This window comes from Macaca mulatta, chromosome 13, assembly GCF_049350105.2.
Source record: "Macaca mulatta isolate MMU2019108-1 chromosome 13, T2T-MMU8v2.0, whole genome shotgun sequence".
NCBI classification, from domain to species: Eukaryota; Metazoa; Chordata; class Mammalia; order Primates; family Cercopithecidae; genus Macaca; species Macaca mulatta.
The window spans coordinates 59,879,388-60,136,832 of NC_133418.1; the positions used below are offsets into that span (position 1 = coordinate 59,879,388).

The 257,445-nt window shown below is 43.1% G+C and overlaps 1 protein-coding gene and 2 pseudogenes across 3 annotated transcripts; 1 reads left to right on the top strand and 2 right to left on the bottom strand.

Moving 5' to 3' along the window:
- Nucleotides 1-96,100: 96,100 nt before the first annotated feature.
- On the top strand, nucleotides 96,101-220,293 carry SERTAD2 (SERTA domain containing 2). 2 transcript variants are annotated; one of them, XM_015112502.3, is made up of 2 exons: nucleotides 96,101-96,743; nucleotides 214,991-220,293. In XM_015112502.3, the coding sequence occupies exon 2, from the start codon at nucleotides 214,995-214,997 to the stop codon at nucleotides 215,937-215,939; it is 945 nt and encodes a 314-aa protein (XP_014967988.1). In that variant the 5' UTR covers nucleotides 96,101-96,743; nucleotides 214,991-214,994; the 3' UTR covers nucleotides 215,940-220,293.
- On the bottom strand, nucleotides 175,622-176,345 carry LOC698530 (large ribosomal subunit protein uL1 pseudogene; annotated as a pseudogene). Its single transcript, XR_001439143.2, has one exon. The product of XR_001439143.2 is annotated as a large ribosomal subunit protein uL1 pseudogene (transcript).
- LOC696597 (small ribosomal subunit protein eS10 pseudogene) lies at nucleotides 185,463-187,146 on the bottom strand (annotated as a pseudogene).
- Nucleotides 220,294-257,445: the final 37,152 nt, after the last annotated feature.

The following is a 257,445-nucleotide window of genomic DNA, read 5'->3' on the forward strand; positions in this document are numbered from 1 at the left end:
TTTGTTCTTTCTCCCTCCTCCTGCCTGGAACATGGAAGTGAGACCAGGAAGTACAGCAGCTGTCTTGTGACCATGAGGACTAAAGTCCTGCATGGAGGATGGTAGAGTAAAATGAAAGAAGCAGCCTGGATGCCTGATGAGCAGCTGCGCCAGCCCCAGGGTCATGCAAATCAGTGTCAATCATTGTGGTTCTGGTTTTCTCCTATTTGTAGCCAAATAAATTCCTTACTGATACAGACAGCGTCTTTGTTGGTTCCAAAGAAAAGTGGATTCACAGAAATATAACTGAAAGAACCATGAATTTCTAAAGAAGTCCTAGAAATAGATCAGTTAGAGAAGTTGTCCATTTCAGGCAGGAGTTTCTACTGTAAGTTGCTTGGATGGAAAATAAATCAGTGTTAAGGAGGTGGGAAGGCCATCACTTGAATCATATTACTATATCTTATTAAATCTCAGATGCCATCAGTTGTAAGGTAGAGCATTATTTTACATATCACTATGAAAGAAGAAAATGCTCTCAAGACATATCACTGATTGTCAGATGCATGCACCTTGATTTCAGAGATTTTAAAATGTGAAAAAAGGAGGGACATCTTAGGATCAGTGAAATATGGCACATATTTATTCGCTTCCCGCCTGCTGTCCCCATTAGACCAGAGACACTGTCTGCCATGCTCTCTGCCAAGTCCTCTGTACCTAGAATTGGGCCTGGCATAGAGCGGGCTCCATAAATATGGGTTAATTAATAAGTTAACTAATAAGTTCTAGTCCTTGCTTTTCCAATAACTTCCCATGCTACCCTGGCTGGAGAAAGTATTTCCCTTTCTCTGTACCTCATTTCTCCATAATCTAGTTCAACTGACCCTCCCCAGCACAGAAGAAACAAAAAGCCCCAAATACATGCAAAGCGGACCTACACTCTGCATCACCATGGCGACGCCTCCCAGGGTCCCAGAGGGCAGGGAGGCCTCATCTTCCACCATCCCTAGAAATCTCTCTTTCCCCAGAGCCCAACTCCTTCTAAAGCTCTGTGGTTAACCCTTTCCAGTCAAGCCTTTTCCAACACTCTGTTTGTGCTCCCTAAAATGGACTGCTAAATGTGCTCCCTACAAATGGACTAGGGCCAAGGAATTATGCAAGATCCTTCAAACAAAGAGATGGTATTTTGTAACTTCCCTGAGTTTCTCCAGGAAGATGAAATGCACAACATATTTTAAAATAATATCAACTTACATCTGTCAAAGAGGTAGTCTTGTCTGACCAAAGCCCTTGAGCTGGTGAGGGGCGGGGTTCCAGGTGCCCCTTCTGCTGCCTAGCACTGTATTCAGAAGTAATAAAGATGATGGCTTTCATGTAATGAGTGACGAACCCTTTGCATATATTCCTTCATTGAGTCTTCAACAGAAACTTATGGGGTAGGAAGTACCTTTATCCCCATTTTACAAGTGGGGAAACTGAAGCACATAGCTGTTAAGTAGGTAGCAGAGCCTGGCCTCGAACTCAGGAGGGGTAGCACCAGAGTTTATGCTCTTAACCACTATGCTCTATTGCCTTATAACTGCCTTACACTGGGCACCTGGTTCATGCCAGGTTCTGTGCTTGGCATTGAGGCACAGACAAAAATAAAGCCTAGTTTCTACCCTGGAAGAGTTCATGCTCTAATGGAAAAGACAGACCTACTGGCAGAGATGGTCATGAAGTGTCACAGGAACACAAAAGAAATTTTAAAAAGTCCCATGCCTGTAGACAATCAAGGAGGTGTTCACAGAGGAGGTGCCTTTGAGTGGGCCATTGAAGGGAAAGTAGGAGTTTGCTAGGTAGACAATGGAGGGCAGGGCATCCCAGACAGCAGAAGCTTCTTGGAGGCTCTATCTGGGGAGGAGGAAGAGACAGAGTAGCTGACAGAAAGCAGGACTGGAAATTAGGGAAGGGGCCCCATGAGGAGGGAGTTTGCCTGCCTTGGTCAGGGCATCTAAGAAGGGTTTAAACAGTGGAGGAACAGTCTTGCTTTACATTTCTGAAAGAGTTCTCAGGTAGTTGCTTAGGGAGTGATTGTGGTGAGGAGAAAGAGAGAACTGCATTCGAGTGGATGGCAAACTTCATGTTTCCCCTCCATGAGTGATATTGTGAAGTGGAGAAGAAAAGGGTAGACAGATATGGAGATTAGCATGTATTTTTTTGTTTGTTTGTTTGTATGTTTTTGTTTTGTTTTGTTTTTAAGACAGGGTCTCACTCTGTTACCCAAGCTGGAGTGCAGTGGTGTAATCATGGCTCACTGCAGCCTTGACTTCCTGGGCCCAAATAATCTTCCCACCTCAGCCTCCCAAGTAGCTGGGACTACAGGTGTGTGCCACCATACTCGGCTAATTTTTTAATTTTTTAATAGAGATGAGGTCTCCCTATTTTGCCCAGGCTGGTCTTGAATTCCTGAGCTCAAGCGATCCTCCTGCCTTGGCCTCCCAAAGTGCTGAGATTACGGGCATGAGCCACTGCACCTGGCCAAAACTAGCACGTATTAAAACATATATTTGGCTTCAAGTGTAGGAAAGGATGAACATCCACACCTACAGAACTCTCTCAACCTGGATAGGCTTTTTTTTTTTAACTGCTCTTTGTGGAGTAGGGTTACCCCATAGGCAGTGTGCCCCAGCCCCATGTGTTCGTGTGCATTGGCTTGAGGGCCTCTGGCAGGGTCTCTACTCCTTCTAAAACACCATCTCTCTGATGCCTGAAATTCCACTTTCAGAAATTATTCCTATAGGGTAAGTGCCGATCTCTCTTTTCCAGGATTTCTCTTATTTTTTCCAAAATGGTTCTTTTACTTATGTTTTAAATTTCCAAAGTGACATGGCCTTCTTATAGAAAAAGAAAGCATTAAAATATAACTGGAAGTTATATATTTCCTTTATTTCCTCCCAATTCTAGCTTAGACTCTGAGCATCCCTCAATACCCATTCTCGATTCTTTGTTTTGGTGGAAGGAGCCTGATTATATTCTGGGTGACAATGTGTCTTGCTAAAAAAAACCCTTCATTTCTCAGACTTTCTTACAGCTAAGTGTGCACAACCTATGCGACTAGGTTCTAGCAATGAGATAAGTGCAAGTGTTCTGTGGGATTCCTAATAAGGCTGCTTCATGGGAGAATGACAGCAGGGAGTGGAGGAGCTTTTGTCTTTCTTTCCTCCTTCCAGCCTGCAACTCCATGTGATGTAACAACTGGAGCTACAGCAGCCATCTTGGATCATGAGGTGACCTTGAGGATAGAAGCTGCATACCAGACAGTGATCAAGGGGCCACTGTAGCAGTCCTGGACTGCTCACCTCTTATATGAGAAAGAAAAAAATATACATATATATAAAAAATATAATATGTAAGTTATATATATTTATATATTATACTTAATATATTTATATATAATATATAAACTTATATATAATATATTATATATTATATTTTAATATAATAATTATTTTATTTAATTATATAGTATAATATTTTATTTAATTATATAATTATATTTTAATATTATTTAATATTATATTATAATATATTATATATTACATATATATTTTATATATATCGAGAGAGAGAGAGATGGAGTTTCACTCTTGTCACCCAGGCTGGAATACAGTGGCAGAGTCTCAGCACACTGCAACCTCCACCAGCCGGGTTCAAGCAATTCTCTGGCCTCAGCCTCCCAAGTAGCTGAGATTACAGGGGCCTGCCACTAAGCCTGGCTGATTTTTGTATTTTTGTATTTTTAGTAGAAATGGAGTTTCACCATGTTGGCCAGGCTTGTCTCAAACTCCTGACCTCAGGTGATCCACCCACCTCAGCCTCCCAAAGTGCTGGGATTACAGACATGAGCCACCATACCTGGCCAGAAGTTTTATTTTTAAGCTGCTATTGTTTTGAATATTCTGCCACATGCAGCTCAACAAATCCTGCATAATACACCAACCATCCTGGTCTTTAAGAGAAACTAACTGGCCCAGTAGTAGCAGTACCATGACTGACTGAGCCAACTCAGTTGACCAGATATGGTCAACTGACCTCAGTGGAATCATCTGTAGGCTACATGAAGCCAGATCCTGCCTCTCAGGAACTGGAGGCTACAGAAAGTCTAGCTAGTTGGTGCTGGACTTGAAAGCCACATTTTCGGGCAGCCATTTTATGAGACCATGTGCAAGCTGACAGCTGAGTGAAGAGAGCTGTGTGCTGAGAGAAAAGATTGAGGTGGATGCAGGCAGGAGAGATGAGAAACATGGAGCTCCAGAGAGTGAGGAAGAGTTGGAGGAGTGGCTGCCTGAGGACTTTCCATTTCGCTTGAGACCACACTGTACTATCTGCAATCAAGTTTCATGTGAATTCCAGTTTCCTGATAATAAGTCCTCCCTTTTTAAAAACTTACGCCATCTTAAGTTTCTGTCTCTTGCAATTAACAGATCCCTAAGATAACCTAACATACAGTCCTGTGATTTCCTTTTTCACTTTGTAGGTTGCCATTTAAGTAACGCACAAACCAATAATACTTTAGGATAAATTACTTTTGTCATCTTCCCAAGTGGAGGAAGTAAAGGAGGAGACAGACAGGTAATATGAGGTTCAGGTGAGAGGATGCCAAAGGCATGGGAAGTGGCTCTGGCAAGTCAGGAGCAGACCTGGCTGCCCTCACAACACCTGAGCCCAACCCAGCATGTAGAACACTCTCCCTACTTTTGGGTTTGCAGAGGCTGGCTATAAAATTCCTGGAGAGGTTTGTTCCAGAGCACAGGGTTTAACACAGAAGATCAAGAATTAGCTGGAACTATGATATCTTCAGAGCAGGATCTGTGGCCCATACTTGATTCTGCAAAAATTCAAGATGCTTATATTTTGCTCTAAGAGACTGCAGTTTCTTTATTCTGTTGCACCAAAAACTTGCCACATCACACTTGAGTCATTTCTTCCTCTTTCTCATATCCTGGGCAATAAGCTGTTCACTAATAAGAATAAAAACTCAGCATTCTTAGTTACCTGCCTAAATGAGTAGCCCCTGAAAAAGCTTTCATCAGAAACACCTACACCCTCAAAGAGCTTCCAAAAGCAAGTGCCAAAGCTACTTTATTTACTTGAACTTATCTATACTGTTAAATAAAAATTGCAGGAGGCCTTTGTTTTGGACTAAGCTCCTGCACCAGGCCCCAAGAGACAAGACTAAAAATAGAGTCATGATGGCTGGGTGCGGTGGCTCACACCTGTAATCCCAGCACTTTGGGAGGCTGAGGCGGGCAGATCACCTGAGTTCAGGAGTTCAAGACCAGCCTGGCCAACATGGAGCAACCCCGTTTCTACTAACAATACAAAATTAGCCAGGCACGGTGGCCCATGTCTGTAATCCCAGCTACTCAGGAGGCTGAGGCAGGAGAATCACTTGAACCCAGGAGGTGGAGGTTGTGGTGAGCCGAGATTGTGCCATTGCACTCCAGCCTGGGCAACGAGAACAAAACTCCATCTCACAAAAAAAAAAAAAAAAAAAAAAAAGTCACGCATGCCAAAGTTCCACTTCACCAAACTAAAACTAAGTTATCTGACCTTCTGAGAAACAAGGTAACAGCCAATTTCCCAAACAGGCCAGTTTCAATCTTCAATTGGCATGATACTGAAGTTTCCTCTGCCTTAATCCTTACACGCAAAAGGTAGCCCGAAGTAACGTGATATTCACTAATAGCGATTTTTCTACTCTTCCATCTCCCTGTCCCCGCCTTACAAGGCAAGTACCTTTGAAATGATCAATCTGCTTTTTGTTCTTTGTTTTTGCTTTCTTCAGCCTTTTCTGTCTGTAAAGCCAGCCTCTTCTCCTCAGTTCATTGGAACACTTATTCTATTTTATGGAATGAAGTGTTGCCCAATTCTAGAATTGCAACAAAGCTGGTTGAGATCTTTAAACTAAATTTGTTGTAATTTTGTCTTTTTACAATACTCTTTCTCATGCCACAGGATCTAAGGGGGGTCCTGATTTCATGTGTCATCAGTATCATCCTCCAAGCATGGCTGTATGCAGAGGGCTAGAAATATAACAATGGCTCACATGAATGGAACACTTACTGTGGGCAAGGCATTGTGCTAAGTGATTTACCTACATTAGTCTGTGAGAGGCACTACCGTGTTTCATTGAATCAATAATACCAACAATTGTGAGATACACCACTATGTACTAAGAAAGAAAAAGGAATCTATCAATTAACTGGAGCGTTCAGTACCAGTCAGGATATTCTAGACTGTGCTGTCAAAACACAGAACCCCAATCACAATGGCTGAAGAAGAAAGGTTTATGCTTCTGTTCCTTAAATGCCCACTGGCTTCAGCTCAGCTCCACATCCTCTTTCCTGTGGGACTGGGCCCACAAAACAGCCTCCATCTGGAACTTTGCTGGCTGCTGAGGTGGATGAAAAAGAGCATAAGCTGAACGACAGTTGCCTTTGAAAACTGCAGCCCAGATGTGATAGATGTTGCTTGCTTCACACTCCATTGGCCAGAACAAGTCAGATGGCCACACTGGCTCAGGAGGTGGGGTGTGGGCTTCTCTGGCAGGGCACTGTAGAGGCACTACAGTCGATCTAGGAGTGGGAATACACAACCTCCCACCCCCATGTCAACTGTAAGACATGGCCCAATTTCAGAGAGATTAAGATGCAGAAAGCTGCACATCCTAGAATTGATGAAATACAGAGTATCATCCCCAGTGCACAGGTGAGGAACGGAGGCTTAGGTGGGTCATAAAATGTGCTTGAGATCTTACAGCGGCAGAGATGGGGCTTCAACTCAGGTGTCACTAACTCCACTTTAAACCACCCAACTTCCCAGGTGTGGCCTAAATGAGTCCTTACCAAAATAGTAGGATCTGTCAGGTCCTGGGGAATTACTCTCTATTTCTTTCTTTCTTTCTTTTTTTTTTTTTTTTTGAGATGGAGACCTGCTCTGTTGCCCAGGCTGGAGTGCAGTGGCGTGATCTCAGCTCACTGCAACCTCTGCTCCTCAGGTTCATGCAATTCTCCTTCCTCAGCCTCCCAAGTAGCTGGGATTGCAGGCGCCTGCCACCGTGCCCGGCTAATCTTTTTGTACTTTTAGTAGAGATGGGGTTTCTCCATGTTGGTCAGGTTGGTCTCGAACTCCTGACCTCAGGTGATCTGCCCGCCTCAGCCTCCCAAAGTGCTGGAATTACAGGCGTGAGCCACAGCACCTGGCCAGTAATTTTTTTTTAAACCTCTTTTATTCAAAGATGCATTGAGTCAGCACTGTGTTAGGTACAACACTGAAGGCTGACTCTAGTTCTTCTAAATAAAATGCCCCAGGTCAGCCAGGGGCCAGAAAGAAAGATCCACAGAGGTCAGTCATTAGCTGTGGAGCGAAAGGAGTGTGCTCAGAGGGTAAGATACACGTGACCTCTTCCCATACTGGGCTGGCGCTGGTCATAAATTGTCCCATAAAGAGATGACTATTTACTCTAGTCAGAGGCCTGGTGGGTGCAGTTTGAGTGCCAAGAAGCAAGTGAGCTGGCCGTTGGAATGTGAGTGTGGGTGGGTGGGAGGGGGAAGTAGCCACCAGCTTCCACTGAGTCACAGAGGGCTGGGTGGGGAGGCAGCTGGGCTCCACCTTGGCGCAGCAGGAAGGAGAAGGGCAGGAAGAGCAGAGGCTGGGTGGGGTGGGGTGGGGTGGGGTGGGGTGGGGTGGGGCGGGGAGGGGAGGAGGGCGGGCTCAAGGCGCAGCAGATTCAGGCTGCGAGCAGACCTTTGGTATAAACACTGCCCAGGGAAAAGCACCCAGGATCCAGGTGGCCACCCAGAAGGCCCCTACTTGGGTGTAAATCGGGGTTGCCATGAGAACATCCAGAACCCCTGCTGCTGTTAGGTGTGAAATTCAGAAGCTGCTGGCTGGAGTATCAAATATAGGTCCTGAGAAGTAGAGATTTGGGGTCCTTTAATTGCCACTCCTCCCAGAGTGAGAGTGTCAACATATTAATGATATTAACATATTAACGATGGGGAGCACAGTGAGGTGGCTCACACCTGTAATCCCAAGCTACTTGGGAGCTGAGGTGGGAGGATGGCTTGAGGCCAGGAGTTCGAGGCTGCAGTGAGTTATGATCACACCATTTCTCTTCCAGCCTGGGTGACAGAGGGAGGCCTTGATTCTAAAATTTAAAATAAAATAAAATAAAATAAAGTAAAATAAAATGAAAAAGATGGGGAAGAATAAGAATAAGAGAAACCGAGGGTTAGAGGAAAGAAGAGAGAGTAGGAGTTGGAGGGGGATGTGGACAAACGTAAACATTAACTGAAGCCAGCTCCAGGATGGCATCCCTGGGTACCCATGGCATAGTCTGAGTGTGCAGTGCCAGCTCTGCTTATATAATAAATGGAGAGGAAGTGTGCTGGAGGCCTGTGTGCATCCAAACACTGCCAGTGTGGGCTCCTGCTAAACCCAGAAGTCAGGAAGAAGCCCAAGCTCCCAGGGACCCCTGGAGAGCAGATTCCCCCAGGGCATTCTGCCCAGCTGGCTCCCAGCCTCCACACGCACCCCTGACCCTCAGACCCACCCTCCAGGGCTGTTATGTCCCTAGAGCCTGCCTCCCCTCCCCTCCCCTCCCCTCTCCTCTTTCTTAGATGGAGTCTCGCTCTTTTTGCCCAGGCTGGAGTGCAGTGGCACGATCTCGGCTCACTGCAACCTCCACCTCCCAGGTTCAAGCAGTCCTCCTGCCTCAGCCTCCTGAGTAGCTGGGATTACAGGCATCTACCACCACACCCAGCTAATTTTTGTGTTTTTCGTAGAGACAGGGTTTCACCATGTTGGCCAGGCTGTTCACAAACTTCTGATTTCAAGTGATTCACCCACCTCAGCCTCCCAAAGTGCTGGGATTACAGGCATGAGTCACCACGCCCAGCCCCTAGAGCCTTCTTTCACATCGTCTTTTTCACCCGGGCTGCCCTCTCTCCTCCACATCCTTCAAGGCCACCCTCCTGAATCACTTCAGCCACCGCTCAATAAGTGCAGTGTGCTCATTGCTCAGGGCTCCTCTGCCTACACAGGTGGGGACAGGACTGCCCTAGCTAAAAGGAAAAGGGAGGGACTATATTGTCTCATGTAACTGCTCTGAGGAAAGTGCCACACTGGAGCTGGCCTTGGGGAGCCCTGGCAGGCCAGTGACTTAAACTCCATCTGTCCGTCTGTCCCTGCCTGGCTTTCTTCAGCTTGGTTTTCTCTTTCTTTCTCTCAAGCTGGCTGCCCACTAAGGCCAGAATATGGCCTTGGGGCACTCCTAGTTCTCCCCTTACAACCTTGTAACCAGGGGAAGCCACTTTTCCTCTCCCGGCTGATGGTGTTAGAGGTAATATCTTAGCGAGGGACTCTGGCTCAGCCTGAACCACACTTGTACCCCAGGGGCCAGGGTGATAAAGTCTGAGTAGAATTTGGAGGGGGTGGTGCCGGGAAGACCAGGGCAGTCTGAGGCACACATTATGATGTCATATCATTTGCTAGTTGTTGCAGGTGTTGGTTAACTTCAGGGCCTCAATTACCCTTCTGAATGCCTCAAAAGAGGGGATTCTCTCCTATGCTTGTTTTGGTGCCCAGTAAGCAGGCCTTCAATAAATGTTTGCTGACTGGTTGATTAACCATTAGGCAAACAGGCCTGGCCAGGACCGCTAATCCCTCAAAATAAACATTTGTGAAGCTCAGAGTCGATCCCGAATCTTGGGGACCTTTCAGGCTCTTTGTAAATCTAGTATTATCCGGGGAACTGCAGACCTCTGGAGGCCGAACTGCCTTTAAGAATAAAAATGACCTTCCTCTCCTTCCCCTCCCACTCCTCCCAGGACAGAGAAGGGCAACTTTTGCAAGGAGGGTACCTTCTAAGGATCTTTGCTCATTTCCCTCCCCACCAGGGATCCCGACCTTAAAGGTTGGGATAAAAATTGCCTGCGATGGGGATGGAACAACAGCACTCGCTCAGCAGAGATGATACTAAACGTGCATCTTAGAAGACAGCCAATGGGTTATAGTACGTCATTTCACCTGTCCATTTGAGGGTGGTCATTTATGTGCCTTTCAGCTTTGTCATCTCTCTTGTTTCCCACTTGGACATCCCAGGGTTGCCCGGCGGCCCCTCTGTGTTTCAGAGCCAGCCTCCCTTCCCGTCCTTCCTCTGAACTTTTTCTCCTGAGAGCCAGTCTGCAGCTTCCAAAGCAGGGTGGTTATACTCACTCCTCAGTCTGTGGCATTTATTGATTAACCCACCAGTCAGCAAGTACTCAGTGAACATCCGTTGTGTGCATCAGTAATTGTGTTGGGAGCAGAGAGGACCCCTGAGAAGTGTGAAACAGGATCCGCTCTCAAGGAGCTGTGACTATACAGGGAGATCCCTGAAGAGAGATGATCCTGGGCTGGAAGGTCTTGAAGGTTCTCTGGGGCATTAATATAATGTGGTTATAGACTAAGCAATTGGGTTTGGGTCAGGGCCTGATGGATGGGTAGGATCTGGCTATCTATTAGAAAGTGGGGTGGTGGGGAGATGGGGAGACATTCCAAGAACAGGGAAAGTCAAGGAGGTTTGAAAATACAAGGTGTGTTCTAGACTTGACCTGCTTGGCCAGAGCAGAGGAGTTTTATGAAGAAATGACAGAGGTTTACCTCAATATTGGTTAGAACTAATAATTTTGTAATGTATCCTATAGGCAGCAGAGACCAAGTGAACAATTTAAGCAGGTAAAAAACTAAAATTGAATAGTTTTTATGATAGTGTTCATATCCCAGTTGCTCAGTGTTGCCTCTGTGATGAACACTGTTTACACTCAGCAACCATTCCCGACCCCTTTCTAACAGAACTCCAATGTTGTTCAAGATCTACTCCTCCGCCATGCTGCCATGTGCCCTAAGAAAAGCTGGCCCCACCCCGTGGTGGCTCCTGCCTGTAATCCCAGCACTTTGGGAGGCCGAGGAGGCTGGATCACCTGAGGTCAGGAGTTCCAGCCCAGCTGGGCCAACATGGCAAAACCCCGTCTCTATTAAAAATACAAAAATTAGCCAGGTGTGGTGGCACATGCCTGTAATCCCAGCTACCAGGGAGGCTGAGGCAGGAGAATCGCTGGAACCTGGGAGGCAGAGGCTGCAGTGAGCAGACATCACGCCACTGCACTCCAGCCTGGGTGACAGAGTGAGGCTCCGTCTCAAAAAAAAAAAAGGAACGCCAGTCCCACCCCAAGCTCCAAAGTGGGTCTGATTGGTCTATCTTGCCAATGACTGGTGCTAGAATGAGTATGTGACCCACTTCTAGCCCATGAGAGCTGATGGGAAGTCTACTAAGGGACTCCTGGAAAAAATGTCCTTGTTCCTAAGAGGAACTCAAGAAAGAGATGGTCTTTTCTCCCCCCGTCCCCTTTGACATTAACCAGGCAAGATGATTTTTGTTTTTACTCTGGACATTGTCATATCTGGAGGTGGCCTTTTTGCCACTAGACTGAAGATAAAGTCACCAATTAAGGTAGCCGAGCAGAGAGATGAAAAGAACATGATTCTCTGATTATATTGTTGACCACTGAATCAACCACCCTGAAACCTACCCATTCTATTATGTGATATAATACATTTCTGTATCATTTAAGCTAGTTGGAGTCAGGGTTTTCTGTTACTTGCAGTCCAAATCATCCTCATTGCTTTTCTCCTGTCTCTTGAAATCCTTTTTCCCCATTAAGTCCATTCTCCAGTGAACTCACTGGGAGCTCTAGTTCCATGGCCCTTCCTGTTTCTCCCGTTCTATTAACTATTTGCTGTCCTTACTGTCTTTCATGTCATAGCATCCTATAGCATAGTAGTTCACCTTCACTCCTCTCTTGCCAGCTCCCTGCAAAGCCTCAGTCCTCCCATCCCTCCAGCACATTCTCCCATGAAATCCCCAACCATGGACCAATCCAACTCTGCCTTTGCTGCTCCCATCCTAAGCTAGGGTAATAAACTGTTGTCCAGGTTTGTCGGGGACTGAGGGACTTCCTGGGATTCCAGCCTTTCACTGCTAAAATGGGGATTGTGCTGGGTAAACTGGGATTATGGGTGACCCCATCTTGTGCTGGTGAGGCTGCTGGGAAAAGCACCCAACAATGTGATCAGTGGCCATTATCAATGTGTGGCTCCAATCTCCACTGGAACACACCCCTATTTGGCAGTCCTATTGCCCAGTCCTGGTCACCCTGGCAACATTAGCCCCCTTCACCTCAGCGGTGGTTTTAAATCTTCACCAGGGGCTGGCTGGAGTGCAGTGATGTTTACAACTAATTGATCACTACCAGTTACTACTGATTCCTTTGTTCCTGCTCCACTCTCACTGCTTCACTTGACTAGCCTTTAAAAACATCTTCACCAGGGCTCTCAAACTGCCTACCCAGCGCCCACCCCACTCCTGTCACAGCTGACTAATAATTTCATGGAGAAAATATAATCTATTGGCCATGAACCCCTTCACCTTCCTGCATTCTCAGAACACATCTTCTCTCCTGTTTCTTGGAAGGCTTTCTCCATTCCAAAGCATCACCAGAAATCCAGACCCCCATCTCTTCCTCTACATCCATCTCTAGCTATCACCCTTTCCCCATCCCTTCACCAACAAGCTACCTGCAATATAAGCCTCATTTGCGGTCTGTTCCTAACTCTCCCTTCAACTCTGCCCCTATTTCTGCTCTTGCTGGGTTCTCCAAGGACCCATTAATGGACTCAAGCCATGGGCTGATTTCTCACTGTGGTCCTGCTGACCAACCCACCTCCTCGGAGCCTGCTCTCTTCCCTTGATATCACTCCCCTACTTCCCTTCCCATCTCTGCCTGCTTCTGCTCAGCTTTCTCTTAGGGCTTCTCTCCCTCTGCACTATAAATATTGGCATTTCCTCCCTCTCTCTTTCTAAACATATCTGGGAAGTTTTTAATCGATAACTATGGTTTCAACTATGATCAAATCTTTTTTCCCCCCTAAGTTACTTTTGTTGTACCATATTATCAAATCTTGACAACTCCTGAATTTGTAGCTCTAGCCAAGACTAGTCTTCTATGCTTTGACCTGTATTTGCTGTAAAGACATCAGTGTGGTTGTTAAGATCCACGGTTTTGGAGTCAGACATATCTAGGTTTGAGTCCTGGCTCTGCCACTTATTAGCTGTGTGCCTTTGGTCAGCTGTCTTAGGTTCTCTGTGCTTCAGTTTCCCCACTTATAAACTGGAGATCATCATGTCCTTACCTTATGGAACTACCAAGAAGATTACATGAGATTATGTACAGTGCGTAGGCAGTGCCTGGCTCATAGTAACAATTAATGTAGGTGTGTTTATGGCATTCAGTTGCCTATTACTCATCTTTTTTTTCTTTAAGCTTGTATTTCCTAAACAGCCAGACACTAAACAATCTATATCATTTGAGTCTAAAAAACAAAAAAATATTTAAAAGCCAAATACGAAGTAGGTGTCGTATTCTCTCTTTACAGGTGAAGAAACTGAAGCTGACAAAGCATCTGTGTAAGGTCTCACATCCTGGTGGTGGCCAAGCCTGGCTTTGGACAGACTGATGCCAAAGTCCTTCTCCGCCACGACAATGACCCCATCTCAAACAATATTCAAACCAAAATTCATGTTCCACACCTGTTCTTCTGCTTAAAATCTCATTTTGCTGGAAGGATGTTAGCAAAAACCAACCCTGCAGGGGAGAGAAGGGTGTAGACAGGAAGGTGGTGCTAGACTCTGCTTTCTCTACAGTCCTACCCCATTCAACCCATCACTGAGGCCGTTGCGGTCCTTCCCAAATATTCCCCTCCCCACAGACATCCTCTTCCCTCCATCCACTTGCCCTCTTTTAGTCCCTCCAGATGTTTCTGTTGGGTTATTGCCACAGCCTCCTAACTGGTCTTTCTGCTGGAGACAGCACCTAGTAGGACATCAAGAAATAATCAAGCACCCCTGCTGACCCTAGCCTTGCTCCTAATCCACCCTTTGTTCTGCCGCTAACGTGTAGCTGTATGTTCATTTCATTCTCCTAAAAGGCCTTCAAGCAGGGGTGTCCAATTTTTGGCTTCCCTGGGCCACACTGGAAGATAAATTGTCTTGGGCCACACATAAAATACACTAACATGAACGATAGTTGATGAGAAAAAAAATGCAAAAAAAAAATCTCATAATGTTTTATGTTGGGCTGCATTCAAAGCGTCCTGGGCCACAGGCGGCCGGTGGGCGGTAGGTTGGACAAGCTGGCTTTAAAGGCTCCTCATTTCCCATAGGACACAACATAAAGGGGAGTTAAGCAAAAGAAAAGTCCAGTGTGAAAGGTTTTGGGGCCCCTTGAAACAAAGGGAATTCCCAAGGTTTGATCCTCTGCATCTGTGGCCTAAGGTGTAGGCAGGACTCATCCTCCAACAGCAGACGTTGGATTTAAGAACCTAGTAGACATGTTCGGGTCTAGTTTCTTTCAGCTGCTTCCCAGCACTCAGCCGCTTTTCTCCACTTCCCCAGTAGGGGTCAGTAGCGAGCAAAAGGTGTTGCCATAGGATGGTGCTAGTGACCTCGCTTCTGGACTGGGTATCCTCCAGTTCCCTGGGCAGATGTCCGAAGAAAACACTCTGGCCACACAATTGGTCTTTCATTAGCATCTTTTCTGGCAGTCTCAGGGAAAATTTAGGACTGAAATGACTGGAAAAGGAATTCTTTTTCCTCTTTCTTTGGCGCCTCCTGCTCCTGCTTCTGGGGCCAGGAGACTCCTGGGCGGGGTGGAGAGGGATTGGAACCAAAGTTCTGCGGGGAGGGCCCACTGTCGCCGAGGCTGTCCACCGCCGCCTCAGGCCCTCTGGAGAACTGTCATGGTAATCACTCCTTTGGCCTCTATCCTGGAGAGGCCCGCCCCCAGGGTGACTCACGCTTTTCCGGCCCAGCCTGAGCACCTCGGTAGGAGGCCCAGTGGGAAACCCCACTGGGCTCTGTCGGGTGTGCCCCTTGCGTGGCACGTGCCCTGGAAATTCCTGGGTGGTGCATGTGTAGCCCGAGCTGGACTGAGAGCTTCTCTTAGCCTTGTTTGAATGTTTCCGGGTCCACACCCCAGGCTTAGAGTCACAGACACATGGAATGCTGGAGCAGGAAGAGAGGGCACAAAGAGCTCATCGCTTCTGCAGCCACGTGCTTCCTGGAAAACAGCACAACAAGGGGAAAGGGGTTTTCTCAGTTCATCACAGCAGCGGAGTTGCTCTGGGGCCCTAAACTGTTATGGGGCTGGGGGGCGGTAAGAATGAATGCTAAACAAGGCCGGGCACGGGTAACCTCAGCACTTTGGGAGGCCAAGGCGGGAGGATCACCGGAGGTCAGGAGTTCCACACCAGCCTGGCCAACATGGTGAAACCCCACCTCTACTAAAAATACAAAAATTAGCCAGGCGTGGTGGCGGTCACCTGTAGTCCCAGCTACTTGGGAGGCTGAGGCAGGGAGAATTGCTTGACCTGGGAGGCGGAGGTTGCAGTGAGCCAAGATCGTGCCACTGCATTCCAGCCTGGGTGACAGAGTGAGACTCCATCTCAAAAACGAAAACAAAAACAAAACAAAACAAAAGAATGCCAAACAAACCAAGGAAAATCCTAAAGATATTCTCTCATTTGCTATTTACCCCAGGACAGTGGCTGACCTGGTGGGGCCTGACCCAGTCAGACCTGTGGGTTTACACCTACTTGCTACAAATCCTTGGGCTAGTTTAAGATTTATAAACATGTTTCTTATTCCCTTGAATTCTAGAGCTTTAAAGCTAGAGAAACGTCAGAGAGCACCCAAGTCCCTCACTCAAATGAAGAGACCTAGAAGGCTGGGTGACTTGACCTAGGCACACTGTTCCTATTGTTGGTTAATGATGAGTCACACCTGGAACCCAAATCCCCATCACCTTACACCGATTGTCACATGGGCATCCTCTCCTAACCTTAGGCCAGGTAGAGGTCTGGTGGAGAGGCAGTGTGGCTTATGACCAACGGAGCTGGTACTGGGGAAACATTAATCAAATGAATAGTGTCTCCCTTGGGTTAAGAACCTTATGTAGAAAAAATTTACTGTTTCAGTGGGAAACTACATATCATTTATAGCACACCCCTCAGGGTTATGATATTCTAGCCCCGTTCACTGCAATCTCTACCTCTCAGGCTCAGTGATCCTCCCACCTCAGCCTCCTGAGTAGCTAGGACTACAGGTGCACACCACCATGCCCAGCTAAGTTTTCTATTTTTTGTAGAGGTAGGGTCTCTGCAAAAGACCCTACCTCTACAAAAAAAAAAAAATTGTGTAGTATAGGATCTCCCTGTGTTGCCTAGGCTGGTTTTTGAACTCCTGCGCTCAAGCATCCTCCTGCAGGAGCCTCCCAAAGTGCTGGGATTACAGGCATGAGCCACCACACCTAGCCCATTGTCTTTTATTATTTTGTTTTGTTTTGTTTTTATTTAGAAGACAGGGTCTTGCTATGTTGCCCAGGCTGGTCTTGAATTCCTGGCCTCAAGTGATCTTCCCCGTGTGCTAGGGTTATATGTGTGAGCCACGTGACTAGCCCCTTGTTCATTGTCTTTAAGCTGTTTTGCACATCCATAAATTGTAGGTAATCCATAGATACATAAATTCTGTTCTGTCTGGTAGAGATTTGACTTTTTCTCACTCCCACTCATTTGGCAGGAAAAAACCCCACTTTGTCTTCATTTGCAATTCATCTCAACATTTCTTTACTCCATATAAATTTGTGTTGTTTTTTTCCTTTGAACCAATTATAACACCTATCTATCTGGTTTCTTCATATTATTTGAGCAACATAAATTCCTTAACATGTGTTCTTTTAGAAATATATTTATGGAAGTCGTAATTTTACCTTCTAACAATGTCACACCTGTCTACTAAGCTCAGCCATCCCTCTGTGTGGTGCAGTGAATAATTGCTAGATGGGTTTGTTTCCATATCCACATGAGTTGCTCTTGGCTGAGTTTTTCTGGGGAGACAGTGTGTGTAAAGATGGCAGATAGGGTTGGTACAGGGTGACATGGGTCCCCCAGCCCCATGCCATAGATTGGTGTTCCCCTTGACACAGTATCCAAAAACAGTGTCAGAGAATGAGTCCTACCCCCTCTGAGAGCAGGAAGCTGGCTTAGAAGCAGATAAATGGCCAGCCCTTGGAAGCCAGGCTTACCTGGGCATAGTATAGCCTAGCTAGATGTCTCTTTGGGTCATCTTTCCCAGGTTTGAATTTTCTTCTCTGTCTTTTTTTCCCTCTTGGTAATTAGACCATTGAAGATAACATAAGTATTTGCCTACTGCGCTAAAAAGAAAGGGGGAAAAGGGAGAAGGAAGTAGGAAGAAATGAGGGACAAACAGGGAAACAGGAAAGCAATGAGGGAGAGAAAACAAAGGGTAAGGTAAAGAGAGTTGTCTTAGTCCATTTGTGTTGCTGTAAAGGAATACCTGAGGCTGGGTCATTTATAAAGAAAAGAGGTTTATTTGGCTCACAGTTCTGCAGACTGTACAAGAAGCATGGTGCTGGCATTTGCTTGACTTCTGGTGATGGCCTCAGGTTGCCACCACTCATGGTCAAAAGCAAAGAGGAGCTGGCATGTGCAGATCACATGGCAAGAAAGAAAATAAGAGAGAGGGGGAGATGCTAGGCCCTCTTTAACAACCAGCTCTCATGGGAACTAATAGAGCAAGAACTCAGTCATTACTGTGAGGATGACACCAAGCCATTCATAAGGAATACACCCCTGTGACTCAAACATCAGCCATTAGGCATCCCCTCCAAAGTAGAGGATCACATTTCAACATGAGGTCTGGGGGAAAAACATCCAAACTATAACAAGAATACACTAAGATAGTCTTTGCACCATTATTTCCTGAGCTACAGAAAATTGTCTAAGGACACAGCATTAAGCAGAGATTGATGAGGCCATGCCCTTGGCACTTCTGATTATGTGACAGAGAAAGCCTCAGTTTGGTGCTGCTTTGTCTTCAACACCTCTCTTAACTTTTCCTTTCTCCACTCTTAACCAAGGATGAGTAGGCCTCAGGCTCAGAGCCTGCAGTCAGCAACAGTATCCAGTTAGAATTTAATACCACTGCTCTGTTTTCGTTGTGTTTAGTTTACTGTTTTATAATTTCCTCCTATTAATAGCAAGAGATATTGGTTTTCTACTGATAAAAAGTTGCCGGGCGCGGTGGCTCAAGCCTGTAATCCCAGCACTTTGGGAGGCCGAGGCGGGCGGATCGCAAGGTCAGGAGATCGAGACCACAGTGAAACCCCGTCTCTACTAAAAATACAAAAAATTAGCCGGGCGCGGTGGCGGGCGCCTGTAGTCCTAGCTACTCAGGAGGCTGAGGCAGGAGAATGGCGGGAACCCGGGAGGCGGAGCTTGCAGTGAGCCGAGATCGCGCCACTGCACTCCAGCCTGGGCAACAGCGTGAGACTCCGTCTCAAAAAAAAAAAAAAAAAAAAAAAAAAAAAAAAAAGTTTCTTTTTAAAACAATCTTGCTTAGCTTTTTAAAGGAGAGCCAAGAGGGAAAAAAATCACTGGATGTAAAAAAATTAAGTAAATATTAGGATATGCAAAAACCGTGGTGGTGGCACAGTAATGATTAGAATTAAGGATTGAAGTCGAGAAGAAAAAGAAAAAAAAAAAGGCAAAGAAGAAAGGAGAAAGCAATAAGAATGAGAGAAGAGAAACTGCTAGAACCGTGCTGGGGTGGGGGATACTAGAAGGGCAGGGTTGACCATAAAGCAAAGAAGAGGACGTCTGAGAGGGACGAAAGAGGGTCTGGCTTTTGCATTTGGGGTCTGAAGTGGAGAGTGGATGATTTGAGGGTGGTATTGGTTATGTGTCAACTGTATATTGTCTGTTTAGGAGACTCTGGGGAGTTGTTCAGAAAACTAGAGGTGGTTTAGGATGACTCTGACCTCTCAGGAAGGAAAAGGGGGCTCTACCATGGGTGGCTCTGTGACAATTTCTACAGCCTCTCTGCCATTAAACAGCAACTTGAGTAGATATCACTCCATTTTTTCTTCTTTCTTCATCGGTATTCATTAGTTATTTTAAAATGTCTAATTGCAAGAACTCGTTCTGAGCAGCTCAAATTTTCGTGCCGAGGCATGAATTAGTGTCCAGTAACTCAGAGCCTGTCTGCCTCTCTACTTAATTTAGAGATATGCTGGTTGGCATAAGGCTTATGGTGCCAAAAAATCTTTCATTTCTGAAGCTTTCTAGTCAGTTCCATGAAAAATACCACCGTAAATACTCATTCCAACAGCTCCCTAGACTATAGTCACAAAGCTTTTACACTGCATTTACCCAGAGCTTCCCAGCCAAGATCATCTCAGTGATACTTCTCCAGGGTCATTGGAAATGTTCGTGTCCTCCCACCACCTACCTGCCTTGCTGTGTACCACCTTCCTTGCACCCCTGGGTGAATAGGCCACGTGTCCAGATGCCAGGTTGAAGCTGTGGGCCTGATTTCCTGCAGTCAAATTCCTGCAGTGGTAAACCTTTGGCTCCCCAGCTTACCACAGTGATTCCCTGGCCAGGAGAGGTATTGGAGGCCGAATCCTCCAACTTTTGGTGTGGTCTGCAGGGTAGATTTTCTCAGTTGAATTGTATAGGGGGAGTAGGGAGGGAGGTCTTGGAAGGACATAGGGTTCTTTCCCCCACCCCACAAATTGCCCTATAATCCCCGGAGTTTACTCAGTCTACAGAAGCAAGCCAGTCTTGTTTTCAGACGCCAGGCATAGACCAGTCACTAGCCAGCCCCTACAAGATACATTGTGAGGCTCCCACTGTTTCTCAACCCTGGTTACATGCTATTGATAAAACTAACTGGGGATCTTTAGAAATCATGATGCATGAGCCCCATCCCAGACCATTCAAATCCAGAGTCTCTGAAGGTAAGCCTGACCACTGGTACTTTTAAACTGAGTATAACTTAGATGCAGCAGAATACACAAATCTTAAGTATACAGCCTGATAAGGTTTTGCATATGTATCTATCTAGGTAATTACCACCTAGATCAAGATGTGGATCACTTCCAGCCTCTCTGAGGGCTCCTTTCTGGCTTTCTGCAGTATGTGTATTGCATGTGTGCATGTAATACATATATGTGTGCATATATTAATATATCTATATATAAAATATATATGTTACATGTATATAACTATGTTCATGTATGAGGGCAGTCATTTTGGGGGGATGGTGTCGAGGATGAAAAATGTGTTTTTCCTTTACCTGGCTTAGGTTCTCTGAGACCCTGTAAAGTTGACTAACAAAAGACATATTAAAAAGAAAAATAAACAGAAGTTTATTAGCATGTGCATCCTGCTTACACAATGGAGTGCTCAGAGATAAGTAACTCAAAGGGGTGGGAGAACCTGGGTTTATATAGCATCTTAACAAAAGAACAATAAATTTTTAGAGAAGTGACAAGACAAAGGAAAATAACTTTGAATTTCTAGGGCTGTGGGAAGGCAAATATGTGGAGGATCCAATGGAAGATAAGGGCTAGTGAGCAAGGTTTGCTGTGCAGATTCCTCCAGTGCCTTCTCTGGGATGATGAGCATCTAAAATGGTCTCTATTGATTAACTTCTGTCTTTTCTAGTAGACAGCAGAGGAGGAAACACCTTCACAAATTATATCCAGCTTTTAGGCAAATAGGGGGAAGGCAGAGGGCTTTTCTTGTACCTACTTCTTCTCATTTGCCTTCAGCTCAGAATAATCCTTATGCCAAAGTGGCATATTTTGCGATGACACATTCTGATTCCCTTCAGCAGTAACATCAGGGCCCACTAGATCAAGAGCAGGACAGCCGACACCTCTTCTTTAGACTTTCCCAGTGTTCCCAACTGCAGGAAACCTCTATCAAGCACTCTGGATCCGTCTCTTGGGTCCCCTGACTAGGCTTGATTGGGAGGGAGATGCCCAGGACTCCAGGACAACTCTCACCCTAGTATTTACACTGCTGGCATTTAGAATGACTTGCTGGAAGGTGAGTGAGTGATGGGTTCAGAAAGGTAGAACTCTTTTTTTAAAAAAAATTGTGAATTTAACAAGTCCTGCTCAGAAGGTCCAGAACCTTTCTTTAAAAAGGAGATGTTCTTCTCACTTCCCTTTTAAATTAGAGGCCTCAGTTGTATCCAACACAAGAAAAGTCCTATATTACCTCCCTAATATTGTGTGTGTGTGTGTGCGCGCGCACGCACATGTGTGGTTAAAATATACATAACACAAAATTTACCATTGTAATCATCTTTTTAAGTGTACAATTCAGTTTTCTTTAAGTATATTCATACTGTTGTACAACCATCACCACCATCCATCCACAGATCATTTTCATCATCCCAAACTTAAACTATGTACCCCTTAAACGATAACTTTCCATTCCCCCTACCCTCCAGCCCCTGGCAACCACCATTCTACCGGAGTCTCTATGAATTTGACTATTCTAGGCATCTCATATAAGTGGAATCATATAGCATTTGTCCTTGTGTCAGGCTTATTTCACTTAGCATAATGTCTTCAAGATTCCTCCATGTTGTAGCATGTGTCACAATCTCCTTCCTCACTAAGGCTGAATAATGTTCCATTACATGTATGTATCGCATTTTGTTCATCTGTTCATCCCTTGATGGACATTTAGGTTATTTCCACCTTTTGGTATTATGAATAATGCTGCTGTGAACACTGGTGTGCAAAGAGCTGCTCAGGTGCTGCAGCATTCATATTTTACCAGTGCTCCCCTGCTTATGTTAACATGCAGCAGAGACTGACAACCTGAAATAACTGAGGGATCAGAAGCCAGTTTAAAGAATTTATTCACGTGAAAGCCTGAGAATAGCCATCCGGATAACATAGACTCCAGAGAAATGGGGTCAGTGCATCTAAGTTAAAAGTTCAAATCTTGCTTATATAGGAAGGAAACAAAGAAATTTAACAGGATTACCACATTTTCTATACAAGAATCGTTCATGAGTTACGACAATTTTGTTAGTTTGTTTTTTTTCCTTCCCTTAGGGCTTGTTTTCATTTCCTTTCCAATTTAAAGCAGTATCTTTAACAATCCATTTTAGATAATGTGACACCATGAAGTCTCTGTGTGAGAGGTAGGAAGAAAGTTTATCTGGAATGAAGACAAACAGTAAGAGGGAAAGGGTCTTCCCTGGTGCCCTTTAGTCGTTTATAACATTTTACAAAATAATGTAGGTAAGGACGAAGGCTAATCTGTGATTAGAGAAACACAGGTTACCGCTGCCTAGGTTACAGTCACCTATCACATGTCTCAGGCCCCATAATCATATTCCTTTAGGCTTAAAATAAAGTTTCAACAGCTCAGATTTTGAACTGATTGTTTTCACAAGGTGCTCTGTTCTGTGGGTTCATGCCCTGTCACTGTTCTCAAAGCCAGGCTTCTTCCTGGGTAGCTGGGGAAGACTCAAAGCGGCAGAACCAGGCAATCTCTCAGTGTTCGTGACTGATCCCAGGCCATGGTCCAGCACTGCCTCCCTGGAGGTGAACTCCTGTCGTCCTTTCTTATCAGCCACTTCAGCATCCCTGAGCCCTAGAAGATCCTGTGCTTCTTTGTAAATTGGCCCCCTCTTTGCTTGAAACCAACTCTACATATCAAGGATGGTAGACAGGCCTTTGCCTTCTACAAAAGATGTTGCTGCACCCTTTTCCCAGGGCAGGGAGCACCTTTTAGCCTTCATATTTACACGACTAGAAGGGGCCACTGCAGGTATTGTCATAGAACAAAGAAAATCTTACCAGGTGAGGTAGTAAAAAATCTTGCCAGGTGAGGTGGTAGCATGCCTGTAGTCCCAGCTACTGGGGAGGCTGAAGTGGGAGGAACCCTTGAGCCCAAAAGTTCAAGTTCATGCTGGGCAATACAGCAAGACCTCATTTCTTAAAAAAAAAAAAAAAAAGTATATGCTCCAAGATGACTTCCTGCTTCAACCAAGTCCTGGGAGCTGCTGGCAGCCCTTAACTTGATGCTTCTTAGCTAAAAAATACAGTTTTGCACCCCACTACATTTATGGGTCTACCCTGTGACAGGCTCTGGCCTGGTATCTGAACCTGAACTGTGCATAGAGTGGCATTGGCAGAGGCTGCTTGGGTACAAGGGTCACCGTGCCACGTGGGCTGCGGAGAGGTTCATTTCACCCCTCAAAGGGGTACACAACATGGCTTGCTGAGTAGTGAGGGTCCCAGAGATGATGGCTGCACTGTTGTCATCTCTAAGGCTGGCAGCCCAGGATCACTGGGTTGATGCCCTGGACTGGGACCTTGGCTTCCTCACAAACTGGCAGAAGTGGACATGCCAATGCTTGCCTTGGCTTCCATGGTCAAGTCATCTGTGAGCTCATGGTACACCAATGAGGTCTCCTAAAATGAATGTGGAAGGTCAAAGTTCAGGGTTATGCAAGCAGGAGCCTAGGCCAAGGAAATTTGAAGTTTTACTGCTAATGGGACCTCCTGGTAGAAGAAGCCTTGGAATATTCTGATTCCTGGATAATCCTCAAATGCTAATCAATGAATAGGGAAACTGATTCTTAGAGAAGTAGTTTCCAATCTGTCCATTTCCCAGAGCTATAGCCAGTTTAATGTGAATTTCATCCTCCCAAGCTCCCCCTCCCCTGGGGGTGTGATATGGAGTAAAGTGGTCAAGATTCTGAGAGCAAGCCTGGCTTCTAGATATAGGTGTACCCAAATGGGAACTGTAACCCCTAGAACAAGTAGCTAGAATTAGCAAGGCTTTCCAGCCTTCTGGTTTTCACAGAAGTTCTTGTCTTGAGAACTGACTGGATTGATAGCGAGAGCCTAGTAAATTAGGTTTGCCTGTTGGTGGCTAAGCATTTCTGTGACCACTACCTTCTCTAGACCTCCTCAAGGTCAAAGTCTTCCCTAGTGTAGGGATGTGTTGGTCTGTTCTCATGTTGCTGTAAAGGAATGTCTGAGACTGGGTTATTTGTAAAGAAAAGAGGTTTAATTGGCTCACAGTTCTGCAGGCTGTACAAGAAGCATGACACCAACATCTGCTCAGCTTCTGGTGCAGGACTCAGTCACGGTGGAAAGTGAAGGGGGAGTCAGAATGTTACATGGTAAGAGCAGGAGCCAGGCCAGGGCTGGGGAGCAGGGAGGTGCCATCCTCTTTCAAGCAACCAGATCTCATGTGAACTCAGAGTGAGAACTCACTCATTATCCTGAGGACAGCACCAAGCCATTCATGAGGGATCCACCTCCATGACCCAAACACCTCCAAACACTGGGGATCACATTTCAACATGAGTTTTGGAGGGGACAGAACATCCAAACCATATCAAAGGGTGAAGAGAAAACCTCCCCTTCGCCCTCTAAAGGCTTACTGAAAATCAGCTGAACAAAGGCAGATTAATAGGAGAAAAGGTATACAAATTTTTATTTTTAGGTGTACAGCTTGAGGGAATCGAAGGAGAATAATTACTCAATAACCCAACAAGGTACAGATGCTTATACACCCTTCTTCACAGGAGAAGGGAGATGGGGAAAATGTGGCAATTCAAGGAATAGTGAATAATTTTTAGGGGAAAATAAATGGACTTGGAGAGCATACAATGACCTGGGACAAAGTCTGCTGAGCCTGCAGAGCAGATAGTGGTTTGCAACAAAAGTCTGTCTAGGTGTGTTGACAGACGTCAGTCTTTCTTCCTGCAATATGAGTTCAGTTAATGAAAACTTGGGAAAGGGACCAGAGGTCATTGTTGTCTTCTTTGGTGAGTCTGAACTTTAGGCAGATAAGGGATCTTTGGAGAACAACTTATCCCCCACTTTGGAAGAGACAGAGGATTGAGAAACAGGACTAGGCAGGGGGTGGTGGGGAGGTCAGAGAGACCTTGCGGGCATGGTGGCTCACGCCTGTAATCCCAGAACTTTGGGAGGCCGAGGCGGGCCGATCACCTGAGGCCGGCAGTTCCAGACCAGTCTGACCAACATGTAGAAACTCAGTCTCTACTGAAAATACAAAATTAGCCGGGCGTGGTGGCGCATGCCTGTAATCCCAGCTACTCGGGAGGTTGAGGCAGGAGAATTGCTTGAACCCGGGAGGCGGATATTGTGGTGAGCCGAGATCGCATCATTGCACTCCAGCCTGGGTAACAAGAGTGAAACTCCGTCTCAAAAAAAAAAAAAAAAAAAAAAAAAGAGACCTTGAGCCTGCTTCTTCAGTCCAGCATGTCAAAGCACCATATTTTAGGATATCAATTTCTGAGCCCTAACACATTTAATAGTGGCCATTCAGCTAGACAACCAGGAGTGGCTGCCTTCTCTTCATCAGAGCAGGAGCTGGAGCTCTGAAGAAGGAGGTAGGAATGGGGACCCAGGCCAAGAATAGGGTGTTAGGGACTCCCATGCCTGCTTGCAATCATCTTCCCCATGCTAGGCTCCAGCCCCCGACCAGCTTTAGTGCAAGTCACACTCCTATGCCCTGAAGCATACAGAAAGGCCACAGGAAGTTTGCCATCTGGTAGAGGAGAGAGTCAGGTTTATAGGATAAGGAACCAGTGCCCCAAATAAAGCACGAGCAGGGAATGCATAGTTCTGTTCCCAGAGGAAATAATCCTGAAGTTTTGTGTAATGTGGTTCTGTTAAGGTTGCCCCATTATTTTCATACAACTTTGGTATTATTTTAAGTAATAGCAGAAACTAACATAGTAAGACTTCATTAGGGTCAGATGTGTGCTAAGAACTTTGTAATCTAATTTGATTTTGTTAGAGACAGGGTCTGACTCTGTCACCCAGACTGGAGTGCAGAGGTCTGATCATAGCTCACTGTAGCCTTGACCTCCTGGCTCAAGCCATCTTGTCGCTTCAGCCTCCTGAGTAGCTAAGGCTACAGGGCATGTGCTATTGTGTACCAAATTAAAAAAAAATTTTTTTTTTTTTGTAGAGACAGGCTCTTACTATGTTGCCCGGGCTGGTCTTGAACTCCTAATCTCAAGAGATTCTCTTGCCTTGGCCTCCCAATGCACTGGGATTATAGGCATGAACCACATGCCTGGCCCTTGTGCTATGCACTTTAAATTCATGGCGCTGTTTAGTTGCCATGACAACACTAGGAGGAAAGTACTCTTATTATTATTATCTCCATTTTACAGATAAGGAAACCGACCCTCAAAGAAGTTCAATGCCAGTCCTAAAATGGTCCACCTGGTAAGAGGTGGTGCCAGAATTTTAGTCCACTTTGGTCCAATTTGAAGTTTGAGTTGTCAATGTGATGCTCTGCTGGAAATTTGAAAATACCTACAGGCACATTGAAGGCAGCTCTGAAGAAGTGGGTCCTGATTTGGGCGTCAGTACTATCCAGCTCGATGGCCTTACACCAGTCCCTGTCAAAGGTTCGATTTCCTCCTTGCTTGTTTTAACGGTTGGGCCAAATGACTACAAATGTGCCTTTCATTTCTAAAAATGCTCTCAAATCTAGGATTTTCAAGTTCCTAAAAATGAAACCAACTTATGCTCACTCTTGTTAATGTCTAAATCCGGAAGAACATTTACGAGGCAAATAAGGTACAGTCGTACCCACTCACTCTCTGGCTTCCGGGGAGACTGCTGTGAAGGATGAAGTGTGGTGGCAGGGGTGGGAGAGGGGTACGGGGGTGGGAGACCCACAGTCATGTTGACAGGAACTCACTGAACATGCTCTAGTATTTGTACAGTGTGTATCAGGGTAGACTGCTATGTCAAATAGCCCCAACGTTTTCATGGCTTAACCCAAGGAAAGCTTATTTCTCACTTAGGAACAGCCCAACCTAAGTGTCCTAGTTGGCTCTCTCCAAGGGTCTCTTCTCCAGGGGGCTTCTCAGAAACCCCGGCTGCTCCTCTTTCATGGTTCTGCCTGTCTGCTGGGCCCTTAAAAGTACTTAGTTTTCTGTTGGAGAGAAGCTTTAGTGTGCAGGAAAGTAGCATATTTGACTTCTGTTCCATTGCATCGGCTAGAATTAGTCACATGGTTCCACCTAACTTCCCGCAACAAACTGAGACATAGGGAACTTACTCTATCGGTCATGAAGACTCTCCACAGATGTCCTCTCTGGTTGTTGATGACCCATTTTCCCACCATGACTGTTCATGTGACAAACCTGAGTGTCCCTTGGGAGGAATAAAATGACCCCCCCTTTCCTTCCTGGATTCTCTAAAAGAAAGTAACGGAACTTTCTTTAAAGAGTGCAAGGACTTTCTTCAGTGTCTTGTCCTGGGATCAAAGGTAACAATAATATTAATCGTAGCTAGCATTTACTGAGCATATGTTATACATCAAGCATCTACATGCATTATCTTAGAGTGAGGGCAAATCTCAAGGTCTGGATAAGATGTGTAGAATTGAGCAATGATGCAATTGTATTTACTTTTTCTATAAATAACTTTAATTTCTATTTTAAATGTCCATTCTGCTAGGTGGCAGCATCCTTATTTCATTGATTTGGGTCCCTGCCCTATCCCAAGTTTTGTCTAAGTTCCCAGGTGATGGGCGGTCGCTAGGACTTGCTGTTTTGTGTGCTCATCTACCCACAGTGGCATCTGCCGTGATGTTGCAGTGTGAGGGCTGACATTCTCGCAGGCTTCTGCCTAATGGTCCTCCTTTACTCCATATCTAAAACCCATCACTCTCTTTGCTACCTCAAAACCACGTCGTAGTTCACAGGGAGCAAGCCACTGTTTCCAGCACCTGGTTCTGACTTAAAGCCTCTCTGTCTGAGCACATTTTGAAAACAATTCCTCTGCCCTGGGGACAGGAGGCACCAGTCCCCTCTGCTTTCCTGTCACTCATCACTGCAGATCAGGGACTTCAGATCAGGTCCCTGGGCAAGAGGCAGGCTGCAGGCCCCTCTCTCAGGGACCCTGCCAACTTTCTGCCTCCCTTTGCTTCTTTCCTCCATAGTCCTGATAACCCCATATCCCTGGAGACAGGGCAATCTCATTCTTGTTTTTCCAATATTTAGGGCACAAACTTGACACCTTCAATTATTTCAGACTTAGACTTTTTTTTTTTTTCTTTTCCTGAGACAGAGTCTTGCTCTGTCACCCGGGCTGGAATGCAGTGGCGCAATCTTGGCTCACTGCAAACTCCGCCTCCTGGGTTCAAGCCATCCTCTTGCCTCAGCCTCCCAAGTAGCTGGGACTATAGGTGCCTGCCACCAAGCCCAGTTAAATTTTGTATTTTTAGTAGAGATGGGGTTTCGCCATGTTGGCCAGGCTGATCTCAGATTCCTGACCTCAGGAGATCCACCAACCTTGGCCTCCCAAAGTGCTGGGATTACAGGCGTGAGCCACCACGCCAGGCCCAGACATAAACTTTGCAGTTCAAAAGGCTTCCTTCTGACGGCTCCTGTTGTGCTGCTTTTCTGTCATGTCCTTTGTCCCCTGAGGCAATGAATGCTGCAAGGCAGTAAAAGACTACAGACGAAATGGGAGAAGGCCAAGAGATATAGGACATAAATACAGAGTGTTTAAAAAAAAAAAACTTTAAAAATTTCCCAGAATATTTTCCCTGTCACAATCTCACCCAATTCTCGGTGACCACCCTACAATAGAGGTGCAATTAATATTTCTGTTTTTTAAGAGGTTCTCACTAGCCAGGCACTGTGGCTCATGCCTGTAATCCCAGCACTTTGGGAGGCTAAGGTGGGAGGATTACCTGAGGTCAGGAGTTCGAGACCAGCCTGGCCAACATGGTGAAACCCCATCTCTACTAAAAATACAAAAATTAGCTGGTCGTGGTGGCACACGCCTGTAATCCCAGCTATTCAGGAGGCTGAGGTAGGAGAATTGCTTGAGCCCAGGAGGCGAAGGTTGCAGTGAGCCGAGATCGTGCTACTGCACTCCAGCCTGGCAGACAGAGTGAGACTCTGTCACACACATACACACACAAAAAGAGGGTCTCACTATGTTGCCCAGGCTGAAATGCAGTGGTTATCCACAGGCACCATCCCACTACTGATCAGCCCTGGAGCTTTGACCTGCTCCATTTCTGATCTGGGTTGGTTCACCTCTTCTTAGGCAACCTGGTGGTTCCCTGCTCCTGGAAGATCACTATATTGATGTTAAACTTAGTGCAAATACCTGATGGTCACAGCTCACTGCAGCCCAGAACACCTGGGCTCAAGTGATCTTTGCACCTCAGCCTCCACAGTAGGTGGGACTACAGGTGCGTGCCACCACACCCAGCTACTATATCTGTTTGACAAAAGAAGATACTAAGCTACAGTCTTCAGATACTTTGCAAGGACACTTCTCCATGTATTATGTGTGGAAAAAGTTAAGGTTATTTTGAATTGGCAAAACATTAGAATTGGAGTACTTAAAAGGTATTCACTGTTTTTTTCTTTTAAGGGTGAACATAAACTCACTGATATAAAATCTTGCTTAATGACAAGTCTTAGACTTCTTTAACAAATTCCTAAGGCACACTTGAAATTTGTAAGTAAGCCTATTATTTGGAAATGGATAAAACAACAGGTTTGTGAACTATCCTCTTAATTAAGTTAAACTCCCTCTTGCAATCTCTTCTAATGATTAGCTTATTAGAAAAATCCTTTTGTTTACCAAAAGTGTGAATGTAAAATTTGCTTGATTATTCAGTAATATTGATTGAGGCAATTTTGAGGCCCCTGTCTAAAGAATAATTAGTTTTTAACTCTCCAGTTTGCAGCGTTTCCTCCCCTTAACTTTTGAATCTTTCCCTAAAATTTAAGTTTCTTTCTTTCTTTTTTTTTTTTTTTTTTTGAGACCGAGTCTCTCTCTGTTGCCCAGGCTGGAATGCAGTGGTACAATCCCAGCTCTGTGCAACCTCCACCTCCTGAGTTCAAGCAATCCTTGTGCCTCAGCCTCCAGAGTAGCCAAGACTACAAGCATGTGCCATCACGCCCAGCTAATTTTTGTATTTTTAGTAGAGACAGGGTTTTGCCATGTTGGCCAGCCTGGTCTCAAACCCCTGACCTCAAAGGATCTGCCCACCTTGACCTCCCAAAGTGCTAGGATTACAGGTGTAAGCCATCATACCTGGCCTGAAGTTTACTGAATGAATACTTGCTGGGCACTGACTGGGTGCTGGGGCCTGTGTGGGCACTGGGGAAGCAGGAGGCTTTATGCCCTAAGGTGGGGCCTAGGAGCCTCCCAAAGGAGAGAAGGTATTGAGGCCATGAAAGAGGTACTTAGAATGAGAAGTTTAAGGCAGGGCCTGCCTCAGACCAGGTGCCAATTAAATGTTTGAGGTATGAATCAAAGCTGTGTTGGGGAACAAAGAAAACCTTTTTCCTCTACCCTCTTAGGTTCAGTGACCGGGACCCTGAAAAATAAGCTGACAGGTGAACAAGAGGAAAATATTCATTTGATATGCCTGGAGAAGACCACTCAGAAATGAAATGAAAACTCTAGAAAGATGGTCAGACCACAAGCCTTATCTACCATCTAAACAAAGGGCAATATATTTGTGGAGAAGTGGCAAGACAAAGGAAGCGGGTTTTGAGCTTCCAGGGGTGGTTAATTATGGGAAGGTGAATATATGGGGAAGCCAATGGCCGATAAGGGTTTTTAGCAAAGTTTGTGTGTGCAGGCTCATCTCAGTGCTGACTTGCCATCTTCTTCATGGCCATAAAACTCCCCTAAGAGGACTGATGGAAACTCTCATTTCTCAGAAGTTTCTGCTCTTAGATAAAGAAAGCGTCAAGAAGTCTTTGTGCATCTGTTGATTCTCAATGGCATTCAACTCAAAATAACCCATACACCAAAGTGGCATCTTCTGGGGCAGTATATTCTGCCCCTTTCAGCTGCAGGAGATGCTAAAAAAAAAAAAAAAACAACAACAGGAAATACCTTCTATACCTTCTCTAGTCCCTCTTGGGAGAATAACTCAACTTTCCATAGAATGCTCCTTCACTGACCTGCCTTGACAGAATCTCAGCGCCCCAGGGCGAGTGGGCTTTTCTTATATCTAGTAAAGCCCATTCTTACCTTAGTCTCATAGAGCCAGATGGCATAGCAGAAAGATTTGGAGCAGCATGGGACCCAGTATCAGGGCTAACTCCAACACAAGCATGCACAGGAGCCTTTGGAGAGAGTGGGTTACCACAGGGGCGGTAGCCAGGGATGGGGTGATGGGGAACATGGCTGGGGGTCTCATTTTTAAAAGAAACCTGGTAAAAAGTTATTCTTGAAGCTCACAGAACTTTGCTCGGGATTCCAGATAGCACTTATCACAGAGCTTCCAGAGAACTCCTAACCTAGATATCTAGGGGATAGGCTCAAGTATCCCCTAGATGATAGGATAGGGCCCATCATCTTATGGTAGAAGGAGGGATGCCTGGCACCTCAGAGGTCTTGCAGGCATTTCCAGATCCTCACCTTTTGAAAAAGACAACAGCTTCCAGTGGGTAGTGGGAAGATTCAGACCTTCTCAATGGACTTGGTGCAGCCCGCACCGGCCTCTTTATTAAGAGGTATCTAAGCAATGTTGATATTGCCACTTAACTTCCTTTGCAAACACTGGAATCAACAATGGTGATTTTTCAGTGGTTAGGCAGGTTCATAATGAAGCCTGGAGGTGGCTCTAAAGAAAGGAGTCAGGCCAACCTGGATTCAAATCCTGGCTTCACCACTTTCTAGATGTAGTAGGCTAAAGAAGGCAGCAAACTCTTTTCTATGCCCTCTCCCATTAAGAGATGAAGTCTGAAAAAAAAAATCGCTTGAACCTGGGAGGCGGAGGTTGCGGTGAGCCGAGGTCGCGCCATTGCACTCCAGCCTGGGCAACAGGAGCGAAACTCCATCTCCAAAAAAAGAAAAAAAAAAAAAAAGATGAAGTCTGTTCACTCCTCCTTTAATCTGGGTTAGGCCTGTGGTTCACTTTGACCAATAGGATACAGTAGAAGTGACGCTAGGGCAGAAGAAGACTTGTAGCTTCTGGCTGGCTCTCTTAGGATGCTTGTTCTTGGGACAACCCTCTGGGAACACAACCTTCCCGTGGGGAGGCTATGTGTAGGCAGGTGCTCTAGATGACAGCCCAGGTGACAGCCCCAGGTCAGCACTTGTTCAATAAAGTTTTGCTCTACTGTGCTTGGACATCCAGCTCAGTAGAGTCTTCAGAAGACTACAGCCACAGCTGACATCTAACCGCAACTGCATGAGAGACCCCACGTGAGAATCACCCAGTAGAGCTCTGTCAACCCTAGGATCGCAACCATAGTAAAGTGTTATTTTCAGCCACTCTGTGTTGGGATATGTATAGCGTAGAACCTCAGGTGAGATGTGGAACCACTCTGAGGTTTTGTTTTCTTCTGCGAGATGGGCAAAATAACCGTATCTACTTAAAGACTTATCATGATATGAATGCAACAATGATGGAAGTTCCTGGCATAGTGCCTGGTGCACAATAGGCCTTCAGTATATGCCAGGTTCCTTCCAGCTCCTTCTCTAGGGTGTTCTGTGTTCCAGATATGTGTGAATCTTGGTTGTTGCTCTGAACTCACTGGGCAAAAATTCAACATCCTCAAAGGGAATGCCTAGAATCCATTTTGAAAATGGGATTGGAGAGCATTTGAGTTTTCTTTCTGGGGCAATCTGTTACCCCTTAGGAAAAATATCAAGAAAATTTTATTTTTTTCTTTCTCCTCAATTTAAAGGGTGGAATAATTAAGTCTTTACCTTTTTTAAAAGACAAGAAATGTACTCGCTGACACTGGAAAGTACCAGCATGAAATGAAACAACTTCCCTTCTGTTTCACAGCCAGCAGGTTCTCTTCAACACCCCAGCCCCGGAGAGCTGCAGATTGGACAACGGGCAGACTTTGTTGAACAGATGAACAACTGTGGCTTAATCTGTTTTGGAAAAAAAAAAAAAAGACCTGAAGCAATTGATAAACAAGAGACTGAGGTCAGTGTGAAGGAAGAGTAAATGAGGCCAGATTGGAGAACGTTGAACCGTAAGCCTCTTTCATCCCCTGCCCTGAATTGGGTGTGTAAGTAATAGTCAGGACTAATCCTGCTGAGAGAGGGATTGAGAATCTCCTGGATTGCCTAGTGCTGGAGTTATGCTTTTTTAATTCAATTATATTTTATTTTATTTTATTTTTGGAAAATTGTAATGGAGTACAACATGGAAAAGCACACAAGTCATAATACAGTTGCATACGTTTCATAAACTGAACACATCGCGTGATCAGCACCCAGGCCAAGAAACAGAATATTGGCCGCACCCCAAAAGCCCCCGGCATTCCAAATCCCTCACAAGGAGAATCTTGACTTGTAACCCAGACCTTATTATTTTTAGCTCTCACACATAGAACACATATAAAATACATTCATGTGTTTTCTTCTGGAGACATTCTATGCATCTACTAGAATATGCATATGCTATTATATTGTACAGATGTAGTAAAATGTTTTTTGTTTTCTGAGACAGGGTCTTGCTCTGTCTCCCAGGCTGCAGTGCAGTGGTACAATCACAGCTCACTGTAGCCTCAAGCTCCTGGGCTCAAGCCATCTTCCCACCTCAGCCTCCTGAGTAGCTGGGACCACATGTGTGCACCACCATTCCTGGCTAATTTTTGTATTTTTTGTAGAGATGGAGTTTTGCTATGTTGCCCAGGCTGGTCTCAAACTCCTGGACTCAAGCAATTGGCCTACCTTGGCCTCTCAAAATGTTAGGATTACAGGTGTGAACCACTGCACCCTGTGGCAAAATGTTTTAAACACTATGTATCATATTACCCAGACTGTTCTGCCTGTTTTTATTTTTCACATTTGTCTTAGTGATCATTCCACACCAACACATAGAAAGCAGCCAGATTTCTTTAGTGGTTACCTAGTATTCCATTGTCTGAATGGATTGCAACTTATTTAATTTTATTCAAAAGCAAAGAGGTTGTGTCCAACCTTTTGGAGCTCGCTTTTAAATATATATATATATTCTTAGAAGTATCATTGTTGTCCTTTATTTAAGGTGGCAACCAGGCACTGTTCTCTGGAGGCTCTTAAAAACACTACTAGTTCTCACTCCATTCTGAAATGTGTTGGGTGTGGTGCCGTCTGGGGTGGTCGCCTATTTTATTCCCTCATCCTGTTAGAACTCAGTTGTTCCATGTTTGAACATGTAACCAGGAAGTGGAAATAATGTCCCTGACACCCCCACTTCCTTTTCTGGCAAATTGGTATCCGGTAAATGAATCCAACGACTTTCACCCACCCTGTCCTTCAGGCAGCTACTTACTCAGCATTGTCCTTGCCACAATCTGGAGATTTCAGAAGATGGACCCCAAAAACTCTTCCAAACAGGACTAGTTGGAGGAAACAGTATTTGTTTTGGTTGAACCAAGCCTTCCCTTTCTGCCTGCCCTTTCCTCCTTCTGTGGATTCTTCTCACCCCCTACCACCAACCCCAGCCTTGCTCTCTTGTCTCGCCCTACTCTGAACTCAGTTCTCAGAATCATTTTTAGTGTGAGTTCAAGAGAATGTCTACTTCTTTCTTCCAGTGGTATTTGTATTTGCCCTTTAAATTTCGTATCTGCCATAATTACAGAACAAAAGGCTTTGTCTCCTTAAGGCTTTTGGATTGCCTGACAGAAGGAACAGATATATTTGGGGACTGGGGCAATCTCCTCACCTTTCTCCTTCACTGGCAGAATCATGCCTGTCCTTCTTCAGCACCCAGAGGATGGGCCATAAGGGGTAGGCATGGCTGGTCAGGACCTCAGCGGGAGGTAGGAACATCTCTGTATCTGTTACCTACAGCAAAGGGGTACATGTCACCAGCTTGTGCAAAGGGGTGCCAAATCTGAGCTGCAGAAGCATGTCCTCCGTAGGCACATATCAGGGACCGAGGGCAGCCCTGATTCAACAGAGAAGGGAAGCACACAGGGGTGTAAATACCAGGAGGTAAGAATCACAGGAGCACCTCTGGGAACTGAGAACTATACCTTCTCTAGGCCTCAGAGATGGTAATAATAGCAATCTCCTCACAGGGTTGTAATAAAAGTTAAAGGAGTAAATATTTAGTCATAGTAAGCACTCTATATTTTTATTTCTTGTTCATTTTATTATTATTATTATTTTAGAGATAAGGTCTCACTCTGTCACCAAGGGTGGAGTGCAGTGGCACGATCACGGCTCACTTCTGCCTCAAACTCCTAGGCTCAGGTGATCCTCCTTCCTTAGCCTCCTGAGTAGCTGGGACTGCAGGCGCTCACCACCACACCTGGCTAATTTTTTAGTGTTTTATAGAAGTGAGGATTCATTGTGTTGCCCAAGCTGATCACGAACTCCTGGCCTCAAGCAATCCTCATGCCTCAACCTCCCAAAGCAGCACTCTATAAATGCACTCTAATTATTGTGGGAGGTGGTCTGGACACAGTGGCCCCAATTCTTATTACCAGTGACTAGATTAGCTGTCACTGCTCCATTTCTCCTCCTCTGACTTGCCCTGCTGTCCTGACTTGGCTGTTTCAGCCTGAGCATTTTTCTAGTCTCTGCAGACTCCTTCATTGCCCCAGTCTCCTGGTGTCCATGGGCTCCCCCACCTCCAGGTGAGGGGGTCATCAGAACAGTAGCACATCACAAAAGGCACTGATAAGAACACCAGTGGATAGAAAATGATATCACATAATGTGAGCTTCTAAAATGGCTTGAGCATTTTAGTCAAGGTAAGCAATGCTCACCTTCATTGTCAACTAGAGTAATAGCATTCAGTAGCATTCTTTCATAGTTTCAAAACTGTCAGAGGTTTATGAAACATTGTCTTTGTCCATTTGTGTTGCTATAACAAAATACCTAGAATGGGTAATGTATAAAGAACAGGAATTTCTTTCTCACGGTTCCAGAGGCTGGGAAGTCCAAGATCAAGGCACCAGCATCTGGTGTCTGATGAGGTCCTTCTTGCTGCATCCTCATCTGGCAGAAGAGTGGAAGAGTGAGAGGGGTGAACTGCTTCTGAAGCCTCTTTTTTGAAGCCATTAATTCATTCATAAGGGCAGAGCCCTCAAGACTTGGTCATTTCCCCAAAGGCTCCACCTCTTAATACCATCACAGTGGGGACTAACTTTCAGCATGAATTTTGGAGGGGCACATGTCAAACCATATCAAATGGCTACAAGGAGGGTAAGGTTAAGTCTTAAGTTCTACCTGAGGTCTTCTCAACGTTTTCCCCTCAAGTTTTGTTTATTTGTTTATTTATTGATTTGAGACAGGGTCTCGCTCTGTCGCCCAGGCTGGAGTGCAGTGGTGCGATCTCAACTCACTGCAACCTCTGCCTCCCAGGTTAAAGCAGTTCTCCTGCCTCAGCCTCCCGAGAAACTGGGATTATGGGTGTGCACAACCACGCCCGGCAAATTTTTATATTTTTAGTAGAGATAGGGTTTTACCATGTTGCCCAGTCTAGCCTCAAACTCCTGAGCTCAAAGCGATCGCCTGCCTCAGCCTCCCAAAGTGCTGGGATTACAGGTGTGAGCCACCACACCTGGCCCCCACAAGGTTTAAACTCTTCATCCTCTGAGTTTTTGCCTGGAGCTATCATTTGTGCATAGTCTGCCTAATGATATCTCTAGTTTTCTAGTATGAAATAGAGGGACTGTATTGGGTTGAATAATGTCCCCCCACTTCCAAAATTCAAGTGCACCCAGAACCTCAGAATATGACCTTATTTGCAAATAGAGCCTTTGTAATTAATTAAGATGAGGTCATACTGGATTAGGGTGGGCCCTAAATCCAATGACTGGTATCCTTATAAGAGAAATGAGTGGGAAAATGAGACACACAAACACACACAGGAAAGAAAGTAACACAGCAATGGAGGAAGAGATTGGAGAGATGCATCTACAAACCAAGGAATGCTAAGGATTTCTGGGAACCCAGAGGCCAGGAAGAGGCAAGGAAGAGAACATGTCCTGCCAGCACTTCACTTTTGGACTTCTAGCCTCTTGAACTATGAGAGAATAAATTTCTGTTGTTTTAAGTCCCTGGTTTGTGATGATTTGTCATGGCAGCTCTAGGAAATGAATACAGGGACTCTTGGTTGACTCTTTAAAATAATTATTTATTATGAATATTTTCACGGATTTTTTTTTTTTTTTTTTTTAAAGAGACGTGGTGTCTCTATGTTGCCCAGGCTGGACTACTTACAGGTGTGATCATCACGTACTACAGCAGCCCCTGTTGCTAGGACTACAGGCATGTGGCACTTTGCCCAGTAAGTTTTTGCATATCAAAACAAAGAAAAGGTAATATATGCTGTCAAATTTTGATGGCTGTGACATTACAGTGGCTATGATGCCATTAGGAGATAGAAATTTTTCAGCTCCATCATAATTTTATAGGACCACCGTATATGCAGTTCATTGTTGACAGAAATTTCATTTTTGTCACGTGACTATATATATAACTAAACTAGTATAACCAACTGTATTAGTCAGGGTTCTCCAGAGGGACAGAACTAATAGGATATATGTCTACATGAAAGAGAGTCTACTAGGGAGAATTGGCTCACATGATCACAAGGCAAAGTCCCACAGTTGGCCATCTGTAAGCTGGGGAAGAAAGAAGCCAGTAGAGCTCAGTTTAGACCTAAAGCCTCAAAACCAGGGCAGCTGACAGTGCAGCCTTCAGTCTATGGCTGAAGGCCAGAGGGCCCTGGGCAAACTACTGGTGTAAGTCCGAGGGTCCAAAGGCTGAAGAACCTGGAGGCTATGTCCAAAGGGCAGAATGAATGGAAGGAAGTATCCAGCATGGCAGAAAGATAAAAGCCAGAAGACTCAGCAAGCTAGCTTATCCCACCTTCTTCTACCTGCTTTATTCTAGCGGTGCTGGCAGCCAATTGGATGGTGCCCACATGTTGAGGGTGGGTCTTCATCTCTCAGTCCACCTACTCAAATGTCAGTCTCCTCTGGCAACACCCTCACAGACACACCCAGAAACTATACTTTATCAGCTATCTAAGCATGCTTCAATTCAATTGAAGTGGCTATGTTGTCTGGGGTAAATACGCAGGGTTCATCATCTCGTGCCAGGAAAATTTAGGACGCAGACACACATGAGGAGTTTAGAAGTGGAAGTTTAATAGGTAAAAGAAAGAGAAAGAAAGGGAAAGGAAAACAGCTGTCTCTCTAGCGAGAGAGAGAGGACTTCCGAGAGGAAAAGATCAGCAGGTGGCAGATGCGCTGGATTTTATAGTCAGGCTTGAGGAGGCGGTATCTGATTTACATAGGGCTCACAGATTGGTTCAATCAGGTATGACGTTTACATAGGGCCCAGGGAAGGCTGGCCATGCCACCCTAATCTTGCTATACATATGGGCTTTCCAGTTGACCAGCACTGTCTTGTCTGCTCCTTACTGTACACATGGCTGACAAAGAGAAGGGAGCCGCCATCTTGAACATGATTGGCACAACTGCTGGCATCTATGTCTGCAGCTTGATTTTACAGGCTGCTCTTTGTTAGAAAGGAAAATAATTTTGGGCTGCTTTTCATTAAAAGGAAAACCTCACCAAGGACTTCCATACCCTCACTATCTGCTTAAATAATTTCTTCTTAACTCCTATATCACAATCAAGTTGACACTTAATATTAGCCATCACACCAACATTTATTGAATGCTTATTTTATGGCAAATACCATTCTAAGTGCTTTATAGGGTATCTATCACAGCATAAAACAATTCTAAGACCAGGTGCCATGGCTCATGCTTGTAATCCCAGTGCTTTGGGAGGCCAACGCAGTGGGGATTGCTTAAGGCCAGGAGTTTGCACAACCAACCTGGGCAACATAGCAAGACCCTGTTATCTATGAAAATTATTTAAAATAATTTTTTAAAACAACCGTGAAATACAGTGACTTAAAACAACCACTTTTTTTTTTTCCTGAATGACAGAGAAACAGAACCAAAACCAAATCTAACCACCATTTTATTTGCTTACAGTTCTATGGGTTAGGAATCCAGGCAGGCTCAGTTCAGTAGTTCTGTGCCCATGCATCAGCTGACATTTACTCAGCTGCATTTAGCTGCTGGCTGGGCTGGAAAGACCAAGGCATCACTCACATGTCTGGCAGTTCTGTGCTCCTCCATGTGGCTAGCTTGGGCTTCCTCACGGCATGGTGACTCACCATAGTTGGACTTCTCACGTGACAGCTGAATTCCAAGAGGATGGAATTGGAAGCCTCTGATCTCTTACGGCCCCAACTTAGATTTACACATCCTAACTCTACCCCATTCTATTGGTCTGTGTTAGTTTCCTACAGCAACTAACTGCAACAAATTACCAGAAACATGGTGAAACCTCGTCTCTATTAAAAATACAAAAATTAGCCAGGAGTGGTGGTGCATGCCGGTAGTCCCAGCTACCCAGGAGCCTGAGGCACGAGAATCACTGGAACCCAGGAGGTGGAGGTTGCAGTGAGCTGAGATTGTGCCCTTGTACTCCAGCCTGGGCAACAGAGCAAGACTCCTTCTCAAAACAAACAAACAAAACCCACAAACGTATTATTCTACATGTTGGGAGATCAAAAGTCTAAAATGGGCCTCAGTGGGCAGAAATCAAGATGTTGGCAGGGCTGCATTTTTCGGGGGGAGTCTACGGAAGAATCCATTTTCTTGCCTTTTGTGCTTTCTTGAAGCTGCCTGCATTGCATGGCTTGTGGTCCCCTTTCATCTTCAAAGCTAGCAATGGCCAGTCAAGTCTTTCTCATCCTGCGTCACTGGACTCAGACACTGTCCTGCCTCCCTCTTCCACGTTTGAAGACCCTTATGGTTCCATTGGGCCCACCTGGATAATTCAAGATCCTCTCCCCCACCTCAAGGTCAACAGATGAACAACTTTAATTCCACCTGCAACCTTCATTCCCCCTCTTTGCCATGTGACATAATATAGTCACAGGTTCTGGGGAGTAGGACATAGACATCTTTGGGGAGCCGTTATTCTTCCTTTGATGTGGTCAAAACCAGCAACAGGGACAGCCCAGTCTCAAGGAAAAGAGAAACAGACTCCACTATTTGACGAGAGGAAAAGCAACGCTTTTGTGGCTCTCTAGTGCACACAGCGTGTGTTAACTCACACAGTCTGCAGAGCAACTCCGTGAGGTAGGCACTAGTATCATGCACATTTTAAAGTAGGAATCTAAGAACAGAGGTGCTGAGAATTTGGCTAAGGCATGCCAGCTGGTGAGCAGGGCAGCTGGGGTTCAAATCTAGGCAGAGTGGCAGCAGGGCCAGAGCTCTCTCATGCCTGGTGCTCCACAAAGGTTTGCTTTCCCCTCCTCAGATCCCCAGTTTTTCAGCCCCTCAAGGGCAGGACCCCCATCCCCATGATTACACACACACATCTCTCTCTGTCTCATATAAGCATTCATATACACATGAGGATTCATGGTTAAGTCCCTTTAGTAAGTAGAATGGTGGAAGGATAGCCATTTCAGGAATAAATATTCAGCTTTGGTTTTCGGGCTGTGTCTTGTCTGGTTATTAAAGTTTTCTCATGATTTCTCTCTACCTGGGTTCTGATGCATCCACCTAACTGCTACACTTTTTTGGCTTTTTTTTTTTTTTTTTTTTTTAAATAGGGTCTCACTCTGTCACTGGGGCTGGAGTGCAAGGGAGCAATCATAGCTCACTGCAGCCTCAACCTCCCAGGCTCAAGGGACCCTCCTGCCCTAGCCTCCTGAGTAGCCAGGACCACAGGCACAGTACACTGTACCAGCTCTTTTGGTTTTACCACTCAAACCCGCTTGTGACTACTAGTCGTTATTCTCGGACATGTCTTAACAATGTGTGGGCCCTCCCCTGCTCTGGTGTGGCTCTGAGCCCCAGCATGCCTCTGCCCTAGGTACCCCCACCCCACTCCAGGCCCAGCCTCCCAGAGCAAACCGCTGCTCTGCCTCACAAAGTGCAGACCCTAAATGGGAAATGACAGGAGCTCTGCCCAAATGAAATGGAGGAAACAGCATCCAAAATCAGCACCTTGTCAGAATACACTCGAATTTAGTTGAATTTTGAAATCAAATAGGCTTAAGGAGTTCCTCTGTCTATCCATTTAATAGCTGTTTGTGGAGTACTAGTCCAAGCCCTAGAGTACAGTTATGGGTGTGACAGAGCCTGAAAAAGAATTGTTTGGTTTGGGCTGAGATCTGCACTTCCCATGCCAGAACCTGGGAGAAGGGCCCAGTGTCAGGACAGCCTTGCAGACAGAAGTGGACATGTGCCTTGCAAACAAAGTCATGCTTCTAGACTCATTTGCTTCTCCAACAAAGGTATATTGTCATTTGTTATGAGCTAGTCACTGTACTGGGTACAGAGGACAAGGATGAATGAATGAGATGTGTCCTGCCCTCAAGAAGCCCACAGTTAATTATAATGGTTATGATCCGCATTTTATACTTGGGCATGAAACATCTGAAGATGTTAGCCACTGTATGAGTCTGCCAATAAGGCAAGGCTTTTCCCCAAAAAAGTCTTGCTCAAAAAAGGAAGAAATACTTTATCTTTGAGTCCTTGCAATGTATCTCATGTTACACTAATGTTCACTAAATTACTTCATATTTAGCAACTGTGGTACAGTTTGGGAAGACATTGGCCTACAATCACTTCAATTAATGTAGTTTGGGATGCTTAGGGAGATCATTGACTCAGTACAAAAGAAGGTGAGAATGAACACAGATTCGTTAGTTATTCCTGGAGGTGTGACTTCACATTTGCAATGCTGGAAGTTGCTGTAAACAAGCCTTTTATGATGACTTTAAAAAGCAGTACAGCGAGTGGTTATGGTGGGGAGACCAGTGAAAACACAAACTGACTAATGCTGTGCAAATGGGCACTTAGTGGTTTGGGAGAAAATTTCCAGTGACAGCATCCTATACAGAGTCTGAGACAATCTCCAGCAATCCAGATGGAAGTGAGAATGCCTTCAAAATGGCTCTAATGATAATAAGAATACTGATGACCAAGGGGCACAGGAAAAGTTTGAATCGATTTGTTTTAAGAAATATGAGAGACTGGGCACCGTGGCTCACGCCTGTAATCCCCACATTTTGGGAGGTCATGGTGGGCAGATCACCTGAGGTCAGGAGTTCGAGACCAGCCTGGCCAACATGGTGAAACCCTACCTCTACTAAAAACATACAAAAATTAGCCAGGTGATGTGGCGTGCGCCTGTAATCCCAGCTACTTGGGAGACTGAGGTAGGAGAATCACTTGAACCCAGGAGGTAGAGGTTGTAGTAAGCTGAGATTGTGCCACTGCCCTCCAGCCTGGGTGACAGAGCAAGACCCCGTCTCAAAAAAACAAAAAAAAACAAAAAACAAAAAAAAAATGAGAGTGGGAAAAAGCAGCAATTATAAATTAATTGATTATATTATAAAAATGATATTAAACATGTACATATAACTAAACTTATACATGTAATAAGCTTATCACAAGTTCATCTATGTCACTTAAAGTTTCATGTGTTCAAGTTGATTTACCCTTTGGAAAATTTAGTGATGACTTGTATTTGGTGCCAACTTTCATTTGGGCATAGGTGGAACTTTTGCCCAAATTCAAACCAGCAGTGGGAGGACAGCCAGGTTTGTCTGACCTACCCGTGTGCTTGCCTTAATTCCTCATTTAGATCTGATTTAATAAAATCTAACATAATGGGTTTGTACTGTATCATCTATTTCATTCCATTTCAACTCAAAGCATTTATTGACCAGCAACAAAATGGAGAAATTGTTTTTCAAGTCTGTAAACGACTTTTAATAGTGAACTAAGAGAGAAGAGACTGCCTTTGAACTGAAGACTACAGAAAAAGGGTGGTTTTGTTAGAACCGCACTGGATTTGGGTTTTACAGGCCATTCTCCTTGTTAAGCAATGCATCTTTCCTGTCCTCTTGCTTACTTCCTAAGAAGAATTAAAAATGCCAGAAACCTCAGCCCCAACAGGATGGCTGCAGGGAGCAAATAAATGTATGATTTCCCTCTGTCTGCTTTAAAATAATAATTTTTTAAAAACCCATTAGTCTCTTTTGGTAACAAATTTTTACCTTTTCTTTTTTCTTTTCTTTTTCTTTTTCCTTTTTTTTTGAGACAGAGTCTTGCTCTTGTCACCCAGGCTAGAATGCAGTGGCACAATCTTGGCTCACTGCAGCCTCCGCCTCCTGAGTTCAAGCAATTCTCCTGCCTCAGTCTCCCAAGTAGCTGGGATTAGAGGCGCCTGCCATCACGCCTGGCTAATTTTTGTATTTTTAGTAGAGATGGGGTTTCGCCATGTTGCCCAGGCTGGTCTCGAACTCCTGACCTCGTGAGCCACCCACCCAGGCCTTCCAAAGTGCTGGGCTTACAGGCTTGAGCCACTGTGCCTGGCCCTACTTTTTCTTTATACTTTGCAGTATCATGTGAATTTTCTACATGAGCATATATCATCTTCAATCAGAAAAGAATCAGTAAGCATTCGTTTTTTAAAACAACTGTTAGGCTCCAGGATTTCAATTTTACTTGCCAGATTTGCATTGAGCCCGTGTCACATTTAATCTCTTTCCTTACTATTAATCCAGGCTAAAAAACCAAAGCACTTGCCTGTGGGTGATATATATAAGGATCCCTTCTCTCAAGATCAGCCCTCCCCCACACCATGTCTCCCAAGATACCCAGAGAATTGCACACAAAGGAAACAGAACAGAAAGATGCTGCGAAGTTTGATTTTATGTGTCAACTTGACTGGATCAGGGGTCCCTGGGTATTTGGCTAAGGCTGTGTCTGTGAGTATGTTTCCAGATGAGATTAGCATTTGAATCATATAGTAGGTATTTGGTGCCAACTTTGAATCAGTGGGCTCAGTAAAGTTGCCCTCACCAGTGTGGGTGGGCCTTATCCAATCTGTTGAGAGCCTAAATAGAACAAAAGGTGGAGGAAGGGAGAATCTACTTCCTTTTTCCTTTCTTTTTTCTTTTTTTCCCCTGCTTGACTTATTGAGTTGGGACATGGGTCTTTTCCTGTCCTCAGACCAAGACACACTATAGGCTCTCCTGGTTCTCAGGCCTTTGAACTCAGAGGGAGTTACATTACTGGCTTTCCTGGGTCTGCAACTTGCAGACGGCAGATCATGGGACATCTTAGCCTCCATGATCTCATGAGCCAATTCTTCATAATAAATATGTGTATTATTTTAAACATATATATATATATCTCCTGTTGGTTCTGTTTCTCTGGAGAATGCTGACTTATACAGATGCCAAAGAGAGCTGGTGCTGTGTCTTTTTGGTGTGTGTATTCAATATTGTTATGTCTCTCCCTGAGAGTCTCCCTGTAAGTCCACACTTTTACAGATATATCAAGTCCCTAAAAGTTCTGTGAAATAAACAAGGAGGCCCTGTGTGCCTCAGGATGAGCTATGCTATCTCTCTGAGCTGGAATTTGCTTATCTGTAAAATCAGTGATTGGATCCAAAAGAAAAATGAAAAGGAGCATTGCTTGAGGAGACAGACGGGACTGGATTCAAATCCCAGCTGCTTATCACTGGGCAGGAAGTTGAGTCTCAGTTTCTTCATTTGAAAGCAGGTGATAAAAGCCCCATTTTGCAGCAGCTATTATTTTGTTGTGGAGAGTAAACATAATGTGTATTGTATACTGTATAATATACACTGGTATATCCTATATGCCAAACAAGTGGTATTAATGGTTGTTATGATAATTACTACTATATATGTGAAAGCACCTGTTTTTCTTAAAACAAAACCATAAAGCACAGTCTGCCAGCTCAGCTGTGCAAACTGTGCACTGCACAACTCCAGAGGGTGCCATCCACATGGACCACAATGTCTGGTGGTGCCTGAGAAAGCTCTATAAAACTTTTAGTTATTACTTTTACTAAGAATAACAGAGAGGTAATATAGGACTTTTATTGTTGTGGCAGGCACAGCTGAAGCCTCTACATTGATAAATTAGGTGACAAGAACACCTTTTAAGAGAAACATTCTAGGCCTTCTGGGCAGGATTTGTTAAATAAAAGACAAAAACAAAAACAAAACAAAACAGAAACAGAGTTAGTTCTGCGATTCATTCTAAATGTTGGTAGTGAAATGTTACTGGAAAGGGATCCAGATCCAGACCCCAAGAGAGGGTTCTTGGATCTTGCACAAGAAAGAATTCAGGGCGAGTCCATAAAGTGAAAGCAAGTTTATTAAGAAAGTAAAGGAGTAAAAGAATGGCTATTCCATAGACAGAGCAGCCCCGAGGGCTGCTGGTTGCCCATTTTTATTGTTATTTTCTGATGATACACTACACAAGGGGTGGATTATTCTTGCCTCCCCTTTTTAGAACATATAGGGTAACTTCCTGGTACTGCCATGGCATTTTTAAACTCTCATGGCACTGGGTGGGAGTGTAGCAGTGAGGACAACCAGAGGTGACTTTCGTTGCCATCTTGGTTTTGCTGGGTTTTGGCTGGCTTCTTTACTGCAAGCTGTGTTATCAGCAAGGTCTTTATAACCTTTATCTTGTGCTGACCTCCTATCTCATCCTGTGACTTAGAATGCCTTAACCATCTGGGAATGTGGCCCAGTAGGTCTCAGCCTTATTTTACACAGTCCCTACTCAAGATGGAGTTGCTCTGGTTCAAACACTTCTGACAAAAAGACTGGGGACAGAGTTGCCCTGGATTCATGGGCATTTCCCTTGCCCTCAAGCCTAGTGAAAGGACCCGAGAGATGGACCCACAGTGCTTGACATGGGGTTCCGACACTTGGGAGGACTGGGAAAGTTGAAAGATGAGGGGCTGGCTGCCCCGCTCCTGATAGCTGGGCAAGGAGAATGCTGCCGAGGAAGGAGCCTATGCCCCACTGAGCATCTTGGAGGGTCTCTCTGGCAGAATGGACACCGTGGAGAGTTGGCTTGAATTGTTTTCAAATGTCTTTCAAGGACAAGAGATCTGCTTGCTGGGGCTGCTAACCACAGGGGTAGGGAGCGGTGCATCTCAACCTATCAACAAAAACCAAAGTCATGATGAGGTTAAAGTGGTGGGCTGCAGGGGTGCAACCCTGGCTAAGGAGCAGTTAGTATATGGCCATTGCCTCCCCAGGTTTCAAAAAAGTTAACGAGGCATGAGGGGTCACCTGGACCACTTCATAATGGCTTTTTACAACGGCTCCAGTCAGGTAGGCGGTTTCTGTCCTTTACCTGTCTTTGCTCCTCATGCCGCATCCTGGAGGAGTCAGAGGCTGAAGGAGGAAGAGAAGACTAGGGTAGAAAAAAAAAAATGGGAAATAGAGGATGAGTTTGGTTGCAGCTGGGCTAGCAGCAGACTCTTGATGAATTTCTGAGTGAGACAGGAAAAGCGGTGGGATTGACCTCATATCATCCCCAGATGGGGACCCGACATAGCAGGTGTGAGAAAAACAAAGCCATCTCTAGATTTCAGGCCCATGGCTCAGCTCAGTGACTCAGGGTGATGGCCCTGGTAGTTGACAGTGCAGCTCTGGCCTCTCCCTCTCTAGGTTCTTTCCTTCTGGACGCAGGCCAGGAAAACCTGCCCATGGCTCTGAGCAGCTCCCTCCCTGGATTGGCATGTGCTTCATGTCTCTCCAGCTAAAATGAAGGTTCACTGAAGCCAGGGACTGTGTTTCTTCTCATCCTGAGCCCCTAACACAAAGGCTATTAAAAGTTTATTATTGAAAAGGAGGAGAGACCCTGGGCATCAGCATCAAGGTGTATAGAAGATGATGGAGGAGGCAGAGTGTGGAAAATGGAAGTGATGCATCCAGTAGGCAAGGTGCCAGCTCCTTCTCTCCCTTCATATCTGAGACAGCCATCTCTGGGCTATAAGGTCTCGGGGATAAAGAAAACCATGGACTTCTATCATAATAAAAAGGAGCATTGCTTGAGGAGACAGACGGGACTGGATTCAAATCCCAACTGCTTATCACTGGTGTAGCTTATCCAAAGCCACACTTCTTTGACCTTTAAAAATTCAATTTGAGGAGTTGAATGTGGTGGTTCATGCCTGTAATCCCAGTTACTTGGGAGGCTGAAGTGGGAGGATGGATGGCTTGAACCCAGGAGGTCAAGACCAGCTTGGGCAACATAGCAAGACCCTGTCTCTAAAATACATTTATTTTTAAAGAACTAAGCATGGTGGTACACACCTGCAGTCCCAGATACTCGTCAGGAGGACCGCTTGTGTCCTGGAGTTGGAAGCTGCAGGGAGCTATGATCATGCCACTGCCCTCCAACCTGGGTGACAAAGCCAGACCCTATCTTTAAAAAAAAAGAAAAAGAAAAAAAATCAATCTGAAACTTAACAGAGTTACAGTAAAAACTAAGTTTTCTTGGCCTTCTCCTAATTGGGGAATATCTGATCTACTGCACATCTACTTTACATGAAAATGATTTGTTTCTAGTGATGGCCTGAGATCTGAGGCACTGAAAGATTCTGAAGTCCTGGTCATCTCAGAAAGTCTGAGTTCCACAGCAGCCAAAATTGGGCTTGAAGTGTGTTTCTGTACAAAAACATCTTCAAATGGTTGCTTTTTGTTGGCCCAAATAATTGACTCACCTGAAGATCTCATTCCCCAATCATGTCAGACAATAAATATTGATCATATTTGGTGGTCAGGCTCAACTTTGAGAGAAAATTTCCTCCCTCCATTGCTCAAGTAAACATTCGTGCCAAAGAAATCTCTCCAGGGCCGACTTCAGATGAAGGATGTTCAAGTTGAAACAAAGTGATGAACCTACATGAAAACAAATGTCCCTTCTCTGTATACATTTATGGATGAACGTCTTAGGAACTCAAGAAAATGCCTTTTATTTTTTTGCCAAACACATACCCACTCCCCTACATTTTCTTGGCAGTTCACAATTAGAGTGCACTGGAGAGATTGAATTATTTTACTTCAAATGTGTAGAAACACACTGTCCTCAGGAAACTGCTGAGGTCTGTCTGAGTATCAGCCTGTCTGATCATTTAGGGTCCCAGCTGTGCCATAAATGTTGGTTTATCCTTTTGGCCATTACAGAGACGCTAAATCCAGAGCCAGCGTCCACCCAGAAGTTTTGAGTTTATTTGAATAACATTCTTATGCCTACAGGAAAATGAATGTCCATGGTGAACTGATGTGTAGGAAATTGTTAAATGTTGAGGGGCAGGATGGGGGATGGTAGAAGAGTTAGAAAAAACCCAAAAACCCAGGGAGGTCATCTCAGAAAATTAGGAAATCCAGATCTTTTCTTTTATAAGCCTCAAATCTTTCCAGGATTCCATCTGGCTTTCATTTCTAACCCCTTGTCTTCTAACAAAGAGAATAAAGATGGTTTTAAAACTAAATGTGAGCCCTTCCAGAAAACGACTGAACAAGAGTTTCTCTCTTCCCCTTTTTCGCCTGGTAGCAGAATTTTCTTTTGCACTATTAAAAATGGCGTGGGCCACCTTTTCTCTAAAAACACACGAAGCTGATGCATAACTCTTTTCCAAATAATTAATCTTTCCAGTGGAATCTTTCAAAGCCCCACATTTCCTGTTATTTTATACAGCTGCAATTTGTAACTGGAGCTCCTGCCCAGTGTTCCACAGGCAAAATGCCAAATCCACTACATTTCACCTACTGAGGTGCCCTGCACAAATAATCCTTAACCGCAAGTTAAACAGTTAGGTCCTGTGCTCGCTGAAAAGAAAAGCCCAAGAAACAAAAGACGTTTAACATACTTCTGTGTTAAAACTTTAGTGGATGCTCACAATGTTTTATTTTCCAATGTCCACATTTGAAAGTGTCACCAGTATGCCACAATAAAAGATTTTTCAAAGATGAATTGGTTCTTGTGTTAAGTGAATGTTTGTGAATCATAAAAGTGACACCTTCTTAGTTATCTGAGGGCCAAAAGCTGTGGCTGTTGTATCAGATCCACCTCATTTGCTTCCTTGTCTTTGAGCTGGAAGGTCAGAGCCAAGGTTGGCTAAAGGCTAAGCTGGGGAGGCAGGATTTGTGGGGTTGGCAGGTGACCCCATCCGATCTTCCCCCTGCACTTCCCCCGTCCATTCACCCAGTTACCACTCCTCCAAGTTGCCCATGAACTGAAGTTCTCTCAAGATCACTCAGTTGGCTCATCTCTACAAAAAACACCAAAATTGGCCACCTGGGACTATACCTGTAGTCCCAGCTAGTAGGGAGGCTGAGGTGGGAGGATCACTTGAGCCCAAGAGGTTGAGGTTGCAGTGAGCTGTGTTTGTGTCACTGTACTCAAGCCTGGGCGACAGAGCGAGACCTTGTCTTAAAAAAATAATAATAATAATAATAATAATCACAAAGTTGAGAGTTTCTTCTCTTTCCAATCCTTCCCATTCTCCTTAAACATCTCCCTACCCCAACCTCACATTTCTTTTTTTTCCCTGTCATAACAGCCTACAATTGAATCATTGAATCATCTCACATTTCTGCAAATGACCTGCCTTTACTTTTCAAAAATTGATGCCATGGAGCCAGGCCCCCAGCTTCCTGCTGCAGCCCCACCTTCCCCGGCGCCATCCCCACTTCCTTTCCTCCCATCCCTTGGCGGATGCTTCCTGCCCTGAGGTCAAGCCCTGCACCTGTGTTCTGGATCCCAGCCGCCAGAGCCCCACACTAGAAAATGTCTCCTCTCCTCTGTATTTCCAACGCTTCTCTGACACCCGAATCCTTCCCATTTACACTTAAGCATGCTTGAGTCTCTCTCAACACAAAACAAAAACACCTCTCTCAACCCACAGCCCCTTTCTTCAACTATTCTTTCTTCTCCCCTTCCCAGTGAAACTTCTCAAATGAGTCGTCTATACTCCACTTTAATTTCTTCTGCTCCCCTCACTCCTCAGTCTCATCACTTTAGCTAAAATAATGACCACCAGGTTGCCAGAAAGAACTCAGTCCTTACCTCCCCTGGCCTCTCTGGGACCATTCCCTCCTAAAACCCAAGTCCCTGGGCTTCAAGGACCAAAAGCCCTTCTCATTTTCCTCCTACATTTTTGCCTGCTCTTTCTTTTTCTCCTTTGCAGGCCCAATCTTCTCTACAGAGCCATTAAATGTTTAGGTTATTTAAGCTTTCTTTTGTCATCTATATGCAGTCCCTGCTACCACATGCACTGCTCCGATGATCAGGCTCCTACTTTCAGTTACCTATGCCAAGTCTCCAGTTGGGCTTTTCATAGGCACAAGTTCAAATCCCAAGTTTCCTCCCAGACTTGACTCACTACCCCAGATTCTTATCTCAGCCAATGACACCACCATCCGCTGGGCTGCTCAGGTCAGAAACCCAGACATCCTTGATGCCTTTCTCTATTTCTCAAATTCAACCTATCCCTCAACCCTGGTAATTTTACCTCCTAAAATTTCTGATGTCCATTCACTTTCTCCATCTCCACATCAAACACCAGCCCCAGACACTGTCTTCTCTCATCTGGATCATGGCACTACCCCCCCACTGATCTCCCTACATCCATTCTCAACCCTCTCTAAGCTGTCCCCCACAGTGTTGCCAGACCATGTCACTCTCTTGCATGGAGTTCTTTAATGGTATGTTGGACACAAACCCTGCGTGCCTTCTCAGATTCTCTTGACTGTGTCCTTTTTTCTCTCTTGGCTGGTCTTCCACCTGCACTTCCACTTCCAGGTTTGGATGAAATGCCACACCACAGGCATGACCAATGAGAGGCTGGGTGATGCACCCTGGAAGGACATGGAAGTTAGCTTCTGTAGAATTAAACATGAACAATGGGCAATGCAAGATGGGAGAATACCAGGCAGATAAATTATTCCTTCCTTTCTGCCTGCTAAGAATTGCTCTGAAATATAATTTTCCACATTAACTTTCTGGAGAAGTCCTGTGTGCTTAACAAACACACCTGGTAACCAACCCGTTGTGTTTCCTTGCAGCTGGAGCTCATTGTGGTGCAGTAACCAGAGTGATAACACACCATTGCCTTGCTCCACATCTTTCCTCACTTTACCTCCCTTTTCCTCACCCTCACTGTCCTAGCTTTTGCCTTCCAAGAAAGTGTCACCACTTTGGTCTTTAACTCAGATTTTACTTCTTAGAGGACCCAGGCAAGACAAATGCTTAGTATAAAGACCATAATATCTATCCAAGGCTCTACATGAACTGATTCCTGTGTACTTTGTTAGCTTCTCTCATCTCTTACCACTTTCCTGCCTATCTCCACCTACAATATAAAGTTTTGTTTTTTTTTTTTTTTTTTTTGAGACGGAGTCTTGCTCTGTCGCCCAGGCTGGAGTGCAGTGGCCGGATCTCAGCTCACTGCAAGCTCCACCTCCCGGGTTTGCGCCATTCTCCTGCCTCAGCCTCCCGAGTAGCTGGGACTACAGGCGCCCGCCACCTTGCCGGGCTAGTTTTTTGTATTTTTTTTAGTAGAGACGGGGTTTCACCATGTTAGCCAGGATGGTCTTGATCTCCTGACCTCGTGATCCGCCCGTTTCGGCCTCCCAAAGTGCTGGGATTACAGGCTTGAGCCACCGCGCCCGGCCGAAAGTTATTTTTTCATGCCAAGTCCTCACACGCCTTCCTCTCCACCACCCTCTGGCTTCACCTGGCTAACTCTTTTCCCACCTGATCTCAGTTTCCACATTACTTCCTTCACTTCCTTTGGGAACCTTTCCAGCCCTCTCCCTGCTTTCTCCTCTCCAAGTCTCCTAAGTTAGGACTGACAGTGCTCTAAGTCATTATTCGAATAGTGCTGGACCCTCCTGCACTGATGGTAAACTCCACATGAGCAGGGACAGTGTCTGCTTTTGCTTTCCCTGACATCACCAGCACCCAGCAAAGGAGTTTAACACTCAACAAACATATCTGAGTTAATGAACCCATGGGGTTCAACTTTATCATCTTACAGACAGAGAAGCTAAGATCAAAGAGATTAAGAGATTCATTCAAGATCAGACAGTTAGCTAGTGAGTGGTAGAACTAAGTTTTACCTTCTACTTTTTAAATTAAGAATCATTCTTCTGAATTCTGAAAAAGACAGATAACAGACAGATCAATGAAACAGAATGGAGAATCCAGAAATAGACTTAAATACCTGCTTCAACATATGAAAACTGCTCAGCTTCATTCATTCATAATAAAAGAAATGCAAATTAAAAATAGGAAGTGGCATTTTTTTATCTTTCTGATTGGCAAAATTCACAAAATTTGATAATTGCCTCTCGATGAGGACACTCAACAGTAAAGTTCCAAATATATAAAAGTAAATTTATGAGTGCTTACGGAGTGTGCAAATTGTTTTCCCTCAGGGAGGACAGTCTAGCAATAGCTGTTTGATTGCAATGAGTACCAAATCACAAGGGCATATGCTCTCTGCAATTCAACCCAGCAGTTCAACTTTTAGGTACTTATCCTGTGGATATATTTGCCCAGGTGGGAAGTAGTGAATGTTCCAAGTTATTCATTGCAGCATTAGTTGTAACAGCAAAAGATTTAATGTGCATTATTTAAGGACTTAAGTAAATTATGTTATTTTCATACAATGAAATATTATGTAGCTGTTTTAAAAGACTAAGGCAGTTCTATTCTTTTGAATTCCATAGTTCTATAAATGGAATTTTCCATACTCCTATATGGAATATTTTAGAGTCTTGTCATAGGAATATCCCATAGTCTCATGTATTCCATATTTCTATAATAATATGTAACCCTTTCCAAGATACATTAGGTGAAAAAAAGCAAGGTACACAGTAGTTATACAATATGCCACAATTTGGGTCAAAAAATGAACAAAAACTCCAAACAAAGTCAATTGAATTGTAAACTAAACTCAGTGAGGGCAGTGCATTTATATAGTTTGTCTTTCTTACACTGCACAGCAAATGCTTCAATTACTGTTAATTAAATGTTGTCTCTATTAATATTTGTTGATTAATTTCAATAAGAAGAAATGTCCTAAGTGATAAGGGAAGTGAGACAAAGGAAAAATACACTACTCATTGTGTATACTTGTTAGTCATGTGATTAAAATATTATCAAAGAAGAAAATGTAATCTGACAGTCAGTATGATGGTTTAGGTCATCTGCAGATTTTTTGTTATGCACCATGAATTAGCCATTCCCATGAGAATTGAAGAGCTCTGCACTCTTGATTGTATCAACTCCTTTCTACTTCAACTAGAAAGGAACAGATATACTATAAAGCTTTCCCTGCCAAAAGCTTATTGAGATCAGGTCTCTGTTACTGGTATATCCTCACTACTGGATTAATCCAATTTCTCACTCGTATACCACATCAGGCAAACCAAATGAAAAGATGCTTATGTATTGCAGAGAGCTTTGCTCACACTAAAGAAACAGGTATAATTTGATTAAAGCCAGGGTTTCAAATTCCTGCCTGCGTGTTCTTTTGGAAGATGTACGACTATATAGCTTAGACCTGGGAAGTAATAACTGTGAAATCTAGCTGTTGCCAAAGTAAATATCTGCGTGTTTTCCTGTCAAAATGCTCAGTGTGTGAGCTCGCTGTGCCTCAGTGGGGACGTTACTACTACAGAGGCACTGATGTTATTTCTTTTCTGGGTTTGAAGGCTTCTTTTCTGAATAGTGTTTGAGTGTGTCAATACAAAAGATGTTTCCTAGTATGACAAAAGCTCAACGATATTTATAATATCAGGAAGCTGCTGTTTTGTTATCCTGAAATCACTATATTAAAGGCAGAAAGAGACACTGAGAGCAGGCAATGTACTCTTTACAGAACTAGTCTTGATCCTTTGGTTTCATCTTAGATAGATAGACAGACAGATAGACAAATAGTTAGATAGATAGGGTGTTGCCTCAGTGTATGGAATAAAGACTACATTTCTTAGCCTCCCTTGCAGCTAGATGTGGTTGTGCATTGGTAGGTAAGTGGTATTGTATGGGTCTTTCAAGGATTAAAGGAAGCTGAATCTGCCAAGATGACCCGCCCCCTCTCTTTTTTATCCACTGGGGCTTGATAGCCTGTATTAGAATGCTGGAGTAATACTGAGATGAATAAGACATGGTCCCTAACTTTGAGACATTTACAATTAATCATACATATAGAGGTATAGAACTTCCAGAATGCAGAAGATAAAGGAATTAATCCTGAGTGGAGGAAACTCAGAAGGTTCCATTACACATACTGTGTAAGCTGGCCTTTAAAGAATGAATTTAATTCTTTAATTCCAGATTTTATTGAGGACTTACTGTGTTCCAGGAAGGATGTGAAATGCTTTGCATGTGTTATCTCATTTATTCTATATGGTAATCCTGTGAAGTAGGTAATATTGTTATCCCTTTTAACAGATGAAGGAACTCAGGGGCAGAGAGGTTTAATGACTTGCCAGGATTAGAGAGCTAGTAAGTGATTGACCTCCCTGTAGTTGAAGCTCATCCACAGGGATCTGCTGCCTATGACTGAAATAGAGAGATGGGGAAAAAAAAAAAAGGCATAAATCACCTGTTTTGATCATGAAGTCCAGTAGTGGTCAGTGCAGGCAATTCAATCCAAACTGGTTGTTAGGTAGAATGCAGTCATTCCTAAAGTTAGTTAGCATATTTGGCAGAATATCAGTCTTTAAAAAAAGTTTTCTTTTAATCAAAGAAAAAAATTAAAAGATTTACACATACAGTGACATATACCTAAAAAGGCATATGGTTAAAAAAAAAAAAAAAGCCTAGTGTAATTTTATTGAAACCAGGGTTTCTCAAAGCTTATTTGACCACAGAACTTTTTTTTCTACTTTGTATTATGAAAATTGAATATAAATAAAACTGGAGAATATAAGAGCTCATCACCGAGCTTCACCAGCCATCACTAACCATTACCATTCTGTCCTATTTGTTTTATTTATGGTCACTTCTTTTTTCTGAAGTATCTTAAACGAAATTTCAGACAGCATATGTTATTGCACAGTATGCATCTAACAAAGGGGAGATTTTCTTACATAGAATGTCGTTATCACATCTATCAAGATTAAAATAGTTCCTTAATATAATTTAATACTCAGCTTATATTCAAAGTCCCTGATTTAAAAAATCAGAGCTTGTTTTTTTCAGTAAAAACCTTTGTAACTATTTGCTGATTCTATTGATTCAATTTTACTACCAAGAGCTGGCACCAACCAATCACGTATTAGAAAAACTTGCAATCATTGGTAGTTATTTTCTAGGTCACTGTTAAAGAACTAAAGCTTTGCTATCATTTGAATATGTCCCCCAAAGTTCTCGAGTGTTGGAATCTTGATCTCCAATGCAGTGGTGTTGGGAGGTGGGGCCCAGTAGAAGATGTTTAGGTCATGGGGGCATTGCCTTCATGAATGGATTAATTTTATTATCTCAGGAGTGGATTCCTTATACAAGGATGATTTCCCCACCCTCCTTTGCCCTTCTGCCATGGCATGACATAGTAAGAAGGCCCTCATAAGACACTGGCCCCTCAATCTTGGACTTCCCAGCCTCCAGAACTGTGAGCCAATGAATTTCTGTTCATTATAAATTACCTAGTATGTGGTATTCTGTTCAAGCAGCACAAAATGGACCAAGACAATCCCTCCTAATAATTCAGCTTGAAAAATAAAGGACTGAGTATGTACAATCCTTCAACCTCAAGATTCCCTGTGGCTAGTGAAGAGACTAATAACTGGATTGTATAATCTTTTTTGTTTTCATGTGAATTTCCAAACAGAAACAAAGTAGAATCCTTTTAGCATCCCAGGAATATGTATGCCAAGGAACACATTTTTGGAAGCTTTGATTCAGACAAAATAACCCATTGAAAGAAAGCTTCACATGGCCATTTTGGTATTTGATAGCTGTATTTGGTATTTGAACTCTGAATATATAGGTTTTTCTTTTTCAAAGTCATCACATTCTAAAAGGAAGAAATCTGTAATCAGTCCTGGTTGTGATTCCTAGTACATGTATAAATTCACTGCACACACACACACACACACAATACTGCAAATCTTAAAACAGACAGAGAAGCATGGTTGTAAATTAAAAATCAGGACAAAACCATCTGAGGCAAGTGACTGGGTTATTCAAGATCTATTTGAAGGAGATTAATCTAAAAGAGATACTTGCGATATGGATCTGCAATGTGACAAAGCAATAAACCATGCAGCACAGTAGTAATTTAGTTTCCCAGTCTATGAGAGCAGCTGAAATAAACACTTCGTACCAGTTCATTGCCAGTTCATTTAGTATTTTCTAAATTAAAGAACAGATTAAATTATTTCATTAATCGATGCTTCAATGACTAGCTAAATATTTATATGCCCCACAAGCACTGTACTCAAAATTTACAGTAGCAAAGCAGCCTGCAGAAACCAAAATATTGATTGAGTCATTAAAACTCAAGGTTATTAACCCAAATACCTTCTTGCTTTGTATAAAATGAATTGTGAGGCCAGGGAATGCAATTTCTGAGACAATTACCAGGAATGGGGGCTCTAATGACGTTACTGTTTTGCATAAATAAATAGTAGCTGCCTAATCTAGGATACCAGATGAGTTTTGTTCCACACCCCAGTGTTAATCAAAAGCATTTCTTACTATGAGCACAGGTGATTCTTAGCCTGAAGTTAGACTTGTGCACATTCCAAATGTGAAATTTTTTTTCCTGAAGCAGTACACACCCTCAGGCAAACATCAGTATCTGATGTCAGCTGTAAAGTTGCAGGAAGGAAAACAAACGTAAGTGTAAGCTAGCAAACAATGAAATGTATCTCTATTGCAAAAGCCTATATAGTCACCAGCTGGTTTGACACTGCAAGCAGGGACTCTACTCAGCTTCAGGGTAAAACCAGGGACGGTATTGGGGGTAGGGATTTGTACTTCCATGGTATGCTTCCTGTGAGGAGCCAGGCAAACCTTTCCCTATATAACTCAGGACATAGCCAGGAGGGGCCTAGTTAATTGCTGCAGGACAGGATGGACAAGAGAGAGTCAGGGCCTCAAGGTCAACTTTCTCTCCAGAGTGGGGAGACTCCAGGGAGACAAAGCCAGCTGAAGGAACAACGAAGTTAGAACTTGACAATCTGAAGGGTGTGGTAACAGGCAAACTCTGGTAGTGCCAGCAGTCTGCATAAGGTAGCTCCACACACAGCAGTGGAAGTGTCCCCACAGACAGAGCCTGGCACCCCATAGCCCTGGAGGTGGTGATATTCAGGAATCCAGGAAGATATCTGTAGGTCAGCAGGATACCAGTACCCAGGCATAGGCTATAGGGAGGATTTATGGGCGGGTGGAGACCTAGATTATCAGAACAAGACAGAAGCACACAGAAGCACAATGGTTTAGCTAGAGCATGAACTAGCTGCTGTGACAAAGAGATCTGATATGACATGGCTTAACCAATACAGATTTTTTTTTTTTTTTTTTTGAGAGAGTCTCATTCTGTCACCCAGGCTGGAGTGCAGTGGCACAATCTCGGCTTACTGCAACCTCTGCCTCCAGGGTTCAAGTGATCCTCCTGCCTCAGCCTCCTGAGTAGCTGGGATTACAGGTGTGCTCCACCACGCCCGGCTAATTTTTGTATTTCTTAGTAGAGACAGGGTTTGCCATGTTGGCCAGGCTGGTCTTGAACTCCTGACCTCAGTTGATCCACCCACCTTGGCCTCCCAAAGTGCTGGGATTACAGGCGTGAGCCACCACACGCAGCCAACTAATACAGAATGTTATTCCTCTCTCATGCAACACTACAAAACAGGAAGGACGTCCTCAGCTCCATGAAGTTCTCCAGGGACCCTGGAACTCCTCCCCTGCCTTACAGCTTCCATCCTTGTGTCTGAGATTGTTGCTCTGGTTGTCTTCTTCTTGATCACAGCTGGCTAGCAGCACCATATTGGAGTTCCAACCTGTGGGAAAGAGAATATGGAGGGCAAGAAACTTTATGCTATGGACTGAATGTCTTCCACCCAATGCCCACTCTTATGTTGAAATCTTAATCCCTAAGGTGATAGTATTAGGAAGTGGGGCCTTTGAGAGGTTATTAGGTCACAGGGCAGAACCCTTGTGCATGGGATTAATATCCTTATAAAAGAGGCCAGAGAGAAACTCTTTGCCCCTTCTACCATGTGAGGACAAATGAGACACAGAATCTACTGATGCCTTGATCTTGGACTTCCCAGCTTCTAGAACCACAGGAAATAAATTTCTGTTGTTAAAACTACCATTCAACTTAGGAATCCTATTACTGAGGAAATATACTCCAAGGAAAATAAATTGTTGTACCAAAATACTCATGTACTTGTATGTTCATGGTAGCTAGTATTCACACTGTATCTCTATTGCGAAAGCCCTATATAGTCACTGGCTGGCTTGACACTGCAAGCAGAAACTCTGTGGTCACACTGCCTTCTCCTTTTCTGTCTGTGTAATGCCCCTCCACTTTCGTCTTATAAGGTCATGTGTGATGCATTTTTAGGGCCCATCTAAATATCCAGGATAATCTCCCCATCTTGAGATTTTTAACCGCATCTACAGGGCTACCATTCACAATAGCAAACACATGAAACCAATCTAGGTAGCCATCGATGGTGGACTGGACCAAAAACATGTGGTACATGTACACCATGGAATACTACCCAGCCATGAAAAAGAACAAAATCATGTCCTGTACAGCAACATGGATGCAGCTGGAGGCCATTATCCTAAGCAAATTAACACAGGAACAGAAAACCAAATATCACATGTTCTCACTTATAAGAGGGAGCTAAACACTGAGTACATATGGAAATAAAGATGGGAACAATGGACAGTGCAAACTCCTAGAGGAGGGAGGCGCATGGGCTAAAAAACTACCTATTGGGTTCTATGCTCACTACTTGGGTCACAGAATCTACCCCACATCTCGGCATCATGTGATATACCCATGTAACAAACTCACACAGGTACCCCTTGAATCTAAAATAAAAGTTAAAGAAAAGTAAAATTAAAAATGTGTGTTGTTTACAAGCCACCAAGTTTATGGTGTGGTATGTTATCACAGCAGTCTCAACTTACAAAGACATGATTTTGAAACTCAGGAAGCAGAAGTTACGTCACTTCTAGTCATTGGCCATAACTAGTCACAGGGCTACTCTTAGTTATCAGAGAAGCTGGGAAATGTAGTCTATACCTATATGGTCATGTGTCCAGCTAAAATTCAAGGAGGAGGATTGTATTAGTTTCCTGTGGTTGCTATAACAAATTACTAAAAACTTGGTGACTTAAAAGAACAAAAAAATGTATGCTCTGACAGTTCTGGAGATCTGGAGGCCAGAAGTCCAAAATCAGTGTCAGCCATAACCCAAAGTGTTATGAAGGCTGTAGTTCTTCCAGAAGCTCCAGGCAAGAATCCCTTCCTTGTCTCTTTCAACTTCCGGATGCTGCTGGCATTCTTTAGTTTGTGGCCACATCACTCCAGTCCTTGCCTCTGTGGTCACACTGCCTTTTCCCTTTCTGTCTGTGTAATGCCCCTCCACTTTCATTTTATAAGGACATGTGTGATTGCATTTTTAGGGCCCATCTAAATATCCAGGATAATCACCCCATCTTGAGATTTTTTTTTTTTTAATTTGAGATGGAGTCTCGCTTTGTTGCCCAGGCTGGAGTGCAGGATCTTGGCTCTCTGCAAGCTCTGCCTCCTGGGTTCACACCATTCTCCGGCCTCAGCCTCCTGAGTAGCTGGGACTACAGGTGCCCACCACCACTCCCGGCTGTTATTTTTTTGTATTTATATTAGAGACAGGGTTTCACCGTGTTAGCCAGGACTGTCAATCTCCTGACTTCGTGATCTGCCCGCCTTGGCCTCCCAAAGTGCTGGGATTAGAGGCATGAGCCACCGCTCCTGACCCCCATCTTGAGATTCTTAACCACATCTGCAAAAATCTTTTCTCCAAATAAGATAACACGACAGTTTTCAGGGATTTGGACCTGATATTCTGGGATGTTGTTATTTAGCCTACTGTGGGTTCTCAATTACCAAGAGGAAGAAGGAGAGAATGACCACTGCAGTACCCAGCAATCAACATCGGGAAACTCCGGTCGTTGCAGTGAGCCTCACCCAAAGCTGAGTACCAAAGACAGTCTCCTGCTCTTCAGGTTCTCCCAGTTGGGTTCGAGATTAGTATGGAGCCTGGAGGCAGGGATATGTCCGGGCTGGCACACATGGCCCTGCCATGAGGAATGGAGGACCACTATGCAGAGGAAGCAGGCAGCCACGTAGTCGGTGCCTGGTAAACTACATCATCCACAGTGAGAAAGCTCCGTGAGTGTCACCTGAGGACACATGAGGTTCTCAGACCAATAAGTATATACTGAGGCCTTGGCCAGGTTCTGCGAGCAGGTCACAGTCCCTTGAGACAGAAAGGGTGCCTTCCACCCCCACATCTTTTACCATCTTCCCCCAAAATACCAAACAGTCTAGATGCTTGTTAGTGGAACAAAGAAATCCCCTTTCACTCACTTCCCCAATTCCACTCCCTAGAATTAACCACTGTGAAGTTTGATCCTTCCTGATTATTCTCTTTATAAACACACACAGATAGAGGAAAATATAAGGGTGACTGTTTGCATAAATGGAATTATGCCATACATATGTATTTTATTTGTTCACTTAATAATATATCATAGACATTGTTGCTTGTCAATAATAATACCAAATTTCGTACTCAGTTGTGCCAGGCAAGATACCAAGCTCTGTAATATTTTTTTATTTCATGTCACCTCTCAACCATCTCATTAGGCAGGTGCCATTATAGTCACCTCTTCGAGTTGACAAAACAGTCACAGAGAGCTTAAGTGACTTGCCCAAGGTCACTCAGTTGATAAGTTGCGGAGCTAGGATTTGAACCCAGATTGGTCCTACCAATCCAGGTAGGACTACAATTCTTGCTAGCTTCTTTTGCTACTGATTATGTTTCTGCCAGAGACATTCTTGTAAGCCCTTGTCATATAGCCCCTCCACTGGGGACTGCATCAGCTATTGCACCAGATAAGCTCAAAGTTTGCATCATCACTTCTTAGACTTCCCTGGAAGCTGCTGTGTTCTCCCTGGCTACTGGACTGCTGACTGTCCTGTAGAACACTTGGCCCCAGCTGCCCTGGCTGGTTTGTGCTGGGAAGGATCCTTCAATTCTATTCCAGAGGTTGTACCTGCCCTAGTCCCAACTCCTTGCCTAATCTCTCAGCCTCTACACTCGTGCTCCGAAGCCCTAGAGGGTTTGGCCAAGCGTCTGTAGCCCCTGCTCAGATAACTTGACCGTGCCTGGCATTTCTGCTTGAAAATCTAGTCATGAATGGTGGCTTTCGACCCTCCCCCGGGGCTCTGAGTGGGCACTGCTCCCCTCTGCTGCTGTAGCAAACGGAAGGTTTTTGTGATGGTCAGGGGCCTGTGTCAACCTTTTGTCTTGGGTCTCCCCTTTGGCCTAGAGCAGGCAGCAAGGGCCTGGTGAGAACTCTGCTCCTCTTCTGGGGCTGTAACCATGGAAACAGATGTCATCAAGGGGATGCATCCCCCTTTCTGCCTGTCCCCACTCCTCAAGTGCTCACCTGCTAGGTGGTGCTCTCCCTCCCGTTTGCCCCGTGGTGCTCTCCCTCCTGTTTGCTCCCTTGCCTCCATCCCTCCCTTCTCTTGTGCATATCCAGGTCAAGTGGCTATAATGTAGGACCCTGAACCCATAGTCTAGAGTCGCCTTCAGGAAGAACAAGGACTTGGATGTGAGGGTGGATGGCCCCCTCATCAATGTCAGACACAGATGCCGGCAGTTGCTCCTGTGGTAGAGAGGAGTTCTCTTCAGAGAATTTGAAGCTGGGGATCTGACCCTGGACTTTCGGAGGCTAAAGGCTGTCCCTGGGGCAGGACCAAATGAATGCTCTGAGGTGCCAGGATAAAGGCCTCAACTGCCCGTCTCTCCTTGGTGCAACTGCTCCTGGTGAGTCCTGCTCGTGTGCCATGACCTCCCCGAAGCTGGTCTCCCTGGTCAGTCCAGTTGCAGTCTTCACCCTCTGGCCTAGTTGCAACAGGAGTTTCCGCAGGCCCCAGCAGCCTGAGGGAGGAAAGTGCAAAGAAAAACAAAGGTGTTTCCACACACTAGACACAAAGACACAGCACAGTCTCAGGAGGCAGCCCAGGCAGAGGTTCAGGTGGTTCTTTGTGAGCCTGTGGACATTTGGACCTGCTTGCCCTGCCAGCCTGGGTCCTGCTGCTCCAGCTGTGCGGTGCCCCATGTCCCTCTGCTCTGCCCATGCTGTAGCCTCCCTCTCTTGGTGGTGATGCCATGAGCCGCAGGTGGCAGGGTGAGTGCCTCCAGGCCCTTGGTTTCGGGGGGTGGGGGCACCTAACCCACTGGCCTCCCTGCTTCAACTGCTCACGCCTCAGAGCCTCGCAGAGCAGGGAAAGGCCACTCCACCTGGCCACAGGCCCTGCCTGGACCTCCGCTCCTCCCACAGTCCATCAGAGCCCCTGTGGCTGCCTGTCCCCAAGCACCCTGTGTGTGCTGGGCTTAAATACTCATTTCCACACCTGAGTAACCCAAAGTCTGGAGCAAGATTGCCAAGAGTTGCTGGGGCTGATGTTTTCTGAGTTCTGTCCACCTCTGGGTCCTGTGGCTCCGGCCTGTTTCCACACACTTGGGAAAAGCTCAGACCTTCACCTACAAACAGGCCTTTCAGCCAAGCATTTCATGAGTGTAGTCAACTTTTCTACAGGTGGAAGTGCCATGGGGAAGGGCCCATGTTGAAGCCTGCTGCCTTTTGTCATCTGACTAGTTCTCCTCACTCGCCTTCCTTTTCCCCTTCCCCTAAGACCAAAACGAATCTCTCTACTTGTTGTAGGTAAGCCATTTAGTGTCCACTTTTGGTAGCAGAAATAAGCTGTTGGGGTCACCCTCCATCCCAGTGGTTTATCAAAGTATCCCTCCCAAACAAACACCCAGTTCTCCTTAAGCATTGTGGTGAATAACAGTGTCTGCGTTACATTTCCCCTCCCAGCCCTGGACTTAGAGATGGGGGAAGCAAGGAAGATCCTGCCTCCTCTGCCCAGGACCGTAGGCTTCCTGTGACAGTCCCCCTGAGCAGTGGTTCTCCAAGTGGGACCCTGGGACCAGCAGTTTGGCATCACTGGGGAACTTGTGAGAGGTGCGGATTCTCAGACTCCACACCAGACCCACTGAATCCGGATCTCTGGGGTACGACCCCGCAGTTTGTTTGAACAAGCCCTCCAGATGAGTCTCATGCACACTCCAAATTGAGAAACATTATCTTAGGACTCCCGATCCTCTTGCTCTCCTAGGAGGAAACAGGTCCACTTCCCTCCCATCACAACGAGACTGAGGTTTCTCCCATGTAGTTGTGTTTTGTCACTTTAGATTAGGTGCTGTGGTCCACCTCGCTAGCCCATGCCTTCTGTCTTGGGTCATAAATCAAACTTTTCTATCATCTCTCATGAGAAGCCAATTATCCACCAAAGCTAAGTAGGAAAGAAGCTTAGAGTATTGGCCCTCCCAGGGAGTAGTGTTGCGTTAACAGGACAAGAAAACTAAATACGTAACCTTAGGTTTTCGGTAGAGGAAGGACTTAGTGGAGGCAACATGATGTCCTGGCTCTTCGGAAGCCACCTCATTGGGAGGATTCCCTTGTTACTAGGAAGGGGGACAAGATGCATGATGCTTCATGCTGAAGTCAGACTTCCATTAATCATAACCTTCCAGAACACAAGGCTGGAGTTGGAAGCAGAGGCCGATCACATAGGGCCTTGAAAGCCATTTCTAGAAGCTGGACTTTGGGAGAGTCATGGAAGGCTTTCGGGCATAGAAAAGATATGCTCAGATTTGAGTGTGGGAGATGGCTCTTCCTTGCAAAGAATGGATTGAAAAGGGGTTGGGTGGGGTCAGAGACAGTGAACACTTGGAAACCAGTTTGAGGAAAAGGTGAGAGGAATTCAACAGTAGCTTGATTTAGGGCATTGGCAGTGGTAATGCGGAGAAGGAAACTGACTCTAAAGATGTTTAATGTGGTGGGAGAAGGAGAAAGAACACCCATATGTGACACTTATTATGTACTAGGCACAATCCCAGGCACTGGACTTTGGAAACTTACAATGACAACCTTATGAGGTCTGTACTGTTTTTTTTAATTATTATTTTAAAGATAATAAAGTCGAGGTCTTGCTACATTGGCCAGGCTGTTCTCGAACTCCTGGGCTCAACCGATCCTCCCACCTCAGTTTCCCAAAGTGCTGGGGATTACAGGCATGAGCCACTGCACCCGGCCCAGTCTGAACTATTATAATTCTCATTTTACAGATGAGGAAACTGAGATGCAGAGGAGCTAAATAACATGCCCAAATAGTTTCTGATTGAGTGAAGGTATGAGAGAGAGGGAGGACAGAGTCAAGAAGGGTGCTTTGGTTTCCTACATCAGTACTGGGTGGATATGGTACTATTCCTTGAGATTGGGAATTGGGGAGGAGAAACACAGTCTTTGGATAGAGAGATAATGAGTTCTCCCTTGGACTTGCTGGGTTCTGGAGGTAGAAATATCCACCATAAATCCTTAACGTTCTCTTTTAAAGAAGCCAGTATAATGCAATTTAAACATTTTTATCAGAGACAGTTATGATGAAAAAATATTCAGGTGTTTGGAGGGGGTGAGCTTCAGTGATATGGAGTTACCAGTATAGATTATTTTTGGGGCTCTGGGGCTTGGCTGAGCTTTGGGATTTTTATCCCTGAATCATGAAAGATAAAGCCTTTGTCTTTTCATGAGTAACCACCACCTCAGAGCATTTAATTGTCTTGTTTTGCATGTAAAGCCACTTCTTTGGAAAAAGGATTCTTCACCCAAGAGATCAGAATGAATCAAGTAAAGATGTGTTTAGACAGTTTCTAAAAATCTGTAGTTTAACCCAAGAGACCAGAAAGGTTCCTGTCTCCTGGTAAACAACAATTAAATGGTATATTAAAATGTATATTATGTATCTGATTGGTCTACAAGGTAATTATGCATTTTAGGAATATTTTTAAGCATGTGTTCTATATCCCTCAGCACTGTTTCAATCCATCAAGTAACTGAATACTTAGAACATGTGTTCTGCATAGTAAGAGTCATTTTATAAATTTCCATTAAAGGGAACTAAACTAAAAGGCATCAGCTGCAGCCCATTTTTCAGAAGTGTTTATGCTGACCAAATATAGACAAAGGAAAACAAAACCATAGAGATAAATTGTCCACCACGAGTCTCCCTCCATGGCTTGGTAATAGCTGAGGGGTGACCCTAGACTGTGAAGAGCAAACTTTGGGGGTTTCTTGGGCGCCTTCTTTAGTTAGGCTACAAGATGTGTAGTGGTGGAGGGGAGGGGGTCATAGCATAGGTGCAGGTTATAGCCCCAAGGGAAAAGTTCCCCCTTCCCTGAAAAGAATGAAAAGCAGGTGTTCTCTTGGCTGGTTGGCAACTGGAAAGGAATGAGCCAAGGTCCAGTTCTCTCTGGTGTGTTGTGTTGGCCAAGAAGTTGGAGCAGAGGTGAGAGATGAGTTGGGTACTCATGGGGGCCATAATAAAAGGAAGTGCAGGGGCCGGGCACAGTGGCTCATGCCTGTAATCCCAGCACTTTGGAAGGCCAAGTTAGGTGGATCACTTGAGGTCAGGAGTTTGAAACCAGCCTGGCCAACATTAGCTGGATGTGGTGGCACGCACCTGTAATCCCAGCTACTTAGGAGGCTGAGGCAGGAGAATTGCTTGAACCTGGGAGGCAGAGTTTGCAATGAGCTGAAACTGCACCACTGCACTACGGCCTGAGCAACAAAGCAAGACTACATCTCAAAAATAAAATAAAATAAAATAAAATTTAAAAATGGAGGGGCAGGATCTTCCTAACAAAACTCAGAGGGCATGTAGCTATGGCCCTGAGGCCAAAGGTCTCTCCTGGCTCCCTGTGTGCGCTAACAACACCTGCCAAGGCCTATGAGCTCTCTTGGCCTCACATTGTTCTGAAGGAGGCAGCAACATACAAGGCACTCTATTTTCCCTAAATGTCAGCCTATCCTTAGTATTCGTAAAGTGCTATTTGCATGTTAACTTTTTCAGGCTGTAAGAAAACAAGGATTCACTGAGCATGCCATTTTCCTAGTCTGAGAGTCTCTGTGAGGCCTTGACCATTAAGTAGAAGGAACTAAGGCTTCTTCTAGGCCAGGCACGGTGGCTCACACCTATAATCCCAGCACTTTGGGAGGCAGAGGCTGGCGGATCACCTGAGGTCAGGAGTTCGAGACCAGCCTGGCCAACATGGTGAAACTCCGCCTCTACTAAAAACACAAAAATGAGCCAGGCGTGGTGGCTTGCGCCTGTAATCCCAGCTACTCAGGAGGCTGAGGCAGGAGGATTACTTGAACCCTGGAGGCAGAGGTTGCAGTGAGCTGAGATCATGCCACTGCACGCCAGCCTGGGCAACAGAGCGAGACTCTGTCTCAAAAACAAAACAAACAAACAAAAAAAGCTTCTTCTAAACTAAATGGACTTGGTGGAAAAGGGAGGTTTGGAGCATTCTGAGCCAGAGTGGTAGCCACTGTATCTTAAAGGTCAGAAGAGCCACACAGGAGAGAAAAGGAGCTTAAGAACTTCAGATCTCACTCAGAAGAACTGTGGAGTAGGCAAGCGAAAAAATAAAGTGATTCACCAAAGATTAAGTACAGCAGGCAAACATGAGAGAGAAGAAAAAGAAAAGTCAGCAAACAGGAAAGTGATTAATAGGGAGGAGCTGAGAGGAAGTAATAATTGCATGGGAATTTTTGAAAAAGAGAGGAAAGGGCTGGGCGCAGTGGCTCACGCCTGTAATCTCAGCACTTTGGGAGGCCAAGGTGGGCAGATCACCTGAGGTCAGGAGTTCGAGACCAGCCTGACCAACATGGAGAAACCCCTTCTCTATTAAAAATACAAAATTAGTCAGGCATGGTGGTGCATGCCTGTAATCCCAGCTACTCGGAATGCTGAGGCAGAAGAATCGCTTGAATCCAGGAGGCGAAGGCTGCAGTGAGCCAAGATCACACCATTGTACTCCAGCCTGGGCAACAAGAGCAAAACTCCATCTAAAAAAAAAAAAAGAAAAGAATAAAAAAAGAAAGAAAGGGAATAAAAAGAAAAAGGAAAGGAAAAGTAAAACTTTCAGAGGAAAAGGCAACCAATGTCAAAGTATGGGCTTTCATGGGATCAATCAATGATTTCCTCGCTGCAGACCATTTTTCCTCCTTACATAAAGAGGAGAATTCACTCTCCCAGAAAAGATGGCAGCACCCCTCTTGTTTCATCTGTGGTATTAGGACAGCTCACAGCACTGGCTCCTATCTGGAAACCAGAGAATTCTTTTGACATTATTTTTGGACACAGTCCTAATCAGTTTTAAAGTATGACACGGAAGCATTCTTCCAATGTTTAATGGCTAAAGTCATTGATGCTGCTGGACGAGGAAGGAAATAAGTTGTGCGAAATACCTGAGTGGGTCCTGGCACAGTCTTGTGGCCGTAAGAAATGACTGTGACCTCAGAATCTATATCAGATGAGTCTGCCAAGTGAGCTTTAGAATGGGTCACATATTTATTACCAGCAATGCTGTGGCTGCACTGGATGAGGGCTGCCCAACTTCATTCTCAAATTGTCATCATTTAATGAACACATCCTGTGTATAAGCATTGCCATGGATACTTGCATTTACCATGCCTGATTTTGACAACCACCTTGCAAGGTAGGGTCATATCTGTTTCATTTCACAAAGTGGGAAATCTGGCAAGATCATGGCCTCAGGAATGCCTTTACACTTCAGTGCTGCCTGCATAGCCACCTAGGAGTGGTATCCTTGCTGAAATGTTTTGTTGTTATTTTTTTTTTCACAAGTAAATCAAACAAGCCACTTGCTGAACTGTTTTATGTGCTCAGTCTTTACAGGACACCAGCTTGTCTTCAATCCAGACTCTATTTCTGTCAGAGTTAGCAAGTCATGGGTTAATAGGAGAAAAAAAGAGCACTGAAGGGTCAGGTCCAGGACTGTGGACAGATAGTTCAATCACCAACATCCACTTGGTCATCTGCAACACGTCTGACACCTGCTAGGTGTGTTTTAAGGGACATGAGGGAATTTGTATGACCAAGGGGCTTATGGTTGTATTCAGAAAAGAGTCAGTCAACTGAAAAATCAGTCAGTGGATCAACAGCTGTTTATTGAGCATTTGTTCAACTATGTGCTGGTTCAGGCCTGTTCTAGCCTCTGAGATACAGCTGTGAACAAAACAGACAAAAATCTCTGCCCTCAGGGAGTTTATAGTCTCATAGGACAGAGAGAAAATCACTAAAATATACAGCATGTTAGTGATAGGGTAAAGAGAAATGTAAAGACAGAAAGGAGAATAGGAATGGAGGGTATCCACATGTAACTTGTGATGTAGTAACATATTTGCTTCTTTACTAAAACATCAATTAACAAGATCTAATGGCGGGTCTAATAACTACAATCTTTGAAATCCCCTCCTTTTACTTCTCTGACACCACTCACTACTGGTTCTCCTAAGTAATAGACTCTTTTTTCACCTCTGAGAGACTTTGAGCTCTCTTTATGAAGTTATTCTGAACTGCACTGGTTATGCCCTACCACTCTTCATCCATTTGAAAAATACAAAGACCTTTATTGATACAGGGCTACATACAGAGCTTCTCTAACTGGAGTCTCCATGTAACTCCAGAGGCTGTTCTGCTGGGTGCTAAGAGCTGAGGAGGGAAGTCCAACTTAGGAGGTCTTAGAAGCCTTCCCAGTTTACCCTTTCTACCGTAAGTCTTCCCTCCTGTTTTATTGCTCAAGTTGCAATAATAAAATTCTGTAAACTGGGTGGCTTACGTAACATTCTAGAAGTTGGAAGTCTGAGATCAGGGTGCCAGCATGGCCAGTTTGGGGTGAGGCCTCTTTCAGGCTGGTAGGCATGCGCACAGATGACCCCTTCTTTGTGCCTGCTTGGGGAGGGAGAGAGAGAAAGAGAGACAGAGAGAGAGCTCTGGTGTCATTTTATAAAGGCACATATCCTATCCTTAGGCATTTCCATTTTCCCTTGCTCTTCATCATCCGTCATAATGCTGTTGCTCTTGGTTTCACATGGTTTTAGTCCATGCCATATGATTACTCACATTTGTTCAAATCCAGTGTCTTTTGTGTGCTCATGACACATTTCCAAATTCCTGAAAATTTGGTTGTGCACTGGAAGAGATTGAAAGATTCAAAACAGGACTAAATAAGTGAGAAGTAATTACAAAGCAACGTTTCACATTAACTGTAAAAGTATCTACAGTTTTCTCGGGGGTATCACAAGCTTGTTTCCCTGGCCATACATTTACATGCATCTACCCATCTTCTAGTATTAGGTGTAACTCCTTTAGTATTTAATGTATTGACAGCAAACTGTACACAGCTCTACACCCAGTAGCACTACCCCCTGGCTAACGGCATTGTAGTGATTGTATGTTACCTTGCAGTAAAAACACATTTCACAGATTATTCTAAATTTGTTTGCCCACCTGTTTAGGATTTGCAGGCCACCACTTGCACATCGCTGTACTAGTCTATTGACTGTCTGTCTTCCTGTGCTCAATGTGAACCAAACAGGAGAGCCATGGTTGACATACATGGGTGCCCTGTTTCCTCTATTGAATTTGTATCTGTGTATAAAGTGAGAGTATGTAATTCTCTATAGATGCAGACAGGGTTTTGGCTTCTTCTATTTATCTTTTTACAAATTGAAGGTTTGTGGCAACCTTGCCTTAAGCAAGTCTGTCAGTGCCATTTTCCCAACAGTGTGTGCTCCCTTTGTGTCTTTGTGTCACATATTGGTAATTCTCACAGTATTTCAAATGTTTTATAGTTATTCTATTTGTTATAGTGATCTACCCCACTTAACAGCCATTCCCCTGTCTCTCTCTCTCTCTCTCTCTCCCCCTGCTTGGGTATCCCTATTCCCTGAGACACAACAATATTAAAATTAGGCCAATTAGTAACCCCACAAAGGCCTCAAAGTGTTCAAGTGAAAGAAAGAGTCACATATCTCTCCCTTTAAATAAAAAGCTAAAAATGAATAAGCTTAGTGAGGAAGGTACATCAAAAGCCATGATACACTGAAAGCAAAGCTTCTTTTGCCAAGTTGTGAATTCAAAGGAAAAGTTATTGAAGAAATTAGAAATGCTACTCAAATGAAGACACAAATGATAAGAAAGTGAAACAGATTTATTACTGACATGGAGAATGTTTGAGTGGTCTGGATAGAAGATCAAACCAGGCACAACATTCCCTTAAGCCAAAGCCTAATCCAGAGTAAGGCCCTAACTCTCTTCAATTCTATGAAGGCTGACAGGGGTGAGAAAGCTGCTGAAGAAAAGTTTGAAGCTAGCAGAGATTGTTTCATGAAATTTAAGGAAAGAAGTCATCTCCATAATATAAAAGTGCAAGGTGAAGCAGCAAGTGCTGATGGAGAAGCTGCAGTGAGTTATCCAGATCTAGCTCAGATCATTGATAAAAATGTCTATACTAAACAACAGATTTTCCATGTAGACAAAACAGCCTTCTATTGGAAGAAGATGTCATCTGGGGCTTTCATAGCTTGAGAAAAGCCAATGCCTGTCTCCAAAGCTTCAAAGGACAAGCTGACTCTTGCTAGGGGCTAATGCAGCTGATGACTTTAAGTCAGAGCAAATGCTCAGTTACCATTCTGAAAATCCTAGGGCTCTTAAGAATGATGCTAAATCTACTCTGCCTGTGCTCTATAAATGGAAAAACAAAGCCTGGAGGACAGCACATCTGTTTACAGCATGGTTTACTGAATATTTTCAGCCCACTATTGAGACCTACTGCTCAGAGAAAGAGAAAAAAAAAAACAAGATTTCTGCTCATTTACAATGTACCTGGTCACTCAAGAGCTCCAATGGAGATGTACAAGAAGATTAATGTTGTTTTCATGCTCACTAAAACAACCTCCATCTTCAGCCCATGGAGCCAGGAGTAATTCTGACTTTCAAGTCTTTTTTTTTTTTTTTTTCAAAGTCTCACCCTGTCACCCAGGCTGGAGTGCAGTGGTGCAATCATGGCTCACTGCAGCATCAACCTCCTGGGCCTAAGCCATTCTCCCACCTCAGCTTCCTGAGTAGCTGGGACCACAGGCATGTGTCACTACATTGCTCTAATTTTTAATTTTTTTTTTTTTTGGTATAGACAGGGTCTCCCTATGTTGCCCAGGCTGGTCTTAAATTCCTAGGCTCAAGCAATCCTCCTGCTTCCTCCTAAAGGCTGGGATTATAGTCATGAGCCACCACGCCTGGCCTGACTTTCAAGTCTTAATATTAAAAAAAATACATTTCATAAGGCTATAGCTGCCTAGATAGTGATTCCTCTGATGGATCTGAGCAATGTAAATTGAAAACCTTCTGGAAAGGATTAGCCATTCAAGATGCCATTAAGAACATTCATGGGCCGGGCGCGGTGGCTCAAGCCTGTAATCCCAGCACTTTGGGAGGCCGAGACGGGCGGATCACGAGGTCAGGAGATCGAGACCATCCTGGTTAACACGGTGAAACCCCGTCTCTACTAAAAAAAAAAATACAAAAAACTAGCCGGCCGAGGTGGCGGATGCCTGTAGTCCCAGCTACTCGGGAGGCGGAGGCAGGAGAATGGCGTGAACCTGGGAGGCGGAGCTTGCAGTGAGCTGAGATCCGGCCACTGCACTCCAGCCTGGGTGACAGAGCGAGACTCCGTCTCAAAAAAAAAAAAAAAAAAAGAACATTCATGATACATGGGAGGAGCCCAAAATATCAACATTAATGGGAGTTTGAAAGATGATTTCAGCCTTCGTGGCTGACTTTGAGGAGTTGAAGACTTCAGTGGAGGAAATAACTGCAGAGGTGATGTAAATAGTAAGAGAACTGGAGCCTGAAGATGTGACTGAATCGCCAAAATCTCACGATAAAACTTGAATGAATGCTTCTTACAGATAAGCAAAAAAAGTGGTTTCTTGAGATAGAATCTACTCCTGGTGAAGATGTTGTGAACATTGTTGAAATGATAACAAAGGATTTAGAATATTACGTCAACTTAGTTGATAAAGCAGTGGCAGGGTTTGAGACAACTGGCGGCAATTTTGAAAGAAGTTCCACTGTGGGTAAATGCTCTCAAACAGTATCGCTTGCTATCGAGAAACCTTCCCTGAAAGGGAGAGTCAGTCAATGTGGCAAACTCATTGTTCTCTTATTCTAATAAATTGCCACAATCATCCCAACCTTCAGCAATTACCACCCTGATCAGTCAGCAGCCATTAATATCAAGTCAGGATCCTCCACCAGCAAAAAAGATTGTGATTCAGTGAAGGCGCAGATGATCATAGCATTTTTTTAAGCAATAAAGTATTTTTAAATTATGGTGTGCACATTGTTTTTTAGACATATGTTATTGCACTCTTAATAGACCAAGAATAGTATAAATATAACTTTTATATGCACTGGGAAACCCAAAAAAATTAGGATGACTCGCTTTATTGCAGTGGTCTGGAACTAGACCTGCTGTGTCTCTGAGGTATGCCGTATTTCTACCTGTAAGGTAAAGCTGGATATTTCTAGCTGTGTGAATAGGAAAGGGTGGATAAAGCATACTGAGAATGATCCAAAGTGTCCTGGGCAAAACCAGGAACTGTACCAAGGACAGGCACAACGGATTGGCACCCGTGGCCATACACAGTAGTCATTACAAAAGAAGATTAAAAGCCAAGATCAGCCATGAGTCCGGAAGAGCTCCCTGCTCAGGCCCCGCCCATGGGCTGTCTCCTAGAAAATCCGTCCTCCAATGATCCTCTGTAATGAAATGGTACCAAAACATAAGGCAAGAAATAGTCAACTGAGCAAGACACTCTGCGGCCAAGACATGATGGACATCAGAGTGAGAAGGTGTCTGAGCAGTTCAAGGTGGAGAAGGGTGACAGGAAAAGTAGAGGTGGACAGGGTTGTTGTATTGTATACAGTTTAGACCACTGAGAACAGCTGACTGCTGGTTAGGAATTCCCAGAATGGAAGGATTATACAAGAGTTATTAAGTGGAAAGAAAGCGAAAGTAGTTACAGCTACATGGGCTCTGACTTGTAAGTAAGGATGATGTGGAGAGCTGGGTTTCTGCGCTGCTCCAGATGAGGATCTTGGGAGTCTGAGGCTAGTAAACAGATGCCACTATATCCTGGGTTTAGCCCACATCACCAATATTTTGTTATTCAAACGTATTAACATTTCAGTAATAGTACATACAATCTCCAGCCTCCTCTGCCTCTTCCCACTTCTCACTTACCTACAGTTTTACATCTTGGAAGGTCATCCACTAAGAAAAGTGGGCCAAGAGTGGGTGAAACCTAAAATAGCCAATTTTGCCAGGCGCGGTGGCTCACGCCTGTAATCCCAGCACTTTGGGAGGCCGAGGCGGGCGGATCACGAGGTCAGGAGATCGAGACCATCCTGGCTAACACGGTGAAACTCCGTCTCTACTAAAAATACAAAAAAATTAGCCGGGCGTGGCGGGCGCCTGTAGTCCCAGCTACTTGGTAGGCTGAGGCAGGAGAAGGGCGTGAACCCGGGAGGCGGAGCTTTCAGCGAGCCGAGGTGGCACCACTGCACTCCAGCCTGGGCGACAGAGCGAGACTCTGTCTAAAAAAAAAAAAAAAGCTAATTTTTCTACTACTCATGTCAACTCTGGTTTAAAGTTTTTTCCCCCCTGGGGAGGAGATTAAAATCACAATAACAGCAAAAATGAGAACTCAATTTTCTGTGGATTTCAATTAACATTATCTATGAAAGCACCATCCCTCACTACCACTAATTACCAAGAATTTACTATAGTTGGATGAGAATATTGAGACACAATTACAGATATAAGTATAGACACGTGCACACATTTCAAATCTAATACTGAGAAGAGGTCATTAGAAATAGAAAGGTTTTGGGGTCTCATTTTTAGGATTTTTAAAAAAATGAAATAGAAAGATTTATTGATATCAGATAACTGAATTATTTTACCATGGGAAAAACGTAAAATTTTACATATTGAAATCCATAAATGCTCAAGAAGCCTAAATAAAAATTATGTACCAAAAGCTAAAATATAAGTTATTTTTAATAATACACAGACAGGTGGATAGATTAGAGTAGAAACCAGAAGTGGGAGACTTAGCTAGCTATTTACATTATCTACTTAAACCAAAAGAGAGATTTCACTCACTCATTACTAATTATGCAGTGTAGACAGTCAATGTAGGTAACTTAGGCCAAAATACCCACATTGTGACCCAGCCTTTCTAAATTATTGGTCTTCATCAAGCCAAAGTTACTAATCTCCTCTTGTGTTATACTGGTCACAGGAAAAAATAAATTCGATTTCAAAACCAGGTCACCACGTCAACAGTTTTGAAATCAATTTTTATAACTTAATGGCTGATTTACTCACAGTTCACCAAAACACCAGCTCTTGACCTATTTATTTCTTTCGTTTAGATACAATAAAAGACTAGAGATCATCTTTAACCTAGTCTACCCTTTTGAGTTAAATGAGAGCTTTTTAACAAACCTTTGATTATTTCACATGAATATACACAATTCAGAGACATAGTTCTATTTGAACACCATTCATAAATTTTTTATATAAATCATAGACATTTAGAGTTCAAGGTATCTTAGAAATAAACTAGTCTGTGTCAATCAGGATTTTGCAAGTGACAGAAAACGAACTTGATTGAGCTTAGGCAAAAGGAGTGAATCAATTGGAAGGACATCTGAATGTCCCACTTAACTGCAGGCAAGGCAAGGGTACAAGTGGGTCTCAGAAACACCTGATAAAAGTGCCATCAGAAGGACCTATCTCTTGTCTCTGCTTTTCACTGCATGTTTGCTTCTTAGACTTCACAGGGTGAAAACAGGGCTGCCAAATGGTCCTGAGCCCCACTCTACCTACTTTTACAGACTCACCACCACAGAGGTGCTGATTTTACTCAGTACCAGTTCAGAACAAAAGAAAATCCTAGGGAAGGCCTCTGATTGTCCCAGCTTGTGTCAGGTGCCCACTCATGGACCAATCAACTGTGGCCAGGGGGATGGAGTCATGTAAGAAAATGGTAATTCCAATAGTTGGGGGCTGGAGAGAAACAGTTTCCAGAAGAAGGGAAGGATGGGAAGATCCATCCCAACCCCAGAGTTCATCCTAATTCATTTTACAAATGTGGAAATTGAAGCTCAAAGAAGTTAAGTGACTTACTCAAGGGTACAACCTGTACTTAAACTCAAATCTTCTGGCACTTTAGTCCAATGCTTGGTTTACTCACCCACACTGCTGTTCATTCTGTGGAATTTGCATTTCAGGGTCTTTAGCACAGAAAAGACAGGGGCTAGGGTGGAGTGGGTGGGGAGGAATTACGGTCTTATACTACACTTAAACTTCTACCCAGGCTTTTGTTGGAGTTCCAACTCTACCGGTCTGTTATCTGGTTTTGCTTTGTTTTCTTACTGGGGGAATGGACACCCGAAGTGGGACTCTCCCTGTTGCCCTCCTACCCTGTCGGTTCCAGGGGCTCAGCCTGTTCATGCTGGATAATTATCATAACAACACCTTACACTGAGAGAGGACTTACAATGTGCCCAAGATGGTCCTTTGTGAGCCTTCACTCATTTAGCCCTTACAGCAGCCCTATGAGGGAGGTATTAGTGGCATTTTTATCTCCATTTTGCAGATAAGAAAACTGAGGCGCAGAGAGGTTAATGAACTTGTCTAAGGTCACAGAGTGGGGAAGGGATGGAGGCAGGGTGTGAATGCAGGCAGGCTGGCTCCAGAGTCCTTGTTAAGTACTGCAGTTCTACTGTTCTTTTCTAGACAAACACCTCCAGCCTGTGTCTGCCTGCACTCAACCTGGTAGGGTCTGGGACTCCTCCGATGTCTGCTGACCTAAGTGTTGGCTCATCTCTGGGACTGTTGCCAACCTGTCTCTGATCAAAGCTCTTCCCACTACAACTGTACTGCTCCCCACCCTGATCTTTTGCCACCGCTGCCCAAGCTGCGGCGTCTTGCTCGGGGCCTGCCTCATCACTGCTGACAGCTGCTGCTGCTGCTGCTGCAACTGCTCCTGGTAATGGATCTGCTCTCTTGCTGCTGGAAAAAGCCAACTCTCCTGCTCTGTGTGGATAAAGGCTTTGCTCCCCAAACTTGATAGCACAGCTTAGGACAGTTTAGGGTCCTCTCAGAAATCCTTGCTCTTTCAGGTTTACAGGTTCTCCTTAAAATGACCTGAATCAAGTTCTAAAGGAACAAAGGTGATTGTCATAGTGCTCACTTGGCAGAATTGTAGACCTCTGTAAACACAGACCTGGGCCCCTAGGTGATAAATAAGGAGAGTTACTGCAACTGTCCCTCACTAGAGGATGAGTTTTCAGGTCCTCGTGTTTGGGAATGGCCTTTATCTCCTCCTTATTCAGAGGGGTTCATATTACAGGCTTTGGAGCTAGACAAGGGTTTGAGTCCTGGTCTACTGTTCATTAGCCTTGTGACCAAAGGCAAATAAACCCTTAATCACTACTCTGTGCTTTGGTTTTCCCATGTGTAAAATAAGAGCATATCTCAAAGTCCTCTTGTTGTTAAATGAGATACTGAGATTAAAGCACATAGATTAAATGAGATACCGTCTTAAAGCACATAGCAGAGTACCTAGCATAAAATAAATGTACCTAGCATAAAATAAATTTCAATACTGATACAATATGATTATTGTTTTAGAGTCTTAACCCTGCTGGCTAGAACCTGGCCTTTGGACACCCAAATATTTACAATGTTTTGAAGGGTGTGAAGCTGGCATGTGGAACTAGGATTGCTCATGACCTATAGCTTGTTCTTGATCCCCCTTCAATCTAGGTCCTGGCTGGCAGAAAGCAGGTTTGGTAACTCAGGCAGGCAGAAGTGGTGGCAGGATGGAGGAAGGGCCCCCGATCCACAGCTGGTGCCCACAAAGACAAACCTGTCAGTTACCCTGCACTCCTCTCTCCTCAGCTGGACGACTCTTCCTCATCTCTGCATGTTGGTTTTTCTGTCATGGCTGCACCACATTCATTTCTATCTGGTATCGCTTACAGAGAAACGTAATCTGTGCTATGTCCAGGCCCTGCCCAACCTGAGGGTCAGCCCTGGCAAAGAGAACTGCCTCCTAGATATTTATCATAATTGCACAACCCCCACTCCTACCTCGCCCCCTCACCCCAGGACCACTCACACCCATTCTTACCTCCAAATATTTTAGCCACAAAAGGCATGCTTTTTGTTAAAATGTTAACCATTCTTTTGCCTGATTTTTTTCTCGGGTCCCATGACCAGGAGCTATTTCTGATTTGCTTGGTTGATAAAGGGTTGTACTTTGTACTCTAAACCACACTCAGTGGAAACAGCAAAGTGGCCAGACATTCTGCACATGAGGACAAATGCAAAAAATGAGATCAAGGAGATGGCACTTCATGGGTGAATGAAAGATGCCAGTCTCCTTACTTCACATACTATATAATCAAAATTTTGCTTTAAGGTAAGTGGAGGGTGGCATGCTGGCTCACACCTGTAATCACAGCACTTTTGGGAGGCCAAGTTGGGAGGATCCCTCGAGGCCAGGTGTTGGAGACCAGCCTGAGCAACATAGTGAGATCCCATCTCTAAATAATAATAATAAGCAGATGTTGTAAAATCCCTATGTGGAGACCTAATTTGAAAATACTTCCCCCACCCCCCGCACATTTCCTGCATTACAGAGGTTTGTGACATTACAGAGCACCCAAGCACCCTAGACATTACAGAGGTTTGTGATTTATTCAGCTAAGATGGTTTGGACCATAAATAAATATAAAATCCCAGTATCCCTGGCTCCCTGAAAGTGGAACTACAACACATTATTTCCCTCAGATAAAATGCAATGAAATTCTCTTTTCCCCGCCACCCCCAGGGACGCTGGAGACAGAACTTATGGCAGTAGGAAGAAAAAATCATGCAGATACAGTTACTTGTGACAAAAAAAAAAAAAAATTAATTGGAGAAGATAAATTATGAGAGGGATGGAAATAAAACCAGCACTTTGAAAAGAGCAGAAGAACTCAAAGAAAGCGCCAATCAAAAGGGAGAAAGAATTGCAGCACCAAAAAAAAAAAAAAAAAAAAAAGGTGCAAACTGGGGCAAATGTATGTGTGTAGGGAGAGAGGAAAGGAGGAAAGGAAGAAGAGAGGGAGAGAGGGAGGGATACCTGGACAGGGTCAAGCTGGAAGAACAAGTAGCGTAAGACAGGAGTCGGGGTGGGGGAATCCCAGATCAATCTGTTTACAAAAAGGCAGGCTTATGGAAATTCCAAAAGTGACTTTAGAGATTCAGATCCAAAATAGAAAAGGACCCAAATACACACATGTCTGTGTGTATTTTAACCAACTGCTGATGTTCTATCTAGACTAGAGGAAATTCTCCCCGGCCTTGAACAGACGCTGTGAGATTTTAGATTTCAAGAGACCTAAATTATCTTCCACGTAGCCTCTTACTGCGCCCCCGCGGCCAGCTCGCCCCAGGCCAAGCCCTCGGGCGCGGCGGGGACACAGCGGGAACGCGCGGTGCGCTGGGGCTGCCCCCTCGCAACTCCCTCGCATTGTCTGCCAGCCTCCCAGTGTCTCCGCTTCCCAGGCACGCTCGGGTTATTGTTCTCCCTTCGCGGGCAGGGAGGAGGGTGGGACGGGACGGGGGAGGTAGCCGGGGGATGCAGGAGGCGGCGATCGGCTGCCACCCGAGCAAGGGCTCCTCGGTCCTTCGCGCCCCGCCTCCCCTCCGCTGAAGACCGTGCGCCCGGGAGTGGGTCTAACGCAACCCGGGGCTCGGGTTCTGCAGGGGACTGGGTCCCCTGCCCCTGCCTGCCGGTCTCCAGCTCTTGGGAGGGAGCTGGGCGCGGGCCAGAGCGAGGAGCGGGAAGCCGGGCGGGCGTCCCGGTGCCGCGCAGTGGCTCCCGCGGGCTGCCTGGGCGCTTTCGGCTCGGGGGAGGGACGCTATGACGCACCCTGTCGGTATTAGAACACTTCACCTTCTATTTATAGACACTCCTCCGACCGCAGACCTAGCTCGCCCTCCCTCTCCTTGCCTTCATCGTGAACGAAAAATCCTACCTAGAATGGAAGATGCTAATACACAATGATCGGGAAGAATTCAATTTTGTGTATCCCTTTGTAATTCCAAGTGTTAACTGCAGGTCTAATGATCTCTCCCTGGCCCAAGGAATTCCCCAATTTTCTAAAGCTTTAAACCCTACACGACTTTATTTTACATCCCTTCTAAATATGTCAAATTCGTCTCTTGTGAGTTCATGAAATATTCGCCAAGAGTTTGCTCAAGCTGAATAAGACGTAAACCCATCGAATTCATGCAAGGGGTGTTTCTAGCTGGCTTTCTGTATCTGCGGAACCCTAGCAATTCTAAACGTAGAATTTATTCGGGAAGAGAGAGCATGTAAAGAAAAAATATTGCACATTTCAAACAGAAGCGAAGTTTGTCTTAGTGTTGTTGTTGTTGTTTTTTAATTGTGGCTTTTGGATACTGACTTTGTGCTTTCAGCTGTACACTAACCGTGTAATTATAGGTGATTAAAAATAATTCTTACCTAGTCACGTTAACATTTGCATTAATTAAAACGGGGAATTTTTTTAACGGCAATTTATTTCTTATAATTTGGTTGGTCTGCTGCAGTCAGCACTGAAGAGGAAGCCTGATTATCTTTCATCTTGGTTTCTAGTCAGTTTCACTTTCTAAACTCCACATACTCCAGAGTCGACTGCCTTTTAGATTAATTAAGAAAAAGGATTGGATATACATACATAGATATAGGTTTGTTTTTAAAAGCCTAGCTAAACCATGGCTTGGTTACCATGCCAATTATTCTATAACCACAAAATTAAGTAGAGTAGCATACAATGTACTGTTCTTGCTAATACCTAGTCTATGAAGTGGGGGGTCTTTTACATGGTTTTGCTGTTTTGTATACAGTATTGTGCGCTGTATGAGTCCTTAAAGAACAACCACAATAGCAATTGTTACAGTGCATTATAAAACACCCATCTGATGGTAGGACCTCATGAAAGACAATTTGGCAATTGCACTTACCCTTGGATCCAGTCATTTCATTTCTAGAATTTTATGCTACAGATGCAGTACCCACACGTGAAGTCATTGGTTGTTGCAATGTGTGTACTAGCAAAAGGTCAGCAACAATATTAATGTCCCACAATCATGGTACATCTATATAATGAACTGTTATGTTGCCTTGAAGAAGATTAAAACAATCCCTTTTTGTACTGATAGGGAAGTGTCTCCAAGATATTGTTAAGTGAAAAAAGAAAGATGCAGAAACAATATAAACTGCTATGATTTACATTAGAAAAATAAATATGCATGGTATATATGAACTTGTATATATATTCAAATTATATATATGAAACCTGTAACAATGTTTGCCTTCTGGGAGGTAACTGAGAGGCTAGGATGGGAAAGAAAATTATTTTCCATGATCTATCCTTTTGTATCTTGGAATTGAGTATGTATCATCTATTAAATTTTTTTAAATTAGAAATACTCTTAATTTTTTTTTTCTAAATTTAGGCACATATGACAGATCTCTCTTTAATTTATAGTTCAGTTCATCTTTGGAGGGAAATCTTCAGTTTCTTCTTTTGCTTGTCTGTGGAGGCCTGAGGGTACATACTAAACACTCAATATTTGTAGAAGTTCTGTTTTGGGATTATTATTTTAGAGAAGTTTACTGGGAAACAAACAAAGCTAATCTTTCATCCTTAGCATGCTTTTTAAAATTATTTTATGGGTACCTAGTAGGTGTATATATTTATGGAGTACATGAAATATTTTGATACAGGCATACACTACATACTAATCACATCAGGGTAAATAGGGTATACCTCAAGCACTTAACTTTCTTTAGTTTATACTAAAAGAAACATTCCAATTATACTCTTTTAGTTATTTTAAATGTGCAGTGAATTATTGTTGACTGTAATCACCCTGTTGTGCTATCAAATACCAAATCTTATTCATTCTAACTCTAGTTTTGTACCCATTAGCCATCCCCACTTACCCCACCTCTGACTACCTTTCCCAGCCTCTGGTAACTCTATCTCCATGAGTTCAATTGTTTTAATTTTTAGCTCCCACAAATGAGTGAGAACATGTGAAGTTTGTCTTTGTTTGTCTGGCTTATTTTGCTCAACACAATGTCTTTCAGTTCCATCCATGTTGTTGAAAATGACAGGATCTCATTCTTTTTTATGGCTGAATACTTCTCCATTGTGTATATGTACCACATTTTCTTTATCCATTCATCTGTTAATGGACATTCAGGTTGCTTCCAAATTTTGGCTATTGTGAATAGTGCTGCAATAAACATGAGAGGGCAGATACCTCACTGAGATACTGATTTCCTTTATTTTGGGTATATATCTAGTAGCAGGATTGCTGGATTGTATGGTAGTTCTGTTTTTAGTTTTTTGAGGAATCTCCGTACTGTTCTTTCTCAGCACTCTCAACCTAGCTGGACCTAATCTATGAATCACCATAGAAATCCTTTGCTCAAAGCTTGGTAGACCTGTGTTAACAGCATTTTTAAAAACACGCTGTTGTTCATATTTTTTTCCTCTATTCTTGTGACATGTTATGGCAGAGTTAAAGGTCTACTGAGTATCCATTATAAAATAATTATGTAAAAAAATTTATAACATCAATTTTATGTTACACCAGAGTGTAACTTAAAACAAAGACCTGTTTATCAGAATTCACATTTCCTACAATGGCTTTCTGTACTAGCGATCAAGTAGTTAGATTCCAAAATATTCCAGTGAGGTAATGTGTACAGAGTGCTTCTGCCTGTTACAAAAGTGAAAAAACACAGGCATTGAGATAGAAAAGGGGTTGTGCACTACAGGGGTCATGCCAGAAATAAGCCAAATGATTTGTTTTCAATTCCATTGTAGGTGCTTCTTCCATAAGTTTATATAAATTACTTTTGTTACTCTTCAGTGCAATAGGAAAGGGTGCAGGATTGATGCTGCCAGGGTGGTCTCCCTTCAGAGGACCCAGCACTGATGCCCTGTGATGAAGATTTTGATGAAGACAAAGAGGAAGAAGATGAGGAGGGATATCTTTGAACAAATGGAAATATTTTGAGTGTATCTATATATGAGCTAATGTACACAGAGCACTTTACCAGAGCCTGGCAGAGCTCAAAATAGATTTATTATTGGAATGGGAAGAGATTTACAATAGTCTCTTGGGTCACAAGTTCTGTTTAGGGTCATAGAGTAGGGCTGCTCACTGCCCATATTCCACTTTCTTAAGAACCACAAAATCCCTGTGCAAACTTTCCACCAAAGTGGACCACTTTCATGATTTGTACTCTCTCTCTTTGTACGAGCTATACTATTAATAGGGACCTTTTTTTTTTGAAAGCTTTTAAAAACATTAATTCAGGCTACCTTTGCTCTCTACTTCAGTTTAGTTTTGCTCTAAGCAATAATCATGGCTTTGAGGTGTCAATGATATATATACATATATATTTAATATATATGAATATGCAATATTCATATATTAGAATAAAATATATTCTGTATATTAGAATAGGAAATGTTTGTAAGGCTGCCGAAAGTATCTCATGTAGCATGTCTACCCAGTTGGGATACGAGAAAGGCAAGATCACAACATACCTGTCCTTGAGGATCCTGCAGATGTGCTATAACCTGAAGAGGACTTCATAACATACTTGGCAGCTACTCATCCCCTTCCACATCCTAGATTTGGTTTGGGGTGGCTGTCCTGAAGCTAGAAAAGCATGCCATGTACCTGCTGTTCATGCTACAAGGAAGACACTTCCAGAGCAGAAAGCTTTTCCAATCCTGGCCACGCATGGTTAGGTCTGCTATGTATCCATGTATGTCTGTGTATCTATATGCTAGTGCATTCCTGCGTTGGTGCTGGTCTCAGCTCAGACATAACCTTTCAGACAAATATACTCCAGTCAGCTACTTAAGAGCAACAAGATTAAATTATGTGGGTGGTGAAGAAGTTGGGTGTTGTTCCGGAAGAGCCTCAGTTTCTATAACCTATCTGGCAAAACCTCAGGATACAGAGACTGGGGCTGGGGAAAACCTTATCTTTTGGAATTGGCCTAAGATATATAGGCTTATATTATATCGTGCACAAAAAAGAGTATATTAAATGAAAGTGTATAGTTTAAAAAATAATCATAAATCGACACTCATGTGTCTTCCACCCAGCTTAAGAAATAGAACATTACTAGCCCCTTAGAAGCCACTGTGAGCCCATTTCTGAACACATTTGCCTCCCTGGCGCCACCCCGGGAGCTAACATCCTGGATTTCATCTTTCTATGTAGTTTTACAGCCTGCATATATATTACTGAATAACGTGGTGTTTAATTTTGTCTGCATTTGAACTATATATAGATAGAAGCTTTGGTGACTTGCTTTTTTCACTATCTTTTTAAGCCCCATCCAGTCCTTTCCTGCCTCTTTCCACTGCAAACCTCCAGAGTTCCCCTCTTGGATTCTTGTGTTTCTCTCCTGACCAGGCTCTCTGTTGTCAGATTGTTTCCTCCAGAATTCATCGTACAAACCGCCACCAAATACTCACCTTAAAAAGCAATGTTGAGTTAAAAATCATTTTCTAGAAACACATGCAGTATTATGAGAAATTATTACCATATATTGTTACATTTACAAATTTTGTATAAATACATTTCAAATCACTTATGAACCAAAATTTTAACAGTGACTCTCTCTGAATGGTAGAATTACAGATAGTTTAATTATTTTTTTGGGATTTTCTATATTTTCCAAGGTTTCAATGGATTACATAAGGCCTTGGCAGCAAGGTACAGTTGCTCTTTCCTGCTTTCATTTCCAACATCTTAGGGGTTTCTAGGGCATGACCTGATGGGTAGATGGTAGTGTTGAACCCAAGATCACGACTCAGAACCCCCTTTCTCAGAGATACATTTGTATCTAGAGTCCCTGGCTTTCTCTCCCACCCTCAGTCCAGGGCATCATTATCTTGTCTGCAGCTGGGTAGCCTGGCTCTTCATTTGTTCTTCCAAACATGGCTAGCATCACAGATGTGCCACCCTTGCAGTTGTACAGGGTCTTACACTCAGAAGGGCCCAAGTTTGGTTTAATACTCTGCTGTGCTGTCTTGAAAGTCTTGATTTTACTTTTGAACCTATGATTTGTAGGTGATGTCTGCTGGGACAATGGTGCATGAGCAGAGGAGATATTCATCAGTTGTACATCTGCTGTTCCTTGCTGCCCCACAAGCCCAGAATTCTGGTTGTCTCACAATGTTTGGCGGTTCAGTGACAGGTGTGTTTCATCTTTGATTGGTAAGTGGGGGTGCTGACAGCCCTGAGAGATCACGTTTTCCATTCAAACCAGAACCTGTTTGAATGCAGAAAAAAAAAGGCAATGGCATTCTAAAAAATGTGAATGACCAGGGAAATGGATTATATGTCTTTTCTTACTTGTTATATTTCCCTGTATTAGCTAAATCACATATGCTGAACATGAAGACACAGAAGGAATGGGAAATATTGGGCAATGTATAGTTCTTTTTCCTTTCAGCTGTTCCTTGCTCATCACTAAGCTGAAAATAGAGTGTTGGTAGAATGGTTACATATCAAGGAATAAAAGCAATTGAGCTGGTTGTGCAGTGTTTCCAATGTTCTGGTAAGAACAAAATACATATGCATGTACAAACTATGAAATATGAACTGGATAATTTCAGTGATTCCACATATAAAGTAAATGCTGTTATATTTGCACTTAAAACTGGTAGCCCACAATATAAAAATGAATAAAAGTCAAGCTAATAAATTAAATTTTCCATTTTTTTAACTTAGAATGACATTAAATAAATGAAAAATCCCACAAGTTCAGAGACACACTACAGAAGAAAGGGAACATCTTTATATTCTAGTACTTTAACCGCTCTTTTTATTTCCAAGCTCCACAAATTATACAGCTAGTCCTGTTTCCAAATCTATCATTTATGTTGCATTGAAACTTATGAAAACCCATGCTACTTCTTTAAAACTATTGTCTCTGTTGTGAGTTCTTAAAGTTCATTTTGAAAACTATAAATCAAGAATCAATTCTTTTATTTGTTTCTAAATCTCTGCTGTGCTACATCTGTACCCCAAGAAAATGGACCGGGGTATAGGAAATGCAGAAAAGCCACATTGGTTAATACCTCAAAACACTACCCCTATATTAAAAACAAAAACAGAACAAAATCTAGCAACTATAAATTCCTTAAGGCAAGGACTTTTTTTCTTCCTCCTGGGTTTACCACAGTGCTTTCCTGGTTTCTTGTAATAAGGTCCTAATAGCTGTTTGTCCCTTTCCTCAACAAGTGTTTGTTCAATTAATTTTTTTGTTGTTGTTGTTGTTGTTGTTTGAGACGGAGTCTCGCTCCGTCGTCCAGGCTAGAATGCAGTGGTGCAATCCTGGCTTACTGCAACCTCCACCTCCCGGGTTCAAGCAATTTTCCTGCCTCAGCTTCCTGTAGCTGGGATTACAGGCACCCGCCACCAACCAACCCCGGCTATTTTTTTTTTTTTTTTTTTTTTTAAGAGACAGAGTCTTGCTCCGTCGCTCGTGGACCAGGCTGGAGTGCAGTGGCGCGATCTCCGCTCACTGCAAGCTCCGCCTTCCGGGTTCACGCCATTTTCCTGCCTCAGCCTTCTGAGTAACTGGGACTACAGGCGCCCGCCACCACACCCGGCTAATTTTTTGTATTTTTAGTAGAGACGGGGTGTCACCATGTTAGCTAGGATGTTCTCAATCTCCTGACCTCGTGATCCGCCCGCCTCGGGCCCGCAAAGTGCTGGGATTACAGGTGTGAGCCACTGCGCCCGGTCATTTTTTTTGTATTTTTAGTAGAGATGGGGTTTCATCATGTTGGCCAGTCTGGTTTCGAACTCCTGAGACCTCAAGTGATCCGCCTGCCTCGTGCTCCCAAAGTGCTAGGATTATAGGCGTGAGCCACTGTGACCGGCCTGTTCAATTAAATTTAAAACACTCTTCTTTGTGCTTTTCCAGTTCTCAACCACCACCAGAGGGTCCCTATTGTCTTATCCCATAAATTGAAACTCTTAACCAGGCATCTAATGCTCTATAAACTGGACTCAGTCTACTTTTCCAAATACATCTCCCAAGGCTCCCTGGAACTCAGTAAGTAATTATTTAGCAAATATGGAATGACTGATCAACAGCTCCTAGGAGTTACAGAAACTGCAGTTGGATAAATCATCAGACCTTTTAGGGTTAGGTTTATGAAACAGATGCAAGTTAACATTAAGGCCCCAATATTGGGAGCTAGTGGTGAGTGTTGCAGACCCTAGGCGAGAATAGTAAGAAATGCGATCCCGAGAACAGTCATCCCCGCAGGATCATATTCTGGCTTCTGCAGGATTCAGGGACCCAAAGCTTGCTGGAGAATTGCCTGCAGCTGCTGCTAGTCCACCAGGAAAGGGTGTGAGCAGCTGGGCCTCACATCAGGGGCCTTCCTGTAGAGTTCCCTACCTGAGCTCAGGCAAGCTCCTGCATATGAGAGTTTGAGGGCCTTGAAATCCTAGCCCTTAGTAAGGGTCAGAATTTAGTATACTAGTAATATAGCCATTAAGAAAAGCTTCTGGCAGAGACTGGCTTTTAAAACAGCATAATTCGAGCATGGGGTATTCTGAGCGTACCTTTTAACATGCCTACTGGAGGGCTCATAACCTAACAGGGCTGGGAGAAACTTCAAGAACCATCTCATCCATTCCTGTCTTCAACTAGAAAACCCTTAAATTTTTTTTCGGAGAACTACCCATGTATCCCCAGCCTTTTGGTAACTCCATCTGTTCATCAATCCTGATTTCAGGGAGCTATTTCTGATATTTAACCTAAATTTCTTTGGCTAACTCTCTTTTTTCTTCTCATGCTTCTCAACTCTAAATGGCCTTCATGCCTACTGCTTGCTTATTGACACAAAGTTGATATTACAATCACTGTTATTGTTTTATCCTTATGGTTATTATTAGAACTGATAGCATATTAAGAGTTGTACAAAGATACATAAGCAAATATATGTTTAGATCAGTCTTACAACTTTTAAAAATCCAGGACCGTTTGGGTGATTTTTTTTTTTTTAAAGAGACAGTCTTGCTCTGTCGCCCAGGCTGGAGCGCAGTGGCACAATCTCGGCTTGCTACAAGCTCCGCCTCTCAGGTTCATACCATTCTCCTGCCTCAGCCTCCCGAGTAATTGGGACTACAGGCGCCCACCCCCATGCTCAGCTAATTTTGTTTTTGTATTTTTAGTAGAGATGGGGTTTCACCATGTTAGCCAGGATGATCTTGATCTCCTGACCTCGTGATCAGCCTGCCTCGGCCTCCCAAAGTGCTGGGAGCCACCGCACCCAGCCAGTTTTTGTATTTTTAATGCAGACAGGGTTTCACCATGTTGGCCAGGCTGGTCTCAAACTCCTGACCTCAAGTGATCTGCCCACCTCGGCCTCCCAAAGTGCTAGGATTACAGGCGTGAGCCACCGCGCCCGGCGTGTTTGAATGTTTTTAACTTGGAGACGGGGACGTGAGCAGATATGAGTAGCAGAGTAGAAGGACTGTTTTCTATATTTCGGACTGTGGCCCACTCCTCAACAACCATCACTCATCTTGCATCCAGCCTGGGAAGAAAACATATAATCGATAAATGTCTTTTAAACATGCAAAAGGGGAGCAGGAAGGTGATAGTGGATGCTATGAGGGTAGAAACCATGGGGGCCTGGGGACTACATGAAAATCTGCCTCAACCTCATGTGAGAACTGGAAGAAAATATTTGTCAGAAGTGAACTGTAATAATACCTACCTACCCTCCCCTCAAAGTGTCCCAGCTAACAGCAGAAATGAAAAACATGGAGATGTACCCTATAAGGAAAGACATTCAAAGGCCTGGGGCTTACCTGATCTTGTTCTGTTTACCTTTTCTAAAAAATTCATAAAACATTTAAAAAATGTATCCATGTTGCAAAATGTACACTTAGTGCATTACTTCCAACAGCTGTATGTTGTTCCATGACGTCCATTACCTCGTACTTACCCATTGTGCTGGTGATGTATATGCTAAGGTTGCCTTCAATATCTGGCTAGCTCAAGTGCTGCTGTGATGAACACCACCTCAATTGTGGTCACTTATGGACTTGTTCAAGAGCTTCTTAAGGGTGCACATTCCCAGGAGTGGAACTGCTGGGTCATCGGAAAAAATACATTCTACTACATTCTTTATTTCATTAAGTAGTGTTAGTTAATGCTCCAAAATGATTGTACCAGGACTTAACTCCCAATAGCAAAGCAGGAGGATTCAAATTTCTTCCTATCCTAGGCAACACTTGATATTACTCAACTTTCACATCTTTGCCTATTGAATAGATGTAAATAAGTGTTTTTGTGTTTTAATGTACAGTTATCTGATTATAAGTGGGGTTGGATATCTCTTCATCTACTTGTTAGTCTCTCAAGGTTCCCTTCTATAAATTTGCCTGTTCATATCCTTTGGCTATTTTTCTATTGCATTTCTTTTTTTTCTCAGTTATTTGTGGGAATTCTTAATACCATATATTCTAGATATTAATCTTTTGTTGGCTTCAGCCTTTGAAAATACTTTCCAATCTATTAACTTTCTCTAAACTTGTCTATGATATTTTTTGTTGAACATAACAGATGTCATCAAGTTCATCATTTTTTTGATTTTATAGTTTATGCTTTGAGCCCTGTTTAAATGCTTTTCTTCTTTTTTCTACCCTAAGATTACAAATCTATTCTTCTGTCTTTGATTTCTATTAGTTTTATAGTTTTACCTTTTACTTTTAGGTTTTTTGTTGTTGTTGCTAATGTTGAACTCACCTTTGCATATGGTATGAGATACGGGTTTAATTTTATATTTTTCTCACAGTGAACCAATTTCCTCAATATTATCTATGAAACCAAATCTCTGTGTTAGATTGGATTATTGTTCCCAATCATTCTTGTGCTCCTGGCTCTACAATTACACACCTGTGCCCTTTGGCATGAAGTTTTGCAGTACCTTCCACTATTGATGTTCAGCTTGGCCATATGACTTGTTTGGCCAATGGAATGTTAGTGGATATGATGAGAGGAGAGGTGTTAAATGTGTTTGAATGATTTGGCTTGACCTCCTGAGCTGCTGGCATTGCCAGAAGGAGACATGTGGTGAAGACTTGAACCTGACCTGCATCCTGGAGCCAAGTCCAGCTGAATTCAGCTGAACCCAACCAAGTCTTAAGGAGCCCAGATGAGATGAGCTGAATCTCAGTTCATATTCAGACCCATAAGGGAGAAAAATAAATGACTGCCATAAGCCACTGATAAGTTGGGATTATCTGTTATATAATATTATTATTGCAGCAAGCAATAGCTGACTAACTCAACATGATTTCCTCATGGATTTGTGGTGTTACCATGACCACATACCAGATTCTCATATGTAAATGGATTGTTTCTGAGTTCTCTATTGTTTCATGGTTCTGTATGTCTGCTACTCTCAAACATGACCAACTTAGAAAGAAATTCAGTCTTCCATGTGCATTTTAGAGTATGTTTAAATTCCCCAAATCTTGCTACAAGTTTGGTTTGCATTGAATTTATAAACACATTTAGAGATAATTGAGATCTTAATAATGTTACATCATCTTATCCATAAACATTATATATACCTCTATTTGGGTTTCCTTTGAATTCCTTCAATAAATTTAAACATGTTAATTCCTGGATCTTTTATAGTTTTGTTGCTTGTATAAATAGTATCTTTTTTTCTAGTTTGTTAGTGTAAGTGTGAATGAATACTTTCAGTTTCCATGAATTTATTTTCTTTTTCTTTTTTTTTTTTTTTTTGAGACCAAGTCTTATTCTGTTGCCCAGGCTGGAGTGCAGTGGCGTGATCTTGGCTCACTGCAACCTCTGCCTCTGATCCTTCAAGCGATTCTCGTGCCTCAGCCTCCTGAGTAGCTGGGACTTAGGCATGCATAACCACACCAGGCTAATTTTTGCATTTTTAGTAGACACAGGGTTTTTCATCATGTTGGCCAGGCTGGTCTCTAACTCCTGACCTCAGATGATCCACCTGCCTTAGCATCCCAAAGTGTTACCACTGTGCAGGGCCATGAATTGATTTTCTATTTGGGAATCTTGCTATATCAATTGGGATTAGATTTGGCTACAAGTAATGCAAACACACAAACATAAACTAAAATAAAAGTGTCATGATGAGACAGAGGTTTATTCAAGAAATTAAAGAAGATTGGTGGGTAGGTACCTCAGGGCTGGTACTGCTATAGCAGGCATCTTCTGTCTTGCTGCTCTGCCATGTGTGGCTTCCCTATCCAAGGTCAGCTTATAATCTAAGATGACTGCTAACACTGCAGCCATTATGTCTGCATTCTAGGTGACAGGAAAGAGGATGAAGGCACACTTTCTCCCTTTAATGATGTATGCACTACTTCTGCTTACAACCCGTTGCCTGGGACATGACAATACCTAGCTGCAAGGGAGGCTGACAAATGTGTTTTTCTTCTGGTTGGCCCTGTGCCCTGCTAAAAAACCTAGTATTATGGAAGAAGGGGAGAGCAACATCTCTGTCACGTCACCTTGCTGAATGCTTATTATTTCTAGTAGCTTGCTGTTTCTATTGGATGTTTTATGTGGTTAATCATATTACTGCAAACAACCCAAATTTTGTTTCCTTCCTTCTAATTCTTCTATTTAATTTCCTCTTCCTTTAAAAAATATCATTCTGTTAGCCAGAACTTTCAGCATCATATTAAATAGTAGAGGCAATATTATCTTGATCTCAAACTTATGTGGAATGTGTTTAAGGTTAATCCATTAAGTAATGTGCTTGCTGTACATTTTGGTCCTTTATAAGGTTAAGTAAATTTCCTTCTATTCCTAATCTTATACAAGTTTTTATCATTAATAAGTGATATACTCTCTCAAATGCTTTTTCTTAGTCTTTTGAGATGGATTATATTGATAGGCTTTCTGATGTTAAATCATACTTGAATTTCTGGAGTAAACTCTACCTGATTTATTAGGTTTTCAAGATAGAGGACTAGATAGGTGGCTAGTCAGATAAATGCATTCTAAAGACAGGGAAATACGTTTTAAGGTTTCTCCTAGCTCACTGTAATAAGCATGTTGGATTTAGTTTGCTAATATTTTACCTATAATTTTTGCATCTATGTTCATAAGTGAAATGGGCCTATTCTTTTCTTGATCTGTTCTTTTTTCAGATTGAGAATCTAATTTGGCTGTGCAGGTTTAAAAAAAATTTTTTTCCTCTACTTTCTCTTGCTCACAATGGTCTTTTTCTTCATTTGTTTTGTAATTTGGATTGTGAGCTCAGGTTTGCCTAGGCTTTATATATAGAAATTCTATGAGGTCTGGGTTGAATCCTTTATCCTTGATAGAGTATTTGCTTTTGCTTCCTGATCTATGTGGGTAGTATATGTTCAAATCTGTTTAAAAGGAGCTTGGCTCACACCTGTAATCCCAGCACTTTGGGAGGCCGAGGCAGGCGGATCACCGAGGTCAGGAGATCGAGACCATCCTGGCTAACACAGTGAAACCCTGTCTCTAGTAAAAATACAAAAAAAATTAGCCGGGTGTGGCGGTGGGCACCTGTAGTCCCAGCTGCTCGGGAGGCTGAGGCAGGAGAATGGCGTGAACCCGGGAGGTGGAGCTTGCAGTGAGCCGAGATCTTGTCACTGCACTCCAGCCTACGTGACAGAGCAAGACTCTGTCTCAAAAAAAAAACAAAAAACAAACAAACAAAAAAAAAAACGGAGCTTAAATCCTAATTGAGAAGATCAGCTACAATCATATAAATATATAAATAATAATAAAAAGGAAATCTTTTATTATCACATACTGTTTGGTTTTTTGTAAGATTTTAAAAAAGACATGTAACTCATAATCACAACAGATTAGAAAGTAGAGATAAGCAAGAGGAAAACTAGATAGAAATGAACCAAATTCTGCTTATCTCTGACAAACACACTTAAAGTCTCCCTACACGTTTCCTCAGGTTCCTGTTTTAATGTTGCATGTGTGTACTTTTGAGCCTCTCAAATAGATTGTAAGCCATTTGAGTCACCAAAAATCTCATATAGTACTTTGGCTTTTAAATAACCATCACAGCCTTAGTACATTACACTACTAGTACATCACTACTACATCACTAGTACACTACCAGTACATCACTAGTACATCTCACTGTTTGGAAGAAAAATGACAGTAACACCATAATTGTTGAAATTAATACATTGAAATTTGCATTTTGAAATGTTCCCCCATAGAAAAAATTGTCTCTGTGTATTTTGAGATCATAAACTAGTAAGCTTCTCATATATTACAATTCACGGACAATATCAATTACAGTGATTTTTTTTCAGACATATAGAATTTTTATTTGACTTGCCCATACTTCTTAGTGCTGTAGTTATGAGGTATGCTCATGTCATTTATGGAAGACTATTCGCCAGCTTCATCCTCTTTTTTAGGGATCACTCCTTCCCCGCAAGGCCTGTGTGCAAGCAGCATAGGAGAAATGATCACAAAAATGAGATAGAAAATATAGGCTGGGCGCGGTGGCTCATGCCTATAATCCCAGCACTTTGGGAGGCCGAGGCGGGTGGATCACAAGGTCAGGAGTTTGAAACCAGCCTGACCAACATGGTGAAACCCCGTCTCTACTAAAAATACAAAAATTAGTTGGGCGTGGTGGCGCACGACTGTAATCCCAGCTACTTGGGAGGCAGGAGAATCGCTTGAACCCGGGAGGCAGAGTTTGCAGTGAGCCGAGATTGTGCTACTGCACTACAGCCTGGGTGACAGAGCGAGACTCCGTCTCAAAAAAAAAAAAAAAAAATGGGAGAAAGGAAATAGAAATAGATACACATAAGAAAGGAAGAGGAGGAAAGCAAGAAATAAACAGGGGTTCTCAAATTTTCAAAACGAAGGAATAAACAAGGGTTTTCAAATCAAATATTTATTTTAGTATTTTAATATTTTAAAATGTTAATGTTTATTCAAGTCACCTGGGATATTTGTTTAAAGAGCAGATGTCCAGGTAGAGCCTACAGAGATGATAACTCAATAGGTCTCAGCAGACCCAGGACTTTGGGTGTGTCTTCCCTTTAAGAAACACTGGAATAAGGAGAGCACAAAATTAGAAGGCACACAGTAGGTAGGGCCTGGAGACATGCCAGTAACAACTGACACAGGGGCAGCTTCTGCCACAAGATGCTAACCCTAGGTATTTGCAGATCCTCTGAAAGATACTAGTGAATGTCTATTCAGCTACATACTACGTACTACATTCTAGTGTATGAAGAAGATTCAAAATCTTCTTCAGGGTTATTCATATGTAAAATAATACTCTGATCAATTACAGTCACCTGAGTCATGAAATGACCTCACAGTGGAGGAAATAAGAAAGGGGCTTCTAAAATGTGTCATTAGCACATTCTTTTTTTTTTTTTTTTTTTTTGAGATGGAGTCTCCCTCTGTTGTCCAGTCCAGGCTTGAGTGCAGGGGCACAATCTTGGCTCACTGCAACCTCTGCCTCCTGGGTTCAAGCGATTCTCCTACCTCAGCCTCCCCGAGTAGCTGGGACTACAGGCACGCGCCACCAGGCCTAGTTAATTTTTTTTTCTTTTTTTTTTCAGTAAAGACGAGGGTTCACCATGTTGGCCACGCTGGTGTCGAACTCTCGATCTCAGGTGATCTACCCGCCTCGGCCTCCCAAAGTGCTGGGATTACAGGCATGAGCCACTGCACCCAGCCAGCACATTCTTAAATGTAGTTCAATAACCCACTTTGGAAAAGAAGCGAATTTTTCCCACACGAGGGATCTAATTTGTTTCACTTACCACAGGGTGACCTGGCTAAGGGAACACTGTCCACTTTTTGCAAATCATGTCTTGGGGTGAAGACACTGGCCTTCTTGCACTGTGGAATTCCAAAGGAGTTTCAGTATACTGAGAGGCAACACATACACAAGCTGTGTGCTACAAGAAGTTTGTGGTACAGCTCATTTTTGTAAGTGGACTCAGGACTACTGAAAGAAATCATGGAGTAGGGCTAAAATCAGACAGGGAAAAATGTCAGGCTGTATGTCTTAACAGGCCCAGGGGAAGGATCTGTATCCTAAAATGACAATAATCAAGAAAGGTCCCAATATGACCAAAGTAAACCTTTGTGTTCACTTAGTATCTCTCTTCTGAATTCCAGACCACTGTAGGTTTCCATTTCACATATATTTGAAATATATACATATATGTACATACACACACGCGCGTATGTAAAGATTTCGCTCACTTCAAGACTCCAAACCTAAATTATTCCTAGGTTTCTCCAGATGACTCCTTTGTGGAAAGGGGACGTCGGATATTCTAAGTGAATTTGAATAGAGATGCAACGTCTAATTTGCCTTTCCTTAGTTTCTTCACAGAAGCAATTGTCTTTAAGTCTCAAATAACGTGCAGAAATGCACCTGTGGGGAAGAAGGTGGGTTCTTGCCAGTGTATTTGCTTTAGTGAACTTCTCCATTCAGGTTTATTGGTGGTTACAGTTACAGTACTTTCAAGTACAAGGGTGTGGAAAGGGTTAAGGTCTGTAAAATGATTGCTGGACAGTAGCCAAGAAACTGAGAAAAGCCATAGCTCCTGGGAATCAGCAGGGAGGAGAAGATCTAGTAGTGGGTGCTGTGGAGCACTGCCGTCAGGGTTCAAGGTGAGCCAGTGGGAGGAAGAGCAGTGCGGGAGGGAGGGTTGGAGGAAGCTGAGGTATCGACATGCATTTACAGCTTCGCTCATACCAGGTTAAGAAGTGCCTTTTCCAGAAATTCAGTAAAGAAACAGGACATATGCAGGAGCTGTTTCGACCTGCCCACACCCTACCCCGACTTTCCCAGAAAACAGGCAAGCAAGCAAGGGGCAAATGTCACGGCCAAGCCTCCCGCCTACGGCTTCCAGCCTCCTCAGATCCCAGCGCACAGCCCCGCCGGACTTCCCCCGGAGCGGTTTCCAAAAGTGGGCACTGCGTGATCTGATTCACTCCAAATCTGGCTGTCCCTCGGGAGTGGGCTTTGGCCGCAGGGGCTCCCCGGCAGCGCCAGGCAGAGGCTGAGCAGCAGCAGCAGCAGCCGTCTGCACGCAGAGTAAGGAGCCAGCCTCCGCCGCCGCCTCCTCCTGCCGGATCGAAGTAGGCAGCACAGCCAGTCCCTATCGCTGTCACGCAGCCAGCAGCGGGCCCCCGCCCCCCCCGCGCGGCCCCGGCCCTCACACTGTTATTTGCGTGACCGACCCGAGCGGCGCGGGAGGGGAGGGCGGGCCCGGAGAGGCGCGGGCGGAGAGGGGGAGGCCGGCCGCCCGCTCCTTCCCCTCAGGCCGGCTGCGGAAGCCCTCTCCTCCCCATTGGTCACGCGCTCGAGTCCATCACTCCCGCGAGGCGCTCGGATTGGCAGAAGGCGCACTTCTGGAGCGAGGAGGGCCGAGTAACTCCGCGGGTCTCCGGCACCTCCTCCTTTCCTCCACCCCACACTTGAACGTCCACCCACCTCTCCCCACCCCCCACTCCACTGCCCCCGCCCCGCTCGCGGCAGTGTCCTTAGAAGACTCATTGGGCCAGGGGTGCAGCCAGCCGCTTAACGAGCCGCGCCGCCATAGGTCGAGGCCCACGCCCGTCGGAACAGCGGGCCTCACCATTGGGTAGCTCCGCTCCGCTCCCGCCCCCTCAGCGCCTCAGCCTCCCGTCGCCGCCTCCCAGCCCAGCTCTCCCTCGGCCCCCTTACCCCGCCCGTCCCCGCCGCATCTCCCCTGTCCAGCTGGGCGGGGATTGCTGTACGACTCTGTAAAGTCTGTGAGTCACTGCACAACCCATCAATCCAATTAAATGTCTTGAGCGAGCCGAGCAGGCGGTGCTGCCGCCCGCCGCCGCTCGCCCAGCCGCGGCCGCCCCTGCTCCTGCTTGCAGCGCCCCTCTGATCCATGGCTGTCTGTCTGTACTTGTTACGGTGTAACATCCTCCTCCTCCTCCTTCTCCTCCTCCTCCTCCTCGGGAGCCGCTGCAACTTCCCCTCAGCCAGCCTCCTCCTCTGCTTGGGGACTGCAAAGGCATGGGATAGACCCAGAGCCACTTCCCTCTGTCTCCCCTCCAGCCCTCGCTCAATTTTCCCCCCTTTAAATTAAAGTCTGTTCCTCGCTCCTCGTCGTTTTAGAGATTTATTGGTCGGTCTATTATTTCCCCTGATTTTGTTTTCCCTCTGTGGGGCAGGGATCGCAGGGGCCGGTGGGTTTATTTTAGGGAGGGGGCGCTCCATCACCCCACCCCTCCGTTTCTCCTCCTCCCTTTTCGGCCGTGACTTGATTTCCCCGCTCCTCTGCGCTCCCAACCCTCGAACTCACCGTCCTGTACTCGAGTGACGCACAGACACCCCCCGCCCACAGCCCAGACGTCCCCTCCCTCGCTGCCACCCCGACCCGTCTCGGAGCTGGACCGGGTGCCGACTTCTTCGCAGAAGGGTGAGTGCTGTGCTGGGTTGGGTGGGGAGGATCTGAAAAAATGTGGTGGACGGTCCACTGTTGGGGAGGGTAGGGATCAGGTTGTGGGCTGCAGGTTCCCCGTCCGGCATGGATTTAAGGTGGCGACTCCCTCCTTTCCTCCCTCCCTCACTCCCGCTTCCCCCGCCCCTCAACTCCTTATTCACCAGCCTTGCTGTATATCTAGGTATTGCCAGACTTCCACCATCGGGGCATTATAACGCTTATAAAACATTTGGTAATGGCATGCTTTCTGTCTTTAGGATGCTTAGTGAGCAGTGATAGCCACCAATGTGATCCGATAGATTCTATCACCTGCAAAAAGTGTAAAAGGGACGATGGGTACATTTTCTTCTAATTCAAAGTTAAACTTTTATTCAATAAAGGGGAAGCAAAAAGATATTTTTAATTTGAATGCGTAGCGATAGAGCAGCGATAGATCAGAGAAAGACAGATTGTCTAGTGGCATTGCTTAGTGTTTTTATTTGAAAATAGTTTTATGGGTTCCCTATTGAAAAAATATCAAGTCTGTATCAAAGGTTATGAAGTCTTTGAACCTGTTGGAGGAAAGCAAGGTAAGATGGAAATCCAGCTTGACACTTCATCTTTAGCTCACCTCTGTTCCAGGGAGGCATTACAGCACAGAGTTTTAAATTTCTCAGTCACTGGACACAATGGAGCATGTTAAGGATTTGAGAGAAATATGGATTATTTCTCTTTTGATAACCATCTTTTGTGTACTTGATTGCTTGTTCAGCAATGTCATACCACAGAATTTTGTAAAATTTCAATTTGGTTTCTTGGTTGTCCATAGTTCGGAACTACAAATACCTGTCCATATATGCTTTATGAGGATGTTGCCGTATGCATCTTTCATATTTTGTTTGAAATAAAAGTAAAAATTATGAGAAATAGTTGTCAGAATTGGCTCCTGAGGTTGCTTTTTTGAATTCAGCTGTTTTAAAATGGTGTTACTCTTTTTGAGTCAAATTCTGGGCTAGTTGTCCACAAGATTCAAATTAGGCCAAACCAAACATGTTTTGAAATATTAAAGTACAGGAAAGGCCTCTTAATAGTTCATTCTCTCCTTCTCTTTCAGAGTAACCAGAATAAGTTGTTACTAAATTTAATTTTAAAGAATAGACTGTTCCTGTACCAAAATCTGCCAAGTTGCTACAGAAAGATTTCTTTTTAAAGAGCAGAAATGTGTTTATGATCAGTCCAAAGTAGTGAAGTTGAAAAGTGACTTAAATGTAAATGCTGTCTTAAAGAAATGCTTGTCATAAGCCCCAAAACCTTCCAGAGTGTTTCAGGAAGACTTATACAAAGCCTTTTTGAATTAATACATTTTGTCATGTGACCTTTTTTATGAGTGTAAGACTGAATTATTGAAAGACCTCATAGCACAAGGGAGCCATGCTGCCAGAGTTTGAATCTTACCACCATCCCTCACTGGATGTGTGACCTCGGGGACGTTTCTAACCTGGCTTTTGTGAGTTTTGTCCTGTAGATGGAAAGAATGACTTCTCAAGGGTTTGTTGTAAGGTTGCATGAGAGTGCATGTCACAGAGCACTCCATGTTAGCTGCTTCATCGTCACCAGCAGTCTTAGAGAGGTTTCTAGTATAGTGGTTAAGAGTAGGACCTCACGCTGGTTCATGCCTGTAACCCCAGCACTTTGGGAGGCTAAGGTGGGAGGATGGCTTGAGCTCAAGAATTTGAGACCAACTTGGTCAAGATGGTGAGATCCGGTCTCCACAAAATAATTAAAAAAAAAAAAAAAAAAAGAATGGGGCCTCCAGAACCGGATTCCATAAGTTTAAATCCCAGCTTTTCCTCATTATCTTTGTGACCTTGGCCAGGTTAGCCTCAGATTCCTCATCTGTAAAATGGGAATAATAGCACCTACTTTATAGGGTTATTGTGATTGCACAGAATGAGAGTTAATATATGCAAAGATATTGAGTAGTCTTTGGTGCATCTTTGCAAGTTTAACTCTTATGTGCCTTGCATATCTTGAAATATGAATGACTATGTTTTTTAGACAATTTTTTGTGAAGATAAAAATTATTGTTATCAATAAAATAAAATTTTTATCAATATGCCTGATGTTTTATGGGATTTATACTTTTAATCTAGAGTTTGTATGACCCTTTAAGAAATACAGTTACTGGACCAGGCACAGTGGCTCATGCCTGTAATCCCAGCACTTAGGGAGGCTGAGGTGGGAGGATTGTTTGAGCCCAGGACTTTGAGACCAACCTGGGCAACACAGCAAAACCCTGTGTCTACAAAAAATACAAAAATCAGCTGAATGTGCTGGCACATGATTGTAGTCCCAGCTACTGAGCCCTGGAGGTGGAGGCTGCAGTGAGCCATGATTACGCCACTGCATGCACTCCGGCTTGGGTTCCTTTTCTTTTTCTTTTTTTGAGACGGAGTCTCAGTCTGTCACCCAGACTGGAGTGCAGTGGCGCAATTGCGGCTCACTGCAACCTCTGCCTCCAGGATTCAAGCAATTCTCCTGCCTCAGCCTCCCAGGTAGCTGGGATTACAGCTGCGCTAATTTTTGTATTTTTAGTAGAGACATGATTTCACCATGTTGGTTGGGCTGGTCTCGAACTCGTGATCTCAAGTGATCCACCCCTCTTGGCCTCCCAAAATGCTGGGATTACAGGCATGAGCCACCGTGCTTGGTAAGACCCTTTCAAAAAAAAAAAAAAAGAAATTTAGCTATTGAATGAATTGAGTTGATCCCCTTTCATTTAAACTTGCATTTAGAATGTACGTGTCGCTGTTAAAAGTGTAGTACATATCATGCATTTGCTATTATCTGTGGTTTTCCCTACTGTTAAACAGAAAACTCTTTGAGGGTAAGAATAGTATTTCATTTATAATTTAATCTCTAGTGCCCAGTACCTTGTATTTAAAGAAGCTTAATTAATGTGTGTGAAATTAATTAAATAATGCTACTCTCATATTTATAGTAGTTGAGTGACATTATAAGTGATATTGTAGAGAATGCTATTATTTGTATTATTGAATTGAATTTTCACTTTCTCAATTATTTTTGCAAACAGAGAATAAATGAGAGGAATTATAGTATAATTTACTTTTCATTATAGAACTATTTTTTATTTTCAAGGTTAAACAGAAAATAGTCTGAAAAAGTATGCCTGTCATATCCTCCTTTGATACCTGACATGTCCAGTTTTTAATCATAAAATCTTCTGACTCCCACACTTTCTGTCATTAAGTTGGATGTTGTTAATGATTAATAGGAATTATATGAATTGGATTTGGACTGTCCCAAAAATGATATGATGTTATTATCTGTTACAGATTAATAATAATACAGATAATGTATCAACCTAATCGTGTGAAATTTAAAATGGCATCATTTCCTTAGGCACCACATCCTTATTCTCTTTCCATTCAAGAGTGAAACTTTCTCTTGAGTAGACTTAATAAATAATTAGCTATTGAAATAGCTGCACTAAATAGTGTGGCAGGAATCATAAAGGAAGTTATGAAATTAGTAAATAAAACACACTAAACTTTACCATACGCTTAATATGGTTACTCACTTGGGGAATCAATTTTTCAAAACAAGCCAAGTTGTTGGGGCCTACCACCTGCCTCATTTATAGAATCATTCTATTTTACTTGTCAATAAAATCCAGTCTAATTCCTGAGCCCTCTGAAGTTATAAAAAGCCAGAATTATCTTTCATTAGAGATCCTTGGTAATAAAACCTGAATGCTAATCGACTCAGAATTGTTACAGTTTTCCATCACATTGTTAACACTTTTCAAACACATATATGAAATATCTATTACAATGTGAGCAATTTTGTGTATATAAATCTTTGTTTAACCAAATCATCACTTACCCTGTTTAGTTGAATATATTCCATTTTCATGGGCTAAAACAATTAATTTAGAAAACTTGCCCTTTTTTTGTTTTGATACATTTAAAGCAGCTAATCTAAAGTGAAACTCTAAGAAATAATAATTTATAAGCACTTAGAGACTGTACTTAAGTGTTTGGTGTGCAAGATAGACAGTCTCTTTATTTTTCACTTGACGCATTTTAGCATGACATATATTCCATAGGTCACAACTCTTTCTTTCTTTCAGCTTTTTAAAAATAAGGACATTTGGGTATTTATTAGTATTTTACAGACATATATAATTTCTGCAGGTTTTTTTCTTAAACAATGTTTGTTGTGTGCAGTTATTTGGAAAGAAGAGCAAGGAGGGGTAGAAATAACCTTTGAGGCTTGCGATTTCTATCCTTATCTTCCAACATTAGGGACATGGATAACTATCTATATACTTTGTCAGTAATCAAAAGGAGAAGAAAATAACATATGCATTATCTTATGGCGTAAACTCAGAATTAAGGTCCGTGAAGTTCTATACTGAGTGATGCTACTGATTGGCATGTGACCTTGAGCATTACACTTAACCTTTACCACTCTCTCCATGAGTGAAGGCAGTTACCCTCTGCTCACTCACAGAGAAAGTTGTAGGGGTCAGTTGTAAGTGCTTTTTAAAAGCATTTGAGAAGGACACAATGCAAGCAAATACAAAGTAAACATTAGCATTTAGAAATGAATATTTGTTCACCATTATTTAAAAATTGTGATCTTTCAGATTTTTTACCTAATGGGCATTTTTCCTTTTCGTTTTATATGTGAAGAGACTTCTTACTAGTATGCTCACAAAAATATATATATGGTACTTTTTAAAGAAGCAGTGAACTTTGGTTTAGCTGAATGGGGTTTTAAATGTTAACACTGAGATTTTGGTACGTCCTGGGTTATAACAGATATTGATGTTTTTGAGAACAAACTTCAGGTATCTGAGAGTTAATACATTTTATTAAGTTAAAGTTTATAAAACTTACACTTGCATTGCAGGAAAACATGTTCAGACTTAGATTCCATTAGCAGTATATTCAAATAGAAAAATTAATAATATTATTTACTTTTAAATTTCAAAAGGATTACTTGGCTGTGGGACCTCTCTTGTTTTATTATTTATTTTTATTTTTTTGAGAAGAATGGAATCCCTGGAAAGGACCCTTCTTTATACTCATTTTTTTTTTAACCTTGAATGCAGTCAAATATACATTATTTCAAAATATAGTGGCTTGGAGGATTTAATTTATTTTGGCTAATTTTGTATTTCGGAAAGCTAGGGAAGGCCCTAGCATTATATACATTATATACATTAGCATTATATACATTCCTTTGAATTCAGTTTTATGTCTCTGTGATTATTAGCAGAATTGTCACAACCTCATGATGTTACTCACTTTTTTAAGTGAAAATGAATTTCTAGTGTACTCAGAATAACAACTATTAAAACAAGTAAGACATGTAAAGAAATATTATTTCTTCTAACTGACATTAAGAAGAGTGAATAGTGATCCTCAAATGTGAGGTTTCTAAGCAGAAAGCAACTTTAAAAAACATATTGTCCTTACGGTTCAGTAGCCAACCCACTGAAACTTAGAATGATCAGTTTTCTTTTTGAATTTAAAGTTCACATTGATGTTTATAATGTGTTGTGTGTTGGCATGTATAACTCTTTGGTATTGGATATTTACCTTTAACATACTACATAAAATGACGAAACTAGTCTACCTTTTGTTTAAATTTCATCTGTTTTTCACACCCTTCTTTTTGTTCTTACATTGTATTTCAGTTTTCTTAATATTTCCACATTTTTCTTTTCTTTTTATGTACCATCTTCCTCATTTTACTCTATTCTGTCCTCCTCCCAAGAGTCATAGGAATTCTTTTTCCTTGATCATAGCAGGTTTTTTTCTGTTAGCTCCCTTTGCATTTGCCTCTATATAATGTATGGAGTAGTGGTTTTTATTTAGTTTAGTCTGCTTTATGAGACTGATGGAACGACTTTCTCTATAGAACATTTGTTTTGCCTTGTTTCAGAAGATGAGCTCTCTAATCATCTTATCTACACAAACTTAAGGGACTACGTCATAAACCTAAGACCAAGTTTTAGCTTGTATGAGGTGGTAACAAGGGAAAACTGTAACATGTTTATTATTTGCTGATTTTCTGTTAATCTATTTTATGTGGAGGAGCCCACAGATTTTTTTCTTTTCACGTTATCTTGAAATGTTTCATCCAAGCTTTTTGTTTTTGTTCCATGTCTGGTGCCCTGGTGAGCTTTGGAGACGGTGTCTGCCATGATCATTACCACCTGACCACAAGGAGGGTGGCTTGCCTGAGAACATCACATTAGCCGGGATGAGCAGCTCCTTTGTTTTGTTTTGTTTTGTTTTGTTTTGTTGTTAGCTCCTTAAAGCCAGGCAGAACATCAGACCATGTCCACTGTGAGATTTTCCAAGGTTCACCATTGTGGAATGATGAATGTTCTCTAGTAAAGTAACCATCAGCTTCATTGTCTTCTATGGCTTCAACTCAAATGAAATGTATGCCTTTGAGTTAACTTTAGTTTTGATTTTAAGGGTTCTTTTTATCTGGAAAATCAGAGTATAAAAATAAATTTGTATTTTTAAACATAAAAGATTTACATAAAAATCCTGTAAGTAAAAAAGTTTTCGTAAGGACCAAACTTCATTGATCTGGAGAAAATATTTAATAGTTTCTCAAAATATCTGACATTATTCAGACATCAGTAGTAGAAAAGTTTTAAATTTGATTAAACAAAAATAAATTCTTTCGATTTAAAAAGCAAAGTCTATTTTTACTTTTTATTAAACAATTTGAAAACAAAATTAGATAAACTGAGTTTTGGAGTTGATTAAATAAGAGATTTCCCAGAAATGGTACTTTATAAAATCTATGCCTCATGGAAGAAGTTTGATCTTTTTTATACATATGCATCCCATTTTGGGCTTCTGTTCATTTACTCATTCAGTTAATTCAACAGATATTTAATGGGCACTTACTATGGGTCAGCTACTCTTATTAAACACGTATGATATAGCGGGGAAGAAGAGGGATGAATATGCTTGCCTTTATGGAAATTCCAAACTATTTTGGGGGTATTTACAGCTTGTTGTCTACTTTTTGGAGTAGTTATAATTAAACATTGTACAATAATGACCTGAAAAAAGTAAGGATTCTTTACATGGATTTTATGCCTGCTGACTTGGTATAAAAGGAATCCTAAATCCTAAAACAAAATTTCACTTAAATGGACAATTTTTATATGAATTTGAGTTGAAATATTAAAAACAATAATGCCAGTAGTTTCCAACAGAAATCATGAATCATCCTCATTTCTGAACCCTGGAAAACCTTACAGTGGACAGAGTCTGAAATTTCTCCTAGGTTTTCTTTATACTTTTAAGTTGTTTTCTCCTATTGCTTTGTTTTCTTTGTAATAGAGCCTGAGAAAAATGGTAACACTGAAAATTGCACAATGGAAATGGAGTCCTCTCTGCTGTATTGCACAATTAGCAAGAAAATCTTAAGTTTTCTTTAGTATACATTAAGAACTAATTTTTTGTTTCTGTGATCGTACTATGTAATTTCCTAAACAAACAAACAAATAAATAAAACCCTTAGGGTTCATTTCCACCTCAAATATTGAAGTAGATACACCTAAGTATGCAGTACAAGTAGCATTAATACAGTATAACATATAATGATTTTCATTAATTGTTTTATTTTTATTAATATTTAATACATGTCCCAAGTGCTTGGGGGTATCAGAGACTAATAATAAGACATATGGCATCTGCCTATAATGGTGTTCACAGTCCAGTTAGAGACAAAAGAGCCCCATATGAAAATTAAATCATTTATATTAGGCAATATGTGATTTCGCTTAATGGGAAGTCTAGGGTGGACCACTACAGTAAGCCTAGTCTTGCACCAAGTGAACTTGCCTTCTAGCAGAAGTTCTATGTGGCCTTCCTGGGAACCCATCCTTCCTTTTAAGTCTGGGCAAAGATGGTTAGCAGGCTTTCTTTTTGTCCCTGGACACTTAAGGGTAGAATAGTCTCTGTGCAAGCTGTTGCAGTGGCTCAGCAAGAGAGGGGAGGAAAGGGGAATGGAGCACGCATTCCACCCATTTACTACATTCACTAGCTATCACCTTGGGAGGCAAAAAGTGCGCCTGAGAATAGAATATATGGACACAGTATGGATATATTTTAGTTTCTTGAGCATAAAAATTATTCAAGACTGGGCACAGTAGCTCAAGCTTGTAATCCTAGTGCTTTGGGAGGCTGAGTTGAGAAGATTGCTTGAGGCCTGAGGTATGAGACCAGTCTGGCAACGTAGCAAGAACCCTGTCTCTGCACAAGAAATATTAGTTCTAGGTGGTGGTGCACACCTGTGGTCCTAGCTAGCTTCTTTGGAGGGGCTGAGGCAGAAAGACGGCTTGAGCCCAAGAGGTCAAAGCTGCAGTGAGCTATGATTGAGCCACTGCACTACTGTTTTAAAAAAAAAATTATTTCATAGCTTTGAGAAGCCTGATACATCAATATGGGCCCCATGGACAAGGGGAGTTCTCTGAAAAAAAATGGAAGAATCACTGGAAGGGTTAAATAAATCACTGGAAGGGTTAAATAAAATGTGGGTTGGAGGCTTTTGACAGTTACTGAAGACACTTTCTTCCTCGGTTTTTCCTAGAGTAGCCCTGCCTACAAGATGGGTGTCCTCCAGACCGAATATGACAAATTTAGGAAGTTTGCATATATTGCTATGATTTATAGATACAATCTCTCTGAATTGTTTTGCTTTGGAATTAGCTGAAGTTCCTGATGTGTGTGTGTGTGTGTGTGTGTGTTTAAATCCTCAAATGTAATGTTATGTGACTGTGGCTTTTGTTTTCATTTTCTTGGACGTTTGAAAATATTAAGAATCTCTGTTTTATAGTACAGGTGTTTGTTTATTTGGAGCTAAATCTAAGATAGGATAATACAATGTATGCTTGTCTCTTATATTTAAATTAGGGCAAAAAGGCCGGGCACGGTGGCTCATGCCTGTAATCCCACCACTTTGGGAGGCTGAGGCAGGCGGATCACCTGAGGTCAGGAGTTCGAGAGCAGCCTGGTCAGGGCCTGTAATCCCGGCTACTCGGGAGGCTGAGGCAGGAGAATTGCTCGAACCCGGGAGGCGGAGGTTGCAGTGAGCCAAGATCGTGCCCCTAGACTCCAGCCTATGAGACAGAGCGAAACGCTGTCTCAATAAATAAATAAATAAATAAATAAATAAGCGGAAAAAACCCCCAAAGTCTCAAAGTTTATCTGTTAACAACAGTATTCAGATACTTATGTGGATACTTCCTTTAAAAAAAAAAAAAAAAGATAACCTGTATGAAAAGTTTCTTTTCCTGAAAACTATTTCTCCTAGAACCATCACTCAATCTATATGATTCAAAAAGCCACCAAAGGTGTTAATTATGTTAATTATCTAGAAAGTTGTGATGGTTTTGAGGGTGTATACATGTCACAGCTTATTAAATTGTACATTTTAAATATATGCACTTATTATATATCAATAAAACTTTTTAAAAAGCCAACCAGATTGTAAGGTATATTTTCAGGATAAAATACTTCTTATCTTTGGGAGGCTGAGGCAGGTGGATCACCCGAGGTCAGGAGTTCAAGACCAGGCTGGCCAACATAGTGAAACCCCGTCTCTACTAAAACTATAAAAAAATTAGCCGGGTGTGGTGGCAGGCACCTGTAAATCCCAGCTACTTGGGAGGCTAAGGCAGGAGAATCACTTGAACCCAGGAGGTGAAGGTTGCAGTGAGCTGAGACTGTGCCACTGTACTCCAGCCTGGGCCACTGAGTGAAACTCCATCTCAGAAAAAAAAAAAAAAATATATATATATATATATATATAACATATATATATAATATATGATGTATGTTTATTATATATAATATATATTACATATGTTTATATATTATATATGTTTATATTATATGTAATATGTATAATATATTTATATAATATATATTATATATATACACACACACATTTCTTATAATAGGTATTTTTTTTTTTTTTTGAGACGGAGTTTCGCACTTGTTGCCCAGACTGGAGTGCAATGGTGCGATCTTGGCTCTCCTGGGTTAAGCGATTCTCCTGCCTCAGCCTCCCGAGTAGCTAGGTTTACAGACACCCGCCACCACTCCCAGCTAATTTTTTGTATTTTTAGTAGAGACAGGGTTTCACCATGTTGGCCAGGCTTATCTCGAACTCCTGGCCTCAGGTGATCTGCCTGCCTCAGCCTCCCAAAGTGCTGGGATTACAGGCGTGAGCCACTGCGCCTGACCAAGAATTATATTTTTAAAGTTTGTTATTTATTTTTTATTTCTTTATTTCATCCACCCTTTATTCACCTGTATCTTATACCCCAGAAACACATATTTAAAGTAAGAAAGACAAATAGAATTAAGGAGGCCTTTGTGCCCGTTGAAATTTAGATATAGGACCTTAGAGAGCTTTTTACCATATGTAAGACTCAGTGGAGTATCTTTAAGTAATTTGCCCACATTTGAATTTGGAGAATTGCAGTTGTGTATTCTTCAAGGAATCCTTTTCTTATAGTTTAACAGATTATGACTCATCTTTGGCAAGGAGTAAAGAGCATGATTTTAGTGAGGCTTTTTCCTCCTCTTTTCTTTCTTTCTTTTTTTTGGAAGAGGTTAAATGGCTTAATGCTTTTTAAATATTCCTTTTTCTCCCCCGCATGTTATACATTAAATTTTGGCATGTTGGGCCATAGACTCTATGAACAGATTTGTTTAGGGAAGAACTAAGTTTGTTCCATTGTTCTTGCTTCTATGGTCTTCAGCACAGTACAGATATCTTAATATAAGTTTGTGAATTGGTAGTTTAATGTTAATCAAATATTCCTTATGCTGCCCAGTATATATATCAGGTAAATTTCTATATGTATAATATCAGGAATTTTTTTTTTTTTTTTTTTTTTTTTGAGATAAGGTCTTGCTCTGTTGCCTAGGCTGGAATGCAGTGGTGTGGTCACTGCTCACTGCAGACTCAACCTTCCAGGCTCAAGCAGTCCCCCCACCTCAGCCCCTCAAGTAGCTGGGACTACAGGTGTGCACCGTCACTCTTGGATAATTTTTATTTTATTTTATTTTTTGAGATGAAATTTCATTCTTGTTGCCCAGGCTGGAGTGCAATGGCGCAATCTCAGCTCACTGCAACCTCTACCTCCCAGGTTCAAGCGATTCTCCTGCCTTAGCCTCCTGAGTAACTGGGATTACAGGCACCCACCACCACATCCGGCTAATTTTTTGTATTTTTAGTAGAGACAGGGTTTCACTGTGTTGGCTAGGCTGGTCTTGAACTCTTGACCTTCAGGTGATCCACTTGCCTATGCCTCCCAAAGTGCTGGGATTACAGGCGTGAGCCACCACGCCCAACCAATTTTTAATTTTTTTTTTTTTTTGTAGAGATGGAGTTTCACCAGATTGTTTAAGCTTTTCTTGAACTCCTGGCCTCAAGCAATCCTCTTGCCTCAGCCTCCCAGAGTGCTGGGATTACAGGTGTGAGCCACAGTGCCCAGCTGAAGCTTTTTTATTGTTAGAATTAATGCCTATGTTAAATTTAGAACATTGGCAAATTTTCATGAATTAAAAAAATAGTCTACTAAAATGATCAGAGTTGTGTTACTGGGGTTGGGGCTATCAGGGCATTAATGAGTGATTTGAAAGCTCTAGTTCTTTTTACAACACTGGCAGGACACGTTGGAATCACATATGTCCAGGCCACAACCCAGAGGTGAGGCCCTGGGTTATTGTAATGTACAGCCACACTGTGCTTTATGATGCTGTCTCTCATACCATATTCCCCCATACCCAAGCTTTCTATCATAGAACTTTTCAGACATGTAGAAGACCTAACAGTAATTCAACAAACACCCATATTCTCTCTACCCAGATTCAGTACTTATTAACCTTTTGTCGTATTGGCTTTATGAGTCTGTCCCTCTTTCTCTGGGTACTTTTTTCCTGTACCATGTAAAAGTAAGTTTCAGACATCGTGAGTCCCTACCATCAAATACTTCAGAATACATATTCTGAGAACAAGGACATTTGCTACATAACCACAATGCCATTATCACACCTAGGAAAATTGGTAATAACTTGGAATGCTTTTCAAAAATTCAGTTCATTAAAGACATATGAATTTATATCCTACTAAAAATTAAATGCATATGAAGTGAGAAGTTTCACAGAATATGGAATTCTGGAAATTGCTGGTAAAGATATGCATTTCTTCTCTGTGTTTGCAAGTGAGGCCACTACTTCAAACATTTTTATGAGGTAAACACATTTTCTATGTTTAGTGAGGTAAAATCTTTTCTAGCTTTCCCAACTCATGATCATAGCGATGAGAAGAAAGAAACATTTCTCAAAGTTCATGCCGCAGTGTGGTTTCGTGGGAAAAGCTCAGTCTTAAGTCAGAAGGAATAGTGTTGGTTCAAATAGTTGCTCTGACCCTTCACTGCAGGTGACCTTGCAGAAGTGAAGGTCTTGTATCAGTTAAGATGCTTTTAGAAGCTGCCCTCAAGCTCGCTGGAATCATCAGGAAATGTATTCTTTTCACAAAAAATTCAGAGGCAGGGCAGGCCTCAGGGTTGGTCAGTTCTGGAGCTCAGGTTCTGAGTGTCTTTCTGCTGTGCCAGGCTCCTTGTTGGCTCTGACTTTGTTTCAGCTCCTTCCTCCAGCTGGGTTATAGCCATACATCACCGTATTGAGAAGTCAGAAACCTCTCCACAGGATGGACTGTCAGTTTTCCTGTCTGATTGGGCATCTCTGCTCACTTCTGGGCCAGTAACTGTCTTCAGAGAGCATTCTGCCCTGGATGGCTTGGACTAACCTGTAAACCTACCCCTAGAGCCAGGATGGGGTTCACTTAGGGAGAGGAAAGGAGGAATGGATGTTGGGTATGTCTCTAAGACTCCATTTTCTTTGCGGTAAAATGGGAACAATGGTATCTACCTCTATGCTTATTACTGACATAAAATAAGTAAAGCAACAAACACAAAGCTGATGTTTACTAAATGTTAATTCCTATTCTTTCTTCTCTCCTTTCAATCTTACATAAAATCCCATCTTCCTTTGATGCTGCCACCCTCCATACTAGTAAGCATTTGTAAGTAACTCTCCCTTGGCTGGTCTCCTACCTGACCTCTCACCTCACTATCTAGGGCATAGCATTTCATGTGAGCTTTGCAAATTGGTCAGACCTTCCATTAACCTATCTTGCCCATCTTATTTTTTTCTTATGTATTTCTTTTTTTTTTTTTTTTTTTTTTTTTTAGATGGAGTCTGCTCTGTCGCCCGGGCTGGAGTGCAGTGGCCGGATCTCAGCTCACTGCAAGCTCCGCCTCCCGGGTTTACGCCATTCTCCTGCCTCAGCCTCCCGAGTAGCTGGGATTACAGGCACCTGCCAACTCACCCGGCTAGTTTTTTGTATTTTTTAGTAGAGACGGGGTTTCACGTGTTAGCCGGGATGGTCTCGATCTCCTGACCTCGTGATCCACCCGTCTCGGCCTCCCAAAGTGCTGGGGTTACAGGCTTGAGCGCCCGCTTCTGGCCTTATGTATTTCTTTTAAATTTTTTCTATAATATATCCCTAGAAACATCTTATGTATTTCAACTTCACTTGATGTTTTTCCAAAACCAAGGACGGGAAATTGTTAACATTGTGTACAAGGCCAGGCATGGCAGCATGCATCTGTAGTCCCAGCTACTCCAGAGGCTGAGGCAGGAGGATCACTTGAACCCAGGAGTGCAAGAGCAGCCTGGGCAACATAGCAAGACCCCATATTTTAAAAATAACACTTAAAAAAACTGTGTGTTGTACATATTTATCAAATGTGAAGAAAAATCTCTTCAGCTTTACTGTCCATAAAAACCGAGTTGAAATAGATTTCCCCCTTTATGAAAAGAAAACCATGATGACCCATGAAAAGGTAAGCAAAATAAAAAGGTATTTGAAATATAGTAACTTATTTGTGCAGGACAGACCAGGTCTTTGATATTTTAGGAAAATCTAGACTCACCACAGTAGTGTAGCTGCTCCAGTTTCACCAGAATTTCCTTTAAAAAAAAAAAAATGTCTAATTCCAGTCTGGTCAAGATGGTAAAACCCCATCTTTATTAAAAAGACAAAAATTAGCCAGGCATGGTGGCAGGCGCCTGTAATCCCAGCTACTCGGGAGGCTGAGGCAGGGAATTGCTTGAACCTGGGAGGTGGAGGTTGCGGTGAGCTGAGATCACACCACTGCACACTAGCCTGGGTGATAGAACAGGACTCTGTCTCAAAAAAAAAAAAAAAAAAAAAAAAGTGTCTAATTTGCCAATACATTTTTTTTTTGGATTCTTTGGTCTTGAACCCTCTCATACCTACTGCAGGAGAGAGTCATCTTCCAAAGACATGTTTTCCAATACTGTATGCGGGAACAAGGGAGGGTCTTTGTTCAGGCATGCCCTTTTCAAAATAGAGAAGGATTGTCATATTTTTCCCCCTGTGGTATTTCTAAAGCACTTCTGAAACACCTGTGACTTCCTGCAAAATTGCCACAACCTAATTACATGAGATGTTCTTCCCTTTTGGATTTTCTTCCAAAATGACAGGATCACTCTTGAAAGAAAGTTATTGATCCCTGTTGACCCCTGTAAGTAGAACGTTTAATTCTGCCGCCCTCCGTGGCAAGAGAATGGAAGAAGGGTGAGAAGTCTGATCTCTCTCTTGACTTGGAAGATGCTGAACCCTGGCTTGTTCCTTTCTGTTACTTTTTTTCAGTGTCTTTAATTTTTAGATTTAGTGTTGAGGTAGCTATTGATCTGTTAACTCTGTAAATACTGAAAATACTCAGATTTTGGATGGTTCGATCCGTAATTCAGAGCTTCTGCTGGCATGAATCTTTTCAGCCAGAGAGATGTTTTTTAAAGGAACTCTTTAAGTGTGTGTTGATAATTCTAACACATCTCAAATTAGGTTCTATAATTGTAATGCTGCACAATGAAGGCAAAGCTCTGAGATAAATTATAATTTTATTAAAGAAGCCAGAGAAAGGACATTGTGGCTATAATTTTGGTTAAAATTGCTGAGTTTTGAGAATAAAAAAATTTGAAATTCATATTGCATTCCTTGAAGTGCTATTGGTTATTTTTAAGAAGGATGAAATATGATTATAACTTATGAAGCTTGGTTTCATTTGAGCACATTTTAAATGTTAGTGCCTTGCAGAAAAGTTTTGTGGACAAGATTCCCTTTGCTGTGTAACAAATACTTTTACTGTTGAGCCAAGGTTTGCTACTAATGGCTCAGAGGCTGAAATGAAAAGTGAAATGGCTGTTGTTTCCCATCTAATAGCTTGATTTTGTTTTTATTTCCACTACCCAGTGTTTAAAAAAAAAAAAAAAAGAAAGCCAAGATCAAGATCCAAAAGCTCAAACAAACTAACATTTAATTTCCCAACTAGAATAGGACTGGCCTTGCCGTGACGTGAAAGTCTTGTATGGGAAACGTTTATTCACGGCTGCGCAGTTGACCATACTCATTGCTGGATCAGGGTGTATTCTTGTCTTCAAACAATCAAGCAGGTAAAAACCAATTGAGACTAAGCAGTTGGACTGACTCAATTTCTCTTTTTCCTCTCTGTTGAGAAATGTTTTAACTGTGTTTCTTGCCCCTACTTCTTGGTCTACCTGAGAGAATAGAACAAAAGTCTAATTAACAGTGGATTGGAAAGCAACAAAGAGTCCAGAGTGTGTTATCTGCCACTTATTACTGAAGGTTTATACTCCAATGATAGAGCAATTGCTAGCGCTTTGTCTTTATGTTTGCTTCTTTCTTAATTCTGTCATTCCTGTGTACTCTCTTGGAGCTTCTCATGGGCAAGATCTACAATTTCAAGTTGTGTGCAATGGATTTTAAGGGCAAACTGCAATTGTTCCAGGTCATTTATTGTTTTCTTTTTTCTTGAGGAATTCTTATTCTGACTGAAAACTGCAGCATGACCAGTGAAAAATTGTTGACCAGCTAAGGAAAATACATTTACAATAGTTTTTAAAAACTATTTGGAAAAGAGATTATACTTGGAGAAAATTTGTCTGTACTTTGGCTAAGTCCCTAGACATAAGCTTTATTGTGTACCAGGTCATGGATCCATCTTTCCTACCTTAGCATGAAATCCTTGTGGTACAAAGACACTCTTGTCTCCTCAGCATTGTTGTGTTCCACTGCCACTAATTTCACGTTATCACTAGTGTAGTGATTACTGAATAGTAAGTACACTAGATTGACATGGGTCATGAATATTTATTTTTTGCAGTACTTAGGCATTTTAAGAACAATATGATAAAAATGGAAACTTTTTCCATGCGGGCTAATTTAGGGTTATTAATAGTTATAAAGGTATTTGACTACTTGTTTTTCTGTTTTGATCTTACATGATGATTGGACAGGGAGATGGACAAAGAAGCATTGCATAAAAGAGATCACTTTCATGATGGAGGAGAGATGCTTGTTACCACCATTTTTTGTTTGTGCAGTCTACAAATCAGTTCATATGGCCTCTGACAACTGTTCTGGTGACCTAGGTTCATGTATTTTGGAGAAACAGTGACTTTTATTATTGAATAATTATGTGAATAAGGAGTTTTTTAAACATGGATTTTCCATTTCCTAAAATAGAGGCCTTTTCTTTAAGATTCTTTTGCTTCTCTTTATGTTGTTCGTACACTTATTGACATTGTTGGTGTGAGAATTACTCTTTTAAGTTGTTCTTCAGTTCAAGTTGTTGACATTCCAGCTAACAGTATCCCTACCTCTCACCTTGGGAATACAAAATGAGATTCTCTATGGAATACTTAAATCTTAACTTTTGAATGCTAGATGCAGGTATCAGTTTAAACTCATTACACCATTATATGATGAGGAAAAAATAGGCATTTTTATGACTAGGAAAAAGTTATTGGCAGAGAAAAGCTCTGTTTTGTTTAGTCAGTTACTGAAATGGAATGGAGTCTTCTCCTTTTTTTCTTTTTTGAGATGGAGTTTCACTTTTGTTGCCCAGGCTGGAGTGCAATGGTGCTATCTCGGCTCACCACAACCCCCGCCTCCTGGGTTCAAGCGATTCTCCTGCCTCAGCCTACCAAGTAGCTGGGATTACAGGCATGCACCACCACGCCTGGCTAATTTTATACTTTTGGTAGAGACAGGGTTTCTCCATGTTGGTCAGGCTGGTCTCAAACTCCTGACCTCAGGTGATCCACCTGCTTTTTATTAGGTGTGTCTTTGAAGCTGAAATGATTCAATGCTTACAGTCACCTATGAGCATTTGTGTAGTGAGTTCTTGGAACCCTTTGTGCTCCTGGAGAGGCAGTTTATGTAGCAAACGTATAGTAAGCAAGTGTATTATGACTTTTCTAACTATCACACCATCAAGCACATGATGCTTTGATGTACTGGAGTGCAGCGAGCAGTTACACCATGGGGTGTCAAGTGGAAACTCGGGCGCCTGGTCAACCCACTTATAAATTTCTGTTCTTCACATGTCCTCCTATTTTCTCTGTGTGCATTTATAATTGCTTTTAGTGATCCTGTCAATTTGACAAACAGAAAAGGTAACAAAAGCAAAGTCCAAATAGCCAGTTTTAGAATTTTAAGTAAAAGTTGGATCGGGGCAAATATTAAGAATAAGGGTTCCTGTCAATTCAGTTTCTCTTAGTATTCTTACTGATTGCCTTGACTGACAAGTTGACTGATTTACTTTATGTGAGGTTTTATTCTTTTAAAGATAGAGTTCGTGAACTTTGTACTGGCTCCAAATGTGTGAAGCTCTGCTCTAATCATTGCTTTTTTTCCGTCGATAAAATTCCTGCTCATTTAAAGCATTCCTGACTGAGACTATTAATGCTCCTGCCTGCTGCCTTTTTGCTATCCTTGTTTCACATCATCATTGACTCGTGTATTCAGGTATCTTTCACCACATAAAGGAATGAAGCTGGTGACAGCCATTTTCAAGTATAATCCGAAACTACTTCCAGATTTTTCTACAAAGGTGTTTGGCATCTGGGTTAGCACTCATGCTGGGGAGGAACCCTGGCGTTAGATAGCCCTCTAGGTTTCTTGATGTCTTTAGGATATGTGGCCAATATTACTTGCTGGCACCGACCCTGAAAAAGTTGAACTGGTGTCATACTTTTTACATTCCTGTTACGTCTAACTATAGAATGAAGGAAGTGCTCATGGCACTTCCCCCTTGTTTAGTGAGTTCTCCTCCACAGCTCTCAGAGGAGTTGGCCAGGGTCCGGCTGGATGCCCAGTCCATGTTTCTGTTCTTTTCTAGTTCCTGTAAGGTAATGCTGCATAAAACTTTCACTTGTTATCTTCTTTTTGTCTTATGTCTTCCTAAAAATTGAAAAGTAATATTTGTTATTATCATCACCATTTCTCAGACACTGAGAATAAGGCCTATCTTGGCTAAGTGTTTGACCTAGGATTATATGTAATCAACTGCAGAGCCAAAAACAGAACTTGGGATTCTTTCTGGGCTTCATTTTATTACTGAGCCATAGTTTCTCCTTTTTTCAGCTACACTTAAAACAGGACCAAAGAAACTAATTTCCAGGGACCAAGAATATTTCCCACATCTCTTCTTCAGTGTTCCAGTGTTAGGATTTACACGAGATTTATTGTCTGAAGTAAAGTTTCATTGCCAGTTATAAACACGATCCGCTCCCATATTATTCCTGATTTGACTGCTATCCCAGAAGGTGATGGATAGTTGAAGAAAGATTATAATGAATGCAGCCCCTATTTTCTTTTTTGCCCTTCTAAATTTGATTTAACAGGCTGATTTCTGCCAGGAAATTTCATGAATGGGCAAATGTTAATAAGCCAGATTTTTCCCCTTTATAGTAATAAATGTAACAAAATATCTCCCCATAGTTAGACTATGTTAGTACTTGAGTGAGTACTTCCTGAACTTATAGGAAGAAGCAACTGCAACCACTCTGAAAATGAAGTGGTTCCTATAAAACTTGGTTACTGCAGTCTGAACATATTTTATGCTTTGAAATATTTTGTCCATAGTTCTTTTTGTTAGTGAATATAGAGCTTGAGGGGAGTTCTGTAAAAACTAGAATCAACTGTTCTGCTTTCAAAATGCTTTTTAAAAATCAAACTGAGGATAAAGTTGCTGAATGACAGGTTTTCCCCACTTTCAGAGTAACAAAAGTGAAAGTTGCATTTTGATCAATTTTGCGTAGTCTTCTAAGTGAAATAAGATCCAAAGTGCATGCTGTTGTGCTCACACCAAGCAGTTAAGCAGTTTTGTTGTTTTAGTGCCGCTGAACGTGAACTGGTGCATGTCCACACATGCCACACATAAAGAGTCCATTCTTGCTCATGTGCAGCCTGAGAAGCCTGGCCACAGAGGTCTTGGGCTCAGTGGAAATTGGCAGCCTCTCTTCTCCTGTAAACAACAGCCTGACGTCACCCCATGCAGTGGTGATAGCGGACCCACTTCAGAGATTCCCCATTGACAGAACTGTGGAAGGGCCGGCTTTGATCATCTTCAGTCACGCTTGAGTGAACGTAATGCAGAGAAATTTGTTAATGTCAGAAACACTGGAGTAGCCCTTTAAAACTGTTTTTAAAGTACTTATCTGTGAATTTTCACATGTAATCCCAACAACAAATCTGTGTGATCAGCAAGAGAATTGTGGCTGTTCCCATCTTAGAAATGTGCCAATTCAAGTCCAGAGAATAAAAAGTTAGTAAGTGGTGGGGGAGTGACTGAAATTCAGGCCTTCTAAGCCCTGCCTTGTCTCTCTTTCCACTATATTAAATAATTTCTGTAGAGTAGTAACTGTTAATTGTTCCATTCTGCTACTTCCTCTCCCATCTAAAATGTGTGGTTTGATGATTTATGAATTTTCTTTTTTTCCCCAGTCAAGACATCTGTGCATGAACATCAGATACATTCTTTTTGCATTTGGGAACTCCTAGACAATAAGGTAACCCACTCCTCTGCTTCTGAGAGAGCCTTTGAAAAATCTAGCATAAGCCTATACTCACAGCTTAATTGGAAAGATTTATTAACAAGATGATCCTGTTGCTCATTTGGCTTCTGAAAGCTACATAAAATTGAGAGGATGAATGGTTGTAATTCTTTTGTGTTGTTAACTGGAAGAGGCAAAACCAACATAAAAGGACTGCTCTATTAGTTAGAAATCAGAATTTTATTGGGGGAGGAAGAGAAAGTTGAATAGCCACTGGTGAAAATATAACTTATTTGTTATATAAAATAGTTGTCTTTTCTCATGTGCTCACTTCTGGTTTATTTTCAGGCAGTTACAAAAAGTAGAAAAAGAACTATTACTTTCCATGATTTATATAGTTGCATATCTGATTTGGGAATACTTCAGGTTGTAGGTAGCTTTTGGTTTTCTGTTTGTGACTGAGTTAGTTTTTCAGGGTGACATTAAGAATAGGCGGGAAGAGTGCTTAGGTATGTGTGGATTATCCATAGTGAAGTATGGGGACCTTCTCTGCTGAATGCCCAGAACTTGGAGCAGCTCACCTGGGAGGTGTATGTTTAGGGAATACAAATTTATGTTGATTTTAGTTTACCCTTGACTGAAAAGCAAATGTAGTTTTAAAAAATAAACTGCTTTTTAAAATGTACTTTGGCAGATAGCAGGCACTCAAAGAAATGAGTTTTAAATAAAGCTGTGATAATCAGAAGTTAATTATTTAGCAACCTCAATAAGCTAGCATCTATACAAGAGTGACTAAAATATACCCAAGATAAAGAGTACATTTGGGCTGGGCGTGGTGGCTCATGCCTGTAATTCTAGCACTTTGGGAGGCTGAAGTGGGAGGATCACCTGAGGTCAGGAGTTCGACACCAGCCTGGCCAACATGGTGAAACCCGTCTCTACTAAAAATACAAAAATTAACTGAGCGTGATGGCGTGTGTCTGTAGTCCCAGCTACTCAGGAGGCTGAGGCAGGAGAATCACTTGAACCTGGGAGGCAGAGGTTGCAGTGAACCAAGATTGCACCATTACACTCCAGCCTAGGTGATTGAGCAAGACTCCGTCTCAAAAAATAAAAAAAGAAAAAATTAAATAAATAAATAAATTTGGGTGAAAGAAATATATCTTACTGAATAAAGTAAAACAATTTAAAAGGCTATTTATTTTGCATTTTATTGCATTAAATGGAAAAAAATGTTTTGCCTTTAAAAGATGACACTACCAGTTTTTAAAATGACAGCAGGCTGAAGGAATAAAGTATATAGAAGGTTCTCAAAGCCTCCATTTATGAAGAAACAAAGAAAACAAGTCACTGCCTTCTTACCATCTTTCTCTTTTTTCTGTGAGTGACAAAGAATAAGGAGCAAGTAACAGCTGCCGGCCAAAGCCTCTCACTTCTGTTCTGCAGTTAAAGTCTCAAAGTCTAGGGCTGCTGTGAGCATGGAGTGATGCGTGCAGAGAGCAGCCTGTGCAATGCATTGTGCTGGCCTTGCGGGGAGCTGCCCATGCAAGGAGCAGCCATGCGGTAAGCTACTCATGCAGGGAGTAGCCATGCAGGAGCTCAAGGAGAGGGCAGCCCTTACAGTGCTGTGGGCACCCTGTGGAATGCAGTGCAGAAAGCAGCCAGTGCAGCGTGCGTGCCAGTCCGGGTCTTCCCCAACACTGCCCTTGGGGAAACCCACACGTATTCTTACAGGAATGGCATTAGGGGGTCTGCCCAAACCAGCTTTAAGTTAAAAACAAAACAAAGCAAAACAATTCCTGAAGTGCCCCAGCTTATCATCTAACAGGCAGTGGAGTTTCTCAGCACTGCCTGAGGTTGTTTGCAATTGTAAACTAATAGTAGTAAGGGCAGAGGCCAGATGTTAGATAACTGAAGTCAGTGGTAGACCAGCTGGAGAGCCAAGCTGGGCTTAGATTTTAACTCTTAAGTTGTCTTGCTGTCCACTCCACACGTAGATGTCATATGAACAGAAAACAAAGTAGAATTTCAATTTTAGTTATTTGGGAAAGCATTAGCTTTTTATTTTAATACTTCAGAGTTTGTTGAAAAAACCATTTTGGCAGGTTGGTACAAGGAGTAATACCATCTATATCTATATGGTGCCTTGCAGTTTGTAAGTGCTGTCATGAGCATTATCCTATTTAACACCCACAGCCACAACCACCTTGTGAGGTATTGCCTCCCATTTTACAAATGAGGAAACAGACTTCTGAGAGTTTACAGCTTGTCCAAGGGCACACAGCTAGTAGTCATTAGAGCCATCCTGCTCCAGTAGTCCCTCCACTATGCAACCAGCACTTTGATAGCCTCTAGCTTCCTGGTCTTCCCTATCTGTCACTCTCATATTTTCACAGAAAACCACCGTCTAAAAATCTGCCTTAGTGACCATTCCATGTTACTCACAATAAGAACGTATATATCATCAAAGGGTAGCTTCTTGATTGACTTTGAAGTCAATAATTGAATAAAAGAAGAGCCTTGTTATTTCTTACTTAGAACCATGCTGAATGAACCTTAGGGACCATTTGGTTCAAATATGTATATATATATTTAAATCTAGAGTAAAGCCCTTCATAAGGAAAGTGAAACTCCAGTTAATTGCAAAGACTAGGGCCCACTTCCTCAAACTCAGACCATTGTGTTCTTTCTTTTAGAGGACACCTCCTTCAACAGAGGTACAGATCTTGTCTCAAGAGCTAATTTGACTTGAGCTTCTAGCAGATATTCCTGAGTGTCTACTCTGTGCAAAGACCTGTGTGGAACCAGCTCTGGAGGAGTTTTGGATCTAGTGGGAGAGACTTAATTCAGGAGAAAATGCACCTAGTGCTAAGTCTTCAGCCATTTAAAAGACTAAGAATGTCATAGATAATCCAAATTTGGTCTTGGTCGTCAGGAAACATTTATGAAGAAGCCCTTTCTTATATGTTCTTATATGACCTCCTATTTGTACAAAAATAGCAACTGTGGCCACTTTGGAACTTTTGGAATAATGCCACCCATCCCTGAGAAGCTGAAGGATAATATTAAAAGCAAATCAAACTGTTATTGTTAGCACCAAATTTCTCTTTAGGTCTTGTCCCTAAAAGTTTTAACTTAGAAAATCACATATTACTCATATTATAAAAGCTCTGCTAATAACTTTGAACTGCTTAAAATACATTTTCAAAGAGCTAATGGTGAGCAAGCCACATGTTTCACGGCCTTCCCTGAGCACTGATCAGCTGAGAACCTGGAGAGCCTTTCTGAATGCACCCCTGATAATTTGGGCTGTCTCCAAGTCAAGCTGAATTGATAGGGAATGCAAAATTGATCAGAATAATTACAAGTGTCATTATATGAAAGAGATCACTTTGCCAATGAACACTCATAGACTGCCTTTATAGACCTAATTTGCACCAGAATTAAGTTTGTCTTTCTCAATAGTTGCTTCCCAAACTGAACAAACTGCATGGTGTAAATGGGTCAGTTTTCACAGTACTCTGCATGAAATATTCAGATATACACAAAGGCAGTTGTATTGTAAATTTCAAGGGCAAAGTAGTCTCCAATAAAGCAGGTATGGGAGGAAGCTGTGTTACATTCTTAGAGGAATGAGTTTCTCTTTAACTTAAAAAACCGCATTCAGTATCCTGCTTGCTTCCCGTGGATCATACTCAGCTTCCATTTTTTGCCTTTTAGCCAACCTCTTTTCATTTACTCATGTTTCTGCCTCTCAGTCAGCAGTATTTGGCTATAATCGGGTGTTTTTGCCCTCACTTAGTTCTCCAGGGTCTAAGAACTCAATAGAATAGAATGATTTTGGGTGAGGTTTTTTTTTTTTTTTTTTTTTTTTTGAGACGGAGTCTCGCTGTGTCTCCCAGGCTGGAGTGCAGTGGCGTGATCTCGGCTCACTGCAAGCTCCGCCTCCCGGGTTCACGCCATTCTCCTGCCTCAGCCTCCCAAGTAGCTGAGACTACAGGCGCCCGCCACCACGCCCGGCTAGTTTTTTGTATTTTTAGTAGAGACGGGGTTTCACCATGTTAGCCAGGATAGTCTCGATCTCCTGACCTCGTGATCCACCCGCCTCGGCCTCCCAAAGTGCTGGGATTACAGGCTTGAGCCACCGCGCCCGGCCGAGGTTTTTTTTTTTTTGGGACAGAGTTTCGCTCTTGTTGCCCAGGCTGGTGTGCAGTGGTGTGATCTCCGCTCACTGCAACCTCCACTTCCCAGGATCAAGCAATTCTCCTGCCGCAGCCTCCCGAGAAGCTGGGATTACACATGTGCACCACCACGCCCAGCTAATTTTTGTGTTTTTAGTAGAGATGGGGTGTCACCATGTTGGCCAGGCTGGTCTCGAACTCCTGACCTCAGGTGATCTGCCCACCTTGGCCTCCCAAAGTGGTAGGATTACAGGCGTGAACCATATACCTGGCCAATTTTGGGTTAGTTTTTAAAAAATAAAGACACTGTATTGATAAAGGACTGTGCAGTACCTGACTACCATAATGTGTCTCACTGGCTTTAAATCAGGCCAGAGACAGAAGTAAAATATTATAAATAATGCATACGTTTGAGGATTCCACCTCCACTTACCATGTTTACCCCAAAATGTTCTTTTTTTTCTTTTCTTTTTTTTTTTTTTTTTTTTGGAGACGGAGTCTCACTCAGTCGCCCAGGCTGGAGTGCAGTGGCACGATCTCGGCTCACTGCAAGCTCCACCTCCTGGGTTCACGCCATTCTCCTGCCTCAGCCTCCCAAGTAGCTGGGACTACAGGCGCCCACCACCACACCCAGCTAATATTTTGCATTTTTAGTAGAGACAAGGTTTCACCGTGTTAGCCAGGATGGTCTCGATCTCCTGACCTCGTGATCTGCCTGCCTCAGCCTCCCAAAGTGCTGGGATAACAGGTGTGAGCCACCGTGCCCGGCCCCCAAAATGTTCTTTATTTCATTATAGTGGTGAAGATGACAGTTGAATTTCAGCAGTAATTTTTTTTTTTTTTTTTTTTTTTTTGAGACAGAGTCTTGCGCTGTCTCCCAGGCTGGAGTGCAGTGGCGGGATCTCAGCTCACTGCAAGCTCCGCTTCCCGGGTTCATGTCATTCTCCAGCCTCAGCCTCCCGAGTACCTGGGACTACAGGTGCCCACCACCTCGCCCAGCTAATTTTTTGTATTTTTAGTAGAGACGGGGTTTCACTGTGTTAGCCAGGATGGCCTCGATCTCCTGACCTCGTGATCTGCCCACCTCGGCCTCCCAAAGTGCTGGGATTACAGGCGTGAACCACCACACCCGGCCTGTTTTTTCTTTCTTTCTTTTTTTTTTTTTTTTTTTGGTTGGGGGGACGGAGTCTTGCTCCGTCGCCAGACTGGAGTGCAGTGGCACGATCTCAGCTCACTGCAACCTCCACCTCCCAGGTTCGAGTGATTCTTCTGCCTCAGCCTCGCGAGTAGCTGGGACTACAGGCATGAGCCACCACGCCCAGCTAATTTTTGTATTTTTAGTAGAGACGAGGTTTCACCATGTTGGCCAGGATGGTCTTGATCTCTTGATCTTGTGATATGCCCACCTTGGCGTCCCAAAGTGCTAGGATTACAGGCGTGAGCCACCGTGCCTGGCCAGCAATAATCTTTTAATATTTGTAACTTTTAATGAATTGTTCCAGTTTTCCCTTCCATGATAAATAGAGTGTGGTGAGGGCAGGGAGGTTAATGAATTTTAGGACAATAATGTGTTTATTATTTATTGGGATTGAAATTTTCAGTTCATCACTTCAGCCCCCAAGTCTTTAGGACAAAAACAGGCATTGCATATATATTTGATTGAAAATATCAGAAACCTGTGAAAGTAACTTAGCAGAAAATGGGGACTTACTGGCTTACAGGATCTAAGAAAGAATTGGGCCGCCAAACTGTGGGAAGAGCAGTAATGCAACTGGCCTCAGTATGGCCAGAACTCTCTCCATCTTTCATCTCTGCCTCTTTCTGTGTGTTTATTCCATTCCTTCTCAGAGCAGACCATTTCTCCGTATGGCTGGAAACATGCCCACCAGCAATTTATCCTGTAGCTTCTGTTACTGAAAAGTTCTGTGACTGCCAAGTTAAAAAATTATAAGCAAGTAACTCATGAGGTGAGGGTCACATAGAAACATGGTGACATGTGTGTTTGCCTGTATGGCTATAAGTGGCTGGGTGGCTGTTTCCCTGGAAAGATAGTAGCTGGGCAGAAAATTACCCAGCATGTATGCTCAGTACAGTGTGCCCAACTAGCGCCTTTCAAATATTTGGACAGAAATCCACAGTAAGAAATGTATTTTACATTGAGACACACGTATACACACACGTTTGATTGAAGAAAATTATCTTGAAACAACACTCATCCTCACTATGTACAAGGCATTCTGCTGTTTTCTATTATATTCAAAGGTAGGTCATTTTTAAAAAAATTCTGACTGTAATTCATCTAATTGATCTCATGACTCAGTGGATAATGATCTGTAGTTTGAAAAATACTGTGCTAGACATTAAAAGTATCAGGTAAGTTCATGTGTCAGTAGATATTTGGGTATAGATATTCATTGAGTCTTGAAGGAATAACTTACGTTCTAGAAAGATACTAGGGACTCAAGGGTGACAAATATTTGACATGAATGCCTTTTCCAGTTCCCATGGTGGAGATGGCAGCAGCTTTCCTACTGAGGAATATTCTGGAGCCTCTCCTCAGCCCTTTGTAAAGTCAAGCAAGTTAAAACAAGTGCCCTGTGCTATCAGCTCCCCTCCTCTTTGTTTTGGACTTATCTTTTGCTGAGAAATACTGAAATTCTGTGGACCTAGAAAATGTCCCAAAGTGCTTTCAGTTCTCTCTTAAAAAAAAAACACATCAACACAGCTTTCTTGAAAGCTTTATTGTGGCAGCAGGAAGGGCAGCTTTCCTGATCATTGTGATACTATAAAACGATGAATGATATCTTTACATATCCAGAAATCAGTTGAAAAACTCTGGCCGGGCACGGTGGCTCACATATGTAATCCCAGCACTTTGGGAGGCCAAGTCGGGCGGATCATGAGGTCAGGAGATTGAGACGATCCTGGCTAACACGGTGAAACCCCATCTCTACTAAAAAATACAAAAAATTAGCCGGGCGAGGTGGGGGGCGCTTGTAGTCCCAGCTACTCAGGAGGCTGAGGCAGGAGAATGGCGTGAACCTGGGAGGCGGAGCTTTCTGTGAGCCGAGATCGCACCACTGCACTCCAGCCTGGGCGACAGAGTGAGACTCCATCTCAAAACAAACAAACAAACAAACAAACAAAACAAAAAACTCTAAGGTCTCCAGTTTTTAATTTTCTTTTGAAACATTTGAACCTATAACCTTCTATCTCTTAAATTGCATTTAAAGATTCAGATGGAAACTTAGTAACAGTAGTACAGAATGACTTCTGAATGTGACATATGAAAATGCAGAGAAGAGTGGCGGAGTTCCTTGCCATAGTTGGAAGCCCAGAGAGATCCTTAATAACTAATAAGTAAGTAGTAGCAGGCATCTAACTATGAAATGCAAAGCAGTACATTTCCTTGAAACGATACTCATCCTCACTATGTGCAAAGCATTCTGCTATCTTCTGTTATATTCTAAGGTAGTTTGTTTTAAAAATGCTGATTGTAGCCCACCTAAATGATTCCATGACTCATTCTTCTAAAATAAAACTTTTAGAAAAATGTATTAGGAATATAGAGTTAGGGATAGAGAAAGATTTCATAAACAAGGCACACAAAGTACTGACCATTAAGGAAAAGACTGATAAGTTTGACTTCTGTTGATGAGCTTCTATTCACTCAAAGACAGATTGGGAAAAGTATTTAGAACACAAGAGACAAACGACCCATATTCAGAATATATAAATAACTACTGGTGGAAGTATAGTCTGGTACAACCATGTTTACCAGTGTCTCATACAGCTGGAGATAAGATACCCTGTGATCCAGCAGTTTCACTCCTAGGTTTATACTCTAAAGCAGCAGTTCCTCATACCTTTGATCTCACTTGACACTTGATCTCCTCTATACTTTTAAAAAAATTATTGAGGACCTCAAAGAACTTTTGTTTATATGGATGATATCTGTTGATATCTACCATAGTACAAAATGGAGACATTGAAAAAATATTGTTCATTTAAAAACCTATTATGTGTTGACATAAATAATGATTTTTGAAAGAAAAATACCATTTTACCAAAACATAAAAAAAAATTAGTGGAAAGAGTGGCATTTACCATTTTGTAAATCAGTTTACTGTCTGGCTTAATAAAAGACAGCTGGATTCTCACATCTACTTTTGCATTCAAGCAGTTGTGATGTGTTTTGTTTGAAGCATGTAAGAAAATGTGGCCTCACACAGCTATGTAGTTTGGAAAAAGGAGGAGTATTTTCATAACCTTTTAAATAATTGTAGATATTCCTTTTTGATACTTAATTAAAACTTTGACAAATGGTAGTTTGAAAGGTTGGTGGCAGTATGAAATCTGAATCCATGTCAGTGAAATTTTAATATTTATTGCATTAAAATATTTGGTTTACCTTGCATGCTGAGTAGGTTTTTACTTATGTATGATTCTGTAATATCATACATTGATTATTTGGAAACATTGGTTTACTGAGTTATGTAGATCTTTCCATTGTTGATACATTTTATTATACAATATTAAGATATCACATTCTGTAACTTCACCACTGATCTCATTAGAAAAGTGTTTGGTAAGGCTATACTTTCAGGGATCATTTCTATAGTCTTTTTGTTAGAAAAGTGTTTAAGTATTAGGAAACTGTCAAGCTCGTAGTGGCAGACATGTTTTCCAAAATTAATTTTCACTGGAAAGCCTGAATTTTGTCACTGGCACCAACTGTCAATTGGTTCCAGCTTTATTTTTTTTATTTAACTTTTTAATTTTTTAGATACAGGGACTTGCTCTGTCACCCAGGCTGTAGTGCAGTGGTGTGATCGTAGCTCAGTGTAAACGTCAAACTCCTGGGCTCAGCCATCCTTCTGTCTCAGCCTCCCGAGTAGCTGGGACTACAGGCACACGCCATCACATTGACGTAATTAAAACTTTTTTTTTTTTTGTAGAGACAGGGCCTCACTGTGTTGCCAGGCTGGTCTTGAGCTCCTGACCTCAAGCCATCCTCCTGTCTCAGCCTCCCAAAACTCTGGGATTACAAGTGTGAGACACCACATCCGGCCTGTCAGTTGTTTTTCTTCATGTGATAGGTTCGCTTGTCTGTCAGATCCTCACATTGGAAGAACCATTGTTTGTCTGACTGTCATTCCTTCAGGTAGAAATGGTGTTCTGTGATAAAAGCAACTATGTCAGCTCAAAAGCAAACAACCGCCCCAGTGCTTCTCCTCCAGGAAAAGCTACCTCGGTACCTTGCTACCTCAGTGTGCGGTAGAAGGGCTTTGTGTGTGCTCTCCCATTTTGTCACACAGAATATTAAAAAGACATATATTCACGGGTAGAGATTTAATAAAAGTAATATTTCTTCTGCCTCACCAAGGACATTTTAAAGTGAAACTGGCATATTTTCTTTAGCGTGTAGAGGAGAGGAATACAATGACTGCTAGTACTGCCTCTGTTCATGCCAAGGCACCAGCAGTTCTTCCAGCCAGATGTTAACAGCGACAGAGGCAAAGAATATCTTAGAACTAGAATGAAAATAGTTTTAACTTTGTGGACCTTCTGAAAGGATCTGGAGATTCCCAGGGGTCCTGCTTTCCTCCCTGCAGGACCACACTTTGGAAGCCCTAGGGCATGCCCAGCTCTTGTGCACTGGGAGTACATGCACTCCAACGGGATGGGAAGCAGGGGCCCTGATCAAGGAGGGTGCGTGGCTGGAAGGAAAGGAGCTTTTGCAGTACTGACTTGGGTAGGGGCATTTGTTCTAGACGATGTCAATCAGTCATTTATATTTGTGTATTTTTCTAAAAGTCTGTTTTAAGGTTTTTTAAAAATTAATTTTCTCGCATGGCTTTGACTTTTAAGTTTTGTAAACTGCATTGTTAGCCTCTGGTTTTGTGATGCAGACGGTGTTGAGACAGAAGGAACCATTTCTGATATTTCCCTCTTTGTGCTGTATGCAGGATTTATTTGTTGAACCTTTTCTTTTTGGGCTGTTTCCTTTGGTTATATTATGAGTGAGGTAGGAATTTAAGTACTCTCCTGTGCAGTTTCCCTCTCATAGTTACTGACATGATTAAGGCAGTGAAAATTATTATTATTATTTTTTAAGACATAGTCTTGCTGTTTGCCCAGACTGGAGTGCAGCTGTACGATCTTAACTTGCTGCAACCCCTGCCTCCTGGGTTCAAGCAGTTCTCCTGCCTCAGCCTCCCTAGTAGCTGGGATTACAGGTGCCCGCCACCATGCCCAGCTAATTTTTGTATTTTAGTAGGGACGGGATTTCACCATGTTGGCCAGGCTGGTCTCGAACTCCTGACCTCAAGCAATCCACCTGTCTTGGCCTCTCAAAGTGCTGGGATTACAGGTGTGAGCCACTGCACCCGTCTGGAGTACATTTTTTAAAAATCCACAACTTTATATTGTGCTTAGTTACTTGAGATTTAGCAACCTTACCATAGAAGCAGCTCCTACTATCATTATTTTCTGGAAGGGGAACAAAATGAAGAGTGACGAGTAACAACACGAAGTGTAGAATAAAAGCATTTCTAACCTCCTTAATAAGTTCGCTGTTACTAAATCATAAAACTATGTTGGCTTGGTAAGTGAAATAAAATACAGTAAGATTTTGGCCCTGCTGTATTAAATGGCTTATGGTCATGCCTTTAGAATTTTAGGAACACATTCACTTCAGTCGTCTCATTTTCTCTCTTTAGCACTGTGAATTAGGCATAACAGGTACTAATACTTCCATTTTATAGATAAGAAGATTGAGGCATAGAAAAGATCAGTGACTTACATATAACTAATTCAGTAGCAAAGCCAGAACTAGCCTAGATTTCATGAATCTTAGAATTTGCTTTTCCTACAAAGCTTGTTTAATTGTAAGCAATTCAGGATAGCCATCAAAATCAGGACCTTTTGTCCCTGCCTCATGGGTCATCGTGCAGCAAGCCAAGCTCTCCTGCCTTCGGTCTGTCCTATGTATGTGTTGGCATCATCTGCTGTGCTTCTTTACATTCTGAGACTTGAAATGAGAACATTTAGGAGACCATAAAGACTAAATTGAATTTCAGTTTTCTCTGTTAGAAATGGAGTCCGATGAAGTGTGCATTCTCTGCTACGATGCATAGTTGTCAGCCTGAATCCCGGTGCTATAAGTGAGAGACGTGTTAATTCTCCATTTATCAGCTGTCAAGGTGACTGGAAAGCAGTGTAGTTGGGCTGTGGATAAAAGCGGTTAACTTTGAGATGTACCTGATCTCCCAACAGGAATATCTTCCTGTTCATTGGCATTGGTTCACCCACTCGGGGTTTGTGTGGTGTGCAAGAGTGTATGCAGTAAGAGGAAAGAATTATTCTAGCTTGGTTGCAACAGATTAGCAAAGATTGCCCGGGCTTTGTTGTATATGTGGGATGGCGTCCTCACAGAACTCACTCTGATTTAAATGGACATATAAAATCCTCGCAAAAGCAGCTAAGAATATCTGGCAAAAGAGTGAGGTAATTAGAAAATAAATTGAGACTCTTTATATAGTTTGTCCAGGCTAATCTTTTTAAAAAAATAAGATTTACTGTTGTTGATGTTAGTGTCTCTGAATAAATAAAAACGTTTTTGAACATTATAGGCCCTGTATTTCACAATACAGGATCCAGATTCAGTAAATACTTTTCTTACTAAATCCTGGAAGGATATTATTTGTAAGGCATAAGGTCTTAATCCAAGTGTTTCACAAGTGAAATATAACAGAAATCTGATAAATGAATCTGCTAATTGCATTTTTCCTGATGCATTTCAAATAGGACAGTCTCTAATTATAAGCATCCCCTACATACAAATGGCTGCTGCTCTTGCCCCAGTTTTCCCCTTCTAACCAGGCCCAGATGCTGCTGCCACAGAAGGCATTGTCAGTGCTTGTAGAGAATGAGAGGGTCAGAGCAGAGGAGGGAGGAGAAGTTATAGAAACAGTAAACAGGGGAGCAGACCCCAGGAACAGAGCCCATCTGGACCTATTGTGGTGCTTTCCTGCCCTCTTGTTTGCTGTTGGAGTTTTTCTTATTTATCCTTGTCAAGTGCCACTGAGTAGAGTAACACGTTTAGGGTAACAGGCGTCTTCTTTAACATATGTCAAAAAGGTTAAGAGCATGAGCTTTGGAGTCTGACACTTCAGACTTGAAATTGGGCATTACTACCTCCCAGTGGTGTGACCTTTGGGCAGGTTGGCTCACCTCGCCTGTCAAGTCTATTTTGTCTTCTGTGAATGGGGATAATTGTACCTACCTCCCAGGGTTACTCTAAGGATTAAATGAAGATCTGTATACATGCAGTGTACATGATCCCATGCCAAAGATGTACTAAGCTCTTACTAGACAGTAGCTCTTAACGTATATGTAAACAACTGAAAGTTTTTAAATGATTTATATATCATAAATTATTTTTATGATTTATATGCTTTATTTCAAATATCAACTTGAACTTTACTCCCTGGAGGCACTGACATTTTGAGAGGAGTGGGACAGTTGGGAACTTTTAGCATGGAGATGTTAGGGAAAAAGGCAGGTCAGGATGGGGAACTCAGGAGATTTAGTGCATCATATGGACCTGGGAAATGGGGAGAATTCTAAAAAGTGGGAGTGGTGTATTCCTCCTGCAGTTGAACCACATACTCATTGTTAGGACCCTAAATTCAGGCCTAGACTATTAATACTGTATCTTCCCTCTGGCTGTGCATTCAATCACCTGTAGAGCTTAAAACAAATATTCATGCTTGGGCCCTGCCCTAGTCCCTCAAATGTGAATCTCTTAGGGGTGAGACTCAGAAGCACCTCGGGTAACCGATACACAGCCAGGGTTGAGAAGCGCTTGAACTGTGTTTGGGTTAAGTATACTTGTGAAGGCTAGCCTGGAAACCTGCCCATTCTATCTTCTGAACAAGTGGGAACGACACACAGACACACACCAGACATACACAGATACACACCAGACATACACACACACAGACACACACACACGAATGTGCATATGCAGTTTTAACTTCACCAGAACAGTCCTTCTTTGATTCAACAATCATAAGGAGTGCAGAAGAAATGCTATTGTCAATGGAAGGGTAAAATTTATTCACAATTAAGTGTAAAATTTCCGGGATACGGCCGGGCGCGGTGGCTCACGCCTGTAATCCCAGCACTTTGGGAGGCCGAGGCGGGCGGATCACAAGGTCAGGAGATCGAGACCACGGTGAAACCTCATCTCTACTAAAAATACAAAAAATTAGCCGGGCGCAGTGGCAGGCACCTGTAGTCCCAGCTACTCGGGAGGCTGAGGCAGAAGAATGGCGTGAACCCGAGAGGCGGAGCTTGCAGTGAGCCGAGAGTGAGTGAGTGAGCCCACTGCACTCCAGCCTGGGCGACAGAGCAAGACTCCGTCTCAAAAAAAAAAAAAAAAAATTCCGAGATACTATGAATGCCAAATAGAGGTACAAATTAGGATGACAGTTCAGAGAAAGGACAAAGTATTTCAGTGCTAGCAGGGAAGGCTTTTTGAAGGAAGTACCATTGGAACTGGATCCTAAAGGACAGCTAGGGTTTTGGACCATAGGGATGAAGCAGGGGAAAGATATTTCAGAGAGAGAGAATGGCAAGGAAAGACTTGGAGATGGCAAAGCCCAAGGCATATATATGGGAAGTAGTTCCTTGTGCTGGGTGATTGAAGCAGAGAGAATGTTAAGGAAAGAAATTCTAACTAGAAAGCAGGAACAATAGATGGACCAGATGGGAGAGACGTGAAGTTCATGCTAAGGAATATGGCAAGTTAACATAGGTCTTGAGGAGGGTGATGTGGACAGAGCTGTCTTTTAGGAAGCTGAATGACAGTAAACTGAGGGGAGAGGACTGGAAGCGGATATGTTCTCATGGACATATGTCTTTTCTGAAGAAAAGGGGCTGTGTGAAGGAGTGAGGGAACAGTGCGTGTTGAACAATGAACAATAGTGGTTGGGCTGACATGATGAGAATGGGAAACAGGAGGGGAGGCGGCTGGATCCGAGGGGGAGCTCATTCTTTTACTCTGCCCGCTGTTGCCTACTGTCTACATTTTATTCAGCAAGATCTGTATTGGCCCATTTCAAACCACTGTTTGGGTTATTCCTAGAGATGCAAAGGCACAGAAAAAAAGCTAGAATATTTTTTGCAAACTACCTTTTTTTTTTTTTTTTTGCTGAGAATTTTTTTTCTGGAACCGAGTCTAGAATATTGGAAACATTGTTTAAGAGAAGATGTTTCAATTGCAACCTGCTTATAACTGCTGATTCCTCCCAAATTACTTTGAAAAACCCAGCAACAGGAAGACTTCCCTGGAAAACCATCCACAGCTCTTATTTCCCCAAATCTCATTCTCCCTTTGTCAGGCATTCTTCATCTCATGGCCTAGATAAAATGAACTCTTCAGGAGAGTATAGGTGCTTTTCCATTAATAAGCACAGAGAAATACTCTATTTAGAAATCAGAGGAGATTCATCGGAAGCCAATCCATGTGGCTGCAGGACTGTCATATCCAGAAAGTAAGGAAGGCCTGGAGGTGTAGAAGCACCCTGGCTTAGTCCTGGACAAACTCAGAGTCTTGGAAAGGGACAGCGACTTGTGTTATTTCCAGTTAATATAAATGTTTAAAGTGAGAAGAATGGCTACTGTTAGTGCTGCCTTAGAAATGAGACTAATTAGGCAAAACTGTGCATGATAGAAGTTATCAGTGAGATTGGGAGTAGGAAGGTGGCTTTCCCTTAAGTTTTCTCTGCTTTAATGAAATTGAAAAATTAATATAGATATGAAGACAATAGAAAAACATTAGACATTTTTAATTTGATAAGGGATACCCAATCACAGCCATTGAACTACGATTTTTATATTTGTCGTTTGCCTTATTCCATGTATATATGTTTTTATGCAGTTGTAAATAATATCCATACAATGCTGTTTCCCAGAATAGGCACTTAAAATACAACAGTGATACTTTTGTATGTCGATCTCATTTTTAGAATAAAAATTTAATATTATAAATAGTATATGTATTCATAATTTATCAAGCAGTTCTCTAATACTTGATTATTATTTCTTATTTTTAGGTACTAGAGAAACACTGCATTGTTTATCTTCTACATATGCCTTTTTGCTTTCCTTCCATAATTTCCCTAGAACAGATTCCTAGGAGCATATTTATTGAGTCAAGAGTATAATATCTTTATGGTGCTTGTCCCAGTTCCTTTCTGAAAATGACTACTTCATCTGCTCAACACTCTAATGATAATAAACCTAGAAACTATGGAGGTTTCTTATTTTACCACAGTTTTGATTATAGTTTTTAAATCCCAAATTGATAAAAACTATTATTCCCTTAAATTTAGCATCACATAAATACATTTACATCATTTAAAAATAAATTCACTTCATGAATGTATAATTATCTAAATAAGCTATCTTTTTTAATACAATAAAATATAATCATAAAAGCTACATCTTTTATAATATCTAAATAAACTATATCTTTAATTTTATTTTATATATTTATTTTATTTTATGTTTATTATACATATATTTGAAACAAGGTCTTCTCCATCACTCAGGTTGGAGTACAGTGTTGTGATCATGGCTCACTGTAGCCTCCACCTCCCCAGCCCAAACAATCCTCCGATCTCAGCTCCCCAAGTAGTTGGAGTCACATGTGTGTGCCACCATGCCAGGCTAATTTTGTTTATTTTTTGTAGAGATGAGGTCTCATTATGTTGCCCAGGCTGGTCTTAAACTCCTGGGCTCAAGTGATCCTCCTGTCATGGCCTCCCATTTTATTATATATTTTAAAACTCCACACATTATCTTAGATTCATTATTTCCAGAAAGCATATATCACTAGTTTGTTAAACCTATAAATCACTATACAATTCTAATTTTCTTTTCTTTATAATATTTTAGGTCAGTCAATTATATTTACATATCTAGTATGTCTCAGAATTTACTTTATAAAATTTGATGTTTGTACACGCACGTATGTTTCTTTTGTTAATTTTTTTTTTTTTTTTTTTTTGAGACAGAGTCTTACTCTGTCACCCAGGCGGGAGTACAGTGGCCCAACCTTGGCTCACTGCAACCTCTGCCTCCCAGGTTCAAGTGATTCTCATGCCTCAGCCTCCCAAGTAACTGGGATTACAAGTGTGCGCCACCACACCTAGCTAATTTTTGTATTTTTACTAGAGACGGAGTTTAGCCACATTGGCCAGGCTGGCCTTGAACTCTTGGACTCAAGTTATCCACTCGCCTTGGCCTCCCAAACTGCTGAGATTATAGGCATGAGCCACCGTGCCCGGCTTTTTTGTTAATTTTTAAAAAGGAAAAACCAGGGCCGGGCGCGGTGGCTCAAGCCTGTAATCCCAGCACTTTGGGAGGCCGAGACGGGTGGATCACAAGGTCAGGAGATCGAGACCATCCTGGCTAACACAGTGAAACCCCGTCTCTACTAAAAAATACAAAAAACTAGCCGGGCGAGCTGGCGGGCGCCTGTGGTCCCAGCTACTCGGGAGGCTGAGGCAGGAGAATGGCGTGAACCCGGGAGGCGGAGCTTGCAGTGAGCTGAGATCAGGCCACTGCACTCCAGCCTGGGCGACAGAGCGAGACTCTGTCTCAAAAAAAAATAAAAAAATAAAAAAAATAAAAAGGAAAAACCTGGGCCGGGCGCGGTGGCTCACGCCTGTAATTCCAGCACTTTGGGAGGCCAAGGCGGTCACGAGGTCAGGAGATCGAGACCATCCTGGCTAACACGGTGAAACCCCGTCTCTACTAAAAATACAAAAAAATTAGCCAGGTGTGGGGTGGCAGGTTCCCGTGGTCCCAGCTATTCAGGAGGCTGAGGCAGGAGAATGGTGTGAACCTGGGAGGCGGAGCTTGCAGTGAGCCGAGATCGCGCCACTGCACTCCAGCCTGGGCGCGACAGAGTGAGACTCCGTCTCAAAAAAAAAAAAAAACAAAACAAAAAAAGGAACAACCTGATTTTTACTTCAGCCAGTATATGTAGATCTGGAATACTAAAGTACATTTTTCTCCAAGCTGCAAATCTTTCTATGTTTAGATGGGTCTTTTCCAAGGATTCATTTTTCTGTATGTCTGACACATGGCTTTATTAAGACTAAAAGAAACTTTGTGGCCTAGAATAGCTTTCTAACCAGTCAGTCTTTGCCACACTTTTCTTTCCCCTCTAGTCCATCCTATTCATTACTCCTACATTAATTTTTCTAAAACACTGGTTATTGAAAAACCACACTGAAAAAACCTTAATTGACTCCCCATTTCTAGATGGATTGAGCAGAAACTTTTCACCTTGGCATTTAACACCTACAACAAAACATATCTTTGCAGTCTCATGAGAACCACTGGCGAGGAGATAAAAGTGGGCGGCCAAGGCCCCTGGCCCAGAGCCACCTGCTCGAAACCTCTAGGTGTAGGACCCTCTGGAATCTCTTGTTTTTTAAAGCTCCACAGCTGAGGCACCACTAGCCAGGGGTGGCAAGCTCTGGCACGGGGAACAGGCAGAGGTAGGCTCCTATCTTGCCTTTACCACTTACTTACAACTCATTGATTTCCAGTATGGGTGCAGGCCTCTCAAAGCATAGGCTGCTGCTTTCTGTAAAATGTGGTCAAATGATATCTTGTGAGAAAAATTGCAATTATATGTACAATAATAATTGGTATAGAGTAAGCACCGGACAAATGTTAGGTGCTATTGTTTCACAATAGTAGTAGTAATAAAAGTCACAAGCTTCGTGTTCAGGCAGATGGGGGCTCAAATCACAACTCTATTCCCCCTCTCTCTAGATCTTACCCAAATTGCCTAATTCTCTGATTCTCAGTTTCCTTGTCTATAAATAGGACGAATAATGCCTACCTTATTTGATATCAGATAGAAAACATTGGCTGGGCGTGGTGGCTGACGCCTGTAATCCCAGCACTTTGGGAGGCCAAGGCAGTGAATCACTTGAGCTCAGGAGTTCAAGACCAGCCTGGGCAACATGGCAAAACCTTGTTTGTCTACAAAAAAATACAAAAAATTAGCCAGGCATGGTGGCACACTCCTGTGGTCCCAGCTACTTGGGAAGCTGAGGTGGGGGAATCACTTGAGCCCAGGAGGCGGGGATTGCAGTGAGCAAGATTGCATCACTGCACTCCAGCAGACCCTGTCTCAAAAAAACAAAAAAGAAAGAAAGAAAATATTAGCACATCACTACATAGTAGGCACAAAATCATAGCAAATGTGGTTTTTTGTTAGTTTGTTTTTTGAGATGGAGTTTTCACTCTTGTTGCCCAGGCTGGAGGGTAATGGCGCAATCTCGGCTCACTGCAACCTCCACCTCCCGTATAAGCAATTTTCCTGTTTCAGCCCCCCAAGTAGCTCAGATTACAGGCCTGTGCCACCATGCCCAGCTAATTTGTTTGTATTTAGTAGAGATGGGGTTTCACCATGTTAGTCAGGCTGGTCTCGAACTCCTGACCTCAGGTGATCCATCTGCCTCCGCCTCACAAAGTGCTGGGATTACAGGCGTGAGCCACTGAGCCCAGCCAGCAAATATTTTAAATGTTTTAGGACTGTCCTAAACTCTTCGTGTTTTCACCAACCCTTCCCATCAACCCTATGAGGTAATATTGCTATTATTATTTTACAGGTGAAGAATCTAAGACAGAGAAGTTAAGTGAGTTGCTCGAGGTCAGACAGCTGAAAAGCTTCAGACTCTAGAGCCCACTCTTACCTGCCATGCTATGCTACTTCTCATTATTATAATGCGTTATTATTGATTTACTTTTTTTCCCTACTTCCACCCCCTATCAACACTAGCTCCCATAATACTGTGGGTAATTCTTTATATCCCCTATAGCACCTAGCAAGCACTTCATATGGAGAAGACACTGTTAACTCTGTAGACCTTATCATTTGAGAGAGATGTTGGATTCATTTCCCAAAAAGTATGCTGTTTTTAAGGGGTGGTTTTTGAGCTACTTGTCTTCTCTAACCTCTTCTTTATTCTCTCTGCATCATGAGAGTGTCAGTTACCTTCCCTTTTCATGCTGTTACACTTACTTTTGTGGATTTCACCCTTAGTCCTTAAAAGACTGTTATATTCCAGCTTTCTACAAAGGAGAAATTTAGGTGTACATCTTCCTTTATTTTATTACTCATATTCTGAAAATTTGGAGATTTAATCAGAATTCCTATCTTCCTGAGTCGTCTGAAATTCTACATTACAGTTGTGATTATTTTCCTTTGATATCACAATTTTGATTTATGTTTTTTGTAACACTTGTATTTTTCCTTATTACCACATCAATATATATATTCATTGTGGAAAACTATGTAAAAATGCAGAAAAGAATATGTTAAAAATAAAAACTGCTGCATTTTACTCCTTACTGATACTCACTTTTAACATTTTGATAAATGTCCTTCTTGTTTTTTCAATGAACACACACACACCTTTCATAAAATTAGGATCTAACTATACATACATATCTTAATTTTCTTTTATTATGTGATTTACAAGTATTGTTCTTTGACTTATTTAAAAAATATGGAAATGAATGATAAGGAGATTTTGTATACATTGCTGGCTATCAACAATAGGCATTTATTACTAATGCATTTCTTAGGACCTAGACAGCTTTTTGTCTGGGATCCATTAAAAAGCCTGTCTTACCCGTAAGAGTGACTAAAAGAAAATGAGCCCAACAGGGAATTTTGAGGAGGTTCCCACTGTTGACAGCAGGCACTGGCCTTCACTCTGCCATTTGAGTCCTGCTACTGAAAACAAAGCTGGCTTTGGTCTCTGCACTACTGTATGTGGTATTTGATTCTATATGCCTTGGTTTTCCACATACCTTGCCAAATTGGTTTCCTGACCATGACCTTGTAGTTCAGCATTTCCTCTTCCCTCCACCCGTTTCCTGCCTTTACGTTTGATCGTCAGAATCTTTTTTTCACATGAATCCCATGGTAGTAATGTAGTAGTCATATCTACAGTCAGGATACCCCACCCTTGGTCTCCTGAAGTTCTTTTGGAAAAGTACACTTTACAGGTCTGTACTCCATAACTGTAGTATGAAACCACCACACAATATAAAAATGTATTTTTCTGTCTTTTATTTTAATTTTTATTTTTGAGACAGAATATTGCTCTGTCTCCCAGGCCAGAGTGCAGTGGCGTGATGTTGGCTAACTGCAACCTCCATCTTCCGGATTCAAGCGAGTCTCCTGCCTCAGCCTCCTGAGTAGCTGGGATTACAGGCTCCCGCCACCATGCCTGGCTAAGTTTTATATCTTTAGTAGAGAAGGGGTTTTGCCATGTTGGCCAGGGTGGTCTTGAACTCCTGATCTTAGGTGATCCTCCTGCCTCGACTTCCCAAAGTGCTGGGATTACAGGTATGAGCCACTGCGCCCGGCCTCTGTTTTTAATAGAAGATTTTAGAATAGAGAAACAGTTTTCTTCATTAATCCTGGCATGACATTGCCCTTAAGCACTATTTTCACCTCTTACCTGTACGCGTGTGACTCCTACATCTTGTCCAGCCCACACCTCTCCCCTCTGCTCCAGTTCTCTGTTTCTATATACTTTCCTGACATCTTCAGCTATATATAATATTGTCACTTTAAGCCTACTCTTTCTTAAACGGACTTCATTATTTTGCCTACAAACCTGCTTCAACTGTTGTTTTATTCTTTCCTGTGGAACCCCATAAATACTCTTTCAGTCTCCTGGAGTACAAATAAAACAGTAAGGTGGCCAGATGCAAAGTAAGTATACAGAAGTCAGTACCTCTCCTGTAAACCACCAGTGATCAATTTAAAGAAATAAAATTCCAATCACCATAGCAATTAAAATTATAAAATACCCAAGAAAAAAATTAATAATTCTGTGACACATACTGCAAAAAAAATTTATTGAAGAATTAAATTCATGGAGAAACATATTTCTAGAAGAGAAAATATTAGTTTTCCCCAAAGGGATCTGTAGATTCAGTGTAATTCCAACCAAAAGTCCCAGTGGAATTTTAGTTTGATAAACTTATTCTGAGGTTCCTCACAATTTGAATGAAGAAGATTGAGAGGAATAGTCCTACCAGGTATAAAAGTGTATCTTAAATTTAAACATTGTGGCATTAGCACAAGAAGAGACAAACAGATCATTGAAACAGAATAGAATCCAGGGAAAAAAAAAAGGACTTAGAACCAAATTTTTTTCTTCTTTTTTCTCTTTTTCTTGTTATAAACCCTGCTGTAGAAGGAACTAAATTTAACATACGATAAATACAGCATTTAAAATCAGAGGGAGGCTGGGCGCCATGGCTTACGCCTATAATCCCAGTGCTTTGGGAGGCTGAGGCAGGTGGATCACTTGAGGTCAGGGGTTCGAGACCAGTCTGACCAACATGGTGAAACCCATCTCTACAAAAAATACAAAATTAACCGGGTGTGGTGGCATATGCCCGTAATCCCAGCTACTCAGGGGGCTGAGGCAGGAGAATCGCTTGAACCTGGGAGGTGGAGGTTGCAGTGAACCAAGATCATGCCATTGCAATCCAGCCTGGACAACAAGAGCAAAACTCCATCTCAAATCAAATAAAATAAAGTAAAATAAAACAAAACAGAATAATAAAATAAAATCAGAGTGAACAGGAGGGACAGTTGAGCAAATTGGAGAGGACAAAAGAATATTGCAAAGGTCTTCAGGTGAGAGAGCGTACACGGAGCATCTCTTGGACCAAGAAATTCCTGTGACCAGAGAGCAGGAGTAGGGGCAGTGGAGAGAGAGGATGTTAAAGAGCAGGCAAGGGTAACACTGTATGTGTCCTTCTGAAGAGTTTGGACTTTTATTCAGGTGCCTTATTCATCCCCAGCAGCTGAGTGACATGATCAGATCCACATTTGTAGAGGGATTGCACTGGTTAGCTGGGGTTCTGTTCCAGTGAAATTCAAGCAAGAGAGCATCTCAGCCTGAACTGAACTGAAGCAGTTGGGGTGGAATGGGCACACCTTGGTGTTTGCAATGTGGTGAGCTTGGAAAGAGGAGGAGAGAAGGATTGTGCTGCAGTTTCTGAGTTGGGAGATTGGATGGATGATGATGATGCCTTTCAGTGAGAGAAAGAAAGTGGACCAGGTTTCAGGAGAGGCATGGAGAAGAGGATGAGTTCTGTTTTGGACATGTTGAATTTAAAATAAGACTTTTTATAAGTCTTAGTTTAAGACTTCTCAGAGGAGCAGTAGAGTTAGGCATTTGACGTAAATCTGAATGTCATCAAAGATCTGGCTGGAGATAAACTTATGAGGCATCAGGACATAGCTCACAGTTGACATCATGGGAGCAGATGAGAGTGTACAGGAAGAGCATATAAGCGAACAAGTGAGGACAGCATCCTGAGGAATACCTGAGGGAGAGGGGCCTCCAAAAGAGACTGAGAAGGGGAAAAAGTGGATGGAGACAGCTTGTTAGGAATTTTGACTGCAAAGAGAAGAAAGATGGTGGTACTTAGGAGAATATGTGGAGTTGAACAGTTTTCTGAGTTTCTTTTTTGAAAATGGGGAAGGGCATTGACATGTTTAGATATTGATGGGAAGGATCCAGAAGAGAGAAAGGAAATAATTGATAGGTCCTGGTCTTCAGGGAGGCTGAAAACAAAAGCCCCAGATGGGTTGGGTGCAGAGAAGGTGCATGTGTAGGTGACTGCATTGGGTTGGGATCAAGTTAAGAGAGGCTAATGGCTTCTATTTTCTCTGTGAAGTAGGAGCAGAGTTTTCTGCTGCAAACAAAGCAGCAGAATGAGGAGAATGAGGAGTTTGAGGAAAATGCAAAAAGTTTGAAATAGCTACTGTGGAGAAGGGAGAGAGGCAATTAACACAGTACGATAATTTTGGGCATATGGAATTTGAATTCCAGAGAGATAACATCTATGTGAGGTGAGGGTTTGGAGCCGAAGCTTGAGTTTAAGATTAGATATGGAGATTTGGGATTGTTAGACAATTTAAATCAATGGTTGAATAGAAAATGAACAATTGGCAGGGCAAAGGGAATCAGAGAAAGAAACTCCAGATAAGGAGGAACAGTAGGATAAAGCTGAAGGGGAACAGCAGGAGAAATAGAAGTACCCGGCAAGTATGATATCATGGCAACCAAGATAAGGTCATTATCCTTAGCAAGCTCACACAGGAACAGAAAAGCAAATACTGTGTGTTCTCACTTATAAGTGCGAGCTAAATAATGAGAACACGTGAACAGAAAGAGGAGAACAAGAGACACTGGGCCTACTTGAGGGAGGATGTTGGGAGGAGAGAAAGGTTCAAGTGGAAGGGGTGAGTTAATGAGTGGGGTCACTTTTGTGGAGTAGTGATTCCTGACCTTGGCTCACGTTGGAATCACTTGGGGATCTTTAAGCAAATACCCATGCCTCTGCCAATCCAAGACCACTTAAATTGGAATCCGTAGGTGGGGCCCTGGCATCACGGTTTTTCTTTGTACTGCAAACTTCTTTTTAAAAAATATTTTAACTTGCCGGGCGCAGTGGCTCATGCCTGTAATCCCGGCACTTTGGGAGGCCGAGGCGGGTGGATCACCTGAGATTGGGAGTTCGAGACCAGCCTGACCAACGTGGAGGAACCCCGTCTCTACTAAAAATACAAAAATTAGCCAGGCGTGGTGGTACATGCCTGTAATCTCAGCTACTAGGGGAGGTCCAGGCAGGAGCATCACTTGAACCTGGGAGGCGGAGGTTGCAGTGAGCCGAGATCGCGCCATTGCACTCCAGCCTGGGCAATGAGAGCAAAACTCCATCTCAAAAAAAAAAAAAAAAAATTGACTTTTATTTTAGGTTCAGGGGTACATGTGCAGGTTTGTAATACAGGTAAACTTGTGACTTGGGGGCTTAGTATACATGTTATTTAATCACTCCAGTACTAAGCATAGTATCCAATAGGTTTTTATTTTTTTCTAAACCTCTTTCTCCTCCAAACCTGCTCCCTCAAGTAGGCCCCGGTGTCTCTTGTTCTCCTATTTCTGTCTCTGTCTTCTCATTATTTAGCTCCCACTTATAAGTGAGAACATGCAGTATTTGGTTTTCTGTTCCTGTGTTCATTTGCTAAGGATAATGACCTCCATGGAACTGGAGACCAATTTTTTTTATGACTTCTTAGTATTTCTTTTTTATTGCTGCATGGTATTCCATTGTGTATATATCGCACATTTTCTTTATCCAGTCTACTGTTCATGGGCATTTAGTTTGATTCCATTTCTTTGATATTGTGAATAGTGCTGCAGTGAGCATACGCATACATGTGTCTTTATGATAGAACGATTTGTATGCCTTTGGGTATTTACCCAGTAGTGGGATTGCTGGGTCAAATGGTACTACTGTTTTTAGTTATTTGAGGAATCTCCACACTGCTTTCCACAATGACTGAACTAATTTACACTCCCACCAGCAGTGTATAAGCATTCCCCTTTCTCTGCAACCTTGCCACCATCTGGTTTTTTGTTTGTTTGTTTGTTTTTACTTTTTTATAATAACCATTCTGACTGGTGAGATGATATCTCATTGTGGTTTTCATTTGCATTTCTGTAATGACTAGTGATATTGAACATTTTTTCATATGCTTGTTGGAACGTGTATGTCTTTTAAAAAGTGTCTGTTCATGTTATTTGCCCACTTTTTAATGAGGTTGTTTTTTGCTTGTACATTACCCCAAGTTCCTTGTAGATTCTGGGTATCAGACCTTTGTCAGATGTACATTTGCAAATATTATCTCCCATTCTGTAGGTTGCCTGTTTACTCTGTGATAGTTTATTTTGCTGTGCAGAAGTTCTTTAGTATAATTAGGTCCCATTTATTGACTTTTGCTTTCATTGCAATTGCTTTTGGCATTTTCATCATGAATTCTTTGCCAGTTCCTATGTCCAAAATGGTATTTCCCAGGTTGTCTTCCAGGGCTTTTATAGTTTGGATTTTACATATAAGTCTTTAATCCATCTTGAGTTGATGTTTTTGTACTACAAGCTTGTAATTGGTAGCCAGGGTTGAGAATCCCTGCCAGAAAGAGAGAGAGAGAGACAGAGAGAGAGACAGAGAGAGAGAGAGAGAGAGAGTGAGAGTCCAATGAAGACTAAGAAGTGATTGGATCTGGCAAGCAGGACATCAGTGGCTTTTGAGGAAGCAGTTTCAGTAAAGTGATGAGACTAGATTCCAATTTATAGCAGGAAGGGCTGGATAAGGATACAGGGTTTTGTGGTGAAAGTAAAGTACATGGAGAGAATTGATGCTGCGTGGCCCCTATCTTATGAAGTATTATTGTTAACTGCTATGAGTTGGATCTTTTTGAACTGTGGAACTTTTTGAGACTCGTGGAGAGTGGGGAAGCACCGAAGAGATGCTATTAGGAATATAAAAAGAGTCTGCAAGGCCACAGTGATGGCCTGGAAGAGCATGAATTGCATTCTGTAATTATGTGGCCCCTATTACCAACTGTTACTGATGTAACACATACAGCGCCAATGCATGTGGTGGAGTTGCTTCTAGGGGCTGAAATAGATTTTGAAGTTAGCATGTAAGGCAAAAATGGCATTGGTCAAAATTGTTCTTATAAATCTCTTAGGAAGGTGCACAGTGGGGACTGCCTTTCCATCTCCACAGAGAGCCAGCTCTCCCTGGAAGCAGCAGAATATTCTTCACTTAAGCACCAGATGAAATAGTTGGCTTGTATACAACTAATGTTAAATGAAAAAAATGTGACTCTTTACACCAAAGCCATGCTCAGTTTAATTAAATACTCTCATTAAGAAGAAGTACTTGGGTCATTAATGAGGGATACTTAAGTATGGAAATTAACTGAGGGTACAAAAGAATTAGTTCCCTGTCTCTCTGCTTGTAGGTATGTGATGAATAAAATGAGGAATTGTATACATTAAGTTGTTATTTTCAATTTTCTTTTTCTTTTTAAATATCCTGTGATCAGTTGACAATCAGTTTTCATTTTTAATTGAGCACATATAATTGAATTTGAGTAAATTAAATGTATGATGATGCAGCTCACATCACTGCATTTTTTGTTTCTCACTTGCCCAAAATTGAGAGCGTATAACACAGTCATTAAGAGGATGGGCCCTGGCTCAGACCACCTGGGTTTAAATCATGTCAGCATCTCTCACAATATGTGTACCTTTGGTTATGTTACTTAATCGCGCTTTTCCTCCAATTTTCCATCTATCAAGTCAGCATGAAAATAGTATCTACCTCATCGGTTTGTTGTGAGGACCAAGTAAGTTAATACAGGTAAAACACTCAATACTGTCAGAAGTTATTATTGTTATAGTAATGGTGTATGCTGATGCATAAGTGTGATTTGAGGTTAGGCTACAACTTATATCACAAGGTCAGGCTTTTACTGGAGCTTAGGCTGTGGCCCAGTATATTATCTTGCTTTTCAAATCAAGGACCAGATGAAAGGATGAAAGAGCTGCTGACAAAGTTCAGATGTTTTACTGTAAAAAGCTGGGGGCAGGGAGGCTTATTTATGACTTTAAAAAAATTGAGCCTGCACAAAGGGGGTCTCTTTCAAAACTCAGAAAAAAACAAATACACCAATCAAGACACAAAATCATGGTCTTTGGACTAAGATAAATTGTATATACATTGGGATGTAGTAGATTCTTAGTTAATTAAAGCTTTTCAGATTGTTTCTACCAAAACCTATGGTGCTGTGTGTGTTAAAGGCAGACTCTTTTGATGATGTGATATGATAAATTCATCAGATTTTAGGTCTTATGATTTTTTGCAAAGAGAGAAAGAGACATTTATTTCAAAAGAGCATCCCTATTGAAAAGGGACAATGAAATGAAGTCTAATGATGTGTTAATCATCATTAAAGTTAAAGGATGGTAGCCAGGCGCGGTGGCTCACGCCTGTAATCCCAGCACTTTGGGAGGCCAAGGCAGGTGGATCACTTGAGGTCAGCATTTCCAGACCAGCCTGGCCAACATGGTAAAACCCCATCTCTACTAAAAATACAAAAATTAGCCAGGTGTAGCGGTGTGCACCTGTAGTCCCAGCTGCTCGGGAGGCTGAGGCACGAGAATCGTTTGAACCTGGGAGACGGAGGTTGCAGTAAGCGCAGATCACACCACTGTACTCCAGCCTGAGAAACAAAGTGAGATGCAGTCTCAAAAAAAAAAAAAAAAAAAAAAGAAAAAGAGATGTCTGAAAATGTAATGATAAAGTGGGGATAAAAAAGAAGCTTCATTTTGATAGTGTGGGGGAAAAAAACAACACATCTAAGATTAGGTCAGTTTTGAGTACGAGGCTTTTCATGTTTGGATTTTGCAATGGTTCCATTCAAATTTTTAGTAATAACTGGCATAAACTTCCCATTACTACTACTTTGAAGTATATCTTTCGTGTTTGTAAAGAATTTCTTTTTCAGAATAAAACTGGCAGCCACGATAAACATGTCCACGTTTAGAAATTGTCTATTTGAAAAACAATTACCACAGTTTGGCTCAGAAAATAATTAAATTAAGCTTCTTAGTGCTTTGAAACTATGGTACTGTATAAACTTATGAATAACATTTAGTTACCACTGAGCTAATAGTGCCTTGAAGAATTAAAGTTCATTATTCACTACTTTTTTAAAAAGTCAGAACCATAATGAGTTGAATAATAAATGTCCTAAAAGTTAAATTTAGTTTGGTTAGTTCTATGGCTATCCCATAGCATTAAGAGTACTAGAATAATTTATGCCTCATAATCATAAAGTAGCTAATATTTATTGAGCATTTTTTTTGCCAGAAACAATTCTAAGCGTTTTACATATATTAGCTTATTTAATCATTACACCTCTGTGAAGCAGGTCTTGTTGCCCCCCTTTTTTTTTTTTTTTTTTTTGAGACGGAGTCTTGCTGTGTCACCCAGGCTGGAGTGCAATGGCCAGATCTCGGCTCACTGCAAGCTCCGCCTCCCGGGTTCACGCCATTCTCCTGCCTCAGCCTCCCGAGTAGCTGGGACTACAGGCACCCGCCACCTCGCCCGGCTAGTTTTTTTTTGTATTTTTTATTAGAGACGGGGTTTCACCGTGTTAGCCAGGATGGTCTCGATCCTTTTTACAGATGAAGAAAATGAGGCATAGAGAGGTTAAGTCACTTGCCAAAGACTTCATAGGTAGTATATGGCAGCACCGAGATTTGTATTCATATAAGCCATTGCCAGGCCCTTAACCAGCCTCTACTTGAATACATAAATTCTGAGTTAGAGTTTAACATCCTTAAATTCTCATATATCTTAATTTTTAAAGAAGTAGGGCAAATTTACAAAATTAACTTGGGTTTATTGTACTAGTTATGGTACCCTGTAGAGAGGTTTCTGTTTCAGAGGTAGAATTCTTGGGAATTTAAATACTTCAGAATATTATAGGCCATTGAAACAAGACTTTGAGATGTGCTGGTTGTACTATTTAGTGTAGTAGACTGACAGGTTGTGTTACATTACCTCTTCTGGTTATCAATCTTGCCTTTGATAATACACACTAAATATTTTACTTACTGCTTTTAAAATTGATTCAATGTCTGAGGATTTGGGGATAAGTAGTCGGTATGTTTCAGTTTGTAGCAAAGAAGAGATACTGGGTGGTTTTGGACAAAATAATTTCCTTGCATTTTGGTTGCTTTTTCAAGTAGTTTTTCTGACTGGTCAAAATTGACACAACAACCATCTGGACAAATCTTTATCGCCTTCATTTGTTCCCTCATAGTTCCTTATATACCTTTGCTTATTGTGCAAATTCAGAAGAGCATTATTTACAAGATACCATTATTTGAGTGGCAGCAAGTTCAGGGATAGGGAACATTCAGAAGAGCGTCGTTCATTTATTCAGAAGATAAAACAAATTATTTCCTCAGGATGCTTCACATTGGTTGCTGGTCTAGCCTAGGCCTTTCCCTTGGGTCTTATATCTCCAGAATGAAAAGAGAGGGGAGTTATTCTCTATTAGGTCAATTTTATATGTTTTTAGGCTTACATTGCCATAATGAAAAGATTAAAATTCTCTTATGTCTTAACTGACTCCAGAGTGAATTTAATTGCTTTGGAAATTGTACTAATTTTATATATGTGCATGTGTGTGGTTTGCATTATGATTTTGTGTGATTATAAAGATACGTTTGTGCAAGAGATTCAAACCATAAAAACATAACCCCCCTCCCACAAGCCCTCCACCCAGAATCAACTGGCATCATTTTAATGAATAAGCTTCTAGACCCCACCCTCCCCTAGGGTATATATATAGAGAGATAGATAACTTTATATAAATAAAATCATACTATAGATGCTGTTTTGCTTTCTGTTACTTTCAGTCATGGGAATCTTTCCATGTCAATATAGACTGTCTTTTTAAAAGGCAGCATAGTATTCCAGTGTGAATGTATAATAATTTATTCAACAAGCCAGTATTTCCAGGCATCTGCCTTATTTTTTCATTGTACTCTTGTAGGCATTGTGCTGCTGGGAACATCATTTAAACTTAGCACCTTCACATGTTTTTTTCATTTTTCTCCATAGAGTACATTTGTAGGTATGGGCTTGCTGAGTCTAGCAGAATGTACATTACAATATTTTATGATGTTGCCAGTTTGTTCCCCAATGTCTGATTGTTATGTAGTCAGATGTATCTTTCTAGGCAGGCCTTCTCCACCCTAAAATTATAAAAGTGTTCACTCATTGGAGTAGCCAGGGTTCTTGGTTGTAAAAACAGAAACTGATTGTGGTTTATTTAAAAAAACAAAAACGGTATCCGGTGTTCCTGGCATTGGCAGGAAGACTAGAAATAAGATGTTAAGGGAGCCGGGTGGCCTGCATCACAGTAAGGCCACATAGCAGGGATAGGCTGGTGAGACCAACCTTCCCCATCCCTGAACTTGCTGCCACTCAAATAATATCAGGAATATGTTGTTTTCTCACTTTTCTTCATTGGTTTCTCCTGTGGTGTCTTCATTCTTACACACATTGTTCCCATGCGGTAGTAAAGACAGCTAGAATCCATAGTCTTACCATTTTAGCATCCCAGAAAGAAAGAAGGCACTTCCCAATATCTTGTGTGGAAATCTTGGTACGGAATCTCATTGGCCTGTCTTGGGATATGTATGCATCTGTGAACCAACCACTGTGGCAAAGGGGATGAATGCACTGACTGGCCAGGCCTAGGCCATGTGCGCATCCCTGGTGCCGAGAATTAAATCATCCAGACTGAGAAAAAAGGGAGGGGTGGTTCTCAAGGAAAAGAAGGGTGCCATTGTGAAAGAAGGGGAATAGATGCAACAAGAGAAATAAATATCCCCTGTGATTATATTTTTAATATTTGACTGTATTCTTTTAGGAGAGCAAAGTGCCATTTTACAATTTATTGTTTCAGAAAATTAAACTATCTTTTAATTAAATCTGTTCTTCATTGTACGTGGGATTATTAAAATACTGGCAAGAATTTATTAAAATACCGATAAGGAAAGTAAGCTTCATTCTTTATTTTTCAATCAATTATCATGAATTAAAGAAAGCTATGGGGCCAGGCGTGGTGGCTCATGCCTGTAATCCCAGCACTTGGGAGGCTGAGGCGGGAGGTTAACCTGAGGTCAGGAGTTCGAGACCAGCCTGGCCAACATAGTGAAACCCTGTCTCTACTAAAAAATACAAAAATTAGCCGGGCATGGTGGCAGGTGCCTGTAATCCCAGCTACTCGGGAGGCTGAGGCAGGAGAATCACATGAACCTGGGAGGTGGAGGTTGCAGTGAGCTGAGATCACACCATTGCACTTCAGCCTGGGGGATGAGAGACTTCGTCTAAAAGAAGAAAGAAAGAGAGAGAGAGAGAGAGAGAAGGAAGAAAGAAGTAAAGATGAGTAAAGATTTGCTTATTTTCCATTGTACACGTGGAATATGGATTCTTAAATATGCAGGATTCACATATGGTGACGGTATACATTTTACTAAAGGACTGTATATTAGTGAAATTTGATACAGTATTCTAGAGATGTCTAGAGGGATACATAACAGCATACACTAGGAAAGCCAAAACTAAAACTTAAAAAAAAGCAAAAAACCTTCAATTACATGGCATAAAATGTCACTACTGTGTTTTACAAGACAGTCCTATAGTCATTCAAAACTGTTTCCCCATTTGAGTCACTACTTGCTCAATGTATTTTCTCCCATGAATGTCGGTAATATGTGTTTTAGCAAACAGAAAAATATCAAGAAACAATGTAGTGTAGTGAAGCAAACATGGGTTTTGAAGTTAGACAAACTTGGGTTTCAATCTGATGTGTTTGTTTGTTTGTTTGTTTTGATATGAGATGGGGTCTGTATTAGTCCATTCTGAATGCTGCTAATAAAGACATACCCGAGACTGGGTAATTTATAAAGGAAAGAGGCTTAATTGACTCACAGTTCAGCATGGCTGAAGAGGCCTCAGGAAACGTACAGTTATGGCGGAAGGGGATGCAAACTCGTCCTTCTTTACATGGTGGCGGCAAGGAGAAGTGCGAGCAAAGTGGGAAAAACCCCTTATAAAACCATCAGATCTCGTGAGAACTCACTCACTATCATGAGAACAGCATGGGGGGACTGCCCCCATCATCTAGTCACCTCCTACGAGGTCCCTCCCCCAGTGCATGGGGATTACAATTCGGATTACAATTCAAGATGAGATTTGGGTGGGGACACAGAGCAAGACCTTGTCAGGGTCTTACTGTGTTGCCCAGGCTGGTCTCAAACCTCTGGGCTCAAGTGATCCTTGTACCTCAGCCTCCTGAGTAGCTGGAATTTCAGGGGCACACCACTGTGCCTGACTTCCAGTCTGATCTTAAAGGATATGACCTTGCATATGTCTCCCCATCTGAAACCTACCTCATGAGTTTAGGGATCAAATGATGTTTTTATATAACAATAGTAACTATTATCATTATTATAATAATTTGGAGTCATTATTGAGGGAAAAGTAACTTTTTTTTTTTTTTTTTTTTGAGACGGAGTCTCGCTCTACCGCCCAGGCTAGAGTGCAGTGGCCGGATCTCAGCTCACTGTGAGCTCCGCCTCCCGGGTTCACGCCATTCTCCTGCCTCAGCCTCCTGAGTAGCTGGGGCTATAGGCATGCGCCACCTCGCCCGGCTAGTTTTTTGTATTTTTTAGTAGAGACAGGGTTTCACCGTGTTAGCCAGGATGGTCTCGATCTCCTGACCTCGTGATCCGCCCGTCTCGGCCTCCCAAAGTGCTGGGATTACAGGCTTGAGCCACCGCGCCCAGCCTTTTTTTTTTTAATATCTGCAGTTTTGGTATAGCTGTTGTAAGTAAGCCTTTGGGGTGAAAAGGTTGATTTACTAGAGATAGGCTGTGATGTGCCAGCTAGTGTTACTCTACAGTGTTCAAGGATCTGCGAGAAGCAGAACTTCCTGTACATTTTCAGGAGTAGAAAGGAGCAGTGGTGGCCCAAAGTGCCTGGCCACTGCACAGTGGTCATGTCCCCTAATAATTGAATGAGTCTGTAGAGTGAGCCCAATGTAGCCCAGCAGTGTTTGAACTCTGGGTCACACTTTAATTTGATTAACACTTTTACTTATTGATGGTCTTGATTTGTCTTGGCACTCTGCAATTGAATGATCTATACAAAGGCTTTCTCCTTTGGACACAGCATATATTTGTTGTCTAACTACAGAGTTTAGCATCAAATAATTTTATGACAGACCACATTTGGCATGCCTAGTTATTCAGGGAATTTTCAAAGAACCGTAGAGGGACTTTTTAGTCACACATCCTCTCTGTTCTTAGTCATCTACTCCTTTTATGGTAGTCATTAGCCAGTATCTCTCAACCTCTTCTACAATGTTTAACAGTTAGTGTACACTCTCTGTAGCATTGGCTTTTTTTGAGCTCTGTGTACTTAATAATGAGACAGTCAGCATATACTTGTGAAAACATAAACTAAACGTTGGTATATTCTCCGCATGGTTTCTTTTTATAGAACCACGGTTGTTAATACACACATTAAACTACTTCAAAATCACTAATTAAAACATTTTCTCATTTGTATTTTGGGAGTATTATCTTTTTTCTCCTCCAGTTGCACCACTTAAGTATCATTGCTTACATTCAGAATTAAGGGACAAGATAATGAAAGACAGTATGATTTAGAAGTTTTGCTTTAATGCATAGGAAAACAGACATTTTCATATTCTAGGTAATCAGAAGTACCTTCTACATTTAACTACTTGACCCTAATGGCCTGGTCAAATTCCAGTGTTGCACAATTGCATTCTACCTTCCCTAATACCTAGTGAATTTAATTGCTTGGCTACAAACTATTCCCCTTAACTTTTTAGAACTGTTTTGTAGGCTGTGCTCTTATAAAGATATATCAAAAGCCCCACTTGTCACCTTTTCTAAAAATGCAAGTCATTTTCACTCCCTCTCCTTCTAATCCTTCTATTTTCCCCCCATATTTATAGACACATTTCCCCCAAAATATTCAATTTTCTTTTTCATGGATCCAAAAGACATTGGACATATGGCTTGAACTCAACACTGGGGTAATAATTAATTAAGCAAGGATTTTGCTTAATTAAGTAAGAAAGCAAGGATTTTGGAAAGTGTGGGTTGATGAGTCAGATAATGGTAGGATTTTTCTCCTGATCTCCCTCCAGTAAGGTATTACAAAGTGCTCTCCTAATTGTCTTGCAGGCCCCTGACAGAGTATCCTGAATTAAACTTGTTCTGTTTCCCCAGCTTACCCTCCTAAATTCTCTATCTCCTGTCACAGCATCTCTTTCCATCCCTTAATCATCTAAACTGGAATCCCAGCTCTCTATTTCACACCCCGTATCCAATCCCCTCAGCCCTTAGGGGAGAGGGGGCAATAGATCCTGGCTGCGCCAGTCACCGGTGGGCTCCAGCAGCAAGCAGATGTGTTCATTTCCTGCAGTATGCTGTACAAATGTTTTATTTTTGTATGCCATGATGTGAAAAAGTTTAGAAAGTGTTCAGGATAGAATTTGCACTCCTATGAAGGCTGTGCCAGAAATGACCCCAACTGACTTCTGGCTTCATCCTCTCCCTCTCTCCTCAAGTATATTTTATGTTATAACCTCATCAAAAAAAAGTATCAGTACCCTAAACACACTTTGCCATTTTATTTCCCCATCCTTAATTACATCATTTTGTGGTTGCTTCTCCCTGTTTCTGCATGGTGAAATTTTATTCCACCTTTATGCACAACACAAATGTTCTCTCTTCCTTGGCCTTAGTAGGGAGAATTAACGGTGTTTTCTTTTGTGATTCCAGAGCTTATGCTTTTAACCATTATGCTATGGCAAGCCAGTAAATCCCTATTGCTCTGGAAGTAGACTACCTGGGTTTAGATCCCAGCTATATAGCAGCTGAATGACTTTGGGTAATTGTGTAAACCTTCAAGTATTCAGTTTTCTTATTCGTAACCTGGATATAACAGTGGTCTCTGTGTCACTAGGATTAAGTGACAGAGAAAGTTATTTAGTGCACAGTAAATCTTTTCTTACAATGATTATCTGAACATTTATCAAATATTTGAAAAAAAACTTCTTGTTGTGTGCCCCATCCTGGGTTGTAAACTCCATGAGGGAAGGGGCTGTATCTTATTCCTTGTTGTTCAACATTTATGGTAGTTCTTGGCACTATTATTAGTTTTAGTATTAAGCATTCTTTAGATCTTCCTCTCCACCAGGAAGTATCTCCTTCAAATACCCTTGCAACAACTCTATGAGGGAGATATTGTTTCGTCCATTTAACCAAGGCATAGAAAGGTTAAGTACCTTGTCTAAGGCCACAAGCTAGTAAGAATTTGGACCGCAGGCAGCCTGGAACAAATTCCAAGCTATTAACCACCACACTAGGCTACCTCCTAGTAGGTGCTTAGTAAATCTCCATTGGAACAAATAGATGAATGAGATTCAGATGAACAGGCATATGGGATGGAGTGCTAGGAAATGGTCTTATTGAAAGAGATGTGGGTAAGAAGTAAAGAAAAAATTATCAAGAGCTAAACTAAGTAAGAGGAAACATTGATTATAGTACTATAGTAACACCAGGGGGTAATCAGTATTAGTGTCCTTTGCAGATACATAAAACTTTATTTTCTGAGTTGGAAAGCTTCTGGATTGCAAAAAGTAGCTTTATGCCTCAAATGAGCTCAGTTTATACCCCAATTAAAATATATTACAATGAGAATTTATTTTTCCACCATGATAGAGTTACTGGTACTGGTCCTCCCTCCTGTTTCAAGTAACAAGAAAACTGGACACAACATATGAAAGAACTGTTTCCAACACTGGACAACAGGCAGTGCAGACAGGGATCTCTGAGAGAGCGGAACAGAGTCAGTCCTGGGATCACCACAGGTTTCTGAGTGCAGGCACTGTTCATCCACCATGTAGCAGAGCTGAGGAAGGAGAGAGATTGGAGGTCAGCGAAGCGGAAAAGGCTGGACTTGTGAGGCAAAGTGCCAGAGAGGAGGGAGCTATGCAGAAAAAGAACTTCACACATCTGCATAGGATCCCTTGAGTTTGTTGCCACATACTCAGCTATGCATGCCTACAGTTAAACTCCCCATGGGCCATCTGTGTTGGTGGTCTCCAGATCACCCTCTGTGTGATGACTTTCTAGGGAGGACCCACAGGGCTCAGGATGTACTCCTGGCTAAGATTTGCTACAGTGAAAGGGTACAAAGCAAAAAACAACAAAGGGAAAAGGTGCATGAGATGAAGTTTGGAGGAAGCCAGGCACAAACAAGCTTCGAAGAGTCCTCTTCTGGTGGAGCCACACAGGATGCACCTAATTTCCTTAGCAATGAGTTGTGACAACACATGTGAAATGCTGTCTCTACCAGGGAAGCTCATTAGAGACTCAGTGCCAGGATTTTTGTTAGGGGCTGGTCACATTCTGCCTGCCACATACCAAAATTCCAGACTTTCACAAAGAAATCAGGTGTTCAGCACAAACCATATTGTTTGCACAAATAATTTAGGCACTGTGAGCCACTCTTAAGAGGGTGTTCAGAATGCTCCTAAAATCCAAGTTCCCAGATGTTAGCTAGGGGCCAACCTTGTAAGCAGGCCTTTCAAAAGGCAGCACTTGCACCTGCTGTGTTAACTTTTTAATATACTTTGGGCAGAGAACTGTAAGAGATCCCAGAGGACATTTGACAATTTCTGGAGACATTTTGTGTTGTCATAACTGGGAGGTCCACGGACATACATTGGATAGAAGCCAGGAATGCTGCTAAACGCTATGCAATCCACAGAACAGTCCCACCCCTTCAACCAAAAATTATGTAGCCCAAAATGTCAGTAGTGTCAAGGTGGAGAAACTCTGGTCTAGACCTACCCTAACAGAATTTAACAACAAACCTGGAAGGGATCAAGTTGATTTGCAAGTAACTTAAATGGTAGTCAAAACAAAATCAGCGGCTGGGCGCAGTGGCTCATGCCTGTAATCCCAGCACTTTGGGAGGCCAAGGTGGGTGGATCACCTGAGGTCAGGAGTTCAAGACCAGCCTGGCCAACATGGGGAAACCCTATCTCTACTAAAAAATACAAAAAATTAGCCAGGCATGGTGGCGGGTGCCTGTAATCCCAGCGACTTGGGAGGCTGAGCCAGGACAATCACTTGAACCCGGGAGGCAAAGGTTGTAGTGAGCCGAGATCATGCCACTCCACCCCAGCCTGGGCAAAAGAGCGAGACTCTGTCTCAAAATAAAAAATAAATAAATAAATAAAAATAAATAAAGGTGAAAATACCATTCAAAAATGAAGACAAAACAAAGACATTTTCAAATCAAAAGCTATGAGAATACATGGCCAGTAGACCTGCACGCCAAGAAATGTAATGGGAAAATGTTCAGGCTGAAGAAAAAGAGATCTCAGATGGGAATTTAGAAATACACAAAACAATAAAGAGCATTGGCGGTGGCAAATATATGGGTAAATACAGGAGACTTCTTTCCCCATTAAAATTTTATAAAAAATCCTTTTAAACGACAATTGACTGTTTAAAGCAAACATGAGAACGTTGTATTGTGGGCCTTATAACCTGTATAGAAGTAAATATATGACACTAATACAGTACCAAGAATGGCTTTTACAATGTATGTGAAGTCATCTAATATTATTTGAAAGTACAGGTTGAATATCCTTTATCCAAATTGCTTGGAACCAGAAATGTTTTAGATTTTGGATTTTGGAATGTTTGCAGTATACTTACTGATTGAACATCCCTAATCTGAAATCCCAAATGCTCCAATGAACATTTCTTTTTGAGCATCATGTCAGGGCTAAAAACTTTTCCAATTTCAGAGCATTTTGGATTTCAGATTTTTGGGTTAGGGATGCTAATTCTGTTAAATTAAAAATACATAGTGTAGGGCCGGGCACAGTGGCTCACGCCTGTAATCCCAGCACTTTGAGAGGCTGAGGCAGGCGGATCACAAGGTCAGGCGTTCAAGGCCATCCTGGCCAACATGGTGAAACCCCATCTCTACTAAAAATACAAAAAATTAGCCAGGTGTGGTGGCGTGTGCCTGTAGTCTCAGCTACTCGAGAGGCTGAGGCAGAAGAATCTCTTGAACCCGGGAGGCAGAGGTTGCAGTAAGCTGAGATTGCTATACTGCACTCCAGCCTGGCAACAGAGCAAGACTCAGTCAAAAAAAAAAAAAAAAAAAAAAAAAAAAAAAAAAAAAAAGCATAGTGTAAATACTAATAAAGAAATAAAGAGAAATAGCTAATATATAAATGGAAAAGATGAAATAGTAAATACTCAAAAGAAGGGAGGAAAATGTAGTCAAGAACAGATGGTGGAGATGAGGAGTATAATGTTACCAGAGGCAGGGAAAGGTATGAGGGTGTGTGTGGCGGGGGGGAGTTAGGGGTGGTTAATGGGTACAAAAATATAGTTAGGTAGAATGAATAAGATCTAGTATTTGGTAGGACAGCAGCTAACAACATATTTACATTTAAAAATAACTAAAAGAATATAATTGAAATGTTTGTGACACAAAGAAATGATAAATGCTTGAGGTGATACTCTATTTACCCTGATGTGATTATTACACATTGTATGCCTATATCAAAATATCTCATGTACCACATATATATATCCACCTACTATGTACCCATAAAAATTAAAAGTTAAAACAAAGAACAGATGGGACAAATAGAAAACAAGTACCAAGATGCTAGACTTGAGCAAATCCATATCAATAATTACATTAAGTACAAATGGTTTAAACAATCCATGTAAGGGACTGAGAGTGGGGAAAAAAATGATTCAACTGTATATGCTATCTATAAGCAGGGCCTAACTATATGGCATCTATAATTATATGTTATCTGCACTTAAAATATAAAGACACAGATAGGTTAAAAGTAAAAGGATAAGGAAAAATAAACCATGCAAACACTAATCAAAAGGAAGCTGTAGTGGCTATATCAATATCAGACAAAGTAGATTCAGAACAAGAAATATTGGCTGGGTGTGTTGGCTCACACCTGTAATCCCAGCACTTTGGGAGGCTGAGGCGGGTGGATCACCTGAGGTCGAGAGTTTGAGACCAGCCTGGCCAACATGGTGAAACCCCGTCTCTACTAAAAATACAAAAATTAGCCAGGTGTGGTGGCGGGTGCCTGTAATCCTAGCTACTCAGGAGGCTGAGGCATGAGAATCACTTGAACCTGGGAGGCGGAGGTTGCAGTGAGCCAAGATCGCATTACTGCACTTCAGCCTGGGCGACAGAGTGAGACTTTGTCTCAAAAAAAAAAAAAAAAAACCAAAAAACAAGCTATATTACCAGGGATAAAGAAGACATTTTATAATGATTGTGGCAATTTTAAAGTATGTCTTTATATTGTTAGGTATACTTTTCTCTAAGAGGTAGAGCCTAATTCTTCTCCTCTTGAATGTTGATTGGACTTTGTGACTCATGAATAGAATATGGTAGAAGAGATAAAAGATATTGTGGCTTCCAACTTAGTTGCTCTCTACTTAGTCATTTGCTCTGAGAGAGGTCACCTGCTATGGATGAAGAGAGGTTCACACAGTGAGCAACTAAGACCTCCAACCAAGAGCCACGTGTGTGAGCCATCTTGGGAGCATATCCTACAACCCCAGTCAAGCCTTCAGATAACTGCAGCCCCAGCCAACATGTTAACGGCTACCTCATGAGAGACCCCAAACCAGAAGCACCCAACTAAGCTACCCCCGAATTTCTGACCCGCAGAACCAGCGTGAGATAATAAATGTTTGTTTCTTTAAGCTGCAGAGTTTTAGAATAATTTGTTACCCAGCTTTAGATATCCAATAGAATTATAAAAGGATTGATTCATCAAGATATTCAAATCATGAATCTGTATGCAGTTGACACCTTCAAAATATACTATGTAAAACCCGAGAAAACTAAAACCAGAAATAGATCATTCTGTAATTAAGTTGGAAATTTCATCACTCCCAGCTCAGTAATTGGTAGTACAAATAGACAAAAAATTGGAAAGGAATGGGAAGACTTGAAAAACACTATCAACCAACCTGATTGAATTGATTTTTACAGAATACACTACCCAGTAGTAGCAAAATACATATTCTTTTCAAGTGCATATGGAGTGTTCACCAAAATAGACCATATTCTGACCTATAGAAAAAGTCTCAGTAAATTTTAAAAGATAGAAATCATGAAGAGTGTTTTCTGACCACAACAGAGTTAAACTAGAAATCAATAACAGAAATGTACCTGAGAAATTCTCCAAATATTTAGAAATTAAACTTTGTACTTTAATTATAACACATGGTTTGAAGAAATCACAAAGGAAAATAAAAAATATTTTGAACTGAATGAAATCACAACATGTCAAAAGTTTTGGGATGCAGTTAAAGCAGTACTTGAGGGAAATTTATAATTTTAAACGCTTATACTAGAAAAGAAAGAAAAGCCAAAATCAATTATTTAAGTTTTTACCTGGAGGAACTAGAAAAAGAAGGGCAAATTAAATCCAAAATAAGTAGAAGAAAGAAACTAATAAAGAGAAATCTATAAAATAGAAAAAGGGCAGCTAATACTCCCCCCAAAATCTATGAAACAAAAAATTGGTTCTTTACAAGGAATAATAAAATTGATTAAATGAGTCTAATTCATTTTTGCATCCTTAAAATACAGTACACTTTTGACATGACTTTTTGAAAGCCAAAATGCTGAATTCCTAATTGTTCTTTATTTGAGATATATGGCCTTGTTTTGAGTATTCAGCCAAAATAAAACTTACTTAAGCAAGTGTCAGTTACAAGTTTAGTTATGATAAATTGTATTTATTTTTGTCCAAACATTTCAGAAAGTTTCCTCTGAAAGAGAGTTATGGAGAAATAGTATTTGGGGAAAAACCTTACAATCTAAGTGTTCTCTATTTTGTCTTTAATTTTGAACAAGGGCCGGGCGCAGTGGCTCAAGCCTGTAATCCCAGCACTTTGGGAGGCCGAGACGGGCAGATCACAAGGTCAGGAGATCGAGACCAGCCTGGCTAATACGGTGAAACCCCGTCTCTACTAAAAAATACAAAAAACTAGCCGGGTGAGGTGGCGGGCGCCTGTAGTCCCAGCTACTCGGGAGGCTGAGGCAGGAGAATGGCGTAGACCCGGGAGGCGGAGCTTGCAGTGAGCTGAGATGCGGCCACTGCACTCCAGCCTGGGCGACAGAGCAAGACTCCATCTCAAAAAAAAAAAAAAAAAAAAAAAAATTTTGAACAAGAAAGGTATGTAAAGCAGGTGATGAAAAGTTTGAGATCAAGACAAAAAATATGTGTTCCAGAAAAATTCAGTTAAAGATGTTGAAAGACACATATTGGACATTCGTAGATTCCGTTCGCAAGAAGTATATTTTCATAATATGCAACATTTATGGCAAGGTGTTACTCAGATACTATAGATTATTTTTTTAAAATTTCCAAAAGGAATAAAACTGTACAAAGACCAAACTATCAATGATCATGTGCAATTTTAATAGTTTATCTCTTCAGTTACTAAACCCATTGATAAGTAATCTGTGCCACTATTTGTAGTTATTCAGTGACAGAATCTTGTAATAAAGATGAAGTAAATATGTACGTATAAGGAGTAATTTTGTTCTTAATGAAAATGATTTCAACTATTTGGTTTTCTTCAATTTGTAAGATAATAAACTACTTGATTGTTCAGCAAATACTGAGTACAAGCCCAAGGAAAATGTAAAATTAATTAAAATTCTCATAACCACTAGGATATTTAGTAAATTTATATTCTTTCTTGATGATTCACTATCTGATTATTTAGTTCATAGACTATGGATTTTCTGTTTGCTTATAAAATCTTAGAATCAAATAATATAGTCCAGCCCCTCGTTCAGTTTCCTTTTTCTTTTCATTTTTTGAACACATCACTGATCACGAGCCTCCCAGATACAGGAAGAAATACTTAAAATTGAACCAGTGAGTTCTGCTGTATTCTAATAGTGCTTTTAAGAGATTTCTTCATGTTGTAGTGGATGAGAAGTGGGGTGGAGGATGGATATACAATGATGAAACAACTAAATTTAGAATTTTAGGATTATTGGTAGAATTGAATTTCAAATTCTAATTTTTAGCTTCATTTAACCTCTTAGTTTGTAATATGCTTGTCCACCTGCTTCTCAAGAATAGTTTGTTTCTGTTTTTTATTATCTTCTTTCTGAAGTATGAATTTTCACCCCAGGCAAAAGATGAGAGTTAATAGACTGATAGGGCAGACAAAAGGGAAAACTTTATAAAGATTCATTTTTCTGAGGGAATTTTGATGGTTTGATTAGATAGGGAACAAGGCTAGAAACAGAAGGAGACTTTTGACTGGCCCAGAGGAGAACCAGTTTTAAGGATAGAGGACTGTCATTCTTTCTGCCTGTTGTACAGTGAGTGTTCAGCTACCAGGAATTCTTTAAGTGCTGTGAATCCCAGGGATTAAGTAAAGACAGAGTAATCATTACACCCATTATTGTTGGGAATTGTTTGCACTTTTGTTTCTTTTATGCATGTCTTCCTTCCACATTTTTGGAGTTTGCTCTATTTGACAGATGCGCTATTTGACAGTAGTATTTTTATAGTTCAACATAATAATGTAATATAGCTGTAACTCTATTTTCTGTAATTTTATCTCTTTTTACTCTCCAGTATGAGGGTTTGTTTTTATTTATTTGGGGCTGTGTTTATGAAGTAAGAGGAAATAAAGCAACAGACAAATTTGAATTCTAAGATTTATTGTTGCAGAGGCTAAGATCTGATGCCATCATAAATAGACATAAAATGAATTGTGACCATCTGCACTCACTCTGCCTTTCTTTTTGATTTGTTTTAATGAGTGTTTCCGTTTTCTGAATTCAACTTCCCAACTTATTCTTTCCCTCTTCTTCTTCTTATTCCTAGATGTCTCTTCCTAGGCTAAAGCGGTTCTTAATTATTTCTCCTCAGAACTAGATCTTCCCTATGTTTTGTGTAAAAAAAAAAAAAAAAAAAAATGGCCTGTCTAGAACCTCACTTTTCTTACACGGTTTACTTGGCAGATAACATTTTTTAAAATGAATATTGTGAAATCTGTAAATTTTCTAGTAAAATAATAGCTTTCCATCATAGTGGGCACTAAATAAATATATGTTGACTTATTAAAATGAATTATTGTACTTAGATTTAATGCAGAATTGAGAAATACCCATATTATCAGAGTCCCCAGAAAGGGATCAATTAATCCCAGCCGACTAAAGCCAAAGGTCACCATGTTTCCAATGGTTTTGTAATTCTGTAGAGACTGGCAAAAGTGAACCCTTGGTTACTAGGTCACATTGCATAAGAAGAAGAGTGTGAACTCTACTCATTCAACGAAATGTATCTAATACCTGGAATAAGCTAGGCATTGTGTGGTGTTGGGATATGGTGGTAAATAAGGTAGAAGTTGTCCCTGCCTTCATGAAGTTTGCATTCCAGGTTCCATGAGAAATCTGTTCCTTAGCTAGAGGCAGCCATTTCTCATCTGCTGCCTGATTTCTCTTCTCTTTGTTTCTCAGACCAGGTCCAGGGGTTTTCTTTGTTACATTCTGTTATACTGTTACCTGGGTACTCCTATCACAATGTCTTATACTTACTTAGATGTCTATTTTTCCAGATTATAAGGGACTATCTTTTTATTTATATTGCCCCAATACCTAACAGAATAATTGGAACATGGTTGGTTTCATGATACGTTTGTTTACCAAATTACTCAAACTAGAACAGTGCTTCACAGCTTTTTCTGTGTTGACACATAAAAAATACTGAAGAGAGCGAGCCCTGCAGAGGCACTGGCTTGAGGGTTTCCATTGCTCTCTCTGGGCCCTCGGTGACTGCCTTGCAGATGGAAGGATCAGCATCTCAGTGTACCTGCCACCCATTCATGGTACTTTGCACACTGTGCAGAAGCTCTGCACTGGAGGGTACCATGTGCTATTAGAGGTCTATGGATCTGGAGGTTATAGTTGGAGGAAATGGAGAAAGAGCAGTGGCCAAGAGCAACTGGATGGCAATGGGGCTGGAGGGCAGAGTCATTTAAGAATAAAGGCTGAAAAGTAATCTAGGGATTTTAGCTAGTCGTGGAGGAGAATACGCTTTTTTTTTTTTTGAGAGAGTCTTGCTTGGTTGCCCAGGCTGGAGTGCAGTGGCGTGATCTTGGCTCACTGCAGCCTCCCAGGCTCAAGCAACCCTCCCACCTCAGCCTTCTTGTATTTTTTGTAGAAATGAGGTTTTGCTGTCTTGCCCAGGTTGCTCTAGAAGTCCTGAGCTCAAAAGATCTGCCTGCTTTAGCCTCCCAAAATGCTGGGATTACAGATGTGAGCCACCGGACCCAGCTGAGAATAAGCTTTGAAAAAATTCCTGCAGGTTAGCTTTGGAAGATAGGCCTTAGCCTTTGAAAAGAGTGGTAATTTATGGAAAAGTTCCTCCTTTCTACTTTCTTATCATCCTGCCTTCTCAAAACACCATGTGCAAAATGCAGCTGGTTTTACAACTCTGTGAATATACTAAAAGCCATTGAATTGTACACTTTAAATGGATGAGTTGTATGGTATGTGAATTCTAACTCAATAGATCTGTTATATTTCCCTCCGCTGTATTTGAGTTTTTAAAAAATAAATCTGAAGGGAAACAAAAGAAAAAATGGTTTCTTTCTGCAAGAAAGAGTCTACTTAGAGGGTTGGAATTACCAAGATGTGAATATTTAAATTATCAATACTTAAACATTTCCAAATCTGAATATTTAGAAATTTGCTTGTTTTTATTGATACCTCATGAGTTTTATAACATTTTATAAATCTCACAGATGGAATTTCATCCTGAGTTATAATCAAGATTCTATTTTATCTTGGTGGAAAAGAGTAAGAGATCTTTATGGCTATAATACAGATTATTACTTTGATATGAAATAATTAGCCGTAAAATATTTAAGCAAAATTAATTATTTGAGTATTTCAAAGGCTGATTTGCTAGTGTCCAAATTGTAGCTATAAACAAAGCTATTTTAATACTCCAAATGATGTATTCCCTTTATTTTCATATAAATACTACCTACAAGATTGTAGTATGTGTAAAAGCAGCAAAATTATGAAATGAAATGCATGTATGCCTTTTAAAAATTACCTCTTTTTTTTTTTTTTTTTTTTTTTTTTTTTGAGACGGAGTCTCGCTCTACCGCCCAGGCTGGAGTGCAGTGGCCGGATCTCAGCTCACTGCAAGCTCCACCTCCCGGGTTTACGCCATTCTCCTGCCTCAGCCTCCCGAGCAGTTGGGACTACAGGCGCCTGCCACCGCGCCCGGCTAGTTTTTTGTATTTTTTTAGTAGAGACGGGGTTTCACCGTGTTAGCCAGGATGGTCTTGATCTCCTGACCTCGTGATCCGCCCGTCTCGGCCTCCCAAAGTGCTGGGACTACAGGCTTGAGCCACCGCGCCCGGCCTTTTTTTTTTTTTTTTTTTTGAGACAGAGTTTCGCTCTTGTTACCCAGGCTGGAGTGCAATGGTGCGATCTCGGCTCACTGCAACCTTCGCCTCCCAGGTTCAAGCTTTTTTCCTGCCTCAGCCTCCCAAGTTGCTGGGATTACAGGTATGCGCCATCATGCCCGGCTAATTTTGTATTTTTAGTAGAGATGGGGTTTCTCCATGTAGGTCAGGCTGGTCTCGAACTCCTAACCTCAGGTGATCTGCCCGCCTCAGCCTCCCAAAGTTCTGGGATTACAGGTGTGAGCCACTGCACCCAGCCCTCAAAAATTACCTCTTGTCATTGATATTTCTATTTTGTACGTCTGTATTAGTTATCTATTTATTGCTACATAACAAATTACCCCAAATTTAGCAGCTTACAACAACAAGCATTTATTATCTCAGTTTTTCCATGAGTCAAAAATCCAACTGCAGTGTAGTTGGGTGCCTCTGCCCCACAGTGTCTCAGTGTCAGGCAGGATCACAGTCGCATATGAAGGCTCAAATAAGGAAAGATTTACTTCCAGGCTCACTCACATGGTTAGGGGAAGGATTCAGTTCCTTACAGGCTGTTGGAATGAGGACCTCAGTCCCTCATGGGCTGTTGGATGGTGTCCTTATCATAGGAATTTCTGTCTAGAGTAACTCACAGCATGGCAGCTGGCGTTCACCAGAGCAAGCAAGCAAGAGAGCAAGAAAGGATAAGGAAGATGGAATCCACAGTCCTTTTGTAAACCTAATCTCGATAGTGACATCCCATGACCTTTACTGCCTCTGTTTGTTAGAAGTGAGTGGCTAGGCCAGCCTACTCTCAAGGAAAGGGAATTTCCCAAGGGTGTGAATACCTGTAGGCAGGAATCACTGGAGGCCCTCTTAGAGGCTGCCTACCACAACGTGTCTCTCAGAAAACTTTCTACATAATTTATATTTTATCTTAGAATACATTTTTTACTAAGAATTTTCTGGTATCTCCTGAAAATATTAGTGATACTCAAAGATATAAAAAAGAAAGCTTAGGGAACAATACACTTAGCACTATGATCATATCACTTTCTATCTTCATTTGCTTCACCATCCCTGGAGCATTGCCTTTGTCCAAGATGGCTGAACACCCATTAAATCAGCCATTGGAAAGGGAGGAGGGATGGGCACAACCCAGAAGTGACAGCTGTCAATTGAGCTCACTTCAGCTCAGATCCTGTTTGCCAGAACATAATCACATGGCCACACCCAGCTACAAAAGAGGCTAGGAAATTTAGTCTTTGGTTGGGCAGTCATGGACTCAACTAAAAATTAATTATTGTGGAGGAAAGGGGAGAATATACATATATAAAAAAATAATATTATATATTATACATATTATATATAATATATTATATATTACATATAAAGCTAGAAGCCTCTGCCCAAGGCTGTCAGCAACATTAAAATGGATATCACACAGCCATGCATTAATGCATTTTACCCAAAGGTGAGTAAAATCATGTCCCAATTCAGAGCCTCTTAGTCTTATTTAAATGGGATTCTTATTAGCTTGGTTATAGGGCTTCCTAAATCATTACAGATTAAAAGGAAGTGTAGTAAGAGGCAGGCATCTTGACAGCTGCAAAAATTGAGAGCAGAATGCCCCATAACAAATAAGGACGTACAAGAGGCTGAGGCAAAAGCTAAACTGGCAAATCAGAGGAATCTGATATGGGGGCAAACAGTCCTATGAACTTTAGTGGCCCCGAGGCATTGCCCATTTAACAACATTGCCACATAGTAAAATACTTAGGTTAAGTAATCAAGATCCAGAGTCTTCTACTGTGGTTAAAAGAAAAAACATTTTGACACTCTAAAAGAAGGTGAGCTTCATCAGTTTTCTGGAATTTTAATTTATGTATAATGTTCTATGAAAGTGATTCTGTCAAATACAGGAGAGGCCCCTCTGCTCGCCATTCTTTTCACCTTCATCTAATCAACACCACATTGTTTGTGTAGGAAAATGCCTTCTGAATTCAATTTTTGGAGTCTAGGATTATATATTATCTCAGAGGGTTTGGCACTAGTACTTTTCCTTGTTTTTGAAGAAAGTACTTATTATATTCACCAATCCCCAAATATTTCAACTTGTAGACACAGAGCAGTTACTCTCCATCCCCACCTCCCCATCCTATGAAGAGTATAGGACTTTCTGGCTGCACAGAAAGTATTATTGTAGGTATAGGATCATCAAAAATTTCCCATGTTCTCATGTTTTTTAAGCCAACTGGCATGCTAGGTAGTATTGCAATCCTGATACATTATCCCGGAATGTTCTTTCCCATTTCTCTGTCTGGCAAACCTTTATTTGCTTAAGACCACGTCCCATTATAAAATAAGTTGTATTATACATGTAAAGCACTATCAGTAAAAGGAAAAACTGACAAATTAGACAGTCATAGTTTAAAAGTTTGCTCTAGGAAAGACCATGTTAAGAGGATGAAAAGACAAACTACAGACTTCGGAAAAAATTATTTGCAAACCATGTATCTGACAACTAAAGTATATAAAGAACACTGGAAACTCAACAGTAAAAAAATCATAAAATAAAATTTAAAAATGGGTAAAAGGCATGAAGAAACATTTCACGAAAGAGGATATACAAGTGCAAAAAGATGTTCAACATTATTAGGGAAATGCATATTAAAACCACAAGATACAAACACACCTTAGACACCTCAGAATGGCTAAAATAAAAAATAGTGAAAACACCAAGTACTGATGAGGATATGGAGAATCTAGTTCACAGGCACATTTGCTGGTGGGAATGTGAAATATTGCAGGCACTCTGGAAAACAGCTCGGCAGTTTCTTTAAAAACTAAGCATGCCACTATCACACGACCCAGCAATTGCACACTGGGTCATTTATTCCAGAGAAATGAAAACTTAAATTCTTACAAAAACCTATATACACAGTGTTGGTAGCAACTTTATTTATAATAGCCCCAAACTGTAAACAACCCAGATGACCTTCAGTGAGTGGGTGGTTAAACAAACTATGGTACTTTCAGCACTACTCAACAACGAAAAGGAACGGGCTAATGATTCATTGTACAACCTGGACGAATTATGCTGAGTGAAAAAAGCCAATCCCAAAAGGTGCAGACTGTATGATTCCATGTATAGAACATTTTTGAAGTGACAAAATCATAGAAATAGTGAAGAGATTAGTGGTTTTCAGGAGGTAAGGAAGGTGGGGAGTGGGGAGTGGGAGGGAGGGAAGTGGGTATGGCTATGAAAAGGCAACACAAGGGATTTGTGTGATGGCAACGTTCTGTATCTTGTCTGTATCAATGGTAACATCTTGTGCTATACTTTTGCAAGATAGCACCCTTGGGGGAAACTGGATAAAGGGGGCATAGTATCTTTCAGGATTGTGTCTTCCAACTGCATATGAAAATAGTTATCTCAAAAACAAAGTTCACTTAAAAAATTACGAGCTCCTTAAAACTCCATTGGACTGTGAACTCCTTGAGGGAAAGTGTATTTTATTTATTCAGCTGACTTGTAGAAGATATTTGAAAAGTGTCTGTGGGTTGCCTTAGGTGAGAGAGGCTAACCATTTGAATGTAGCCATATTAAGCACCCATAACTGACAGTATATCTCCAAATGAAGGGCAACTCTGTGCTGACCCATTCTTTTAAAAACTATCTCCTGAGCATGTACTTTATGGTAGGCATTGTTCTGAGTGCTGGTGTCTTAATTCAGGCTGCTATAACAAATTAGCACAGGCTGGGTGGCTTAAAAAGCAAATATTTCTCGTGGTTCTGGAGGCTGGAAGTCTGGGATCAGGGTACCAACATGGTTGGGCTCTTGGTGAAGGCCCTCTTCATGGTTATATCCTTATATGGCCTTTCCTTGGTTTTAGCACATACACTGAGAGGGAGAGATCCCCTGTCTCTTTCTTTTTGTCCAAGGGCACTAACCTCTATGCTGGGGACCCCACTCTATGACCTCATCTAAACCTAATTACCTGCCAAAGGCCCCACCTCCAAATACCATCACACTGGGGATTAAAGCTTCAATGATGAATTTGAGAAGGGGACATAAACTTTGAGATCATAGCAGCTAGAAATACAGTAGTGAACAAAATCAGGGGGGAATGCCCTGGCTTTCAGGGACCTTACAGTTTAACTGAGCGGAAGACAATGAATATAATACATACATTATGCAATATGTTAGGAAGTAATAAGTGCTATGGAAAAAAATTTTAAAGCAGCGTTTACAGGTTAAGGATATAGAAAGGCCTGCAAGAGTGGGTGGTTGCAATTTTAAACAGTTTGAAGAATATCATTTGAACAAAGGCTTGAAGAAAGTGAGAGAGAAAACCATGCGGATATATGAAGGAAGAAAGTTCCAGGCAGAAGGAACAGCCATTGTAAAGGCTTTGAGGTAGAAATGTGTCTAGCATGTTCAAAGACTAGTGAGCAGGTAAAGCCAGTGTTGGTGAAACAAGATGAATGAGGGAGAATAGTTTGGTGAGAGGTTAGAGGGACAGTGAGAATATAGAACATTGAGAGTCTTTTGGCTTCTCCTTTTTTTTTTTTTGAGACGGAGTCTAGCTCTGTCGCCCAGGCTGGAGTGCAGTGGCCGGATCTCAGCTCACTGCAAGCTCCGCCTCCCGGGTTCACGCCATTCTCCTGCCTCAGCCTCCCGAGTAGCTGGGACTACAGGCGCCCGCCACCTCGCCCGGCTAGATTTTTGTATTTTTAGTAGAGACGGTGTTTCACCATGTTAGCCAGGATGGTCTCGATCTCCTGACCTCGTGATCCACCCGTCTCGGCCTCCCAAAGTGCTGGGATTACAGGCTTGAGCCACCGCGCCCGGCCTTGGCTTCTCCTTTAAGTGAAATGATGGGGGCCATTGGAGGATTGGAGGAGTGGAGAGGTGGCGTGATCTGACTTCTGTTTGGAAAAGAATCACTCTATAGCTGGGTGTGGTGGCGGGCACCTGTAATATCAGCTAATTGGGAGGCTGAGGCAGGAGAATCGCTTGAACCTGGGAGGTGGAGGTTGCAGTGAGCCATGATCACGCCATTGCACTCCAGCCTGGGCAACAAGAGTGAAGCTCCCATCTCAAAAAAAAAAAAAAAGAAAGAAAAGAAAACAATTAAACAATTACTCTGACTGCTGTGTTGAGAAAAGACAGTAGGGGAACAAAGCTGGAAGTAAGGAAGTATTCAGAAACTATTGCAGTATTCAAGGTCCAAGAGGTGATGGTGATTGGGACTGGGGTAGTAGCACTAGAGTTGTGAGAAATGACCCATTCATGTTTAGGTTTTGAGACAGAGCCAACAGGATTTCCTGCCAGATTAGATGTAAGAAATCAATGATGGGTCCAAGGCTTTGCAGCTGAGTAATTGGACAAATAGTGTTGCCATTAACTGAGTTGGAAAAAAAATGCAGGGGGATGGCTTTGGGGGGAAGTTGAGGAGTGCATATTGTTGAGACATCTATATGGAGATACTGAATAGGCAGCTGGAGATTTGAGACTGGACTTAGAGGAGAGGAATACAGGGCGGGAGATACAAATTTGGAAGTTGACAATATTTACATGGTATGTAAAGCCATAAAACTAGATGAGATCTCCAAGGGAGGAGCATATTGAAGAAGCCCAGGGATTGAGCCCCAGGTACCCTTTGGAGTTTTAAAGGCCAAGGAGAGGGAGAAGAACTTACTGAGAGAGACTGAGAGGCATGACCAGTGAAAGAGGAAGAAAAATGAGGAGTGTAGGGTCCTGGAAGCCAAGTGAACAGAGTATTTCCTGGAGGAGGGAGTGGTCACCTGATCAACTGTGTAGGTCAGGTCAGGTAAGGTGTGAGAACTGATCATTGAATTTAGCAATGTAGAGACAACTGGGACCTCCACACATCAGAGAGAAAGAATTTTAGCCATTAAAGGAATGTATGGCTCTTTACAAGAATGTAACTATGTTTTAAAAGATTTGTTTTAAAAAGCTATTTTTCACTTCCTCAAAAAGGTAAGCATAGAATTACAATATGATCCAGCAATTCCACTTCTAGGTATATACCCCAAAGAATTGAAAGCAGAAACTCAGATAATCATATGTCAATATTCACAGCAGCATTATTCACAATAGCCAAAAGGTGGAAACAACCTAAATGTCTATCACCGGAGACTGGATAAACAACATGTGGTATGTACATACAATAGAATATTAGCCTTAAAAAAGAATGAAATTCTGATACTGGGTACACCGTGTGTGAACCTGGAAAATGTACTAAGTGAAGTAAATCATGCACAAAATAACAAAATTCTACTCACGTCAGGTACCTAAAATAGTAAAATTCATAAAGACAACATAGAATAGCTGAGGAATAGAATAGCCTCCTAACCAGAGGCTGAGGGTAGGAGAGAATGGAGAATCATTGTGTAATAGGTATACCATTTCTTCTTGGGGGGATGAAAAAGTTCTGGAAATGGTAATGGTGATGGTTGTGCAATATCGTGAAGGAACTTAATCCACTGAATTGTACACTTTAAAAAGGTTAGAATGGTAAATATAAGTGCCACAATTAATTTTTGTTTTGTTTTGTTTTGTTTGTTTGTTTGAGACAGAGTCTCGCTCTGTCACCCAGGCTGGAGCGCAGTGGCGTTATCTCGGCTCACTACAACTTCCACCTCTCGGGTTCAAGCAATTCTCCTGCCTCAGCCTCCTGAGTAGCCGGGATTACAGACGCATGCCTCTATGCCCTGCTAATTTTTTTGTATTTTAGTAGAGACAGGGTTTCACAGTGTTGCCCAGGCTGGTCTTGAACTCCTGAGCTCAGGCAATCTGCCCGCCTTGGCCTCCCAAAGTGCACAGTTTTTTTAAAAAAAGCATAGGATGCAGGTAAAACACTATCTCAAGGGAAATTTATAACATATATTGGAATTAAAATCAACAAATAAGCAAAAGTAAAGCTATCTTTTATATATTGCTGACCTGAAAACTAAGTTTGCTTTAGGCATCATCTATAACTTGGCTTTCCTTATAGATCCTTTTGTACATGTTTGTTACACTCATTTCTTAAAGGCTCAAGCCTTAGCCATCACAGTTAAAGAAAACGATATCCCCTTATACAGGTCATCATCAGAAGGGCAGGAGAAAAGTCAGCTACTGCAGAGTGATCCAACTACTTACAATTTTAATAAGAGTGTATCTTTTAAATGACATATTTTATTTATCTGTATACTCTCGTTCAGGAAAACTGTTCTCTCTCTTATATAATGTTTTTTGAAAAGAATGTTCCCTGAATGCACATGTAAATAATTTCTTTGCTAAAACCAGCGTTTCTGATAATTCCACAGAACTGATAGGGAGAAAACCTTGAGTACTGGAAGGTTTTGTGGTGCAGCATATTTAATAACCGTGACAACTCAAGAATTTTAAGCAGACTCGCCTTCTTGTCTGGGATCTGTCGGCAGCATTGTGTCTCTACTGGCAAGCCCCTCAATGTACTGTTTCAGCCAAAACCGTGCTAATGATGGTCTACCAAATTTTTACTTGGTATTTTAAAGTCTCAATATTCTCAGGATTTAGAAAATACTTTCCCCCACCCTTTCAAAAGCTGCCACTCTGAAATACATAGCAATTTTTTTAAAAAAGTCTAAAATTGCTTTACAGCCTTGATAAAACAAAGACTGGTGTGTTGATGTGGCTGCTTTTGTATGATTTCCGAGGTGAATTTAGATGACTGGAAGATAGATGGGTGCCAGATGCAGTTTGACATAGATTCAGGCAGCTGCTCCTGGGCTAGGTTTCATTAGCCGGTAAGTGCTCCAGCAGAAGCAGCAGAGTGAGGCCCCAAATGCCAAAATGACAGTGAGAACAGTGGAACAATACAATATTCACCAAGTGATTTTAATCTCGAAGATTAAATGTCACCCAATCAGTTTCCAGGTCTTAAAAAACCAACTTGTATGAAACCATTAGAGGGCCCAAGGCTTTGTTCACCAGAAGAAAAAAGTTTTACTGTTTTTGAAGGGTGAGGGTGGTTAGTTTTAAAACACCAAAAAAAAAAAAAAAAAAAAATGTTTTAAACCCATGTTGGTTGACAATTAAAAATCTTGTCAACCCCGCCAACACCCATACCACAGTAAAAGAAGTTCATTCACTGTTGCAACCAGGCAGATAGGCAGATTCCTCAATAGAAGGAACCAATGTTTGTTTATCTATCTTTCTTAAAATGAAAGTCTTGGATGGGGTTTCACAGGCCTCTTCCAGCTTAAATGCCCTCCCCCCCACCACGACCACACCCATTCTTCTCCAAAGAAAGACAGAAGTCTTAACACAGAGAGAGCATACGTCTTTGTTTTTGAGACCTTATGGTCTGCATAGCTATTGGTGGGTAAATAAGTACCCAACTACGTAATTGTGAACTTAAAAAAAAAAGTTCCTATAAAGGATTTTTGCTCTCACTACTTGTGGTGTCATAAGTAATTATGAAACTGATTCCAGAATTCTCTATGCTTGATTTCAACTCACGTGTTTTCTCAACTGAGAAAGGGGACCTTTATTTAGTGTATTATTTACACGTACTAAACTTATCTTTGCTTTTCTGAAAAGAGTGTTATGATCTAACCCGTCAGTGATGCAACCATTTCATGTGAGGTAATTTTTTTTCACTAAAATTAACCCAAAATAAATAATTGATTGGACATGTACCTATTGGAAAACTGTAAATCTAACCAATCTCTGCTTTTCTTCTTTACTTTTAGGAAGCTAGTGCATCACAATAGCTCTGAAGCATTACAGAGTATTTTTTTCCCCTCTAAATGTGTGTGTGCTCAGCTCTCTTAATAACAATGGGAGTTGTACTCAAAGAATAGTTTCCATTGCATTTTAGTATTTTTAGTCTTTTGCTTAGTAATAATGTCGTAATGCTACCTTTTTCTTTTTCTTTTTTTTTTTGTCTACAGAATGATTAAAGATTTGGAAATAAGCTCTGGTTGAATTAGAAACACTCTATGTTCAAAAGCAAATTATAATGTTAACTAATGGCCATGTGATACCCTACCAAGTTTGAATATATTCTGGGCTTGAAGATATTGCATACATGTTCTCTGAAAGTTGAATTTCCTTGGGGCAGAGCTACCCATCTCTGAATTTACATTTGAATTACAGGGAATAACATCTTAGGTGACATGGTTTGATTTCATCTAAATCTTTGGGAAATGTTCCATAGTAATCAAAGCTTCTCCTTCTCTTCTTTTTTCCCTCTCTTCCTTTATGGGTCTAGCACTGACAGCTTGACCACGTTGACCTAAATATTAAGACCTTTTTTTTGTTTCACTGTACCCACTACTCGCAAGGGCTATGCTAGCAACCCTCATTGATGAGAGGTGAGTATTGCGTTAATGAAGAGTCGTTAGGTTCAGCACACTCATTGTGGATGAACCTAATTAGACTCAGATTGCATTTCTCTTGAACAGCTTTTAAAAGCCTTTCTAGCCTTTTTTTCTTTATTTTTGAGAGAGAGTCTCACTCTATTGCCCAGGCTGGAGTACAGTGGCACAATTTCAGCTCACTGCAACCCCCGTCTCCCAGATTCAAGTGATTCTCCTGCCTCAGCCTCCTGAGTAGCTGGGATTATAGGCGCCCACCGCCACACTCAGCTAAATGTTGTGTTTTTAGTAGAGATGAGGTTTCACCATGTTGGCCAGGCTGGTCTCGAACTCCTGTCCTCAAGTGATCGTCTGCCTTGGCCTCCCAAAGTGCTGGGATGACAGACGTGAGCCACCACACCCAGCCCCTTTCTAGCCTTTCTTTATCCCTGAATTTACATAATTCCTCTGATCCATTTTCGTTTCTACCAGGTATAGGGTCCTTCTTTATATTCAAGAGATGTTGTGAGAAGACAGTGAAAAGGGGAAAGGTGGTGAAAAGAGCATTGGGGTCCAAGTCCAAAGTCCAGAAGGTTGCCTCCCTGTCCAGTGAGAGCCGGAGCCCTGTCTTCCTCACAGGGTGGCTGGGAGGGGTAAAGGAGCATATGGAGATCCTTGGAGAAAAGCGCTATATGCAGAAGTCTAAAATGCCATTGTGGTTATTTCTATTAATTACCAACCAAATCCAAAGCCATTTCAGTTGCTAATCATTTGATATTTTAATTCATTTTTTTCTACCATAAAAGCATAAATTTAAGTTACAGTCTCTTACCACTTATGGACTACTTACCACTCTATTAACTCTCAGTGCTATATCTATTCCCCCAGTTCTCCCATCCTGTTTTTTGTTTGTTTGTTTGTTTGTTTTGAGATGAGATCTTGCTATGCTGCCCAGGCTGGTCTCAAACTCTTGGGCTCCAGTGATCCTCCCTCCTCAGCCTCCCAAATAGCTGGGATTACAGGTGTGCACCAGTGCACCCAGCTCATCACTGGCATTTTTTAATGTAGAAAAAAAAAGTGCTGTAACCCAGTTGTAGCAATGAAAGTAGGAAGAAGCATGCTGATTGCTCCTGTTACTTGAGTTATAAAGCCATTGAAGAAAGTAGCTGGTCTTTCCTAGTCTTCATTATGTTTTCCCATCAGAATATAACTAAAGCAAAGGGACAAGAGGAGGGAATCTCAGAAAACGAACAATCTAGAGGTTTGACGCTCTTAGTAATTTGTGAGAGAATCTTTTCTTAAGCTTAGCCGAAAGTCTGGCACAGTGGACATTTGGTAAATGTTAGATGAAGAAAAAACAGGGGTATTGGTTTTATATTAAATTGCAGTGACAGAGGTACATTTTGAATGCTAGTCAGATGATGAGATTCATTCAGTAAAAATATATTTCTCCTATACTCCAGTCTGACCTAATGCCTTAAATGAGTGGAGTTTCATCTGATCTCTTGTGTACAGTGCGTACCACAAAGCCTCTGTAAGATTCGTCCCAGTTGGCAGCAGTGACAAGGCCTGCTGGGGACAAACCAGGGAGCTCTCCATCCAGTGCCAGTGACCACCAGCACAGTATTGAATTTAATTAGCATTATGTGATTAAACAATTATTAACAAAAATAGCTACTGTTGTTTATCATTTTCAGAGGCTGCACTAACTTTTCTATATTATTATCTCATTTAATCCTCACAGTAACACTACACTGCAGGTTCTGGGTCTACCCCTTTTTTTACAGATGAGGAAATTGAGGCTTATGCAAGTTGCTGAAAGTCAACCAACCAACACATGGTCAAGCTAGAAGTTGAAACCCTGTGTATCCCAGGACTGTTTGACTCCACAGTCAGTGTTTGCAGGCATGTCAGAAAATGTTGCCCATAGTTTGCTAAGTTACATGTTAAACAGTCTCAAAATACTCTTTGTTTTGCTTCTCTGGTTTCTCTGCAAAAGAACTGACAGGTTCTATTGGTATAAAATGGTATAAAAGTGGCCAAACTCATAATTGTCTCACACGTCCGTGTGAAGAGACCCCCAAACAGGCTTTGTGTGAGCAACAAGGCTGTTTATTTCACCTGGGTGCAGGTGGGCTGAGTCCGAAAAAGGAGTCAGCACAGGGTGATGGTATTATCATTAGTTCTTACAGGTTTTGGGATAGGTGGTGGAGTTAGGAAGCAATGTTTTGCGGGCAGTGGGTGGATCTTACAAAGTACATTCTCAAGGGTGGGGAGAATTACAAAGAACCTTCTTAAGGGTGAGGGAGATTACAAAGTACATTGATCAGTTAGGGCGGGGCAGAAACAAATTACAATGGTGGAATGTCATCAGTTAAGGTTATTTTCACTTCTTTTGTGGATCTTCAGTTGCTTCAGACCATCTGGATGTATACGTGCAGCACAGGGGATATGATGGCTTAGCCTGGGCTCAGAGGCCTGAAAATAATGAAGACTTTTTTCTTCTTTTTTTTTCACCGTTAATGTAGAAAAGATGATTTCTGATGAAGGGCGCCTTTACTTCAGTCTCATAGCACAGGCTCTCCCTCAGGTGGGAGGGTGAGTCAGAGGTGGATGACTATGCTTTGCTGGAGTTATTTGCAGTGTGTGACAGGGGCAGAAAGTGTGAATGCATGCAGCCTTACATCTGATGGGTACATCCCGAAGCTGCACGACTGTGGCAGCCTCAGATGAATCATGGCATTTTAGGATCCGCATGTGTCGTCAACATACGTGGGTTGAATTAGCATGGAAGCATAGTAGTACTCTAGAAACACAAATAAAAGTAAAACACACCATTGGAATACCTGCAGTTTTTCACATGGAAACCAAAAGCTTGTGAAATCAGTACATTTTGAGCTTTTTGTTTTTAGAGCTAATGCTTTTGTTTACTAGCTAAGACCATCTTAGCATTTTCTATTTAAGTGTTTAAAATTCAGTCATAAAATTTCACTCTAAGCTAAAGCTGTTTATAGTAACTTAGGCTGCATGTGGGTGTATTAAAAAGGAAAAATATATATTTCTAAAAAGATACAGTAAAGTTTTTCTGGTTCATGCTGCTTGATTGATGACAGATAGATGATTGATTGCCAGATAGATAGATAGATCGATCGATCACCATAAGTTTGTTTCCATCTGAGTTTGTTTTTAGAAATGTGCCTTGGCAAAGAATCTTCTTTAGACAGTTAAGTAAAGTGATATTTACAATAATATAAATTCGAAAATGAAACCCAGATCTTGAACTAGAAGATATGGATTCCAGCCTGGGCTTTGCTGCTTGGTGGTTGTGGCATCTTGAGAAAGTTTTCTCTGAGCCTTGCTCAGTTCCTCAAGTGTAAAACGGAATCGTAGCTGGTGCTTGGGGTCTTGGGGATGGGGAACAAATAAGATGATGATGTCAAAGTGCTTTATAATCTGAAAATGCTATACAGTTTTTTAAAGTACTGTAATTATCCAAGTTTAAAATTATCCACAGCCAGCAGATGGACTGATCTATCATCATTCTTCATCCATGAAGGGGATAATGTTTATTTTGGTCCCCTAAACAACACAGGTTTTTTCGTTTTGTTTTGTTTTTATACATTTATTGAGCTCTTATGATTTGTGAGGACTTCCTTCACATCAGCAGAATTTATATGTAGATTTATAAAGCCTTTGTTTACACACACTTGTTATTTATATAGCATACCAACTTTCTGTACATGTGAATTTTATAGACACCTGAAGTTTATCTCTTTAAGTACTTAAACTTGTTTAACATAAGCTTGTTCAATAAAAATCTTTCTTTATATCATTTCTGTTGTTGATGTTATTATTATATTTTTTCCATAGACAGCATTGAGCAATGCTACGTTTTCATCATGATTCAGGATAATTTAGATTGCTCAAATATTCTATTGAAACAGATTCCTTTAGGGTGGAGCTAGTAAGGGACATGGTGCTATTTACCCTTACTTTAAATGGTCCTAGATCAGTAACTTTTTTGAATAATTGAATCAATTTTGGTTTTTGTTTTTAATTAAAAGAGATGGGGTCTTGCTATGTTGCCCAGGGATGGTCTCAAACCCCTGGGCTCAACCAGTCCACCCACCTCTGCCTCCCAAAGTGCTGGGATTACAGGCGTGAGCCACCATGCCCAGCCAAATCAATGTTTTGTTGTGTTTTTTTTTGACTGGTAATAGAATTTATTCAAATGTGCCTTAATATAGGCGCTGGGGCTTGCCCATGGTGCTCTTGATATATAAGGCCCGGACATTCTGCCAGTTTTTCTTGAGCAATGACACCAAGAAGTTGACAGCCAGGTGAATGTTATACACAAGCTCATCGTCTGTCATCTTCATGTGACCAACAGCTACAGCCAGACATAACACCTTCTTCATTTGGAACTTGATTGTGGACTTCACCTCATCCACTTTGGCCACCATGTTTTCGTTGTGTGTGAGCAGGGAAGGAAACTTTCCTGCCTTATTTAGGCCTGGGCCAAGGATTCGTGGAATCTGCTTGATCAGAGACTCTGAGGCCAAAAACGCATCATATTTTTTGGCCAGTTTCTTGACCAGTTTTTTATTCTTGTTGAGTTTTTTCAGCGCCTCAATGTCCATGTGGGGGATATCCACAGCCTTGGCCTCGTCACAGTGCTGCTGGTCCCCCAGGACACACACAGAGAACTTGGGGCGGGGAGTGGACTTAAGCCTGATGGTGCCCGAGAAGCGCTTGTCCTTCTGGGGGTCATAGCTCTTCAAGCTGATCTGCAACTCCACCATCTCCAGGAACTTCCGGCGCTTGCGCTGGTTCCGGTGTAGGACTTCCCGCACCGCCGGGTGTCGCGAGAGACTGCTGCTCATGGCTTCTTACGCCGTGCTAACCGGAAAAGACAAATCAATGTTTTTATAATCCCTCCCTTCTATTCGCGTTGTTAGCTGTCTTTTTCTTTTTTCTACTATCATGTACTTGCCTCTTTTAATTCTTTCTCCCTTCTAAATTTCTAAATTTTCATTTACAATCTGTGGTTTGGGAAAAAGGCCAGATATATTTTAATCTTTAAGATTAAATAGGCACTTAGGTAATACATGTTAATGTATGAGGTTTGGTATATGTGCTTTGTTATATCTTATTTTTGTTGAAGCATTTATTTTTGCCAATTTTATAAGTTCCAAGTAACCAGTTCTCTCTGGATGAATTGTTTTACACACCAACATTTAAAAACAGCCTGCATCACTTTCCTCTAATAATCACCAGTTATACGGGGTTTTTTTGTTTGTTTGTTTTTGTTTTTGTTTTTTTTGAGATGGAGTCTCTCTCTGTCACCCAGACTGGAGTGCAGTGGCCCGATCTCAGCTCACTGCAACCTCCGCCTCCCAGGTTCAAATGATTCTCCTGCCTCAGCCTCCCGAGTAGCTGGGACTACAGGTATATTCCACCATGCCCAACTAATTATTTGTATTTTTAGTAGAGATGCGGTTTCACCATGTTGGCCAGGCTGGCCTCGAACTCCGGACTTCCTACTTTGGCCTCCTAAAGTGCTGGATTACAAGCGTGAGCCACCATGCCTGGCCAATCACCAGTTATTCTTATATAGCTCTTTATTAATTACAAAGTGCTTATGTATACTTTGCCTACCTTGATCTCCACAGAATCATGAGAGATGGGCAGGACATATCTTAATATTTTACAGATAAGAAAGCTAAGGCATAGTTTGAGGTTATTGAGTAGATTTTAACTAGGGATTGCAGCTGAATCTCCCAGGGAAGTTTGTTGACCTACACATACCAAGGTATCCCAATTCCATGGGTCTGGGGCAGGACCCAGGTACATATATTTTGGAAAAAGGTCCCAAATGATTCTAATGTTCATAGCTTTCTCAGACCTTTTTCTCTGTCCCCCATCTCCCCCCTCTGCTCCCACTGAGAACTGCTAGGTTAAAGTTTTTATCACCAGTAAGTGGTTTATTAAGATGTTTTCACCTGCAGGTTATAGAAAACCCAACAAACAGTGGCTTAAATCTGATTTTCAGTGGTTCCACTATCAGCTGGTGTGGTGGTCAGAGTAATGCTTCCTGTATGTTACTTTATGTGGTAAAAGAGACTTTGCAAATGTAATTAAGGTACTTGAGATTGGGAGATCATCATTATCGGGCTGGGCTCCGTGTAATTACAGGGGTCCTTGTAAGAGTGGGGCAGGAGCATCAAATGCAGAAGAAGGTGGGATGACGGAAGCAAGGGTTGGAATGATGTGCTCTGAAGATGCAGGAAGGGGTTACAAGCCAAGGAATGAATGCAAGGCAGCCTCGAGAAGCTGGAAAAGAGGGCCTCCCCTGAAGCCTCTGGAAGAATGCAGCTCTCAAAAAACCTTGATTTTTAGACTTCTGACCTCAAGAACTATATGAGAATAAATTTGTGTCATTTTAACCCACTAAGTTATAATTTGTTACAGCAACAATAGGAAACCAGTACAACTGGGAAGTATAAAATGCAGATCCTGGCCAGGCGCGGTGGCTCAAGCCTGTAATCCCAGCACTTTGGGAGGCCGAAACGGGTGGATCACGAGGTCAGGCGATCGAGACCATCCTGGCTAACACGGTGAAACCCCATCTCTACTAAAAAATACAAAAAACTAGCCGGGCGAGGTGGCGGGTGCCTGTAATCCCAGCTACTCGGGAGGCTGAGGCAGGAGAATGGCGTGAACCTGGGAGGTGGAGCTTGCAGTGAGCTGCGATCCGGCCACTGCACTCCAGCCTGGGAGACAGAGCGAGACTCCGTCTCAAAAATAAATAAATAAATAAATAAAATAAAATAAAATGCAGATCCTTAAGCCCCTCCCACCGAGATAAAGTTTGAGTAGAGTGGGTGAGGTTTAGGGAGCTGTGTTTAAACTAGTCCTTAGGTGATTTAGTGGCCTGTGGTTTTTGGCCTGTTGGCCTGTATCTACAGAGTTACAAAATAATCACAAGGCCATTTACTGTTTCCCTCAGGTGTCTAGAGGTGGGTGGTCCCAGCATGGCAGGGTTGGGGGTTGGGGTGTCATCAAGGACCCAGGCCCCACCTGGACCTCTGCTGTACTCCCCTCAATGTGTTGGTCTTTTACCCTATCCCCTTTTTTTTGAGACAAGTTTTCGCTCTGTCACCTACCCTATCCCCTTTTTTTGTTTGTTTGTTTTTTTGAGACAGGGCCTCACTCTGTCACCCAGGTTGGAGGGCAGTGGTGTGATGATAGCTCATTGCAGCCCCAACCTCCTGGTACCTCCTCAACCTTCCCACCTCAACCTCCCGAGTAGCTGGGACTACAGGTGCACACCACCACACCTGGCTAATTTTTTTTTTTTTTTTTTTTGAGACGGAGTCTCACTTTGTTGCCCAGGCTGGAGTGCAGTGGCACCATCTCGGCTCACTGCAAGCTCCGCCTCCTGGGTTCACGCCATTTTCCTGCCTCAGCCTCCGAGTAGCTGGGACTACAGGCACGCACCACCATGCCCGGCTAATTTTTTGTATTTTTAGTAGAGACGGGCTTTCACCATGTTAGCCAGGATGGTCTCGATCTCCTGACCTCGTGATCCGCCCGCCTGGGCCTCCCAAAGTACTGGGATTACAAGCGTGAGCCACCGCGCCCGGCTCCTGGCTAATTTTTAAAAGTTATTTTTAGTAGAGATGAGGTCTCGCTATATTGTCCAGGCTGGTCTTGAACTCCTGGGCTCAAGCGATCCTCCTGCCCTTGGCCTCCCAAAGTGCTGGGATTACGAGTGTGAGCCACCGCACCCGGCCTTACCCTTATTCTTGTTACATCATGGTCACCGATGGCTACCAGAAAGAAGATACCTTCCCAGAACTTCCAGCAGACTTCCCCTTACACCTGACTAGCCAGAACTGCAGCACCTGGCCATCTCCAGCTGCACAGGAGGCTGGACAGCAAGAAACCTCATATGGTATCTCAAAACATTATTCTGTGTCCCTTCTCCTCCTGGGAAACGCGTGCACCCCTCCAACAACACTTACCTTTCATCTGGCTTTTGTCTCCCTCCTCCAACATGGCTGTTTAGTGTCAGGTCCCTTTTAAAATTATCTCAGGCCGGTGGCTCACTCCTGTAATCCCAGCACTTTGGGAGTCCCAAGGCAGGAAGATCGCTTAAAACCAGGAGTTTGAGACCAGTCTGGGCAACAAAGTGAGACCCCTGTCTATATAAAAAATTAAAATAATAAAATGGCTCCTGTCATTTTGGAAAAAGAAAACACTAATTTATTTAATCTTTACAACTCCATGGAGTGAGTAATTTCCCTTTTTTTTTTTTTTTTTTTTTTTGAGATAGAGCCTCACTCTGTTGCCCAGGCTGGAGTGCAGTGGCTGGATCTCGGCCCACTGCAACCTCCGCCTTCCAGGTTCAAGCTATTCTCATGCCTCAGCCTCCCAAGTAGCTGGGATTACAGGTGCCCACCACCACACCCAGATGATTTTTTGTATATTTAGTAGAGACGGGGTTTCACCATGTTAGCCAGGCTGGTCTCAATCTCCTGATCTCATGATCTGCCTGCCTCAGCCTCCCAAAGTGCTGGGATTACAGGCATGAGCCACTGCACCCGGCCTCAAATGTCATTTTCTTATCAAGGTACATTCAACCACCTCTTTAAAATTATAGCCCTGCCCCACACATATACACCCAAGCACACATTCCCCATCCTCTTTTCCTGCTTTATTTTCCCCATAGCAGTTAATTTCTAATATACCATATAATTTACGGATTTATTTCACTTTCTCCCACCATCCTGAATGTAAAATCCGTGAAAACGGATTTTGTGTTTTGTTTGCAGCCATATTCCAGCTCCTAAAACTAGAATATAGTTAGGCCAGGTGCAGTGGCTCATGCCTATAATCCCAGCACTTTGGAAGGCCGAGGAGTATGGATCACCTGAGGTCAGAAGTTCGAGACTAGCTTGGCCAACATGGTGAAACTCCGTCCCTACTAAAAATACAAAAATTTGCTGGGCACGATGGTGCATGCCTGTAATGCCAGCTACTCGGGAGGTTGAGGCAGGAGGATTGCTTGAACCCAGGAGGTGGAGGCTACAGTGAGCCAAGATTGTGCCATTGCACTCCAGCCTGGGTGACAAGAGTGAAACTCTGTCTCAAAAGAAAAAAAAAATGCTAGGACATAGTAAGCATTCAATAAAGTTTTGTTGGGCTGGACGTGATGGCTCACACCTATAATCCTGGCACTTTGGGAAGCCGAAGCGAGTAGATTGCTTGAGCCCAGGAGGTTGAGGCTTCAGTGAGCTTGATCATGGCACTGCACTCCAGCCTGGGAGTTAGAATAAGACCCTGTCTCAAATAAATAAATAGATAAATAAATAAATGTTGAATGAATACATTCTTCATGCACGGTTCTGATTAGGTCTACGGGGCAAATTTCTAGAAATGAAATGACCACATTACAGGATATAGAAATTTTAAAAGGTTCTTGATACACATCACCAAAACCCTGTCTTTCCCAAGGTTAAATCAGTGTGTACTCACATCAGGAACTGTGAGACAACCTGTCCACTGTGCCCTCACATTGTTACCAACTTTAAAACAACTTTAGCCAGCTTAGTATGTAAAAATTACAGTTCTTTTAAATTTATATTGCTTTTTCATGCATTTCTCCCCTTGATAATGATGAGTTTGGGTCCTTTGCTTATTTATAAAATTTTGTTTTAGTGTTTTCTTATTTAGTATTGATGGTTTTTTAATTGATTCATAAGACTTCTTTAGGTTATAAAGTTACTAAGTCTTTGTTACCTGTGTTGTTGTTATTTCTCCTGGTTTGTCATTTAAAAAAAATTTGCTTATGGTGCTTTTTGTTATATAGTTTTTGTTAGTGTAGTCAGTTTTATCTTCATACTTCTTTTGCTTTATAGTTCTTTTGCTGCATAGTTCTTTTGCCTTTTTGGAAAGGTCTTATCTACCTCTAAGATCAATTATTCATCTGTAATTTCTTTTAGTTCTCTTATGTTTTTTAATGTTATTCTTTAATCTCTGGTGTTTTACCATATTGTGTGAGGCAAGGATCTAATGTTAGTTTTTCCTCCCTAAATAATAAACCATTCATTGCACATGCCTTCCTTACCTCACTTATAAGAATGTGTTGTTAGTGTATACTAAATCTTTTCACTAAAGTCTGTTCCAAGTGTTTCAATTCAGATTCATTTATATTTTTCTTTCACCAGAATCCAACTCTTAATTATTGTTTTTAAATATATTTTAATATCCTCTTTTAATTTTTATTTCATTTTTTCATTTGTTGGTTTGTCTAAGTAAATTTTAGAATCATGTTCAAGAATAAATGGAGAGTTAACTTCCTAAAGTGAAAACCACATCATGCCATTCTGCCATGGAAGATCTCTTAATGACTTCAGAACATAAAGGCTACACTCAGTGTTAACAGCCTCCAAGACCTTCCTAGACCTGCCCCAGCCAAACTCTCTAGTGTTACGTATTGCCACTCCCTGCCTGAAATTTACACTTCAGATCTGTACCCACATCACATGCTAATTCTCACCTCCCTATCTTTGCTCATCCTGTTCCATCTGCCTTTAATGACCTTGACTAATGATCTTGACTAATTCCTGTTTACCCTAAAATCCATTTCCTGGCCTCATTCCACACTGGCCAGGCTCTGCGGCCACTCCTGCATGTCCATTGTCATCCTGTGCATGTCTCTTACACCACATAACCCATTGCATCACAATGATGAGTTAATCTTCCACCTGAACTGGGTGGGAGCATCTCATGTTCATTTTGTATTTCTAAGACCTACCATGCTACCTGTCATACAGTAAGTCATATGGATGGAGTAGAGGAGAATATTCCAGACTGGAAATTGGGAGACAGATTGTTACCATAATCAAAGTGAAGGATAACTAGAGTATTGACTAGGGCAGCAGTGGGAGAAATGGGACATATATGGAAAATAAGAGAGAAGACTGACCGGGCTTTGTGTCTGGATGAATGTGAGGGTAAGAGAGATGGAAGATGCTTTGAATCTGAGATTTCCAGCGGAGACTCCAGGTAGATGTTGTACCTTAACCATATTGAGGCATTTGGGAAGTAGGGGGCAATTTAAGGAGAATATGATTAGGACAACTTTAGATGTGCTGTGAGTTGGAGATGCCTTTATGATACCCAGTGGAGATGTCTGATAGCCAATGGGACATGAATAGGTTAATTATATGCTTTTATCATTCAAACCAGGACCTTTTTGAAATTGACACAGAATGCTATTAATAATTATGCCAGGATAACAAGCATAAACCAGGAATGACCCTTATAAACTGGGTTGCATGGTCTTCCTGTATAAAAAGGTCACATCTGGAGCTCAGAGAGAAAGGTCTGGAATGTAGTTAATGATTTGTGAGTCATTAGCATATAGGAGCTCTGAGAATGGGTGAGATTGCCTAGGGAGAGTTTCTAGGATAAGAGGAGAAAAGAGGCAAGACAAAACCATAGGGAATACTAATATTTGCATAGTTAACTATGTAACTGGGATTATTAACTGGGAAATTGTTTTTCAAAACACTTACATTCCTAAATTTTTCTGAGGATTCTAATATCCTAATCAGCCATTCCCATGTCTGCTCCCAACCCGACCATGAACCATGGCCATCTCCATCCTGCCCCTCACCACAGTACTTTACCCCTCTCTCGCCCTCTCTGCAGCCAGAAGTTTTTGTTGTTGTTGTTGTTGAAGTTTAAAACTACAGGTTTATAGGGAGGGCAGAGGTAGAGGAACCAACAAAGGAAACTACAAGTGGCCAAGGAGACAAGAACCAGGAGACTACAGTTCAACTTGAAGGACACCTTTTGAGGTGGTCAGTAATGTCAGATGCTACAGAAAGGCTAAGTAGTATGAGGAACTGAGAAGTGTCCATTGGCCATGCCATTTAGGGGTCACTGTTGCCTGTTTGTGGGATGGGCAGTAGAGTTGTTCTGCAGTAGGCAGAGGAAGCAGGAGGAAAAATAAAGTTGTGGATAGACAGAAGTAGCTACCAGCAGCATTCCTGCAGCATTAAACATGGGGAGGATTGATTCCTGTTTTAAAAGTGAAGATAGAATGCATTGAATCTGTAATATATTGATTGCAACAAGGAGCCAGTAGCAAGGGCAAGGCTGAATGTACAAGAGAGGGAAGAAATACCAATCTTCAGTCATATTGAAGCTTTTTTGCTCAGTCTTATTCCCTTGTCAGGAGCACCTGTGCTGTGTTGTAGTTGAATGCCACCAGTCTGTTCTAATAGGTGTCACGTTGACTTTAAACACTACCATCCAAATGTCTTTCTGTTTGGTTGGCTTGGGATCTACATAGTTCTTCCTCTTTTTCTAAAGACTGAAGATGGGAACATTTGAAGAGAATATAAATTTGTCTTCTAGTTGTATTGATTTGCTGATCACTGGTAAAGTGCTGATAACCCATCAATCTAGGTTTATGGGTTAATGTGATACATCCTTGTTGGTAGATTTAGAAACCTATACTGCACGCGAACCTACTCTTTTCGTACATATATGTGTGTCTGTCTATGGTGTCATGTGTATTAGGTGGAAAAGTGAGTTTTTACACCAAAATGTGTTTTAATCTTGAGAAGTTCCATTAAGAAAAAAGATGTTGAAATACAAACTGTTCTGTTTTCTGATTTGCTATCTCATAGTAAGCAGTTAGTTGTAAGATTGACTTCCTCAGAGGAAAGAAGGCAAGGACACCAGCAAAAGGAAAAGAAATGTTTAATTGCTCTGCAAAGGCCCCAACATGTTCTGAAAAGTAAAGATTTCAGGCTTAATGTGCATGGAACAAAAGGCCGTTGTGAGCTGTGTACAAGAGTTGGTGAGAGTTTGTATTCTGCCCCTTTTTTCTGTGGGAGTTATTTCCTGTTGTTGACTAGAGTTCTTTATTTAGAACCACCTAGCTTCAGAATGCCTGCTAGCTTGCAGAAAAGTGTGTACTTAAAACATAGGCTTATTTCAAGACAATCTCTTTGAAAAAAAGTCACACTACACATGCACTGAAACTCATGTTCCCAAAGGTCAAAATCCCCAATAAGAAGAGACATAAGAAGGAGCTGCAATGCGTTTCGTGTAGCACTTGGTGGTCACCTGAACACCTAGTGAAAGATTCTTTATGGGGAAACTGTGTTTCTATTTTTTGCTTTAAGAAAAAAAAAAAAACAAAAAAAAAACAAGATTTCACTTTTTAGTGCTGAGTTCTTTGTCATTTTAAGGAAGTAACAAGAAGCCTTCCATATTTTGTGAGGAAGATTTATCCTTGTTAGCATGATAGAAGTTCTCCTGGCAGGTAAGAAATACACCCAAAACAGGCATTGAACCACTTATTCTCTTATACTTGCGTGATGAGCTGGGCTTCCTATTGAAGAACTTTAGGTTGATTTAGCATTATCTTTGGATTTTACAGTCTAATATTAAGAGAGAGCGAGAAGGATAATATATCAGAACGAATGAGAAGAATAAATTGTTTATTACTGAAATAATGGGAAATAAATGAATGCTTGCAATACAAATATTGTCCAGTATTAACAGGTGCTAGAAGTTGTAGGAAAAAAATCTTACACAGTTCTACTTCATGGGAAACATAAGGAAGAAAGAAGAGAAAATGTATTTCTTTAACTTATATTCTGAAACAATGAAATAATTAGAATACATTTATTTGCTTTTGATACTTTGACACTTTTTAAAAAGACATCACCTGTGTGTCTCTCCCTGATTCTATTACCCTCCTCCTATTACCAGAGGTAACTACTTTCTTGAATTTTTAAATCTATTTTCTATAATTGCATACGTATGTACCTATATATATACAGTGTTTTGCATGTTTAAAAATATTTTATATAAATGGTGTATATATTTTATAACTTGCTTTATTTTAGTCAGTATTTGTTTTTGAGATATAACTTTATATTTTGAGATCAACACACGATACATGGTACCCTTAGTTCTTTTGTTTTTTTATTTTAAGTTTTTTTGGCTGTAAGTTTATTCAATGCAAAATAATCCTCTCCGATTTTACTGAGGTGGCTGACTACGTCCACAACCAAACCCGCCTCTAAACTGGAATTCGGTTGCTGACCCAGCCCCAGCCTTGGCTTTCTTGTTGGCATCAGGGGGCACAGCACTCCATCTGTAGGTATCTCTGTAGGCTTCCCCTCTCATGAGTCTTGCAGGTTGCTCACCTGCTAGACCTTTAGGCCGAGGCCTGCCAGCCTCTGGATGGCTGTGGCGTAGGGTGGCAGGCACAATCTCTGGGAGCAGATGAAGGTACCAGTAGAAATGTCTCCAGGCAAACTGTTCCTTCATGCAGCCTCAGGACTTGAGAGACTGCATGGCCTTCAAGACATGAAGGTTGGGCACATTCTTGTCTGCCAGCTCTGGGTGCTTAGGCATGTGGACATCCTTCTTAGCCACCGTGACTCCCTTCTTAAAAAGGAGTTCATAAACGGCAACCCGGTTCTTCTTAGGCATCAACATCTCCGTGGCTGTGGAAAGATCTTTAGTTCTTTTTAACCACTGTAGTTTTCAAGGGTATCGTCTTGATGATCTTTCAGATTACTTACAATATTTTGCTATTATAAGCAATACTGCCACGAAGATTCTTCTTCTATGTCTCCATGGGGATAAAAACAAGAGTTTCTCTAGATTCTAGACTTAGCCCTTCTCATCCAGAATTCCTCAAGAGAATTAAACCCCAATCTCTTAAGGTATCTTTGAAGGGTAATGAGTTAACGTCTGTCCTGTAAGTCTGGAATAGTTCAAATGTTGAGCTGGAGCTGGAGATTGATAGCCACTCCTAGAAATGAATGTGCTAATCTCTTCCTAATTCTTGAGTTCAGTTGGGAGGCTTGAAATCAGCCATGCTGATATCACAGAAATCAGCAAATGCTACGAATAAAACTTCCTTCCCTATCCCCCTAGCCGGTTGTTAAACATTTGCTAGCACACCACAGATTTTGACTTTATACCATCCTTGGGAGAACTTAGGAAACAGTCACTTTAATCTTTTTCTGTAGAGCTTATTTTTCTGTATGAGAAAGACTGTATGTGGCAGGGTGTGTGCATCTCCAACTTTACTAGACAGTGCCAAATTAGGCTGGGCATAGTGGCTCAGGCTTATAATCCCAGCACTTTGGGAGGCTGAGGCAGGAGGATTACTTGAGACCTTGGAGTTCGAGACCAGCCTGGCCAACTAGTGAGACCCCATCTCTACAAAAACACATAAAAGTTAGCTGGGCATGATGATGTGTACCTGTGGTCCCAGCTATTTGGGAGTCTCAGTGGGAGGATCGCTTGAGCCCGGGAGGTCAAGGCTTCAGTGAGCCATGTTGGCACCATTGTACTCCAGCCTGGGCAACAGAGCAAGACTGTCGCAGAAACAGCAAACAAACAAAGAAAATGCCTAATTATCTCCAAAGTGGTCATACCAAATTATATACCCACAAGTTTTATGAGAGTTTCTTTTTATCTGCCTTCTATCATCAGTATTTGATATTGGTATACATATAAAACTTTTATTTTTGTCAATTTGATAGCTATGAAATATCTCTTTATAATTTGCATTTTTCTTTTTTTGTAGAAATGAGGGTCTAGCTGTGTTGCCATGAGGGTCTAGCTGTGTTGCCCAGACTGGTCTCGAACTCCTGGCCTCAAGTATCCTACCATCTCAGTCTCCCAAGTGCTGGGATTAGCAGCATGTCCACTGACACAACCTGTTTTGCATTTTTTTTTTTTTTAACTGATGAAGTTGAGTGTCTATTCCTGTGTTCACTGGACATTTTAGTTTCCTCACCCATTTTTCTATTGGGTTTATATGTCTTTTAAAAGATTGATTCAGAGGAGTTCTTCGTTAATTCAGAATACTCATCTTTTGTTGATTCTATTTCTGTGAATCACGTATATCATTTGACAATCTTTAGCTTGCCTTTAACTTGTTTGTAGTGTATTTTGTGTAAGAGATGTTTAACTTTAGTGTAATCAAAGCTATTGATCTTTTTCTTTATGGTTTGTTCATTGGGGGTTTTGTTTCTGAAGTAGTCAGAGTCCCTGCAGGAAACAGAATTCCACTGAAATGTTTCAACTAAAGAGATACTAGTGAAGGGACATTTTACAGAGATGTGACAAAAGTTGAGGCACAGAAGACAAATAACTGTAGGAAGCTGTCACTATCCTTAAGCCTAAAAGGGAAAGGGGAGGAAATGGTGTTGCTAGAACCCAGAGGGAGTTGTCATCCTGGAGAAGGGGCCACCTGGCAGAAGCTGTAGTTGTGGAGGGGTGGGTACTCGCAGGTGAGGGCCCAAAGCAGGAAGGAGCAGGGAAGAAGTACCCCAGCTTCTCCACCTTCTGACCCATTGAACTCCTTCTGGTACCTTCCTTGTCTGAATCCAATTGGAAGCTAGTGAGCAAAGGAACTTGGGTGAGGTGGTCCCTAGATGTCAGCATTTCAAGGCATGGAGCCAAGCAGAGGCAAGTGGAGAATGAATCTCAGATGAACTATAATCAGCACACTTTCCTTGTCCTAAAGCCATAAACGTATTTTCATATATTCTCTCCCGAAAGTTTAAAATTTTGTTTTACATATTTAGATTTTAGTCTACCTGAAATATGTTTTTTTGTAAATATTAGGCACCTAATTTATTTTTCATACAGGTAATCAGGTGGCCCTGAGCTATTTATTTGTAATTTTTTTGAGACAGTCTTGCTCTGTCACCCAGGCTGGAGTGCAGTAGTACCAACATAGCTCACTGCAGCCTTGACCTCCTGGACTCAAGCAATCCTCCCATCTCAGCCTCCTGAGAAGCTGGGACCACTATGCTCAGCTAAATGTTCGGGGTTTTTTTTCTATTTTCTTTGTTTTTTTTTTGAGATGGAGTCTCGCTCTGTTGCCCAGTCTGGAGTGTGGTGGTGCAATCTCAGCTTACTGCAGCCTCCGCCTCCCAGGTTCAAGTGATTCTCCTGCCTCAGCCTCCTGAGTAGCTGGGATTACAGGAGCCCACCACCACGACTGGCTAATTTTTTTTTTGTATGTTTAGTAGAGATCGGGTTTCACTATGTTGGCCAGGCTGGTCTTGAACCCCTGACCCCGTAATCCGCCCACCTTGGCCTCCCAGAGTGCTGGGATTACAGGCGTGAACCACCGCGCCTGGCCTGCTCAGCTAATTTTTAAAATTTTTGTAGAGACAGGGTCTCTTCGTGTTGCCCAGGCAGGGTTCAAGCAATCCTTCTGCCTCAGCCTCCTGAAGTGCTGGGATTATAGGCATGAGCCATCGTGCCTGGCCCTGAGCTACTTACTGAATTCTTTCCTTACTGATCTGTAATTTCACTTCAGTCATATATTACACTTCCACATATATGTGGTTTTGAACTCTCAATTCTGTTCCATTGATCTATTTATCTGTACCTACGTCAACTCTACCCTGTTCTAATTAGTAGAGCTTTATAATAAACTATGATAGGACATGTCCCCTATCTTGTTCCTTAAGCTTATTACAACTGTGTTTGGCCCTTTCCTATTTCAGATGAATTTTAGGATTCATTTGCCAAGTTCCATTGAAGGAAAATATGGGATTTAAACTTCATTTAATTTGTTGATAAGTTTGGGGGAGAATCTGCATGTGTATAGTATTAAGTATTCTTGTCCCTTAAATGGTATGGCTCCCCATTAATTTTGATCTTTTCATCTGATGAACTTTTGGAAAGGTATTTGTTTTCTCACTTTTCATTTTTGGCTGTAATGAGAAAATAGTAATTCTGGAATCTTTATTCTCATCGCTGTTAATTGTTATTAAAACTAAAAAGCATGATGTCTCAGTTTTAAAGGGGCAACAAATCAGAATGGATTGAAAATGAGTATCTGATTAAAATTTTTTTCTACCTTTTTGTAATTTGGGCTTTAATTTCTTAAAGGAAGCAAAACAAATATGATGTTGAAATTATCAATATTAGTCCCACAAAAACGATTTTTCTGTAGCCCAGTACTGGATTGTGCTGCACTCTGTGTAAAGAGGCCAAATGAATAGCTCTGCACTCATAGTGAGGGAATCTGGCACTTTTTAAGTGAGATTTTTGACTTGTTGTGACTCTTTCAGATGTATGTTTTCTTTTAAATGAATCATCTTTAAATATATGCATTGTCTGAGCAAGTTCAGGATTGTAAAGTGTACATTTAATTGTAACAGAACAGAACAGCAGTGGGCGTCTGTGCTACAGATGATATTCTTAGGGTATTTGCTGCCATCCACTCTCCTTTCTAAATTTGGTGTTACAGATTCAACTTCTGTTTTTAAAAAGGGAAGTTGCAGATAGATCATTCACACTATTATTTTCTCCTTAAAGCCAGTTTCTCTGCCCATGTAAGGAGTTTCCTATAACCTAAACAAGACTTCTCTAAGAAAACCATTTTGAAACAAATATTACTTAGCAAGGTTAAATATTTTGTTCAATATTTAAAGTGTATTTTTGAAAAAAGCAATTGACTAGTTACACAAGTGTACCTAATGTGGTGTTGGTATCTGAGCTACTTGCTTTATTTTCTTCCTACTTGACTTTACTCTGCATTTCTGAAATTTTAGATATAAAAATTTAAAAACTGAAAACAAAAACAAAAGAGAAAGAAAACAAAAATTATACATTTTATTTTATTTTCATTCTTTAATTTGTTTTGAGTCAGCTCTGTTGCCTAGGCTGGAGTGCGGTGGTGTGATCTCAGCTCACTGCAACCTCTGCCCCCTGGACTCAAGCAATTCTCATGCCTCAGCCTCCCAAGTAGCTGGGAATACAGGCGTGTGCCACCATGCCCAGCTAATTTTTTTGTATTGTTAGTAGAGATGGGGTTTTGCCATGTTTGCCAGGCTGGTCTCGAACTCCCAGCCTCAAGTGACCTGCCCACCTCCGCCTACCAAGGTGCTGGGATTACAGGCATGAACCACCACACCTGGCTATAAATTTTAAATTTTATATATATATATATTATTATTATTTTTAAAGCAAAAGACTACTATTATTAGACAGGTTGGATAATTTTGAAAAAGTCTTGTTTATTCTGGCAACAGGTCTTTAAAAGACAATTGTACATTAGCGACTGAAAGGTAAAGCCTATGCAGTCTTGGCAAGTGTTACCTCTCCCCTAGAAAACTAATAATAATTCATGTGGCAAAGGGCTGATTCATTTTTAATTGTATATTGTGTTTACACTTAAACTGTATCCTCTGTTCACGTTTATTTTCTAATGATGCCTCATAGCCTAAACTTGAAGGCACTTCCTGGGCACCTATTCACATTAAAGCCTCGATTTTTTTTTTAACTTCTCTAAGTAGAATTTTTATAGCTGAGACTTCAAAAAATGGTTTAAATATATTATTTTCATTACAAAAATCACCATACTTAAAAGTCCTCTTTACTTATAAGGTTTAAAGGTACTCAACCCTAGATAGTTTCTACAATAGATACAAGAATATGTAAACCAAAAGATAGAATTTAGTCTAGCCAATCATATAAATTTGCTTGATTTTAAAACATAGAAACATTTAGTATTAGAGTAACACTTTGGAAAAAAAAATTTCTGTCATCATTTTGCCATTTTTTCCTCAGAATTAACAGATAATATTCTTAACTACTGTCATATTTTTGTATTCCATGAACAAAAGGGTGTAAAGGTGACAGTGTTAAATGCTCATTTGAACCATTCAGGTAGCCATTGGAAAATTTGGATAGATAAGTCTTTTTTTTTGAGACAGAATTTAACTCTTGTTGTCCAGGCTGGAGTGCAATGGCGCGATCTCGGCTCACTGCAACCTCTGCCTGCCGGGTTCAAGAGATTCTCCTGTCGCAGCCTCCTGAGTAGCAGGGATTACAGGCACCCGCCACTACACCCGGCTAATTTTTGCTATTTTTAGTAGACATAGTTTTTTTTTTTTTTTATTTAATTTATCTTCAGGTTGATGGCCTAAGCATATATTTTGGTTTTCTTCAACTCCTATCTGGCGTTTTTCTTTAACCTAAAAATCAAATGCTGCTGTGTTTTAAAATGTTATTTAATACTTTTCACTCTTAAAGTAAGTTGGCAGAGAAGAATCTTCATTAAAAGGTACAGAATGGTGGGATTCTGGCAATAATTTGGTGTTTATCTGCGAGGTTGTTCCCCATGTAATGATCCTGTTAAAATTAACTCTTAACAGTACATACTTCATGAGGGAAATTTTAGCAGGAAAGATTAACCTTTTTGAGTTTATGAAGCCGGTGTAAGTCCTTCAGCATTCTTCATTGGTCCACTTATTGAGTGATCCTTATTGAATGCCTGCTGTGTTAGGCAGTGCTGTAGAGGCTAGAGACAGGGTGGTAAACAAGAATGACCGTGTTATGAACCTTACTGGAAATGAGTGAGGGGCTAGAGGATATGATGAATTTTATTTCTTTTTCTTGTGGTGGTTGTGGGTTGTTAATTCTGTGGGATAAAATGTGGTGCTAACAAGGCTAAGGATAGGCAGGGTTGGAGTTTTTTGTATAAGAAATAGAATTGTTATTCCATGACCCGAGTAGAGAGATGGAGCTAAGCAGCATCCAGTTCCTGGCCCAGCACTACCCTCCTGTTGGTCTCTGCACGTTGACTCTGTATTTCCTGGCTCTGCACCATCTGCTGTTTCTGAGGAGTGTATGCTCTTCTCAAGACGCTCAGCACTCCTGGCTTTCACAGAATGCTTCAATAAATGTTAGATCCAGGCTTCCTTTGACCCTAGAGTCAGCTTGATAAAGAGTTCCATTGGTGGGTCCTTCTCAGATCCTCTGTTTAGTCCTCTGAGAGGTGGGTAGTAGTACCTCCCCTGCCTATGGCACAGGGAAGGCATTATGAAGAGCAAACAAGTGGATCCATATGAAAGCACCTTGTGGCCGGGCGCGGTGGGTCACGCCTGTAATCCCAGCACTTTGGGAGGCAGAGCCAGGCAGATCAACTGAGGTTGGGAGTTCGAGACCAGCCTGACCAACATGGAGAAATCCTGTCTCTACTAAAAATACAAAATTAACCAGGTGTAGTGGTGCATGCCCGTAATCCCAGCTACTTGGGAGGCTGAGGTAGGAGAATCTCTTGAACCCGGGAGGTGGAGTTGCAGTGAGCCGAGATTGTGCCATTGCACTCTAGCCTGGGCAACAAGAGCAAGACTTTGTCTCAAAAAAAGAAAGAAAATCGCCTTGTAAATTGCCCTGCTGCTACACAAACTTAGGGGGTAGGGGTATTTCCAGTCTCACAGCTGGGTGACTTGAACCCTAAGGGGTAAGAAATCTAGAAGAATATGGATAGAACTGCTCAAGTCCATCTTCTGGACTTAAAAAAATAATTCAAAGAACATATTGAAGAGAGTACATCATCATTATTTGCATTTCTAGTCCTTTCATTTAGAAATATGTGAACATGAACTTGGTTTTATATTCTTCCAGACAAGCTGAGCAGCTTCCAAAGCATTTTATCTCATTTTAGCCTTAAAACTCCTCCATGAGGATAGTCACAGTGTAATCACTGTTTCATAGACTCTTACTTAGCTCTAGGGAGGGGCTCTTGAAATCTTTGAGTCCAAGTTCCTTTTTTTTGCCAGGTGTGGAAGCAGGCCCAGTACGGAGGGTCTGATTCGGCCTCCCTGCTCGCTGTGGCTGAGGAGCTAGCCCTGAAATCACCTGACTTAACAACCCTGTGCTCTTTTTTTTTTTTTTTTTTTTTGAGACGGAGTCTCGCTGTGTCTCCCAGGCTGGAGTGCAGTGGCGTGATCTCGGCTCACTGCAAGCTCCGCCTCCCGGGTTCACGCCATTCTCCCGCCTCAGCCTCCCAAGTAGCTGAGACTACAGGCGCCCGCCACCACGCCCGGCTAGTTTTTTGTATTTTTAGTAGAGACGGGGTTTCACCATGTTAGCCAGGATAGTCTCGATCTCCTGACCTCGTGATCCACCCGCCTCGGCCTCCCAAAGTGCTGGGATTACAGGCTTGAGCCATCGCGCCCGGCCCCCTGTGCTCTTTTGACCAGAACTGGTGCTTATCCTAAATCTGTGACCCAGTTGATTAAGAAACTAAAAAGTCATAGATTTATCATGGTTAAGTAATTAATGTGTACAAGATCTTCAAACTCCTAGTCCAGGACTTTTCATCTCACCAAGCTGGTTCCTGGGGGCAAGAAAGGTCTGTGCAATTTCTAACATTCATTGAAATTTTCTGTGGAAGCTAGAAGTGCTCAGTGCCTTGAGAAGAGTGAGAACTCCTCAAGAATTGTGGATGGCTTATAGACAGGAAGAAATACAGAGTCCATGTGTAGAGGTGATGTGTGTTGTGTAGGGAACTGGGGATAGGAGATGTTTCTGAGAAGAGACCACCAGTCTTAGTGGAGTAGTGTCCCTGCAGGAAGGAACCCTGGAGTTGTCAGAGTCACCAAGAAAGTTATTTGCATTTTGATAGACTGCACAAGGCTTTTGAAGATTCAGTGGAAAATGGAATAGGAAGGAAGCTAATGCCTAACAGAAGCCATCTTCTCCAGTAATAGTGAGAAGGGACTGATCCCGAAAGCTAGAAAAAAAGGAAATGGTTTTAAAAGCATTTTCTTTAAATATTGCCACGAAGATTGTGTTTCAGGTTTAGATTTACATATTGTCAGATTTTTAAAAGAGAAAAAAAAGTGTATCTTTAACAGACAAGTGAAACCTCCCTGAGAAGGTACAAAGCAGTCGTTGCAAAGCAGTTCAACGTAACAACATGGAAAGCTTTGCAAAGGGGCCTTCACTGGAGCTGTAGTTCTGCTTTTATGAATTGTGACTTCAGGGAGGAGCAGAAAAAAACCATGACAAAAGCAGGTGGAAGAAGAGATGGAGAAAATTTGCAGAAGTAGAGGAGTTCACTTGCTGCTTTGATAGAATTGTTTTAAATTGTTAGTGGCTGAAAAGGACTGAATCTGCCTGTGCCATCTTTGTGAGAGTATTTACTTTTCCAAATCATTGTATCCTCTATTGACTCCTTAATAATCATTTAGGTTATGTGACTTCCAGAACTTTATTTTGAAGATTTATTCCAATTTTCAGTTATCCGAATGATAAGTCCACAGTTAGGATCTCTGTATTTTCCATGAAAAGCTTATTTAGCCTAGCTGACTTTATATAATTTATTTAATAACTGAAACATTTATCTTTTTTGCCATAAAACCAAGACCAATATTTGCAAGGTATATAGATGGATGATCATTACTGGTATTTCAGGTGGAACCTGAAAGATAAAAATTTTTTTTGTTTTTTTTTTTTTTGAGACGGAGTCTCGCTCTGTCGCCCAGGCTGGAGTGCAGTGGCGCGATCTCGGCTCACTGCAAGCTCCGCCTCCCGGGTTCACGCCATTCTCCTGCCTCAGCCTCCCAAGTAGCTGGGACTACAGGCGCCCACAACCGCGCCCGGCTAATTTTTTGTATTTTTAGTAGAGATGGGGTTTCACCGTGGTCTCGATCTCCTGACCTTGTGATCCGCCCGCCTCGGCCTCCCAAAGTGCTGGGATTACAGGCGTGAGCCACCGCGCCCGGCCGAAAGATAAAAATTTAATAAAACCAAAAGAAAAATGAAATTCAGTTCAAAACCTGTTTAAAGTCTTTATTTCTCAGTTTATATATCCAGCTTGCCCCTTGTGTTTTTGGTGTGTGCTAATTAAGTGCTAAAAGTGGCCTTCAGTTAGTGCACTAGTGTACCAGTCTATAAGATGTGAGGGCACAGAAACTTTCAAAAGAGAAGCAGTGAAGTGTAAACTAGTACCCAGAACTACAAAATGATGCCGAGAAGTACTTCTCTGAAATTAAACTCATGAGCATTTTTAAAATTTACCATCACAGTTCTATACTTATAAAAAGAATGTTTCTTTTCTCCCTAAACAGATATGTTCCTGGTAGTTAAATGTGGATGACTAGCCTAATTTCTTATAACTGTTCTAAAGTTATGTTATATGAAAGTGAGAGGGAGAACTTCTAAATTCTGGATGAGGCTGTCAGAGTAGGATTATTTTAAATGGGATTTTGTTTTGAGATAAGGTCTCACCTACACTGGAATGCAGTGGTGTGGTCATTGCTCACTGCACCCTTGAACTCCTGGGCTCAAACAATCTTCCCACCTCCACCTCCTTAGTAGCTAGGACTATAGGCATACATCACCATGCAGGGCTACTTTTTTCATTTTTTGTGGTGACGGGGGTCTGGTCTCAAACTCCTGGCCTCAAGTGATCCTTCTGTCCAGGCCTCCCAAATTGCTGGGATTACAGGTGTGAGCCACTGCACCTAGCCCTTAAATGGGCTTTTAAATCTCCCAAAGAGTGAGAACAAAATTTACATATTCACTAAACACTTCTTATTCACTGAAGGGAACTGACTTCAAAAGTGCAGGAAGTGCCTTTCCTTATCCCCATAGACTTGAATTTCTAGGGCTGGGTAGAGACTGCTGTTCTGGCCTGTGTGTCACTCAGCCTTGGGGTAGGGGATTGCATAAGGGGAAGGAGAGGGTTAACCAGCAGGTGTTAACCACGTTGGCAGCTGTTGAAGCTGCCAGCTCACTTAAACTTCTTGGTCAAAGATGCCAGATTCTAAAAGTGGGGGAAGTGGGAGCTGTTTGTAATGTGTGCATTGATAAGATGTTACAGCCTTCAGAGGTATAAACGGATGGAAACCATTTCACTCCAAAAAACGCAGGTTGCTGGTCTCCTAAGAGTGCAAACCTTTGAGCAGGTACAAAATACAGACCTTATAGACTTCAGCAGAATCGTGCCTACCCTGGTGACACAAAATTGTCACTTTGACTTAAATCTTGTTATGTTATTCAGAAACACTGCACTTGGTGTAACCTATTTGCTAGAAAATATCCAAGTGTCACAAAAGTTCTGCAAGTGTAACTTCCTGCTTACTTTAATCCATGAATAGCAGTTTAAATTCACTTTAAATTCAACAGAGCTAATGCCTCTGGCCTCCTCTACAAAGATATCACAGGAAGAGATTATTGCAGCTTCTATTTCAATGGCTTTTCCTTAAAGTGAGCACTGAAAGTATAAGTGAGTGGGTGGTTAGGAAACTGTTAGTAGTTAATGTCGTCTCTAAACTGCAGAACTCTGGAAATGAAAAATATCTTGGCTTCACAGCAAAATGTTTGAATGTTATGCCACTCAGGCGCAAACTGAGCAAGACCTGCAGAGGGCCGGTGAGCACAGCTTCCATATTATCTCATTTTGAACGCCATTATAATGAGACTTTGCAAAGATATCCACAAACACTTAGCTTTTGGCTTAGGTTATACTGTGTAAGACTTTAATTATACTAAGGGTCCGGTAAAAACCTTTTCCATCCTCCTCAAGGATAAAACAAGAAGCGTTGTCTCCTCTATCAACATTTTAGCACGTTTAATTTCGATGAGATCATCAATTTGATTGATAACAAATCATTACAGAACAGTTTAAACAAGTCTAAATTTCTCTTGATGTTAACGACTTACAATCACCTTTATGTTAGGTCTTAAAGCTTTATTATCCTTAAATACAACTAGCATAGTGAACCATTAAACTCCAAAGTGATCTGAAATGATATTGATTGGGGTGCCAGCCAAAATTTTAAGGTGCCTGCCTGCATTGCTTTTTACATCTTTACACTGAATGCACATGTAATTTTTAAAATAATCATTAATTTTCCAGTCGAACCATCTCTCTGGCCTCTTTCCCTAGTGCTCTTAAATTCTCACCATTTGAGCATACACACGTTCTCTTCCAACTAGTATAAATTTCGCTGGTAAATTTAAGTAGTTCCAAGCATAAGCTTACTCCACGGGAGGGAAAGGCCACCAACGTGAAACTTGTGGGCGCCTCCGACCTGGCTGCGTCTCCTAGCCTGGCTTCCCTCCTGCCGGGTCTGCACCGCGGCCCGGCCGACCCCGAAGGATGCAACTCTTTCGGTCCGGCTCCCCAAGTGCCGTGGACTTGGTGACCCACTTCGCGCGTCGGGCTGAGGCCACGAGGGCAAGGGACTTTTTCTGTCCCCGACTCACGGTTGGAGCCCCCATCCTGCCGTTCGGACCCGTGCGGGCCTCGGAGGAGTGTCCCGCAGCGGACCCCCGCCCAGGAACCCCGCAGGCAGCGAGACGGGCGCCCGGGCCAGTTCTCTGCCCCTCGCCCCCCGCGGGGACCCTGCCCGCCCCGCTGACCGGCCCCACGTTGCCAAATAGCTCAAATGCTTGTCATATTTGCGGTCGCGCGACTCCGCGGGCTGTGCACGCGCTGCACTCGCCGCCGCCTTTGTCACCAGCCGCTTCGTCATTCGCCTGAGCGCTTCTAGAGTATGGGGGGCGTTACTAGTGGCAGTGGTGGTCCTCAGGCCGGAGTGTCTCCTTCTCTCTCTCCTCCTCTTTCAGCCCGTCCTTACGAGAAAATAGGGGCGCGCCGGCCCGGGAGGGAGCTGGGGGCGGCGCTGCCACCCGCCGCCCCTGCGCTCTGTCGCCCCTTCCTGCTCCTCTGGCGGCCGCGGCCGGGCTCGGCCTTTATCGCGCCTCCCGGGACCGCGGGGGAGAGGCGGGCCGGGGCGGGGCCGGCGGGGGCGGGGCCGGGCGGCGAGGGGCGGGGCCTGCGGCGCCGGGGCCCGGAGCTCGCGGGAGGCTCGCGGGCCGCACGTCACTCCTGCACGGCGAGTGCTGGAGCACGAGCTGCCGCTCGCTCGGTCAGGGCGCCCCCTCCGCCCGCCTCTCGCTTCCTCCTGTGCTGCCTGCCGCCGCCGCCTCCACCATTGTATAATGCTCGGGGAGCGCAGGCAGAGGACGGCGGAGTCTTAGCTTCGGCCTCGCCTGCTGCCCGCTCCCCGGCGCCACCCTCGGGCCCCTGGAGCGGGGCACTCCGCATGGAGCTGGAGTAGCTGAGGAGTGGGCGGAAACCCCTCCTGATGCGTTAGTTCCCAGGTGGAGCTGCATGTGGTAAGTTCTCCCGGCGCCGGGCTGGAGGGGATCCGTGGGCGCTGGGGCTCCGGGTGGATGGGGGGCGGTGTTGGGACTCGGCCAGGGCCGGGAGAGCCCTGAGGGCGGAGGAGGGGCCGGGCGCCGCAGCGGGAGGGAGCCGGGGACGGAACAGGTACGGGAGGAGCGCTCCCTCCCGCGGCCCCGGCCCCGCGCTCTCGGACCCCGGGCGCCTGCGGGCTGAGCCGCTGGGGGCAGGGCCGGGGTCAGGAGGGGGTCGGGAGCTCTGAGAGCCGAGCGGCGGGTGGGGGCGCCTGGAGCTGTCGCCTCTACAGCTGGGATGTGTGTGCGCGTTGTGGCGGTTGTGTTGTTGTGAACGTGCGAGACTTTTTAAGGCTCGGATTGCTGGCGCGAAGGCTGCTTCACTTTTGAGTTCCGTGGCCGGGTTTGCATCCAACTTGCTGTAGTGCGTTTTTGTGAATTTCCCGGTGTTTTTGTTTATGTTAAAAACGTCCCTTTCCACCCTCTTTTCGCCCATGCCCAAATGAATTGATTTGGGATCTATGTGTATATTAAACTGAACGTCTCGTTGGTTTTTAAGTTAGAAATCTACAAGTCATCTTGGTGGTAACCGCCTATGACTGAAAGGGAGGGGGCTGAGGGGAGCCAGCTGTCCCAAGCTCTAGACTTTGTACCAGTAAGACAGGGGGTGTCGTCACAGGGCCACTGCATGGAGAGAAAATCGTGTTTTGTTTTGTTTTGTTTTGTTTTGTTTCTTGGCTGTAAGTTATCTTACCTTTAGCAGAAGTGGTAGTAATGGATTGAGAATGGGAGTCGAGTTTTAGGTTTAGTTTCTAAGTTTCACGAAAAGATCAGGTATAGTTTGCATTGGAATAACTTTTTGCTTGCAAGCTGAGTCGTTTCAGGAGGTAGAAAGTTAATTTTCACAGACACCGAATGGGGAGGACCGTCAGCAGAGTGAGACAGCCAGCCTCAGACCACAGCAGTTTTTATTTGAATCGAATTGGGCAGCCCCAGTTGGTCTTAGGGGAGAGAGTACATGTTTTCAAGCTTTGTTCATGAAATACGCCTTTTGATTTCTCAATATATGTTAAGAAATATCCATAATGTGTGTAAAGAGCCTAGAAGTTGTAGTCACCAGTAGGATTCCTGAGGCCCTAAGTGTTCACAGTAGCTTTTTGTAATTAGAGACTAGTCCCTGACAAGAGTGATGTGGGCTTTTGGCTTCGCTCCGCCCCTGAAGGACCGTCCACCTGAGAGCGTCTGGGCTGCTTGGCCGATGGGGGTTGGGGGTAGTTGCTCAGCTCAGCAGAAGGCATGTCTCACCCTGGCAGCTCCCATCCCTCCCCCTTTTTATAGAAGTCTATTCTGATATGAGTGTGCTAGGGTGTGCTGTGAAGATGAAAATATCCATCCTAAGATCCCAACTTCTGAAGTGAACAAGAATAGTTTGTTTGTGGATCTCTGCTTTTCTGTTTATTTTTTCAGGGTTCTTTTTTTTTTTTCTTTTTATTTAAAAGAGACAAATACTTAAAAGTTTTCCATCGACTTCCTTGGAGGTGTATTATATGTTAATATAAAATTTTTATGTCGTTCTTTAAGTTTGGAATCCTTTAACAATTTTTTTTAACTTCTTTCACCCCCTAATTAAAATGTACATAACCATGTTGTTCTCAGATGAGAAATTTTATTTTGGAGTTGACATCCCCCAACCCCCTTTTTCCTTAACACCTGGCTCTTTTCCTTACCTCATTAAGACAGGTAGGGGAGAGGACTCACATTTTGTAATGCCAACCAAGTGTATGTATGACAGGAAGTGTCCTAGGGAACGGTTTTATTGTCAGGCGAATGTCACAACGTCTTAGGTTAACAGCTGCTCAAGCTTGTTTCCCTTGAAGAATTAAGAGAAGGATATTAATTCAGATTTAGAAAATCTTTACACTTCTATTTGCTGAATTGTCCCTCTTTAAAGTTTTTGTATTTAATTGAGAAGCTAAAATATGAATTTTGCCCAATTGCTACACACTGAATTATTACTGATAATGAGCATAGTAAAATAGCACATATTTTGATATTTTAAAACTCATTCAAATTTGTATGGCGACTGATAGCCTATGGCATCTCCTATTTTAAACAGGGTTTCAATGGCAGAGTAAGTTAAACACTACTTTAGAAAGGCACACACATGCATCACACACAAAAAACATTACAAAACGTATGAAGGCAGTTTGAAGATGTTCGAATGCAAATACATAAAAATTTCTATTAATAAAAGTAGCATACTGCAAGTTATCAGTGTCCACTTATACTACAAAATATTTTACATTTTAGTAACTAAGAAAGGTGAAAGCTGGAACAGAAACTTTGAGAGGTTTCTTTTGCTGTGGTTTCTTGTTAAAGAGCACAGAAAAAAAGTATGAAGCTTTATTTTATATTTCACATATATCAACAGAATCAAGACCACTTTGTCAATATTACCTATGGAAAAAGCTATGTATAGATAAGAGTATTTGGGACCATGAACTTCAATTCACTCATAGAATTTTTAAAGCTTTTTGGCAACAGAAATTTTGTATTCAGTGTCATGGCATGTCCTATAGGAGATAGCTCTAGTTGTGGTAGTTTCTTGGTGCCTGAGAGAGAGAGCAAGCGCAGGCACTGCCTCTGATTACTGAGTCCAAAGATCAGGTGTGTACTGAAGGCACCAGAAGGCAAGCTCCAGTTGATGTGAAAATGGCCTTACAATAAGGGTGACACCAGCTCTCATAGGTCTTTCTGTTAATACTGACTAGCAAAACATGAAAATCTAAAAGTGCCATGGCCAGTTTATATGCACAACTCATATATTTTGTACCTATTGTTAATAATTATTCATTGAGCAATTGATAGAAATCCACAAGCCAGGACTCCTGTTTAAGAAATGTGTGCCTATTTCATTTAATTTCAGTATGTTTGAAGGAAATGGCTACTAATCTAGAAAAAATGATTGTCTCAAATGGCCGGTGCAGTTGGTATTAAAGGCAAACTTCTGCCCTGTGTGCAGATGCTGGGAAACCCTTATGAACAGAACTGTCCCCTGGAGCGTCCGTCACTCATTGTGTGGAGCAGTGTCTTTCTCCATTAGCCCTGTGTGGCAGTTCATTCTTTGTATGAATCTGTGAATGGCATATGTCAGCCCAATAAGACGACATTCCTATTCTGAGTAATAAATAGACTCCTTGTTTTTTTTTTTTTTCTCGGAGATCACGAGACAAACAAAACAGGATTGGCTGTCTAAAAATTTTCTTTGAAATACAAATGAAAATTTCAAAGTAAAATCATCACAATATATTTTATAATATATGATTTCTAATAGGACAGAACAGATACAGATACTGCCAGTTTCAACAAGCGCCACATATAGACAGCACAAACTCTTTGGAAAATTCTGCCCTCTCTGTGGTCTGAGGGATCCCAAAGCTGGAAAGACCCATTTGTCTTTTCTCAGAATCCTCTGTCCCTCATCTGAACTTAATGCTAGGATTCTCTGAAGTAAACCCCACAATTTGATTGATCTATTTTGGAAACCCAAGATCACCTAAGCTGTATTCTGCATCCATTGCAGTTTTCAGCTCAGAATGGAGTTGGCATCTGTGCTCCCGGCCGGCCTCTTCTTACACTTGCACACTGTCTGGCCAGAGCTGGCCCCTGCCTCCCCACAGGGACAGCAGATCAAGGGGTGCATGTGCCCAGCCCACCTCCACCCTGAGTGGAGAGTGGACTGAGCTATGCGGAGGCGTCGGGTGGGGGCTGGAGGGGAAGAGCAGAGGATAGATCTGGAGCCGACTGTGCAACTGCTACAGCAGGTCTGACTAGTTTGAGGTGCCCAAAGGCAGCTTTGTTTTTCTAGTAACTCCAGGTAGCAGCAAACTTCAGTTCTTAAAACTCATTCATGTCTGCCTTACTGTCTTTTTTGTCATTTTACAAAAACCTGTGTCTTTGCAGAATTACTAATTAATTCTAAGCTTTTTTCCTTTAAAAACCTTCCTAGGCAGCTAACTGAAAAGAAGCTAAGCATTTTCTAAGGACTTCCCCAATAGAATAGTAAAGGGGAAGGGATTCTGGCTCTTAAAGACATGATCTATGTCTATATATTCTGTATATCCATATGCCCACACTGATGTTTAACAGTGGGCTGAGTGAACCTGTTGAAGAAAAGTAAAATGTACACTTGAATAGACCATGGTCAAAACCACTGAATGATCAAAAGTCCCTTGCTCCACATCAGCCTTTAGCGCTTTGCTTGCCTCTGCTCCAGCCGGCTGCTTATCATTCCACGCCATGCACTGCAGCTCCTGGGGTTTGGAGCAGGCCTGCTAGTGTACCCCACCCTTGTGTTTGGAAGTGTTGCCCAAGTTAAACTCAGAGAATCTGAAAGTCCCAAGGTCATCTCTACACCAGAACAGGTTTGCATAAAATCCTAGTCACGCTAATGAGATACCGAGCTGGCAACTGCTTTAAACTGATCTTCCTGTGTGGTTATCCCATTTTATAATAGGTGATACGGATTTGCTTTTCAGATTTCTTTCCTACTTTGAGGGGACATCTCCCTGTCCATCTGTACCTCTTCTGTGTCTTCCATGCTATCAGAGAAAACCAATCTGCCTGAGGAATTTGGGTGCTATGATCCAGAGTGGAATAATTTTTGCTCTGTCTCTCTGCTTCTCAGGAACTTGGTGGTCTTTTCTGAACTTTTTAAGGCAAACTAATTTTGTTTTAGTAGTTTTACCATGTCCAGAAATAGAAAATGAAGTATGTTTCACTGGCAGTGGTTCTTAGCTGTCTGACAAGTAGTTGGTTTACAAATTAAAAATTCGATTCTTCAGGTGGTTCCTGCCTTCTTCTAAAGCTCCAGAAGACAGGTAGGATGAATCGAGTGTGAGGGGGTGGCAGGCTGGGGAGGTTGAGGAAGGCTTTCCATGAAGACCATTGAAGGTAATTGAAGAATTATGAAGCATTTTCCTTAGAAAATAAATAGTTATTACATTTAGTGTGGTACTCTGATTATTTTTATTGTATTTAAGTGACTTAGCTTAAAGTTCAGTGAGCCATTCATTATCAATGCACAGAAGTCCTTGGGAAGATATACGTTTTATCTCAAAATAGTCCCAAAGTAGTTATTTTTTAATGGCTGCCATATTTACAAAGTATCATTTACTCCCCTCAAGTTTAGTTTGTATCCTCATTGCCTTTTTCTTTGTAAAATTATTTTCTGTGTGTGAATTATTCAAGTATATGATACAAAGTTTAAATTGTCTTTGTAAAACCTTATTAGCCTACCTAATTCTTAGAGGCAACTAAACATTCGAAACATGTAGATTACTTACATGGGACAGGTATTTACGTAGAATAGTTATTTCCTGCCATTTGCATGTCTCAAGTATATTTCTATTATTCTGCACCTCAAATTGTTGTACTCATGTCATGTTGTAGAAATGTGATATTGTTCTCTAAGGAATCCAGGTTTAGGCCATACAATACAATGTTCAGTTTTACACAGTAAGTAAAAGAAACAACATTTCTCTGGTTTTCCTCTTTGGACTGCACGGATAAGTTATAAGATGAAATATGTACTGTATTTGTAAGCAATATTTTAAGTGATTCTTTTGTAGTAATGAAGCATCCAAATTTGAAGGCATGACTAGTTTTTAATTTTTAACTTTTAAGAAACGTTTCTATTGAAGCATTTCTTGAAGTAGCATACTTTATTTTTATTCCTTAGTTTTATTCAGTGGCAAATAGTTGTCTAACTAATAAAACCTAGAAGGCCACCTTCGGTTTTAACTAAGATGTAATTTTATCTCTCACAGAATTGTTCTAAAATCTATTTCCCTGTTTTAGTAAGACTTACATGTATCTTGAGTCCTGAGGTTTTTTTTTTTTTTTTTTTTTTTTCTAACACAAAAACTGTCACATGCTTTTGGCAAAGCCTTTCCTTCCTACTCTAAGCCCCCCACCCCCTTGACATTGTTTATTAAGGGTCTCTAGCGTGAGGGAGAAAAACGGTGTATCTTTAGGGAAAAGATGCTACAGGAGGATTGAAACAGAATCCCATCCAAGCAATTATAAATACAGGAAAAAAAAATATTTTCATTATGCTGGAGAATGGGGGTTGGGCAATGCTGGCTAGCCTTTACTAGTAAAGCACGTAATCTTATGGGAAAAATTGTCAAATCTGAGAATTCCTTACCCTAATGTTAATGAGGCCTTAGATTCAAAATGCTAAAAATATCATATTCTGACACCAAATTATTACGAAGTAGCATCACAATTCAAATGATTATAATATATAGATATGTTTATACTTTCCAATTTTCAAATGGGGAGACTCATTATAACATTTCATCTATTATGAGCATTATTATTGAACGTACAACATCATATAACCTGAACTTGTAATTTAAATAGAAAGAATTCCAGCAAGTAGTTACACATAATGATCTTGCTTCATTATCTCCCTAAGGTTAACTGTGTTACATTTTATAATTAAATGGCCCCTCCCCAATGTCTTTTCTGAAGGGTTTTCCCAAATAACTGCCTGAAGCAGTATCTGTTCAGTATGGAGATAATTTATAGTTATTAAGAAGTAGCAAGTAGGCTTAGTAAAGGCATCTATACTGGTAAAAGTCTTAGCCTAATTTATTGAGGCTCATTGTTTTATTGGGAGTCCATGTTGGAAGCCCCACTGGAAATTCTGAACTGTTGGCTTCCCCACATTCACATCTCCTGACTTGGGTGTGTGTTTGTTGTTGTGTGTTTGTTCTCATTTCAGGAATCCTCCAGGGATTCTAACCATGGTTTTTGAAACGTCAGTGTTAACTTTTGCATACAGGGAAACAACCTTTCCTATACACAGTACTTCCAGAGTTTGAACCATACCATAATTTAATTTATTTTGGCCTTGGAAAAGCTCCCAGCTTGCTTAGCATTGTTCTGTGGATACCTGAATTTGAAAACAATCTTGAAAATGTATATACTTTGAGAGCTGTAGGTAGAAATTGCAGTGAAGAATCAGACTTCTGCGCTCCTTGCTGCTCGGCTGCGCCCCCTCGTGGCTGGATGTGATGTGCTGTCTTGCAGAGTTTAAAGAGTTCCAACTTGAATTGGGCGTGCTTGTTTACATGAGCAGTAATAGCTTTCTTCTGTGTGAAAAAAAAACCTATCAAATTAATATAATAGTTTTCATTGGGGGTGTGAGTAATTTATTGTGCTTATTTTATATGTTTTAATTTTAAAAATATGTATTGGCGTGTTGTGGTTTGTAACTTTTTATTATGGAAAATTCCAAACACACTCAAAAGTAAAAGCGAGAGTACAATGCACTGCCTTGTACTTATCAGCCAGCCTCAGCAGGTATCAACATTTTGTCAAATCTCGTTTCATCTACATGGCCAGGTTTTGGGGTTTTTGTTTGTTTGTTTGTTTTGGAGTATTTTAAAGCAAATTCCAGGCATCAGAGCATATTATGTTTTTGTTAACTTCAGGTTAAAAACTGTATAATTCTACTCAATCTTTTACTTGAATTAAGTGTGCCATTCCCAAGTAATCCTTTTTCTTTATAAATTTTTAAAAAAATTCCTTAAAACTGAGAAAACAAATAAAGCTTTTTTCTTTCTAATTTTTTTTTTTTAAATCGAGTGTACCATACTTTTAGCCAGAATCCTTAGGTAAAATAAAACAATTGACAGCATTCTCATTGTCCTTGGAAGAAGGTGATTGGTGTCCATAGCTTCATAAGAGTTGGGATTAAAACTTAAAATTCCCAGCTGGCAGAGGAACCACTGACACAGGATATTAGAAACATTTTATACCATTGACATTTATATTCTAAAAAGCCCATTTTCTTTCCAGATGTGTACTAACAAGGCCGTAATTTAAAGAAATAATTATTTGAAACATTCTCTCCCAGAATTTGACTATATTTTGCTTACTAAATGCAGTTGTCAACATTTTTAAAAATTATTTTACTAGGAGAAAAGATTATATTTGACAAACCTCCAGTATTGGAAATTGTCTTCAATTTAATAGAAGCATGTAAAAATCTGAGAGGAGAAACTAGGATTTAAAAAATTTGAACTTCAGAAAACAACCCCAAACAGTAAAAGTTGTTTCTTAAATTTACTTAGGGTTTGACTTCCTGGTCGAATTTCAGTGTATCCTCAGGCTTCCCCGCCCCCTGCCCTCTTCTCCACTGTCAAGAAAGCCAGGATTGCTCCTGCAGGTCTTCGTCAAATGCAGGGTCTGATCTTGCACAAACAGCCTAAGTTGCGTTGCCCTGCGGGCCCCCGCGCGGCCGGTGCGCAGCGGGAGAGCCCGGAGGAGGCGCCGGCAGCAAACAGTGGTATCGGGTTACAGGTTCAGAATATCGCTGGAGCACTGGTGACTGGCTTTATAATTACATTGCCGATTTGTTAGGGGAGGCTTGTCTTCCTTACCAATTAGCATGGATGTTACTGCAGGGGCCTCAAATTCTGGATGAGCTTTGGTTGTTTTGTTTTTGTTTTTGTTTTTGTTTTAAAGCATCCCGATCCATAGAACTTCATGGGTTCTGTTACTAACACTCCCTCTTGTCTTTGGGCATCCTTACGGTGTCTGTAAATAAGCCAGAGACGGTCTCTCCCTGTTGGAACGTTTGCCCCTGTTTCTGCCCACTCCCCTCGGCCAGACGCAGTTGTTTTGGGGTCCGAGGTCTACTTTTGCTCTTTGGATACCCCAGCACCCCCCCGCACCGTGCTGGAGGGGACAGCCCACATCCCGTGCCTGCTGCAGTGTCAGGACACACGAGCCCCGGCTGAGGACGTGCCTGTTTCTCTTAGCTTCCTTTCTGATTCTGCCAGCATCATCCACCACTGCAACCTTTTCAGGGCAGCCTCTTTGTTTTCGCTGCTGTGTTTTCTTGTTCCTTGGGGGAGGAGGGTGTTAAAAGCCTGGACATGATCAAGATTTCTTAGTCCAGTGTGTTGTTTAAGGTGTAATATTTTAAGTGTAGAAAGTTGTCTAAGCAAATAGCTTCCCCCAATTAGGATCGGGCTTCTCCTTCCGGCTCAGAAGTTGCTGTGTCACACTACGACAGCAGCCTGGAGGCAGAGCACTGGGGTCCTCAGCGTCCCACCCTCAGGCTGGTGGGAGGTTCCCTTTTGTCATGAACAGAGGCTCTCCCACTTGGATGCCTCAAAAGCAGGGTCCTAAATGCATTGGAAGGCCAGCCTGTGGAGTGAGGAGAAGAGAAACAGCATATTCTGTGTTTCAGAAGTTGTCTCAAAACAATCCTGGCCCTACTTCGAGCCTCTTTTCGGCTCAGAAGTCTGCCACATGCCCAGCTAATTTTACCAGGGGCACCCCTTCTACCACCACCGCCAAAAGACACCAGCAGAATGAATGTGTTTCCACTTAGGGCTGTGGGCTTTGGTGCCACAGGATGTCAGGGGAAGGGAAGGACCGCTGCCAGCCTTCTTGTAAGACAATTGCCACACGTCTTCTCTCAGCTTTTTTCTGACAAAGAAGTGGGTGCATGAGGGCAGATCACTACTTTGAGCGTTGGCATTGGGGTAAAGGCCTCATCTTTCTTGTTTTAGCGTTAGCATTGGCACCTCTGGACTCGTCAGCAACCAGTGGTCACACCAGCAGCCATATGGGACAGTGTAACTGATGAGGTTAGGGATACGACTCGTTAAAGCTCTTCTTTGAATTAGGAGCCTTTTTCCTGAGAGCTGTTAGCTAGCGTTTTGAAAACATTCCTGTTGAAGTATAGCATGCATGTGGAGCCGTGCAGGATCCCGCGTGTGCAGGCCGGTGACTCATCACGAGGCAGGCCCCAGCTGCACTCTCCACCCAGGTGAGCGGCAGAGCATGGCCAGCTCGCCCCACTGGCCGCCGGTACACCACGGCAGACACGGGAGTTCAGTGTTGCCTTGTTACCTGACTTTTAAAACAACATACCACTTAATTGTGAAGCCTGCTGCACTCTTGAGAAGAGAGCATACAGAATGTCTAGTTGTTGCTGTTTCCCAAAAGGAAATTGGAAAAAGCTCTTGAAAAGGTGCACAAGGTACAAACCAGTTGGGCTTCTAAGGCGATGCTTTCCTGGGTTCCCCGTCTATCCCCGCACCGGGTCAAGGTGGTGCCGAGCTGCACAAGCCCCAGGGGTGCAGGACCAGGTGTCTCCACTCAAGCTTTGATTCCTTTTTGGTCACAAGATCAGTCACACCTTCCCCAATTATTTCCTCTCTTAAGAATTTAGAACTAAGCTGTCAACTTTGACCCCCTTTTAAAGTCCTTTTGTGGCATGCATTCCCTTTCTCCAGACACTTGAGTAGAAAAGTCTGTCAAGAGTTTTCCTTCTGCCCGGGGTTAATGACAGTCATTTGGGATGAATCAAGTTAAAACATAATGCAGAGTTTTACATCTATGAAGACTTTTGCATCTTTTTTTGACTGGCACAGAGAAACCCAGCAAGCCAGTCTTCATGGGCTGAGGAGGGCTCCCTGTGCAGGCCTCCTACAGCCCCCGCACTGCCCCCAGGGCCTGTCGAGGGAGCTGCCAGGATGCTGTGATGTCTGAAGAGGCTGGGGTGAGCCTGCAGGTGAAAGCAGTGGTTTTCGTTGGTGGTGGTAGGATGACAGAAGCGGTAATTTGGAAAAGTCAATTTAATACTCTTACTTTAAAAATTCATAACATTTATTTTGACGGTTCAAATAACATTAAAGGACAGTAATTTTTTTAAAAAAAGATTTTAAAGAGGTGTAGCTTTTAAATAGTTGGAAAACATTGAGCTAAAGATAACTTTTTCTGATGTATCTTTTAAAAAATTGTTTGCATTTTTTTTTTTTTTTTTTTTTGCAAAATGTAGTAGTGGGAGTTGTTACTTACTCTTTTAAGCGTAAGTACTATTTCAGTTCCTTTTTGAGCTTTGGATAAGATCCCACCGCCATCACTTTAAGACCCCAGCAAGGAGAATCTGGGCTCCACTGGGCCAGTAGGATCTGACACAGGAGTTTGAGAACCTGAGTTTTGTCATTAAAATTGAGTTTAAGACATCTTAACTCTGCATGCAGGCTTTTGTTTTCTAATGTCAGTTGTCAGTTACTATCACAAAAATGCTGTTCATTCCTTTTTGCCCTGCTAAATTAGACACAAATAAGGAAGGCCTTGGGAATCAAGATTAACTGAATAAAGATATCCTCTGGCCTAAACTTGAAATGGCCTGATGAGGGAAAGAAGAACCGGTAGTTTCTCAAAGTGAGGTTCCCAGACCAGCATCACCTGAAAGCTTGTTGGAAATGCCGATTCGAGGGCCCCTCCCCAGATGTGCTGAAGGAGAAATATGGGAGGTGGGGCCCAACCGCCTGTGCTTATCAGGCCTCCAGGTGAGCCTGAGGCTTTCCCGTGGTTGAGAAGTGAAGGATGGGAAAGTGGCTCACAGAAGAGCTTCTCAGCTGGAGCTCTCCTACCTACTCTGTATCTCAGCTGCTGGTGCATTGCGCCACCCTGATCCCGCCCTGTAAAACCGTTCAACTGGGAGGTCTGTGCAACCCTCCTGTTCCTCAGATCCTCCCTCCCAGACACAGTTCTCACTCAAGGACACACACACACACACACACCGAGCTGTCTCTGTTTTTACAGTGCTGCCCTGGCTGCCCCTTGGTGTCTTTCCTCATTATTTCCACTTACCGTTCGTGTATTCAGTGACTATCTAAGGAGCATCTTGTGTTGGAGACTGCCGTCTGCTGAGGATGCAGAAGTGACCAAAACACACACACCGTCTGTGCCCTGGAGGGCTCACTATCTTGAGACGGGAAACAGATACGAAGAGACAGTCCCACCTTAAATATAAATTTCAAATAGGCTACGAATCTATTTCCACTGGTCTCCCGGCTGCCCCCAGCCCACAGGAATCTCTCAGACTCCTTACGGTAGGAGTCGCTCAGATTCTGGAATTGCAAAACCCCAAAAAGTCAAGTCATTCAGGCTCCTGGTCCTCTGGTCCTTTGACTTCTGAGGACACTTCTAGTGAGTGACATATGTTACTTTTGAGCATCTGCCCAGATTGTAGCTTTTGAGGGCGGGGTCCTTCCTAATGAAAAGTTGCACAGTTGAAAACTAGTTTTGGTGTACAGAGTTGTGTTTAGTATGAAATTTCCTGGAAAACTCCAGAAGTTTTCATTTATGTCGCTACCTGTGAGTTTTGTCCTTTATGTTTGAAACTTGGTTTGCTGCAGTTAATAGTTGCTAAAATTAATGTTTAGAAAACTAGAATGCTAGGAATTTGTTTCTGAAAAGTTTACTGGGGAGGGAAGTCGTTTGATCTCAAACCTCATGTTAAGAGCCGATGACTATTCAGTAGAAAAGTGGCTGTGGTTAGTTTTAGGCCCCTTAGGGTGGGCAGAAGAAGGAGGAGCACCCACATGATTCCTCCACGTGGGAGTCTCCAGCCCCACCCTGGAGCTCAGGGTCACTTTGAGTCTTTGTCTGGAAAAATTGGGTAGAAGGCATGGGTTTTTTAGGCTTTGGTCTTCACCAGCCAAGGGAGGAGATGAAGTGGAGTGTCAAAGCCCTGGGGTGACCTAGGAAGCCAGTGGGTCACAGGCCCCCCTTTCGTGAACTCCAGGCCCATCCTCCACAGGAACCACAGCACCCCCCCTAGAGTTACCTAGACATCCTTAGCCAGCTCCTGCTACTGCTTCATCTTCAAGTTGCAGCCCAGTGAGGCCTTTTTGAAAGGTCCCTTGCCTCTCCAAAGGGCGGTTAAAGAACTATTGTTATTTTCTTAGACTGCCTGAGGAAAGAGAGGCTTCTGAGGAGCTAGGAGCTGGGCCCACCCTGACCTTGGCCAGCCTGAGCCAGGCCCAGAGAGGCCCGGAGGGGCTGATGCGCCTGGCTTCTTGCCCTCTGGTTCTTGAGGGCATGTTGTGTCTTTTCTCCTTTAAACTGGGCCCTGCGTAAGGAGGTGGTTGTTACACAAAACCCTGAGAGTGAGAGTTCCCACTGCCCTCCCCATCTAGGAGTTGGAGGCCTCTTCTGAATATGCTCATTGTAATGTTACTGCAGTGTGTCAGGCAAACTTAAGGAAAATGACTTCACTTTTTATTATGTTGCATTGTATTCCTTTCTGTAACAGCTTAGATAGGATTAAAAATCAAGATGATACGCATTTTACAGTCTTACTGGGTGTGTGGAGTCAGTTTTGCCTTATAATATAATACAAAATAGAGAAATGGTGGCAAACCTGCCTTGAGGTACACTCCATCAGGGGTCCTTATTCATACCTCTGAAGTGCATCCAAGATTTGGTGTGTGTGTCTGTTCCTGCTCACAGATTTTGCTTACCGAGCCCTCTGCCCTCCCCTTCCAGGCAGCATTACAGATGTCTTATCAGGCTTTCTCTAAATCATTAGGATTAGCACACAGCTCTGGCCAGCTGGATCATTCTAATTGGAAATTAGGTGCTTCTCACATTGAAATCCTTCTGAAAATACCTCCAAAGATCTCTTTCAGCTATGGGAATTCTACTAAATGCCTATAGTATTTTGCATGACCTGTATACTTTTTAAATATGTGAATTCTGTAGATTCAGTGATTATTTCTAGAAAAATGCATTATTTAAAAAGTCCTGTTGTTTGTTCTAGTAACAAGTCTTAAAAAGACAATTCTGCATTGATGACTATAAGAAGAGTCTACACCATCTTCCCTAAATGTTACCTCTCCTCCAGAAAACCGATAAAAATCACTAGCTTATCACAGTGGCGATAAGCTAGTTTGTTTTCAGTTGTATTTTGTTTTACGCTTACGGACAGGGCTTCTCAAGTTTTCTGTGACGAGGGGCTCTCTTGGTTCCCTGGCCCCCTAGCTCCTAGCTTCTAAGAAGCCTCTCTTTATCCTCAGGCACTCTTAAGAAAATAACAATAGTTCCAGGCTGGGCCTGGAGTTCACGAAAGGGGGGCCTGTGACCCACTGGCTTCCTAGGTCACCCTGGGGCTTTGACACTCCACTTTATCTCCTCTATCTTTCATAGACTTTAGTAAGATGCAATCAAAATAATTACCATAAAATGAAATAAAAATACAAAGTTATGGAAAATAGAAGTCCCATTAAAAAAAATTCCATGTACAGACATACAGTTACTGTGTACATTTGCTGTAGAAGTTTCTAAATAATAAAATGTCTCTCCATATCTCATCATGGACCAGTAACAGTTCACAGATAGGCACCATCTATGGCCACACTTCAAGAAACACTGTTTTAGAGTGTGTATGTATCTGTGTACTCATACATTTAAGTGTGTTGCCATGATCACATTATAACATAACATAGATCTTAGAACTTTTATATGAGAATTAAATGCACTTAGTAAGCTCTTTAGCAAAAGTGAATTTTTTCTATTAGTATTTACATGCTTAAATTATAAGCAAATACCAATAGTATACTCGTGAATACAGTTATATGTTTCAAAACCCAGTTGTCCAGTAGCACCTCTGATGCATGAACTAGAAAATGTTTTGCAATGTGAGATGAAACCACCTCCACTCTGATTCACCTTCAAGTTTAAACAGATACTTTAGATAGGAAATGTTCTATGCAAAGTAAATACACAAATGAGACTTTTAGCACTAAACAGTAGGAAATATGTCTATCACATGGAGTATTAGAGAAACCAGCTGTTACTATCATAACCTTTCTTGCCCTGGAGAACAGTTAATTACTGGACTGGTCATTGGGATTGACAGCCATTTTTTAAATGTTAACAAAATGAGGGGAAATGTTTCATGCAAGTAACTCCACATTCTTCGTAAGCATTAACAAATCTCAAGCCAGTTCTGATGTTGATAGGTCACAGCTTGTTCATCTGTCTCTTCTGGAGACTGAGACAGGTGAGATGGTCTCAAGTGGCAGACTCCATGTCCACCTGTATACTGGCCTTGAGGGCAGCATGGCCTGCTTTCTGACAAAGTATGAGAAAGAAGTTCTGTGAAGTTTATATTCCATTTAGCCTTATTTCTTTAGGACGAGACTTGAAATTCAAAATGGCGATCAGGTGCAGGAGGGGATGTTTAGCCTCTTGAAGGCCAGGGTATTCACGTGGGGCTCCCCACTGGGCCTGGCCAAGTGCCTACGACAGTGTAGATGTGGAGAAGTTAATAGAGGATTGAATGAGGTGTGATCAATCAGCTGAAGCAGTTCATTAAAAGGTAAGTGGCATTTAGAAGAGAAATTGGATAACTACAAAGCAGTTGCCTGTATATGAAGACATGAGAGTGAGTCACACTGAGGACAGGATTAGCAGGAGTCCCTGAGAATGCTGTAGTGGGAGACGGGGATGGTGAGGGAGCAAGCATGGGCCCGGCTTCATTTGAACCATGATCCTCGCCTGAACACCAAAAGGCAGATTTCTTGTTAAATGGTTAGAAAGTGAGGTCTTTGAGCCAAAGGCTAATGGACTTGAGATTGTTCTGTTTAGACAGTAGACGTTCTGAAAGGAGGTGGTGATCTTGGAGAGTTGGAAGGACCACTCCCTAGAAGGTGACAACCAGATGACAAAACGTATTCACGAAGGCCAGAGCAAGAGAGGACAGTCTGGCCTGTGAGCAGCAGGCGAGGTGGGGCAGGAGTTCCTCGCTGCAGTTTTAAAATTCCACCCATTACCGGATTCTCAGGGTCTGAGATACGAGGTCATGGTTTCTTCAAAATACGCATGTATCTCTGGAATCACAGGAGGTATTTTGTTAGGAAATGTCTCAAGTACCCAAACAGCAATGCTTATAATCAGAACTAATTACTTTAAAATTAATCCAGTTGTCTTCAGGCATAACTATGCGTGGATGAAATTGAGCCAAAGAAAAACTTAGGCTGGGAAATACGCATTCCTCTACTTGATTCTACAATGGAAAGTGGTGGCAGCTCAGTCACTGTGGTCATTTAACACACGCGCAGTGCTTTACCGCATGTCACCAACCAGGCAGAAAGGCTCTATGCTTAATGAGGAAGGAAAAGCATTTTGAAAGCATACACAGTTCTACCCAAATTATACATGTTCCCTTTCTTTAACTTGGTTCTTTTAATCCTTTAAGAAGTGCTCAAGCTGTAATCTGTGACACCTATATCTGTTTAGGTCATAGCATTGTAAGTGTTTTCTTGGGCTTTAAAAATAAATCTACTTGGGGGAGGGAAATTGAACCTGCACGATAATCTTAGGCATGCGAACACAAGCACATGAGCTGAGAAAGTCAAAATCATGGTTTCCATGGTAACTCTTAACTTGTCTGTGTCGTACACATTTCTCAAGAAATACACTCACCAGACTACCTAGTGATAAAAATTGCTCCACGGGCATACAAACGTGGATTTTCTAACTCTCTTATTGTAAAAGGTCTTCCTTCCTCCCACCCCTAATTAATCCACGTGTACTTGTAAATAACGCTGGGTAGGAAACTGAGGTCCAAGTCCTGCCCTCTAAATCAGTCTCTTTTTTTATGGTAGAAATCAGCTTTCATGTGATTAATGCCATTTCCTCCCTCTCTCCTCTGCAGATTTATGTTGGGTAAAGGAGGAAAACGGAAGTTTGATGAGCATGAAGATGGGCTGGAAGGCAAAATCGTGTCTCCCTGTGACGGTCCATCCAAGGTGTCTTACACCTTACAGCGTCAGACTATCTTCAACATTTCCCTTATGAAACTCTATAACCACAGGCCCCTGACAGAGCCCAGCTTGCAAAAGACCGTTTTAATTAACAACATGTTGAGGCGGATCCAGGAGGAACTCAAACAGGAAGGCAGCCTGAGGCCCATGTTCACCCCCTCCTCCCAGCCCACCACCGAGCCCAGTGACAGCTACCGAGAGGGCCCGCCAGCCTTCAGCCACCTGGCGCCCCCATCCTCCCACCCCTGCGACCTCGGAAGCACTACGCCCCTGGAGGCCTGCCTCACCCCAGCCTCGCTGCTCGAGGACGACGATGACACGTTTTGCACCTCCCAGGCCATGCAGCCCACGGCTCCCACCAAACTGTCACCTCCAACCCTCTCGCCAGAAAAGGACAGTTTCTCCTCTGCCTTGGACGAGATCGAGGAGCTCTGTCCCACATCTACCTCCACAGAGGCGGCCGCGGCTGCGACGGACAGCGTGAAAGGGACCTCCAGCGAGGCTGGTGCCCAGAAACCCGACGGTCCTCAAGAGAGCCGCACAGATGACTCAAAACTGATGGACTCTCTGCCTGGGAATTTTGAAATAACGACGTCCACGGGTTTCCTCACAGACTTGACCCTGGATGACATCCTGTTTGCTGACATTGATACGTCCATGTATGATTTTGACCCCTGCACTTCCTCATCAGGGACAGCCTCAAAAATGGCCCCTGTGTCTGCCGACGACCTCCTCAAAACTCTGGCTCCTTACAGCAGTCAGCCTGTCGCCCCAAGTCAGCCTTTCAAAATGGACCTCACAGAGCTGGACCACATCATGGAGGTGCTTGTCGGGTCCTAAGACCCAGGGACCCAGCGACTGTGCCCACCCAGACCCCAGAGCGTTCCCATAACCCTGACAATTCTCCACACTGTGCATGCACCCTTGCTTGCCTTTTTCAGAGAAAAAGAAAATTTTACAACAGGATCACACTAGTTTTTGCTTTGAGCAGAGTTGGAGTGCCTTCATCCAAGTATGACCACTTGTAATACACTTTTTTGAGTGGTTCCTCAGAGACCTACTACCCTGGTTTAGGAAAGAATCCATTCGAAGACAATGTTGCAATGTTGAATGACAAAAATAAACAGTTCAAGTGAAGCACAAGGATTAAGTTGGGAAAGCTGTAAATTGCATGTGCATATTTGTCTATTTTTTCTATAAGTTTTATTGCAAGAGGTAAAGAAGAAAACTATATATATATATATATACACACACACACACACACACATATATATATATATATATATATATCTTATTTAGATAATCTCAGTACCTTTTCTGGCATTTTCGCCCTGTATAGGTTGACTTGGCAATTCGGCCTTTTTAGAGGCATTAACTACTCCTCGTAAGTGTTGCATTTACATGGCTGTTTAGAAAACTGCTGCCCAAATTTATTTTATATTTTTGTACAGATTCTGCAGTTTATGATATTGTTTTTCTAAAAACAAATGCTGTTTATACATATGAGATAGCTATTTTGATAGGATTTGCTCACATAGTTCCTGCAAACTTCAGATGTACAAGTTGCACTTGTACTTTTATAGAGTTGTAATGTTTTATATGTGTATGGTGCAAGAGAAAATTGGATCAAATCAATCTGCAGTTGATGTCCCCAAATGCAAACACACACATAAACGCACACACACAGCGCTTTAAGAAAGGGCCAGGTGATATCACACCCAAATTTCACAAACACTGACCCCCTGGCACCAACACCTGCCAGTACTGTGACTTCCAAAGCCAGAGCCACATGTGCTCAGCAAACTTGCATTAAGCAGTTGGCGGGAGATGGCTGTGGAGCTGGGGGTTTAAGTGATGGTTCTCTTTTGCTCCCTCTTTTGAGGGTAAAGCTACCATCTTTCTTAAGAGTGTATTTATGCCAAGTTTGTGCTTTTAATTGTTTTTATTTTGTTTTTTAATGAAAACCTAGATCTTTCCTTTTTGGCATAATTTTTATGATGACCTGAAATTTTACATCTGAACAAAATTTTATGAAAAGCAACCAACTTCTTCATGGAACTCGGCCCTGTTGCAATGCTTAGGGCCCTTAAAGAAGAAAATCTCCCCAGAAGGCATCCATCATGTTGCTAAATTGTCTTCTGCAGCTTCCTTTCCCTAGAGTTTTCCTTCTGTTGCTAAGAGCTGAAAGTGGCATCTTCACGATCACCACAGTGAGCTTGGCTCACCTCGGCCGGCCCGGGATGCACTCTTACAACATGTGTGACTCTTGAACCTGGATTTCATCACATTACGTCACAGCTTCCCATCTGGTTGCTTTCCTAAATCAGCTACTTTACACTTGTCAAGGCTGTTTTACCCCAAAACTCAGACAGGACTTTCTATGCATGTTTTCCCTCCTGCCCCCAATCTCTACCCCACCCCCACCCCCTGCCCACCTTATCTCCCAGGACACACTTGAGAAGTAGCTTTTTATTCCTAGTGGTGTACATTTAATTTGAAAAAGTTTGCAATGTATCATGCTTGTTGCCGAAACTGTTTATGGCCTTCTTGTTTCAGTTTTTTCTTTTCTTCCAATGGTACTTTAGCTGTTGAGTGCAAGTTACAACCTATATTGTTATGCAGATGGCTTCTTTAGGAATAACTTTTATATTTATTTAAAAATGTTTAAATTATGGGATTTTGTTTTGTTGTTGTTGTCGTCGTCTTTGTTGTTGGTCATTTGTCACTATTCAGTCACCTATTCTGCTCACTTCTTGCCATGGATCAAATTGGGTCTTTCTGGCTAATTAAAAAAGACAACTTTATAAAATGGCACTTTAAGCAAGCCATAGATAGTTTTATTTTTGTAATGCACATGGCAAAGCAAAGATGTTTGTGATGAAGGAACTGCTCATCTAAGCAAAAGATTTGAGTGTGATATGATAAAGTCTTTCTACATTCTAATTTCTTCCCCCACTTGAATGTGTTTTAAAGGCTAGTTATCAACTCAGTAGAGCAGTGAGAAACTGATCAAATTGCACTTGTTCTCCTACAAGCAACCTCCACGCAGACACCTCGTACTACTACAGGTATGTCATTTCCTTTAATAGGACCAGGGACCATGCAACTGAGGTGAGGGTTGTAGTAGATGCTTCCAGTGTCAGTGTGCCTGTTAATTTTAAGAGCTTTCCTTTCTTGCAGAGTACAAGTCTGCCCAGATTCCATGCTTTCTATAACTGGAGGACCCGGCAAACCTGCCACGTGCTGCACACATCTACCTACATATACATATACAATAGTATTGATGATTCTGAACAATAACAGGGTACAGCAGTTGGTTTGCTATTGTTAAAAACTGATTTACAGTAACTTACAACAACTGTACTTTTGTTGGATTAGCAAATCATGTGTTTAAACAAATCCCATATGTTGGGCAACAGTTCAAATAAGCACGGAGAAGTGTTGCCCAAACTTGGTTCTCTGACTCTCATGTATTTGTAAGGCTGGGCTTCAAAATCAAAACAAAAACCCCAATAACAGCAGGCAAATGCTTTTTAACTCGGACACCCTTGCCATAAATCCTTGATACTCAAAGTGTAACAAGAAAGACATGAAAAATTAGCAGCCCATTTTCAGAAAGATCAAAATGATCTAGGGTTCTAATTGCCTTTGCATCCTATTCTTACAAAGTGATGTCCCAACAGGGAACAGTAGGAGCTGGAGTGGGATCTCCGAGTCCCAGTTTGAGTGTGGGATGTGCTTCCAGCAGTGCCTTCCCCTTTATGAAAGATACCACACGGCATCCAGGGCCAGGCAGGCAGCTTGAGGTGCCTTCACGAGAAAGCTGAGCTGGGGCTGGGAGAGGACAGTTATTGACAGTGATGTGCAATGAAGTGACAAGATGAGAGCAGAATCGCAAGAGCTTTGAATTTGAAGTGAGTTTTTTTTTTTTCCCATAAGTTATTTATTCCTTTTTTCTGTGTAAATATATTTATTTTACTGTGGAGCGCTAACATCTGGATCGTAACATGTGCAGAATGTATGGTAGGAATGTATTCTCTTGTAGGAATGTAAATCTGTATTAAAAGGGGGTCCAAGCCAGGCCCCCGGGTCTTCTCATTGTATGCACAGTCTGCATTCATTTTTACTCTTCTCTAATATGGGTCTATTTGAAATATGCAAAAGATGGATGAGGAATGTTTTAATACCTCCAAATTTTTAAGAAAAGCATCAAAGGGTTGATATTTTTTAAAGTTTTTTTAGTAGCACTTTCTCTGGATGACAGAAGGGGCAACCACATGGGCACCCTCGTTCATACCAAAGGGTGAGCAGTGGCCAGAGCCTCCTCTGCACCTCTCGAGTGTCTTTACCAATTGAGCTTTTTATCGCCATAGCCCCTTGGAGTGCCCCAGCTGCCCTGAGGTCAATCAAGGAAAATTCCTTAATGAAATAAGCTCCAAAGAGCCAAAGTATCAACTTACAGATCGTTTTTAAAGCTTAAATTTATTAACCACCTTTGCGGTAAACAATGAATTATGAATACCGCAGGGCAGCCTTCTTAAATGACAGATGTAAAAAAAGTAATAAGAGACTCTACTTTGTGCAGCGATTGCTAGTCTACTCTATAGGAATTGTCTTAATTTGAAAACCTTGCTGTTACAAATTGGACCTTTATACGTTTTCTAAAAACAATGAAAAGAGCATATTTAACCTTTTCTGGCTGTAAATGGTTACCTTCCTGTAGCTGCCCCGCACCTGGAGGCATGGAGTTGTGTGCGTCCTGCTTATGTACAATTGTTTTCAGTGTTTCTAAGAATGAGTCTGAATGGTTCTTGAAAATTAGCCAGGATCAAATGCTATTGCAGACGAAGCCAATAAAAAGTTGGACTTCTTTTGGGGATAACAAGTTTGGAAGAGAAATGCAGGCCATATGTGCGCATGACCGAGATTTTGAAAAAAGATGTACATAGTGACATGTTTGGTGCATGGTTTTGAGGAGGGCTTTTGTCAAAAAGGAGGTATAACCTTTCCCCCACAGACCTGAGAGCTGTGCCTTTTCTATGCAATATTACAGACATTACATCGGAACCCAGATGGCTGTATTCACACGTAGGTTTGGGCTGTAATCTAAACAATTGGACAGATTAAATGTACATGGAAATGAGCAGTCTTACTTTTGTAGTTTTATATTATACAATAAACAGTTAAAAGATGAGAGAGGCATGCTTGCAGTTTTCTTTTGATGGGAACTCAACCAGCTTATTTGTGACAATGTGCTCACATTAAGCAAAGTCCAGCAAGAAAGAGCAGCAGGGGGGCCCTGAAGGAGTGGGTGCTGCTGGTCTTCCTGAACCCTCCTGGTCTCAGGAACCACCCTTCTCTCCTGGTTTTCCTCCTGCTTCTTGGACCCTTCTGGACCTCTTTCTCACATCTGTGCCCCAGCTCTCTTTAAAACATTGTTTTTTCCAGGGTTTGGCCCATGCCTAACTCTTCACTGAGCCTCCACTCCTGCTGCCGCTGGCCTTCCCAAGGCGATCTGATCCACTCAGGATTCTCAAAACTGGTCTCCAGCCCCTGCCTCTCTCCTGAGCTCCAGACTTCAGTATCTACCAAGATTTGCTCCCTCATGCTCGGGGCACCTAAAGGGCTCTCATTTCCCCGGGGGTTGATTCTTCTGTGGGCTCGTTGTCTTCAGCACTCCGCTCCACACAGTTGCCCACCCTTGCGGCCTGTTCTGCAGTCCCAGCCATGTCATTCCCTCTGCTACCTCTCCATCCTCACCACAGCATCCCTGTCTCGGACCCTTCCTCCCTCCTTGCCTCTGACCGCCGCACCTGCTTCCTGACCAGTCTTCCTGCCGTGATCATCTCTCTACCATCCCTGATGCTGGAGTTGACGTTCTAAAATGCCAGTGGGTCACGTGATTGTTGCACGTCCTCCAGGTGTACCCCCCGATTATACCATCTGAACCCTGCCGCTGCTGTCTTCCAATGGGGAGTGCGGGAGACTCTGCAACCTCCTTGGCTGCTGGGCTGTCTTGGATGGAGTCATGGGATCTGGCCTCACCTGGCCGGGGCAGGCTTTTATTTTGGTGTGGTTGGGCCACCACACCACTGGCGAGGGAAAAGGGCTGGATGTGTGAGGCCTGGGAAGTGGAGGTTCAGCTCAATCAGCGGTGGAATGTGGAGTGGGGCGTGAAGTGCTGGGGAGGTGTTAGGGGCTGAATTGTTTCCCCCAAGAAGATGGGTTTCAGTACCTCAGAATGTGACTTTAATTTGGAAATGGGGTCTTTATAGAGGTAATTAGGTTAAAATGAGGTTATTGGTGTGGGCCCTAATTCAGTGGCTAATGTCCTTATAAAAAGAGATTTGAACACATACACGCACACAGGGAGAAGGCCATGTGACAATGAAGGCGGAGACTGGGGTGGTGGATCTACAAGCCAAGGAGCGCCAGAGATACCAGCAAACCACCAGAAGGCAGGAGAGAGGTGTGGGAGAGACACTTCCTTACGGCCCTCAGAGCAGCCAAGCCTGCTGACACCACCTCCATCCCGGACTCCTAGCTCTAGAAAAATAAATGTCTGTTGTCCCAGTCACCCAGTTTGGGACACTTTGTTTCAGCAGCCCTAGCACACTGATGCAGGGGCAGAACAGGGCGAGCACTTTCCAGACACCCTGCAGAGATAAGCACCAGGCAAGTAGGACAGAGGGTCCGTTGTTCAGTAGACTGGTTTGTATCTGGAATTAGGAGCATCTGCTATTAATTAATGATAAAACTTTGGCAAATCATTCAATCTCTGTATTTATGAGGATGAGATAAAGCCGTGGCTCCCAGAGCTCTTTGAAAATGTTGACAGTACAATGAAAATGCAAATTATGAATATCCTCATGCCTAGAGCTGTGCCCAGCATATGGTAGGCACTCAAAACGTTTGTTGAATGAAAAGAAGAAAAAACAATCTTGCAGTTCACCTTTCTTTACAGAATGAGAGAAGCCCAGCACTCAACATCTTTCTTTTCTGGGTCCTAGGTTCACTCCACCCTCACCCTCGGGGTGTGCTGCTTTGCCAGCACGCACCAGCGGCCTGCCTCCACGTGTCCTTGCTTGCACCTTCCCCTTCTGCTTCTGGAAATTCTGCCCGTCATTCCAAGGCCAAACTCAAATTCCTATCCACGAAGCCTCCTCTGCATGCCCGGAGTCAAAACCAGCCTCTTCCTCTTCTGGGCTTTCACAGGGCTCCGTGCGTCTGCAAATGCACTTAGCAAGTCCTGCCGCGTCTTTGGATTAGCTGTGCAGTTTGTTGCCTCTGTATCCCCAGTATCCTTAAGAGCAGCAACCCTGTGTTGTTTATCTTTGACAGAGGTTGGCAAACTGCAGCTTACAGGCCAGAGCCTGTCCACTGCCTGCTTTTGTAAGAAAAGCGTTGCTGGAACCTGGCCAAGCTTGTGTATCTGTGTGTTGCCCTGTGTGCTGTCTTAGTACGATGGCAGAGTTGAGTAGTTGCAAAAAGACCACATGGCCCTCAAAGTCTGAACAGTTTGCTATTTGGCCCTTTACAGAAAATGTTTGCCAAATCTTGATCTTTGCAACTCTCCCAATACTTAGCACAGAGTCTGACCATAGATGGGATAGGCTCAGGGCTCCATAGACTGGGGACACACACCCCTGAAAGATGAATACGGTACAGGCATCAGGGGAATCCTAAGGGCGCAGAGTGCTGGAGGTGGGGTTTCGACGACCAGACGGAGCATAGTGGTCTGGAAAGTTACACAAGAGTGGACATATTCAGAGAGCTTAAGACTTGGGAGGGGCCATAGAGCTAGATCTTCCCACCAAAGGGACCTTTTTGACAGATGTGCAAACTGAAGCCCAGAGAGGGAAGGAGATTATTGTCCGGGGCGAAATATAGCATCCGAGTTCAGTTTGGCTCTGCATCCAGATCTCCCAAGCTTGCATCCTGGCACCTACAATCTTGGGCAAGTTCCTGAGTCTCTCTGTGCCTCAGCTGTCTCATCTATAAAACGGGGGAAATAACTGAGCTTGTCTCAGGGGATGGTGGGGATCAACTGAGTCGATGTGAAACTCGTTCGAGCATTTCTAGGGCACTGGAAAGTCCACAAATGTTAGTACAGCTAACATGACAGCTAAAATCCAACTCTCCACTCTCAGTGTGGTGTTTTAGGTTAAACCTTAAAGCACAACTGGGGTATCTTAATGCCAGAAGCATGTTTGCTGGGTGGAACCATGATTTCCTAGTACCATGCATGTCATGGTGGTCAGCCACTTACAGAGAACACGGTGCTCCGTGCTTGCTTGGCAGTGGGGTCCCAGAGTCCCTATTGCCTCTTCCATCTTTGTTTTAATGTCCTTTTGTTCCCCTTGGAGAGGAATATTTGACTGGATCAGGAGTAATAGTTTCCAGGGTTACCACTTACTGAGCACTCGCATGTACCAGACACTGCTATATACTGGTGTGTGTGATCTCATGAACTCTTTTCAGCACTTTGAGTTTTATTTTACTACCCCCACTTTACAGAGGTGGCAGCTGGCTCAGAGGTTAAGCAACTTCCCAAAGGTCACACAGCTGGCAAGTGGTAGAGCTGGGATTGGTCTCTCGGACTCTTAGAACACCTTCAAGCACATGTCTTCAGCCTCAAAGCTGAGCAAAGTGTTCGAATCCAGTCGTTACCTCTATAACTTGCCTGACCTTGAACCTCTTTTCTTCATGGGTTATGGATTTCTCCTGGCACATGCACGGCATTGCCCTGAGGAACAAGAGGAGGAAGATCTCCTGCTGGGGCCAGCAGTAGACCAGGAGTTAGGACAGCTCTCCAGGGCTGAATGCCCCCTGGGTTCTCTTGTCCTGGCTCTGTGTGACCTTGGGCCGGTCACTTCCCCTCTCTGGGACTCAGGAGCAAAAGACGGAAGTAGGACATACATGCCTTCTGCAAGCTCTGAACTATGCTTCTCCCTATAACACACTGGAAGCGTGAAGGTCTCTGCCAGCATCCCTGGGCACGCCATCCCAGCCTCGAGGATTTTACAAAAGCTCTCGGGTGGGAGGCGAGCGCTGTTCTATGGTGCCAGCCTTTGAGGCTTCTGGATAGTGCAGCCGTGTGCATGATCCTGGAGACACACGCCCTCATTGTCCTTGGAACTGGAACTGGGAACCCCCACCACAGCAGGCTGGCTGCCCCAGCCCCACAGCCTGCCAGCGGCCTCCCTCCCTCCCTCCCCTCTTGGGCAGGGCGGCCAAGCTGCCAGCTGCTAGCAAGGCCTATTGTTCGGCAGTGACAAGAAATGGCTGTGGAGCACAGCACCCTCCTGGAGAGAGGCTGGAGGCGGAAGGGGGAGGGTGGGGCGAGTTGGGGAAATGTCCCCGACACCGGCTTCCCTAGGGCGCTGGCCTGTGTGCCGGGCGGAGTCAGGGACAAACACACCGCTTGTGCTGGGTCTGTCCCCTCCTTCCTTAGGGCCTCACAGACTTCTTTTTCATTTGTCTTCTCGGGACGTGATGATGGGTGGAAGTGTGAGGCACTGTTTGCGTGGGTCGATGTAGAGAGTCAGGCCTCCTCTAGAAAAGGATTTATGGTCACTTACTTCCCAGCTGATGGCCTGCAAATAGTGCCAGGTGGCCGAGTGCATTTGAAAGAGGCTGCTCCTATCAGTCCAGCCCATGCTCTGAGTGGAATGCACTCCCTGGGCCTGGAGAGGCTCCCGTGGAGTTGAGGATCCCGACGTTTGTGGGTAGCTTCATGGTGTCTGAGCGCCTCACACACATTCGCTTTCTTTTTCTTTCTTTTTTTTTTTTTGAGACAAAGTCTCGCTCTGTAACCCAGGCCGGAGTGCAGTGGTGTGATCTTGGCTCACTGCAACCTCCACCTCCCAGGCCCTGGTTCAAGCAATTCTCCTGCCTCCGCCTCTGGAGTAACTGGGATTACAGGCACACACCACCATGCCAGCTAATTTTTGTATTTTTAATAGAGACGGGGTTTCACCATGTTGGCCAGGCTGGTCTTAAACTCCTGACCTCGTGATCCACCCGCCTCAGCCTCCCAAAGTGCTGGGATTACAGGCGGGAGCCACCGTGCCCGGCCCATTCGCTTTCTTTGATTCTCACCACAATTCTGGAGGAGGTGGCAGGAGAGGGAGGCTCTGTAGATGTGGGGACACGGAGGAGCAGAGGCCATGGGCCACTGAGTACAGGAGTGGCACAGATAGAAGAGCAGGTCCAGACCCGGGACCCTCCCTTTATCACCCTCAGGTGGCGGCTTTCGGGCTTAGAAAAAACAGCCAGAAATGTAATTATGAAAAAATCAAGGTCTATAAGTAAGCCATGGAGCCAGAAGTCACATACTCTCTTGGGGCTTTGTAACAGGGACAGGGTGGGAACTGACACCATTCTGAGCTTTGATTCTGTCCTTTCTGTCCTTGAGACCCCCTCTCCTCCCGCTGCCCCAAATACACACACAGTCATAGTGGAGGGGACAGAAGTGATACAGCTACGGGTGGCCACTGCCTTCCTCAAACATTCCACCTAAGACAGAGAGACAGAGTTAGGCACTTCCTGTGTTCTTTCTGCTTTTTTTTTTTTTTTTTTTTTTGAGACAGGGTCTCATTCTGTCACCTAATGGCACAATCATAGCTTGCTATAGCCTCTAACTCCTGACCTCAAGCCATCCTCCCGCCTCAGCCTCCCAAAGTACTAGTACTACAGGCGTGAACCACGGCACCCAGCCAGCACTTGTGTTAATCCAGCTTTGAGACAAACCCCAGGTCCCCTTCCAACCACATTGCTGCCCCTAAGCCTTGCCAGTGCAGAAATTCTACAGCCCCCATGCTCACTGGCACACCTGCTCTCTCCCCACAGCCGCCCCCATCCTCTTTCTCCTTCCTCTTTCCCTGCCTCCCAGTCTCTAAGTCTCTCTCCCGCTCCTGCCCTCCATCTCTGACTGTGTCTCTGGCTCTTACTCCCCTCCTCTCCCTCGCAGTGTCTGTCTCTGTCTCTCTCCTGCATTATTACTTGAAAGCAAGCTTCACTCTCGCAGAGCAACTGAGTCTCACCTTGGGAGCTGGGTGACACGGCCCCCTGCCCTCTCGAGGTCTGGGTTTTCTGGGTCTGACGTGCTGGGCTCCAGCTTCTGGGCTTGGAGGCAGGTCTGGTGGGGCTGGGTGGCTCCAGGGCTCAGGTTCATTAAGGTCTGGGGTCCTCAGAGTCACCACAAGAGGGCCCCAGGACCCTCTGGGATGGAGAAGGGTGTCCAGGGCCTCAGTACTGCCCCCTGAGTACCTGGCTTCCCCATCTGGGGCTTCTTAGCCTGCAGGCTATGAGATCATTGGGGTTAAAAGTTTTCTATCTCTGTTTTCTGAGTTGCCCAAGAAGCTCTTGAGGCTGGGGAGACCACCTGTGGAAAGCACTTTGCTTTTACAGAAAGTGTGGGTGCTGAGCTGGGCTTTCTTTGGTCTCCCTTTCACAGATCCAAAAAGGGAAACCAAGGCCCTGAAAGGTGAGGCGAACTGTGCAAGGCAGCTGGAACCTGGGAGCTGGGGTCTGAGTGTGCCTGTGGCACTCCGCTCTGCCCCTGCTGGACACATTTCCCTGCTGTCCAGGGGACCCGGGCCTCACTGTGGGTTATCATAGAGATGCCACCATGCAGAAAGCTTAGACATGATCCCTGGCTTTCTCAGGGCTAGCCCAGAGGGGAATCAGGAACCAGGAATACTTTCTGGTCTCCAAACCCTAGTAGTCTGCTACTGTGGCCTGCCAGGCCCCTCAGCTTGGCTACAGAAGACAAGATGGTTAGGAGAGAGGATCTTTGGAAGAGAAAAGGGCTCACTCACACCCACTGAGGCCTATCCCCATGGGTCAAACCGGCCAGAGGATAGAAAGAACCTGTCTGACGGCCGGTAGCTGAGGAAGACTGGCTGGGGAGGCTGCGGGTCAGGGAGCTCTTCGGCCCATGAGCTCATTTCCCGGTGCGCCCATCTCAGCAGATGCACCACTACTTACCTAACTCATAATGCCCTTGAAGCCATTCTTGCCTTTCCCCTTTCCCACCCACACACACCCCATCAGCAAACCCGGTTTATTCTGCCTTCTGAATAGATGCAGGATCCACTGGCATCTCACCGTCCCCCCTGCCAGTCACCTCTCACCACAGCCTCCGTGCTGGCCTCCCTGCTCCCATCCTCGTTTGGATGTCTGTTCTCAAGACAGCATCCAGAGTGATGCTTTAGAAAATGAGTTAGCCGACCAGGTGTGGTGGCTTACGCCTGTAATCCCAGCACTTTGGGAGGCTGAGGCGGGCAGATCACTTGAGGTCAGGAGTTCGAGACCAGCCTGGCCAACATGGTGAAACGCTGTCTGTACTAAAGATACAAAAATTAGCTAGGCCTGATGGAGAGCACCTGTAATCCCAGCTACTCAAAAGGTTGAGGCAGGAGAAAAGCTTGAACCCAGGAAGCAGAGGTTGCAGTAAGCTGAGATCATGCCGCTGCACTCCAGCCTGGGCCATAGAGCGAGACTCTATCTCAGAAGAGAAAAAAAAAAAAAGGAAAAGAAAAAAGAAATGAGTTAGCCCTGTGCTTCCAAATAGGAGCACCTGGGGATTTGTGAGGATGCAGAGTGTAATCAGCAGGTCTGGGAGGGGACCAACAGCCTGGGTGTTTGACAAGCTCTGCGTGTGTGGCGGTGCTGGCCCAGCATCAGATTATGCTCCTTCTGTGCTCCAAGCACTCCACGGACTTTTTTGGAGTAAAACCCAAAGTTCTTCTCCTGGCCTCTGTGGCCTTGGCTGCTTGTCCAGTCCCACTCCTCCCCTCTCCCCTACGCTCTGTTCCAGCCCCACCAACCTTCTTGCTGTTCCTCAAGCACACCTAGCATGTTCTTGCCTCTTGGCCTTTGCACACACTGTTCCCTCTGCCTGGCACCCTCTTCCTTCTCCCAGGCCACCTCCCAGGCCTTTCCCGACCGCCCTGCCTAAGTAGCAGCCTGTCACTCAGTAGCCCTTTCCTCTCCTTCTTTTTCTTCACAGCACGCATCCCTTCCTCGCAGTACACCTCTCTGTGTTTGTTTGATGATCATGTCTCCCTCACTGAATTGCAGAGCCTGGGAGGGCTGGAATGTGTGTGTTCGTGTGTGACTCTCTCCCCAGCCTGGCACAGGGCAGACCCTCAGTACTGCCTGCTGAGGAAATGCAAGATCCTGTTACATGCTAGGGCTCCAGGACCGACGCAGCAGATCTGGTGCCTGGCCTCTGCGTCATCTACAGCCTTGTTCCCCAGCAGGAGGACAGGCGTGGGGGTGACGAGTGGGAATAGCCATGGTGGATACTTCCTGACCGCTTCCTGTGTCAGCCCTGTGCTGAGGGTTTTCTGTGAATTATCTCATTTAATCTTCATTACAGCCCAGCTAGGAAGGCACTGCCATCATCGCTACCCCCCATTGGAGGGTGGCCTCCTACTTGCTGGCCCACAGCTCTTCAGGGCTCCCCTGTCTGCCCGGGGATCGGTGGCCTGACCTCGTTACCCTATCCTGCCCTGAGCCAAGGCACAGGCAACCTGCAGGGAGGGAAGCATCTAGCGCTTCCCTGTCCACTCCCCTGAGGCTGTGGCACCACGGCTGTCCCTGGGCACTGGATTAATCTGGCACCCCACCCAGGGACACCGGAGAGGGTTGGGAGGGTGGGAAAGGGGTGTGGAGTACGGATGGCACCCCTGCAGGGAGGAGGTCTGGCGACATCATCCCAACCCAGGTCATGGATTGAGATGATTTACGTGCTGGTGTTGGGAGAGACTTTTCCCCTTGCCCAGCCGAAGAAATGTTGCGCTGTCGCCTGGCCCCAAGTGGTGCTTTGGGCTCCCTCATGAGCACTCCAGGCCTCTGGCTGGGGAGAAGGGAGAGTTTGCTGGCAGCTGGTGCTGAGGGAGAGGGGCTGGCTGCTTCGACCTGCCCTGAAGGAGATGGGAGTAGGCAGCAGTTTTTTTGAAATTATTTTTCAAATGTTTATTAACAGGCTTTTAAGAAAGAGCACCTTTAGGTTTACAGAATTTTTTTTTTAAGTACAGAATTCTCATAAACCCCTTCCCCCAACCCCTCAAGTTTCCTCTATTAGTATTCTTTTCTTTACTTTTCTTTTTTTTTTTTTTTTTTTTTTTTTGAGACGGAGTCTTGCTCTGTTGCCCAGGCTGGAGTGCAATGGCACTATCTCCATTCACTGCAACCTCCACCTCCTGGGTTCAAGCGGTTCTCCTGCCTCAGCCTCCCAAGTAGCTGGGATTACAGGGATTACAGGCATGCATTACCATGCCTGGCTAATTTTTCATGGCTAATTTTTTGTATTTTTAGTAGAGACCGGGTTTCACCATTTTGGCCAGGTTGGTCTCGAACTCCTGACCTCGTGATCTGCCTGCCTCGGCCTCCCAAAAAGTGCTGGGATTAAAGGCGTGAGCCACCTCACCCACCTGGCCCCTAGTTTCCTCTGCTATTAACATTTTGTATTCATGTTTTACATTTGTTACAAGTGATGAGCCAATATTGATACATTATTATTATTGTTGTAGTTATTATTTTGAGACAAGGTCTCACTCTGTTGCCCAGGCTGGAGTGCAGTGGCATGATCACAGCTCACTGCAGCCTGGGCCTCCCAGGTTCAAACGATCCTCCACCCTCTTGAGTAGGTGGGACTACAGGCGCTCACAACCATGCCTGGCTAATTTTTCTTATTTTTTGTAAAGCTGAGATCTTGCTCTGTTGCCCAGGCTGGTCTTGAACTCCTGGGCTCAAACTAGCCTCCTGGCTCGGCCTCCCAAAGTGCTTTATATGTTATTATCAGCTGAAGTTTATAGTTTATATCAGAGTTCACTTTTAGTGTTGTGCATGCTATGGATTTTGACAAATGTATGATGGCCACGGTTATTACAGTGTCATCCAGAGGAGTTTCACTGCCCTGAATATCCTGTGTTCCCACTATTCATCCGTGGCCCTTCCCCAGGAACCTGGGCTACCTCTGATCTTTTCACTGTCTCCACAAGTTTGTCTTTTCCAGAATGTCAAATACTGGAATCCTATAGTATATAGCCTTTTCAGACTGGCTTATTTCACTTAGCATTACATATTTAAGGTTCTTTCATGACTTGATAGCTTGATTGTTTTTTAACCGTGAATAATATTTCATTGTCTGGGTGAACCACTATTTAACCTTTACCTGCTGAAGGATACATTGGTTCAAGTTTTTGCAATTTTTTGAATAAAGGTGCTGTAAACATTGATGTGCAGGCCTTAATGTGGACAGAAGTTTTCAGTTCATTTGGGTAAATTCCTAAGAGGGTGATCGCTGGATTATATGGTAAGAGTATGTTTAACTTTGCAAGAAACTCCCAAACTGCCTTCCAATGTGTCTGTATCATTTTGCATTCCCACCAGCAATGAATGAGAATTCTATTGCTCTTCAGCCACTTCAGCATTTGCTGTTGCCAGTGTTTGGGACTTTAGCCATTATAATAGGTGTGTAGTGGTATCTCATTGTTATTCTAATTTGCAATTCCCTAATGACGTATTATGTTGAGCATCTTTTCATATGTTTATTTGCCATCTGTATGCCTTTGGTGAGATGTCTGTTCAGATCTTTGCTCATTTTTAATTGAATTGTTTTCTTATTGTCGAAGGGTTCTTTGTGTGTACTTTGGATACCAGTCCTTTATCAGATACGTGTTCTGCTAATATTTTCTCCTAGTCTGTGACTTGTCTTTTCATTCTCTCAACAATGTCTTTTGCAGAGAAGTTTTTAATTTTAATGAAACTCAACTTGTCAATTTTTTTCTTTTATGTATCATACTTTTGGTGTTATATTTAAAATGTCATCACCAAACCCAAGGTCACCTAGATTTTCTTCTATGTTATCTTCTAGAATTTTTATAGTTTTGCCTTTATATTTAGATCTATAATCTATTTTGAATTTTTTCTGGGGGTGGAGTCTCACTCTGTGGCCCAGGCTAGAGTGCAGTTGTGCAATCATAACTCAGTGCAACCTCGACCTTCTGGGCACAAGCAATCCTCCCACCAAGGAACTAGGACTACAGGTGATCACAATAGCTTTTATAGTATGTCTTGAAATGGGGTAGTGTCAGCCCTCTGACTTTGTTTTCTCCTTCAATATTGTGTTAACTGTTCTCATCTTTTGCCTCTCTACATAAACTTAAGAATTGCTTTGCCAATATCCACAAAATAGGCTACTGGGAGTTGATTATGATTATATTGAATCTATAGATCAAGTTGGAAAGAACCGATATCTGAACAATATTGAGTCTCCCCATCCATGAACATGGAATATCTCTCTATTTATTTAGATCTTTGATTTATTTTACCAGCATTTTATTGTTTTACTCATATAGATTTTATACATGTTTTGTTAGATTTATACTAGAGTATTTCTTATTTTGAGGTGCTAATGTAAATGGTATTGTCTTTAATTTCAAATTGTAAAACATTCAACTTTTCAACATTCCAATCTGTTCACAATCTGGCCCTCGAAATTTATTTGTCCCACTGAACTCTCAACTCCTTCTCTAGCCAGGCCTGCCCTCCGAGCTCACTTTTTCCTATGTGTCCCTCACGCAGTACCCTGTCATTGCACCAGCCTTTCTGACTTGAGACTGCCACTACAATCTCATCCTGCCTCCATTCCTTTGCATTAAATATGCTTAGCACCTCTATCTCTGTATTATGTTGAGCTCTCTGAAATTATATTTTTTAGACCAAAAAGGGTTAAATATCTAGTCCAGATGAGATTCTACTATGTCTCACTCCTTCTCATCCTCCAGTTCTCAGCTGAAATGCTGTCTCCTCAGAGTAGCCTTCTCTGACCACTCATCCCAGCCAGACATATCAGTCTGTTCTTCTCCAGCACTTCTCACCATCTAAAGCAAGGGTGTCTAATCTTTTGGCTTCCCTGGGCCACATGGAAAGAAGGAGAATTGTCTTGGGCCACACATAAAATACACTAATACTAATGTTAACTGATGAGCTAAAAAAAAAAAAAAAAAAAATTTGCTAAAAAATCTCATAATGTTTGGCCAGGCGTGGTAGCTCATGCCTATAATCCCAGCACTTTGGGAGGACAAGGTGGGCGGATCACCTGAGGTCAGGAGTTCGAGACCAACCTGGCCAACATGGTGAAACTCTGTCTCTACTAAAAATACAAAAAATTAGCTGGGTATGGTGGCACATGCCTGTAATCCCAACTACTCAGGAGGCTGAGGCAGGACAATAGCTTGAACCTGGGAGGCGGAGGCTGCAGTGAGCTGAGATCATGCCACTCCACTCCAGCCTGGGTGACAGAGTGAGACTCCGTCTCCGGAAAAAAAAAAAAAAAAAATTCTCATAATGTTTTAAGAAAGTTTATAGATTTGTGCTGGGCTGCATTCAAAGCTGTCCTGGGCTGCACGTGGCCTGCAGGCCACAGGTTGGACAAACTTGATCTAAAGCCATCTCATGTATTCATTTGCTTCCTTGTTTCTTACTGTTTTCCCTCCTCTAGCATATAAACCTTCTGATACCAGGGGCCTTGTCTTGATCAACAAGCCCCTCAGAGACCAGCTGGGTTGGAGACCCCAGATACTTGTCCCACCCTAGGGAAGGGGAAGCATCCCTTCACCCCGAACTTGACTGATGTTGTATTTCCAACGAGCTCTGTGTTTGGGAATGAAGCCTAATTTACCTGACATAGAACAATAGGGAAACATGATAGTTCTGTCCCTAAGTATTGAGGACCAAATTCGTAACTCCATGATTGTGTGGTTGAATTGTAGCATGGATTGTTCAAATAAGGGATTCTGTTGGATGCAGAGGGACTGAGTGAGAATGAGCTCTGGCCCAGCAACACCCATTTGTTTCCTTGACTACCATCTCCTCCAGCCTGTTCTATGCCCAACAACAGAACAGGCTTCCTTACACCCATGGTGCTCCTCCAGCTCTGACTCTGATCCACAACTTCAGTGGCTCCCTATTGCCACAGAAAATGCTCATGCCCCTTCCCATACCTTCAAGGCCCTGCTCTCTCCTGCCCCACTGACCCCTCCTGGAGTCCCTGCAAAGAAGTCTCCTTCTTTCCCCTCTGTCCATCATTTGGAGCTCTGATTAAGCCCCACCTCCTCCAGGAACATTCCCCATCCTCCTGCAATATGGACCCCTGTGTGCCTCCTGTCAGTGTCCCAGTTAATCCATTCAGCTCTCAGGGTTTCTTTGAGAATTTCTGGGGCCTGTTTTAGAGCTCAGGCTCTGGAAGAACAGGAACCGAGTCCAGAAACAGAGAACCAGCTTGTGAATGTGACTTGTTGAAGTCAAAGGAAGAGAGGCTGACAGGCCTCCCAGCCAGAGAAGAACTTGGTAGAGGAAGTCTCTCCATGGGGACCAGACCCCCTAGAACACACCAGCTCAGAGAAGTCGGGTGTGGTGCCCTCGAGGGAGAATCCATGCAGCAGTTCCTCCCTGGCGTCCTCCCCTCCCCACCCTCAAGTGTGGAGCCAGAGCCCAACTGACTCAAGTGGCAAGAAAAAAATGCTCCCCTTGCCCCGCCCCCCCCCCCCCCCACCAAGCTGCTGCACATCTGTGTCCAGACAAAGCCAGCTATTAATCCTTGCCTTTGTGTGAGTGTTTGGGTGTTGAATTCCACTTGGATCTGCTCGCTTTTGGAAGGGGAGATTGGAGGGGATTTAGTGAAGACAAAAGGAACCCACTATGGAGAATCGTGGGGGGCAGGGGAGCTAAGAAACCCAAGTGCATTCACTCTTAGCCTGGTGAGGGTCCTGGGAGTCCAACTTTAGCTAGAGCTGAGTGGGGAACCCAAAATTCCCAGGGTCTGAGTCCGGAAAAGGGACCACTCCCCAGAATAAAAATACCTGCTTCTCAGGGCCTGACAGCAGCCTGCTTTTCACTGCAGATGCTGCCCAGGGCAGTGGCCCCAGCCTAACAGGGCCTGACCCTTTCAGACTGGAGCAGCCCATTGCCCAAGTGAGTCCAAGGGGGAGAGACAGGAGGAAATAGGGACTAGGAAGGAGCCCGGAGCCTCAGAGACTGAGTCCAGATGGAGAGAGAATCTCAAAGCCACCAGAAATCCCCAGCTGAGTCAACAACACAGCAATAAAGCCAGGGGGCCTGTGGCAATGTGGCTGCTCAAGGCCTGGGTTGGGCTCTCAGGAACAGTTCTTGGGTACCTGGTCCCAGGCAAAAGTTAAGTATTCAGGGAAAACAGTCCACACAAATTCTATCTTTGGCTCAAGCATCAAACACATAGAATAGCCCAGAACAGGATGACAGTGCATGCGTGCGTGCGTGTGTGTGTGTGTATGTGTGTGTGTACAGGGTCTTAGAATGGTGGGCAAGTCTGTGGGCAACACCGCCCCAGCAGGTGTTGTTTGATTAACTTACTTAGCAGAAGCTCTGGTCTAGTTACCAGATTGCTAGGAGAGCAGGCTGGGGTATGAATTGAAACACCCTGACCTGCCCCTCCTACTTTGTTAATTTCATTTAGAAAATGAGATTTCCCCATCTGTGGGTGCTTGATTCTAAGCTCACCGAGTTGTCAAGTTACATCAAGTACAAGTGACTTCAACTCTATGTGGGTGCGGAGACACACCCCCCAAAGCTTCCTCCCCCTTTCCCCCTTACCTGAAATGTGTGGTCATGTCATGTCATGTCATTCATTAAATAGTTGGCCAAACTACTGCGCTGCAGGGCCCAGTTCTGGCTTAGCTGCTGGGCAGCAAATGCAAAATGTGGTTGCCTATTGACACTTGTGTTCAACTAAGCTTCTGGGCTTATTTAACTGTGTTCTAAATAGTGCTTGTACATCCACAGCTATTTTATTCTTTCTCTACCTTTATTCTAAAAATAAAAGAGTAAAGTAGAGGCATTCATTCATTTACGCATCCATTCCTTCAGGAGAGGAGAAGGCAAGGCCGGCTCCAATGTTCTCCCGACTCTTTCTTGGTCTTTGGGGTAGGGAACTTGGGACTCAGAGCTGCTCCACCTGCTGTCGTAAAGGCACCCTCCTCCCATCACAGTTTCTGAGGACCTGGTCCCAGGCAACCCCACTCTGGAAGGCAGGGGAAGAATAGGAGGGGCCAGTTCCTGCCCCAGGGACTGTGGCCTCCTCTGAGTTAGGAAATGGACCCAGCTTCTCCAACTTCCAGATGGGGCCTTTTGGAAGCTCATACAGCCACTTCCATTCCTGATGTTGTCCGAGGGCCTCTGACTGTTGCTGAGCTGCCTCTGTGTCTGGTTGGCAGGCCCACGGCTGCACTGACCATGGAACTCTGCACCTGGTGTAGACCCCGCTCTGCGCTAAGGAGCCAGAGACCTTGCGGGCAGCTTCCCCTCTGGGCTGACAGAGAGGGGCTTGGAGGCATGGAGATGGTCATGGGGATTGATTGAGAGAATTGGTGAGTGTGGTGGTTTAGAATCCCCAGGTCCCACATTGTTGTAAGGCACAGAGGGCGACAAACAGTGGCAACATGAGCTTGGTGCCTTGGGCATCTCAGTTCTGCCACCACAAGTGGGCTGTGATGAATGGAACTGGGGTGAGAGGAAGGGTCAAGAGGGGGCAACAGGACACTTAAGGGATGGTGTGACAGGGCAAATGGAGGAGAAGCTGGGGTCAGAAGTCCTAATCAAGTAACAGGTCTAGGCACAGAGTCCATGACAGGCGTTCTGGAGTCCGTGGCTCTGGGGCGTGGCTTCGCTCTCCACCTGCCCTCTGAGGATGGCTGCAGGTGGGCTTGCTACCATCACAGCCCGTGGGTAGGTAAGGGTCTGGCTTCCCAAATTAAACGCAGTCAGGGTGGCATTTACTGAGTGTTACGTGTCAGGCAATGTGCTAAGTCCTTGACATTGTACCATCTCAGTAAAGCCTCATAACCACCCATGAGGTCAATACTGTTATTATTCCCATTTGATAGCTGTGCACACAGTAGCTTGGAGAAGTCAAGGGCCTGATCTAAAGTCACATGGCTACACACCACTGGGGCCAGGATTTCGGAACCCAGGCTGCTCTCTACTCAGTTGAGGTTCTCTCAGACCTCTAGATCTTCCTCTTCCTCCCCAGCTCCACCTCCTTCAGCCTTTCACAGCCCAGCAGCATGGAAAGGGCCTGGAAGAGGAGGGAGAAGAAGTCAAGTTTGAGGCTATATTTTGGCTCCTTGGTCAAAGGTGGGGTGCGGAAATAAGGGTGGAGAGTCTGGGGATTTTCTGGAGATTTCGCTGCACCAAGATGTTGACCGTCTCCTCCCAGAAGAAAACAGATGAGCAAACTGCTCTGGAAAGTAAATTTTTTTTTTTTTTTTTTTTTTTTTTTCTTTTTTGAGACGGAGTCTCGCTGTGTCGCCCAGGCTGGAGTGCAGTGGCCGGATCTCAGCTCACTGCAAGCTCTGCCTCCCAGGTTTTTACGCCATTCTCCTGCCTCAGCCTCCCGAGTAGCCGGGACTACAGGCGCCCACCACCTCGCCCGGCTCGTTTTTTGTATTTTTTAGTAGAGACGGGGTTTCACCGTGTTAGCCAGGATGGTCTCGAACTCCTGACCTCGTGATCCGCCCGTCTCGGCCTCCCAAAGTGCTGGGATTACAGGCTTGAGCCACCGCGCCCGGCGGAAAGTAAATTTTTTAAATTAAAAGTAAGTTTTTCCTTTTGGCAAACACAAATGCAGTATATCCTTTGCAGGGGAAAGCTAGAAAATACAGAGAAGCAAAAATAAAAATATAAAATACCTTTGTAGTACACAAAGGTGATGACTACTAAAATCTTGCTTTTTTTTTTTTTTTTTCTTTTTTTTTTACACAGGTTCTTACTCTGTCACCCATGCTGGAGTGCAGTGGTACAATCATGGCTCACTGTGACCTTGAACCCCTGGGCTTAAGGATCTTCCTGCCTCAGCCTCCCAAGTAGCTGAGACTACAGGTGTGTGCTATCATGCCTGGCTAATTTGCAAAAAAAAAAAAAAAAAAGAAAGAAAGAAAGAAAAAAGAAAATAAAATTATAGAGACAGGGTCTGCCTACCTTGCCCAGGCTGGTCTTGAAGTCCTGGCCCCAATCAACCTTCCCTCCTTAGCCTCCTGAGTCTTTCCAGGATTACAAGTACGAGCCACCACATCTGGCCTGCATATATTTTTGCAAACTCTTTCCTAAGTACCGACACATACACACATATACTTTTCATATTCTTCTATTTTTTTTTACTTCTATTTCATGGAAGGACATTATTTTTTTAAAAGCAAAAATGCTATTATTTGGAAACTTTCTTTTTTCACTCAATAATTTATCTGAACATCTTCCCAAATCAGGACATATTCATCGACTCTATTACATTCAGTGATTGTGTGGCATCCTGTTTTATGGCAGCACCGTAATTCATTGAACTCATTTCCTAATGGTAGATATTTAGGAATTTCCAATTTTCTGTTCCTGCTAAGATTAACAGTTCTAGCTAAATCTCAGTGCATCCTTATAGAATCTTAATGTGAAATTGATGGATCTAAAGGTGTATATTGCCCAACTGCCCTCAGGAGAGATTGTAGCTATTTATTCTCACAGTGTTTGAGACTCGCCACAGCCCCACCCCCAACACACACACAAACGCGTTGTTGTTATTCATGGGAATATTCTTTCGTTAGGAAAAAAAAAGGGTTGACAACTTGATACATGAAATGCTATCTCATTATTGTTTTATTTAGCATTTCTTTAATTATTAATTGGGGTCAACAGGTTTTCATGTGCCCATTAGCCATTTTTATTTTGTCTTTGTGAATTGCCCATTCATGTCTTTTGTTCATTTCTCTGTTGGATATTCTTTCTAACACAGTTGTCTTATTTTAGGTGAGTCATTCTTAGCTCTGGCATATTAGAATCGCCTGGAAGACTTTTTAAAACACACACACCACACACACACGCACACATACACACACCCCACACACAAGGAAAGGAGGCAAGAAAGCGTCCCATCTCAAGATAAATATTTGGTGGGGCATGGGTATGAGTATTTTTTGAAGTGTTCTTGTGCTTCTAATTTGCAGCCGTGGTTGAAAACCACTGTTATAAATTAGATTTCTCCCACTGTCTGGCTCCAAATGCTTTCATGCAGAATCTATTCTCATTTTGTTGACACCCAGTTTTCTCTTATGAAAAATGGGCAGCAGAATTGCAAAGCAACACAGCACCCCCTCCCAAATTCTGCAAATCCCATGGGGGAGACCGAAGTTTCGGGAAGGAGGGTGAGACAGACGCTGTGGTCAGGCTGTTTGCCAGGTGGATTGGGAAAAATTAAAAGAGCTTTCTCAAGCAATGAGACTTGCCCTGTAGACAGTGTGAGCTCTCAGTGGAGGAGGAGAGAGCTGGGGTCTTATGGGACATTTGCTTCTCTGTTGCACCCATCTTCAGATACATAGCAATCTTACCCTTTCGAGGACTTCGAGGCTGAAGATTAGCACTTTATCTGAGGCAGTTCATCTCCTTTCGTGAGAGACTGGAGAAGTTTGGGCCCAAGGAACTGAGTCCTTCAGGAGACAACATGTCGTGACATCAGAGGAATCCCTTGGGGGTACAGGGACTCCTCCACCACTTCTAGCCCTCTTGAGGGATTTATGACATTCTCAAACTTACTTAAATTCATTTGTATTAAAACGCACAGGAGCCACTCCCCTTCCTCTTCACCTCTGTTCCACCTCAGAGCATGGGGTCCCACCTGGGGGACAGGATGAATGAAAGGGTCTTTCCAGTGTTCAGTCAGGAAGGTCCCTGGAAACCCCTAGGCTGGCTCAGTGCCCCTCCATGTTGGAGACTGCTGAGGCCTCGTGGAGGATGACAGCAAATTTGGGTCCTCCAGGTGCTGTTGCTCCTGAAGTTGGAAGAATATGGTCAACGGCCTGAATCCTGCTAGTCCACTTGGTGTCAGTGTGTGGTCCTGGGCCTCAGTTTCTGCATCTGTAAAATGGAGATAGTAATGTTGATAGTCAAGGTTACTAACAGGACTGAAAACACAGCACATACAACACTGTAGCTGCTTGATTAATGCCAGGGGTGCTCTGTGGAGGTCCTTTCATGCCCTCACCCTCTCCAGTCAGGGCTAAGGGTTTTGAGTTTAGCTCCAGACTCTCCATCCTTTCTTTTTTCTTCTGAGATGGAGTTTCACTCTCGTTGCCCAGGCTAGAGTGCAATGGCGTGATCTCAGCTCATCGCAACCTCCTCTGCCTCCCGAGTTCAAGCAATTCTCCTGCCTCAGCTTCCCAAGTAGCTGGGATTACAGGCATGCTCACCATGCCTGGCTAATTTTGTTAGAGGTGGGGTTTCACCATATTGGTCAGGCTGGTCTCAAACTCCCGACCTCAGGTGAGCCACCTGCCCTGGTTTCCCAAAGTGCTGGGATTACCCGCATGAGCCACTGTGCCCGCTGACTCTCCATCCTTTCATCCCCAAGTCATCCTCTACTCATTCCATTGCCTCAGGGGTACAAGAGGCAACCCCCACTCAACTGGTCCCCCAGCCTCCAGCACCGTGCAGCACCTATGCCAGAAGCTATGCCCCTTGGCTGGCATCCTCTATCCTCTCTCCCACCCTCTCCCTGTGAACCCCAAGCAACCTCAACCAGTTCCTCACTACCCTTGCACTTTGCTGCCTAGACTTGACTTTAGACATTCTATTGTAAATTTAATTTTTATTGAGCACTTACTCTGTGCCAGGGACCATGTTTTGTATTCATTACCTTATTAATTACTCACAAAAACCTTTCATTATCCCATTTTACAGATGGGAAAGCCAGACTAGTTGGTGAAAACTGCCCAAAGCTACAGGGGCATCAGGGAGCAGAGCTGGTACTCTGACCCCATCCCGCTTTACTGACCTCCTAGGAAGCTTAGATTTCAGGGGATGTCCTCTGTCCCTCCCCTGAGCTCCCACTGCGTCCTACTCCTCTCTCTCTTCCACACTTGCCCCATCCTGCCCCACGCTGCGATTTTCTGGCTACCGCTTATCTCCACTGACCGTGATGAGTTCCTCCAAGGCAGAACACATGTCTTTGTAGTTTATTCATCTTTGAGTCTGGCACAATGCTTAGAACATTGCAGGTTCTTAAATTATTTTTCTAATTCAAAAGTAACACGTGCTCATTATGGAAAACAGAAAAAATAAAGCAGAAACCAAATATCACCTATGAACCCATCACCCAAAGAAAATCATTGTTAATATTTTGACAAACTTTCTTCCAGTCCTTTTTAAAAATATATTTTTCCTTAGGCAAATAATACGTATTTTGCATAAAGTAGGTATCATACAATACCATTTTCTACGCTGCTTTTCACCTCATATCACGAGCAATTCTCCATGTCATTAGAACTGTTTTGAAAATGGGATTTTTTGATGGCTGCAGATTGTTCTCGCATGTGACTGAGCACTCTTCTTTAAGCTCCTCCCACATTGTTGGGTTTTTCTGTTTGTTTCTGAGACGGAGTCTTGCTCCATTGCCCAGGCTGGAGTGCAGTGGCTAGATCTTGGCTCACTGCAACCTCTGCTTCCTGGGTTCAAGCGATTCTCCTGCCTCAGCCTCACAAGTAGCTGGGATAACAGGTGCCACGCCCGGCTAATTTTTTGTATTTTGGGTAGAGACGGAGTTTTGCCATGTTGGCCAGGCTGGTCTCGAACTCCACCCCCCTCCTCCCAAAGTGCTGTGATTCCAATTGTGAGCCACTGTGCCTGGCCTATTGTTGGTCATTTAAGGCCTCTCTGATTATTCCCATGGAAGAAATTCCTGAAGTAGAATTGCTGGGATAAAGAAAAGGAGTATGTCCAGGCTCTTGACAGCACAACTGGCCCTGAACAAACCCCTGCTCTATCAAACCCTCTCCCATCCTCCCCAAGCAGACCAGCCAGAAAGCCCCATCTTCTGGGGTCCTCCTCTCATCCCTAATCCCCAGCCCCCAACCCCCTACAACTCATTCAAAGGCTTAGAAGCAGGTGAGAGGGTCACCTGGAAGATGGTACTTGAGAGACCTGGCTGGCCTAGCCCAAATCTCCCCTCACTGTGATCTGTACTCCACCATCAGAATCATCCTGAGTCAAGGGCAGGGTGATTCCAAGGTTGTTGGCTGCAAAATGGACTTCTGGTGGGAGACACTGTGCAGTAAGCCAACAGTTCTTAACAAACCATGGCCTTAACCCTCCCTGTCACTAGGTTAGGAGCAGAGACTTGGGTCTCAGGAGATGGGACACATTATAGAGTTATGAATATGTTAAATTTTATTGTAAATATTATGTAAACATATTTTAAAATATTCTGGAAAAAAGACAAAAAGTTATGGTCACATCTTTTGAATTATTCCACATTTTTTCTAGGTGGAAAAAGAATGGAAGTAGTTCCTTCCTATGAAATGGGAATAATCTTCAGTGAAGGTTGAAAGTATCTTCAAATGTATCCCAAACCTTCTGGGATAGATTTTCACTCAGCCTATAAATGACATCCATGAAGCAAGGGTCCATGTTCCCATGTGAGCCATGCCAGGTGCTGTGAGCCGCTCAGACCATCCACAATAGAGGGTCGGAGTGCTTTTTCAGCTCCATTGTCAACAACTTGGGAGGTGATCTAAACAGATACTAAGTGGATCAATCCTTTGAGGAAATCTGTGTCAATTTCCAAGTCACTCCTGGTCATCACCCAGGAAAGACCATTTTTATTAAAGAACCCCAGGGCTGCCTGCAGGAACCATTTTCCCTGTCTCACCAGTCAATAATCAGCAGGACACCCTGCTATTTGAGGGAACAAAGGCAGGGTCGCTGTCCACGAGGGGCTCAGTTCACCCTCCGGCTCTGTCCACCCTCCGGCGGGGTCTAGGCTCCAGAGCCAAGGTTCTCAAGCTTCCACAGCGTAAAAACCGCCTGGAGGTCCACAACACCCAGTCTGCTGGTGCAGGGGTTCTGAACCAGAAGGTCTCGGGTGGCTACAGGAGCCGCATATTTTTCCACCGAGGTCCCTGGGGATGCGGCTCTTGGCCCCAGAACTGGGCCCAGGAGGTCACAGGGAGTGACCGCAAGGCGCGGCGCCGCGGGGAGACAGCCCGGGCTCAGATCCCAGGGTGGAGGCGGGGACGAGCGCCCGGCAGAAAGGGCGGGGGGCGCCGAGGAGCCTGGAGCGGCCGCCGGGCCTGGGGAGCGCGACGCGGAAGCCGCCAGAGGCCGGAAGCGGGGGCGCCCTCGAGCGGGCGGGCGGCGGCCCTGCGGCTCCGGGCGGTTCGGCGGGGCGCCGCGGCGCGGCCGCCCGCAAGCTCCCAGGCGCTGGTCCAGCCACCCCGGCCGGCTCGCGTGGCTCCGGGGGAGCGGCTGAGAGTGAAGCGCGGAGAGGGCGTTTCGGAGGCTGCTGGGGCGGCAGCTCAGGTGGCCTCTGAAGAGGGAATGGAGCTTCCCCCTGCCCCCCAGAGCGCCCGCAGCCCCGGCCCCCCGCATCCTCGCGGCCAGAGCCGGCCGGGCGCCCCCTCGGCTTTCCAGTCCTCGTGCGTCCCCCGGGGCCGAGGCGCAAGGAGGGACGGCCGGCTGAGGCCTCTCACGCCTTCGCTCCCGAGTGTCCAGGCGGATAGGGTCCCTGCCTCTCCAACCCCTCCTCTCTCCTGGCTTCCTGTCACCCGGGCACAGGGCGCTCCTCCTTGGCCACAAGAGACAGAAGTCTTCAAACGCACACCCCCACACCCCAACCCTCTCCAAACACACTCTGGGCGCTGGCCACTGGTTCTCCTTCCTCCTTCCTCCTTTTTTTTTTTTTTTTTTTTTTTTTTGATAGAGTCTCGCTCTGTCGCCCAGGCTGGAGTGCAGTGGCACGATCTCGGCTCACTGCAACCTCCGCCTCCCTGGTTCAAGCGATTCTCTTGCCTCAGCCTCCCGAGTAGCTGGGATTACAGGCGCCAACCACCACGCCCGGCTAATATTTTTGTATTTTTAGTAGAGACGGAGTTTCACCATGTTGGCCAGGCTAGTCTCAAACTACCGACCTCAAGTGATGAGCCCGTCTCGGCCTCCCAAAGTGCTGGGATTACAGGCGTGAGCCACTGCGCCCGGCCAGAGCTGATGACCTTTAACAGCTCACTTCACCTCCCTGTCCTCAGTTTCTCCTTCTTGAAAGGAACTGGGTTAGATGGGGATGGTTTCTGAGGCTCCTTCCAGCTCAATTGTCCACCTTAAAGGTGTAAGTGGCAGAGGGTGGAACACCCGGGTCTGGTTCAGGGAGGAGAGCTGGGGGTAAAGGCAGGCCAGGGACTGCGAGGTGGGTGGAAGAAAGGAAAACAGGAGGCAGGAGAGCGGGGCATGGAGGATACCTTTGCCAGCCTAGCCTAAGAGCAGGCTGGCAGAGCCCCAAGAGCCTATACTACGGAAGGCCCCCATGGGAATCCCCTCACTCTCTGGGTGCCTGAGTTTGCAGAAATCTGTTTGCCAGAGAATGAGGGAAGGAACAGGAAGGAACGTGCCGGCAGGACTGGAAAATCCAGCTGGGCAGGAGATAACTGCACCTCACACTGGAGGCTGAAGCTTTGCTTGGCTCTGCCCCTGTGTCACGTGTCAGTAAGGCTGCTAGACCCCAGGAAGCCCCGCCAAGGGAAGTGACTACTACCGGGCTGCAGGCTCCTGTGCAGAATGTCTAGTAGCCTTTATCTTTGGGGCCATACACATGTGCTTCTAAGACTGTAGGCAGATGACGTTCAATATAAATCCACTTTCCTATACATTTACTCAATGAGTTCAAAGATGCTTTTCGTTTACAAGCTTGGTGGCAGCTTCCAACACATTAACCCAAAGGCCTTCATGTTCTCCCCAGCCTACCACTTTGTCCCTCTGCAGAAAGGGAACCTCCTGCAAAATGTCCAGATGGTTCAGAGAAGTATATATAACAGGCTGGTTGCAAGTGGCAGGAACGTCCCTCTAAGTAGTTTAAAGACGTGTGTGTGTGTGTGTACATGCGTGTGTATGTATATAATTTATTTTCTGCTCAAATAATTTTGGTAAAGGTAATTAACTAAAGGTAAATAACTAACCTTTACCAAGAGCAGGGATGTGGCTGGGCCCAGAATGCAAGACTCTCCAATAGCAGCTCCCAAGCTTAACAAGTCAAAGTCACACTGCAACTTTTCTCCAAAATTCTAGTTAAAGGCTGAGGCCGTCACCAAGCAATTGTTGCCAAGAACTCAGGATGTGGTTGGAGGGGCCTGCGCCAGAGGTCCACTTCTGAACCAATCAGCAGGGCCCGGGGGGTGGGCCATGTTCTGCTTACCTCACAGCTTCCACACCCGCAGGGTTTTGGGAACTGGAGGCAGGTGGACAGCCCCAGGAGTCATAATGAGAAGAAATGCTACCTCGGTGCAGTGGACGAACGTGCAAACCACACAGTTTTAAAAAGGTCTACTGTAGGCTTTGCTTTCTGGTTATGGCTCCAAGATACAAAGTGCCTCACACTCCGGCACTGATGAAGTCCATACGGTTCCTAGGTTGACACCCACCAGTCAGTCAATGGGAGAGCTGGGACCAGAGGGCTGACTTGACCTGTTCAGCAGGAGTGTCCAAGGCCTTTGTGGGTGGTGGTGCAGGTTGTGCGTGTGAATAATGAGGGCAGTTCATCATTACTCAGGACACAACACCTTGGCGATCTTCAGAAACATTAGAAACAGAGCTTCCAAAGTACCTACTCACACGCCACCTCTCTGGAGGTAATCGCTGTGCTGTGGCTCTTAATGAGCCACTCTCCACATGGCCTGAGGCCTGGCACTGTGGGGATTCCCTCTGTCCCTGAGTCATGGGCCTCTGCTACTGAACTGTGAATAGGGACTGGGTCAATGACAGCGGGACAGCTGGCCCAGGGAGCAGGGTTGGGGTGGGGGCTGCTGGGAAGCTGCCCTGTTAATCTCTCTCTGCCATAGAAGGCACTCCTTGGGTGACCCCTGTGACTTTGATGCAGAACAGGGAAAGAGAGTGGGTGTTAACCTTGAGCCTAAGGCTCCTTCTCCATCTGTGGGACTGTAAGCCACCTCTCCTGGGCTGAGGGGCTCTGGAAGGAGGCTTGGCTGCTCCTCAGCACTTGGGGAACGGTTTTTCAGGCACACACACTTGAGCTCCATAACCTCCCAGATTCCCACCGCCCCTGCTTGACTCTTCGCCTGTCTCCCCTTCCCGGCATGACCCCCTCTGAATTCCTTTGACTGTTCTCTGGTTGTCAGTCTGACAGTGAGAGGTGTGTAAAGCATGACGTGACCTTGGGCAAGTTGTTCAACCTTAGTGTTATCACCTGTAGAATGGAGAAAACAAGACTACACACTTTGGAGGTAATTGTATGTTCCAGTGAAATAACAGAGCTTGAGAGGTCCTGTAGGCACGTGGACCTGGAGCCAGACCCTCTGGGTTCAGATCTGTCCTGCCATGTGTTTTGGGGCAAGTTACTTTCCTGTGCCTTAGTTTTATCATCTGTAAAGTGAGATGAGAATAATGATACCTATTTCTTAGGACTCTTGGGAGATTCAATGAGCAAATACACAGAAAACACCTTGAACAGGGCCTGGCGCTAAATGCTGGGTGGAGAGCTAGCTATTATTGTCGTTGTCATAGAGCTTAATATTGTGCTGTGCATACAGGAAGCTCTCAAGAAATGATAACTCAGCAAAAGAAAATAAAACAAAACCCGAACCTGCCTCCTTCAGTCGGGCCTTGTCTCCTAAATGAGCCTGAGCTCCTGGGTGAGGCGTGGGCACAGCAGGAGTTTCACACAGTTTTGATCGTGTATCCGAAAAGCTGCTGGACACTGTGTTTTTCTTACCCTTCTTTTTGGGGGTGGAGTGAGGCTGTCACAAACTCCCTTGGGAAACTGATGAAAGCTACAGACCCTCTCCCCAGAAAGGTGCTTGGAAGCAAATGTTCACAATATGTTGCACACAGTTTCAGGGGGTTCCTGGGCTCCTCGGGAGCGGGGCTGAGGAGCTCTGTTTTAGATGATGCACTGTGCCATGTCTCATTTGTTGCCTTGATCCCAACAAAACACAAGCTAGCCCTGCTCCTTTGCTCATCGGTGAGTTGTACCCCAGCTTCCACCCTGGCTCCAGGGACTCTCCTTGATTCCTCTGCCCGGGCCCTCTGGCTCAGTACCAGCTCCAAGCTACAAAACTTGGCTGGGAGTTGAATGCAGAACCTGTTCAGCATTTGAAGGCTAAGAAAGAAAAAGGAGGAAAAAAGTAGACTCGACTTAGAAAAAAATCAGACAAAAGAAATCATCCTCCAAGCCAAGTGCTATAATTCACAGGGCTCATATTTGCTGAGTGAGACTAAATGGTATTTATGGCCAAGCGGCCCTGGATTCACCCTGGGTTGAGTGATCCAGGAGTTGCCCGAAGTCTGGTGGAGAGGGCGGGGCGGGCCTAAGGGCTGGAAGACCAGACACCTTGCACAGGGAGACTTTGTTGCTGTTCACAGATGATGTGGTTTTTGCCCTGCTTAATGTTAAGTGTAGTTTCAGAATTTTGTATGTGTTTCTGGGAAGATAATAGCCTCAAACTATATTACTTGGGGTAGATGATGTACTTAGAATTGGATTATTTGCCGTAGGGCCCATTCGTTAATACACTCATTCATTCAAGGTTGATGAGGTGCCTTCTTTGTATGAAAGGCTGTTCTAGGCACTGGGGGTACAGTAGTGATTGTGGCAATAATGGTCCCTGTCCTAATTAAGTCGACAGTGTTGGCAGGAGAGACAAAGAACACAAAATAAACAGTAAATATATCTTGGATGATATTGTGTGACAAGAAGAAAAATACAGTAGGCTGGGATCTAGAGAAGGTTGGAGGGCACACTTTCAGTGAATGGTCAGGAAAGGCTTCTTTTGCAGCAGAGGCTGAAGTGGGAAGGGAGGGAGTTCAGCACAGGTCTGAGGAAGGCCCCTCTGAGGAAGGAGGACCAGGTACCAGGTGACCAATCCTGATGGGGCTGGGATAGCCCAGTAGGAGTGATGACCCACAGGGTCAGTTCCCACTGCTGGGGGTTTCCAGATGACGAGGTTGTTGAGCACCCCCATGCTTATGGATACCATGAGAGGAAGCGTAGGAGATAGAGGGACAAGCTAAATGACACTAGGAGGAGACAATCAGATAAATCCAGAATGTGGGACATTCTATAAGACAACTAGCCTGATCTCTTCAAAAAATCCATTTAATGAAAAATAAAGGTGAAGCCATAAAAAAGAATGAGATCATGTCCTTTGCAGCAACCTAGGGGCAGCTGGAAGCCATAATCCTAAGCAAATTAATGTGAGACAGAAAACCAAATACTACATGTTCTCATGTAAGTGGGAGTTGAACACTGGGTACTCATGGACATACATAAAGATGGCAACAATAGATACCAGAGACTACTAGAGAGGAGAGAGAGGGAGAAGGGGAAAGGTTGAAAAACTATTGCATACTATGTTCACTAGCTGGGTGGCAGGATCGTTCATACCCCAAACCTCACATTATACAATATACCCAGGTAGCAAGTCTGTACATATACCCCCTGAATCTAAAATAAAAGTTGAAATTATGAAGAAAAAGAAAAAGATAGGAGAACTGTTCTAGATGAAAAAAATACATACAACCAAATGAGATGTATTGTCCTTGAGCAGCCCCTGGTTTGAACACGCAAGCTATAAAAGACATTTTAGGGACATTTGGGGGAATTCAAATATAGACTTCATTTCAAATGGGAGTCAGAAATTATGTTTAACTGTCTTAGGTGTGATAACAGTGTTGAGGTTAGATATGGAAAATCATCTCTTTATTTTGGATATGGTGTTGCTATGTGTGGGTGACATGGGAGAATGTCCATAATTTATTCTAAAAATTTTCAGCAAAATAAGTAAATAAAATCTAAGATATTTGAAGTTAGGGATGGCTTGAGGGAGGAAGATGAGATACCCTAAAGGACACCACTCACCTTCCTGGGCTTGGCCAGGTACCAGATGCTTGACAAACCCAAGGGTGAACACTCTGTGTGTTCGGGATGGAACACACAAACACCTGGCACACAGTAGGTGCTTAATAGAAGTTGAATGAATGGATGGATGGATAGTCTTTGTTGGGATTTACTTCCCAGGATGGGCCCTGGCTGATCACTCCCTCTGCACATGTTCACATCCTACCCACCTTGCAGGCCACCAGAAGACAATTAAAAACGTGGGCCCATCATAAGACAATTAAAAATGTGGACAGGTTGCCAAGGGTCACCTTTTATGGACATGCCTATGAGATCCCTCTGAGGTGTCTTTGGGTGATTCTGGGCCACATGGCTGTCTACCCAAACTGAGCCCCTTCCCAGCCTCCTGACGGGGCATACTTCTGTAGCCTCATCATTAAGTCAAGAGTAGGTTGCTCATAATCATTTGATCATGAACAGCTGACCTGGTGGTCCTCATTATTTCGTTGAATCAGGTGCTGCATCTTAAATACCCTAATGCCCTAAAAAGTTCCCAACTCAGGCAGTATACATCGTAGATACTCACTAAGATCTTGGTGCCCTAAACAATAACACGTAACGTTTATTGAGCACTTACTATTTCTAAGTGTTATGCTAAATGGTTGTTGATGTTGCTGTTATACCCTATGGAGATTCATGTGCTAAGGGTTTAGTCCTCTGGTCTGAATGTTTGTGTCTCCCTCAAAATTTATATGTTGAAACCAAATCCCCAATGTGGTGGTGTTAAGAGTTGGGACACCTGGGAGGTGTTAGGCCATGAGGGCAGAGCCCTTGTGAGTGGGATCAGTGCTCCTATAAAAGGGGCCTGGGCGGGTGCTTGCCCCTTCCTCCAGGTGAGGACGCTGTAGGAAGGCATCTGTGAAGCAGAGAGTGTACGTTTACCAGACGTGGAGTCTGCTGGCACCTTGATCTCGGACTTTGCAGCTTCCAGAACCGTAAGCAACACATTTCTGTTGTTTATAAATCATCCAGTCTAATGTATTTTGTTATAACAGCCCAAACAGATGAAGACAATGAGTTATCTCTAACTCCCCTAAGTAGGCTATTTTGGTATTTTTTACTTTAATTCCTAGCCACACTTTACATACTGGTCCATGGTCTCACAACAGAAGTGGCGGTGCCCTCATTCGAACTCTGGCTGCCACTTTTCTGCCTCTTTTCCCGGAGCAATGCACAGGCCACCTCTTCTGTGACTCTTGAGGGCTCAGGATTCCTCATGTCCTGGGGCTGGTGTATGTTTGAGGACAGTGGCCTAAGCAAGCCGTGAGCTGGCAGGGCCCCAGAGCTGCCTCATGCATAAAACACAGTTTCAGTTATGAGTTTTGTTTTCTACCAAGCGCCATGTTGAAATGATTATCTAAAATCACGCCTGCCCTTTCTTTCATGATCCTTCAGAAGCACACCACAAGACCATGAAAACTCGGGCAGATTGACAGGTGTCTCCTTTTACGGATGTGCCCGGGAGGACCCTCTCCCCAGAGGTCAGCCCTATGGAGGTGCGGCACCCACCCCGCTTCAGCAGGGAAAACCATCATGTCTTCAAGCACCTTTGGGTTTCTTGTCAGTCAGTGGGGAAAGGGATTCCCAGCAGGTCCCCAGGAGCATTTGCAGCCCGGACCCATCACCTTTTCTTCTCTTTGCTCTTCTGTTAGTGCTGGGTTGCCCTCCATTTCCCTTCAGTGGAGGCTGATATTAGATAAATACCAGCTGTCACCGGTGGGCTCTGCCCAGATTTTCTCTCCCTGATTGCATCCTTTCAACAGGTGTCTGGTGACACAGAGCCCATGTGGTCCTGTCTGCCTCACAGATGTTAGATTCCAGAAAAAAAAAAAAAAAAAAGCCCACAACCCTGGGGTGGAAAAGAAGTGTCCAGATTTTACTGAAAATGAGGCTTTCTAGGGCTGCTGATGAAGGCGTTTTCTTTCCAAACATCTGAAACAGCAAAAGCAGATTGTAAATGAAGAGGGAGTTACAAGATAGTAGCTGAAGGGAAGCAACACCTGCCTGTCTTCTGGGTTGCAGCTGTTGCCGCATGGCCAGGACAGCAGTGGCCAGGAAAGCTGATTTAACAGGGTGGGGGAGAAGGGATCACCGTGGAATAGGGGTGCCAAGACAGATATTAGGTTAAGGGGAAGAGAGCTCAGGCGTCTTCTTTGAGCCAAGGGAAAACATTTTATCTGACAAGAGCTTGAACTGGGCCGGGCACGGTGGCTCAAGCCTGTAATCCCAGCACTTTGGGAGGCCGAGACGGGCGGATCATGAGGTCAGGAGATCGAGACCATCCTGGCTAACACGGTGAAACCCCGTCTCTACTAAAAAATACAAAAAACTAGCCGGGCGAAGTGGCGGGTGCCTGTAGTCCCAGCTACTCGGGAGGCTGAGGCCGGAGAATGGCGTGAACCCGAGAGGAGGAGCTTGCAGTGAGCTGAGATCCGGCCACTGCACTCCAGCCTGGGTGACAGAGCAAGACTCCGTCTCAAAAAAAAAAAAAAAAAAAAAAAAGAGCTTGAACTGGCCCATGCCATTCTCTGATTCCTACCCAGATCAAAGTTCAGACTCCCAAGGCAACTCAGCAGAAATGAAGTGAAATAAATGGCAACCCCACTCCCCCAATGCTTCCCCGGACTGAAGTGTTCTATGAGGAGTTGGACAGTCCTTCTGGAGACAGCAAGACTTCCCTCCTCCCACTGAGTAAAAATACCGATTTTGGTAAAACGTCTCCATTGAGCTGAGGGTCTCTTTTAAGCCATGGCTTGAATTTATTATGAGCTCAGTGGCTCATGCCTGTAATCCCAGCACTCTGGGAGGCTGAGGCGGGCAGATAACCTGAGATCCGGAGTTCAAGGCCAACCTGGCCAACATGGTGAAACTCCATCTCTACTAAAAAATATAAAAATTAGCTGGACGTGATGGTACACACCTGTAGTCCCAGCTACTTGGGAGGCTGAGGCAGGAGAGTCGCTTGAACCTGGGAGGTGGATGTTGCAGTAAGCCAAGATCGCACCACTGCACTCTAGCCTGGGCAACAGAGCAAGACTCCGTCTAAAAAAAAATTATTTTTGTAGAGACAGGGTCTCACTATGTTGCCCAGGCTGGTCTTGAGCTCCTGGCCTTCAGCCATCTTCCTGCATCAGCCTCTCAAAGCGCTGGGATTACAGGTGTAAGCCACCGTGCCCGGGCTATGTGACTTGAATTGATAACAGGAGATCCCCCAGTGTGGCTTGCTTTGGCAGTAATCCTGCTGGGTTTGGGGGTCCTTGAGCCATGTTGGGAAGCCTGGTCCCAGAGCTACGAAGTCAGGAGCAACTCCACCTACCCTGCCTGCACCACCTCCAGCCCAAACTTGGAAGTCTTGCTTTGGATAACAGAAAAAAAAGGTGGGGGGTTGGGTATGGTGAGGCTGACAGTGGATGGGGCAGGTTTCCTTAGGAGCATGCCCTCAGGTGTTCCTGTGGCGTCACACTCAGCAACTGAGAGGCGTCTTTACTGATTTCCTCCAGCCATCCACTCGGGTCTCTCCTACAGTGCTGCGTACATACTTTTCAACTAGGGGCTTTCTGGTGCTGTGGGCTGTAGAGCTGTACCCTGGGAGTAGGATCACCCCATATCCAGTTCTTACCTGCTGGTTACACAAGGTAGGGATTGAGACAAAAGCCAACAGAAACAAATAGCTTTTGACAGAATGGAAACCCGAACGGTTTGGGAGATTGCTTCAGAGCTTGGAGAGCTGAGTTAGTGATTGATAGAATATGATATTTGGGGGGAAAATTTGGACAGGACTTGAGGTGAGGGTCACAATGTTTGCAGGCAGAGGCAAAGCACAGATTCAGGAAGGGTCCCCGTACATTCCCCTGAGGGGCTCATGCATAAACTGGTTTAGGAAGCAAACAAAATGAAAGTCTGCCCGTGCGCCAGGCACTGTGCCAGAGGACAGGGGACAAACATGAGCCAGATCCAGTCCCTGCTCTCAAGGAGTTCATGGCCTGAGGGAGAGAGACAAGCAAATCAGTCATCAGGAAGCAAGGTGAGAGGTGACATAACAGCCATCACCCCACTGAGGCTGATGCTCTGTGGCTAAGTGTTCAGGCTCTGATCCTTCAGATCTGGGCTCAAGACTTCTCTGCTTCCTGGCTCTATGATCTTGGGGGAAGATACATCATGTCCTGTCTTGGTTTCCTTATCAGTAGAAGAGTTCAGGTACCTTTTAGGGTTACTGTGAGGATTAAGAGAGAGAATGTGAGGCCCAGTACCTGGCACTCAGCAGAGCTCTTAATAAATGTAAAGCAGTTTTATGATGAACATTACATGCTCAGAGAGATTTGCCAAGCAATCGCAGAGCTAGAGAGCCAGCTCTGTCTGTCGCGCTGGCCCAGAAAGGCTCCCTGAGGAAATGGGGCTGGCCGGCTGGGGAGAAAGGGTTTTCCTAAGAGACAAGCACGGGCCAGCCCTCAGTGGGCATTTGGTAACTAGCAAGGAGCTGGCAGGCCAGGTGGGAGCCTCCATGCAGAGAGGACTATCCCAGTGCTGTGGAACCTGCCAAGGAGCTGACTTTGTCCGGAGGGCAAGGGGGTGCCATGAAGGATGTTCAACAGGAAGAGAGCTTTCCATCGGCATAGTGGAAGGTTAAATTGGAGGTGGGACAGGCAGAGGAAGGTCAATGTGAGGCTGTTACAATAATCATGTAAGGATGATGAAGGCTTGAAGAGAGAGGCAATGGATACTTAGGAGGTGTCATTGACAGGACTCCAGGTCAATAGGATTAGGAGTGAGGAAGGGGAGCAGGCTGAGAGTGAACCTGAAGTGTGACAAATGGAGCAAGGGCCGTCTTAAGGCCAGGGGCATGGTGGGGTTGGGTGGAGGGTTGAAAGGCTGTGAGCACTTGCTTTTGTGGTGCACATGTTTAATTGCAGGAGTGTCTTGGGGACATCTAGGTGGGGATGGCCATAGGGCCGACAGAATAGTGGTGCAGGGCTGGGCACAGTGGCTCACACCTGTAATCCCAGGACTTTGGGAGGCCAAGGTGGGCACATCACTTGAGGCCAGGAGTTCGATACCAGCCTGGCCAACATGGGGAAACCCCATCTCTACCAAAAGTACAAAAATTAGCCGGGCTTGGTAGCATGCAGCTGTAGTCTCAGCTACTTGGGAGGCTGAGGCAGGAGAATCCTTGAACCTGGGAGGCGGAGGTCGCAGTGAGCCAAGACTGTGCCACTGAACTTCAGCCTGGGCAACAGAGAGGCTGTCTCAAAAAAAAAAAAAAAAAAAAAAAAAAAGGTGGCATAGCTCAGGGGGAGAGGCAAAGATGAGGATCTCCATTGAGATCATCATTAGCTGTTTTGATCAAGGATTCTGTAGAGGAAACACTGGGTAAGAGATGACAGCAGCCCCTCTTCTAAGGTAGACACAGCGCAGATCACAAAAGATCTCATTTTCCCTCCTTGACCCTTTTGTTCTTTGTGACTCTAGTCCCTGACCTTCAGGGGAGGGGTGGTGAGGCGGGAGAGGAACACGAGCTCTGGTCGAAAGGAGAGCTGGGAGCGAGCAAGCGAAAGGCTTTGAAGTCACAGTTTACAACAATAGTGACCAGTATTTTGTTCCCTAAATCCTGGTTTTTTGAAAACTGAAGGAAGGGAGCAGTTTTTGAAAGAGGTAAATTTGAAATAACATTAGGTAAAGTGATATGCAGCATTCTCACAGACGGTCCAGGCTGAAAAGATAACTGAAATGACAGATAATTGAAACAAAGCAGATCCCTTCAGGGCAACTTTAAGACAACCATATCCTCCTCCTATCTGCATCATTAACGACAGAAGACTCATCTGGATGAATGAAAATAAACAGTTGTTTATTGAGGGCTTTCTATATGCCAGTGATGATATGGATCATCATTTAATCTCCCATCCTGATTAGATGTCATTTTATCTTCTACTTGTTTTATCATCCTTATGCTGCTTTTGGAGAACTAGTCAGTTTTTTTGTTTGTTTGTTTGTTTTTAAAGACGAGTCTCAGGGGTGCGATGGCTCACACCTGTAATCCCAGCACTTGGGGAGGCTGAGGCCAGTGGATCATGAGGTCAGGAGTTCGAGACCAGCCTGACCAACATGGTGAAACCCTGTCTCTACTAAAAATACAAAAATTAGCCAGGGGTGGTGGCACGCGCCTGTAATCCCAGCTACTCTGGAGGCTGAGGCAGGAGAATCGCTTGAACCCAGGAGGTGGAGGTTACAGTGAGCCAAGATCTCGCCACTGCACTCCAGTCTGGGCAACAGAGGGGGAGACTCCGTCTCAAACAAACAAACAAAACAAAATGAAAGAAAACGGAGTCTCACTATGTTGCTCAGGCTGGTCTCGAACTCCTGGGCACAAGTGATCCTCCTGCCTCGGCCTTCTGAGTAACCAGGACTACAGGTGTGTGCCACCAGGCCAGGCAGCCACAGAAATGTTTAAGCTGCATGAGGTTTTGGGGAGCATCTGTAAAAATGCTCAGGATGGCCCATGAGATGCCACAGGTGTAATGTGATTGGATTTGGCAAGGCTTCACCTGTTCTTATGACTGGTGGGCAAGATGAAGAAATGTGGGCATCACTGGGTTGAGAAGCCGCACCCAGGGTCTTCCTGGCACACTGGATGTCTTACTGGTCAACATTTTGTGTCAGTGATTTGGATTATGAAGGATGTTTATCAATCTGTGGATGACAGAGCAGAGGAAGGAGGGCAAGTGTGTGTGTTGATGGTACAATGAAGATTTGATGAGATGAACAGGCTGAAACAATGGTCTAAAGCTGACCAAAAAAAGCTGGAAAAGGATCAATATAAAACCCTGCTTTTAGGCTCTAAAAACTCAATGACACCAGGAGATGAGAGATGAGAGAAAAAATCTGTTTTGATGGCAGTTAGGGGGAAAAGACTGTTCACACAGTGAGCTAAAGAGGCAATATTGTTGCCATAAACAGTAATGCAATTTTAGGCTACATTAAAAATAGTGTCTGAAATAAAACGAGCCCCATGCCAGTGATGAGATGACATCTAGCTCTGTCAGGGGAGCACATTTTAAGAGGAACTTTGGCAAACTGGACGATGTCCAGAAAAGAATAATGTGTGTAAGAAAGGCCTGGAAACCATGTCATCATGGGAGGTTTGGTAGGAGGAGGAGCATCATAGTGATCTTCAGATATTCATGGAAAAGAGTCTAGGTTCATCCCTGTGGCTTGAGAGAAGGTAACTTGAACCAATGCGCAACCAGTTATGGGAAATCAGGTTTCCACTCAAGGTCCTAACAATCTGTGCTGCCAACCAAGCGTGTGTATGTGTGTGTGCATCGGAGGTGGGCAAGGAGACTTCCTGGTGAAGTCCTGAGCCCGTGCAGTGTCCCTGCAAATGTTCGGGCAAAAGCTGGCCAGCCAGCTATTCAGATGGGGGTGTGGGGATGCAGGAGGGTATAAACAAAAAAGCCAAGAGTCAGGGAAACTGGATTCAGGTCCTGCCCCTGGTTATAGATATGTAATGATGTGCCAGTCAGTTTTCTTATTTAGGCTTCAATTTCTTCAGCTATGAGTATTGAGTCATCTTTGGTTTTCAACTTTTGGTAGCAATGGAACGTTTCTATTACATGAAATCTTCTGCAATCATCTTTCCCCTCCCTAAATATAGAAGCCCCGTGTGTTGTTATTGGACACACCCTGACTACAGGTGCCAAGGCCTCCTGGCACTGCTGCGGGGTTCCTGGGAGTAGTTTGGAAAGCGCTGAACCAGCTGATCTTCCAGCCCTAAAATTCTATTCTTTAAGGTTTTCTCCTACCTTAGTTTTTGATTCTATAGACTCCAATCCCTCATTTTATGAAGTACCTGGTGCTTAAAAAAGGGATTTATCCAAGATCTTACAACTGGTTAGTGGCAGGGCTGTATTTAACACACAACTCCCACTCCAATTCAGCGCTCCTTTCATCTTGTCAGGCTGCCCCTACTTCTACCGGGGACTTGTCTTAGCACTTGTTCCCCCACGGTCCCAGGAAATCCTGTACTGCCCTCTACAGATCCTTTCCCTTTTGGAAAAGCATGAGCAAGGCAATAAATCTAGCCTGGGGCATTGCAGCCTGAGAAAATGATCTCGGAATTCATTTCTCTATGCGTTATCTCAAGGAAATATATGAGCTGAGAAATAAAACATAGGTGTGGCTCAGACTACTGGTTGCCCTACATGATCTGTTCTCTTCTTCCTTAAAACTAGATTCCCCTTCTTTTAGATGGCCACCCAGAATAGAGGTATTTCCCAGCCTCTGTTGCAGCTAGATAGGAACCTGCAGTGAAGTTCTGGCCAACAGATTATAACTGGAAATACTGTGTATGCCCTATGGAAAGTCTCCTTCATGGGAAGGAGAGTCCCCTCTTCACTCTTTCTATCCTGATGGCTGGAATATAGGCATGAAGGCCATAACCTTAATGGTCACCTTGGACCAGAGGGTAGAAACCATGTGTTGAGAATAGTGAAACAACAAGCTAGTAAGAACTTCAGGAGGTGATCATAGGAAGCCCCTTACCAGCCCTAGACTGGAGGGAAATAAAATTCCACTGTTTAAGCCACCATTACCATTTTCATCTACTCTGTCATTAGTTATAAGGTAGCATTACTTAATACGTCGCTAAGAAAAAGAAACCACAGCCAATTAAAGACAACCCATCCAATTGTATGATGCATTCCAATTTCAGAGAAGTTAAAATGTGACAAAAGGATGAGTCTTATTACATGAAATGCAGTATTTTGGGTTTTTGTTACTCACAGTCAGGCCTAATCCTAATTGATTCAAAAAACATGAAGGCATGAAAAGATGACAAATTCTATATAAAGAACACAATCGTGAAGAAGGAAGAACAAGCTTCTCTATTAAAAAAAAAAAAAAAAAGACTCATAAAAATAGTACTGATGTGACTCAACGAAAGTTTTCTCCCGTGCTTCCCAGTCTGGCTTGGATTAACCTGGGGAATTATGTATGGCTCTCGGGACTTGGGCATCCAGTGGGATGAAGCTGCGGGATGAATGAGCTGGTTTTAAGATATAGAGGACCCAAAACTGTTCGCTGAGCCCCAGTGTAGGATTTGGCTTTTTGGGGCTCCTACTCCTTAGTTTCTTCCCCTCTCAACTCTGCAGGATCTTCCTGGTTGACTTTAAGATAGATGTGCAGCTGCTGATGACCGAGACAAGCCTGGAAGTGACAGGCTGCCCCTTAGCTGAGATCCCAGGAAGGTGCTCAAAGCTCTTCCTGACAGCCACTGCTATTGTATAGTTTAAACCTGGTCTGGCACAAAGCTGACCATTTTTTGGTCTTCAGTACTGAAGCATTAACTTTAAGCTATGATGATCC

Excerpts from the sequence above, each read along its gene's own strand:
- SERTAD2 (XM_015112502.3), top strand. The coding sequence starts at position 214,995 with ATGTTGGGTAAAGGAGGAAAACGGAAGTTTGATGAGCATGAAGATGGG.